General features: G+C 34.6%; 5 protein-coding genes, 1 long non-coding RNA gene, 1 other non-coding gene and 3 pseudogenes across 8 annotated transcripts; 5 read left to right on the top strand and 5 right to left on the bottom strand.

The window, feature by feature from the left end:
• The first annotated feature begins 20,122 nt into the window (after nucleotides 1–20,122).
• LOC128161102 (tripartite motif-containing protein 45-like) lies at nucleotides 20,123–21,995 on the top strand. Its single transcript, XM_052824342.1, has 3 exons — nucleotides 20,123–21,179; nucleotides 21,474–21,746; nucleotides 21,985–21,995. Exons 1-3 carry the CDS (start codon nucleotides 20,123–20,125, stop codon nucleotides 21,993–21,995), a joined length of 1,341 nt encoding a protein of 446 aa, XP_052680302.1.
• Nucleotides 21,996–30,645: 8,650 nt separating this feature from the next.
• Nucleotides 30,646–49,065, bottom strand: LOC128161101 (uncharacterized; annotated as a pseudogene).
• Nucleotides 49,066–69,318: 20,253 nt separating this feature from the next.
• Nucleotides 69,319–71,083, top strand: LOC128159472 (uncharacterized). The gene has a single exon (XM_052822589.1). The coding sequence runs from the start codon at nucleotides 69,319–69,321 to the stop codon at nucleotides 70,981–70,983; it is 1,665 nt and encodes a 554-aa protein (XP_052678549.1). The 3' UTR covers nucleotides 70,984–71,083.
• A 4,691-nt stretch (nucleotides 71,084–75,774) lies between these two features.
• LOC128161100 (helicase ARIP4-like) lies at nucleotides 75,775–192,578 on the bottom strand. Its single transcript, XM_052824341.1, has 12 exons — nucleotides 192,538–192,578; nucleotides 191,999–192,104; nucleotides 86,149–86,267; nucleotides 84,507–84,621; nucleotides 81,230–81,372; nucleotides 80,602–80,807; nucleotides 79,949–80,022; nucleotides 79,385–79,480; nucleotides 79,040–79,248; nucleotides 78,731–78,897; nucleotides 78,167–78,403; nucleotides 75,775–77,915 (listed from the first exon to the last, which is right to left on the bottom strand). Exons 1-12 carry the CDS (start codon nucleotides 192,576–192,578, stop codon nucleotides 76,474–76,476), a joined length of 2,955 nt encoding a protein of 984 aa, XP_052680301.1. The 3' UTR covers nucleotides 75,775–76,473.
• An 11,466-nt stretch (nucleotides 192,579–204,044) lies between these two features.
• Nucleotides 204,045–235,497, bottom strand: LOC128159613 (uncharacterized). The gene is made up of 7 exons (XR_008240164.1): nucleotides 235,211–235,497; nucleotides 234,549–234,583; nucleotides 212,523–212,594; nucleotides 208,859–208,999; nucleotides 205,166–205,251; nucleotides 204,855–204,958; nucleotides 204,045–204,636 (listed from the first exon to the last, which is right to left on the bottom strand). It is a non-coding gene; the product is annotated as an uncharacterized LOC128159613 (long non-coding RNA).
• Trnat-ggu (transfer RNA threonine (anticodon GGU)) lies at nucleotides 212,720–212,792 on the bottom strand. The gene has a single exon. It is a non-coding gene; the product is annotated as a tRNA-Thr (tRNA).
• On the top strand, nucleotides 229,986–231,175 carry LOC128159612 (uncharacterized metal-dependent hydrolase YcfH-like; annotated as a pseudogene).
• A 10,273-nt stretch (nucleotides 235,498–245,770) lies between the features above and the next one.
• Nucleotides 245,771–253,170, bottom strand: LOC128160603 (uncharacterized). 2 transcript variants are annotated; one of them, XM_052823936.1, is made up of 5 exons: nucleotides 253,044–253,170; nucleotides 251,780–251,929; nucleotides 250,473–250,628; nucleotides 248,811–249,740; nucleotides 245,771–248,580 (listed from the first exon to the last, which is right to left on the bottom strand). In XM_052823936.1, exons 1-5 carry the CDS (start codon nucleotides 253,168–253,170, stop codon nucleotides 246,773–246,775), a joined length of 3,171 nt encoding a protein of 1,056 aa, XP_052679896.1. In that variant the 3' UTR covers nucleotides 245,771–246,772. The 2 variants fall into 2 exon arrangements, with proteins under 2 accessions (XP_052679896.1, XP_052679897.1); XM_052823937.1 differs by lacking the exon at nucleotides 253,044–253,170 and adding an exon at nucleotides 252,404–252,889.
• Nucleotides 253,171–253,344: 174 nt separating this feature from the next.
• Nucleotides 253,345–257,291, top strand: LOC128160604 (uncharacterized). The gene is made up of 6 exons (XM_052823938.1): nucleotides 253,345–253,515; nucleotides 254,337–254,432; nucleotides 254,574–254,639; nucleotides 254,886–254,948; nucleotides 255,292–255,433; nucleotides 256,213–257,291. Exons 1-6 carry the CDS (start codon nucleotides 253,350–253,352, stop codon nucleotides 256,664–256,666), a joined length of 987 nt encoding a protein of 328 aa, XP_052679898.1. The 5' UTR covers nucleotides 253,345–253,349; the 3' UTR covers nucleotides 256,667–257,291.
• Nucleotides 257,292–261,961: 4,670 nt separating this feature from the next.
• Nucleotides 261,962–269,085, top strand: LOC128161766 (uncharacterized; annotated as a pseudogene).
• The last annotated feature ends 19,273 nt before the right edge of the window (nucleotides 269,086–288,358 follow it).

The raw sequence follows: 288,358 nt of genomic DNA, 5'->3' as shown, positions 1-288,358 counted from the left end.
TGAAGCATGGTTAAAGGGCACTGAACACCCTTTATCCATTGGCAATATGTGGGTAAAGTAATTAAGAGCCAAATTGGGCCAAGGGAAGAGAAGATATGCTCCGGACAAGTGATCTCAGGCAGACTGACAGATGGACAGACACATGGACGGACACACTGATCACTAAAACAAGCAATCTCAGATACACTGACAGATGGACAGATGGGCGAATGGACCGTGAGACACATGGACGGACACTGTCGGACAAAGTGATCACTACAGGATGCCTGTAGAGCGGGACCTTTAGAATAAAGTTTCTCTATATGATCAACACTCTAAAATATATATGTTTCAGGTTAAACAGTTGATTTAATAACAGATTCAGAATAAACATGTACATATGTAGTCTAGATAAAACTGTGCATGCACATATACCCGGTATATATATGCAAAGAACTACAAACAAACAGATAAACAGTGTCTTTAATACTATGAATATAATTATATTTACACATGTATATTCTATTCCACTAAATATAAAGTTAATGAATAATGATCGACATTTACTGACTTGTACTTCATCAATGCAATCTTTGTGGTCATATTCATGTTTAAATAATTTTGCACGACAGGATGTGCATACAGCTGAAATAAAAATTAAAATAAATGATTATAAAAAAGAAATGAAAAAATTCCAAAATTAAACTAAGCATTTTTTTCAGCAATAATTAAGGCAAGGCAATTTCAATTGTTTTTTATCATTTATATATAACTTTAATTAATTAGCATTTACCTTTTGCGTTACAGAAATTAAGTCAATCAAATTAAAGTGTGTTGGTGTTTTTCTCTGTATTGTGCATGATTAATCTTAAAAGTGTGCCTGAAAATCTGTTACTTATATATAGTACATTTGACCCCCCCCCCAAAAAAAAACAACACAAAATAAACAAAACAAAACCAAAAAAATCCCACTAAATACTGAAATTTCAAATGACACTTGGGTTTTAATTAAAATATTAATGTTCAATATAAATCTACCAATATATTGAAAATGCAGTTACATTTATCAAACAAATAAGACTATGCTGGGGAAGTTAGCCCCTCCCCCCTTCCTGATAAATACTTCAAAGAAAGGGCACTAATTCAAATTCTTTGTAAAATGGAGTTACTGTGCACTGGGATTTTTCATTCTTATGATTATTCACTTATTCAAGGTAATTATGCAGAGTTTCATTACGTTTTTGTATGTTAAAGGGACATGGTCACGATTTTGGTCAAATTTTATTTTTCTGTTTTTATTATTTGCAATGCTTTAGTAATGCATTTCTAATGATCAAATGAAATTTGGGTGCCAGTCGTTGAGTTTTAAGCAAGATACAGGGCTTACAATTCTTCGTCATGTAAACAAGGCTCATGCCTTGTTTTTGTTTACATAGGTTCAATATACCAGTAAAAAATCTTTTTAAAGCCGGTTTGTTTATCTTATTATTCATTTTAAGCATAAATAAACAGTTCGTAACGATTAAAACATTCATTTTAGGTCTAAAACTGGAATTTTCACTTCAACATTCAAAATATAAACAAACGCTTGTTTACATAGCGAAGAATTGTAAGCTCTGTAACTCGCTTATGACTTTTCAAATGACACTCACATTTTGGTTGCCTATTAAAAATGCCTTACTTGTTAACATAAAAATCGAAAAAATAATTTTTGACCAAAATCGTGACCATGCCCCTTTAAATGATATACAGTTTTTAATTAAGTTTTCAAAATGACTATAGGTGTTAAAATTTTATGCTGATCAACAGTCTTTGTTTTGTTGAATATAATTAACCCAACTTTCCTCTGTGTTAAGTGAAATGAACAGAATAGCATGATAAGTTAGGAAGGACCAATAAATGAGCCTATAGTAAATTATTCAGTTGATAATTAAAATTTGAGAAAAATTGATCTGATGGCAGTAGTAAACTGCCATCAGATCAATTTTGGACATGTGACATGCCTATAACCTATATGGATTAATCAGTTATAGGCATGTAACATGTGTATCTTATATGAGATCCATAAACATGATAAATTATGTACTAAATTAAAGACTAACTAGAAATATATATTTCCTAGATATAAATAAATATTATAGATCTTATTGTCCTGTTAAAGTTAATTGTGAAACAACGGAATCGGTATTGAATATATTCATCCCGACCATCACGTGCAGTTGACCAATGATTACGTTTGGTTCAATCACTAGATTTAGCTACGTAACTTGATTTACCTACATAACTTTATTTACCTACCTGAAATAAGGTTTTTTTTAGCTATTCAATCATACTTTTATCTTACATGGGCATTTGTACTAAATGTCACACAGGTGTAACAATAGTTTTTAACTTTGTACTGATCTAAAAACAATTCATGAAAAAATCACTCTTGAAAATATTGCTATTTTGTGCAATTGTAGTCAAAGTTCTTAAAGTTTTGGGGCTATATGTATAACTGTTGATATGTTACAAAGCAGTTACTTTTTAAATGGAATAACAAAGATGAACAGTTCTGGTTTACATGATAATTGATTGGTAATTATAATTCAGCACAATGTGAAGTAACCACACTTATTTATGCCTCAAATATTGCACACAAGGTGTCATACAGTTATTCAAATAATAGAAATGCATGTTTTTTTGTAAATAAAGCAATGTATATGTACTTATTTCAAGCTACGTAGCTAAATGTAGTGATTGTACTGAAGCTGCTGATAATAAATTAAACAAAAAATCAATATTTATTTGGTAGGGACTAACAGTAATGGTTTGAATTTTGATTTAGTGAAACATTTAAGAAATAAGGTATCATTTTTGGATGTATATCGGGATATAGATACGGGTGGTCACGTGATCAAACCCTATAAAACCCGATGGTTTCTCCATAAATTTGAATTTTTCTTATGTATCAGTTGATATCAATATTTTTTCAGCGTGTAAGTTTACACTAGATCAGTTGGCAAATATATTTTTTTTAATCTTAAAGGAAGTATAACTAGAGCCGAGCTCGTTGCAAGCAACGAAGAGATCTTCCGTTACAGCATCAAGTCATAAAAGGATCGTCAATCAGTCTTTATAAAACCATTCCCCTTCTCCTAACATTTGTCAGGGTCCGACATATATTGATAGGAGGTCATTTTCACACTACCTTAATTTCTGGCCATTTAGGCTTTAGAAAATCAATTTGAACTCTTAAAAATTTGTTCATGCATATATTGTATGTATTAAATAGATGTGACCCCAGACTACAGAGTATTTAAGACTTAGACCTCTAATAAAACAGATAAAGGCATTTCTGTGATAAGTTTGGCATATATCTAGACAAGTAAAGTATTGAATTCGACTTTAAAACACTATTACGCACAGGAAGCTATTCCCTATAAGCAAAATGAACATGGGTATGCATGTCTTTATGTGAAGCTGTAACTCTCACATTACGCAATATCAAAACAATACTATATTACAGTTAGATTGATACAATAATGAAGAACAACTTTTCTAGCAACATCAATATCGTATCATGTATCGTTTTTTAGTTATACAGCAAAGACTTTCCGGGCACCTAGATCCCTTTTTTAAGGAACCAGCCCTTTTTTTCTGGTCTCACATGAAAGGCTTTTAATTTATGCACAACTTTTGTTCTATATGCATTTAAAAAATATATCAAATTAAAAATATACAAAAGTCAGAGGACAACATTTAAAGTATCAATTTTAAAGATTTCTAACTTTGGATTATTTGCTAAGGAACATTTCGGAGCCTTTGTCCGGAAACGAATATCCCTAAAAATTTTAAAAGGGGAATAAATCGAACCCGAAAGTTACGATTTCTCATTTTTTTGGTTACTTAAAATCTAAATCTAATTTACAATACCCTATGAAAATTTGAATGAAATCGGATGACAAACGACAATATTTTTAAGGTTTTAAAAAAAAACGTCTAGACGAAGAATAACAACTAGACACGATCTCGTTGCGGGCAACGAGGAGGTCTTCCGTTCGTTTTTTTTTTTTACAATATGGAATGACCTTGCTCTTGATCTTTGTCAACAAAACATATCTGGAAATGGAGGCAGGATCTAAGAGTAATGGCTGAAAGACTATCTACCCCTTTGGTGCCCCTTATTTGAGGGATCAGGCCGTTTTCCTTCAATTTAGTTCAAAGGTATTTTTGAGTACTGCTAATAAGTGTTTAGAAATTGGTTACCGTTCTTGGGATATCTGGGAGAGATTGTTTTGAGATCCGGTCCTAAAACTCCTTTTAGGGTCCAGATAACAAAAATATATGGTTGTACATTGTTAAGCGCAATATTTTCAGCATCTTCTGTTCAATACTGTTTTTCAGAATTTTTCTCCATTTCGAGATATTGAGGATCAAAGTTTCGGATTTTTGACTCCTTAAACTCCTTAATTACATAAGAAAGGAGTAAACCATTGCCATGTATAGATAAATAACGTTTTGATGAACATAATTGCTCCTCTAACATATTACAAAATATTTAACATTATACTGTAAGTTGTCATATAAAGACTTAAGAGCCCTGTTGGTCCCTGATTTGAAGAGCCAGTCCCTTTTTCTTGATGTCATAGGAATGTTCTTGTCATTTCAGACAAATTTTGTTCAACAAGTGTTAAAAAATTTTTGTACCGTTCTCGAGATATCTGGAGAAGTTTGTTTTAGGGACCGCATAACAAAGAAATTATGGTTGCATATTGTTAAGCTCAGTATTTTGAGCATCTTCTGTTCAATATTGCTTTTCAGAATTTTCCTCCATTTTGAGATATTAAGTTTTGGACTTCTGGCCCCTTAAAATCCCTAAGTACGTATCATAGGTGTAAATGGTAAATAACCTTAGAATGAACATAATTGCTTCTATAACGTATTACAAAGTATTTCACAGTAAAAAGTTATCATTAAAAGACTTTAGAGCCCTCTCAGCCCCTTATTAAACTTTTTTACCTCTGCCCCCTAAAATTCCTAGTTAGGTAACGCATAAGAAAATCATTATACTGTTAGGATATTTAAACGTATACACCTTATTTTGCTTTTATAACCTATTACAAAACATCAATCAGTAAATGACTGTATAGATAAAAGACTTTAGGCCCATCTTGATCCCTAATTTGATGAATCAGTCCCTTTTTCTTAATATCAAATGAAAGGAAGTTTAATTTTAAACACATTTTGTTCAACAAGTGTTTAGAAATCCATTACCGTTCCTGGGATACATATGAGAAAGTTTTTGTGACGATTCCTAAATATTGTTCAGTACATAATTTTGAGCATCTTTTCTTCTATGCTGCATTTCAAAAGATTTTTCCTTTCTGATATATGGGTGATTAATTTTTCGGATATTTGACCTCTGAAAACCTCTCATTACGTAACGCATGATAAAATCATTACATTGCTTAAATATATTACTGTAAGATAACATATCTGCTTATATAACCTTTCTCAAAATATCTCTCAGTAAAGAGCTAAAGATGAAACACTTTAGAGCCGTCTGGTCCCCTTATTTGAGAGGCAAGCCCTCTTTTTTAGAAATCCAATAAAAGGTCAAAAATCAAATGATATCCGGGTGATCAAGATTTGGACGTTTGACCCCTAAAAACCTAATTACCTAATTATGTAACACATGATATAATCAATAGATTCCTTCGATACATAACAGTTGAGATTGACTCAAAATTTGAAATTTTCTTTAACTCTTGTGATTTTGAATGGCAACAGTTGTGAATGGAATTGGAGATCATTTTTTAGAATAAACCGGAATTGAAAATAATTCATGCACAGGGTCATGCACGTGACAAATTAAGTGCCTCACTCAAGAAAATCTTAATGTTAAAGCTGCTTAGTCCGATTTTCAATAAAATGATTGTACGCTATTAAACGATGGTTATGCTAACTTAAAGTATGTGTGCAATAATATATGTTGCAGTAGTTTTCCCGGTCAATAAAGCCATATTTCAATGAAAAAATAATATACATGTTGAAACTCGTTGAATACGGATATTGTGTATTCCGGAATGCTGTCCAATCCGGCGACATTATTCAGCCCCTTGACATTTTCCTACAATCCAGATCCTGACTATTCTGTAAACCGGCGCGCTGAAAAAAAAACCCCCTGACTGCTTATAATTAGTGAGAGTTATCTCTCGTAGTCAGGCCACTTATCGATCGATCGGCCTTCTCCGAGATTATCGACCAATTTCAATTTTTCTGTCGTTGCTATTGATTCAAACAACTGTGAATATAGATCCAAACTAGCAACTCCGTTAAGTCTTGTTATATGAAATACGCATTTTTTTGCCAAAATTAGATAATTAGATTATACATGTAGTTCATCCCATTTTTTTTCAGGCCTTGATTCAAGATACTGCGGAAGTAAGACTCCCGATATCGTTGGTTATGCCCGCTATTTGGCTACACGTACAGAGTTGCATATTATTCTGTCAAAATGCTCATTTTTTTTTTAAATTCTCATTTATATTAATATGCATCCATTGTTCCCTGTATCAAAACAATTCTCGCCATTTTAGGTATTTCAGCCACCTGTTGACTTGTTAATGATTGTTTAACAATTTCCGGTTAAGCATGCACTTTTCCGGTTAATCGGATGTTTTAAAAATTATCAATAACGATGATTTGATTGAAAAAGTATTTCCATCGTATGTATTCCGTTATGGATTTATTGCCTGGGTTTTCCAAAAATAAAAACAAATAAAAAATAAAAATGAAAATGAAAATTGGTACCGTAAATAAACACGTTGAAATCTATTATATTTCTGAAGAATTAAAAATTTTGCAAGAATAGACGATCAAGACCTACTGCATTAAATACTATAATTAATTTTGCAACAATGTCCTCTAACCGGACGTTGCCTTATCCGGCCATTTTTTTAGAACCACCCTCCGCCGGATTAGTACGAAAGCCGAGAAGGATCATTCGAGAATCAAAATACGAGATTCGACATACGAGATTCAAGATTCGAAATTCGAGATTCAATATCTAAATTAACCAATCAAATCATGGATCTGAAACCTGTATCCTAGCAACATCAAACTGTTCTAAATAAAGATCATTCGTACATGCTCTTTCCTACAAATAAATGTCTTAATAGCTCTTATTTAGTTGGTATAAAATAGTTAAATTAACATTGATAAATTAACCCCACACAGTATAAACAATTAACACTGTGGACTTTGCGAATCTATGTGATTTTGTTTATCCTGTTTGTATTTTTCCCCCGAACCATTTTAACCCGTTATGTATTCGCCCCAATTGTGTAAAAATCGGCTCGTGAAGAAAGATCTGTTTAATCTAAATCTAAATAATTAAAAGTGATTGTTGTTTTAGCTATGAAACGAAATTCAATGAAATAACCGACATGTCAAAATTTAGGTTTGATAAAGTTTTAAACCATAGAAGATATAATGATTTACAACCACAACGACAACAATCCAGATAGGAATAGTGTATTGTAGGGTATCAATGCCATTGCCGATATGAGAGAGAGAGAGAGAGAGAGAGAGAGAGAGAGAGAGAGAGAGAGAGAGAGAGAGAGAGAGAGAGAGTTTTGTAGTGTCAAATTCAATTTTGATTTAGAATTTGAAATTGATTTGATTTGATTTGATACAAGCATATATAATCAATAATTAAGCTTCTTAAAGGAGAAAAGGAAAAGAGAGGAGGTAGCTAGGGTAGGGCAGAGACCAACTAGCAAGCTTTAATTTTAACGGTCTTAGCGCACCTGTGATTTACATCCTCTCTCTCTCTCTCTCTCTCTCTCTCTCTCTCTCTCTCTCTCTCTCTCATCACCTAGCATTTCCGTTTTCATGAGGGGGTTTGGGATATTTGTGATGTCTTACATTAGCTAGCGAAAATGATAAAAAAACACCATGAAATTTTCTTTGAATTGTGTGCGGATGTTGTACTCAATAATCTGTTTCAGTATATAAATTTCGGGGGGGGGGGGGAGGGGAGGGGAGGGGAGGGGGGGGGGGCTATAGTCCAAATTTAATTTATCAGTTATTCTGTCCCCACTTCGTTTTCCAGGCTTTTTTTTTGGCTCGGCAAATTAATTTCAAACTTTCTGTGTAGCTCCATAACGATGCACTATAGATAAATTATGAGTAGTTTTACTTTTGATATCATAAACAGGTAACTATATATCCGTACTTGATTTTAAATTTGACTCTTATAATCGGATTTAATGTTCCAATAAATATAGGGTAGGAAAGAGTAGACGGGACTTTTTTGCGCATATCCTACTGTACCATTAATTCAACACAGGTATTAGCACTCATCGAGTTCGACTTGCTTTCCTTATTTTATCCAATGGTTTAAAAGCTATTAATTTTTGAGAATATTTCGAATTTATGGCCTGATTATATATAAATTAGAGCTGCGCTGGTGCATCTATTTACCCAAATGGACCAAAATATAACCAAATGAATCTAAAAGTTTTGACAAAATTAGTTTTAAACGACTCATTTTTCAATTCTAATCGGGTTTGTCCTTTAGAAAAATCTTGAACCACACACGTTTAGCACATAAAACGACAATTGTTTTATTTTTTATGGGGAGGGGGTGGTGCCGGTAAAGGACATGTATTGCTTGTGGCAGTTGGGCTATACTCTCATTTGTTATAATAGGTAATACTACATATAGATATAGAATGAAAGTTTCCAATTACATAGCTTCTATCATGCATTTTGACCCGTGCAATAGTTTAAACCATTTTCAAAGCATTTAATGTAGGCTAATTCAACCGATCGTTTTTGGAATTTATTTTTCTGGATCCCCGCCTGATACGTCCGCCTCCTTGTATATTAGAATTACATGTACGTTGACCATATGTACACATTACCTTAATCGGTTTTGTTATGTGACGATAACATTTGTTATCAATGTATTTGTAGGATAGGAAACTACAGAGGAACTTAACTTGGCTGTGATACATATGCCTGTCTATAACTTCTATTCTTTTTTGTTGATATATATTAATGAATGAATTATAACAAAATACAACAACAAGAAATCTCATTGACGCAGGCGTCAAATGGGCCGCAAAAAATATATTGGTGGAATGAATCATTGGTTGTTTACAGAAAAACACACAAAGACAAAGAAGAAAATAAGAGTTGGTTATACTAATTTTTATGGTAAATTCTAATATGCTTTAAGCAACTTGTTTTGAAGTTTAACATTTTACTATTATCATAAAGAATCGATTTCGTTACTGTAAGCATTTCTAACGGCAAATGTATGATCATTGTCATAGTATGAAGTAATGGAGAACACATTGATTTGTACATGCATTACTCTAATACAAAGTTCAACTCATCATTTGAAATTTCTCTTGGAAATTATATATTTCAAACCATTTTGGTTTTTTTTTTTTTGCATTGTATTGAATGAAAACTTAATGCATTAGTTTAATATATGATTTCAAGGGACCTCCTAATAAAATGAAAATGGATTAGTTCAAATTTTCCAGTCAATTCAAATTTTTATTTCTGTCATATTCTTGCGTAAATAATTGATATAATGATATTTTCTACCACATTTTACATGGAAATATAATAAATACACATGCAAAGTCATTTTATTTGACACGGCACATAGAAATTCAAATATATCATTTATATAAAATTGAATGACTTTCAGGTCTTTAGTATTTCAGGTCTTTAGTATGTACCGTATACCATTTTGAAAAGAATGAAGAACTCCGAAATTTTCCGAATAGATTATAGTCTCGATAAAAAGGCGCCAAATACGTCAATCTACTAAGTATGACCTACTTTTCTTTTACGAGTAAAACAAAAAATATGTGATATTTTCTAATAGGCATAAAACATATTTCTACATGCAAATTTACTTTTAATTCATAAAAATAAGCATAGTTTTAATTCTACTAAAAAAGAACTATCCCGCAGAAACGCAGTAACAATATTTAAATGTGTATCAAATAACGGACCGCCTTCCGGCGGCCCGTAATAAATTTTGAAAAATTCATGCACAATCAAATTAGATTTTTTTAAAAGTTTTACTGTTCTCTGCACAAGAAATCGGCAATGTGAACAAACTGGCACTCTATCATCCCTACCTTTAATTGTAGAGAGTATGCATCCTTTTATATTGAAAACAACGCCAAAAGTAGGACTCATAATAAGTTGTTTACTGAAGAAAAGGAGAAAATTGTATTAATTAATAATTCCGTATAATGTGATGATACATGTATCTCAATGATTAGTTTATAATCATAGTACTAGTGTATGCCTGTATACATACAAAAAAACGATAAGTAATGCTTTTATTTATTGGTGAAACCGGACTGATAATTATATTTAGATTATTTGGATACTAATCTTCGTGCGCGGATCTTGAAAGGAGGGGGTCAGGGGGTCTGGACCCCCTCCTCGGGAAATTTGGAGCTTATTAAATTTACATAGTAAAATTCTTTAAACTTGGCCTAGGACCCCCATACAGAAAAACTTAGCTCCGCTTATAAAGTTCTCTACCATAACCGCATTTTTACACGAAAGGAGTGAATAAACCCGGGGTTTAAACTATCATTGTTGGTGAAATACCCCAGGGTTCAAACGCATCAGGTGGAAATGCACCAGGGCAAACAAAATCACTTAGATCCGCGAAGCACACTGCATTATTACTAGACTACTTAAATATTCTGTGTAAAAATAAATTCAAATTATTATTTAGTTAGCTAGGGATAAGTGAACTTAGCATTTATTTCAATTTGTATATAAGAGCATGTACGATTGATCTTTATTTAGAACAGTCTGATGTCGCTAGGATACATATTTTCAGATCCTTGATATGTTTGGTTAATTTAGATAATGAATCTCGAATTTCAAATCTTGAATCTCGTATTTCGAATCTCGTATTTTGAATCTCGAATCTTGAATGATTCTTCTCGGCTTTCGTAGATTAGACAAGATTTGCTGTACAATGTACAAATTTATTTACAAAACAAACGGCGTTAATTCGCCTCGTGTTTAAACTGGCACCTTACGTCGAAGCTAGTTTGATTGTATTTTGACTTTGACATGTGCCCTTTTTAAATGATCTATTATAACATACAAAATATACAGCATGACTATTCAAAGGAACAAAAATAAAGCAGTGTACATTTGTTCATTAATAGTTTTGAAGTTTACGTTGTTTATAATCGACGCAAAACATGCAGGATGATTAAACCCAATCATTGGGAGGATGAAACCAAACGGTTTTCTTTTCTAAACATTCCCATGATGTATTTTTGAGGTTTTTTGTATGCCCCAAATTGTTTTTTATTTACTTTGAATATTTCTAACGTTGAAGGGGAGCAATTCCGTGTAAATACGTTTATAGCGAGCGAAGTTCGACGGTGCGCAGCGCCGGTGAGCGAAGCGAGCTCTAAGAACCAGTGTGCGCGGGAAAAAGAACGAGCTAAACCTACAGTTCATCAAATAAATTTTTTTGTGTACGTCCCATAATGCTCTCTAATGTTTTCACCCGTGGTGCTATGCCAAATATGGCCGACTTTTAACTCGTAATTTACGGTGTCTTAAGGTTTGAAGACACGTTTAGAGTACCTCATATGCTTTGGCGAGACTCAAGAGATTTGTTACTTACTTCCATACCATCGTATTGAGTCGAGATACGTAAACAAAGACGAACAAAGTCGTGATGACGTCACAGTGCTCTCGCGCTATATTTCCTGCGATAAATTTAGAGGTGGATCAAACATCTGTAATGCGTGTACTAGCTATTACAGTATTCACTGCGATGCCTGCCTTATTGACAAATGATTTGTTTTTATTTAATTATTTTTTTTGGATATAGAGGTTATATAAATATATACTAGTAACAAGAGCCATACTTTACTGTCATATCGATCCAATTTTAAGCTATAATTGTGCATGCATGTACAGTGAGCAGGTTATAAGATAGTATATGAGTAGGGAGGAAATAAACAATAGGACATTTTGAACTAAATAAATAAGAAAAAAGAGAAAAAAAAAAGATAAAAAAAATTGTGCAGATATTGCATATAGTGAATGAAACCATTAAATTTGAAAGTGGGAAATTATACACTAACAAACAGTGACCGGGGGCATGGATACAACGTATGTTATTACAAAATGCAAAAATAAACAAATAAAAAATATGAATTGCCAGAAAAAAAAATAAAATTCAGATAACAATATTAAGGTAGAAAAAAAATAATAATACTGTATTTATCGTAAACAATTTGGACCAAATTAAACACAAATTACGTTTTACAGACTGATCAATTCTCTCCAAAAGTAAAGAAAGGATTTAAGTAGAAGCAATTTATGTATTTTGTAGAAATCTTATAATTCTCTCTCTGTCACCTACAAACAGGGACGGGCTCTCTCTCTCTCTCTCTCCTTCTCTCTCTCTCTCTCTCTCTCTCTCTCTCTCTCTCTCTCTCTCTCTCTTCTTTGATGATCGTTGATACCTAAATAACACAAAATTGACAATGATGCAATGTATGTGTAACTCTTTCTGCGCTCGCCACAACTGTAGCGCCGTAAAACATATTAACTTAGTAGGATCATTCATTTAGTTTGCATGGAAAATTATTTGATACTGTAATTAATGGCCGACAAATCGGCACATGCAGCTCAAAAATTTCTTCACTTATTATATCTTAAAACGTTATTTCAAATTAGGCACCAAACAACGAAGGGAAATTGAAATATTCGGCGGATCTAAATGTTAAAATATTCTTATGATTAAAGTTTGTATTTATGTCAAACATAGATGAAATTTTTTTTATCTCCTACAATATCTTTTTAACTCTTTGTTGCCAAATCTGTCAAAACTCGTGGACGTTTAACCCTCTTATTGTAAATTACCACGCTTAAATGTTCACAATCGTTGTACCACTTAAGCTACCTTATCTCGAACATTTTTTAAATATATTGCAACTTTTACTTACTACACCCTGCTTAATTCATTCTCTCTCTCTCTTTCTCTCTCTCTCTCTCTCTCATGATTCATAACAAATTCTAATATTTTGCTAGCCAAATGAATTTTCACAAATCACAAATTGAGAGTTGCTGTACTTGAAGGATTATGAGTGTTGCTAAAATTCTTGAAATAATTTTTAATGATTATCATTAGTTAGAGGGATGTCTCTTGTTGAAATTGATATGCAATATGTAGGCCCCATATGTTAGGTACATGACAATCAGAAGTAAAATGCAAAACCTGCGGCTATGACTGTTGTGTTGACTTTACACAGTGAAATTGCAAGTTACAGACGGGAGGTAAAATAGCACGAAAAGTAGGTGTATGTGACATTGTAATTTTTGACATGTGATAATGCAACATGCACGTGGTACGGAAGGTCAACCCTCTGCAAGGAATTAGCTAGGGGAGGTCTAAAAAGCTGAAAAAGCATGAAAAAATAGAAATATGAACGGGTCAAAATCTAATAAACACTAGTATGTAGATAATTCTAAAGCTTTTGACTAGTAATTTTCTTCAGAAGTTGGTATTTGTGCTGAATGGGAACTGAGAAAATTCTAGTTACAGAGTTCCAAGGACAGGCATCCCCTGGCTACGATGAATTGTATCAACAAAAAACACTGTCCCATGCCACCTTAAAGGTCATATGAAACGACATCCTGACCATATTGAGTTATATATGGGAATGAGTTCATAAGTGCCTATTTAATAAGACTGACATTGTTTTTTGGATATTTTATGCAAAATGTGAGCGCCACAGTCGATAAAAATTACTTAATCGGGAAAAGGAACATTGACTTACGCGGCTTACCTCCCTTGCTTATGACGTCAGTAAGACCCAATCGCCTTATAAAGCTATGTTGTGAATACAAATATCCATGTCATTTTGCACCATTTTAAAAGAAAAAAAAAATACTATTTTATATAAAAACTTGTATAATTATACAATAATCAACCACGTCAGTATTTTTTCTCTCAAGAAATGAAATCGTGTGCGTTTTTATTTACATGTAATAGCGTGTACATAATGATATTCAGTTTCGAGACTGCAGGGAGAATAAATGATTTTCTTCATAGATCCACATGCAAGTATAATATAATTTTAATATAAGCATATTTATATGTTTTATTTTGATATTTTTAATGAAATTGACAAATTCAAAAATAAGTCTGATCGTTTTTTCCCATTTGCACGTTCATGCAATTCATTAAGATTTTTTTTCTAAACAACTTGTAGGCCTCATTGTGCCTCATTCGCTTCACGATTATATTGTTTGTTTCACTTTCAAATTCACAAATATGTTACCATTTAATTATTTTTAGTCTAAGAGAAATTTCTTCACATGTTTTGTTTTTGAAACGTGTACTTGAATGTGCCGTGTTTTGATTTTAAAACGTGTATGTGCGGTGTTTACTCACAGGTCCCTTTTATCTCGCTTTCTTCTGCAATGTTTTCTTTCGGTTGTTTTTTTTTTCATTATTGATGCTTGTTCTTAATAAAATCTGTTGATTATTTTCACATTCGTTCACAACTATTTTTATCAAACAACCGATTTATTTTACCGATACATTTCTAAATCCTTAAATGTTATATATTTCCGCGATCTAATTTAATAAAACGTTAATACACGTGTACACAAAGTATTTTCTAAAGATATTGCTACATGTATATATCAATAAGTCAGAAATTTATATTATTTCGAAATAAAATTTAAGAATAATTTTACGGCATTTTATAGCAGCTCTTAAATACTAACTATGTACACAATGCCTCAAACATTTTCATTGGCCTGCCTTATATACTTTTTTATGTGACAAAATAAATCAAATCAATTGTAAATGCTTTAATTCCCTATAAATGTAGCTCAATCAATATAATGTTGGAGCATTTCTTTCGTTAAATTTCCACTCCAGTACGGGATCTTCATCATGATTTTACTTTTGTGAGAAGCTGATATTAGATTTACTCATTAACGACCAATTAAAACTAAGTCATCTGTAGGCTACTACGAAATCAAATGATCTCATTTGAAAGGAAAGACACGTTCATATATGCAAAAATTACTAAAATTTAATCGATAAACTACTGTAAATTTACACTAGTTTTAATGCATTGTTTACATCGGTGGGTCTTTGTGACGTCATAAATCCACAAAATCAAGAACGATAAGCGGGCAAGAATTTTTTCAGGTGCTCAGTTTTCACGGTTATTTCTCAGTAATGCAAAGGCAAAAAAATCTTACATCATGTATTTTAACATTTGTTTATACCAAGCTTTATATTCATGAAAGAAAATCATAGTGTTAAAAATCGTTTCATATGACCTTTAATAACTTATTCGTCCGAACAAATCCTAATTCGTCCGAACATGTGTGAGTTGGAATAATGATGCTATGAATATCGCCTATATTTTGTTGAAATGTGTAGTGTTAAGCATGAAGTTCTCAGCAACAAAATTTGAATCACATTTTAATTGTAAAAACTGTGTCTTCAACTGTGAAGAAAAGCGACTAAGAGGGAAAATATCCCACATGCACACCAAAATTGCTATTTTTAACCAAATAAAAAGAATATACGAATGTGCAAGGGGGGGGGGGGTGAGACAAGTACTCTCTAACTCAGGGGTGGGAGACTCTCCTCCAAGATGTACGCCTTTAATATCTAATGAAAAAAATCTTTTGGAGAGAATCTATTAGTTTTAGAAACGGCATGATTTTCTGCAATATCTTATTTTTTTTTTTTCATATCTGCCCATCGCACTGAATCAAATCTCTTTCGTAAAGTTTCTATGAAAGAAAAATCGGAAAAACCACTGTACAGTTTGGGTTAATCTCTGAGAAGAAATGCGAGAAATGACCAAAGTCTTTACAAAATTAAAACATAAATTCCAGAGTCCACACACTCTTATGTGAAACTAAAAATTACAATAGTCGCATAGGCTCCGTAACATAATATGCACCGCACGAGAGAGAGAGAGAGAGAGAGAGAGAGAGAGAGAGAGAGAGAGAGAGAGAGAGAGAGAGAGAGAGAGAGAGAGAGAGAGAGAAATTAGATTATGTGTTTCAATGTTTAAGTTAGATTATAACGAAATCGTTTGGAATAGTAGGAATATAAGTATCTTTAAGAATTTGTTTTGATAAATCAACCTACAGTACAATTTAAAACATTAACGTGCATGGGTGTATCGGTGGCTTAAATGTCGTCTATTCAGAAAGCGTCGATGAGCGAATGAACGAGCGGCCAATGTGAAGAAGACTGATACGCAATATGAACTAGTTTATCATATTATATTAAATTGATTCATTTATCATAATGACTTATGTTTTAGTATGCAGTGTTGCTATGCAAGATACTGTCATGCTGTAAATTTTGAATTCACCGGGTGGCAGTAAATAAAAAATTCACAACATGACAACTTTTAACCTGTATTACATTTGCGGAAAATTTCTGACTGTTTTCTGTGCGCTTTCGGGGCATCACAACACAAAAGTTAGCAAAATGTGTTTATCAGGTATTAAAACTTCATGCTGCTAACTGATTGTTGCCTTATGCTTGACCAAATAATTTTAGTGCGATATAAACATGTAGTACATTGTATGACATTTACACAAGCTACGGTTTATCATTTTATTTCGTTTAACTTTGTAAAGACCACAAAATTCATAATTTGAAACAAAATACAAAACAAACTCCATCATACTGTACACAGCACATGTTAGCATAGTAGGTAAAATGTAAACTAAGCTAACATTCATGCAAAATCAAACTTAAGCTATTTAGATTTATAGAGAATAGTAATATTTTGAGTCAGTATCAGACATAAGGTAAAAGCAAAGGAATCTTGTGCATTAGATAACCGCAAATCACAAGTCGATCTTCGCTCAATGGCCCTCCACGGCCACATGTGAGGGATGAGTTACGTAAACTTATACACAAAACCTACGGGAAAGGGTGGATTTTGAAAGCCATTGTAGTTATCATATGCCTTGTAGTTTTTATTTACATCATGTGTTTAGTTATTAAACAAGATGAAAATTAGAAACAGAACTATTTTCAACATATTGCTTTTTAAGGATTTTTTTTAAAAAATATAGAAACTTAACAAAAGAAAAATAAATATCTTAAAACAAGTGTTGAAAAATGCAAGGGACATATTAAACACCTTTTTTGATAATTTGTAGCATCCATCATAGTAAAGAACAATGTTTTTGCGATTTTATATCATTTTACGCACAACGAAGTTATCTTTTATTTGCCAAATAAAAGCGGGTACCTATGGTGTTCCGATGGGGCCACTTCGACCTTCGCACTTTCGCCTTCAGGTCGAGGTGCGAAAGTGCGAAGTTGCGACGGCGAAAGTGCGAAGGTGCGACGGCGAAGGAGCGAAAGTGCGAAGATGTGACGGCGAAGCGCGAAGATGCGAAAGTGAGAAGTTGCAAAGGCGAAGGAGCGATAGTAGTATCACTTCTTCGCCTTCGCAACTTCGTACTCTCGCCTTCGCATCTTCGCGCTTTCACCTTAGCCATTTTATAATTGTGGAGCTCTCTATCGTTTGAAGACAATTTTAGCTGTAGGACATTTGAGGCAGACGATGAACTTTTTAGAATTTATTTACAACAGCCTGCGCAGATCCGTAACTTTTTCGGGGGGGGGGGGGGGTGTCGATGGATAATTATATTTGTCAGGGAGGGGGGGGGGTGTTCTGAGACATATTTTGGAGATTTTATTATACATAATTAATAAAATTAAATTTTCAGGGGGTTGGGATCCGGACCTTCTCTCCCCCTTTACTGCATGTGTGAAGTTATTAATATTGAATTTTCCGTGGGGTCTTCCCCTCTAGATCCATACATGAGCAAGGGGTGTCGCATAATGAAATTAGAATGTTACTGTGTTTGTTCCACGGTAAACAGACGGCTGGTAAGTGACAGGAGTCTAAAAGTGCATATGTGTACATTATGGCGGACATTACATTTTATGTGGAGTATATACTGATTAGGAATAGCCAGCACTGGTAAACATATATGTCAAATATACACATTAAAATATTTATAAACATTCATAGTAAGCACAATGGCCTAGCTCATGCATACCAATAATATCATTGATTAATCGGAAAACCTTGGCGAGTGCGGTGCCTGCATCAAATTCAATGCAATCGACCGAGACTTTCCGAATGCTATAAAAAAGGCGAAGGCGAGAGTGCGAAGTTGCGATGGTAAAGGAGCGATAGTTGTATCGCTTCTTCGCCTTCGCACTTTCGCCATCGCATCTTCGCGCTTCAGGTATTGCGTTATATGATTGGTGACCCTGACCGTGTTGAGAGAACATTTTTGGGAGTTGATTTTTAATCAACTCTCCTACGCAGTCACTCGGACAAACCAAAAGTGAAACTGTGTGGACCTCAGCACAAATCATTGTTCCTGACAAGACTTAGTTCTTGAAAATAATTGATGAATTCGATGAAATGTATGCTAAAGCATTGTTTTTCAAGGAAACTTATTTACAAATACCTTAAAAATAGTCAGATTTTAAATGATACGAACAATTTAAATATTTTTTGTAGTCGTATGTATTCATACGCCAGAGTTCAATATAGTCTCGTTCAACTCGACGCTCGGCTGTCTCCGTAAACCCTTGTCGGAGATTTACGGTGTCAGCTGAGCGTTTGGTTGAACGAGACTAGAGTTCAATATTGCTTGGATCCATACAATTTTCGAGAAATATATTTACCACTGATACATACTTTGATTGAATTAATTTTATCTTTAAATATTATTTAACATGATTCATATGGAGGTTTCTCGACATTCTAGTCGATAAAGTTCAAAAATTCATATTATACAAATATGCGTAATTTAAATTAGAAACTACGTATTCATATACTTGTCATGCAAAATAACATATCATTGATTTTAAAATAAATAAACATCGACAAAATCAACTCCCGTCAGTTCTTCAGTACTTTGATTGACACTGGCTATAAGCTTTCAAGTTAAATTGGGTCAACTATATTTGACAAGCTGGGCTTCTCGCCCCGCTACCCATGAAGCATACCCGCTGACGGACACAGGCAAGTGTTGCCAGTTAAATATTGCATGGAAACTTGCATGTGGAAAAGCGTCACAGAAAAAATTATCTCTTGCCTAATTTATATATGTATTGCCGACTTAGCCCTTTTCAATTTCTTGACTTGTTTTGTTCTTTTCTTTCTTACATTCTTTAAGATAGATTGTACATTATCTAACCACATTACGTGAATTTACTCAGAAAGTTCAAAGGTAGAGAGATAACGGAAAAAATGTAAAGTGTCGCCATATTGAACTTGGGAAGTTTGCACTCATAACAGGTATTTCTTGTCAAACTTAATGTAATTTTTGTTGTTACACCAATTAGTGAATAAGATCAATACTTAATTGAATAATGGCACTAACGTGAGTGATTTAATGATTATGGTTTTTGCTGTGATATTATTTTAAAAGCATGTTACTGGAAAAAAAATCCCCTTTTGGTCATCGTAGTCACTCGGATAAGCTATTCTTATCCTTTTTTTATCGTCGTGTTTCAACAATTATGTAAAATGTAAAAGGGCAATAATCATTTCGACAGCATCTGAGTTAAAACGTTTGTTCAAGCACAGTCAAAGGGACAGGTCATATAATTATTTCACAAAGTCCATTCTAATAATTGGGAAAGAACTTTATTTTTAAAACTGACCAGATAGACTGGCCTAACTTTAATTGCAAAAGCGCACAAACATCAATTCCTTTTATTATGTTTATTAAACTCATCAAACTATAAACAAGTTAATTTCATATTCAAATTCCGTATTTAACTAGGCTTAACCTGATCCTTATTTGCCTAATAGTTTTGTTAAGCATATATTTTTTAATCTAATACACAACATGAGCAGTAGGTAAAATGTTGTTGTTTTATTTTAAATTAAACAATTCAAACGGTTTACTTTACGTTTTATGTAAGTTACATGTATGGGTAAAAATTATGCAAAGAATAAAAGGCAATACATATACATGCATCATATTAATATTAATGATTGTAATGTTTTTTTTCAGAATATATGAACAATAGTATTTAACCATGGACCTTGAGTACAGCCTTCAGGATGTGGTACGGTGTCATCTCTGTGAGACCCCGGCCCCACCTCTGTGCTGTGACATTTGTAACAAATATTTGTGTAAAGCCTGTGAGGAGAACCATCTCTCTGATCTATCCAAAGATCACAAAGTGGTGCCATTTGAAAAGAGGGGTTTTACTCCAAAGTGTCAAAAACATTCCTTAAAAATGTGTGAACATTACTGTGAACAATGTGGCATTCCTATTTGTGCAGCATGTCTTTCTTCTGAAGAACACAATGACCATAAATGTATTGAAATAACTAAAATCATGGACAACAAGAAAGAAATAATTCAAAACGATTTACAGGATCTAGAAAAAAACATTTATCCCAAATACCAAGAGATTGTATCTAAAATCCAAGTTCAGAAAGCTGATCTGAATAAAACTGCAAAGATATTAATAACATATATCGACAAACATGGAGAGGACTGGCATAAAGAAATAGACACCGTTATACAGAAACTGAAATCTGATCTTGATGAAATGGACACAAAATATTTGGATGTTCTAAATAAATGGGAAATTAAAATCACACAAACCATTTCTAAAATCACACAGAGCATTGCTGATCTAAAGAAATCACTGGACTCCAATGATGTCAGCCTTGTGTCTGCCTACAAATCAATAAATGTTGAATTTAGAAGATTGCCTCCTAAAATCACAGTCTCCTTACCAAGTTTTACACGTCAGAAAATCAACAAGGAACTTTTTCAACAGTTTGGTTCTTTGTCAGCGTTATCTTTCAAAATAAAAGAAAATGGTTACACAATGGATTCTCTCGGTGCTGATACCTCTTCCTCAGACAGACCGCTCATTGATGTACCAAGGATCATCTCGGATATAAACACTGAGTATGGAGAATATAAACTACATACTGTGTCGTGTCTGAGTGATGAAGATATATGGACGTGTGGTAATGATAACGTCATTCGACTCTATAACCTCCAAGGAGAAATAATGAAGTCAATCCAAACCCAGTCGGGGAACTGGCCACTGGACATTGTGGTGACAAGGAATGGTGATCTAGTTTATACTGATAAAGAAGATAGAACTGTGAACATAGTGAAGAATACACAGATACAGACAGTGATCAGACTAAAAGGGTGGAGACCTATCGGTGTCTGTAGTACCTCCGCTGGTGACCTTTTTGTTGTCATGGACAGTGCTTATTATAAACAAGCAAAGGTTGTGCGTTACTCTGGTTCTATAGAGAAACAAAGTATTCAGTACGATGACAAAGGACGACATCTATATTCTCCATTTGGCTCTAAATATATCAGTCTGAACAGAAATCTAGATATATGTGTTTCAGACAATGGAGCTCATGAGGTAGTAGTGGTCAATCAGGCCGGAAAACTCCGGTTTACTTACACTGGTCCTCCCTCTACTACCAAGGGATCATTTAGTCCACTCGGCATCACAACAGACAGCCAGAGTCATATCCTTATAGCAGACTACAACCATATCCACATCCTGAATCAAGACGGGAAGTTCCTCTGCTACATTGACACGTTTGGTTTAAAGACTCCATGGGGTTTATGTGTTGACAACAGAGACAACCTTTTTGTGGCTGAACACCACAAAGGTAACGTAAAGAAAATACAATACGTGTAATATGTGTTATGTACATTGTATTGCACTCCTTTTGTAGTTTAAAGTAACTGAAAATTTCATGTACATGTACTCATGTAAACAAAAACGTTTGCATCAATATATTTCTTGTAGAATTAAGAAGATAGTTACACCAAAGTTCGTGATCACCCAAACATTTTTGCAATACGAATAAATGATACAAAAAGTTTTTTTGGTATATCATGGTGCAGGTTTCTATTGAATGCTTTACGAAATTCGGCAAAGTTCCTCAGATGATTTAAATGGAAATTGACAGGATATGGCTATGGAGAGCATTGTCTTGCCGTTGAGATAGGTAATTTCCACCATCTCTCGAGTGGTTTTAAAATATATTTTAGTCATCTTAACCGTAAAACGATATCTGATCCTTTACCAAATATCACTTCCGTTTTGGTTAAATTTTGCTTTGCGATCTTTTGAATTGTTCTGGGTCATCACTGGAATAATCATGCCACTTATAGCAGTGGTAAATTATCTTATAAGATTGCCAAATATCAAGAACAATGCCAAAGACAAAACTATAAGTAAATTAAAAGTGAGTGTAATCTCTCGTAAAAATTGACTGAATTCAAAAAATCAATTTTGTTTAATTAAGGTTTTCCGCTGGGAGCGGAAAACCTTACTATTATTCTGAAAATTTTTCAAATTTCTTATTATTTTTTTTTTCTTCTAGACGCCAACTTTGATCCTTAATATCTCGCTCGTTTGTTCACCGATTGTTTTGAAATTTTCAGGACTGATAACATGCCGCGTGATGTTGTCGTTGCCTATTTTAGTTGAGGAAAATCCCTATCCGGTTTTGAGTTATTCCCCTTTTTGTAAAATTTAACGACTTCTTTTGTCCAGGGGGTTTAGCTTTAACGATGACTGGCAGAGTCTCAAAGATGGGCTGGTTTGGAAGCTAATACATTGAATTTGTGCGAGATATATTTTATATATTATTTAAATGCAAATAAAAGGGGTGGTATAGATGTTGAAACAAAGGTAAGAAAAAAAATCAAAAAAATTCGCGCATTTTCCGTGTTAGTTATCTACCTGATAAAAATTTGTTATAACATGTATTTTAAAAGTTCTTGGTCTTACTCAGACCTTTCATTCGGTATGCCGAAAAAAGGGCTGGCCCTTATAATCAGGGAGTTAGAGGCGTCCAAAGTTTCTTGTCAATAACTTAAAAAGGAATAAAAATTTCTAATGCATTATTGAAGCAAAGTTGTAAAGAAATTAATTTTGAATCCTTCTATAGTATTCAATTTAATGTTTTCGTAATTTATAGTCAGTATTTGCAGAAACAATTGTTGTCAGTTCGGTCCATTTTTGTGGGGGTGCGCACGTTTATGAGGTTATGAAAGGGCTTCTTGTAATGCACTAACTGATACATGTAGTGTGCAAAAATAATTCCACATAAAATTCCCAAATGTTTTTATTCATATGTACATTTTCATTTCATATAGATGAACCTCTTTGACCTTATTTTTGTTGTTTGTTTCATAACTGTGCCCCTGTCTATATTTAGATGCATTACGAGTCTCAGGTAACCGATCGATAGGAGAGTCGCTAGCTGTATTCAGGCCGTCGCCTAGACGATAATGCATGTGCTTGTAGAGCTGGACGTACACGTTTAACGCGTCGCCCCACTGTGTTACTGTAACAGAGACATTTTGAATTGTTTCAGTACTGGGAGATGTGTTAATAATGGTTCCAATGCATGGTAATTAAACTCAACTTTTCTACAATACGTATACACGGCCGTCTTATAAAGCACAATGTGTATTACTGACATGACAAATGTACGCTGGCAATTTAAACGAACGCGGGATTGCTCCCGATAGAACAATTCTTTTAAAGCAAAAAAAGAAATACTGATTTGCGATGGATATAATATAATTATCATCGTGGAGATGATTTTTAAAAGTGAACTTAATATTCGTATACGATAATATTTGAATCCAAAGCCGCTAGTTTTAAGTTACGGTTATCAGGGATATTAATTATGACTTGCCCCGCGTTTCAAGTTTTTTACTTGCAAAACATCTACAAACGAAAATACCAAACAACCTTCAGCAGCAACGTATAAATTATTTATTCCATACACAATTCTAAAGAGGTAATTAAATAAAATAAATTTTATAAATGCTTTATACTTGTATACATTCGCTATCTTCCATGGAAAAAAGTGGCATGGAAAAAATGTTGTTCAATGTTCATCAAATACGCTGTAGTCTTAGCAATCGAAAATAATTAACAAACTGTATATTGATAGATTGACATATCAACAAACATTCAGACCCGCAATGTGTTTTTTTTTACAAGTTCTATAAAATGTAGAATCAATGACTGAATTCTTTACCGTTTTCCGTGTTGGTTATTTTGAATCACGCGTGTACGTTATGTGTAGCCATATAGATGAACACTTTAAGTGTTTAATTTTTATAAGAAATTGTGTACATGCAGAGCAATGCAATGCTAGGACAATTAAATTCCAATAATGTATATGGTGAGGCCGGTCAGACTGATACTGGTTCTGCTTGTTCTACAAATAGCGAATGTAAGACGAAGTATTTGGGTGTTATATTTAAAACAAATATAAGTATTGCTTTCTTAAAAGCTTGTATTACTCAACAAAGTATTTTATTGGAATCATTCTTAGTTACCTTAACTGCATATGTACCGCTCGGTCTGTATCCCGGAAAAATTGACTACCATCCGAAATTTTTCATACAAGGTCTACAGACTTGCAGCTAACATTACCTTTAAAAATACATTTTAGAATTTGCCGCTGTTTATAAATTCATTAAAAAGACGCGCAGAATCAAGTGGTAATATGTCGTTTGATATGGGATTTATGACGTCTATTTATATTGTTTTCATTAAAATTATTTCATTATTTCAAGCTTGTGGGTGGAATGAAATCAGTTTCACATGTTATATGACATAAAGATGTCCTCTCCCCACTTTTTCTCTCAGCAACTATTTGTTTAAAATTTACATAAAAAATTGAATTATCATGGAGTTGCCCCCCCCCCCCCTTTTTTGTAGCATGTAAAAAAAATGGTATGAAAATCATGGTATTATGAGTGAAATTTTGAAAATTTTGGAAAATTCTTTAAAGAAAAATTCTTTTTTTGCTTGTCAAGATTTGTTGGATGAGTTTCCCCCCCCCCCCCCACTTTCAAAAACGATGCTACGTGCTTGGAAATTACTCATTTCTTTATTCCCCTCTTTAATAAACAAAACAAACTAACAAACATAACCGATCCAGATAAATATAATTATATGTATCAAAAATAAACTTCAAAAACAAACTACACATTCATCCTTCACCCACAATATTGCCTTTTCGATATGTCATCGTTGTAGACCCGTGTAACAATCTGTTACATTATATATGTAAGTAGGTGCTTGCACGACAAAGAACCCCTTGCTGATCTACATTTTCATTAACGCATACAAAGAAAAAATATATTTTGATTTATTTTTTAATTTCTTTTGATGTAAAAAAAAAAGAGAAGAAATTGGTTCTCAGTCTCTCTTTATGCCTGTTTGTTAGCGGTTAATCCAAGTTCATTTTGAATATCCTTTTGTAATTTAAAAAATGCGATGTAAATTTTTTTTCATGCAATATTTCGGATAAAGCAATGAAGAGTTGTTTCTTGATATTTTATTTGACCATAAAATTGTAAAATGCTAACATTGAAAATTGTGCCCGATTTCTTTCTTTTTTTTAAGGTAAAACTTTATTGATTTAAAAAATGATTCTTTGAGACAAACAAATTGACATAATCAATAAGAGTTTGACAATCTCTAACTGCAGGTCTGTAGCTTTTAGTTAGAAAAAGAATCGGATGGACGACCTAGGACACAGATCGTCCATCCGAATTTCTTGAAAATTGCCATTATTTTCGTACGCGGACGCAATACTCACCGAGACTAAATGGTTCGTATCTTAAGTTTTAACTGCTTTGAAAGGTTATATTGGTTTTCTGATAATTATGAACATGAATATTTAAATAAAAATGGTTAAAATAAGAGTAAAAATACCGGCATCGGTCTTCTCCGTGCGCGGATCTAGAAGGGGAAGGGTTCCAGACCCCCCCCCCAGCGAAATTTCTTTCAATTACGTGTACATTATAAACTTACCAAATATGCCTCGGACATCCCTTGGCAAACTCAAATAACCGTCTGACTTTTCAACCCCCACCCCGGAAAATTTTTCTGATCCGCGCATGTTCCCCCTCATCGAAATACAAAATTATTCTTCAAAACCCCTTGTAAAATTTCCAGGATCTCCGCATATATACTAAGAGAATTATTGGCGCTTGCATTCGATAAAAATGCGTGTAAAACGTTTGCCAATGGTCTTTTTACCTTCGTACCGGGCATAACCACAGTCCCACTCTGTGAATAAAATGCGGCGAATCAAACTAGAGACAACGTGTTAAGATCTATATTTGCTTATAAACATGTAGTATCATCGTGCAAAATGCACTGTTCAATTATAATTTTTTTTTTTTTTTACTTGTAAAATTCGTAATTTTTTCTCACAGTTTATATCTTACAAAGTTACTTTTTTATTTAGTGATTGACACTTTTCAGACTTTATATGTGATTTCAAAGAGACAGAGTGTCATGTCTCAAGGACTGTTAATCTCTTAAAACATCATTGTGCAATTATCAGATTTTCATTTCTTGGACATTAAAGACTCACTGAGTTTATTTAATTATTTTATATCTGTGAACCTTTCACTCAGCTTACTTATATTATTACCTGTCAATTTATACTCATTGTTAAGATTCTTATAAATAGTTATGTACAATTGTCAATGCGCAGTCTGGAATACGGCGGCCAGCCCCGGCCACGTCCGACTCTCCCAGAGTCTTGAGTCCGGAGGCTACTACTGGCCATATCCGACTTGTTTGTAACATGTCTGTCTGTTAAATTGTTATAATGTTGCCATCGTTGAGTATCGTCCAATAAAAACGGAATCCTGCACCAATTGCCTGTTTATTTCTCTGGAACTGTAAACTGGTGGACCTTCGGGAATACGGCAAACCTACCCTTCGTTTTAGCTTACGGCCCAAAGCGCGCCACAACATTATACCTTATACACTTTACGCCAACATTCCCTCACCCGGTTCGTACTGCACACGACCGATGCAGATCCAGACGAATTCTCTATCACCGTAAAATCTACGCGGTCACAGATATATAATACTTTGTTTCTCAGTGTTTACACATCTAATATTGTACTATGGTCAGCTATCAATTTTTTGTAATACGTCACAAGTATGACGCAGCTACGACGGAAAACCTAATCGTTGCTTGCAACGAGCTCGTCTCTAGTTGATAAATATATTTGTAAGAACAATCCAGATATCAACATTCAAAAGGCCCTGGCACTTCTTACATTAGTCAACCTGCCCACTGTAAGTGTTTTTCATTTGCATCTGTTACTCAAGATTTAAATAAAATGCAAGAATAAGCCATATTTAAAATTTTACCTGAAGCACATTCTGCGAAATTAAAATTTATTGTTTTGAAGATTTTTAACGGAAATTAATTTCAATCGGCATTTTCTTATTTTATCTATGCTATTCTTATAGAGACCTAGACACAATTTGAGTTCAATTTTTGTATTGTTTTTATTTTTATGTATAAAATGGTGTACATGTGCATTTTGAATGATTGACCAAAATATGAATGTTTAAAGTTAATTACAAGCAAAATAAAGAGGTACGAAATCATCTTTATGTAAACAAAGCTCGTCTTATATATGTTTACAAATAATGTAAAGAAATTACCATCTCTTTAACAAAATTATTTTTTGCAAGCAAGATAAACTGAATCAATTTGTTTAAAATAATATTTTCAGCAAAAGAATGCAACATTTGATTAAACGTTTTACCAATACAACACATATATGAAAACAATAACATGACTAGTAGAGATTTGCTTATAAAAAATAATTTCAAACTATGTGCTTGAATAACGACTTTTGACTTTCAAATTTTTCAGTTTCACATCTTTAAACCTAATTGTATGTGTATAATTGGGTGTAAGTTATGTGTATTATTCAGTCAATTAAGTAAATACACTGTACATGTAATGCATATCAAGGAATTGATTGTGTACGTAACATGCAAACAATAATTATGCACAATTATATTCATTATCAAGTAAATTTTTCTATGTATTTGATGTAAACTAATTGAATATCTATGGTTTTATACTTATATGTGAAACAAACACTGTACATATGGACATGGTAAAAAATGCGTTTATTCTAAAGGATTTACACATTACATGTTTTTTAAAATTGTTACATGATATTGAGAAGCGTTTAGTTAATGGGCAATTTTTAATATAATAATAATTCTTAAATAAACTGTATGTATTGACTTTATACATGTACATGGTCTAAGATCATGAAGGAGTTATGGACTAGTTAAAATGTCAAAACCAAAGGGAGGTTTTCCTTAAAATGATAATTTCAATTTGTGATACGAAGTTAATTTCAATGTATTGAAGTAAATGTGTTTTCAGACACCACTTCTTATATTTATTTTCAGAACATTAAGAATGCAATAGGTCATTTGAGTCACTCAGATGACCTAATGCTATTGGTTGTCGTCAGTAATCATGTGACATTCATCAATTGTTTACAATTTTACATTCTTAACCTCTCTAAAACTACAGAGCCAATCGTTGTGTTGAGTATGCATGTATTATTTCTTTATCAATTAAAATTAAAGATTCCTTCAGATCGCGAACCAAATGGAGACTCCAGTTTCTCAATTAATTGTAGTTACCATAGTAATCTTCAATCTATGGAGAAATAGCGATTTTTTCTGTGTAATCTTCAGGTCGACAATAATGATTATTTATGTATTTTTAATATCTTTTTAAATATAATTGATTAAATGATTAAGAGATAAAATGCATTCTTTGGTATTTTATACTGGCTATGAAGGTAACAATCAAAACAGAACTATTTACATAATCTAGGTTCATGACAAGTCAATCTCTTCACATACATTTACACGAATTGTTCATAACTGTTTTCATTGTTTTCAGGACATCAGAACATGTGCAGTAAATTGTCTCATTCTTGATTTTTTTTAAGTTCACGTTTCATTGTATATACATTATTTGTGAAATATTCTAAAATTTAAAAATTCTAACCGCTTAAAGCATTTTAAAAGTAATGAAGTACTATCTATATTGATATCGATGGGTGTTCTAATATACTCTAAAAATTTGGGAGCCGGCAATGAATATTATTAAACCACGACGCAATTTTATCGGAAGGACAAATTGGAAAATTTGTTTTCAAGTTTCAATTTTATAAGTGAGTTATAATTACCAGTCATTACATACATAAGGATATCTTTCCCGTATAAACGATCGTAACTGGCAGGCAAGCGTTTTGAAGAATAAGATTCAAGCGCTTTAAAAACTGAGATCACCTCTCAGACGCTTGCCCAAATCAGTTTATATAGCCGGGCTACAAAACGTTCCCAACTACATAATAAATTACTTAACAATTTTCTTTTAGGTGGGAGGTGGGAAAGTTGACTGGTAAGTATAATTCATTTAAAAATTGAAACTTGAATACAAATTTTATTTCGTTTGTTATACCTACCAGTCATTATATATATAAGGATAAATTAGATTCTAAAGCAATCTAACTAAATGGAGGGAAAAAACATTTTTCTTACCTCAAAACTTAAAAGAAATTCCGGTATTTCTCCCAATACCATCTAGTCTTCATATATACACTATATACATAATCTCGAAGAAACATGTCTTTATGCAACTCGTCAGTTGCAGAGATTTGCCCCTGGAAATCTTTGCTGTATTTTATCACCCCTGTAGGCGCAGTTTGCGATGTTGTGTATAAGGAATTACCTTCTTCTCTAAATCTAATGAACTTGGTTTCCAAAAACTTAAAAGGTGTAATTTTACTGGGCTCATATAAAGATGAGCATTGGTAATTAGATCTATGCAAGAGGAAACTATTCCTAACAATTGAAGAACATCTCTGGCTGTTTTCTGACCCTTCATTAACATTTTGGTTGTGTGTAACAAATTTATCAATCTGTCTTGAGATGGAAGTACTTTTTTGTTTTGAACAGAAACAAAGCTCCCAGATAAACAATTGATTGACAGGGGTCTAGACAAGATTTTGTTTATTTATTTATGAAACCTAGTGAAACCAGAAGATTCAAGCATATCTCTCGATCTTCAATCAAATTTTCTTTGCATTGGTTTACTACCAACTAATCGTCCAAATACACTTCAAGGCGAATATTGCGTGTTCTCAGATAAACAGCCTCTACTGATACCATTTTGGTGAACACTTTTGGTGCCGATGTTAGCGTTTTCAATTAGTAACACTGATTTTGTACACAAAACCTTAAAAATTTTTGGTGTTGTAGAAAAATTGGTATGTGTAAATAAGCATCTGTTAGATCAATTGATATCGTCCATTCCATTGGTTTCATTACAATCAAAACGTTGTTCAAAGTGTCCATTTTGAAATGTTGTTTTATGAGATACTGGTTGAGAGGTCTCAAAATTATGGGTCTCATTTTTCCGTATTTCTTTGGTACAAGGAAAAATGTACTGTGAAAAACTGACAGCTTCTCTTGTTGTGAAAAAATTTCTATTGCAATTTTGCTTAAAAATTATTCTACCGCTTTTGACAAAACATATATTTGTGCAGTTGCAATGAAGATTTTTTTCACCCCTATAAACATAGGTTTCTGAAGAAGTTTGTAACCTTCTTTGATTGCTGACAAGGCACATTTGTCCTGAGTAATTCGATACCAATTTTTCCTTTAAAAATTTGAGATTACCTCCAGCGGGTATCTCGGGAAACATTGCTAGTATGATTACCTGCTCTAGATTCCAGCCATTTATTGGTCTTCTTTGTAACTCGAAAGGAATTCTGTCTGTAAACAGATGTGGCCACTCAAGTGGCTCTAGAATTGTCATCCCTTTGTTTGTAATCAAAAGATCGTCTACTGAAAGTTGATCTTTGAATTATCTGTCCTCTATTATAGACAACAGATGTTTTCGGTATTTGAGAGTTCCTGAAATTTTCATTGGTAGTTTCTTGAAATTTTCTCTTTTGTTTTCATTTATTCCATTCCAGAATTAAATCTTTGATAGTGTTGTTCTGTTCTGTTCGTTCTTTGAGCTTTTCTTCTAACATCTTTCCAAAAACACCATAATTTATCAGTGGCAGACTTTATAATTTTACTATGAGTGTCTTTTAAAGTGATCAAACCAGTGTCTTGAGCTGCTGCTTTCCTTCTTCTCAAATGATGAAGAGCTCTAGTTCTGCCAATCTGATCTATAGCTTTTGTGGACATGGAGAAAATACCTTTGATTGAATATACTGTATAAACGCCTTGACTAACAATAGAGTTTAGCAAAGTTCCAAGAGTTTGTTGCATATATGCAATGGCAATGATACCATACGGCAGCTATCTGTCCTTGATAAGCTAAAGTTTCTTCAAAGGTTGTTTAACTAAATTTCGATTTTTACCCCAACCTTTACTAGCCTTGCTTCCATGCTTTCTCCAAAGCATTGGTTCTAAAATATCATCCAAGCTTGGTACTTGAAGAAAATCTTAAGAATCTTTGTGTACAGGAAAACACTGTCTGTATTCATCTCTGTAAGCTGTTAACTTCTCTGGTTCAGATGATCTCCATGACTTCATCCAGATTTCTTCTTATGCTTTGTCTAAACAAAGTCCTACTTTTTCTTCCTTCTCTTTCTGTAGAAGAAACATTTCAAAAAATGTCATTCAGAGAAGTTTTTGTTTGATTAGAATCTGTGCTCTTATTCAGCAAATTATGAAAAAGGTTATTATTAGAGTCTATTCTCATCTGATTCTGATCAGACTCTAACAGAATATTTCTTTCAAGATGATCAGAAAGAGACACTTCGTCATCTCCCAATAATTCTCGTACTTCTTAGTACTTGGGGAAGGAGATATCTGATCGTACAAAATAGGCACACTAACTGTCCTTTCAATACGGACGTCGCTCTCTAATTGAATAATGGGAGGCATTCTCTAGGAGTCGTCGTTATTTGTTTTCTTAGTACAGGTCTCCGCGTGGCTACACCACCGGTATTCCAATTCTTTATTCGCTCAAGACCAGTTCACTGGTATTTGAGGTTCAAAATCAGTATATACAAATGTACACGAATACAGTGAAGGATCACATGTACAGTAGAAGTAATAATGACCCCAAAAAAGGTTAAAATCACAATACAATAGGTTGTTAAAGTTGGTTTCTGGAAGAAGAGACTTTGAAAATTTTCTTAATAAATATTGACAAGTTTTTTAGTTTTTCTACATTAAAAGTATTCATGAGCTCGTTAAATTTTATAATATTTGGGCACAATATCTCTTGGGTAAACACATTTTTCTGTCGTTTACAAAATATGTACATTCTAAAATATAATGAAATTCATCCCAAATACTATTAGAATCACACATTGTACATTTTCTTAAATGTTTTTCAACATAATGCCATCTACCTGTTTCAATGGAGAATCGATGATTACATGTCCGTAATTTTGTAAACGTGATCCGTAGATCTGTAGGTCAAATCAACAAGTACTTTTCTAAATTGAGATTTGTTTTAAAAATTCTATAATTAATACATTTTTGTGAGTTATCTACAATACTTCTCCAATCTTGTACAAATTGATTTTGTAATATTTCTTTAACTATTGACTTAAACCAGTTATAACTACATATTGTTTGATTTTCCCATATATATGACAACCCACACGAGTTGAGTATATCATGTATACATTGTATCCATGGATGTATAAAAGATCCATTTTTGTAACATCAATAAAAATAACAATAGATTACATTAGTGAGTTTACAATCGTGGGCTGTCAAAACTTTTGCCCAGTACATTATCATTTTAATTTTAACAAAGAGTGACAATGGACACCTTCCAGTTTCTCCATACACCATACAATTTGGAGTACTAGATTTAAGATTAAGAATAAATTTCAAAAATTTTAAATGTACCTTTTCAATAATATCTAAATTTTCGTAACCCCACACTTCGTACGAGTAAAGTAAAATTGGGTTAATGACCTTGTCAAATAGGTCTAACTGACAATTAATTGGTAGGCTAAAATAACGTATATTACGTAAAACACCATACAATGCCTTTGACGCTTGTTCTACTAAATGCTTTTTAGCATTATTAAATTTTCCACTTCTTGATAAAACAATACCCAAATAGCAAAATGATTTTACGTTTTCAATAGTTACTCCTTTATACAAAAATTTACGCTTTGACATTGCTCCTTTTGAAAAAATGAGGATTTTTGTTTTGGCTATATTGACATTAAGTTTCCATATATCACAATAATTTGCAAACACATCTAAAGCCTTTTGTAAATCAGGCGCAGATTCAGATATTAAGACAGTGTCATCGGCATAAAAAAGTAGACAGAGTTTCAACATAGCAAATAAATCATCCTGCATTTGAAGAGAAGGACAAGTAAAACCCTCTATATGGTTTCTTAATAAATAATCTTCCAAATCGTTAATAAAAAGAGAAAATAAAAATGGTGACAAATTTTCTCCTTTTCTTACACCTATGCTACACATAAAAAAATCTGATAAATCTTGACCAATTTTTACCTTTGCTTTAATACCCTGGTACATGTTAATAATAAATCTCAAACATTTTCCATTTATCCCACTTTTAAGAACTTTCGTCCATAGTCCATCTCGCCAAACTGTATCAAAAGCTTGTTTAAAATCAATGAAAGCACAGAATAGTTTCCTCTTATTGTTTAGTGCATATTTACAAAGAAAATCAATAACAAATATATTATCTGATGTACAATAACCCTTTCTAAAACCTGTTTGCGCTTCATTGATTAAGTGTAATTCGTTAGCAAAGGTGTTCAAACGGTCACATATTATACTAGTAAAAAGTTTCCCTAAACAACTGAGTAATGTAATAGGTCTATAATTTTCAGGTTGACTCCTGTCGCCCTTGCCTTTGTAAATTGGCTTAATTATTCCTAATAGCCAATCGTCTGGGACTAGGCCACTATCAAAAACCAAATTTAAAAAGTGTACATATAAGGGTAAGAAGGTTTCAATTGTTGTCTTAATATATTCGTTGATAACATGGTCACCGCCAGGCGCTTTATTGCTTTTTAAGTTTTTTTTACAGCATTCCTAATTTCTTCACAAGTTATAGACTGATAATGAAGTGTATCATTATCTAAATTTATGTTTATATCTATCTCTTGGTCTTCAACTGTGCCTTCGTTTGTTTTTTCATAAACTCATACATTAAATCAATATTTACACTAGTTTTGTCTTTCTTATTGGTACTATTTAAAATATCTCAGTATTCTTTAGGTTTCCCTTTTTGGGGTTCCTTAAGCTTTTTTGAAATACTATTATTGTAGTCCTTGATGCTTTTATCCAATGTTTTCTTGTATTCTTTGCCATACATTAATTTACATTATTAAAAGTTTCATTTGATTTTTCTTTATTATATAAACGTTTTGCAATGTGGTATTTTCTTCTGGCTATGCGACAAGTTTTATTGAACCCTGGTTTATTAGCATCGTCTTGTTTTTTCTTCGGGGGAGTTTTATTTTATAATGTCTTTCCTGCTGAAGCAATAAAAATATTACATACTTCACTAGTGATTTTGTCTATATCGTACTGTTCTACAATGGGTTTACCTTGTAAATATTCAATATTTCTGACAGTTTTGTTTAATTTATCGCTATTGATATTATGTGCAAATTCTGTAGCTTTTCCAGACTCCCAAATGAATAAGTTTGAATCTACTCTTTCGGCTGATTGGCTACTTGATTGTTTCTCTATTGGTAATTGATCCAAAAGCTCAAAAGTGATTGGACTGTGAACATCGGAGTATAAGTTACAAAAATCGTGAATAAAAAAACCATTAACTGACTGCAACAAAGACGCATTACATAATACATAATCTACAGTACTTCTATCTTTACAAGTTAACCGGTTCTCTCCGAGTCGGCCGTTGACAATGAAGAGATTGTTATTCTTACACAGTTCAATCAATTTGTATCCAAAGTTATTACAGTGATCATCACAACTTGACCTTTCAAGTGAAATATTTGAGTCCAATAATATATTAACCTGTTCTAATGATTGCCGTGTTTCTTCGTCCATGTTATCGTGGTTTGCTAAAACATTATCTAAACATACATAATCGTTCAATTTGCCAGTTCTTGCATTGAAATCGCCTAACAAACATATATTCTGAGTAGTTTTTAACATATTCAACATTTCTTGTTCTATGTCAGTAAAACAGTCGCTGGACGAGTATCTAGTGTTTTCCGGAGGAACATATGTAATTCCAAACAATATATCTGAGGAACTGTTAGATAAGTTTCTTAATAACTTAAACCAAAATACATATTCACATTCAGATGTTAAAACTTCAATATATTTAACCAAATTTTCTCTTATTGCTAAGATAATTCCTCCCGATTTTACCTTTGCAATGTCAAATTTATTTTTCATATATACAACTAAACCTGGAATATTAATAACATCAGCATTGTCTGTTTTCGTTTCAGTTAAGCATAAAATATCGTATTTACAAACAAAAGTAACAAAATCAGGATACTGTAATTTTTTCCTGGGTCTGCAGAAGTTAAGGGATAGAAAACTTAGAGTCTTTGTTGTCTGGTCTCCCACGCGTCCCTATCTGACCCGGTCAGGCGTTGATCCGTGGCGCGGTCTTTTCTGCGGTTGGCGGCTACCAGTGTTTACTACTCGGGAGTAAGGCATGCGGTCTGGCTGGGTGGATACGTCCTTTTCTGGGTCATATAACTCTCCGTTTACGTATAACAAGTCTTTGACCAGTCGCACACGCTTTCCATCTCTCTTCGCTAATCTCATGATCGGGTACAGCTTCTTCCTCCTTTCCTCAATCTCTGGCGGGAATTGTTCGTTGACCCACACATTGGACCCCTTTAATTTCTGAGGGGCACGCGTCCGGATCAGCTCTCTCTCTTTGAAGTAGGTGAACTGAGCCACAATGTTCCTGGGGTATAGGTTATGCTCCGACCACTTTCCCATGCGATGCACCCATTCAAAGCTAACGTCGTAGTCAATGCGGAATTTCCTTTTGATGAATTCTTGTAAAATCTCCTCTGTGTTCTCTCCCCGTTCTTCATGAATTCCAGAAAACACAAGATTGTCCCGCATTGATCGGGATTTCAGGTCGATAATGCTTTCTTGTAAGTTTGAATTTACTTCACGCATTTCGAATAGCTCTTTCCTTACGTTAGGGTCTGTTGTTTTCTGAAGCTGAGCGCACTTGTCGATGTTTTTTTCGGTTCTCTGCGATTGCAACTGTGTTCGAATCCGCTGTGGCTTTAACCGAATCAAAAATATTTCCTAGCGATCTCATATTGGATTCTAGGTCGTTAGAATTGGTTTTCACAAATTGGTCATCTTCAGTAAGCACTTCCACTTGGGATTTCAAAGAACTGACCACATTATTGATTTCAGCGAATTTGTTGATATATTTTTTTCAATTTCAGCTAATCGAGACTCCAGGCCGGCGTTTTTGTTTTAAATATTTGTGAGTTTAGCGTTCATCTGTGTTTGCATTTGTGTTAGCTGTATCAGAACTGTGTGGATAGATGCTAGTGTGATGTCACTATTTCCGTCACCGTTGGCGCTCAGTCCTTTATTTGTGTCACCGTAGATAATAGCATGAGTCTCTGTGACCAGTTTGGTACAATCAGAAATATCTTTAGACATGTTGACTGTGTATTCACTATATACAGACCGTATGAAATAAGGAGTATGAAACAATACAAATATATACAGCACTGGCTATAGACGACAGTGCTCCGCTGAGCTGTACTCACCGAGTGCTCCCACCTCAGAGTCTCCAAAACTTTCACAATAAGTACACATTAACAAATGTCAATCGGGATTTTCAGGTCCATCTGCATCCAATATACCCTGTACACACTTTTCTGCTCATAAATATCCAAAATATTAGGATTTTATAGAATGTTTTAAAGATTTTCACCGGAACTCTTCCTGGCCACAACCTGCTAGCTCGGTGACCCTTGACCTCTGACCTTCCGACACATAGGAACTGAATCGTCGTGAGCCTAATTAGACTCATCGGCATTTGTAAACACGTTTTTAGATAAAGTCTGTATACTTTCTCTAATGAAATTCATCATTGTGTCTATTAGTAACTAGTCATTAAATTTATGTTCTAAAGCCTCAAACCTTTAGTCTGTTGCTTCTTTTTTGGCCTAACTTAAAATTTAAGTGGCAGTCGTAGAATAATACAATAAAAATGCAAAGCCCAAAGTTCTTTGTCATATTAACAAGGCGCATGCCATGTTTTAGTTTCCATTGGTTCAATATAATGGAAAAAGTTATTTTCCAAGCTACTTTTCTCTCTTATAACTCGTATTAAGCATAAATGAATAGTTCCTGGCGATTATTACATTCAATGCAAGTCTAAAACTGTATTTTTTCAGTTCAACGTTTTAAACTTACATAACGTAAACTTTGTTAACACAAGGAATTGTGAGCTCTGCATCTCGCTTACAACAGGGCGTATGAAACTCAATTTTTTATTGACTTTTAAATTTTCTTACTAAAGTACACTAAACATTAAATTCGGATTTTTTTTTAAAGCAAAATCGTGACAATATTAGCTTGACATTAATGACTATCAACAAATACCATTTATCATTATCTAATAATATTTAGACATGTAGTGCTGGCTTTAAAATTAACCTTTAAACATTTTGTTAAATTTGTAGCTTGGTAAAAAGTGTAGCTTGTTGATATTGGCTATTGATATCCACCTTTAAACATATAATTTTCTAATAACATAGCGTCCTGTATTACTGGCTGCAGCATATGCTCCAATATATATATATATATATATATATATATATATATATATATATATATATATATATATATTGGAGCATATGCTGCAGCCAGTAATACAGGACGCTATGTTATTAGAAAATTATATGTTATATATATATATATATATATATATATATATATATATATATATATATATATATATATATATATATATATATACACAGACGCGGAGAGGAAGAGCAAGGAAAAGTTCTGGATGCACAGACTCAAATCATTCAGACCTGATGGCATGAACAAACAAATGGACTTCACTAAAATGAACGTCTCATAGCCATACATCACCTGACACCCACATAGTAATTTCATGAAATCTGTCAACTGCGCCTCTTCCATTCATTTTTTATTTGTAAATCATTTTTTCTTAATTTAATTTATTTATTTTCATTTAATTTTATCTCTTTTTAATTAAAATTCGAGTCTATATCATAAGTGCCGTACGAGTTAACAACGAGGGTTCAAATTTTCATTAGTTAAATCGGACGCCAATTTTAATTAGCTAATTAACTTAATCAGGCGTGAAGTTGGCAGTCGAATGATTACTTTAGAGCGATCGGCGACAGTAGCAACACCTTCTTTAAGAATGTGAACATATGTTTATAATGTAGCTGTTCCTTTTCTTTATAGTTTCTTAAGTAGTTTAGTAGTAGCTTTAGATTTTGTTTTCTTTGTTTTGTATTCATGTAATTTATTTTTTGGTCCTGAAGAAGGGACTGGTTGTCCCGAAAATTTGACAATTTCTATTGTTCGTGTCGTTAGCCATTTTTAGTGCTTTATATATATATATATATATATATATATATATATATATATATATATATATATATATATATATATATATATATATATATATATATATATGAAATTTGTTTTGTAATCATTTCCCCTAAGTAATTGACAATGAAACATAACATATCTGCAATTTATTTCCCATTCATAGTCTACCAAACTTAGTGACTGGAATTTGACCTAATACAAAATACTGATAGCCAATAGATAAATAACAAATAGAAACAAAGGAAACAAATATCTAAGGTTATACAATATTAAGCTCACTTAAACCGAAAGCTCTGGTGAGTTTTTCTAATAAAAATAATTGTCCGTTCTCTGTCTTAGTCGTAAACTTTTCGCATTATCGTCTCCTCCTACAGAATCACTTTGTCAATTTTAACCAATGTTGCACAGAGCACTACTCTTGGGCCAAGGACATTCAAGTGTGTATGAGAGAAGGACCACACTCCATTTCAAGGGAGATAAACAGGATATAATGGACATTTATACCCTTTTTTATTAACCATTAGGCCATGTCATGACTCCCGGGGTAGAGTTGGGCCACACATGTGGGGGAAGGGGGTCAAAGTGTTACATGGTAGTACATGTATACAGGGAAAATCCTCGAAAATATTTAAAACTTATTTGGAAACATCTTTATGTAGTTTTGAGTCTAAGTCATTCCAATCATGACCACACAGGGACAGGATTGTGCCATAACGGGCAAAAATTTACATATTTGTAAAGTGTTCGCTTTTGTTGCGCAGGTGAGCGATGTGACCCGTGGACCTCTTATTTCGTGATATTTTGTGTTTAAAAACTATTAAAATCTGTTCAAAGGATTTTGGTTTCTTAAAAAAAATATTTAAAAAAAAAAAATTTTGCGCAGGAAAAAATGTGTTCATTAGTTGGCCAATGATATACAAAACCCCGCATAAAAATTTGATTTTGGAGATTAAAATATAGCAGACTATATATTTACAATGCACAAATTCATTCTGAAAGTGCATAAAACCCTCTGAAATTGATTAAAAAATAACAACGAGAGATGCATAGACCACATCGTTTACTTAATTTTATAAAACTGCTTACTAAAAAAGCTATGTATTTCATTCTATTTCAACACAGAACATTTTAAACTGTGAATACTTGCCCTGAGGATTTTTTTGAAATCAATTTGTGTTTTTATTTATTTACAAATAAGGATACTTTAAACAAAATTTAATTGAATTTGGATTATTCGTCTATTTTTTGTATTAGTTTTAAGATACATGACACTGATCACGTAATTTCATTGCTTTGCTGCTTTGATGTGCTAACTTTGTTACATGTATGAGGTCATAATTGATTTGATTTTATGATGTTTTTATGTATTTTATTCCTGACGAAAAACATGATTTCATAGATCTGATCTTTTTCCCGTACTTTACGGCTCTAAATCATTCAATGTCATAATGTCTCAATTTTCTTCTGTACATTGTACCAAATAAAGTCCTGAAAGCTATATAAAATTCATATAATACTTTTAAAAAAGCTTAAGGAGATCTTCAATACTGTTTTAGGGAGACTGCAGAAATCTGGAAAAAAAAATTGTTTGTAACAGAGAAACATTTTAAAAATTTTAAACACGGGGAAGGTTTACTGCTTATCACATAATCCCAATTAATGTAAAGAAATTGGTCACAAATTTATGAATATTATAGTGCACACCCTTACAATTAAAAAAGAAATATTGCGGTTTTTTATGTCATATTTTCCTAAATTCAAGAGTTTAAAACGCTAATTTTGAAGCATAGCTTTTTTATGAGTCTTTGGGGCTCATCATATAAACTGAAAGCAAATATTCTAACTGATTCAAAGTATATTGATATGTTTATTGATATTTTATAAAATACGCCTTTAAAGTCAGTATTTTCAGTTTTTAAACAGCAAAAAACTTATTTTGTCAAATAATTCACAATTTCAGTAAATCAAGGCAAAAAGTGCCAATAAAATTTGTATATATTGCGGAGGACATCCTAGTGTCTTTAACTTTGAAAAATAACAAACATTTATTGAAAAACTAATGAGTTGCACCATCCTGTTCCTTTTCTTTTTGAATTTGACCCAGAGGCTCTAAGGAAGAAAAATAACACCTCTAATATACATGTATCATATAAAACAACATTGTATAAAATGATTTAATATGTCTTTGAATCATACAACAGGAAATTGTAGAATATGATATTGCATTGTTTCATTTGGTATAATATTGCTAAGATATACATGTAATAAAGTATCGTTAAATACTTTTTTGTATTTTACAGTTACACAGACAAATAAAATTGGATATTATAATAAAAAAAAACCCACAAAATTTCACAGGAAATTCAAATGTAATATTTATTTGCACATAAATAATCATAAACTAAGAATCTATACAGAGTTCCCGAATTAAACTTTTATAAGGGTCATTGTGACGTCATAGACAGTGAGTTTTCCCGTACTTTTCACAAAATTGAGCAGAAAATTATAATAAATTATTCAGTGTTATTTTAATAGAAACATGTGTCCGCAGTTGTCTCCCACGATGAAACTGAAATTATAACTTTCTTAAGTGATATTACGTAAAAACATTAATTTCATCGTGGGCGATCGCTGCAGACACATTTTTTCTCCTTAAAAAAATATATGAGAAAAAGTGCTGTTTTCATCACTTTTGACTTAATCTTAAAAATATGTCAAATTTTGATAAAAGTGTATAACTTGGTACTTTATTTACACACATAATCAAGATAGTATATGTGTATTTTCATTATTTAAAATAACTTTTGAATTCTAGGGCCAATATTGAAAGAAACCATACATTCTTCTCTCTGTATGTCTAATTTTCCTGGCATCAATCCTTGTCTTTCTTTTCTAGATATTAAAAAAAATGGCCAGAGTTCTACATTTTGGTATGGTATTATATCATTAACGCTTTATGATTAAATTGTATTATTAAACGGCGATTTATCATTAGCTGTTGATGTTGTCAACTATTAATGCAAGAATTTATAGCATTAGGGGTTGTAATTGCAACGTTTATTGATATTTGTATCATTAGGCGACGTTTTAACATTAGAGGTTGATACATGGGTCCCTCCAACCACACTGGCAAATCACACTCACCATATTTTAAAGGTAAATACACCAAATTAAAGACCTTTATTCTTGGTTCAGATAACGTAATTTGTGTATGAAGGGATATGGACAAAATTCCCTACAGTTCATAGAATTCCCTGAAATATCCTCAGGGTAACGAAAAAAAACCTAAAATGAAATACTTGTAAAATAGCACTTACTGAAGTAGCTCTGATTTTTGCACCAGTTCTCATTCATGTCTGGACGTGAGACTTTCTCCCTGAATAGAAACCAAGGTAAACAAGCCCTGGCTGTAAGAAAATTTATGACATGCCCAATTGTGACAAAAAGCACACAGAGGATGCTCACTCCTCCTAGGTACATACCTTTATCTGTTTGGAAGTCTGTGTTGCTCTGCTTTGAAATTGTACTTCGTTTAATGGATTTTTGAGATGCTTCACGGTTTGTTATTGTCATTTTTCCATTCCAACAACTATCAGACTAGGTACTTCTCTTATTTTCAATGACAGTACGATAAACTTACAAACTGAGAAAAAAAACATTTATTGATATATTGATATATGTGTATGCATTTATCAGTAAACTCTTTTCCTACTTTTCACCTAGATCTAAGACTTTTTAAGCACACACTTCAAATTTACAAGCTTGGCAATTGCAGTTGCCTCTTAAACTACAAACTTGTCTGCAGAAAACCCAGTTATTTGGTATACCTACCTAAAGTCCAGGATTTTCTCGCCAATGGCCAGGGATTCCTCCAAGACTTTGAATAAGATGACCATCTTTCCTACACTCTCTAGGAGTCCACTGGTGTATTCTTTAAGTAGGTCACTGACCTAAAAAGTAGCAAAATGGTGTCATAATATTCAATCGAGTTACAAGAACCAAATCTGTAGTTAGGTTTATGAGGCACTTTGGGTTTTAAATTGATGGCAAGATTTATGCATGAGACAGCTGATTGCCGAATAAAGGAAAAATTCAAAAGATACCAAGTTAGAGCACTTCATGCGAATTTTCTTAGATTAATGGACATAAACAAGGTGTTTAATCCTAGCAAAAAACAATTATAGAATTCTATATTGAAGGGGTTAAATTACCAAAATGTGTCCTATTCTTATGAAGAATAGTCAGAGAGACAAAGTCCATATTAAAACAAGTGGCCAATGGGCCACATCACTCACCAGATGAACAGGTATGATAAAATCAGCTTAATGGAGTCATTATACAAACTTTCTTGACAATGTACATGTACAATAATTAATGTTGATCCTGTATAAATAAAGTCCACCCCACCCCCCGGATATTCTTGTTTATAATCATTTGTCCCTTTTCTAACAGGATGATTTTATGGTCATATCCCATGCTGAGTAATGCAGTTCTCAAAAAGATCCTAAACAATTGTTTAAAAATGGGATATAAACCTACATCAAACTCTGAACCAATTGTAGAGCCGAAGAATCGTCCAGGGACCAAAGTCTAAAATAATTCAGAAAAAGACTTATAAGTTTCTTAAAAGAAGATCAGAATTTTATTACAGAGTTACAGTATATATTCCTATGTAAAATTTCTACCCCCAATTGTGCCCCCCTACCCCAGGGGGTCATGATTTCTACAACTTTTAATCTTCACTACCTAAGGATGCCTCCACACAAGTTTTAGTTTTCCTGCTGATTAGTTTCTGAGAAGAAGATTTTTAATGATTGAATCTATACATTCCTATGTAAAAATTCGACCCCCCATTGTGGCCCACCCTACCCCCGAGGGTCATGACTTTGAATCCACAATACCTAAGGGTGCTTCCACACAAGTTTCAATTTTCCTGTCCTGGTAGTTCTTGAGAAGAAGATGTTTTAAAAATTCTCAAACATTTTCTAAAATTCCGTATTATCTCCCTTTAAAAAAGAGCGTGGTCCTTAATTTTCACAACTTTGAATTTCCTTTGTCTAAAGGTGTTTTGTGCCAAGCTTGGATGCAATTGGCCCAGCAGTTCTTGAGAAGATGTTGAAATGTTTATGGACTTATAGATGCACAGACGGACAACGGACAAAATATGATCAGAAACGCTCGCTTGAGCTTTACGCTCAGGTGAGCTAAAACTGAAAAACAGTAAAAAGGAGTTTAATTACCCACACTTGGTAGAGAAAAGAAGTAAATTACCCATTCATGGCTGATTTCCTGCCCACGTTAGATTTGTGAGTCTGAATTTTTACCCCGTAATTGTGTTGTTACATTTAATAATCTAGTAATTATGCAAACTATTCATAAATATTTTTTTTAGCTTAATTTAAATGTAAACATACTGTACATGACTGTACATATATCTGCAGTCAACAAGATCCTGTAACCTAAAACATTTGAATCTTGAATTGTATGTACAAAGTCCTCTATTTGTTCAATTAAAACTTGGCAAATTGAATAAGAATAATTAATTTGTCACAAAAAATCTTAATATATATGCAGGTATATAGGGGTCATCTCAAGCAACCCGCAAACTTTTTTAACAGTCCTCTCAGGATTTAACCACTAGACCAACTAAGTACATACCCCTTTGAACTTTTTAACACTGCTGTTTATTTCTTATATATATTCTCACAATTATTACAATAAGTTCTGACCTCTGTACACATCCCTCCAGTAAGCTGTAAACTACGTAAGCCCGATATCTCATCAGCTTGACGTCAGTAGGCGTGCTATCCAGACACTGGCCGTTGGTGACTGGACGCTCGAACATGTTGCTGAACTCTGTCTTGGTGCCAAGGTAGTTGGGGCAACCAAAGTCCACCATGCACCAGTAGTTCATCAGATTGTTCTGGAGGGGGAAACCAGTTAGAACCACACGTCGTCTGCAGCAAATACAATTACAGCATTTAATGGGCAAACAGACGTGATATAATTTCCCTTTCTGGTATTTTGTTGTCAGGTCATTTTTTTAGTCAAGAATGATAAGCAAAGGGAAATTAAAGTCTGCTTATGACAAGTTTTTACTTGATCTTCAGTTTGTATGATCGTAGTGTTCAATGTAGACAAAACCATGTTGATACATTGTTTAATTTTCAAATCTTTGTATTTTAAAGTAAGAGTTAAAATAAACACATTGAAAGAAGATACACCAAAAATTATTTGTAATAGTACTCAACATGAATGGCTTAATAAAAGCTGAACAGAGAGGGCGATGGTATATTGTTTTTACAGTCTTTAAAATAAATAACTATTGACAAATTTCCCTTCACAATTTTTGCTGCAAGACTTACTGTCTTTAATTTAAATAAATTTACAAACTGATTTACAAAATCTTTCTCGTTCATTTTTAAAAGTATACTATCTTACCTGATGTTTTTGATACATCTTGCAATTTGTGGCGCGACAGTCTCTGATCAATAATTCAATGGAGAAAACTCGAACTATAAACACCTCAGATAGGTAATGTTAGATACTAGTAACTGGCTACTAGTAACTGGCTACGAAAAGTAAGAAAAGCTAGTTACTAGTAACTGGCTACGAGATTAAATAAAAGTTGGATACTAGTAACTGGCTACTAGTAACTGGCTACGAGAAGTAAAAAAAAAAGAACTACTAGTAACTGGCTACGAGATGAAAGAAACGTGGCTAATACATGAAGTTACTAGTTACTGTCCAAGTGAGAAAACATTACCTAGGATTTCTATCTGTGTTCTTACTATCTACATTTCACTTATCATTTACTCATATTCCTCTCATACTCTCTTCGGTTATTGGTGCGTCTCGTTTAAAATGTCTTTTTTTTAGACGACAATATTGTCCATTTTAACTCAAGAAGCTGTAATTTTAGATTGAAAATATCAACAAGTGTTATTAATTATAACAATCTATCATGTCATCCGCATGATATCACAACAAAGTTACTCAGATATCTCTTTTAATTTCGTCAGCTACCAGTGCATTTCGTTTCAACTATTTCTATTTTAAAGACATTTTTTCATGCAACGCAAGCCGTCAATAACGATTGAAGACATCTGCAAGGGTTGTAAATATCATCATTGTATCAGGTCATCCACATTACGATATTACGATAGAATTACACAGATATATTTCTTTATGTCGTCATTTACTAGTGCATTTTGTTACAAATGTTTTTGGCGGTTTTGACAATATATCTCAATTAGCTCTATATAGAAATTGATGACATAAGCCAGTCTTGCTAATAACAACATTCTATCAAGTCATCACATAATATAAAGACACAATTACTCAGAAATCTTTCCTGATCATCAGCTACTAGTGCATTTTGTTACAAATGTCTATATATTTGTTGGGGGGGGGGGGGGTATCAATATTTCCCAAGTAGACATATGTAAAAAGTAAAGATATGCACATGTGTTGCTAATTTCAACATTCTGTTAGGTCATCCAGATGATATTACGACACATTTACTTAGATATCTTTCTTTATGTCGTCAGGTAATGGTGCATTTTGTTACAAATATCTTTATGTTTTAGAGTTTTGTCAACTAATCTCATGTAGATGTATATAAAATGTGATGATATGTACAAATCTTGCTTATATTAACATTCTTTTAGGTCACCCACATGATATTACGACAAAACTACTCAGATATCTCTATTTATTTCGTCAGCCACATGTACTTGTGCATTTCGTTTCAAATACCTCCATTTTTAGTTCAGTTTAGTTCATATACCTCAGGTAGCTGTATTTGTAGATTAAAGATATCTACCAGTGTGGTTAATTTGAACATTCTGTAAGGTCACCTACATGATATTACGACACAGTTACTCAGATATCTCTTTAAATCGGGTCAGCTACTAGTCTATTTTAATAAACATATCTTTATTTTTTAGGGTTTTGTTAGTATATCTCAAGTAGCTGTATATATAGATTGAAGATATGTTACAGTGTAATTAATTCGAACATTCTACTAGGTCACCTACATGATATCATGGCACAATTACGTAGATATATCTTTAAATCTCGTCAGCTACTAGTACATTTTGTTATATCAATTATCTTATTTCTGAGAATTTTGTCAACAAATCGCAAGTAGCTGTATACAAAAATTGATGATATGTACCAGTCTTGCTTATTTTAACATTATGTTACATGTAGGTCTCTCACATGATATTTCGACAAAACTACTCAGATATCTCTATTAATCTCGTCAGCTACTAGTGTATTTCGTTACAAATACCTCCATTTTTAACAGTTAAGTTTATATACCTCAAGTAGCTGTATATATAGATTGAAGATATGTAACAGTATTATTAATCTCAAGTAGCGATATATATAAATTGATGTGTAACTGTCTTGCTTATTTCAACATTCTATTATGTCATCATCATGATATTACTGCTTGAAGTATGTGGACAAAACTCTCAAATTTAAAAAAAAAAGATATTTGTAACAAAATGTACTAGTAGTTAATAACACGTGTAGATATCTTCCATCTATATATACAGCTACTGAAGGTATATTGACAAAACCGCCAAAAATAAAGATATTTTAAGAAAAATGCACTAGTAGTTGACGAAAGCAAGAGAGATATCCGAGTAATTGTGTCGTAATTTCATGTAAATGACATAAAAGAATGTTAAAATAAGCAAGACTGGAACATATCAATTTATATACCGATACATGTTCTTTATATTTTTCATATTTGTTTGTTAAGCTTGTAGAGAATAATAATAAATCTTACTCTGAAATCTTGTACTGAACAATATTTCATGCGTTTTGTAAAGTGTTTAGCCTACCATTTTCATTCGAACATTATTGCACTTTTCCCGTGTACTATGAAAACAAACAACCTTTTTACCTCTTTGCATACGAGAGCGGAGGGCGAGTTTAATTTTTACTGTTAAGCACAAAATTCACGAGATCAAAATCTACTCTTTTTATGCTTTGTATTAAAAATGTGATATAAAAATATGAATGGAGACTGTACGCGAAATCTCGAGGGTGGGTAGTCGGCGAAGTTCACATACTATGGCAATTTCAATTATATAAAGTTTAACGATGAGCTTCATTGAAACGCGTATAAGCCTATACTATGGATTTATTGTGCCACTCATTCACTGATTATTATTAAACAATTTTCCATGATAAGCGTAGGTCAAAAGTTATATTTCAGATGGAAATGAAAGATTTTAATTGGTCTCTTTTGATCACAAAAACTTTTTATAAGAACCACTGCGCTCATTTGACAGTTTACGGAAAATGCTGCTATATATATATATGCATATATAATAACCGCTGATCATTTCTCTCTCTTAATTTCAAGTATGCATTCTAATCTATCAGATGTGACTCATTTTAAAAAAAAAATGTCTACCGAACTTAAGTAACTAGATAACGTTAGTGGTTTTTTTTTGGTAGATTCCTTTATCACTTCAAAACATCCGTTTGTGTCGGTGCATACGTTCGTCCTTTCGTTTTGCGTACGTGCCTGTCTGCCTGTCTGCTACCTCAGTTTGTATATGGGCGTGACATAATGATACAGGTAATACCAATGTTCAAAACGATCAACCATATCAGTCAGATCTACTTTAGAGTAAGACTTGCAAACGCTTACTGCACTGATGGACATTTAAAAATTACGACTACATAATTTTTTTAAAAAAATGAGCATTTCATTTTCGTTGTAGGAATAGCCAATGTCTTAACTGCAACTTTATGTAATTAGATGAATATTGAGTACATATTTGCAAAGAACGGAGTCGTTTTTATGAATAGGGTTAATAACATTTTCTTGAATCTCCATTGGATAATTAGGACGCCCCGTTTTCACGTATGTTAAATGAAGATCAATAAACAAACATGCATTCACTTGTTGTCGGCTTTAATCTTTATTGAGCAATAAATCACCAAAATAACTTGGAAAGTTATATAATCTCCCTCTCGAAAACGGTATCTTCAAATATTGGAGAAGTCTATAATCAATAAATGTCACATTCAGACTTCCTTCATTTGGTCTTTCGACGTTTTCCTGTTGGTAGGAAATACAAGTTAGAAATATTACGACTTCTAACAGGTAGTCCAGAGATACAATTCCATGAATATCGACATGTGAAATATCGCCATATAGGACTTCGGAGGTTTGTTCTCATAGCTGATATTTTGTATAAAATTTGTTTAATGGAAGTTATATTACATATAGTATAGATGCATGTTCAAACATTCTGAGATTCCGAAAGTTTTCACTAATGGCTTTAGGTGACTCAGTCTCCCAAGATAATTACGTTTGTTATATTCTCTGATCTATAATCGAAATCTCAGACACAAAATAGTGGACTTCAGGCTTCAGACCTCAAACAAAAGACTTAATATGTTTTCGGGGACACGTATCAAAAGACGTTTTTGGACTTTATAAGAATTTACCTGTTTTCTCTTTTGATTTTTGTCATGCCTTTGATTTTAAATTTTAAGATAAAATCCAACAAATAAAAGAAAATTTCGTATTGTGTGACAAAGTTATATGGAATTTCAAAATTTCAATGTGGCAATGCTATTGTATTTAACAATAGAATACTTTTTTTGTGATGCATATGGTGATGAAGGTAACGAACTTTGCAGAAAAAAAATCTTCAATGATCGCTACCTTCATAGCCAGCATAAATCATCAAAGAGAGCATATAATTCTTTACATTTACATACTTCTTTTAAACAATTATTTAATTAATCACAATAGTTAGTTGAAGTACCTCTGAAATTATTGTTAATATTCATCAGTATGATAGATATAAAAAAAAAAATCGACGATTTATTCTGGATCGTGTAGATTTCAGCCCTGTTAGTCTCTATAGAGCTATGAATCGCAATCGGTTTCCTACGTGTTTAGGAGAAAACACTCAGTAGATGTAAATCGAAGCATATTTTTCAGTTTTTTTTTGTTTCATAAGGGAGGGGGAAGGGTGGATGTTTTTAAATCAAAGATAGCAATGTATCCAACCAAGTCTTGCTTCATTTCATGTATGCATACAGTGTAGTTCTCATTACCGGCATCAATGAAAACCACCACTCCCTCAATATCGGCCGATTTAAAAAGTCTCGGCCAGCTCCTTGTTTATTTTATTCTATAAAATCCATAAGAAACCGACACATCCTAAAAACCGGACACAGGTCGTTTTTTCCGGCTGATCTTTAACAAATGTGTGAAATATAAATGTATCTTACATACCCGGCATATTGCCAGTTTGGCAGACAATTCCCTAAAATTGACAGCTTATGTGAAAAGGGGGGACACTGAATCGGTTGTCAATGGGAATGGTGTGAATTACGCATGTTGACAATTGCTCTGTAATTAATCAGCATCGTTATGTTTCTAATATAAATGTTCAAAAGTTTCATTGTTATTAATTGTTTCATTGTTATTCCGTCTCCTACGGAAGACCCTATTTTTATAAAACGGTGATTTCTCTTTTTCTTGCATTTGCAATCATAATTTTGTCCACGAGTGTTCGCTAAAATTATGAGCTAGAGACTTTCAAATTCTATGCAAGATAGAGTGATATATGCAGATGTACACCCTTGTTTTAGATTAGACTAGAAATCATTTTCCTGGAAGTTCGCCTTGACCCAAAAATGTTAATGTCAACTCTTTTAGACATTTAAGATTAGATCTTCAATATTGCCTTAGTCATCAATATTTTGTTTCAACACGTAGAACATAAAAAGTTTATGTACATAAGAGCTTTATATTGAAACCAACCATAATGGGCTGGCCCTTCAAATAATGGACCCAAGAGGATCGAAAGTCTTTTAACAATAATTATGAACAATTGGATATTTTGTTACACATATTACAGAAGTAAACATTTTCTAAATGTAATTAACCAATACATTATAACATTCTTCTCATATGTTACCAATTAGGGATTTTAAGGGACCAAAGCATAACATTTTTGATCTTGAATATCTGAAAAGGAGAAATATTTTTAAAAGCAATATAGAAGAGAAAATGCTCAAAATAATGTTCCTATCGATATGGTACCATAAACAAATTCATTTAACGGCCCAAATAGGGAGATAAGGAATCAGTCCTTAAAACTTTCTTTTACAGATACCTGAAAATGGCAGGGAGTTTCATCACAGTTGTTAAACAAAACGATTTTAAAATCACATAACCTTTTCTTTGACATCAAGAAAAATGGACTTGTACTCCGGATTATTGGCCCAGATGGATCTAAAGTCTTCCATTAATAGCTCTTTACTTAGGAATATTTTGTTATATGTAACAGTATCAAAAATGCTTATCAAACAGTTACTTGCCAAAATAATGTAATAGTTATATCAATAAAAATGTGAATGTTGTAAATCAAAATCGCAACACAATTTTAAATGAAAACATAATTGCAAGTCATATACGAAAAATTACGCAAAAGCTACATGCAAATGTTTTATCTCTTATCTCTTAAAAATACTATGATGATGAAATTGAAATTGATCATTAATTTATCCATATGAAATCCATCAAAAGGAAGAATAGTAACGTCCGCCAATTATCAGTGCAGATACGTTTGTTACAACGCACTTTGAAAAATTACGCATTTTGAATAAAATTTTCAAAGTGTGTTAAAAATGGAACCATCTTAACGCACTTTGAAATTTTTTTTTTCAAAGAGCGTAAACATTGACGATATCAACGCACTTTGAAAAAAAATTGTCGATTTTTTTAACTTTACATATAATTGGTAGTAAAATTTATTCCTGTTATAACGTCCAAGTCATACATAAGTAAGTAAAAAATACTGACGAGAGTTTATTCTTTCTTTTATTTACGAGTTAATACTTTCTGGCTCAGGGAATGGATATTTGTGTTTACCTACTGTGAAGATAATGTGACTCATGACTCAATATTTAAGTATAGGCATGCACTTTTTTTAAAGCTGCAGTAATTCTAAATCAAATGCCTTTAAAATTCAACAAGGATAGATAAATGTCAATAAGGCATCTCATTCTACGTTAATTTTTGTTGGTGTGTATAAAGAACACCTTTTTTGAAAAACAAATAGCCCTAGCTCATATTACATACTATAGATCCATATCTAAAAATCCCTGTCAACGCGTTTCTTAGGACGAGTTCATAATTTTCTTTTCGACTTGTAGGACTAATTCAACAAAAGTAGCGGTCAAATAACCTAGTGTTAAATATTAAATTGTATGTTTACAATTGACTGAAATGTACATTTAGTATAAAGAATGTTAAAATAGGATTTCAAAGATGAATATATTCTTTTAATCTTTCATTTTATTATAATAATTTTTTTCATAATTTGATGCTAAAAGATATTCTTTACTCCACATAAGAACTGAAATTAAAATAACGACTGAATCAAAATCAAGAGCTAGCAATCTGATACTTAGACATTATAAACTGGGTAAGAACATCGTTTTTTACAATTAAAAATACATTCTTTGTTTAAGAAAAAAATTACTTTAAAATTCATTGTTTATACTTTTTTGTGGTGATACATGTAAATTGATTTGAAAAATCACCGCTTTATAACCTGCGAAGTTGGGAGGGGGAAGAAATATGAAATGTATATGTGCTCTATTGAATCTTTTTTGTTTTTCTTTTCAATCGGCGCGGCAGGTGCAATAATCCCCTTCAAAGAATTGGTCAATAAATCTGTACATTTTTAACTGATCGCTTAAAAAATTGCAAATACAATTCATCAGACATCTGAGAGGAACTAAATCAAGCGGTAGGAGTCATGTTCAGTGTAGAAGCTGTGTATCAATCCTAATGATAAAACGCCGCTTAATAATACAAATATCATTAAGCGTTGCAATTGCAACCCCTAATGCTATAAATTCTTACATTAACAGTTGACCACTAGTGATAAATCACCGCCTAATGATACAATTTTATCATTAAGCGTCGCGAATGCAAAGCAGACCTAACGCTTAACAAAACAAGCAAAAAGCTACAAGCAAAAAGCTACAAGGTCAACCTCTAATGATACAAACATTTTTATCATTAAGCGTTGCAATTGCACTCTTAATGATATTATTATATATCTAAATGTAGGACACTGATCTGCAATGGACGTCTGACTTGTAATGAATGTCTTTAATGTCTATAGCGGTTATAATAAAATATAAGTAAATGTAAAAACACCTATGAAACTCAATGATAATCACATTTATAGAACTCCTCCCCACCGGATACATGTGATAATGCATTATGATGGTACTGTACATACATGTGTATATGCGTCCTCTGTTGACTTAAACTGAAATCTTTAGTAAAGAGTTATTGAACATAACATTCTTTCAAAACAATTACAATGATACATGAATGTCATTAAAATGCTTTAGTCTGATTGAAATATTGATATTGAAAAATATTTGCACAATAATTCCTTAAAAAAATTATTTAAATGGTAGAACATGTTCACGCAGAGATAGGATAAAGCAGGTTTTTTTTAATTTAACGCACCCTGGTTTTCAAAATATCACTTTTTATCTCTAGGAGAATGATTAGAGATGTAATTATTTCATACCCGTTAAATGATAGCATCAGTGATATATTAAAACCCAACATGTATGTTTTAAACCTCTTAAACTAAAATTCCTGGGAAAAGTTACGAAATAGCGATATATGATACGGAATAACAAATTTGCTTTGATTTCCAAAATTACAGTAGAAATGAGTGTCATACTCAGAAGAAAAATATTGTCCCCAAGCCCTTTAATTTGAAATAAATTATATCAACAAAATTACTTTGTAATAAATGATTAAAATATATTAGTCTGCCAAAGTAAGTTGGCATTCGACAAAGACAATTCATGGCTAAAATAATTATCTAAAAATTAAAAATGTTGTCTGAGTTGGATATTCATTTGTATATACATTTTTAATTATATTGCAACCAGAAAGCATCAGATGTTGACAGTCATCATAAAGCATCTATCTAATAACATTTGTATCATGCAAATGCGGGCTACTGACATTCTCCTTAAACATTATTTTTATGATTTTCATTGATTACAATGCTTTAGAAAAGATTGCTAGTGATAAACTTAAATCTGAGTGACAGTCGTACAGTTATAAGCGAATTACAGAGCTCACAATTCTTTACTTATAAACAAGGCGCATGCCATGTTATTTGTTTACAATGGTTCATTATACCGGTTTTTCAAGTTGATTCTCTCTCTCTCTCTCTCTCTCTCTCTCTCTCACATATTCGCTTTAAGCATAGATAAATTTTTCATATTGTAAAAGTGTCATTTTGATAAAAATGGGCACACTCTACATGAAGAAAAGTGACCACTGTAGAATAATGACCCCCTCTATAGATTAAAGTTTTACAGTATAATTTTTTTATTAGATGTAAAATAGTATTTACAATATTGTTATCTTTACTGCAGTTTTCAGAAAGTTCCGCAGAGAAGGGGGTATATCACAAGTCACTGACGTATTGTATTGCGGTACTGGTGTGGTTGCCATCTTAACGAGTTACATTCACATGTATCTCATAATCATTACTACGAGCAACAACACATTAGACTTGGATGAAGTCATTAGACAGTAATACCCGCACCATGTGTTTGCCCCTAAATAACACTGTTTTGTACCAGTTTAATTAAAAATGAAGGCTATATGCAAGCTCCGGTAATACAATTAAAATTTATAATTTTCATAACTGAAGGATGAGATCCCTTCCCATATGATAATACACATCGTGACATGAGCAGCACTTTATGTGCAATTTGGGGTAGAACTGTTTGCAGTGAATTTTCAGTTAATCAATAATCTTAACATTTTATGTCATAGAAAGTATAATGGTCTATATAATTATTACAAACAAAATTAAACATTAATATAGGCCCCCTCCCCGTGGCGGTTGCCGGTGTAACGAAGAATTTTGACCCGGGTTGAAAATTGACCCGGGGGTCATTATTCCACGTTGAATATTGAGACCAAAGGTGTTGAATAAAGACCCTAATCCGTTGAAAATTGACCCGCATCGTGGAATTTTGATCATGAAACCGGTTCAAAATTCAACAGCAAAGAAGCACAAATTAACGAATCAATATTATAACTTGAGTTTATTTAATTAAAAATTATCAGTTTTTATATATTTATTCTTTAGATTTACATGTTCACATGTTTCAACGGGGGGGGGGGGGGGGATTAAAATGAGACTTAAATATTATTTTTAGAATTTATATAGTATCCCTTTAAATATGTACATGTAATAACTATTTTATTCATAATAAACTTTTCGCGTATAATTGCTGTGTGTGATATCTATATATTGTTTTTCAATAATATTAGTTTTCATGGTTACACGTTAAAATATTCAATTCAGTAAAACTCTTTTTTTAATTTGCTGGAGAAGTGTACAAATATAAATAATTAAAAAAAATTACAGTACGTCATATTATTTAATTTTGGTTTTACGTTCACCCAGTAAATTGAAACTTTGATATTGGTCATTGTAAATTTTCTGAGTGGGTGTAAATAAAAAAAATTACAGTATGTCATATTGAGATTTTTGTGTTTGCACCCACTCAGTTTGTTAAAACTGTGACTATCTGAATTTTGTATTCACACCCATCCAGCCAATAACAGATTACAAAATGATGATATGGTAACATGATTGTACTCTTTCATGAACAATGCTGTAGTAACTATATCTTGAAAGCCGATTTTTTGGTGTTTTGTTTGTTCCGTTAGAATAACTTTTGATGTAACTAAATATCATCAAATCGCTAATTTTTCTATGCATTAACAATTCTGCTTCATGGAATCTTTAGCAAGTTAGCAACCTAATTTTTGTACAGGATGACAATAGAATTTTGCTTTAAAGTATCTACATTGCTTTGATCACAAAATTTATCATAAATTTACTAACAGTAATTGTTTTCGTCAATAAACTGGTAAATTGCATTTTTTGAATAGAAATAAGTAGTAGAAGATCATACAGCAGCGTTGGAGTAGATGATTGACCTTCCTATCACAGCCGCCTACATTATAAATTTAATTTAAACGTGTTAAATGTGTATATTATGTGTATATAAGACATGAGGTACTTGAATATTAAATAATTATCTGAATATTTATCATATATGATTGTATGACATATTATGATTGTATGACATATTATTGGTAGACATGTTCACTCACACCTATATTAACAAACATATCACCTTCATTTATACCTGCAGTGATACAAACATTAGAATCAGAGAATCAAAAACGCTTTGGAGATCTAATATAAGTATAAACATGGGAAACAATTTTACAATTTTATCTATATGAAAAATCAGAACTACCATAAAGTATATAGGTCATATACAATGGTACACTAATGTCAATAAGTTATTTAAAAAGTTCGTCTCTTTGTTGAGTGTATCTTGGATATCCAGGGGAAAAATCACATTTCCTTCAGATTCAGACCCAGAGTATAAACATCGACTAACGTCAGAAAAAAATCCTTAAATAAGTAAGTTTTACTAGCTTTATTCCGTAATTGACGTAAAATAATATTTCCTATTGTCTTAACTGAAAGGTTTGTAAGCTCTAGGTATATTTTGTTTTTTAAGTTTTGACTTAAAAGAAATTAAAGATAAAGTTGATGAAATTTTCTTTTCTGCATGAAGATTATTCCATAATTTACATGTAGACGGAGCAAAGCTATTGTAATAAGTATATAGTGGTAGATAGTAAAAAAGCTAATTCGATCTATGATTATATGCATGTTCAGTAAGAAAATATGATTGAATTCAATCTAACATATTTGTGGTGCTAAACCATTTATATTCTTGTAGAATATAATTACTTTATGGTTATCCCTTCGAGATTGCAAGGTTTCCAAATTAAGCTCACTATATGAAATTATTTTAGAAGAATTAACTCTGATCCCTGTCACTGTCCTGGTTGCTTCAATTTGTACATGTTTAAGCAATTGGGATTTTCCTTGATAAAGCTGCTCCAAACAACATATCTATCAGTTGTATACTTTTCGCATACCTTTTCCTGTATATACCATTAATATAATTAGATCAACAATCCTCCGACTGTATATTTAGATGCAAACCTACTTTTTTTTAAATTGATAACATTTTTGCTGTTGAGGGTATATGTTTTTAATTTTGAGAAAATATATTACGTCAGTTCCCTGTGTTTCTAATTTACAGGTAAATAATAGAATTGAAAACTCAAAATAATAGAAATAAATTGCATTTTTAAGAAGAACCATGACTGTATATGCAGAAAATTGGATGGTGCTTCAATAAAGTTAATCAGACAAGTTTATGAAAAAATATTTTTAAGTCGTAAAAAATTAAAAACATGTGTAAATATGTATATGCTGTATATATACGTATAAAAAACCCAGTATATATGAAAAAGGATAAAAATATGACAACCAGTCATTTATTATTTTGTCAGTGAAATATTCTGACTTCTTCAAATTAAGCATAGGTATGTGACATTATATCCTTTTGTCTTGATATAAATATATATATACCCTTTACCCAATAAAGCAGTATAGAGGTTATATATTTTCAATTATTAGAAAAATATACAACGTCAGGTGCCTGTCGAATAGAGCTCTGTTGAATTGCCTTAAAAGTGACGATAACGGGCAATATGTTTGTTAGATATATTTATCAGAGATTGTGACAAGTTTAAACTTTAAATTATGTCACATGAGGGAATGAAAACCATGTCATCTATGTCAAAAAGTATTCTATAGCCCTACTCGCCTGCTCCATTCCGAAGCAAACGGTCATCTTTTTAGCTTTTATACATAGTATTGTAATAATAAATGGATATCATATTTTCAATCTAAAAACTAAATGATTAATTGGACATATCAGCCTAAAAGAAATTAGCCACGTCCTCATATGTATCGGACAGTATGTACATTTTAAAACTGAAACTTTCAAATATGTGCATGATTGTACATTTAAACCGTGTAGAGTAAGTTCCAGTTCAGATCAAAACTCTGAGGTTTGGGTCAATTCTCAACAGGATCAATTTTCAACGGGTCGAGGTCATCAGAGTTTAGAAAAATCTTTCTCATACCGTTGAAAAATGACCACGGGTATAAATTTCACGATTTTGGTCTCAATTTTCAACGTTGAAAAATGACCCCCCGGGTCAATATTCAACGTTGAAAAATGACCTCCGGGTCAATTTTCAACCCGGGTCAATATTCTTCGTTACACCGGTTTTAGATTTGCTTCTGTGTGCCTACATGAACATCATCGTGTGCACAGATTTAGAAAAGGGGTGGGAGTGAGGGGTCCAGACCCCCCCCCCTCCCCCTCCCCATGAAAATTAATTTATATCAATTGTAAAATTACCAAAAATACACCTTGGACCCCAATGCTATTACAGACATGTAAACGCTCAAACCCATTGCGCTTCAATGTTAGGTAACATTATTTGGGGGGTAAATATTTAATCAATATTTAATATAGTTTATCTTAATAGAAAGTATACATGTACATCACAATATGCAGGTGTCCTGCACCACCTTAAAGCTGTTATTTACCTAATAAAATAGTGCAAGTGGATTTGAAGAATAAGTCATAAAAATACATGCATGTTACAAATGAATGATCTTTGTCTGAAGTTACGTACACAACACAGGTCTGCATGTCTCATTAGCGGGTACTAGTTTTACCCAGCTCTTCGATTAGATGGGTTCACGTGTATACATACATGGGTGTTGCTAAAACGCGGAACGGAAAACGTAACGGAAAGCGGAACGGAAGGGAAAACGGAAAATCTTATCTAATGTTATTTACCTCATAGATTTGTTAATCATGCTAAAACGATATACTTTATGTACCTTTTTATTTTATTTTTTTGAAAGATTAGCAATATTAGATTATTTATTCAAGAATATTTATTTCCTCAAAATTAACAGTACATGCATTGACCACTATATTCTGTCCCAAAATATCCTCGATTCACTTTTTGCTGTATATTTATATATACCTCAGGGTTCAAGCGATTCTCTTTTAGAAGCATTACACATTCTCATTATTCTTTCTTTAAAACGTCCTCTCTAGCTTATCAGCTGGTATAAATACACGGCTAAAAACAAAGAAGTCTACGGGGTTTTGCATTTCAACAGACCCGGATTATAGTGTTGAAAAATTGTGCAAGGTCTTCTGAGTGACTTCCAAATGGAGAAAAGATGTCAACATTTTCCATTATAAATCGTCCAAATGTGTTGCATGAATATTTTGGGATCGACAGACTATAGTCCCAATATATAATCGGAAAATCAAATTAGGCAACGACTAGAGCTCTCTATTCGGGTCATATGTATATAGCTGCTGGAATAAACAACTGCTTAGTAATGCAAACGTAAACAAAATTGCATTGCTAAAGATACTAGTTTTACAAATTACTAGTTTCACAAATTACCGGGTATATTTTAATGTTTACTGTATTTTAATTTTTAATGTCGTCAGTCCTACGGTTTTTTTTCTTCCATCTCAATGATACTGTATCGTCTGTATGATAAAAGATCGTCTAGAACACCGACAATTCAATTTTGATGCAAGTATATACATGTACATCATCATATTTGAAATATAAAAATACTCAAAACACGCATAAAACGCTTTCACTAACTGCGTACGTTACGCTGATATGCCAGCAATACCCTATAAGAAAAATAAGTAAAAAGTTATAGCTAATTTGCTCGTTTAATCATGTAAATGTTTCACAATTCGTATAGATTTGATTTTTCCGTTTCGTACTCAACTAAAGCCGAATGAATACAATGCTATAATCGATAGACATTCATATGAATATTAATAAGATAACAACTTGTTGATTATCATTCATTAGATATAAATAAAAGATACAAAGTAAATCGTTTCTGGCCAGTCTATACCCTTTTTAAGCGATAAACGTGATGATATTTTCCATTCCGTTCCGCTTTCCGTCCCGTTTTTCGTTCCGCGTTTTAGCAACACCCATACATATATGTCTGTGTTTTCCGTATGCAGAAAATGATTAGTTAAGATCAGCTAAAGGAATTCATTATTGTGTTTTAATTGGATTATCATTATGATGTTGACCAATTAAGGTAAGCATAATACATACGGTAGCAGTAGCGCAATATAATGAGATGCCAGCATGCATATATAAGTTCTACTTTCACTTTCTAAATGTGATCTCCCTTTGACAGCATACTGTATCATCATCTTTTAATATTTAAATAAGCTTATCATCGTTACCTATCCTATCGCATTTGTAAAGTTTCTGTCATTTTAGTTGCAAAAGTTATTTTTTTCATTTGTCAGACTGCATGATCATGCACTATTGAGTTGACCCCATATTGACCCTGTATAAACAATTTCTTATTAAATTTGTGTATTACATGTAAGTAGGTGTAGACACTTTTTTTTATTTTTATATGAGTTATAATAGGAAGGAAGGAGTATTTCTTTCCTAATGTATTATAATGCATCAAATACAATGTAGGTCATGACCTTATGGGACTAGTGTTCTGACCCCACGAAACAGGAAAATACAAAATATCTTCTAATGTCATTATGCATGCATGATGCATCAAATGGTGTAAAGTACATTAATGACCCCCAGAGGTGTTGTCTTTAACCCCCCAACCCCCATAATAATGTATTTTATCTTATTCATATGTTATACAGTAGTGTTTGATCCATTGAGCTTAATGACATATGTCACTGCTTTGTTTAGGAGAATTTACAATTGCCCCATATAGGCGAATACACATGGAAGTGATGCATATAACATTTTTTTATAAATCTTAAAAATTGAATTTAGCAATTTCCAAAATGTTAATCACGAGAGCAATCAAGAAATGATTTAAAATTTGCTACTGTACACATGTAAGAATTTATTAAGAAGACTGAATTTTTTTAACCAGGTTAGATTGGGGGGGGGGGGGGTGAATGTGGAGTATAAACATTTATGATTTGAATAGTTTATTGTTATTAATTTTAACTTGTCAATGAAAACTACTTATTGATCCCAAGGTAGAAATATGACCTCTGATCATATCTCAATAGATCATTTGCCAATTATGCAAGGTGTAATATAATTTTTTTAAGAATAACATTTTTTACCAGTTTATGTAAGTTTTTAGACACCCAAATTATATTATTTTGATTTTAATAGATCATTCGACAAGGGGGGGGGGGGGGGGGGGGAGAACAGTTTATATTTGAGTTTGTTTGGGAGTGGGGGTTCCAAGTCATATATTTGACAATTTTTTAATGTAATTTAAAATAAGACTAAGCCATACTACAGTCATGAACATGAAAAGTATAGAACAAAACACAAACTAATACATGTACATGTATATATACATAGGAAGTATTACAAAACAGATGATTGATCTATATCTGGGTTCTTAAATTGAATCATATATCATGTACATATTATATTATTGTTTCTTTGTTCAAGGCATTTAAGATGGTATGTAGGTCATGATCCCAAGTGCTCTTCCTGAAATTATTAAATATCATAAAAACCATCCCCACCTTAATCCAAAGATATTATTCCTCCTTAGGTCATGCAGGCGCATCAAATCATTATGGCATGTAAGTCATGACCCTAAGGGGTCATCCTGACCCCCTTAGATTCAGAAAGTGTCAATTATCTTTCAATTATTGATGTTTGATGATCCTATCTCTATTTAATCTTTATTATTAAGTCTCCCGAATGAAATTTAGAGACTTATTGTTTTTGTACGGTTCTTAATACATGTATTATTATTCTTCATCTTCTTTTTCTTCTTTCCTACTCTGAACTTGTTTCTCAGAGATGGCTGAACAGAATTGTACAAAACTCTAGGATATGATAGGCCTGCATATCTAGTTGTGCACCCTGGTTTGATTTTTCTCATTTTGGGTTAGACAACCACTTTTCGGGGGAGGGGGTGTCAAAAGGGTGTGGGGTCTAACATTGAACCTTGTAGGAAGAATCGTAGACTCTATTGTAAATGGTAACTTGAAAACTGACAAAGATAATAATAAAGGGTTTTCATAATCATATATTGGCTGTTACTGGCAATATATAGGGTTTATTAGATCTGACCCCTGGGGTCATCCCCACCCCCCAGAAATTTGAAATTACTATATATCTCAGAAACTGTTATAATCATGACCCCTAAACCATATATATTCATGTTTCTGATGTCAAGGGGCATCAAATGTTATGTAGGTCATGGGCCCTGTGGGTGGTCCTGACCCCCTCAAACAGCAAGTCCCTTAATATAATCTTCAAAACAGTTGAGATCCCCACCCTTAAACCATATATATTCTTGTTCCTTGTGTCAAGGGGCATCAAACGGTATGTAGGTCATGGGCCCCGGGGGTGGTCATGACCCCCCTTGAACAGGAAGTGCACGAATATCTCGAAAACGGTTGAGATCCCCACCCCTTAACCATATATATTCTTGATCCTTAAAGGGCATCAAAACGTATGTACATGTACCGGTAGGTAATGGGCCTCAGGGTTAAATTTAATTTTTCAAAACCGTAATGCACATCTATGGAACAGTTCCTATCATATCCCAAGATATGATGTGTCTATCCATTAAATCATAAAAGGAGTTCTAGGATCTATGTTTTTTTGAAGTGATAAACGTCAATTTTCTGCTACTTTTTGACTCCCTGGATGAAATTTAAATTTTTAAAACCTTACTGCACATCTATATAACAGTCCCTATCATATCCCAAGATATGATTGTCTATCCATTAAATCATAAGAGGAGCTCTTGGATCAATGTTTTGTTTTTTAGTGATAAACGTCAATTTTCTGCTACTATTTGACTCCCTGGATGAAATTTAAATTTTAAAAACCTTATTGCACATCTATAGGACAGCCCCAATTATATCCCAAGAGATGACGTATCTACTCCAAAAGTTGTAAGAGGAGTTCTGGGAACCATATTTTTTTGGCCAAAAAACGTCATTTTTGTTGCCCACTGATCCCCTTAATAAAAAAAAATTCTGGAACCTGATCCCGCCTCAAGATGACACCCCCAATCATATTCTAGAAGATCATTTGGCTACTGCCAAAAAAAAATGACGTTTTTGAAACCAGTTTTTTTGTAAAAAAAAACACGTCATTTTTCAGCCATTAAATGACCCCCAGGACAAAATTGAAAATTCCGAAACTTTATTGCGCATCTATAGGATACCCTACAACATATTCCAAAAGATGATTTGACTACTGTTGAAAATGTAGGAGGAGTTCGAGGAAGAAGGTTTTTTGTGAAAAAAACGTCATTTTTTACCAATTATTTGACCCCCAGGACTAACAGAGAATTTTTGAAACCTTTTTACAAAACGACATGATACCCCAAATCAAACTCCAAGAGTTCAGTTTGCTGGTTTATAAGATGTAAGAGCAGTTTGAGAAAGTAAAACGTGACAGACGGACGGACGGACGGACGGACGGAACAGGGTAACAACAATATACCCGAACTTTCTTTAGAAAGTGCGGGTGTAATTATTTTGAGACACAAGGCACTATGAAACAAAATTATGTTTATCGGCGATGAAAGAGTAGACTCGATATTGTTCATGAATTATACATGTATTGATGATTTTCCCCTACTAAAAACTATTTGATATGAAATTGTATCATTCAGAATAAATGATGAAACCAAAAATATGAACAATTTACTCCATTGTTAGGCATTATAACCCTGCTGAAATTAGCAGCCGCTAACAGCAGACATTAAGCGAGTAGAAGCTAACATCCAATAAGGATAATCATCAAAGTACTGAGAATACTCATTCAGAAAATATATCATACTTTATCATCAGTATACTTTAATTAATATCAAAATGATTAATTCATCAATATTTTCTAGAAGCATTGACAACTTTGGAGGCAGTAATGATCGCCTGGATAAGAAATATAAATGCGTCTTGTGATCAAAACCAAAGGAGATATAAACCCCTCGAAACCACCTGGTGGTATCCGTAAAGCCCGAATTTGAGACCTGCAAATAATAGCCCTACAGATCTCTTGCACTGCTCTGTAGTTCGTTTAATGTACACTTTAAATTAAAGGGAGATAACAGCCAACCATTCACCACAATATCGTTGTGAAAAGTTAAAAAAAAAATGAAAAGTTCAAATGACCTAAATAGACACATTTAGATTGGCAAATTTGCCGATGCAATTGTAAAATAATTTATAACAAAGTTTAGCAAGATGTGCATAAATTTTGTTGACCAAAAACCGTTTTTAAATAATAAAGGTATATATATATATTTCTCTTTATGTTTAACATGAAGGGAAATAACCCCTGGGGTTTTTTTTTCTTCAAAAAAATCCAATTATTCTATAGCAGGAGGGGGTCATTATTCTACATCAAAAAGTGAACCGCGGTCATTATTCTACGGGGGGCATTATTTTTCTTTACACCTGCATTATTGGCTGCAACATATGCTCTCTATATGCAGTAAATAGATATTGTTAGAAAAACTTCAGAAGCAAAGTCTTCCAGGAAGATCTTTCATACAATGCGTATTTTGTATACATTATTTCACATTGCACGATTGTATCTAAAACAAAATTATTAAAGAATACAAAGAAGAAAATTGTTTTGTACTCATTTACCCCTTAGTAATTGACAATAAAAAATAACATATTTGCACTTTATTTTCCATTCATAGTCTACTAAACTTCGTTGCTGGAATTTGACCATAAAAAATAGTGAAAGATTATACAAAAAGCTTAGATAACATATAGAAACAAAGGAAACACGTATCTAAGGTTATACAATTTAAGATCACCTGAGCCGAAAGCTCAGGTAAGTTTTTCTGATAAAAATTTGTCTTCTTTTTGTCGTAGTCATCGTCGCTGTTGTCGTCGTTGTTCGAATTTAACGTCTTCTCTTACAGAATCACTAGGTCAATTTCAACCACCTTGGCACAGATCACCTTTGGGCCAAGGAAATTCAAGTGTGTACGAAAGAAAGATTACACATTTCAAGGGAGATAAATAGGAAATAATGAAACTTTATATGCATTCTGTATTAATATTAGGTCATATCATGACCTGCATGAAGGTTGGGGTCACAAATGTGTGGGTTACATAGTAGTATATCGTGAAAATCATTAAAAATCTTTTTACCAAGAACCGCTTGAAACTTATGTGTAAACATCTAATGTTTTGATTCTAGTATGTTCAAATCTTGACCACCCAGTGGTAGGCCTAGAATTGGGCCAGAACGGGGGATCAATATTTTACGTATTTGTAAAGTCTTGCTCAGGTGAGCGATGTGACCCCTGGGCTTCTATTTTCGTGATCTTGTGGTATTTAAAAATGGTAAAAGCTGTTGAAAAAGGTTTGGTTTCTTAGATGTAAAATGTCTTCGAAAAATGAATTTTTGTGTCGGAAAAATTTTTTTATCAGTTGGCAAAAAAAAAAACCATACATAAAAACTAAAATTTTGAAGATTAAATTTAGCAGACTATATCTTTTTCATGCATAGATTCATTCTGAAAGTGCATCGAACCCCTGACAATAATTAAGAAAATAAAAACAAGATACGCATGGACCACATCGCATACCAGAAAATACACTGCAAAATAAAAGAATTATGTATATCATTCTATTTCAGCACAGAAAATGTGTTTAACATCAACCACATACCCAGGAGATTTTTTTAGAATTAATATTTGCTTTATTCATTTACAAATAAGGATGTTTGAAACAAAGTTCAATTAAATTTGAATTATTAATCTCCTTTTGTATGAAGTCTGCAGTTGTATCACTTTTGAAATTGGTATTAAATCTAAACAGTTTATATATTCCTTTCCATAATGATGATTTCTAATTTTAGGATATGCAGGACACTGATCACGTGAATATCAGTGTTTTGCTGCTTTGATTTGCTAACTTTGTTATAATTACATAAATGATTTGATTTCATGATGCTTTGATATATGTTATCTATGACATCAAACATGATTTCTTAGATTCCCCCGTACTTTACGGCTCTTAAATACATGTAGTCATTGTCAAAAATACTGTTTTAGAGAGACTGCAGGAATTTGGATTTATATTATATGCTCGTAACAGAGAAACATTTAAAAAATTGTAAAAAGAGGATTGGTGCACTGCTTATTACAGTATAACCCATTGAATAGTAAAAAAGAAAAAGGTCGTGAAGTTTATAGTGCACACCCTCGCGGTAGAAAAAATTGATGTTGCATTTTTATGAATTGGAGAGTCTAAAACGGTATTTTTTAAATATATGTTTTAATGAGTTTTTTGGGCTCATCATAAATCAAAGCAAATGTTTTAACTGATATTAAGTATATTGCTATTTATTGAAATTTCATCAAATATGACTTTAAAGTCGGTAAATTCATTTTTAAACAGGATGAAACTTATTTTATCAAAAAAAATAATAATTTCAGTAAAACAAGGTAAAAAAGTGGCAATGAAATTAGTATATTTTACAAGTGACATTCTAGTGTCTTTAACTTTGAAAATAATAAATATTTATTGAGTAATTCAGTAATAAATGAGTTCCATCACCCTGTTCCTTTTTAACTGAATTTGGTCTAGTGACTCTAAAAGAGAAAAATAACACATCTGATGCATTATATCATATGAAACAGTATTGTAGAATATGATATGATATTGCATTGAATCATGTGACACGATATTGTAATATGAAATTTTATTATACTATATGCATGATACGTTGTTTTCCCTTGGACTGAAATGTCAAACTATCATTGGTTTAAACACGTGATTGCCTCATATATCTCTATATTTGTTCGGTGAAAAATAATATTAGGCAATATGGCCGTCATTGGCCGACCCTTCACTTACTCATTTCGACATTTCAAACTATTTGATACATAAACCGCGTAAGTTCTTAAAGTACTTGGAGTTATTGCCCTTTGAACTTCTTTAAAATTAGAGTAGTTGCCCTTAGAATATTGACGTCACATTGTTTTGTCTGGAGCAGAACAAAATGGCAGCGTCGAAATTTGCTCAATTATCTGCTGAGGAAAGGGAGAAAACATTTAAAATTGAATAGCAACAAAACATTGTAAGTAAACATGGGTGAAGCAAAGATTTTTAAAGAGTATTTGAAAGGTCAGATTGAAAATTTTGAAGAGTTTAAATGAGTTAAATTGGACGAGATGTTAAGCATCTTGTACATGGCTTTGCGTAGATCGTCGCTATTTGTGAATGAATATGTCGCTTGATAGTCCTCGGGGAAACGAAACACTTATTAGGTAAGTTACTAACTCACTACGGACATAAATTGGGTTGATCAATCTTATAGACGGCTCGGAGTATACTAATATAAAATATGATATTGTAATGTATTATATGATGCAGCATTATATAATACATATGATATGTATCCCAAAATCTTATTTTTATTTCATATGATATATATTGCTTCATACTAATATGATATTGTATCATAATTTAATGTATCATTTAATGTAAAATGTTACATTATGGTACTGTTCCGTATGATACAACATTGTATTGGATAATATGTTATCATAAAGTTTTCCTTCTGTATGTATAAATTTCCTGCCATTCATCTTTCTTTCCTAGATATTTTATTAAATGGCGTGAGTTTCACATTTTGGTTGTAATTTTATCATTAAGAGTGCTATTGCAAAGCTTAACGATAAAAATGTTTGTATCTTTAGGGGTTGACCTTGTAGCATTTTGCTTCTTTCATTAAGATTTAGGTCTGCTTTGCATTCGCGACGCTTTATAATAAAATTGCATCATTAGGCGGTGATTTATCATTAGTGGTTAATATTGTCAACTGTTAATGCAAGAATTTATAGCATTAGGGGTTGCAATTGCAACGCTTAATGATATTTGTATCATTAAGAGGCGTTTTATCATTAGAGGTTGATACGCTGGCTAAATTGTTCTCTCCCATTATATTCCATTTACCGCATTTGCTTTGCTGCTGGTTGAAGTTGACAATGACAAACCCCCCGCCCCCCAGCTATTTTTGTGGCTTACGGGACACGTAACATCGTTTTTGAATGTGGGGGGCCAGACAGATCCAAAAAATGTTGAGAATCAAAAAAAACAAAAAAAACAAAGGGAATTTGTGAATTTTCCAAAATCTTCAAAAACCTAATCCGGGGGGGGGGGGGGGGGGGGGGGATGGGGGCGTAGTATATCTATAGCTTCAATTTTACTCCTTATTTCCTTATTTCCATACCAAGTTTTTACATAACGAAAAAGTGGGGTGGGGAGGGCAAACTCCATCATAATTCAATTTTTATTAGTATTTTTAAAGTGGGGGGGGGGGCTGCCCCCCCCCCCCCCCCCCCCGATGATGCTACGTGCCTGGTGGTTTATATAAATAATATCGCGGGGTGGGCTTTCGAAAAACACATAATTTGTCATTCTGTGCATTATCTAAAGATGTCACGTGATTTTAAACAGGCAGCTACAGGACAACGGTACCAAGGACAATAAACATGAGAAATTTCGCCATTTTTTACTCGGCAGCTTTGTTGTTATTGATATTATATTGACTCTACACTTGTTTTTAGATCTATATTCAACATTGGCATTTATGTCAGTGATTAAACTCTATTGTTTTTGTTTAAAATATTGAATAAAACTATGTCAATCACTTTTTGCTGTAAAATGATTCCATAAAAATCGCATAATATATTTAGATAAATTTGAATACGAGGTGTTTAATAGCCCCATGGTAAAACGTATTTTGAGGACACAGAGGGACAGGCCGATGAGAAGTTCCAAAAAGTCTACTGGTGTGCATGTTATGATGACCAATTCTCGCCAAGGACCATTTCTTGCCAATGCATTGTTACGACATTTTATCTACACAGAAAATTATATACAAAAAAATGACGTACCAATGCACTGGCAAGAAATGATTCTTGGCGAGAATTTGTCACACGCCAGTTTGAATTTAATAAACTGCTTAGAAAAGATATATAGTGTGCAAATCATAAACAAATAAGGGATAGTATTAAATAGCATGAGTAATAACCTAGCTTGGTAGACCGTAGTCACCCAGAACCATGAATTAAGTTCATATACAATATATAATGCATGAATCCGCCACCCTTTATTTCCACCAAAGCTCAGATCAAGATAACTTCTCTCTATACATTCATACCTTCAGTACTTTTTCATGAATATACTTGTGGAGGAATAAAAATTTATGAAACAATGCCAAATGTTCATTATATTCTTATGTTCATAATTTATTGTTGATAAAACAATGTAAATCAGAGCAGAGCACCCCCCATCCTTATTAATCATGTTATTATAAACAGAAAACGCTTCCGATATAGATACCAGTTAAAACCACTTTTCCAATCCTTATATAGATAAAACCTGCTAGTTTGTTAAGCAACTTCTCCTCTTCAACCAGCTGATTCTGCATTATTATGAAATGGGTGAATTACCATTAATGATTTATCAGATGGTTACAATATACTTGGGTGACCGTTAGGCCCAATGGGCATATTGTAAATGTTTTGAAAAATTGAAACAATTTTAACTTTTAGGAAATTACATGTAATAGTTAAACTTAGTCAACAAAAAACACATATAAAAAAAGACATTACATTAATATACATACTAAGTTTGTTGGGCTTTTTTTCAGAACATATGACAAAAGTGCCACTACCATGGACCCTGAGAACAATTACCTTCAGGATGTGTTACGGTGTCATCTCTGTGAGACCCCGGGCCCTCCTATGTACTGTGCCATTTGTAACAAATATCTGTGTAAAGCCTGTGAGAAGGACCATATCTCTGATCAATCCAAAGAACACAAAGTGGTACCATTTAAAAAGAGAGGATATAGTCCAAAGTGTCAAAAACATCCCTCAAAAATATGTGAACATTACTGTGAGCAATGTGACATTCCTATTTGTGCAACATGTCTTTCCTCTGAAGAACACCATGGCCATCAAATTATTGAAATAACTAAAACCATGGACAACAAGAAAGAATTCATTCAAAAAAATTTACATGAACTAGAGAAATCCATTTATCTTAAATACCACGAGATTGCATCCATTATCACAGACCAGATATCTGCTCTGAATGAAAACTCCCAGAAATTAACAACAGAAATTGACAAACATGGAGAAGGCTTGCACAGAGAAATAAACACCATTATCAGAAACATGAAATCTAACGTGGAGGAAATGGACACCAAACACCTGGCTGTCTTAGACAAACAGGAAGATGAAATCAAACACATCATTTCTGAAATCACACAGACCATTGCTGAACTAAAGACGTTACTGGACTCCAATGATGTCAGCCGTGTCTCTGCCTACAAATCCAGGAATGATGAATTCAGAAGATTGCCTCCTAAACTCACAATGTCCTTACCAAGTTTTACCCCTCAGAAGATCATCAAAGAACAGCTTTATCAACAGTTTGGTTCTCTGTCAGCGTCATCTATCAAAACAGAAGAACATGGCTACACCATGGAATCTCCCGGTGCTGAGTCCTCTCCCTCGGACAGACCGCTCATTGATGTACCACGGATCATCACACAGATAGACACCGAGTGTGATGTATTATACAGTGTGTCCTGTCTGAGTGATGAGGAGATGTGGACGTGTGGTGGTTGGGACAACATCATGAGACTGTACAACCTCAGTGGGGAACTAGTGAAGTCGGTCCAAACCAAGTCAGGGAACAATCCAGGGGACATAGCAGTGACAAGGAGTGGGGATCTAGTTTATACTGATTACAATGATAGAACTGTGAACATAGTGAAGAATACACAGATACAGACAGTGATCAGACTACGGGGGTGGAGACCTCGCAGTGTATGTAGTACCTCCTCTGGTGACCTCCTGGTTGTCATGAACAGTGATGATTATAAACAAACAAAAGTAGTGTGTTACTCTGGCTCCACAGAGAAACAAAGTATTCAGTACGACGACAAAGGACAACCTCTCTTTTCATCTGGTGAGTACACTAAATACATCAGTGAGAACAGGAACCTAGATATCTGTGTGTCAGACTATGTAGCCCATGCAGTAGTGGTGGTCAATCAGGCCGGGAAACTCCGGTTTACCTACACTGGTCGTCCCTCTACTACCAAGGGAGCATTCTATCCACGCGGCATCACAACAGACAGCCAGGGTCGGATCCTGACAGTAGACTATAACAACTACCGTATCCACATCCTGGATCAGGACGGACAGTTCCTCAGCTACATTGACAACTGTTATTTACAGAATCCATGGGGTTTATGTGTGGACACCAGAGACAACCTCTTTGTGGTTGAGTGGTACACAGGTATAGTGAAGAAAATACAATACATGTAACATGTGCTTTATATTTTACTACTGTAGTACTTTAATGTGTCTATAGATTACATACACTTGTGTAAATAAAACTTTGTATAAATATATTTCATTTAAATTTTTTTAAAAATTATCACGTACATGCATAATATAACACACTGTTGAGTTTTATATCATTGCAGCTCATTTAATTTATACATTGGAGTGTATGTGTATATGTGTTACATTGTTAATTGAGTATATATAATGCATTGTTTGTCAACGAATTGATTACTGGTATGTGTGAAACATGTAAACAAATGTAAGTACACAATACCAATATAGTGAAGTAGTGGTTTTTAAATGCATTTGGTGTCAACAAATTGATTGTTCATGGTTTTTACTTTTAATCTAAATGTGCACAGACTTTATGAATGCAAATGTTTTTATTTTAAAGGATTTATAAACTTATTTAAAAATTGTAATACTATGTATGGAGACCTGTCATTTTATTAGATGAATATTTTAAATACAATAAATGATTAATAAATAAACTGTATGGTGACTTGTGTAGATTCTATCTGTGTGTTCAAGATATGGTTTAGGAATATAAAGTAGTGATGAACTTGTTTATAAATAAATCAAACATATTAAAGGATTTTTTTCTTAAACACCGGTATTTGCAATTTGAGATAGAGAGTTAGTTTTAATATCATGAAGAATTTTTCAATCAAAAAACTATTCATCTTTAATATGCTTGTAAACAATATTTGAATAGTTCAGATAAAATATATTTGTATAAAATTGTTCTTTCCAAACAATATAAACTTAGTGATTTTTAAGATTCAAGACAAAATTAGAAGTATACTGAAAGATGTATTTATTATTATGAATTTAAAAAATGACATAAATGATGCATAAATAAATAATGCACTTGTGTGTGGTTATTTTTTACTCCATGTCACAGAAACATGAAGTATAATCTTAGACTTGGGGTCCAATTTAAAACAATGATTTGAAATTTTTTATATTGAGGCATTTTTATTAGCTCTTTTTTTTTTATGTGATTTCAATTATTTAAGCACTAATTGCAACTCAAGTCTAAGATAGCTTTGATCACAATCTGGCCGAAGATATCTGAACAAAATAGAGGTATATTTTTGAAGAGATGAAACATTGAGAATGCAATTTCTTATGTAAATTCATTTCTGATTGATTTTTACGATTGAGAAAAAGTAATTTTGGGCCTACCCAGGTCATTTGAGTCACTCGGATGACCTTTTGTATTGGTCGTCGTGCGACACCTGTCAACTGTTTACAATTTTACATTCCTCTCAAAATACTGAGCCAGTCTTTGTTTTGACTATGCATGGATGTTTTCTTTTTCAATCAAAATCTAAGCTTCCATGAGATCATGAACTCCATGGAGACCACAGACTTCAAAGTGGTTGTAGTTACCATGGTAATCTTCAATATATGAAGAAATAGCTGGTTTTCTGAGTATTTTTCTGGTCCGCAAAATTATGATTATCTAATAAATGTATTTTTAATAACTTTTTAAAGCTATTTGATTAACAGATAGATATATCACATATTAATGATAAATTCATTCTTTAGTATTTCATACTGGCTATGAAGGTAAGGAATCAATACAATTTTTTTTTACATAAACAGGTTCATGACTAGTCTATGTCTTAGCATACCTATACACGAATTGTTCACAGCCGTTTTCAATGTCTTCTGGATATGTGCTGTTATAATTGTCTCATTCTGGAATTCTATTAAGTTAACATGTCATTGAATACACCTTTTTGGTTAAACATTCATTGAATACACATTTTTGGTGAAATATTCTAAAATTTATTAATTCTAAACCGCTGAGGGCATTTTAAATATAATGCAGTTCTATCTACATTAATATCGATAAAAGTCCCATTATATTTTAAAAAATTGCTTGTGAGGAAAATTGTCTCCCTTATTTCTTACAATAATACATTAAAGTACAAAATTAAAAGCATATTGCATTACTTCGTTAGAGAAATTGTAAAGCCAGCACGTAACATCGCACTCTCTCTCTCTTTATCTCTCTCTCTCTCTTTCTCTCTCTCTCTCTCTCTCAGAGCAGAAAAGAAAAAAAGTATAAACCAATAAAAATCTGTACCTTTACATATTTTATTATTTAAATAAAAACATCAAAAAGATGACATGAAAATTTATACTACAAACCTCTCAGAGGGACATTATAAAGATGTTGAAATAAGTTCACCTTAACAATGACAATTATACTTCTACAGAGAAACATGTTAGTGGGTGTATAAACATTGCTTTAAACCTGTGAAAGCATGTTTACATGCATCTTTACAGCTACATTTTGAACGGCACGAGAGATCTCTTAAACTATGCATGCCTTTTAAAAATGCAATTTATAAATGATAATAATGATAAAAAAAAATAATGATGATGAAATGGTCTAATAATCAAAATGTTTGTAAATATAAAGTGTTGGTTTGATAATCTAATTTATCTAATTTCAAAGTATCAACATGTAGTTAAAATATACATTTAGTTCATGTTTCATATTTCAGTTTGTTCTTATAAGTAATGCAAACAAACATACAAAGAAAAAATTCTGTAAAAATTTAATACCTTGCAAATCTTTACAAGTATCTCACCCCCCCCCCCCCCAAAAAAAATCAAAGGCCGGAACGGCCACAAAGGCGTCGAGCTGACATTTTCTTTTATATAGAATGATACCAATAATTTGAATTTCTGTACTAATATATATAGTCGTTTATCAAATAATATTAGAATAAAAAAGGAAATCAATAACGTTTTGTGCTGTTTCAAAAACAATAATCGGTATATTTCGTTATAAAATAGGTAGTGATGAGTTTATAATACAATAACTCATCATGGTTACAAAAATCGAAGAAATTTCAAAGTTAAAAAAAAAATATTATTTTCTTTCTGCTTTAAAAAGTCTTTGCACATTTCACAGGCTCATAATTTGAATACATTAACAGTGTGTCTCTAATTATAATAATAAAACATACTTTTATTTATTTCAATTCCCATTTGAAACAAGATTACCTATGCTATGGTTGTTTACAAACAAATCCACAACACGTGCTATCTAAAATGCTCGACCAAACCGACTGCATTATCGTGTTTATTAATTGCAACAAAATCTCTAGATAAGTTTATCGCTTACAATTATTTTGGATACCATGCCCGATAACAAATACATTTACATATCAAATTTTATTTCTATCGGGCACAGTCTCCAATCAAAATGTAAGCGATAAACTTAAATAATATTTTAGTGAATGTTTACATTGCACCTTATTGTATTCATCCGCCATTTCTTGATTAAGCAAATTTATACTAATGCAATGAGTTGTCAATAACCAGGGAGGCAAAGTTGGTTTTTTTATACACAATTTAGTTGAACAAAAGGAATACAAATCTTGTAATATGTTTAATACTTCAAGGAACTTATTTTGTATGCGCATTAAAAAGGCGGTGCAGTGCATGAATTTTTGGACGATTGCCAATCCAGACGATCGCTAGAAGGCTGCCGAGCATTAGCTCGACGCCTTAAAAAACAATTCTTGTAAGCTAACAGCACAAAAACCTTGGCTTCAATTAATATCTCGCAAGAATACTTACGGCAGTAATTTAGCTATTCCTGTGTTGTCTTTAAATACCTTTTACTTCTAAAAATAATGAAGTAAAATTTCATTTTATATATGAAATACTTATTAAAATTAATAACATAGCACAGGATAAAAGGTCTTTTAAAACTTCACTACCTTAGGTAACAAACAAATGTTTGCCGTCTTATAGCTTGAGCTGCACCGAAAAGTACTCTTTGATTGATGCAAATAAATATTGCCAACTCATGGTTGTTATTTCATTCATTTCAACAGTTTTAGACTTAAGGTATACGTTTACTCAGAATGAAAAAAAATTCCACTGATGATAATGAAAAACCATCTATTGTGTGTTAAAGACCTATCTTGGGAGTGCTATTTTTTACTTTCAAAAAAGTAGGTCAATGACCTACTTTTTGAGATAATGGTCATTGAATATTTTTTGGAAATTTAAGAAAAGTCCCTAAAAATTTTACACTATGATTGAAATTTTCTTAATTGTGAAAATAATACAAATTGCTAAACTCTTTTAAAAATGAAATGCAGTTAATGAATGGCAGTGACACTCAACAGACACAAAGCAATAACTTTTCATTCACAATTTTTTTGAATATTCCAGTCCGAATTTCCTCTATCAGTTTTCAAATTCCTACCCTCTTTTTATTTAATTTTACAAAAAACTGAATGATGATAATACTAAAACATTAATAGCATTAAACTAGGTATATTGACGTTACTCTGCAGGCATAAAAGTTATATGAGGTCAATGATCAAAATTTTGAGATATGGTGTCTTTTATCGTTTTTAGGCATTTTTCAATATTGTTGTATTGTGTGCCATTCGAATATCTTAACGAAAAAGTGAGATAAAACCAACAGAAAATATGCAAAATTATGTTAATTAACAAGTACAATCTTAACTTTGAATATTACTGTACTACCAAAAATATTTCAGTGAAAAACAAAATCTGAAAATTTTAGTCCGAATTTCCTCTGTTTTGCTAAAAGTCCAACTTTGCTTGAGCCTAATTCCATAATATAGTAAAAATATTGAATGGCCTGTCAATAATAATTCATTTCATCAATACTTTTAGTGGTTAGAACAAATTTTACTCATGAAATTGAACTTTATAACAATCCGAATTTGAGAACTCAAACCCTGAGTAAACAACGTCCTTAAATTGCATTTTATAGAAATAAAAATTTATGAAAAATCAGAGCACATTTTTTAAAGATGCAACGAAGAATGAAAGAGGTTCTTTGAGAAAAACATACATGTAGTTTTCTTTTAAAGCATACTTTTAACCATTTCATGTCTTTCATCTAATTGAAGAGATCAAGTATCGCACGCGTATCACAAACCAAAACATTACAGAGTTAAAAATACATGAATTTTTACATATAAGTAACATGGCTGATACATAGACATGCAATTGATGATTTGAATTAATCATATTCTACACGGAACAAACTACTAAGTGATGGTAAGACATCTTGTAGACAACCAAACAATCAATATACATGTAGGTATACTGCAAAATGTTTGTCTATAGTATTGATATCACCAGGTTCAGACAATGATGTACCTGGATGTACATAAGTACACAGCTATAGAGTACACAGTACACTGCTATGGAGTAGGAATGAGACTAAGTACATGTATTAATACTATGGCATGCATCACAACACCAACACACATCACTGTGGTCTATTGCAACTGTCAGTCACCCTTCCCCAAAGGGGAGCAACTTGTTGTCTATTGTTGCCATGGTGACAGTAACCATGACAACATTTTGTCACATGACCTTGGTTCCATGACACTCAAACTGTTTTTGAAAGATGAGTATGGAGTTCTATTTAGACAAGTTCCTTATTGCAGTTCACATGTTGGAGTTGTCTTGATGCCGCATGTCCAGGCTTTGATTGGATTGACAATCTGAGGAGCTCTGATTCATGTAGTCCTTAGAGCCAGGGTATTCAGGGGGCATCATGGGTCCTGAGCCTGGCATATGCATGCCGTGGTGCATGTTATACCTTTGGTGACCAGGCATGGACAGTTGGGACATGTAGTTGGGGTCCATTCCTGGCATCAGGTAGGGTTGGGGTATAGGGAAGGGGTAAGGTGCAAAAGGGAATCCCATCATTGGCATAGAGGGCATTCCTGACATAGAGGGCATGGACATGTTACTACTTGTTGGAGCTAGAGAGGAGGAAACAGAAGATGTCCCTGCATCTTGTGTACTGGTGATAGGACTAGAGTAGGGCATGGAGCCCATCCCAGACATGGGGGGATAGCCCCCACCCTGAGGGTACATCAGCTGGTTCTGAAATAGGAATGGGACATGAGACGGACCCATTCCTCCAGGTATTGGATATGGCGGCAGGTTAGAATTGTTTCCCATATGAGATGGCATTGAAGAGACTCCCATGTGGTTTGACATATTTGAACCTCCTCCCATGTAATTTGAACCACTGTTCATGTGGTTGGAACTACCACCCATCTGGTTGGACATATTGGAACCGTAATCCAACTGGGACCTCATATTTCCATCCATTTGATTCGACATATCAGGACCACTCTCCATCTGGTGTAACATATTGGAATTTTCACCCATCTGCTGCGACATATTTGAATTTCCACTTGACTGATGCGACATATTTGAATTGCCACTCATCTCGTGCGATAAATTTGAATTGCCACTCATATGGTGTGACATATTTGAATTGTTATTCAACTGGCTGGACATACTTGAATTACTATCCATATGATTCAACATACTTGAACTTCCACCCATCGGATTTGAGTCACTACTTATCTGGTTTGATGTATTAGAACTGTAATTAATCAAATTCGAAATATCGTCCATTTGTGATGTTGTAAAGGTATCAAGCTCTGTCTTTGAAGGATTTCTGTTGGGTGTACTTTTTCGGTAGAACAACTCCTCTTTGCTGACTGGGAGGTCAGGTTGGGAGTCCATGCTTTCCAAATTGTCACTGACTTTGTCTATCTGTTCATCCGTCGCATAATCACTGCCCACTTTTGCATTTCCAGTTTGTCTGATGTCACCAAACATGTCCGACTTTCCAAACTGCGATGCCAGGGAAGCACTAGAGTCTGTTCGAGATATCGCAGGTTTGATTGGATTGTCCTGGCTGGAGTTGGAACTCGATATTGCGGGCTTGATCGGAGCATCCTGCCCATAGAGAGACGCAAGAATATCACTGGCGTCCTGGTCCTTGGATGAGGAGGAACTGGACTGAGATTCGCCCTGAGAATCAGAGGCTTCTTCTGAGGAGGCAAGTAAATCCGCAGTCGTCAGGGCTGAAATATTACCAAAACCCGAATGAAAACAAAATAATGTACTGTAGTTTCATCAATATTTATTGAGTACTAATTTTTAAAGACTTTGTTTGTGAGTTGAAACTAAAAATGAAATTTTTATTGAAAACACAAAATCTCATACCATTTTGAATTGGTAGGAGAAAAAACTACAGATAAACATATCCTGTGACTTTAAACTGTACTTCTTACTTGTCCTGAATGATGAGTGATGACAGTGCTATATGACTAACCTGATGATGTGGATGAGTTGGTTGCTGAGGTAACAGGAGAGGAGCTTGAAGCAACAGCTGTGGTCGACCCAGACAGAGGAAACTTGGCTCGCACTGCAAAGATCTTGCCTGAGTTTGTTCGGATGTAGACTCCTTTGGGAGTTTTGATGATGAAGATCTGCTGTCCAGCGGGAATCTTGTTTGTGCTGGTTCCTGCTGTGGACTGTGTACTGGTGGCTGTACCAGGTAACATGATATCTGAAAAAATAATCCAACAGATATTCAGAGTCCTGAACATGCTTGGATATAAAGTGGGGGTTACACCACCCCTGGAAAATTCAAATTTATCAAATTCATGTTGTTGAATTACAGGTTACCAAAAATAAGCATTGAAACCACCCCATCCCCACAATCAAAGTTTTCTATGGCCTTTGCCAATGTCCTCAGGGCCAGTATGTAGGTCTATAATACATAGAGTATGCATGCAGGCTTGCAAGGCTAGGTATCCATTAACAGTCTGAATTGTACACTTCCATAATCTAAAATTATTGTTATTTTAATAAATTAATCATTAAATACATGTACCTGTAGTAGTGAGAACTTTATGAACGGACACCCCGGGTTTGTTTTTGCTAATGATTGGCAGATTTCGGTTCTCTCCCCTGCCAACACCCTTGGGCTGCATGGGTACTGGGGTGGTGATCATTGGCTTCACACTGGCCACAGGGCGAGAGGTGTAGGTAGTGGACGGCCTGCAACAAACAAAGCGATAAACAGAGATGTTTGAGACAGAAAACAGAATTTTGTGACATTTTAAATTGATTTCTATTTTGAAAGTTAAAGATAACAAATAGGATAATCACTAGAATCATAGAGATCTCTGCTGAGACGTACCAAATTGGCTGTGAGGGTGGAGACACAATCTTAATCTGTCGAGCGTTTCCTTCCTGTCCCTTGGGGTAGAAAGCTGCGTATGAGGGTCTTGAGTACGAGACATTCAGCCGTTTCTCCATCACGTAACTCTGCTGAGCAAGTCTTTTCTCCTTCTTTGTCAATCTTAGTTCTTTCTTATCTATCAGCAAGGACTCATGTTCAAAGGGTTTCTACAATTTATTCATGTAATTAAAAAAACAAATTAATACATGTGTATCTTTATTTGATGCCAATTTATCTTGATCAAGAAAGATCAACATTGACAAGATGGTGACACAGTTAACATGAATAGAAAATAATCCTTACCGTCGTAAGCCAATGTCCCTCAGTTTGCAGAAGTTTGTTCATGATGGGGTCTTCATAATCTTCCTGACTAAAGTCAGCATACTCAGGTTCTTTGTCCTAAGAAAAAGAATTTAACTCTGATGAGCAACATACGGAAGCTTTATATCCATAACAATTCATAGCAATCATAAGATACATGTACATCCATAAATCAAGAATCATATAATATTGATATTTACTATTTTGATTTAAATTGGAAATAGCTATAAACCTTATGTTGTAAATAAATCTGACAATTTAACTCTATAAATAACCTAACAGACCTCTTGAATTCTATATATAACCTTAAGTTAGTGACCTCTTGATTTCTATATATAACCTTAGTGACCTCTTTAATTTTATAAATAACCTTTAGTTAGTGACCTCTTTAATTCTATAAATAACCTTCCTGATGTCTTTAATTCTAATTTTTTTAATGTAACCCTGTATTGTCATTTCTTAAAGTAAAAGCAACTTTTTTTTCCTAAATCCATTACATAAATAAACCCTGATGCTCTGCACTAGCTATAAATAGTGTCTACTGACCTCATAATGAAGTAGACTGTCCACCTGTCTCTTCGTCAGGTGATTTTGTTTCTGCATCTCGTCAATGACACGATCTAGATAAAGAGATATTAAAAACAGCTTATTAATACAATTACTGTAAATAGGTCATAAAAATATCTACCAATGGAAAAATAAATGTATCATCCTCTTTTAAGGTGCTATGGGACATCTGTCAATATTGATGTGGATAAAAGTGCATTATAACTGAAATACTTTCAGTTTAGAATTTTCAAATTTTACAATATTTAACCCAAAAATAGCTTTTAAAAATATTTGGCGAGGTAAAGTTTGTAAAACTCGCGGCGGGATTCTAATTCATAATTAGATTTATAGTAAACCCCCTGACCCACTGCGCTACACTGTTAGGTGACAATAATGGGAAAGAAATTACTTATATAACCATACTTTATTTTATTGTTTATTTCGATAAACAATCCTTCACAACATGGAAGTGTCCCATACAACTTTAAAAATTACAAAATATAAGAGTTTAAACTTAACCAAAGTTACAAGACTTAGTCCCCTCCCACTGCCTATTTTTTACACTGATTTCGTAAAGAGAAAAAGGTTTCTATATAAGGACCCTAGATTTAATAACCCCCATCTCTGCCTCCATGATTTGAACCACTCACTTGACATTCCCTGCTTGGACACCTGGCGATCGTAAATCTTCTTCTCCATGCTGTTGTCGGTCACCAAGCGGTAGATGTAACTTGGCTTGACCTGTCCAAACCGGAAAACCCGACAAATGGCCTGACAGTCGTGGCAGGGATTCCACGAGGCATCAAGGACGACAACACGGTTGGCTCCTACCAGGTTGATCCCTAGTGACCCAGCTCTGTCAGAGAGAAAATACATTATATTCCAGGAATTTGAATTGCCTCCATTATCATGCTGGAATAAATAACAAAGTGTGGATAAAACTTCTTTTATAAATAGTAGTAATATTATTAATATTCATTGTGGCTCAATTTTTAGCAGATTTCATGTGCACCTATTTTTTTTTTTATTTCTTACATTCTGCAGATATACAATGCATAATTATGATGCTTTAAATATAATAAATCAGAAGTGCAAATTTTATTTTAGAGAGAGATTAAAATTTTATTAGATATTCTTTCCTAGATATCCCAAGAATCATGGTAAAAAATATATTATCAACTTATCAGGTAAAAAGAAAATGTAATAAATCAAAATTGTTAGTCCCTGGTTCTTTATTATACCTGGTTTAATAAAACCTTGAACTGTGACTGGTATTACCTGGTAGAGAGAAGGAAGAGCCATGATTTGGTATTTTCGGGTGAGTTGAACTGATTGATCAGTTTTTCCCGTTCCTGTGCTGATGTACTCCCATCCAGTCCTACGATATAACCAAAGCAAGCAGGACATAAGTATAATGGTCCCTGAACAAGATATATGTAAGTCAATGCTCACTAGTAATACCCCTGCTCTGATGTGCTTATCAAAATAAGCAAAGTCAACATTTAACAGGAAGTTGAAGTTGGTTTCGTACAAAAAAAGATCCCATCATATTAACTAAAAAAAGAGTGTGCTAAAATTTCAGGCATCTGCAATGATTAGTTCCTGAGAAAAAACGTGACAGAAATTTGTTATGGACAGACAGGAACACAACAGTAAAACAGTATACCCCCCTCTCCTTCGAAGCAGGGGTTGAAAAATAATCATTATTTTAGGAAGTGTCCCATGCGACTTGAAACAAGAGGCCCATGGGGCCACATCGCTTACCTGAGCAACAATGGGCGTTCAAAAGATATTGTGCCATATGGTCCCTCGGTAGAATAACAAAAATAAATATTGTCAAGTATTCGAATTTTACACTTATTTTTGCATACACGTAATCTTTGACATTGTACCTTCATGAAATACTATTTTTACCAGAATAAGAAAATCCTTCGCAAGATATAAAACTAAACATTTGGTAGGGGTATACTGGTAAGTTGTTAACTTCCTATTCCCTATATTTTTGGTCTACCCCCCCCCCCCACACACACACACTTTGTAAAGCGATCAAAATATATGAGAGCATATAGGTACATTTTTTTCATCAACTATACATACTAGTTATTGTATTTTTAAAAAAATATAATTGTTATTGTATTTTATTTTTAAAATCCTACATGTATAGATGTGAAGAAGAAAATTGTACCTCAATGTGCTCAATTCCTCAAATTAAAAACATTCATAAATTTAATTTGTCTTCTCCATTGTAATTAAATGATTGTTATTTACCTTGCGTACAAACCAGGATAATTTTCCGCTGTGATATTTTCTTAGGAATAGCGATAATTACTTTATCCCCGCAACAGAAATGTGTCAGAACTATGGAAACTGTTTTAAATATGTCGTTTTTATTTACTCGTGTCTGAAAAATTATCAAAATTGATGTAGATTTCACATTATTTATTGTATAAAGAGGGGGCCCCAGAGAGTAGGTATACACAGAATATCATTCTTTTATTTTGTTTGTACAAGTATTTAACATACTCTAATTCATATAGAATTTCTAACGTTCAACCAAAATTTCAGCGTCAATCGTAGAATTATAAGCAAGATACAGAGCTCACAGTTTGCCTAGGTTTGAGTCATATTTTGTTCACATGAGTTTATTACATTCAGCTTAAGATTTTTAACTTGGTATTTCCTATTCAGCATTTAAAATGGAAAAAAAAAGAATGGCCTAAGATTTTAAATTCTGTTATTCACTCAAGACAAGTTCACTGGTATTTGAGGCTCAAAATGAGTTTATACAAATGTACACAAACACAGTCAAAGATCACATGTACAGTAGGAGTAATAATGACGAAAGAAGGTTAAGTTTACAATACAATAAGTTGTTAAAGTTGGTTTCTGGAAGAACAGACTTTGAAAATTTTCTTAATAAATATTGACAATTGTTTTACTTTTTTAATCTTTTGTTTTTAAGATCTGTGTACAAACATAGAATTGTGAGCAAATCTCTGTATCTTGCTTATAATTCGAAGCTTAACACTCAAATATGGTTAGTAAATAGAATTCGTAAACAATTAAACACAAGAAACATGCACTATAACAAATGAAGAACACAATTTATTTTTTCGAAATGAATCATATATATACATGTATATACCTACATATTTCCATTAGCGATATCAAACTCTATTTAAACTGAATAAACTAGAGAAAATGCCGAACATCTCAACAAAACCTATTGCATTAATCTACCATTACGCAAAAGATAATGCCGAATTACCGATAGAATGAATTGTATTTCAGTACTCTTTTGATACATCAGATTTTGCTTAATTTGCGCAGGTAAACAGTTAACTGTTTAATTTACCGAAGTCTCTGTTTGATTTGATACGTAAAAATCACGAAATACAGACGATAGTTCACAGGTTACAAAGCATAAATAATGAAAACGAAACGAAAATCAGAACAAGCTAACACCAACGTCATGTGTAAACTGTCAACGCATTGAAATATTTAGCCTCAATTTACTTCACAAAATCGGCACCAATATATTTTGCATGTTTCAAAAATGTCCCTTCATACGCGAACTGTTGCATAACAAGCAAATTCATCATAGTCAGATCGACCCTTTTTCGTATAATGTCATGGCTGCTTTAAACAAAGAACCTCGTTTTAGAAGTATGAGTACGAGTCTTGGTAAAATGGGTATGCAAACCCGGGCCGTGGCAAAATAAAAGCCGGGCAGATCGGCAATCGTCAATTCCAAATATGCACTATTTTGCAGCAATATTTACATCGAATACAAATATACTGGTTTATCAAATATCCTGAAATTTTAATGAGATTGGCAGATTAATAACTGCCAATCTTTTGTTTTGCCCAGGCCAAGTCTTGCCTACCCATTTTACCGGATGCCGAACTCGAAGCTGAAACACGCCTTTCCTTTATTATTATTTTCGTAATAACTCAGATTTGAAACAGAATTAGCACTTAATTTTTGCAATTTATATTTTCCTTCCCATAAGGATAATTTATGCTCAACTACGTTGAATTGGAGTCCGTAGTTCGTGAGAAGAAGATTTTTAGAAATGCACCCCCCTTTTTCTACAGTTTCAAGGTTTTCTCCGCTTTGAATACAGATCGGACTTTTATTTCTGCAATTTAAATTTGCCCTTCCATAAGGATGCTTTGTGCCAAATTTGGTTGAAATTGGATAAGCGGTTTTATAGAAGAAGTTCAAAATGTAAAAAGTTTACAGACGGACGGACGGACAGACAGACGGACAGACGGACGACGGACAAAAGGTGATCAGAAAAGCTCACTTGAGCTTTCAGCTCAGGTGAGCTAAAAATTACAAAATATAAGAGTTAACTTAACCAAAGCTACAAAACTTAGACCCCTCCCACTGCCTATTTTTACACTGATTTCGTAAAGAGAATAACCCCCATCTCTGCCTTTAAGATTTGAACCACTCACTTGACATTCCCTGCTTGGACACCTGGCGATCGTAAATCTTCTTCTCCATGCTGTTGTCGGTCACCAAGCGTTAGATGTAACTTGGCTTGACCTGTCCGAACCGGAAAACCCGACAAATGGCCTGACAGTCGTTGAAGGGATTCCACGAGGCATCAAGGACGACAACACGGTTGGCTCCTGCCAAGTTGATCCCTAGTGACCCAGCTCTGTCAGAGAGAAAATACATTATATTCCAGGAATTTGAATTGCCTCCATTATCATGCTGGAATAGATAACAAAGATGTGGATAAAAGTTCTTTTATAAATAGTAGAAATATTATTAATATTCATTGTTTCTCAATTTTTAGCAGATTTCATGTGTACTTATTTTTCTAATTTAAACTGAACTTTATTTATTTTACAACGATTGATAAGCCAGTTCTACAACTTATATTAATATCTCTCGTTAACACGGATGTTAGCGCGAGGGGGTCATTGGTGTGGGAAGAAGCCGGAGTACCCGGAGAGAACCCACGTGTCCAAGCGGGCGACCACCATACTCTATCACATACCACCACTGTCGATCACGGGGATCGAACTCGGGTCGCAGCGGTGACAAGCGAGTGCATTGTCCACTACGCTACTTGGACACTAATTTCACACATTCTGCAGATATACAATGCATAATTATGATGCTTTAATTAATATAATTATGAAGAAGTGCAAATTTTATGAGAGAGAGAGAGAGAGAGAGAGAGAGATATTAACATTTTATTAGATATTCTTTCCTAGACATCTCAAGAATCATGGTAAAAATATATTATCAACTTATCAGGTAAAAAGAAAATGCAATGAATCAAAATTGTTTGTCTGGTTTGCTACAAAAATAGATCCCATCATATTTACTAAAAAGAGTGTGCTAAAATTTGAAGTATCTGCGATGACTAGTTGCTGAGAAAAACGCGACAGAAATTGATATGGACAGACAGGCACACAAGGGTAAAACAGTATACCCCCTCTCCTTCGAAACCGGGGTTGAAAAATAATCATTATTTTAGTGAAAGTGAATTTAATCCCCATTGCAAAAAAATTCATTCTGGAATTCCCTACTTCACAAGATTCCAAAAGCTGCTGAGATTCTCTAGAGTCAATCTTATTAAAATCAGACAGATTAATCTTCTCCTTTTCGATATGCTATGCAAGATCTGACAATCTGTAATGGGACACGACAAATGCAGATCTACATATGAAGTCAGAGGTTTCCTCCAACCTCACTGGTAAAATCACACACACCATATTTTAAGGGTAAATACACCAAATTAAAGACCTTTATTCTTGCAATTGGTTCGGATAACATAATCTGTGTATGAAGGAATATGGACTGAATTTCCTACAGTTCATAGAAATCCCAGAAATCTGTTCAGGGTTCCTAAAAAAACCAACCTATAAAGAAGTACTTGTAACGTTGCACTTACCGAAGTAGTTCTGATTTTTGCACCAGTTCTCATCATGTCTGGACGTGGGACTTTCCGCTTGGACAGAAACTCCTCAAGGAGATCCAAAAAGTAAACAAGCTCTGGCTTTAAGATTAAATTTATTTATGAGTAACTATACTGCATTTATCAGTAAACTCTTTTCCTACCCTTCACTTAGATATAAGACTTTTTAAGCACATACTTCAAATTTGAAAGCTTGGCAATTTCAGTTAGCCTCTTAAGCTTTTAATGTGTCTGCAGAAAATTTGGTAAACCTACCTGGAGACAAGAATTTTATCGCCAATGGCCAGAGATTCCTCCAAGACTTTGAATAAGATGGCCATCTTTCCTCCACTATCCAGGAGTCCACAGGTGTATTCTTTAATTAGGTCACTGACCTAAAGAGAAGAAAAATGGTGTCATCACATTCAATCGAGTTACAAAATCCAATTTCCCTGTAGTTAGGTTTATGAGGCACTATACGACTTTAAATTGATGGTGAGATTTATGCATGAGACAGCTGATTGCTGAATAAAGGAAAAATTGAACCTGTATTCAAGGGTCACCTTGTCAGAGCACTTCTGTGAATTTTCATATACCGGTACAAATGGACAACAATATGGTGCTTAAATTCCTAGCAAAAAACAATCATAGAATTCTATACATGTATTGATGGAATTAAATTACCCATCTATATCTAATTTTTAAGAAGAATGGACAGAGAGACAAAGCCCACATTTTTAAAAATGAAACAAAATTCACGGTAAAAAGGAAGTTACCTAATTACTCATACTGAGTAGAAAGGACGTAACAAATATTTGAATCAATGAAATAAGGAAGAAACAAATATTTGAATCAATGACATATCAGCGTATAATATCAGTTCGTGATCCGGTTTGAGGTAGCTGGGAAAGTCAAGTGTTCTTCGATAAATATAGTGAAGGATATTGTATTAATACACACCAGATTTGGTGTTTTAGTCTTCCAGAGACATTTACAACATATAAATATATTTTATCCGACCAATGTGACTTTTTTCTGGATTTATATATATATATATATATATATATATATATATATATATATATATATATATATATATATATATATATATATATATATATATATATATATATATATATATAAAATAATTATATTTTATATAATGTTCCTTGTATTAATATATTTTACAGGGCCATTTATTTTATCGATATCAGCAGAGACATGTTATATCAATCGATTTACCTCCGAAGATAAAAGTTGCTGAGCCACACAATTCTTGTTGTCTGTTTAATAAACTAACCAAGGTTTACATGTATATAACATGTTTATTCTTAAACAAATAATTCTGAAGGGCTATGCATATATAAAAGACATGTGATAATGACAGAGCTACACAAAAATGATATTCTGCTTATATGGTACTGAGTATAGAAATTCTAGATCTGCAAACAAGGAGTTAAATGGTATACACAAAACATACTAGTACCTATTGCGGATTCATAAGTTTTTAAGGGGGAGGGGGTGTTCTGATGTATAATTATCTTTGCCGCCAGCAGAATCTAAGACCTTTCTTCGTACAACTTTCCTATTTAATTTTTACAGGGAGGGGGTGTCTCGATCCTTGTACCCCCACCCCCCTTCCACATTCCCCGTCTAAATCCGCGCGTGAAAAGGTCTACTGTATTTATAAGATGTATTTAGTGTAAGATTAAGTGAGTCGAATATATATTGTCATATGGAACCAATTGTAACTACGGGGGTTAATATAAAAGTAATATGCCACAAATGCAATAATTTAAGCAATTTTTCTACGTAATGCAATAAAAGTTAGCAAGCCGGGACGTATGCAGGATTTACTCATTTAAATTGCTAATAGAAAGGGACATAACCCTGTCTATAAAACTATCAAAATATATTGTCAGAATTATTCTGTAAAATACATTTTTATACAAGTAGTGTGATGTTCTTAATTTTTTTTTAAATATTCTAATAATGGTGTAATTATGATTTTGTTACTGTATATATATATATATATATATATATATATATATATATATATATATATATATATAACTACGGTTCCCGGCTTAGCGCCGGAGTATGTAAAATCACTGTCTTGCAGGCTGTCGGTTAGAAAGGAACTTTTGCAAATATTTTCTATGATTTTTACGCGCTAATATGTTAGAGTGGACTAATCTAAGGGTGTTCTTAAGATTTCAAAAGGTTTTGAGAGCTGATAAAAAAGATATATGAATTTTAATTTTCACCATCCTCTAAGGAATATGAAGTAGTTTCAAAAATTTTTACTTTAGATGCCTGCAACTTTTTTTCACATTTGACCAACGTTAGCGGCCGTTAAGGGGGAAAACTGTAGCAGTCTTATTTACATCTACGCTGTTATAATGTAAATAATAAGTAAACATAAGTTAAGAAAACTCAAACATATGTATGCTTTAGTGTTTGAATAACAGATTAATGATTTAAAAAGATGGAATATTACATTGATATCATTGGAAAAGTTTCTCATACAGGGTATCGTCTTGTTTACTATATGACTGTTATATAGCTTGTTGTCGATCGTTTTTTAATTATTCATTTTTTTGCACATAAGGATAGCGCAAATGTGCAAATTGTTGTCGTTTCAAAGAAATCGTTGTCTCTTATATTTACTTCAAGTAACAAAACATGCCTTAAGTTTGATTTAAATAAACACAAAACGCCGTAAACAATGTATCGCGCAGTTAGTTTGAAAGAGTTATCCTTCGTTTTAACCCACATTATATATAAATCAAAGTACTGAGAGCATTGCCAGTCTTGCGAGTCATAATTTGATTATTTAAAAAGCTTAACTTCTTACCTTGTACATGTAATTGTGTCCTCCGGCAACAATGTATGTATGTAAAAATAAATATTTTTAATATATGTTACGCCCACAGTGATCTGATAGTTTTATTGTTTTTAATCAACAAATTTAATTTAAAAAGAGTTCATTAATAATATACTCGTTCATATTATTTCTATGATTTTCCTATTAATTTGAGGATCGACTTTTGTCAAAAAAATATAATAAGTTGTAGTAGTAAAAGAAGTTGTAGTAGTAGTAGCAGTAAAAGTATTAATTATCAAATAAAAGGTAAATCTTTTTAAATCAAGGTATTATTGTTTCAACATTTGTTATATAGTTATCATTAACATCGTTTTAATAACATTTTTTCATATATTATAATTGCATTAAATCATCAAATGAGCATTAAGTGTTTTATCCGCTCATTAGATTTGAGTTATATCACGAAGACGAGGTCAGAAAATAGTTCAATTTGTAAAATAGGAACACAGAATTACTGTTCATATAAAAAAAAATGGCAGGAGCTAACAGTAATTTATGGATGTAATGGGCTGAAACAAATGAAACCGTTTCTATATGAAGACATTGATTATAAAAATACATGTAATAAAAACATTTTACTAATAGACTTATGTAAGCACTTTAATCAATAAGAACTATTTCTTTTCAATAGATTCATTCGTCTATATAAGACTGCACATTTTAATAGCAAAAAATTCAGCACTTACCTTGATAACAAAATACATTGATGTCAAAAATTAAATATTAACTAAAGATTAAAATGCTATAAAATGAAAGCTATGAGAATGAAATATTCGTCTGCAAAAAACCCATTTAATTCATTCATCTATATACATTTAATCTGACCGGCTTTTTTATGGCAGGTAAAAATAATAACATAAAGAACATTAAGAACCAGGAAGCTGCATTCGTATCGAGAAAATAACTTTTTTTTTGCATTTCTATAAGTAAACATATTTTTTTTAATCATCAAAGAAGATTTTCGATATAATTAATTCCTTTTTTTTGGAGGGGGGGGGGTAGATTTCATAGATATAAAATTTATCAGTATGTTTATAAGCAATTGTAATTTCAAATGTAATTTGGAAGAATACATATAGAACTTTAGATTAAGAGTGAATTGAAATACAAATAAATGTACATTGATAAAACTGTTATCAAACAGTATTTTTTTTTAGACAGAAAGCATTTAAAAATAATGTATATGTCATTATCTCTAAATGAAATTTAAAGCTCGGGACATTAAAAAACATCTTGCTGCTTTGTAAGTAGTCACGCCTTAAATAGAAAATATCTTTTACGAGTATTATGACGCGAGGCAAACACGTCAACACAGTTTTATTTCTAGGGTATTTGATCCTGGCGAAAACTATGAATTTCCCAGAATTGATAAATACCAAATTTATATTTTATATATTTTATAGTTTTAATAACAACGAAGGACCAAAAACCTCATATACAGTTTATTTACAATAAAAAAATAACAAACTGTCAACCATCTAAAAAATCCTTAAAACGAAATACAATTTCAAAGCAGAGCGCCACGGAGGTAGTATCAGGTGCCTAGGAAGAGTTAACATCCTGTGCTGACCGGTCACACCCGCCGTGTGTTCTTTGTCTTAATCGGGAGAATAACGGAAAAGTCCGTAGACAACATGGTGAATAATTATGTTCAAGCAATTAGTACGAAAAACGTCAGTCAGCATGCGACCCAGATACTCGATATATTGAGTCGGCATGCTATAAATCTAAAAATAATAATTTGATATTCTTCATCTAATAAACAAAAATACACAATAAATAGATTATTAATCAATGAAACACCTCGGAAAATGTTGTGGTGATGTTTGGTGATTTACTTGGCAACCCAATCACACAGACTCCACCTTGGTAAATATTTAAGTGGACTCGGTAATTAACCAAGTAACCAAACTACCAAAATATTTTACCTTGGTTAATATTTAGGTGCAAACCGGTTAATTTTATATAACAGGGGAAAGATAGCCATTTAATTAAAGGCTATCACTATATTATTTATCAAACAGTCCTTGGTGTGGAATAATTTTACCAAGAACGTCGGTAATATAAATAGTGCCACTCGGTAAATCCAAATAAATAAATAATGTAAAACTTAATTACAAATCTATCTAGTGCCCGTCTAGATTGAGCCTCCGACATCTTCAACACTAGACTACACCGTTTTAGGCAATTTACATCTATTTATACGGACTACTCTACCCCTGCAAAGGCATTTACAGATTAATAAAGTTGCTGGTGAAGTATGTTCCCCTCCCAGACAGCACCCCACAGTTAATCTCGAGAAGTTTAAGGGAGGTTACAAATTAAAAAAAAAACATATCAATCAGTTCATAAATAAATATTGTAGCAATTCACTATTATCATGAACCATGTAAAATTATACAATTAAATGGTTAACAATACATTTAAGGAAGGGGTCTTCTCGTTGTCAAACATACTTCTTATAAAAAGAAATTCATGAAATTTTGACACAGTTAAACTAATCATATTACCAAATAACTTATCAGTTTAATCAAATTAAACCTTTTTTGTTTTCACAAAAAGGTCAGGTCAAGGTCACTACCTTTTTCCTCAACGTAAAGGATGATAAAAATAAGTGTTGCTCTTTGAAGTTCTGTAGACATTTGTTTAAGATCTGAAGATTCTATTCTTCAATGAAATGATAGAATATCAGAATGTCTATCAGCTTATACTACTAAATTGGAATAAATATTTAAACTAAAATTGATATTGGTTAGCCCGTATATCCTCTAATTTTCTTAAAATTTGATTATTTTTTTATGCTTCCAATAATAAAATATTTCTAATTTTATGTATAATGAAGACTTTATATAAATAAATAAATTGACAGAAAAGCTAATATATTGACCCTTTAATAAGAGAGAAAACTGATTTTAGTGATTTTTTCACAAAAATCAATGTATAGAACGGGAGCGTTAAAAGGTTTAGAAAAATGTAATTTGATAGGCAGATCATATTTCAAAAACATATTCTGAAACCCAAGTATCATATCATCAGTTCACATTAGTAAAAAAAAATTCAACATTAAGGGTGTTGTTTACTCAGGGTGTGAGTTCTCGAATTCGGATTGTTATAAAGCTCAATGTCATGAGTAAAATTTGTTCTAAACACAAAAAGTATCTGTGAAATGAATTATTATTGACATAACATTTGATATTTCTACTATATTATGAAATTATGCCAAAACGAAAATAGACTTTTAGTCAAACAGAGGAAATTCGGACTAAATTTTGCAGATTTTGTTTTCTGCTAAAACACTTTTGGAAGTACTCTAATATTAAAGTTAAGATTATATATTTTAGTCTATATAATTTTGCATATTTTCTGGTAGTTTTTCCTCATTTATTCATTATAATAACCGTATGGCATAAATTCAAAAATATTGAAATTTGCTTAAAAACGAGAAAAGACACCATATCTCAAAATGTTGATCATTGACCTCATATAAATTATATGCCAACAGAATAAGATCAATATAAGTAGTTTAATACTATAAATGTTTTTGTATTATCATCATTCAACTTTTTGTAAAATTGGACCAAAAATGGGTAGGAATTTGAAAAGTGATAGAGGAAATTCGGACTGGAATATTTATAAAAATTGTGAAGGAAAACCTAATTCTTTGTATGTATTTAGTGTTATTGCCATTCATGAATTGTATTTCATTTTCAAAAGTGTTGAGCAATTTGTATTATTTTCACAATTAAGAAAATCTTAATCATAGTGTAAAATTTTAAGTGATTTTCCTTTAATTTTCCAAAAATATACAATGGACATTAACTCAAAAAGTAGGTCATTGACCTACTTTTTTGAAAAAATGAAAAATAACACTACAATAAAAGGTCTATAACACACAATAGTTGGTTTTTTATTATCATCAGTGGAATTTTTTTTCATTCTGAGTAAACGTCATCCTTAATGTTATTGTTTTAAAATGCTAAAATAGACTCATTAATCTGCAGCCATTCTGAATTGCAAAACATGTGATATTTTCCTACGCCAATATTATGCCAAAAAATATAGTCCTTGTTAGATTCTAAACATTGATTACTTTTTCTATGCCAAGTTGTATCATAATAAAAAAGAAAGTAAAATATACTATTTTAATATACTTTCATCTTGATTTAATGAACAATTAATCAAATTTACGTTTGACAAGTCGAAAACCAGAAAAGATCCTTTCCTTAAAAATATTATTAAGAATTGCATACCTTTTGTAACGTTGCAGCGTTAAACCATTTAAACACATTTTCTTACGATTTATTTTTTTGCAAACGGGATTTGAAGTGTAAAATTTGATTACGCGATTTGACTTCGTCAAGGCAAAGTATTTTGTGGATGCACTCTGTCCTGTTTGACAATCTTTAGCTAAACGTATGACTCTTTGTCAGATTGGTCTTGTGAATGCCCAAAACTATTGGTTTACGAGTTAATTATTTTGTTTGGAGATACATAATATAAAGGATCAACTTTAGGCCCCTTTAAACTGATAATCGCAAGATGACATTCTGTGGACATACCTTTTTTCAAATAATAATCACTGACGAACAAGCTTAAACTATTTGCCATTGCACTAACATTTGAATTAAAAAGCAAGCATATTGATGTCGAAATAAAAAACCAAATAAGGGAGTTTTGACAATATATTCTCATCCATTTCCTACCTTTGCTATTTTAGATTATATAAGTGACGTGCATTTAATTCTCTCTGGAATTGTTCATTCAAGTGTATCATTTACACTTTATTGTGTATAAAGTTTGTATGCTTGGACACTTTTATACCGAAATACCGAAATGAATGTTCCTATTTCAGATGAATAAACACATATGACACTTTACTATAACAAATTATTAAACACGTTTTACATAAGCCTTTTCCTACAGTCAGCTAACATTCTGTTTCAATTAACTTCAATCGTGTTGCATCAAAGTTTTCAAACTCCCAACTAAATTTCGTTCCAAATAGGTTCACAATTTTATGAGCCTCTTGAGGAGTTAAGATGCACTCAGCTTCAAATTATCTAGTTTTAAGTTTATCTTTGCTGAAAGCTCAATAAGGTCTTCTGATCACATTTTGTCTGTCGTCCGTCTTTATGTCTGTCTGTGTGTCCATCTGTCCGTAAACTTTTCACATTCCCAACATCTTCTCCAACGGGCCACTGGGCCAATTTCTACAAAACTTAGCACAAATATCATTAGGGAAGGAGGATTCAAAGTTGTTACATTTAAGGACCACGCCCTTTTACAAAGGAAAATAACTAGAAATTATTGAAAATGTTCGTGAATTTTTTTATTAAAAACATTTGGCCAGGAAAGCCGAAACTTATGTAGAGGCATCCTAAGGTAGTTTGGATTCATAGTTGTGAAAATTATGATGGAGCCACGATGGGACGTCGAATTTTTACATAGGAATATATTGAGGAAAGCTTTTAAAATCTTCTCAGAAACCTTTCAACAAGCAAAGCTGAAACTTATGTGGAAGCATTCTTAGGTATAGTATAATATATTCAACGCGGGTATGATAAGGCAACTTTCAGCGATCAAATTCCTCTGATCAATATGACGTCACAATAAGCAGCATGATGTCATATTTTACTCAGAAACTTGTCGATTTTAACTTTATATCTGATTTAAATTATAAAAACTACAGGCATAAAATATCACAAGAAACTCTTCTAACTGAATATATCTTCGATTTCTCTCTATTATGTATAATTATCATTGATGACGTCACAAGCATGTTTAATAGAGAAGATCATGTCGGGAGACAAATCATCGGAATGCAGTGTAAACAATGCCTAAATAAGACTTATTCAATACAGATACATAAGATTTAGATAACTGTCAGTTAGGATATTATCAGGATAATACAGGCATGGGTATTTTGTTTATTCAGCGAGTTTTATAAGGTAAGCAGAATGACATTTATATGGCTTGACCAGCCTTTCCTCTGCCAGTCTGTACAAAAAAGGCAAAGGTGTAACACTACCCCGGATATTATGAAAGATGACTTTGGTAAATATCAACGGTATATGACCTAAACTACTTGAAAAGTGCTGCTAGAATCCTGTGCTTGTTGTTTTAAACGAAAAATACGTAGTATTTTCAATGCAATTATAGAAGTTGAGAGGGTTTCCGATAAATATTTACAATATTTATTTTATGCGATTAACAATAGAATTCTAGCAGTAATACTAATAAACATAAACTAATTGCCGATCGAATTATTGTAGCAAACATACAAATGAACTTCGGGGTAGTGTTACACTTTTTGATTATTTGTTAAGGTAAAAAAAGTGATCTATTTTTAACTGTCACATGATACCATGGTACGACAGCTTCAAAGATCGAGTCGATTCCGAAGTAGAAAAATAAAATCCTGGTGAACACATTCACTTGGTATTAATATTCAGCACTGTTTTCATAAAAATAAACAGTTTTTAAATTGATCATAATTTTGACGGTCATTAAACTCGGAGTTGCCTTAACCTACCCGCGAACCTTTTGAACATCCTGATTCCCCGGGGTAGGGTGAGACCACGGCGGGAAGGCGAATTTTTACATAGGAATATATAGAGTAAATCCTTAAAAACATTCTTCTAGGAAATCAATCAACCAGCAAAGCTGAAACTTATGTGGAAGCATTCTCAGGTAATGTAGATTTAAATTCAAATTAGGACCCCCGAAGGTATGATGGGACCACAACGGGAGGTCGAAATTTTACATAGGAATGTATTAAGTAAATTTTAAACAAAAATCTGTTCAGAAAACAATCAGCATGGACAGCTGAAACCTGTGTGAAAGAATCCTCAGCTTGTATAAATTCAAATCTGTTTAACTCACTATCTCCGAGGGTAGAATTGGATCACGACAGGGGGAACTTTTAATAGGAATATATAGATAAAAAAAAATCTTAAAAACCATTTGCTTAAAAAAAATGCAACTTTATCGGAAACAACTTCAGATAGTGTAGATTCAAATTTTTTTAAATCAAAATCCTGAGGAGTCGGTTGGGGCCAATCTTGGGCATCCCATTGTACTAAGGAAAAAAAATTAATTATTCACAAAACCTGAAATGTTATCACATACATGTATGGTTTTACCCATATGCAAGCATTTTGTCACATTGCTTATTCTTGTAAAATGTTAAGACTTTCGCGTCTGGACGATTCTCGGGTCTCACAAGGAGTTTAAAGTTTAATGTAGATTTATTTCTTAAAGAAAGCAATTGTTTAGAGGTTTTTTTTTTAAATCTGCAATGCTCAACATGTATTTTGACTATAGAATCATCATATTCAAATGGCACTTGATTATAAACATAGGAACAACCAGGTGGAAAATAGATTTTTATTTATAAAGGGTTGACATTTATTATACCATATTGTCTATATATGTTGTATGATGACTCAATTAAGCTGGTTTTATCATGCCTATTGTTGCTCAGGTGTGCGATATGGCCCCTGGGGTTCTTGTCATTATCGACTGATAGAAGTTAAGATATGGCAAAACATATAGCTAGCGCTAGTTATCAAATGAACAGTCCCATCTACGGGGCGAAATTTTGGTGTCCAAGCTTTTGCGTCTTTTTTTTTTGTTTTTCTTATCGCTGTTGAATACAAAAAGGGAACACATTAAAGATTTTCCTGATTAGCAACAGCTGGATGGCAACAGTAATTGAGTAAACACTGTCTTGCCGGTGAACAACCTTATTTCAAATAACTATCACTTTAGAACAGTCTTAAACGGATTCCCCTTTGCGCTCACATTTGAATTGAAATTACCTATAAGAAGGTTAGTAAAATACATAATTAGAATATTAGAGTGTCAACAATCAAGTCTCTTCCATTTTTTTTTCTCCACAAAATTACATGCTTTAAATTCATTCTAATTGGATAATTTTCAAACAAGTGCATCATTTCTGCACTTGCTCTGCCTTATATCAAGTTTGGTGCTTGTGGTATCACTTGTGATCTACTGTGTACTATGAAGTTTGTGTGCTTGTGTTGTTTTGACAACAAAACAGTCACAAACAAATGAAAAGCATGCAGGTTCGTGAATGTTGCTACTTCAGATGCCTGAAAGACAGTGAAAAGTCACAATTGATAACAAACTTTTTAAAAGTGTTAAAATCGTATCGAATCAACGTTGCCCAACTCTCAGCTAACATTTCGTTCCCATTGTGTTCACAATTTGTGGTACAAGTACATACTTTTCACGTCTAATCTCGACAAGTAAAAGAGATTTTTAGCAACACAAATGTAACAACAGTTTGTGCTACATTGAAACTGCGCATCGCTTGAGACTTTTCAGTTTTCATTTATCTAACTGCAAAATCGATAGATTTATATCAGTGCCCACCAGAGGGATTCGAACTCAAAGACATGGCTAAACATAAAGCTAGCGCTTGTTATGGAGTCAATTGTAACAACTTCTGGACGTGCTTTTAGTGTCGAACCTCTTGCACCTTCTGTTTCTTATCGGTATTGAATATATATCGGAATCATATTTGAAATATTTTGATGGCAACAGTTATCGAGTAAACACCGTCTTACCTGTGAACAACCTTATTTCATATAACTATCACTCTATATAAAGCTTAAGGTGACTCCTCTTGCCCTCACATTTATTGAAATTGAAATTAACTATAATAAGGTTGACGACATACATTCTTGGAGTAATAGAGTGTCGAAAATGAAGCTTGATCTAGTTCTCACCTTTGTGAATTTCATGTTTAAGTGTTGCACGGTTTATTCTAATTGTAGAATTGTTAGTAAGGTGTATCCTTTATGTTCTACTGTGTATGATGTTTGTGTGCTTGTGGTATTTTGATAACGAAATAGTCAAATAAACAGCCTGCAAGTCCGTGAATGTTTATACATCAGATGCCTGCAAGACAGTGAAAAATCACACTTGATCACATACTATTCAAAAGTGTTAAAATCGTATCGAATCAACGTTGCCCGACTCTCAGCTAACATTTTGTTCCCATAGTGTTCACAATTTGTGGTACAAGTACATACTTTTCACGTCTAATCTCGACCAGTAAAGGAGTTTTTTAGCGACACAATTGTAACAACAGTTTGTGCTACATTGAAACTGCGCATGGCTCCAGACTTTTCAGTTTACATTCATCTAACTGCAAAATCGAGTGATTTATATCAGTGTTCGCTGTAGGGATTCGAACTCCAAGACATGGCTAAACATAAAGCTAGCGCTCATTATGGAGTCAACAGTAACATCTTCTGGACGTGCTTTTATTGTCCAACCTCATGCGCCTTTTGGTTTTTGTATTACCATTGTATTTATAATGGAATCATATTTGATATAGTTTGATGGCAACAGTTATCGAGTTAACACCGTCTTACCTGTTAACATCTTTATTTCAAATAACTATCGCTCTAGATAAAGCTTTAAAGTGTTGTAAATTTTTATCTAATTGGATGAGTTTTATAAAGATGTATCCTTTATGTTCTAGTGTGTATGAGAGTTGTGTGCTTGTGGTATTTTGATAAGGAAATAATCACAACAAAATAAACAGCCTGCAAGTCCGTGAATGTTTCTACTTCAGATGCCTGCAAGACAGTGAAAAATCACAATTGATAACATACTATTCAAAAGTGTTAAAATCGTATAGGTGGCAGGGGATAGTTTTTTTGGTTGAGGAAATTTGAGGCAGATAGTGCTCATATATGAGATTTAATTTTTCAGTGGGTTTTTAAATTTGCTAAAATTGGTTTGCATGCAGGGGACACATGGTCCCGACTCTTGAGAATTTTTAAACATTTCAGAATAAAACAAGTACAACCTACATATAGCACTATAAAGAATAGCCAGGGACGGTCTCAAAATATTCTGAAAAATTGCCCTTTTTTCACATTTTCACGGGTCCAGAACCACGCTCCAGTCCCGAGCAACTGCCATAAACTACCATAGGATTGGTAGCTTAATGTATACCCATGCAAATAATCACCAATTGATGGGGGGTCAATCACCTTCTTTTCGAGTGACATTTCGTGTTCTGAACCCACCCTACTTTTCAAGCACAAAACCGAAAGTGAAAATTATGGCCACAGTTTCGCATTTTCATTCCATATCTGATGAAAAGTGCTACCAGTATTAAAGTGTCATATATCAATGAAATTGACATGAGCTCCTCTATCCACAAAATGAATGCAATAAATATTCTAGCAATTTATACCCCTCAAATAACCAGCCAAACCCCAGGTTCTCCCTTTATTTCAAAATTTTGAACGGGTCTTTCCTTCAAAACTATCCCCTGCCACCATAGAATCAACGTTGCCCGACTCTCAGCTAACATTTTCTTCCCATTGTGTTCACAATTTGTGGTACAAGTACATACTTTTCACGTCTAATCTCGACCAGTAAAAGAGAGTTTTAGCAACACAAATGTAACAACAGTTTGTGCTACATTGAAACTGCGCATGGCTCCAGACTTTTCAGTTTACATTCATCTAACTGCAAAATCGAGTGATTTATATCAGTGTTTGCTGTAGGGATTCGAACTCCAAAACATGGCTAAACATAAAGCTAGCGCTCATTATGGAGTCAACAGTAACATCTTCTGGACGTGCTTTTATTGTCCAACCTCATGCGCCTTTTGGTTTTTGTATTACCATTGTATTTATAATGGAATCATATTTGATATAGTTTGATGGCAACAGTTATCGAGTTAACACCGTCTTACCTGTTAACATCTTTATTTCAAATAACTATCGCTCTAGATAAAGCTTTAAAGTGTTGTAAATTTTTATCTAATTGGATTAGTTTTATAAAGATGTATCCTTTATGTTCTAGTGTGTATGAGATTTGTGTGCTTGTGGTATTTTGATAAGGAAATAATCACAACAAAATAAACAGCCTGCAAGTCCGTGAATGTTTCTACTTCAGATGCCTGCAAGACAGTGAAAAATCACAATTGATAACATACTATTCAAAAGTGTTAAAATCGTATAGGTGGCAGGGGATAGTTTTTTTGGTTGAGGAAATTTGAGGCAGATAGTGCTCATATATGAGATTTAATTTTTCAGTGGGTTTTTAAATTTGCTAAAATTGGTTTGCATGCAGGGGACACATGGTCCCGACTCTTGAGAATTTTTAAACATTTCAGAATAAAACAAGTACAACCTACATATAGCACTATAAAGAATAGCCAGGGACGGTCTCAAAATATTCTGAAAAATTGCCCTTTTTTCACATTTTCACGGGTCCAGAACCACGCTCCAGTCCCGAGCAACTGCCATAAACTACCATAGGATTGGTAGCTTAATGTATACCCATGCAAATAATCACCAATTGATGGGGGGTCAATCACCTTCTTTTCGAGTGACATTTCGTGTTCTGAACCCACCCTACTTTTCAAGCACAAAACCGAAAGTGAAAATTATGGCCACAGTTTCGCATTTTCATTCCATATCTGATGAAAAGTGCTACCAGTATTAAAGTGTCATATATCAATGAAATTGACATGAGCTCCTCTATCCACAAAATGAATGCAATAAATATTCTAGCAATTTATACCCCTCAAATAACCAGCCAAACCCCAGGTTCTCCCTTTATTTCAAAATTTTGAACGGGTCTTTCCTTCAAAACTATCCCCTGCCACCATAGAATCAACGTTGCCCGACTCTCAGCTAACATTTTCTTCCCATTGTGTTCACAATTTGTGGTACAAGTACATACTTTTCACGTCTAATCTCGACCAGTAAAAGAGAGTTTTAGCAACACAAATGTAACAACAGTTTGTGCTACATTGAAACTGCGCATGGCTCCAGACTTTTGAGTTTACATTCATCTAACTGCAAACGCGATTGATTTATATCAGTGTCCGCTAAAGGGATTCGAACTCCAAGACATGGCTAAACATAAAGCTAGCGCTCGTTATGGAGTCAACAGTAACATCTTCCGGACGTGTATTTAGTGTCCAACCTCATGCGCCTTTTGGTTTTTGTATTACCATTGTATTTATAATGGAATCATATTTGATATAGTTTGATGGCAACAGTTATCGAGTAAACACCGTCTTACCTGTTAACGACTTTATTTCAAATAACTATCGCTCTAGATAAAGCTTTATAATGTTGCGCATTTTTATCTAATTGGATAATTTTTATAAAGATGTATCCTTTATGTTCTAGTGTGTATGAGGTTTGTGTGCTTGTGGTATTTTGATAAGGAAATAATTACAACAAAATAAACAGCCTGCAAGTCCGTAAATGTTTCTACTTCAGATGCCTGCAAGACAGTGAAAAATCACACTTGATAACATACTATTCAAAAGTGTTAAAATCGTATCGAATCAACGTTGCCCGACTCTCAGCTAGCATTTTGTTCCTATAGTGTTCACAATTTGTGGTACAAGTACATACTTTTCACGTCTAATCTCGACCAGTAAAAGAGATTTTTAGCAACACAAATGTAACAACAATTTGGGCTACATTGAAACTGCGCATGGCTCCAGACTTTTCAGTTTACATTCATCTAACTACTAAAGCGATTGATTTATATCAGTGTCCGCTAGAGGGATTCGAACCCCAAGACATGGCTAAACATAAAGCTAGCGCTCGTTATGGAGACAACAGTAACATCTTCTGGACGTGTTTTTAGTGTACAACCTCAATACCTTTTGTTTCTGTTTTTATTACCATTAAATATATATGGCAACAGTTATCGAGTAAACACCGTCTTACCTGTTAACGACTTTATTTCAAATAACTATCGCTCTAGATAAAGCTTTAAAGTGTTGTGCATTTTTATCTAATTGGATAATTTTTATAAAGATGTATCCTTTATGTTCTAGTGTGTATGAGGTTTGTGTGCTTGTGGTATTTTGATAAGGAAATAATTACAACAAAATAAACAGCCTGCAAGTCCGGGAATGTTTCTACTTCAGATGCCTGCAAGACAGTGCAAAATCACACTTGATAACATACTATTCAAAAGTGTTAAAATCGTATCGAATTAACATTGCTCGACTTTTAGCTAACATTTTGTTCCCATTGTGTTCACAGTTTGTGGTACAAGTACATACTTTTCACGTCTAATCTCGACCAGTAAAAGAGATTTTTAGCAACACAAATGTAACAACAGTTTGTGCTACATTGAAACTGCGCATGGCTCCAGACTTTTGAGTTTACATTCATCTAACTGCAAAATCGAGTGATTTATACCAGTGTTCGCTATAGGGATTCGAACTCCAAGACATGGCTTAACGTAAAGCTAGCGCTCGTTATGGAGTCAACAGTAACATCTTCTGGACGTGTTTTTAGTGTCCAACCTCAATACCTTTTGTTTCTGTTTTTATTACCATTAAATATATATGGCAACAGTTATCGAGTAAACACCGTCTTCCCTGTTTACGACTTTATTTCAAATAACTATTGCTCTAGATAAAGCTTTAAAGTGTTGCGCATTTTTATCTAATTGGATAATTTTTATAAAGATGTATCCTTTATGTTTTAGTTGGTATGATGTTTGTGTGCTTGTGGTATTTTGATAGGGAAATAATTAAAACAAAATAAACAGCCTGCAAGTCCGTGAATGTTTCTACTTCAGATGCCTGCAAGACAGTGAAAAATCACACTTGATAACATACTACTTAAAAGTGTTAAAATCGTATCGAATCAACGTTGCCCGACTCCCAGCTAACATTTTGTTCCTATAGTGTTCACAATTTGTGGTACAAGTACATACTTTTCACGTCTAATCTCGACCAGTAAAAGAGATTTTTAGCAACAAAAATGTAACAACAATTTGTGCTACATTGAAACTGCGCATGGCTCCAGACTTTTCAGTTTACATTCATCTAACTACAAAAGCGATTGATTTATATCAGTGTCCGCTAGAGGGATTCGAACTCCAAGACATGGCTAAACATAAAGCTAGCGCTCGTTATGGAGTCAACAGTAACAACTTCTGGACGTGTTTTTAGTGTCCAACCTCGTGCGCCTTTTGGTTTCTGTTTTTATTACCATTAAATATATATGGCAACAGTTATCGAGTAAACACCGTCTTACCTGTTAACGACTTTATTTCAAATAACTATCGCTCTAGATAAAGCTTTAAAGTGTTGTGCATTTTTATCTAATTGGATAATTTTTATAAAGATGTATCCTTTATGTTCTAGTGTGTATGAGGTTTGTGTGCTTGTGGTATTTTGATAAGGAAATAATTACAACAAAATAAACAGCCTGCAAGTCCGGGAATGTTTCTACTTCAGATGCCTGCAAGACAGTGCAAAATCACACTTGATAACATACTATTCAAAAGTGTTAAAATCGTATCGAATTAACATTGCTCGACTTTTAGCTAACATTTTGTTCCCATTGTGTTCACAGTTTGTGGTACAAGTACATACTTTTCACGTCTAATCTCGACCAGTAAAAGAGATTTTTAGCAACACAAATGTAACAACAGTTTGTGCTACATTGAAACTGCGCATGGCTCCAGACTTTTGAGTTTACATTCATCTAACTGCAAAATCGAGTGATTTATACCAGTGTTCGCTATAGGGATTCGAACTCCAAGACATGGCTTAACGTAAAGCTAGCGCTCGTTATGGAGTCAACAGTAACATCTTCTGGACGTGTTTTTAGTGTCCAACCTCAATACCTTTTGTTTCTGTTTTTATTACCATTAAATATATATGGCAACAGTTATCGAGTAAACACCGTCTTCCCTGTTTACGACTTTATTTCAAATAACTATTGCTCTAGATAAAGCTTTAAAGTGTTGCGCATTTTTATCTAATTGGATAATTTTTATAAAGATGTATCCTTTATGTTTTAGTTGGTATGATGTTTGTGTGCTTGTGGTATTTTGATAGGGAAATAATTAAAACAAAATAAACAGCCTGCAAGTCCGTGAATGTTTCTACTTCAGATGCCTGCAAGACAGTGAAAAATCACACTTGATAACATACTACTTAAAAGTGTTAAAATCGTATCGAATCAACGTTGCCCGACTCCCAGCTAACATTTTGTTCCTATAGTGTTCACAATTTGTGGTACAAGTACATACTTTTCACGTCTAATCTCGACCAGTAAAAGAGATTTTTAGCAACAAAAATGTAACAACAATTTGTGCTACATTGAAACTGCGCATGGCTCCAGACTTTTCAGTTTACATTCATCTAACTACAAAAGCGATTGATTTATATCAGTGTCCGCTAGAGGGATTCGAACTCCAAGACATGGCTAAACATAAAGCTAGCGCTCGTTATGGAGTCAACAGTAACAACTTCTGGACGTGTTTTTAGTGTCCAACCTCGTGCGCCTTTTGGTTTCTGTTTTTATTACCATTAAATATATATGGCAACAGTTATCGAGTAAACACCGTCTTACCTGTTAACGACTTTATTTCAAATAACTATCGCTCTAGATAAAGCTTTATAATGTTGCGCATTTTTATCTAATTGGATAATTTTTATAAAGATGTATCCTTTATGTTCTAGTGTGTATGAGGTTTGTGTGCTTGTGGTATTTTGATTAGGAAATAATTACAACAAAATAAACAGCCTGCAAGTCCGTGAATGTTTCTACTTCAGATGCCTGCAAGACAGTGAAAAATCACACTTGATAACATACTATTCAAAAGTGTTAAAATCGTATCGAATCAACGTTGCCCGACTCTCAGCTAACATTTTGTTCCTATAGTGTTCACAATTTGTGGTACAAGTACATACTTTTCACGTCTAATCTCGACCAGTAAAAGAGATTTTTAGCAACACAAATGTAACAACAATTTGGGCTACATTGAAACTGCGCATGGCTCCAGACTTTTCAGTTTACATTCATCTAACTACTAAAGCGATTGATTTATATCAGTGTCCGCTAGAGGGATTCGAACCCCAAGACATGGCTAAACATAAAGCTAGCGCTCGTTATGGAGACAACAGTAACATCTTCTGGACGTGTTTTTAGTGTACAACCTCAATACCTTTTGTTTCTGTTTTTATTACCATTAAATATATATGGCAACAGTTATCGAGTAAACACCGTCTTACCTGTTAACGACTTTATTTCAAATAACTATCGCTCTAGATAAAGCTTTAAAGTGTTGTGCATTTTTATCTAATTGGATAATTTTTATAAAGATGTATCCTTTATGTTCTAGTGTGTATGAGGTTTGTGTGCTTGTGGTATTTTGATAAGGAAATAATTACAACAAAATAAACAGCCTGCAAGTCCGGGAATGTTTCTACTTCAGATGCCTGCAAGACAGTGCAAAATCACACTTGATAACATACTATTCAAAAGTGTTAAAATCGTATCGAATTAACATTGCTCGACTTTTAGCTAACATTTTGTTCCCATTGTGTTCACAGTTTGTGGTACAAGTACATACTTTTCACGTCTAATCTCGACCAGTAAAAGAGATTTTTAGCAACACAAATGTAACAACAGTTTGTGCTACATTGAAACTGCGCATGGCTCCAGACTTTTGAGTTTACATTCATCTAACTGCAAAATCGAGTGATTTATACCAGTGTTCGCTATAGGGATTCGAACTCCAAGACATGGCTTAACGTAAAGCTAGCGCTCGTTATGGAGTCAACAGTAACATCTTCTGGACGTGTTTTTAGTGTCCAACCTCAATACCTTTTGTTTCTGTTTTTATTACCATTAAATATATATGGCAACAGTTATCGAGTAAACACCGTCTTCCCTGTTTACGACTTTATTTCAAATAACTATTGCTCTAGATAAAGCTTTAAAGTGTTGCGCATTTTTATCTAATTGGATAATTTTTATAAAGATGTATCCTTTATGTTTTAGTTGGTATGATGTTTGTGTGCTTGTGGTATTTTGATAGGGAAATAATTAAAACAAAATAAACAGCCTGCAAGTCCGTGAATGTTTCTACTTCAGATGCCTGCAAGACAGTGAAAAATCACACTTGATAACATACTACTTAAAAGTGTTAAAATCGTATCGAATCAACGTTGCCCGACTCCCAGCTAACATTTTGTTCCTATAGTGTTCACAATTTGTGGTACAAGTACATACTTTTCACGTCTAATCTCGACCAGTAAAAGAGATTTTTAGCAACAAAAATGTAACAACAATTTGTGCTACATTGAAACTGCGCATGGCTCCAGACTTTTCAGTTTACATTCATCTAACTACAAAAGCGATTGATTTATATCAGTGTCCGCTAGAGGGATTCGAACTCCAAGACATGGCTAAACATAAAGCTAGCGCTCGTTATGGAGTCAACAGTAACAACTTCTGGACGTGTTTTTAGTGTCCAACCTCGTGCGCCTTTTGGTTTCTGTTTTTATTACCATTAAATATATATGGCAACAGTTATCGAGTAAACACCGTCTTACCTGTTAACGACTTTATTTCAAATAACTATCGCTCTAGATAAAGCTTTAAAGTGTTGTGCATTTTTATCTAATTGGATAATTTTTATAAAGATGTATCCTTTATGTTCTAGTGTGTATGAGGTTTGTGTGCTTGTGGTATTTTGATAAGGAAATAATTACAACAAAATAAACAGCCTGCAAGTCCGGGAATGTTTCTACTTCAGATGCCTGCAAGACAGTGCAAAATCACACTTGATAACATACTATTCAAAAGTGTTAAAATCGTATCGAATTAACATTGCTCGACTTTTAGCTAACATTTTGTTCCCATTGTGTTCACAGTTTGTGGTACAAGTACATACTTTTCACGTCTAATCTCGACCAGTAAAAGAGATTTTTAGCAACACAAATGTAACAACAGTTTGTGCTACATTGAAACTGCGCATGGCTCCAGACTTTTGAGTTTACATTCATCTAACTGCAAAATCGAGTGATTTATACCAGTGTTCGCTATAGGGATTCGAACTCCAAGACATGGCTTAACGTAAAGCTAGCGCTCGTTATGGAGTCAACAGTAACATCTTCTGGACGTGTTTTTAGTGTCCAACCTCAATACCTTTTGTTTCTGTTTTTATTACCATTAAATATATATGGCAACAGTTATCGAGTAAACACCGTCTTCCCTGTTTACGACTTTATTTCAAATAACTATTGCTCTAGATAAAGCTTTAAAGTGTTGCGCATTTTTATCTAATTGGATAATTTTTATAAAGATGTATCCTTTATGTTTTAGTTGGTATGATGTTTGTGTGCTTGTGGTATTTTGATAGGGAAATAATTAAAACAAAATAAACAGCCTGCAAGTCCGTGAATGTTTCTACTTCAGATGCCTGCAAGACAGTGAAAAATCACACTTGATAACATACTACTTAAAAGTGTTAAAATCGTATCGAATCAACGTTGCCCGACTCCCAGCTAACATTTTGTTCCTATAGTGTTCACAATTTGTGGTACAAGTACATACTTTTCACGTCTAATCTCGACCAGTAAAAGAGATTTTTAGCAACAAAAATGTAACAACAATTTGTGCTACATTGAAACTGCGCATGGCTCCAGACTTTTCAGTTTACATTCATCTAACTACAAAAGCGATTGATTTATATCAGTGTCCGCTAGAGGGATTCGAACTCCAAGACATGGCTAAACATAAAGCTAGCGCTCGTTATGGAGTCAACAGTAACAACTTCTGGACGTGTTTTTAGTGTCCAACCTCGTGCGCCTTTTGGTTTCTGTTTTTATTACCATTAAATATATATGGCAACAGTTATCGAGTAAACACCGTCTTACCTGTTAACGACTTTATTTCAAATAACTATCGCTCTAGATAAAGCTTTATAATGTTGCGCATTTTTATCTAATTGGATAATTTTTATAAAGATGTATCCTTTATGTTCTAGTGTGTATGAGGTTTGTGTGCTTGTGGTATTTTGATTAGGAAATAATTACAACAAAATAAACAGCCTGCAAGTCCGTGAATGTTTCTACTTCAGATGCCTGCAAGACAGTGAAAAATCACACTTGATAACATACTATTCAAAAGTGTTAAAATCGTATCGAATCAACGTTGCCCGACTCTCAGCTAACATTTTGTTCCTATAGTGTTCACAATTTGTGGTACAAGTACATACTTTTCACGTCTAATCTCGACCAGTAAAAGAGATTTTTAGCAACACAAATGTAACAACAATTTGTGCTACATTGAAACTGCGCATGGCTCCAGACTTTTCAGTTTACATTCATCTAACTACAAAAGCGATTGATTTATATCAGTGTCCGCTAGAGGGATTCGAACCCCAAGACATGGCTAAACATAAAGCTAGCGCTCGTTATGGAGTCAACAGTAACATCTTCTGGACGTGCTTTTATTGTCCAACCTCACGCACCTTTTGGTTTTTGTATTACCATTGTATTTATAATGGAATCATATTTGATATAGTTTGATGGCAACAGTAATCGAGTAAACACCGTCTTACCTGTTAACATCTTTATTTCAAATAACTATCGCTCTAGAAAAAGCTTTAAAGTGTTGCGCATTTTTATCTAATTGGATAATTTTTATAAAGATGTATCCTTTATGTTCTACTGTGTATGATGTTTGTGTGCTTGTGGTATTTTGATAGGGAAATAATTAAAACAAAATAAACAGCCTGCAAGTCCGTGAATGTTTCTACTTCAGATGCCTGCAAGACAGTGAAAAATCACACTTGATAACATACTACTTAAAAGTGTTAAAATCGTATCGAATCAACGTTGCCCGACTCCCAGCTAACATTTTGTTCCTATAGTGTTCACAATTTGTGGTACAAGTACATACTTTTCACGTCTAATCTCGACCAGTAAAAGAGATTTTTAACAACAATTTGTGCTACATTGAAACTGCGCATGGCTCCAGACTTTTCAGTTTACATTCATCTAACTACAAAAGCGATTGATTTATATCAGTGTCCGCTACAGGGATTCGAACTCCAAGACATGGCTAAACATAAAGCTAGCGCTCGTTATGGAGTCAACAGTAACAACTTCTGGACGTGTTTTTAGTGTCCAACCTCAATTCCTTTTGTTTTCTGTTTTTATTACCATTAAATATATATGGCAACAGTTATCGAGTAAACACCGTCTTACCTGTTAACGACTTTATTTCAAATAACTATCGCTCTAGATAAAGCTTTATAATGTTGCGCATTTTTATCTAATTGGATAATTTTTATAAAGATGTATCCTTTATGTTCTAGTGTGTATGAGGTTTGTGTGCTTGTGGTATTTTGATTAGGAAATAATTACAACAAAATAAACAGCCTGCAAGTCCGTGAATGTTTCTACTTCAGATGCCTGCAAGACAGTGAAAAATCACACTTGATAACATACTATTCAAAAGTGTTAAAATCGTATCGAATCAACGTTGCCCGACTCTCAGCTAACATTTTGTTCCTATAGTGTTCACAATTTGTGGTACAAGTACATACTTTTCACGTCTAATCTCGACCAGTAAAAGAGATTTTTAGCAACACAAATGTAACAACAATTTGTGCTACATTGAAACTGCGCATGGCTCCAGACTTTTCAGTTTACATTCATCTAACTACAAAAGCGATTGATTTATATCAGTGTCTGCTAGAGGGATTCGAACCCCAAGACATGGCTAAACATAAAGCTAGCGCTCGTTATGGAGTCAACAGTAACATCTTCTGGACGTGCTTTTATTGTCCAACCTCATGCACCTTTTGGTTTTTGTATTACCATTGTATTTATAATGGAATCATATTTGATATAGTTTGATGGCAACAGTTATCGAGTAAACACCGTCTTACCTGTTAACATCTTTATTTCAAATAACTATCGCTCTAGAAAAAGCTTTAAAGTGTTGTAAATTTTTATCTAATTGGATAATTTTTATAAAGATGTATCCTTTATGTTCTACTGTGTATGATGTTTGTGTGCTTGTGGTATTTTGATAAGGAAATAATCACAACAAAATAAACAGCCTGCAAGTCCGTGAATGTTTCTACTTCAGATGCGTGCAAGACAGTGAAAAATCACACTTGATAACATACTATTCAAAAGTGTTAAAATCGTATAGAATTAACATTGCTCGACTTTTAGCTAACATTTTGTTCCCATTGTGTTCACAGTTTGTGGTACAAGTACATACTTTTCATCGTCTAATCTCGACCAGTAAAAGAGATTTTTAGCAACACAAATGTAACAACAGTTTGTACTACATTGAAACTGCGCATGGCTCCAGACTTTTCAGTTTACATTCATCTAACTACAAAATCGAGTGATTTATACCAGTGTTCGCTATAGGGATTCGAACTCTAAGACATGGCTAAACATAAAGCTAGCGCTCATTATGGAGTCAACAGTAACATCTTCTGGACGTGCTTTTATTGTCTAACCTCGTGCGCTTTTTGGTTTTTGTATTACCAATGTATTTATAATGGAATCATATTTGATATAGTTTGATGGTAACAGTTATCGAGTAAACACCGTCTTACCTGTTAACATCTTTATTTCAAATAACTATCGCTCTAGATAAAGCTTTAAAGTGTTGAAATTTTTTATGTAATTTGATAATTTTTATAAAGATGTATCCTTTATGTTCTACTGTGTATGAGGTTTGTGTGCTTGTGGTATTTAGATAAGGAAAAAAATTACAACAAAATAAACAGCCTGGAAGTCCGTGAATGTTTCTACTTCAGATGCCTGCAAGACAGTGAAAAATCACACTTGATAACATACTATTCAAAAGTGTTAAAATCGTATAGAATCAACGTTGCCCGACTCCCAGCTAACATTTTGTTCCCATTGTGTTCACAATTTGTGGTACAAGTACATACTTTTCACGTCTTATCTCGACCAGTAAAAGAGAGTTTTAGCAACACAAATGTAACAACAATTTGTGCTACATTGAAACTGCGCATGGCTCCAGACTTTTGAGTTTACATTCATCTAACTACAAAAGCGATTGATTTATATCAGTGTCCGCTAGAGGGATTCGAACCCCAAGACATGGCTAAACATAAAGCTAGCGCTCGTTATGGAGTCAACAGTAACATCTTCTGGACGTGTTTTTAGTGTCCAACCTCAATACCTTTTGTTTCTGTTTTTATTACCATTAAATATATATGGCAACAGTTATCGAGTAAACACCGTCTTACCTGTTTACGACTTTATTTCAAATAACTATCGCTCTAGATAAAGCTTTAAAGTGTTGTGCATTTTTATCTAATTGGATAATTGTCATAAAGATGTATCCTTTATGTTCTAGTGTGTATGAGGTTTGTGTGCTTGTGGTATTTTGATAAGGAAATAATTTCAACAAAATAAACAGCCTGCAAGTCCGTGAATGTTTCTACTTCAGATGCCTGCAAGACAGTGAAAAATCACACTTGATAACATACTATTCAAAAGTGTTAAAATCGTATAGAATTAACATTGCTCGACTTTTAGCTAACATTTTGTTCCCATTGTGTTCACAGTTTGTGGTACAAGTACATACTTTTCACGTCTAATCTCGACCAGTAAAAGAGATTTTTAGCAACACAAATGTAACAACAGTTTGTGCTACATTGAAACTGCGCATGGCTCCAGACTTTTGAGTTTACATTCATCTAACTGCAAAATCGAGTGATTTATACCAGTGTTCGCTATAGGGATTCGAACTCTTAGACATGGCTAAACATAAAGCTAGCGCTCATTATGGAGTCAACAGTAACATCTTCTGGACGTGCTTTTATTGTCCAACCTCATGCGCCTTTTGGTTTTTGTACCACCATTGTATTTATAATGGAATTATATTTGATATAGTTTGATGGCAACAGTTATCGAGTAAACACCGTCTTACCTGTTAACATCTTTATTTCAAATAACTATTGCTCTAGATAAAGCTTTAAAGTGTTGTAAATTTTTATCTAATTGGATAATTTTCATAAAGATGTATCCTTTATGTTCTTCTGTGTATCAAGTTTGTGTGCTTGTGGTATTTTGATAAGGAAATAATCACAACAAAATAAACAGCCTGCAAGTCCGTGAATGTTTCTACTTCAGATGCCTGCAAGACAGTAGAAATCACACTTGATAACATACTATTCAAAAGTGTTAAAATCGTATAGAATTAACATTGCTCGACTTTTAGCTAACATTTTGTTCCCATTGTGTTCACAGTTTGTGGTACAAGTACATACTTTTCATCGTCTAATCTCGACCAGTAAAAGAGATTTTTAGCAACACAAATGTAACAACAGTTTGTGCTACATTGAAACTGCGCATGGCTCCAGACTTTTCAGTTTACATTCATCTAACTACAAAATCGAGTGATTTATATCAGTGTTCGCTATAGGGATTCAAACTCCAAGACATGGCTAATCCTTAAGCTAGCGCTCGTTATGGAGTCAACAGTAACATCTTCTGGACGTGTTTTTAGTGTCCAACCTCAATACCTTTTGTTTCCGTTTTTATTACCATTAAATATATATGGCAACAGTTATCGAGTAAACACCGTCTTACCTGTTTACGACTTTATTTCAAATAACTATCGCTCTAGATAAAGCTTTAAAGTGTTGCGCATTTTAGTCTAATTGGATAATTGTCATAAAGATGTATCCTTTATGTTCTACTGTGTATCAAGTTTGTGTGCTTGTGGTATTTAGATAAGGAAATAATCACAACAAAATAAACAGCATGTAAGTCCGTGAATGTTTCTACTTCAGATGCCTGCAAGACAGTGAAAAATCACACTTGATAACATACTATTCAAAAGTGTTAAAATCGTATAGAATCAACGTTGCCCGACTCTCAGCTAACATTTTGTTCCCATTGTGTTCACAATTTGTGGTACAAGTACATACTTTTCACGTCTAATCTCGACCAGTGAAAGAGATTTTTTAGCGTGTATGAGGTTTCGCTTTCATGTGTTGCACGTTTTATTCTAATTGGCGAATTCTCATAAAGCTGTATCCTTTATGTTCTACTGTGTATGGTGTTTGTGTGCTTGTGTTATTTTGATAACATAATAGTCATAACCAAAATAACAGCCTGCAAGTCCGTGAATGTTTCTACTTCAGATGCCTGCAAGACAGTGAAAAATCACACTTGCTAACATACTATTCAAAAGTGTTAAAATCGTATAGAATCAACGTTGCCCGACCCTCAGCTAACATTTTGTTCCCATTGTGTTCACAATTTGTGGTACAAGTACATACTTTTCACGTCTAATCTCGACCAGTAAAAGAGAGTTTTAGCAACACAAATGTAACAACAGTTTGTGCTACATGGAAACTGCGCATGGCTCCAGACTTTTGAGTTTACATTCATCTAACTGCAAACGCGATTGATTTATATCAGTGTCCGCTAGAGGGATTCGATCTCCAAGACATGGCTAAACGTAAAGCTAGCGCTCGTTATGGAGTCAACAGTAACATCTTCTGGACGTGTTTTTAGTGTCCAACCTCAATACCTTTTGTTTCTGTTTTTATTACCATTAAATATATATGGCAACAGTTATCGAGTAAACACCGTCTTACGTGTTTACGACTTTATTTCAAATAACTATCGCTCTAGATAAAGCTTTAAAGTGTTGTAAATTCTTATCTAATTGGATAATTTTCATAAAGATTTATCCTTTATGTTCTACTGTGTATCAAGTTTGTGTGCTTGTGGTATTTAGATAAGGAAATAATCACAACAAAATAAACAGCATGTAAGTCCGTGAATGTTTCTACTTCAGATGCCTGCAAGACAGTGAAAAATCACACTTGATAACATACTATTCAAAAGTGTTAAAATCGTATCGAATCAACGTTGCCCGACTCTCAGCTAACATTTTGTTCCCATTGTGTTCACAATTTGTGGTACAAGTACATACTTTTCACGTCTAATCTCGACCAGTAAAAGAGATTTTTAGCAACACAAACGTAACAACAGTTTGTGCTATATTGAAACTGCGCATGGCTCCAGACTTTTGAGTTTACATTCATCTAACTGCAAACGCGATTGATTTATATCAGTGCCCGCTAGAGGGATTCGAACTCCAAGACATGGCTAAACGTAAAGCTAGCGCTCGTTATGGAGTCAACAGTAACATCTTCTGGACGTGTTTTTAGTGTCCAACCTCAATACCTTTTGTTTCTGTTTTTATTACCATTAAATATATATGGCAACAGTTATCGAGTAAACACCGTCTTACCTGTTTACGACTTTATTTCAAATAACTATCGCTCTAGATAAAGCTTTAAAGTGTTGCGCATTTTAGTCTAATTGGATAATTGTCATAAAGATGTATCCTTTATGTTCTAGTGTGTATGAGGTTTGTGTGCTTGTGGTATTTTGATAAGGAAATAATTACAACAAAATAAACAGCCTGCAAGTCCGTGAATGTTTCTACTTCAGATGCCTGCAAGACAGTGAAAAATCACACTTGATAACATACTATTCAAAAGTGTTAAAATCGTATAGAATTAACATTGCTCGACTTTTAGCTAACATTTTGTTCCCATTGTGTTCACAATTTGTGGTACAAGTACATACTTTTCACGTCTAATCTCGACCAGTAAAAGAGATTTTTAGCAACACAAACGTAACAACAGTTTGTGCTACATTGAAACTGCGCATGGCTCCAGACTTTTGAGTTTACATTCATCTAACTGCAAACGCGATTGATTTATATCAGTGCCCGCTAGAGGGATTCGAACTCCAAGACATGGCTAAACGTAAAGCTAGCGCTCGTTATGGAGTCAACAGTAACATCTTCTGGACGTGTTTTTAGTGTCCAACCTCAATACCTTTTGTTTCTGTTTTTATTACCATTAAATATATATGGCAACAGTTATCGAGTAAACACCGTCTTACCTGTTTACGACTTTATTTCAAATAACTATCGCTCTAGATAAAGCTTTAAAGTGTTGCGCATTTTAGTCTAATTGGATAATTGTCATAAAGATGTATCCTTTATGTTCCAGTGTGTATGAGGTTTGTGTGCTTGTGGTATTTTGATAAGGAAATAATTACAACAAAATAAACAGCCTGCAAGTCCGTGAATGTTTCTACTTCAGATGCCTGCAAGACAGTGAAAAATCACACTTGATAACATACTATTCATTAGCGTTAAAATCGTATAGAATTAACATTGCTCGACTTTTAGCTAACATTTTGTTCCCATTGTGTTCACAGTTTGTGGTACAAGTACATACTTTTCACGTCTAATCTCGACCAGTAAAAGAGATTTTAAGCAACACTAATGTAACAACAGTTTGTGCTACATTGAAACTGCGCATGGCTCCAGACTTTTCAGTTTAAATTCATCTAACTGCAAAATCGAGTGATTTATATCAGTGTTCGCTATAGGGATTCGAACTCTAAGACATGGCTAAACATAAAGCTAGCGCTCATTATGGAGTCAACAGTAACATCTTCTGGACGTGCTTTTATTGTCCAACCTCATGCGCCTTTTGGTTTTTGTATTACCATTGTATTTATAATGGAATCATATTTGATATAGTTTGATGGCAACAGTCATCGAGTAAACACCGTCTTACCTGTTAACATCTTTATTTCAAATAACTATCGCTCTAGATAAAGCTTTAAAGTACTGTAAATTTTTATCTAATTTGATAATTTTTATAAAGATGTATCCTTTATGTTGTAGTGTGTATAAGGTTTGTGTGCTTGTGGTATTTTGATAAGGAAATAATCACAACAAAATAAACAGCCTGCAAGTCCGTGAATGTTTCTACTTCAGATGCCTGCAAGACAGTGAAAAATCACACTTGATAACATACTATTCAAAAGTGTTAAAATTGTATAGAATCAACGTTGCTCGACTTTTAGCTAACATTTTGTTCCCATTGTGTTCACAGTTTGTGGTACAAGTACATACTTTTCACGTCTAATCTCGACCAGTGAAAGAGATTTTTAGCGTGTATGAGGTTTCGCTTTCATGTGTTGCACGTTTTATTCTAATTGGCGAATTCTCATAAAGGTGTATCCTTTATGTTCTACTGTGTATGGTGTTTGTGTGCTTGTGTTATTTTGATAACATAATAGTCATAACCAAAATAACAGCCTGCAAGTCCGTGAATGTTTCTACTTCAGATGCCTGCAAGACAGTGAAAAATCACACTTGGTAACATACTATTCAAAAGTGTTAAAATCGTATAGAATCAACGTTGCCCGACTCTCAGCTAACATTTTGTTCCCATTGTGTTCACAATTTGTGGTACAAGTACATACTTTTCACGTCTAATCTCGACCAGTAAAAGAGATTTTTAGCAACACAAATGTAACAACAGTTTGTGCTACATTGAAACTGCGCATGGCTCCAGACTTTTGAGTTTACATTCATCTAACTGCAAACGCGATTGATTTATATCAGTGTCCGCTAGAGGGATTCGAACTCCAAGACATGGCTAAACGTAAAGCTAGCGCTCGTTATGGAGTCAACAGTAACATCTTCTGGACGTGTTTTTAGTGTCCAACCTCAATACGTTTTGTTTCTGTTTTTATTACCATTAAATATATATGGCAACAGTTATCGAGTAAACACCGTCTTACGTGTTTACGACTTTATTTCAAATAACTATCGCTCTAGATAAAGCTTTAAAGTGTTGCGCATTTTAGTCTAATTGGATAATTGTCATAAAGATGTATCCTTTATGTTCTACTGTGTATCAAGTTTGTGTGCTTTTGGTATTTAGATAAGGAAATAATCACAACAAAATAAACAGCCTGCAAGTCCGTGAATGTTTCTACTTCAGATGCCTGCAAGACAGTGAAAAATCACACTTGATAACATACTATTCAAAAGTGTTAAAATCGTATAGAATCAACGTTGCCCGACTCTCAGGTAACATTTTGTTCCCATTGTGTTCACAATTTGTGGTACAAGTACATACTTTTCACGTCTAATCTCGACCAGTAAAAGAGATTTTTAGCAACACAAATGTAACAACAGTTTGTGCTACATTGAAACTGCGCTTGGCTCCAGACTTTTCAGTTTACATTCATCTAACTGCAAAAGCGATTGATTTATATCAGTGTCCGCTAGAGGGATTCGAACTCCAAGACATGGCTAAACATAAAGCTAGCGCTCGTTATGGAGTCAACAGTAACATCTTCTGGACGTGTTTTTAGTGTCCAACCTCAATACCTTTTGTTTCTGTTTTTATTACCATTAAATATATATGGCAACAGTTATCGAGTAAACACCGTCTTACGTGTTTACGACTTTATTTCAAATAACTATCGCTCTAGATAAAGCTTTAAAGTGTTGCGCATTTTTATCTAATTGGATAATTGTCATAAAGATGTATCCTTTATGTTCTAGTGTGTATGAGGTTTGTGTGCTTGTGGTATTTTGATAAGGAAATAATTACAACAAAATAAACAGCCTGCAAGTCCGGGAATGTTTCTACTTCAGATGCCTGCAAGACAGTGAAAAATCACACTTGATAACATACTATTCAAAAGTGTTAAAATCGTATAGAATCAACGTTGCCCGACTCTCAGCTAACATTTTGTTCCCATTGTGTTCACAATTTGTGGTACAAGTACATACTTTTCACGTCTAATCTCGACCAGTAAAAGAGAGTTTTAGCAACACAAATGTAACAACAGTTTGTGCTACATTGAAACTGCGCATGGCTCCAGACTTTTGAGTTTACATTCATCTAACTGCAAACGCGATTGATTTATATCAGTGTCCGCTAGAGGGATTCGAACTCCAAGACATGGCTAAACGTAAAGCTAGCGCTCGTTATGGAGTCAACAGTAACATCTTCTGGACGTGTTTTTAGTGTCCAACCTCAATACCTTTTGTTTCTGTTTTTATTACCATTAAATATATATGGCAACAGTTATCGAGTAAACACCGTCTTACGTGTTTACGACTTTATTTCAAATAACTATCGCTCTAGATAAAGCTTTAAAGTGTTGTAAATTTTTATCTAATTGGATAATTTTCATAAAGATTTATCCTTTATGTTCTACTGTGTATCAAGTTTGTGTGCTTTTGGTATTTAGATAAGGAAATAATCACAACAAAATAAACAGCCTGCAAGTCCGTGAATGTTTCTACTTCAGATGCCTGCAAGACAGTGAAAAATCACACTTGATAACATACTATTCAATAGCGTTAAAATCGTATAGAATTAACATTGCTCGACTTTTAGCTAACATTTGGTTCCCATTGTGTTCACAGTTTGTGGTACAAGTACATACTTTTCACGTCTAATCTCGACCAGTAAAAGAGATTTTTAGCAACACAAATGTAACAACAGTTTGTGCTACATTGAAACTGCGCATGGCTCCAGACTTTTCAGTTTAAATTCATCTAACTGCAAAATCGAGTGATTTATATCAGTGTTCGCTATAGGGATTCGAACTCTAAGACATGGCTAAACATAAAGCTAGCGCTCATTATGGAGTCAACAGTAACATCTTCTGGACGTGCTTTTATTGTCCAACCTCATGCGCCTTTTGGTTTTTGTATTACCATTGTATTTATAATGGAATCATATTTGATATAGTTTGATGGCAACAGTTATCGAGTAAACACCGTCTTACCTGTTAACATCTTTATTTCAAATAACTATCGCTCTAGATAAAGCTTTAAAGTATTGTAAATTTTTATCTAATTTGATAATTTTTATAAAGATGTATCCTTTATGTTGTAGTGTGTATAAGGTTTGTGTGCTTGTGGTATTTAGATAAGGAAATAATCACAACAAAATAAACAGCCTGCAAGTCCGTGAATGTTTCTACTTCAGATGCCTGCAAGACAGTGAAAAATCACACTTGATAACATACTATTCAAAAGTGTTAAAATTGTATAGAATCAACGTTGCTCGACTTTTAGCTAACATTTTGTTCCCATTGTGTTCACAGTTTGTGGTACAAGTACATACTTTTCACGTCTAATCTCGACCAGTGAAAGAGAATTTTAGCGTGTATGAGGTTTCGCTTTCATGTGTTGCACGTTTTATTCTAATTGGCGAATTCTCATAAAGGTGTATCCTTTATGTTCTACTGTGTATGGTGTTTGTGTGCTTGTGTTATTTTGATAACATAATAGTCATAACCAAAATAACAGCCTGCAAGTCCGTGAATGTTTCTACTTCAGATGCCTGCAAGACAGTGAAAAATCACACTTGATAACATACTATTCAAAAGTGTTAAAATCGTATAGAATCAACGTTGCCCGACTCTCAGGTAACATTTTGTTCCCATTGTGTTCACAATTTGTGGTACAAGTACATACTTTTCACGTCTAATCTCGACCAGTAAAAGAGAGTTTTAGCAACACAAATGTAACAACAGTTTGTGCTACATTGAAACTGCGCATGGCTCCAGACTTTTGAGTTTACATTCATCTAACTGCAAACGCGATTGATTTATATCAGTGCCCGCTAGAGGGATTCGAACTCCAAGACATGGCTAAACGTAAAGCTAGCGCTCGTTATGGAGTCAACAGTAACATCTTCTGGACGTGTTTTTAGTGTCCAACCTCAATACCTTTTGTTTCTGTTTTTATTACCATTAAATATATATGGCAACAGTTATCGAGTAAACACCGTCTTACGTGTTTACGACTTTATTTCAAATAACTATCGCTCTAGATAAAGCTTTAAAGTGTTGTAAATTTTTATCTAATTGGATAATTTTCATAAAGATTTATCCTTTATGTTCTACTGTGTATCAAGTTTGTGTGCTTTTGGTATTTAGATAAGGAAATAATCACAACAAAATAAACAGCCTGCAAGTCCGTGAATGTTTCTACTTCAGATGCCTGCAAGACAGTGAAAAATCACACTTGATAACATACTATTCAATAGCGTTAAAATCGTATAGAATTAACATTGCTCGACTTTTAGCTAACATTTTGTTCCCATTGTGTTCACAGTTTGTGGTACAAGTACATACTTTTCACGTCTAATCTCGACCAGTAAAAGAGATTTTTAGCAACACTAATGTAACAACAGTTTGTGCTACATTGAAACTGCGCATGGCTCCAGACTTTTCAGTTTAAATTCATCTAACTGCAAAATCGAGTGATTTATATCAGTGTTCGCTATAGGGATTCGAACTCTAAGACATGGCTAAACATAAAGCTAGCGCTCATTATGGAGTCAACAGTAACATCTTCTGGACGTGCTTTTATTGTCCAACCTCATGCGCCTTTTGGTTTTTGTATTACCATTGTATTTATAATGGAATCATATTTGATATAGTTTGATGGCAACAGTTATCGAGTAAACACCGTCTTACCTGTTAACATCTTTATTTCAAATAACTATCGCTCTAGATAAAGCTTTAAAGTATTGTAAATTTTTATCTAATTTGATAATTTTTATAAAGATGTATCCTTTATGTTGTAGTGTGTATAAGGTTTGTGTGCTTGTGGTATTTAGATAAGGAAATAATCACAACAAAATAAACAGCCTGCAAGTCCGTGAATGTTTCTACTTCAGATGCCTGCAAGACAGTGAAAAATCACACTTGATAACATACTATTCAAAAGTGTTAAAATTGTATAGAATCAACGTTCTCGACTTTTAGCTAACATTTTGTTCCCATTGTGTTCACAGTTTGTGGTACAAGTACATACTTTTCACGTCTAATCTCGACCAGTGAAAGAGATTTTTAGCGTGTATGAGGTTTCGCTTTCATGTGTTGCACGTTTTATTCTAATTGGCGAATTCTCATTAAGGTGTATCCTTTATGTTCTACTGTGTATGGTGTTTGTGTGCTTGTGTTATTTTGATAACATAATAGTCATAACCAAAATAACAGCCTGCAAGTCCGTGAATGTTTCTACTTCAGATGCCTGCAAGACAGTGAAAAATCACACTTGATAACATACTATTCAAAAGTGTTAAAATCGTATAGAATCAACGTTGCCCGACTCTCAGGTAACATTTTGTTCCCATTGTGTTCACAATTTGTGGTACAAGTACATACTTTTCACGTCTAATCTCGACCAGTAAAAGAGAGTTTTAGCAACACAAATGTAACAACAGTTTGTGCTACATTGAAACTGCGCATGGCTCCAGACTTTTGAGTTTACATTCATCTAACTGCAAACGCGATTGATTTATATCAGTGTCCGCTAGAGGGATTCGAACTCCAAGACATGGCTAAACGTAAAGCTAGCGCTCGTTATGGAGTCAACAGTAACATCTTCTGGACGTGTTTTTAGTGTCCAACCTCAATACCTTTTGTTTCTGTTTTTATTACCATTAAATATATATGGCAACAGTTATCGAGTAAACACCGTCTTACGTGTTTACGACTTTATTTCAAATAACTATCGCTCTAGATAAAACTTTAAAGTGTTGTAAATTTTTATCTAATTGGATAATTTTCATAAAGATTTATCCTTTATGTTCTACTGTGTATCAAGTTTGTGTGCTTTTGGTATTTAGATAAGGAAATAATCACAACAAAATAAACAGCCTGCAAGTCCGGGAATGTTTCTACTTCAGATGCCTGCAAGACAGTGAAAAATCACACTTGATAACATACTATTCAAAAGTGTTAAAATCGTATAGAATCAACGTTGCCCGACTCTCAGGTAACATTTTGTTCCCATTGTGTTCACAATTTGTGGTACAAGTATATACTTTTCACGTTTAATCTCGAGCAGTAAAAGGAATTTTAGCAACACAAACGTAACAACAGTTTGTGCTACATTGAAACTGTGCATGGCTCCAGACTTTTGAGTTTACATTCATCTAACTGCAAACGCGATTGATTTATATCAGTGCCCGCTAGAGGGATTCGAACTCCAAGACATGGCTAAACGTAAAGCTAGCGCTCGTTATGGAGTCAACAGTAACATCTTCTGGACGTGTTTTAGTGTCCAACCTCAATACCTTTTGTTTCTGTTTTTATTACCATTAAATATATATGGCAACAGTTATCGAGTAAACACCGTCTTACCTGTTTACGACTTTATTTCAAATAACTATCGCTCTAGATAAAGCTTTAAAGTATTGTAAATTTTTATCTAATTGGATAATTGTCATAAAGATGTATCCTTTATGTTCTAGTGTGTATGAGGTTTGTGTGCTTGTGGTATTTTGATAAGGAAATAATCACAACAAAATAAACAGCCTGCAAGTCCGTGAATGTTTCTACTTCAGATGCCTGCAAGACAGTGAAAAATCACACTTGATAACATACTATTCAAAAGTGTTAAAATCGTATAGAATCAACGTTGCTCGACTTTTAGCTAACATTTTGTTCCCATTGTGTTCACAGTTTGTGGTACAAGTACATACTTTTCACGTCTAATCTCGACCAGTGAAAGAGATTTTTAGCGTGTATGAGGTTTCGCTTTCATGTGTTGCACGTTTTATTCTAATTAGCGAATTCTCATAAAGGTGTATCCTTTATGTTCTACTGTGTATGGTGTTTGTGTGCTTGTGTTATTTTGATAACATAATAGTCATAACCAAAATAACAGCCTGCAAGTCCGGGAATGTTTCTACTTCAGATGCCTGCAAGACAGTGAAAAATCACACTTGGTAACATACTATTCAAAAGTGTTAAAATCGTATAGAATCAACGTTGCCCGACTCTCAGCTAACATTTTGTTCCCATTGTGTTCACAATTTGTGGTACAAGTACATACTTTTCACGTCTAATCTCGACCAGTAAAAGAGATTTTTAGCAACACAAATGTAACAACAGTTTGTGCTACATTGAAACTGCGCATGGCTCCAGACTTTTCAGTTTACATTCATCTAACTGCAAAAGCGATTGATTTATATCAGTGTCCGCTAGAGGGATTCGAACTCCAAGACATGGCTAAACATAAAGCTAGCGCTCGTTATGGAGTCAACAGTAACATCTTCTGGACGTGTTTTTAGTGTCCAACCTCAATACCTTTTGTTTCTGTTTTTATTACCATTAAATATATATGGCAACAGTTATCGAGTAAACACCGTCTTACCTGTTTACGACTTTATTTCAAATAACTATCGCTCTAGATAAAGCTTTAAAGTGTTGCGCATTTTTATCTAATTGGATAATTGTCATAAAGATGTATCCTTTATGTTCTAGTGTGTATGAGGTTTGTGTGCTTGTGGTATTTTGATAAGGAAATAATTACAACAAAATAAACAGCCTGCAAGTCCGTGAATGTTTCTACTTCAGATGCCTGCAAGACAGTGAAAAATCACACTTGATAACATACTATTCAAAAGTGTTAAAATCGTATAGAATCAACGTTGCCCGACTCTCAGCTAACATTTTGTTCCCATTGTGTTCACAATTTGTGGTACAAGTATATACTTTTCACGTTTAATCTCGAGCAGTAAAAGGAATTTTAGCAACACAAACGTAACAACAGTTTGTGCTACATTGAAACTGCGCATGGCTCCAGACTTTTGAGTTTACATTCATCTAACTGCAAACGCGATTGATTTATATCAGTGCCCGCTAGAGGGATTCGAACTCCAAGACATGGCTAAACGTAAAGCTAGCGCTCGTTATGGAGTCAACAGTAACATCTTCTGGACGTGTTTTAGTGTCCAACCTCAATACCTTTTGTTTCTGTTTTTATTACCATTAAATATATATGGCAACAGTTATCGAGTAAACACCGTCTTACCTGTTTACGACTTTATTTCAAATAACTATCGCTCTAGATAAAGCTTTAAAGTATTGTAAATTTTTATCTAATTGGATAATTGTCATAAAGATGTATCCTTTATGTTCTAGTGTGTATGAGGTTTGTGTGCTTGTGGTATTTTGATAAGGAAATAATCACAACAAAATAAACAGCCTGCAAGTCCGTGAATGTTTCTACTTCAGATGCGTGCAAGACAGTGAAAAATCACACTTGATAACATACTATTCAAAAGTGTTAAAATCGTATAGAATCAACGTTGCTCGACTTTTAGCTAACATTTTGTTCCCATTGTGTTCACAGTTTGTGGTACAAGTACATACTTTTCACGTCTAATCTCGACCAGTGAAAGAGATTTTTAGCGTGTATGAGGTTTCGCTTTCATGTGTTGCACGTTTTATTCTAATTAGCGAATTCTCATAAAGGTGTATCCTTTATGTTCTACTGTGTATGGTGTTTGTGTGCTTGTGTTATTTTGATAACATAATAGTCATAACCAAAATAACAGCCTGCAAGTCCGTGAATGTTTCTACTTCAGATGCCTGCAAGACAGTGAAAAATCACACTTGATAACATACTATTCAAAAGTGTTAAAATCGTATAGAATTAACATTGCTCGACTTTTAGCTAACATTTTGTTCCCATTGTGTTCACAATTTGTGGTACAAGTACATACTTTTCACGTCTAATCTCGACCAGTAAAAGAGATTTTTAGCAACACAAACGTAACAACAGTTTGTGCTACATTGAAACTGCGCATGGCTCCAGACTTTTGAGTTTACATTCATCTAACTGCAAACGCGATTGATTTATATCAGTGCCCGCTAGAGGGATTCGAACTCCAAGACATGGCTAAACGTAAAGCTAGCGCTCGTTATGGAGTCAACAGTAACATCTTCTGGACGTGTTTTTAGTGTCCAACCTCAATACCTTTTGTTTCTGTTTTTATTACCATTAAATATATATGGCAACAGTTATCGAGTAAACACCGTCTTACCTGTTTACGACTTTATTTCAAATAACTATCGCTCTAGATAAAGCTTTAAAGTGTTGCGCATTTTAGTCTAATTGGATAATTGTCATAAAGATGTATCCTTTATGTTCCAGTGTGTATGAGGTTTGTGTGCTTGTGGTATTTTGATAAGGAAATAATTACAACAAAATAAACAGCCTGCAAGTCCGTGAATGTTTCTACTTCAGATGCCTGCAAGACAGTGAAAAATCACACTTGATAACATACTATTCATTAGCGTTAAAATCGTATAGAATTAACATTGCTCGACTTTTAGCTAACATTTTGTTCCCATTGTGTTCACAGTTTGTGGTACAAGTACATACTTTTCACGTCTAATCTCGACCAGTAAAAGAGATTTTAAGCAACACTAATGTAACAACAGTTTGTGCTACATTGAAACTGCGCATGGCTCCAGACTTTTCAGTTTAAATTCATCTAACTGCAAAATCGAGTGATTTATATCAGTGTTCGCTATAGGGATTCGAACTCTAAGACATGGCTAAACATAAAGCTAGCGCTCATTATGGAGTCAACAGTAACATCTTCTGGACGTGCTTTTATTGTCCAACCTCATGCGCCTTTTGGTTTTTGTATTACCATTGTATTTATAATGGAATCATATTTGATATAGTTTGATGGCAACAGTCATCGAGTAAACACCGTCTTACCTGTTAACATCTTTATTTCAAATAACTATCGCTCTAGATAAAGCTTTAAAGTACTGTAAATTTTTATCTAATTTGATAATTTTTATAAAGATGTATCCTTTATGTTGTAGTGTGTATAAGGTTTGTGTGCTTGTGGTATTTTGATAAGGAAATAATCACAACAAAATAAACAGCCTGCAAGTCCGTGAATGTTTCTACTTCAGATGCCTGCAAGACAGTGAAAAATCACACTTGATAACATACTATTCAAAAGTGTTAAAATTGTATAGAATCAACGTTGCTCGACTTTTAGCTAACATTTTGTTCCCATTGTGTTCACAGTTTGTGGTACAAGTACATACTTTTCACGTCTAATCTCGACCAGTGAAAGAGATTTTTAGCGTGTATGAGGTTTCGCTTTCATGTGTTGCACGTTTTATTCTAATTGGCGAATTCTCATAAAGGTGTATCCTTTATGTTCTACTGTGTATGGTGTTTGTGTGCTTGTGTTATTTTGATAACATAATAGTCATAACCAAAATAACAGCCTGCAAGTCCGTGAATGTTTCTACTTCAGATGCCTGCAAGACAGTGAAAAATCACACTTGGTAACATACTATTCAAAAGTGTTAAAATCGTATAGAATCAACGTTGCCCGACTCTCAGCTAACATTTTGTTCCCATTGTGTTCACAATTTGTGGTACAAGTACATACTTTTCACGTCTAATCTCGACCAGTAAAAGAGATTTTTAGCAACACAAATGTAACAACAGTTTGTGCTACATTGAAACTGCGCATGGCTCCAGACTTTTGAGTTTACATTCATCTAACTGCAAACGCGATTGATTTATATCAGTGTCCGCTAGAGGGATTCGAACTCCAAGACATGGCTAAACGTAAAGCTAGCGCTCGTTATGGAGTCAACAGTAACATCTTCTGGACGTGTTTTTAGTGTCCAACCTCAATACGTTTTGTTTCTGTTTTTATTACCATTAAATATATATGGCAACAGTTATCGAGTAAACACCGTCTTACGTGTTTACGACTTTATTTCAAATAACTATCGCTCTAGATAAAGCTTTAAAGTGTTGCGCATTTTAGTCTAATTGGATAATTGTCATAAAGATGTATCCTTTATGTTCTACTGTGTATCAAGTTTGTGTGCTTTTGGTATTTAGATAAGGAAATAATCACAACAAAATAAACAGCCTGCAAGTCCGTGAATGTTTCTACTTCAGATGCCTGCAAGACAGTGAAAAATCACACTTGATAACATACTATTCAAAAGTGTTAAAATCGTATAGAATCAACGTTGCCCGACTCTCAGGTAACATTTTGTTCCCATTGTGTTCACAATTTGTGGTACAAGTACATACTTTTCACGTCTAATCTCGACCAGTAAAAGAGATTTTTAGCAACACAAATGTAACAACAGTTTGTGCTACATTGAAACTGCGCTTGGCTCCAGACTTTTCAGTTTACATTCATCTAACTGCAAAAGCGATTGATTTATATCAGTGTCCGCTAGAGGGATTCGAACTCCAAGACATGGCTAAACATAAAGCTAGCGCTCGTTATGGAGTCAACAGTAACATCTTCTGGACGTGTTTTTAGTGTCCAACCTCAATACCTTTTGTTTCTGTTTTTATTACCATTAAATATATATGGCAACAGTTATCGAGTAAACACCGTCTTACGTGTTTACGACTTTATTTCAAATAACTATCGCTCTAGATAAAGCTTTAAAGTGTTGCGCATTTTTATCTAATTGGATAATTGTCATAAAGATGTATCCTTTATGTTCTAGTGTGTATGAGGTTTGTGTGCTTGTGGTATTTTGATAAGGAAATAATTACAACAAAATAAACAGCCTGCAAGTCCGGGAATGTTTCTACTTCAGATGCCTGCAAGACAGTGAAAAATCACACTTGATAACATACTATTCAAAAGTGTTAAAATCGTATAGAATCAACGTTGCCCGACTCTCAGCTAACATTTTGTTCCCATTGTGTTCACAATTTGTGGTACAAGTACATACTTTTCACGTCTAATCTCGACCAGTAAAAGAGAGTTTTAGCAACACAAATGTAACAACAGTTTGTGCTACATTGAAACTGCGCATGGCTCCAGACTTTTGAGTTTACATTCATCTAACTGCAAACGCGATTGATTTATATCAGTGTCCGCTAGAGGGATTCGAACTCCAAGACATGGCTAAACGTAAAGCTAGCGCTCGTTATGGAGTCAACAGTAACATCTTCTGGACGTGTTTTTAGTGTCCAACCTCAATACCTTTTGTTTCTGTTTTTATTACCATTAAATATATATGGCAACAGTTATCGAGTAAACACCGTCTTACGTGTTTACGACTTTATTTCAAATAACTATCGCTCTAGATAAAGCTTTAAAGTGTTGTAAATTTTTATCTAATTGGATAATTTTCATAAAGATTTATCCTTTATGTTCTACTGTGTATCAAGTTTGTGTGCTTTTGGTATTTAGATAAGGAAATAATCACAACAAAATAAACAGCCTGCAAGTCCGTGAATGTTTCTACTTCAGATGCCTGCAAGACAGTGAAAAATCACACTTGATAACATACTATTCAATAGCGTTAAAATCGTATAGAATTAACATTGCTCGACTTTTAGCTAACATTTGGTTCCCATTGTGTTCACAGTTTGTGGTACAAGTACATACTTTTCACGTCTAATCTCGACCAGTAAAAGAGATTTTTAGCAACACAAATGTAACAACAGTTTGTGCTACATTGAAACTGCGCATGGCTCCAGACTTTTCAGTTTAAATTCATCTAACTGCAAAATCGAGTGATTTATATCAGTGTTCGCTATAGGGATTCGAACTCTAAGACATGGCTAAACATAAAGCTAGCGCTCATTATGGAGTCAACAGTAACATCTTCTGGACGTGCTTTTATTGTCCAACCTCATGCGCCTTTTGGTTTTTGTATTACCATTGTATTTATAATGGAATCATATTTGATATAGTTTGATGGCAACAGTTATCGAGTAAACACCGTCTTACCTGTTAACATCTTTATTTCAAATAACTATCGCTCTAGATAAAGCTTTAAAGTATTGTAAATTTTTATCTAATTTGATAATTTTTATAAAGATGTATCCTTTATGTTGTAGTGTGTATAAGGTTTGTGTGCTTGTGGTATTTAGATAAGGAAATAATCACAACAAAATAAACAGCCTGCAAGTCCGTGAATGTTTCTACTTCAGATGCCTGCAAGACAGTGAAAAATCACACTTGATAACATACTATTCAAAAGTGTTAAAATTGTATAGAATCAACGTTGCTCGACTTTTAGCTAACATTTTGTTCCCATTGTGTTCACAGTTTGTGGTACAAGTACATACTTTTCACGTCTAATCTCGACCAGTGAAAGAGAATTTTAGCGTGTATGAGGTTTCGCTTTCATGTGTTGCACGTTTTATTCTAATTGGCGAATTCTCATAAAGGTGTATCCTTTATGTTCTACTGTGTATGGTGTTTGTGTGCTTGTGTTATTTTGATAACATAATAGTCATAACCAAAATAACAGCCTGCAAGTCCGTGAATGTTTCTACTTCAGATGCCTGCAAGACAGTGAAAAATCACACTTGATAACATACTATTCAAAAGTGTTAAAATCGTATAGAATCAACGTTGCCCGACTCTCAGGTAACATTTTGTTCCCATTGTGTTCACAATTTGTGGTACAAGTACATACTTTTCACGTCTAATCTCGACCAGTAAAAGAGAGTTTTAGCAACACAAATGTAACAACAGTTTGTGCTACATTGAAACTGCGCATGGCTCCAGACTTTTGAGTTTACATTCATCTAACTGCAAACGCGATTGATTTATATCAGTGCCCGCTAGAGGGATTCGAACTCCAAGACATGGCTAAACGTAAAGCTAGCGCTCGTTATGGAGTCAACAGTAACATCTTCTGGACGTGTTTTTAGTGTCCAACCTCAATACCTTTTGTTTCTGTTTTTATTACCATTAAATATATATGGCAACAGTTATCGAGTAAACACCGTCTTACGTGTTTACGACTTTATTTCAAATAACTATCGCTCTAGATAAAGCTTTAAAGTGTTGTAAATTTTTATCTAATTGGATAATTTTCATAAAGATTTATCCTTTATGTTCTACTGTGTATCAAGTTTGTGTGCTTTTGGTATTTAGATAAGGAAATAATCACAACAAAATAAACAGCCTGCAAGTCCGTGAATGTTTCTACTTCAGATGCCTGCAAGACAGTGAAAAATCACACTTGATAACATACTATTCAATAGCGTTAAAATCGTATAGAATTAACATTGCTCGACTTTTAGCTAACATTTTGTTCCCATTGTGTTCACAGTTTGTGGTACAAGTACATACTTTTCACGTCTAATCTCGACCAGTAAAAGAGATTTTTAGCAACACTAATGTAACAACAGTTTGTGCTACATTGAAACTGCGCATGGCTCCAGACTTTTCAGTTTAAATTCATCTAACTGCAAAATCGAGTGATTTATATCAGTGTTCGCTATAGGGATTCGAACTCTAAGACATGGCTAAACATAAAGCTAGCGCTCATTATGGAGTCAACAGTAACATCTTCTGGACGTGCTTTTATTGTCCAACCTCATGCGCCTTTTGGTTTTTGTATTACCATTGTATTTATAATGGAATCATATTTGATATAGTTTGATGGCAACAGTTATCGAGTAAACACCGTCTTACCTGTTAACATCTTTATTTCAAATAACTATCGCTCTAGATAAAGCTTTAAAGTATTGTAAATTTTTATCTAATTTGATAATTTTTATAAAGATGTATCCTTTATGTTGTAGTGTGTATAAGGTTTGTGTGCTTGTGGTATTTAGATAAGGAAATAATCACAACAAAATAAACAGCCTGCAAGTCCGTGAATGTTTCTACTTCAGATGCCTGCAAGACAGTGAAAAATCACACTTGATAACATACTATTCAAAAGTGTTAAAATTGTATAGAATCAACGTTCTCGACTTTTAGCTAACATTTTGTTCCCATTGTGTTCACAGTTTGTGGTACAAGTACATACTTTTCACGTCTAATCTCGACCAGTGAAAGAGATTTTTAGCGTGTATGAGGTTTCGCTTTCATGTGTTGCACGTTTTATTCTAATTGGCGAATTCTCATTAAGGTGTATCCTTTATGTTCTACTGTGTATGGTGTTTGTGTGCTTGTGTTATTTTGATAACATAATAGTCATAACCAAAATAACAGCCTGCAAGTCCGTGAATGTTTCTACTTCAGATGCCTGCAAGACAGTGAAAAATCACACTTGATAACATACTATTCAAAAGTGTTAAAATCGTATAGAATCAACGTTGCCCGACTCTCAGGTAACATTTTGTTCCCATTGTGTTCACAATTTGTGGTACAAGTACATACTTTTCACGTCTAATCTCGACCAGTAAAAGAGAGTTTTAGCAACACAAATGTAACAACAGTTTGTGCTACATTGAAACTGCGCATGGCTCCAGACTTTTGAGTTTACATTCATCTAACTGCAAACGCGATTGATTTATATCAGTGTCCGCTAGAGGGATTCGAACTCCAAGACATGGCTAAACGTAAAGCTAGCGCTCGTTATGGAGTCAACAGTAACATCTTCTGGACGTGTTTTTAGTGTCCAACCTCAATACCTTTTGTTTCTGTTTTTATTACCATTAAATATATATGGCAACAGTTATCGAGTAAACACCGTCTTACGTGTTTACGACTTTATTTCAAATAACTATCGCTCTAGATAAAACTTTAAAGTGTTGTAAATTTTTATCTAATTGGATAATTTTCATAAAGATTTATCCTTTATGTTCTACTGTGTATCAAGTTTGTGTGCTTTTGGTATTTAGATAAGGAAATAATCACAACAAAATAAACAGCCTGCAAGTCCGGGAATGTTTCTACTTCAGATGCCTGCAAGACAGTGAAAAATCACACTTGATAACATACTATTCAAAAGTGTTAAAATCGTATAGAATCAACGTTGCCCGACTCTCAGGTAACATTTTGTTCCCATTGTGTTCACAATTTGTGGTACAAGTATATACTTTTCACGTTTAATCTCGAGCAGTAAAAGGAATTTTAGCAACACAAACGTAACAACAGTTTGTGCTACATTGAAACTGTGCATGGCTCCAGACTTTTGAGTTTACATTCATCTAACTGCAAACGCGATTGATTTATATCAGTGCCCGCTAGAGGGATTCGAACTCCAAGACATGGCTAAACGTAAAGCTAGCGCTCGTTATGGAGTCAACAGTAACATCTTCTGGACGTGTTTTAGTGTCCAACCTCAATACCTTTTGTTTCTGTTTTTATTACCATTAAATATATATGGCAACAGTTATCGAGTAAACACCGTCTTACCTGTTTACGACTTTATTTCAAATAACTATCGCTCTAGATAAAGCTTTAAAGTATTGTAAATTTTTATCTAATTGGATAATTGTCATAAAGATGTATCCTTTATGTTCTAGTGTGTATGAGGTTTGTGTGCTTGTGGTATTTTGATAAGGAAATAATCACAACAAAATAAACAGCCTGCAAGTCCGTGAATGTTTCTACTTCAGATGCCTGCAAGACAGTGAAAAATCACACTTGATAACATACTATTCAAAAGTGTTAAAATCGTATAGAATCAACGTTGCTCGACTTTTAGCTAACATTTTGTTCCCATTGTGTTCACAGTTTGTGGTACAAGTACATACTTTTCACGTCTAATCTCGACCAGTGAAAGAGATTTTTAGCGTGTATGAGGTTTCGCTTTCATGTGTTGCACGTTTTATTCTAATTAGCGAATTCTCATAAAGGTGTATCCTTTATGTTCTACTGTGTATGGTGTTTGTGTGCTTGTGTTATTTTGATAACATAATAGTCATAACCAAAATAACAGCCTGCAAGTCCGGGAATGTTTCTACTTCAGATGCCTGCAAGACAGTGAAAAATCACACTTGGTAACATACTATTCAAAAGTGTTAAAATCGTATAGAATCAACGTTGCCCGACTCTCAGCTAACATTTTGTTCCCATTGTGTTCACAATTTGTGGTACAAGTACATACTTTTCACGTCTAATCTCGACCAGTAAAAGAGATTTTTAGCAACACAAATGTAACAACAGTTTGTGCTACATTGAAACTGCGCATGGCTCCAGACTTTTCAGTTTACATTCATCTAACTGCAAAAGCGATTGATTTATATCAGTGTCCGCTAGAGGGATTCGAACTCCAAGACATGGCTAAACATAAAGCTAGCGCTCGTTATGGAGTCAACAGTAACATCTTCTGGACGTGTTTTTAGTGTCCAACCTCAATACCTTTTGTTTCTGTTTTTATTACCATTAAATATATATGGCAACAGTTATCGAGTAAACACCGTCTTACCTGTTTACGACTTTATTTCAAATAACTATCGCTCTAGATAAAGCTTTAAAGTGTTGCGCATTTTTATCTAATTGGATAATTGTCATAAAGATGTATCCTTTATGTTCTAGTGTGTATGAGGTTTGTGTGCTTGTGGTATTTTGATAAGGAAATAATTACAACAAAATAAACAGCCTGCAAGTCCGGGAATGTTTCTACTTCAGATGCCTGCAAGACAGTGAAAAATCACACTTGATAACATACTATTCAAAAGTGTTAAAATCGTATAGAATCAACGTTGCCCGACTCTCAGCTAACATTTTGTTCCCATTGTGTTCACAATTTGTGGTACAAGTATATACTTTTCACGTTTAATCTCGAGCAGTAAAAGGAATTTTAGCAACACAAACGTAACAACAGTTTGTGCTACATTGAAACTGCGCATGGCTCCAGACTTTTGAGTTTACATTCATCTAACTGCAAACGCGATTGATTTATATCAGTGCCCGCTAGAGGGATTCGAACTCCAAGACATGGCTAAACGTAAAGCTAGCGCTCGTTATGGAGTCAACAGTAACATCTTCTGGACGTGTTTTAGTGTCCAACCTCAATACCTTTTGTTTCTGTTTTTATTACCATTAAATATATATGGCAACAGTTATCGAGTAAACACCGTCTTACCTGTTTACGACTTTATTTCAAATAACTATCGCTCTAGATAAAGCTTTAAAGTATTGTAAATTTTTATCTAATTGGATAATTGTCATAAAGATGTATCCTTTATGTTCTAGTGTGTATGAGGTTTGTGTGCTTGTGGTATTTTGATAAGGAAATAATCACAACAAAATAAACAGCCTGCAAGTCCGTGAATGTTTCTACTTCAGATGCGTGCAAGACAGTGAAAAATCACACTTGATAACATACTATTCAAAAGTGTTAAAATCGTATAGAATCAACGTTGCTCGACTTTTAGCTAACATTTTGTTCCCATTGTGTTCACAGTTTGTGGTACAAGTACATACTTTTCACGTCTAATCTCGACCAGTGAAAGAGATTTTTAGCGTGTATGAGGTTTCGCTTTCATGTGTTGCACGTTTTATTCTAATTAGCGAATTCTCATAAAGGTGTATCCTTTATGTTCTACTGTGTATGGTGTTTGTGTGCTTGTGTTATTTTGATAACATAATAGTCATAACCAAAATAACAGCCTGCAAGTCCGTGAATGTTTCTACTTCAGATGCCTGCAAGACAGTGAAAAATCACACTTGGTAACATACTATTCAAAAGTGTTAAAATCGTATAGAATCAACGTTGCCCGACTCTCAGCTAACATTTTGTTCCCATTGTGTTCACAATTTGTGGTACAAGTACATACTTTTCACGTCTAATCTCGACCAGTAAAAGAGATTTTTAGCAACACAAATGTAACAACAGTTTGTGCTACATTGAAACTGCGCATGGCTCCAGACTTTTCAGTTTACATTCATCTAACTGCAAAAGCGATTGATTTATATCAGTGTCCGCTAGAGGGATTCGAACTCCAAGACATGGCTAAACATAAAGCTAGCGCTCGTTATGGAGTCAACAGTAACATCTTCTGGACGTGTTTTTAGTGTCCAACCTCAATACCTTTTGTTTCTGTTTTTATTACCATTAAATATATATGGCAACAGTTATCGAGTAAACACCGTCTTACCTGTTTACGACTTTATTTCAAATAACTATCGCTCTAGATAAAGCTTTAAAGTGTTGCGCATTTATCTAATTGGATAATTGTCATAAAGATGTATCCTTTATGTTCTAGTGTGTATGAGGTTTGTGTGCTTGTGGTATTTTGATAAGGAAATAATTACAACAAAATAAACAGCCTGCAAGTCCGTGAATGTTTCTACTTCAGATGCCTGCAAGACAGTGAAAAATCACACTTGATAACATACTATTCAAAAGTGTTAAAATCGTATAGAATTAACATTGCTCGACTTTTAGCTAACATTTTGTTCCCATTGTGTTCACAGTTTGTGGTACAAGTACATACTTTTCACGTCTAATCTCGACCAGTAAAAGAGATTTTTAACAACACAAATGTAACAACAGTTTGTGCTACATTGAAACTGCGCATGGCTCCAGACTTTTCAGTTTACATTCATCTAACTGCAAAATCGAGTGATTTATATCAGTGTTCGCTATAGGGAATCGAACTCTAAGACATGGCTAAACATAAAGCTAGCGCTCATTATGGAGTCAACAGTAACATCTTCTGGATGTGCTTTTATTGTCCAACCTCATGCGCCTTTTGGTTTTTGTATTACCATTGTATTTATAATGGAATCATATTTGATATAGTTTGATGGCAACAGTTATCGAGTAAACACCGTCTTACCTGTTAACATCTTTATTTCCAATAACTATTGCTCTAGATAAAGCTTTAAAGTATTGTAAATTTTTATCTAATTGGATAATTTTTATAAAGATGTATCCTTTATGTTCTAGTGTGTATGAGGTTTGTGTGCTTGTGGTATTTTGATAAGGAAATAATCACAACAAAATAAACAGCCTGCAAGTCCGTGAATGTTTCTACTTCAGATGCCTGCAAGACAGTGAAAAATCACACTTGATAACATACTATTCAAAAGTGTAAAAATCGTATAGAATCAACGTTGCTCGACTTTTAGCTAACATTTTGTTCCCATTGTGTTCACAGTTTGTGGTACAAGTACATACTTTTCACGTCTAATCTCGACCAGTAAAAGAGATTTTTAGCGTGTATGAGGTTTCGCTTTCATGTGTTGCACGTTTTATTCTAATTGGCGAATTCTCATAAAGGTGTATCCTTTATGTTCTACTGTGTATGGTGTTTGTGTGCTTGTGTTATTTTGATAACGGAATAGTCATAACCAAAATAACAGCCTGTAAGTCCGTGAATGTTTCTACTTCAGATGCCTGCAAGACAGTCAAAAATCACACTTGATAACATACTATTCAAAAGTGTTAAAATCGTATAGAATCAACGTTGCCCGACTCTCAGGTAACATTTTGTTCCCATTGTGTTCACAATTTGTGGTACGAGCACATACTTTTCACGTCTAATCTCGACCAGTAAAAGAGATTTTTAGCAACACAAATGTAACAACAGTTTGTGCTACATTGAAACTGCGCATGGCTCCAGACTTTTCAGTTTACATTCATCTAACTGCAAATGCGATTGATTTATATCAGTGCCCGCTAGAGGGATTCGAACTCCAAGACATGGCTAAACGTAAAGCTAGCGCTCGTTATGGAGTCAACAGTAACATCTTCTGGACGTGTTTTTAGTGTCCAACCTCAATACGTTTTGTTTCTGTTTTTATTACCATTAAATATATATGGCAACAGTTATCGAGTAAACACCGTCTTACCTGTTTACGACTTTATTTCAAATAACTATCGCTCTAGATAAAGCTTTAAAGTATTGTAAATTTTTATGTAATTGGATAATTGTCATAAAGATGTATCCTTTATGTTCTAGTGTGTATGAGGTTTGTGTGCTTGTGGTATTTTGTTAAGGAAATAATCACAACAAAATAAACAGCCTGCAAGTCCGTGAATGTTTCTACTTCAGATGCGTGCAAGACAGTGAAAAATCACACTTGATAACATACTATTCAAAAGTGTTAAAATCGTATAGAATCAACGTTGCTCGACTTTTAGCTAACATTTTGTTCCCATTGTGTTCACAGTTTGTGGTACAAGTACATACTTTTCACGTCTAATCTCGACCAGTGAAAGAGATTTTTAGCGTGTATGAGGTTTCGCTTTCATGTGTTGCACGTTTTATTCTAATTAGCGAATTCTCATAAAGGTGTATCCTTTATGTTCTACTGTGTATGGTGTTTGTGTGCTTGTGTTATTTTGATAACATAATAGTCATAACCAAAATAACAGCCTGCAAGTCCGGGAATGTTTCTACTTCAGATGCCTGCAAGACAGTGAAAAATCACACTTGGTAACATACTATTCAATAGTGTTAAAATCGTATAGAATCAACGTTGCCCGACTCTCAGCTAACATTTTGTTCCCATTGTGTTCACAATTTGTGGTACGAGCACATACTTTTCACGTCTAATCTCGACCAGTAAAAGAGATTTTTAGCAACACAAATGTAACAACAGTTTGTGCTACATTGAAACTGCGCATGGCTCCAGACTTTTCAGTTTACATTCATCTAACTGCAAATGCGATTGATTTATATCAGTGCCCGCTAGAGGGATTCGAACTCCAAGACATGGCTAAACGTAAAGCTAGCGCTCGTTATGGAGTCAACAGTAACATCTTCTGGACGTGTTTTTAGTGTCCAACCTCAATACCTTTTGTTTCTGTTTTTATTACCATTAAATATATATGGCAACAGTTATCGAGTAAACACCGTCTTACCTGTTTACGACTTTATTTCAAATAACTATCGCTCTAGATAAAGCTTTAAAGTGTTGCGCATTTATCTAATTGGATAATTGTCATAAAGATGTATCCTTTATGTTCTAGTGTGTATGAGGTTTGTGTGCTTGTGGTATTTTGATAAGGAAATAATTACAACAAAATAAACAGCCTGCAAGTCCGTGAATGTTTCTACTTCAGATGCCTGCAAGACAGTGAAAAATCACACTTGATAACATACTATTCAAAAGTGTTAAAATCGTATAGAATTAACATTGCTCGACTTTTAGCTAACATTTTGTTCCCATTGTGTTCACAGTTTGTGGTACAAGTACATACTTTTCACGTCTAATCTCGACCAGTAAAAGAGATTTTTAACAACACAAATGTAACAACAGTTTGTGCTACATTGAAACTGCGCATGGCTCCAGACTTTTCAGTTTACATTCATCTAACTGCAAAATCGAGTGATTTATATCAGTGTTCGCTATAGGGAATCGAACTCTAAGACATGGCTAAACATAAAGCTAGCGCTCATTATGGAGTCAACAGTAACATCTTCTGGATGTGCTTTTATTGTCCAACCTCATGCGCCTTTTGGTTTTTGTATTACCATTGTATTTATAATGGAATCATATTTGATATAGTTTGATGGCAACAGTTATCGAGTAAACACCGTCTTACCTGTTAACATCTTTATTTCCAATAACTATTGCTCTAGATAAAGCTTTAAAGTATTGTAAATTTTTATCTAATTGGATAATTTTTATAAAGATGTATCCTTTATGTTCTAGTGTGTATGAGGTTTGTGTGCTTGTGGTATTTTGATAAGGAAATAATCACAACAAAATAAACAGCCTGCAAGTCCGTGAATGTTTCTACTTCAGATGCCTGCAAGACAGTGAAAAATCACACTTGATAACATACTATTCAAAAGTGTAAAAATCGTATAGAATCAACGTTGCTCGACTTTTAGCTAACATTTTGTTCCCATTGTGTTCACAGTTTGTGGTACAAGTACATACTTTTCACGTCTAATCTCGACCAGTAAAAGAGATTTTTAGCGTGTATGAGGTTTCGCTTTCATGTGTTGCACGTTTTATTCTAATTGGCGAATTCTCATAAAGGTGTATCCTTTATGTTCTACTGTGTATGGTGTTTGTGTGCTTGTGTTATTTTGATAACGGAATAGTCATAACCAAAATAACAGCCTGTAAGTCCGTGAATGTTTCTACTTCAGATGCCTGCAAGACAGTCAAAAATCACACTTGATAACATACTATTCAAAAGTGTTAAAATCGTATAGAATCAACGTTGCCCGACTCTCAGGTAACATTTTGTTCCCATTGTGTTCACAATTTGTGGTACGAGCACATACTTTTCACGTCTAATCTCGACCAGTAAAAGAGATTTTTAGCAACACAAATGTAACAACAGTTTGTGCTACATTGAAACTGCGCATGGCTCCAGACTTTTCAGTTTACATTCATCTAACTACAAAATCGAGTGATTTATATCAGTGTTCGCTATAGGGATTCAAACTCCAAGACATGGCTAATCCTTAAGCTAGCGCTCGTTATGGAGTCAACAGTAACATCTTCTGGACGTGTTTTTAGTGTCCAACCTCAATACCTTTTGTTTCCGTTTTTATTACCATTAAATATATATGGCAACAGTTATCGAGTAAACACCGTCTTACCTGTTTACGACTTTATTTCAAATAACTATCGCTCTAGATAAAGCTTTAAAGTGTTGCGCATTTTAGTCTAATTGGATAATTGTCATAAAGATGTATCCTTTATGTTCTACTGTGTATCAAGTTTGTGTGCTTGTGGTATTTAGATAAGGAAATAATCACAACAAAATAAACAGCATGTAAGTCCGTGAATGTTTCTACTTCAGATGCCTGCAAGACAGTGAAAAATCACACTTGATAACATACTATTCAAAAGTGTTAAAATCGTATAGAATCAACGTTGCCCGACTCTCAGCTAACATTTTGTTCCCATTGTGTTCACAATTTGTGGTACAAGTACATACTTTTCACGTCTAATCTCGACCAGTGAAAGAGATTTTTTAGCGTGTATGAGGTTTCGCTTTCATGTGTTGCACGTTTTATTCTAATTGGCGAATTCTCATAAAGCTGTATCCTTTATGTTCTACTGTGTATGGTGTTTGTGTGCTTGTGTTATTTTGATAACATAATAGTCATAACCAAAATAACAGCCTGCAAGTCCGTGAATGTTTCTACTTCAGATGCCTGCAAGACAGTGAAAAATCACACTTGCTAACATACTATTCAAAAGTGTTAAAATCGTATAGAATCAACGTTGCCCGACCCTCAGCTAACATTTTGTTCCCATTGTGTTCACAATTTGTGGTACAAGTACATACTTTTCACGTCTAATCTCGACCAGTAAAAGAGAGTTTTAGCAACACAAATGTAACAACAGTTTGTGCTACATGGAAACTGCGCATGGCTCCAGACTTTTGAGTTTACATTCATCTAACTGCAAACGCGATTGATTTATATCAGTGTCCGCTAGAGGGATTCGATCTCCAAGACATGGCTAAACGTAAAGCTAGCGCTCGTTATGGAGTCAACAGTAACATCTTCTGGACGTGTTTTTAGTGTCCAACCTCAATACCTTTTGTTTCTGTTTTTATTACCATTAAATATATATGGCAACAGTTATCGAGTAAACACCGTCTTACGTGTTTACGACTTTATTTCAAATAACTATCGCTCTAGATAAAGCTTTAAAGTGTTGTAAATTCTTATCTAATTGGATAATTTTCATAAAGATTTATCCTTTATGTTCTACTGTGTATCAAGTTTGTGTGCTTGTGGTATTTAGATAAGGAAATAATCACAACAAAATAAACAGCATGTAAGTCCGTGAATGTTTCTACTTCAGATGCCTGCAAGACAGTGAAAAATCACACTTGATAACATACTATTCAAAAGTGTTAAAATCGTATCGAATCAACGTTGCCCGACTCTCAGCTAACATTTTGTTCCCATTGTGTTCACAATTTGTGGTACAAGTACATACTTTTCACGTCTAATCTCGACCAGTAAAAGAGATTTTTAGCAACACAAACGTAACAACAGTTTGTGCTATATTGAAACTGCGCATGGCTCCAGACTTTTGAGTTTACATTCATCTAACTGCAAACGCGATTGATTTATATCAGTGCCCGCTAGAGGGATTCGAACTCCAAGACATGGCTAAACGTAAAGCTAGCGCTCGTTATGGAGTCAACAGTAACATCTTCTGGACGTGTTTTTAGTGTCCAACCTCAATACCTTTTGTTTCTGTTTTTATTACCATTAAATATATATGGCAACAGTTATCGAGTAAACACCGTCTTACCTGTTTACGACTTTATTTCAAATAACTATCGCTCTAGATAAAGCTTTAAAGTGTTGCGCATTTTAGTCTAATTGGATAATTGTCATAAAGATGTATCCTTTATGTTCTAGTGTGTATGAGGTTTGTGTGCTTGTGGTATTTTGATAAGGAAATAATTACAACAAAATAAACAGCCTGCAAGTCCGTGAATGTTTCTACTTCAGATGCCTGCAAGACAGTGAAAAATCACACTTGATAACATACTATTCAAAAGTGTTAAAATCGTATAGAATTAACATTGCTCGACTTTTAGCTAACATTTTGTTCCCATTGTGTTCACAATTTGTGGTACAAGTACATACTTTTCACGTCTAATCTCGACCAGTAAAAGAGATTTTTAGCAACACAAACGTAACAACAGTTTGTGCTACATTGAAACTGCGCATGGCTCCAGACTTTTGAGTTTACATTCATCTAACTGCAAACGCGATTGATTTATATCAGTGCCCGCTAGAGGGATTCGAACTCCAAGACATGGCTAAACGTAAAGCTAGCGCTCGTTATGGAGTCAACAGTAACATCTTCTGGACGTGTTTTTAGTGTCCAACCTCAATACCTTTTGTTTCTGTTTTTATTACCATTAAATATATATGGCAACAGTTATCGAGTAAACACCGTCTTACCTGTTTACGACTTTATTTCAAATAACTATCGCTCTAGATAAAGCTTTAAAGTGTTGCGCATTTTAGTCTAATTGGATAATTGTCATAAAGATGTATCCTTTATGTTCCAGTGTGTATGAGGTTTGTGTGCTTGTGGTATTTTGATAAGGAAATAATTACAACAAAATAAACAGCCTGCAAGTCCGTGAATGTTTCTACTTCAGATGCCTGCAAGACAGTGAAAAATCACACTTGATAACATACTATTCATTAGCGTTAAAATCGTATAGAATTAACATTGCTCGACTTTTAGCTAACATTTTGTTCCCATTGTGTTCACAGTTTGTGGTACAAGTACATACTTTTCACGTCTAATCTCGACCAGTAAAAGAGATTTTAAGCAACACTAATGTAACAACAGTTTGTGCTACATTGAAACTGCGCATGGCTCCAGACTTTTCAGTTTAAATTCATCTAACTGCAAAATCGAGTGATTTATATCAGTGTTCGCTATAGGGATTCGAACTCTAAGACATGGCTAAACATAAAGCTAGCGCTCATTATGGAGTCAACAGTAACATCTTCTGGACGTGCTTTTATTGTCCAACCTCATGCGCCTTTTGGTTTTTGTATTACCATTGTATTTATAATGGAATCATATTTGATATAGTTTGATGGCAACAGTCATCGAGTAAACACCGTCTTACCTGTTAACATCTTTATTTCAAATAACTATCGCTCTAGATAAAGCTTTAAAGTACTGTAAATTTTTATCTAATTTGATAATTTTTATAAAGATGTATCCTTTATGTTGTAGTGTGTATAAGGTTTGTGTGCTTGTGGTATTTTGATAAGGAAATAATCACAACAAAATAAACAGCCTGCAAGTCCGTGAATGTTTCTACTTCAGATGCCTGCAAGACAGTGAAAAATCACACTTGATAACATACTATTCAAAAGTGTTAAAATTGTATAGAATCAACGTTGCTCGACTTTTAGCTAACATTTTGTTCCCATTGTGTTCACAGTTTGTGGTACAAGTACATACTTTTCACGTCTAATCTCGACCAGTGAAAGAGATTTTTAGCGTGTATGAGGTTTCGCTTTCATGTGTTGCACGTTTTATTCTAATTGGCGAATTCTCATAAAGGTGTATCCTTTATGTTCTACTGTGTATGGTGTTTGTGTGCTTGTGTTATTTTGATAACATAATAGTCATAACCAAAATAACAGCCTGCAAGTCCGTGAATGTTTCTACTTCAGATGCCTGCAAGACAGTGAAAAATCACACTTGGTAACATACTATTCAAAAGTGTTAAAATCGTATAGAATCAACGTTGCCCGACTCTCAGCTAACATTTTGTTCCCATTGTGTTCACAATTTGTGGTACAAGTACATACTTTTCACGTCTAATCTCGACCAGTAAAAGAGATTTTTAGCAACACAAATGTAACAACAGTTTGTGCTACATTGAAACTGCGCATGGCTCCAGACTTTTGAGTTTACATTCATCTAACTGCAAACGCGATTGATTTATATCAGTGTCCGCTAGAGGGATTCGAACTCCAAGACATGGCTAAACGTAAAGCTAGCGCTCGTTATGGAGTCAACAGTAACATCTTCTGGACGTGTTTTTAGTGTCCAACCTCAATACGTTTTGTTTCTGTTTTTATTACCATTAAATATATATGGCAACAGTTATCGAGTAAACACCGTCTTACGTGTTTACGACTTTATTTCAAATAACTATCGCTCTAGATAAAGCTTTAAAGTGTTGCGCATTTTAGTCTAATTGGATAATTGTCATAAAGATGTATCCTTTATGTTCTACTGTGTATCAAGTTTGTGTGCTTTTGGTATTTAGATAAGGAAATAATCACAACAAAATAAACAGCCTGCAAGTCCGTGAATGTTTCTACTTCAGATGCCTGCAAGACAGTGAAAAATCACACTTGATAACATACTATTCAAAAGTGTTAAAATCGTATAGAATCAACGTTGCCCGACTCTCAGGTAACATTTTGTTCCCATTGTGTTCACAATTTGTGGTACAAGTACATACTTTTCACGTCTAATCTCGACCAGTAAAAGAGATTTTTAGCAACACAAATGTAACAACAGTTTGTGCTACATTGAAACTGCGCTTGGCTCCAGACTTTTCAGTTTACATTCATCTAACTGCAAAAGCGATTGATTTATATCAGTGTCCGCTAGAGGGATTCGAACTCCAAGACATGGCTAAACATAAAGCTAGCGCTCGTTATGGAGTCAACAGTAACATCTTCTGGACGTGTTTTTAGTGTCCAACCTCAATACCTTTTGTTTCTGTTTTTATTACCATTAAATATATATGGCAACAGTTATCGAGTAAACACCGTCTTACGTGTTTACGACTTTATTTCAAATAACTATCGCTCTAGATAAAGCTTTAAAGTGTTGCGCATTTTTATCTAATTGGATAATTGTCATAAAGATGTATCCTTTATGTTCTAGTGTGTATGAGGTTTGTGTGCTTGTGGTATTTTGATAAGGAAATAATTACAACAAAATAAACAGCCTGCAAGTCCGGGAATGTTTCTACTTCAGATGCCTGCAAGACAGTGAAAAATCACACTTGATAACATACTATTCAAAAGTGTTAAAATCGTATAGAATCAACGTTGCCCGACTCTCAGCTAACATTTTGTTCCCATTGTGTTCACAATTTGTGGTACAAGTACATACTTTTCACGTCTAATCTCGACCAGTAAAAGAGAGTTTTAGCAACACAAATGTAACAACAGTTTGTGCTACATTGAAACTGCGCATGGCTCCAGACTTTTGAGTTTACATTCATCTAACTGCAAACGCGATTGATTTATATCAGTGTCCGCTAGAGGGATTCGAACTCCAAGACATGGCTAAACGTAAAGCTAGCGCTCGTTATGGAGTCAACAGTAACATCTTCTGGACGTGTTTTTAGTGTCCAACCTCAATACCTTTTGTTTCTGTTTTTATTACCATTAAATATATATGGCAACAGTTATCGAGTAAACACCGTCTTACGTGTTTACGACTTTATTTCAAATAACTATCGCTCTAGATAAAGCTTTAAAGTGTTGTAAATTTTTATCTAATTGGATAATTTTCATAAAGATTTATCCTTTATGTTCTACTGTGTATCAAGTTTGTGTGCTTTTGGTATTTAGATAAGGAAATAATCACAACAAAATAAACAGCCTGCAAGTCCGTGAATGTTTCTACTTCAGATGCCTGCAAGACAGTGAAAAATCACACTTGATAACATACTATTCAATAGCGTTAAAATCGTATAGAATTAACATTGCTCGACTTTTAGCTAACATTTGGTTCCCATTGTGTTCACAGTTTGTGGTACAAGTACATACTTTTCACGTCTAATCTCGACCAGTAAAAGAGATTTTTAGCAACACAAATGTAACAACAGTTTGTGCTACATTGAAACTGCGCATGGCTCCAGACTTTTCAGTTTAAATTCATCTAACTGCAAAATCGAGTGATTTATATCAGTGTTCGCTATAGGGATTCGAACTCTAAGACATGGCTAAACATAAAGCTAGCGCTCATTATGGAGTCAACAGTAACATCTTCTGGACGTGCTTTTATTGTCCAACCTCATGCGCCTTTTGGTTTTTGTATTACCATTGTATTTATAATGGAATCATATTTGATATAGTTTGATGGCAACAGTTATCGAGTAAACACCGTCTTACCTGTTAACATCTTTATTTCAAATAACTATCGCTCTAGATAAAGCTTTAAAGTATTGTAAATTTTTATCTAATTTGATAATTTTTATAAAGATGTATCCTTTATGTTGTAGTGTGTATAAGGTTTGTGTGCTTGTGGTATTTAGATAAGGAAATAATCACAACAAAATAAACAGCCTGCAAGTCCGTGAATGTTTCTACTTCAGATGCCTGCAAGACAGTGAAAAATCACACTTGATAACATACTATTCAAAAGTGTTAAAATTGTATAGAATCAACGTTGCTCGACTTTTAGCTAACATTTTGTTCCCATTGTGTTCACAGTTTGTGGTACAAGTACATACTTTTCACGTCTAATCTCGACCAGTGAAAGAGAATTTTAGCGTGTATGAGGTTTCGCTTTCATGTGTTGCACGTTTTATTCTAATTGGCGAATTCTCATAAAGGTGTATCCTTTATGTTCTACTGTGTATGGTGTTTGTGTGCTTGTGTTATTTTGATAACATAATAGTCATAACCAAAATAACAGCCTGCAAGTCCGTGAATGTTTCTACTTCAGATGCCTGCAAGACAGTGAAAAATCACACTTGATAACATACTATTCAAAAGTGTTAAAATCGTATAGAATCAACGTTGCCCGACTCTCAGGTAACATTTTGTTCCCATTGTGTTCACAATTTGTGGTACAAGTACATACTTTTCACGTCTAATCTCGACCAGTAAAAGAGAGTTTTAGCAACACAAATGTAACAACAGTTTGTGCTACATTGAAACTGCGCATGGCTCCAGACTTTTGAGTTTACATTCATCTAACTGCAAACGCGATTGATTTATATCAGTGCCCGCTAGAGGGATTCGAACTCCAAGACATGGCTAAACGTAAAGCTAGCGCTCGTTATGGAGTCAACAGTAACATCTTCTGGACGTGTTTTTAGTGTCCAACCTCAATACCTTTTGTTTCTGTTTTTATTACCATTAAATATATATGGCAACAGTTATCGAGTAAACACCGTCTTACGTGTTTACGACTTTATTTCAAATAACTATCGCTCTAGATAAAGCTTTAAAGTGTTGTAAATTTTTATCTAATTGGATAATTTTCATAAAGATTTATCCTTTATGTTCTACTGTGTATCAAGTTTGTGTGCTTTTGGTATTTAGATAAGGAAATAATCACAACAAAATAAACAGCCTGCAAGTCCGTGAATGTTTCTACTTCAGATGCCTGCAAGACAGTGAAAAATCACACTTGATAACATACTATTCAATAGCGTTAAAATCGTATAGAATTAACATTGCTCGACTTTTAGCTAACATTTTGTTCCCATTGTGTTCACAGTTTGTGGTACAAGTACATACTTTTCACGTCTAATCTCGACCAGTAAAAGAGATTTTTAGCAACACTAATGTAACAACAGTTTGTGCTACATTGAAACTGCGCATGGCTCCAGACTTTTCAGTTTAAATTCATCTAACTGCAAAATCGAGTGATTTATATCAGTGTTCGCTATAGGGATTCGAACTCTAAGACATGGCTAAACATAAAGCTAGCGCTCATTATGGAGTCAACAGTAACATCTTCTGGACGTGCTTTTATTGTCCAACCTCATGCGCCTTTTGGTTTTTGTATTACCATTGTATTTATAATGGAATCATATTTGATATAGTTTGATGGCAACAGTTATCGAGTAAACACCGTCTTACCTGTTAACATCTTTATTTCAAATAACTATCGCTCTAGATAAAGCTTTAAAGTATTGTAAATTTTTATCTAATTTGATAATTTTTATAAAGATGTATCCTTTATGTTGTAGTGTGTATAAGGTTTGTGTGCTTGTGGTATTTAGATAAGGAAATAATCACAACAAAATAAACAGCCTGCAAGTCCGTGAATGTTTCTACTTCAGATGCCTGCAAGACAGTGAAAAATCACACTTGATAACATACTATTCAAAAGTGTTAAAATTGTATAGAATCAACGTTCTCGACTTTTAGCTAACATTTTGTTCCCATTGTGTTCACAGTTTGTGGTACAAGTACATACTTTTCACGTCTAATCTCGACCAGTGAAAGAGATTTTTAGCGTGTATGAGGTTTCGCTTTCATGTGTTGCACGTTTTATTCTAATTGGCGAATTCTCATTAAGGTGTATCCTTTATGTTCTACTGTGTATGGTGTTTGTGTGCTTGTGTTATTTTGATAACATAATAGTCATAACCAAAATAACAGCCTGCAAGTCCGTGAATGTTTCTACTTCAGATGCCTGCAAGACAGTGAAAAATCACACTTGATAACATACTATTCAAAAGTGTTAAAATCGTATAGAATCAACGTTGCCCGACTCTCAGGTAACATTTTGTTCCCATTGTGTTCACAATTTGTGGTACAAGTACATACTTTTCACGTCTAATCTCGACCAGTAAAAGAGAGTTTTAGCAACACAAATGTAACAACAGTTTGTGCTACATTGAAACTGCGCATGGCTCCAGACTTTTGAGTTTACATTCATCTAACTGCAAACGCGATTGATTTATATCAGTGTCCGCTAGAGGGATTCGAACTCCAAGACATGGCTAAACGTAAAGCTAGCGCTCGTTATGGAGTCAACAGTAACATCTTCTGGACGTGTTTTTAGTGTCCAACCTCAATACCTTTTGTTTCTGTTTTTATTACCATTAAATATATATGGCAACAGTTATCGAGTAAACACCGTCTTACGTGTTTACGACTTTATTTCAAATAACTATCGCTCTAGATAAAACTTTAAAGTGTTGTAAATTTTTATCTAATTGGATAATTTTCATAAAGATTTATCCTTTATGTTCTACTGTGTATCAAGTTTGTGTGCTTTTGGTATTTAGATAAGGAAATAATCACAACAAAATAAACAGCCTGCAAGTCCGGGAATGTTTCTACTTCAGATGCCTGCAAGACAGTGAAAAATCACACTTGATAACATACTATTCAAAAGTGTTAAAATCGTATAGAATCAACGTTGCCCGACTCTCAGGTAACATTTTGTTCCCATTGTGTTCACAATTTGTGGTACAAGTATATACTTTTCACGTTTAATCTCGAGCAGTAAAAGGAATTTTAGCAACACAAACGTAACAACAGTTTGTGCTACATTGAAACTGTGCATGGCTCCAGACTTTTGAGTTTACATTCATCTAACTGCAAACGCGATTGATTTATATCAGTGCCCGCTAGAGGGATTCGAACTCCAAGACATGGCTAAACGTAAAGCTAGCGCTCGTTATGGAGTCAACAGTAACATCTTCTGGACGTGTTTTAGTGTCCAACCTCAATACCTTTTGTTTCTGTTTTTATTACCATTAAATATATATGGCAACAGTTATCGAGTAAACACCGTCTTACCTGTTTACGACTTTATTTCAAATAACTATCGCTCTAGATAAAGCTTTAAAGTATTGTAAATTTTTATCTAATTGGATAATTGTCATAAAGATGTATCCTTTATGTTCTAGTGTGTATGAGGTTTGTGTGCTTGTGGTATTTTGATAAGGAAATAATCACAACAAAATAAACAGCCTGCAAGTCCGTGAATGTTTCTACTTCAGATGCCTGCAAGACAGTGAAAAATCACACTTGATAACATACTATTCAAAAGTGTTAAAATCGTATAGAATCAACGTTGCTCGACTTTTAGCTAACATTTTGTTCCCATTGTGTTCACAGTTTGTGGTACAAGTACATACTTTTCACGTCTAATCTCGACCAGTGAAAGAGATTTTTAGCGTGTATGAGGTTTCGCTTTCATGTGTTGCACGTTTTATTCTAATTAGCGAATTCTCATAAAGGTGTATCCTTTATGTTCTACTGTGTATGGTGTTTGTGTGCTTGTGTTATTTTGATAACATAATAGTCATAACCAAAATAACAGCCTGCAAGTCCGGGAATGTTTCTACTTCAGATGCCTGCAAGACAGTGAAAAATCACACTTGGTAACATACTATTCAAAAGTGTTAAAATCGTATAGAATCAACGTTGCCCGACTCTCAGCTAACATTTTGTTCCCATTGTGTTCACAATTTGTGGTACAAGTACATACTTTTCACGTCTAATCTCGACCAGTAAAAGAGATTTTTAGCAACACAAATGTAACAACAGTTTGTGCTACATTGAAACTGCGCATGGCTCCAGACTTTTCAGTTTACATTCATCTAACTGCAAAAGCGATTGATTTATATCAGTGTCCGCTAGAGGGATTCGAACTCCAAGACATGGCTAAACATAAAGCTAGCGCTCGTTATGGAGTCAACAGTAACATCTTCTGGACGTGTTTTTAGTGTCCAACCTCAATACCTTTTGTTTCTGTTTTTATTACCATTAAATATATATGGCAACAGTTATCGAGTAAACACCGTCTTACCTGTTTACGACTTTATTTCAAATAACTATCGCTCTAGATAAAGCTTTAAAGTGTTGCGCATTTTTATCTAATTGGATAATTGTCATAAAGATGTATCCTTTATGTTCTAGTGTGTATGAGGTTTGTGTGCTTGTGGTATTTTGATAAGGAAATAATTACAACAAAATAAACAGCCTGCAAGTCCGTGAATGTTTCTACTTCAGATGCCTGCAAGACAGTGAAAAATCACACTTGATAACATACTATTCAAAAGTGTTAAAATCGTATAGAATCAACGTTGCCCGACTCTCAGCTAACATTTTGTTCCCATTGTGTTCACAATTTGTGGTACAAGTATATACTTTTCACGTTTAATCTCGAGCAGTAAAAGGAATTTTAGCAACACAAACGTAACAACAGTTTGTGCTACATTGAAACTGCGCATGGCTCCAGACTTTTGAGTTTACATTCATCTAACTGCAAACGCGATTGATTTATATCAGTGCCCGCTAGAGGGATTCGAACTCCAAGACATGGCTAAACGTAAAGCTAGCGCTCGTTATGGAGTCAACAGTAACATCTTCTGGACGTGTTTTAGTGTCCAACCTCAATACCTTTTGTTTCTGTTTTTATTACCATTAAATATATATGGCAACAGTTATCGAGTAAACACCGTCTTACCTGTTTACGACTTTATTTCAAATAACTATCGCTCTAGATAAAGCTTTAAAGTATTGTAAATTTTTATCTAATTGGATAATTGTCATAAAGATGTATCCTTTATGTTCTAGTGTGTATGAGGTTTGTGTGCTTGTGGTATTTTGATAAGGAAATAATCACAACAAAATAAACAGCCTGCAAGTCCGTGAATGTTTCTACTTCAGATGCGTGCAAGACAGTGAAAAATCACACTTGATAACATACTATTCAAAAGTGTTAAAATCGTATAGAATCAACGTTGCTCGACTTTTAGCTAACATTTTGTTCCCATTGTGTTCACAGTTTGTGGTACAAGTACATACTTTTCACGTCTAATCTCGACCAGTGAAAGAGATTTTTAGCGTGTATGAGGTTTCGCTTTCATGTGTTGCACGTTTTATTCTAATTAGCGAATTCTCATAAAGGTGTATCCTTTATGTTCTACTGTGTATGGTGTTTGTGTGCTTGTGTTATTTTGATAACATAATAGTCATAACCAAAATAACAGCCTGCAAGTCCGTGAATGTTTCTACTTCAGATGCCTGCAAGACAGTGAAAAATCACACTTGGTAACATACTATTCAAAAGTGTTAAAATCGTATAGAATCAACGTTGCCCGACTCTCAGCTAACATTTTGTTCCCATTGTGTTCACAATTTGTGGTACAAGTACATACTTTTCACGTCTAATCTCGACCAGTAAAAGAGATTTTTAGCAACACAAATGTAACAACAGTTTGTGCTACATTGAAACTGCGCATGGCTCCAGACTTTTCAGTTTACATTCATCTAACTGCAAAAGCGATTGATTTATATCAGTGTCCGCTAGAGGGATTCGAACTCCAAGACATGGCTAAACATAAAGCTAGCGCTCGTTATGGAGTCAACAGTAACATCTTCTGGACGTGTTTTTAGTGTCCAACCTCAATACCTTTTGTTTCTGTTTTTATTACCATTAAATATATATGGCAACAGTTATCGAGTAAACACCGTCTTACCTGTTTACGACTTTATTTCAAATAACTATCGCTCTAGATAAAGCTTTAAAGTGTTGCGCATTTATCTAATTGGATAATTGTCATAAAGATGTATCCTTTATGTTCTAGTGTGTATGAGGTTTGTGTGCTTGTGGTATTTTGATAAGGAAATAATTACAACAAAATAAACAGCCTGCAAGTCCGTGAATGTTTCTACTTCAGATGCCTGCAAGACAGTGAAAAATCACACTTGATAACATACTATTCAAAAGTGTTAAAATCGTATAGAATTAACATTGCTCGACTTTTAGCTAACATTTTGTTCCCATTGTGTTCACAGTTTGTGGTACAAGTACATACTTTTCACGTCTAATCTCGACCAGTAAAAGAGATTTTTAACAACACAAATGTAACAACAGTTTGTGCTACATTGAAACTGCGCATGGCTCCAGACTTTTCAGTTTACATTCATCTAACTGCAAAATCGAGTGATTTATATCAGTGTTCGCTATAGGGAATCGAACTCTAAGACATGGCTAAACATAAAGCTAGCGCTCATTATGGAGTCAACAGTAACATCTTCTGGATGTGCTTTTATTGTCCAACCTCATGCGCCTTTTGGTTTTTGTATTACCATTGTATTTATAATGGAATCATATTTGATATAGTTTGATGGCAACAGTTATCGAGTAAACACCGTCTTACCTGTTAACATCTTTATTTCCAATAACTATTGCTCTAGATAAAGCTTTAAAGTATTGTAAATTTTTATCTAATTGGATAATTTTTATAAAGATGTATCCTTTATGTTCTAGTGTGTATGAGGTTTGTGTGCTTGTGGTATTTTGATAAGGAAATAATCACAACAAAATAAACAGCCTGCAAGTCCGTGAATGTTTCTACTTCAGATGCCTGCAAGACAGTGAAAAATCACACTTGATAACATACTATTCAAAAGTGTAAAAATCGTATAGAATCAACGTTGCTCGACTTTTAGCTAACATTTTGTTCCCATTGTGTTCACAGTTTGTGGTACAAGTACATACTTTTCACGTCTAATCTCGACCAGTAAAAGAGATTTTTAGCGTGTATGAGGTTTCGCTTTCATGTGTTGCACGTTTTATTCTAATTGGCGAATTCTCATAAAGGTGTATCCTTTATGTTCTACTGTGTATGGTGTTTGTGTGCTTGTGTTATTTTGATAACGGAATAGTCATAACCAAAATAACAGCCTGTAAGTCCGTGAATGTTTCTACTTCAGATGCCTGCAAGACAGTCAAAAATCACACTTGATAACATACTATTCAAAAGTGTTAAAATCGTATAGAATCAACGTTGCCCGACTCTCAGGTAACATTTTGTTCCCATTGTGTTCACAATTTGTGGTACGAGCACATACTTTTCACGTCTAATCTCGACCAGTAAAAGAGATTTTTAGCAACACAAATGTAACAACAGTTTGTGCTACATTGAAACTGCGCATGGCTCCAGACTTTTCAGTTTACATTCATCTAACTGCAAATGCGATTGATTTATATCAGTGCCCGCTAGAGGGATTCGAACTCCAAGACATGGCTAAACGTAAAGCTAGCGCTCGTTATGGAGTCAACAGTAACATCTTCTGGACGTGTTTTTAGTGTCCAACCTCAATACGTTTTGTTTCTGTTTTTATTACCATTAAATATATATGGCAACAGTTATCGAGTAAACACCGTCTTACCTGTTTACGACTTTATTTCAAATAACTATCGCTCTAGATAAAGCTTTAAAGTATTGTAAATTTTTATGTAATTGGATAATTGTCATAAAGATGTATCCTTTATGTTCTAGTGTGTATGAGGTTTGTGTGCTTGTGGTATTTTGTTAAGGAAATAATCACAACAAAATAAACAGCCTGCAAGTCCGTGAATGTTTCTACTTCAGATGCGTGCAAGACAGTGAAAAATCACACTTGATAACATACTATTCAAAAGTGTTAAAATCGTATAGAATCAACGTTGCTCGACTTTTAGCTAACATTTTGTTCCCATTGTGTTCACAGTTTGTGGTACAAGTACATACTTTTCACGTCTAATCTCGACCAGTGAAAGAGATTTTTAGCGTGTATGAGGTTTCGCTTTCATGTGTTGCACGTTTTATTCTAATTAGCGAATTCTCATAAAGGTGTATCCTTTATGTTCTACTGTGTATGGTGTTTGTGTGCTTGTGTTATTTTGATAACATAATAGTCATAACCAAAATAACAGCCTGCAAGTCCGGGAATGTTTCTACTTCAGATGCCTGCAAGACAGTGAAAAATCACACTTGGTAACATACTATTCAATAGTGTTAAAATCGTATAGAATCAACGTTGCCCGACTCTCAGCTAACATTTTGTTCCCATTGTGTTCACAATTTGTGGTACGAGCACATACTTTTCACGTCTAATCTCGACCAGTAAAAGAGATTTTTAGCAACACAAATGTAACAACAGTTTGTGCTACATTGAAACTGCGCATGGCTCCAGACTTTTCAGTTTACATTCATCTAACTGCAAATGCGATTGATTTATATCAGTGCCCGCTAGAGGGATTCGAACTCCAAGACATGGCTAAACGTAAAGCTAGCGCTCGTTATGGAGTCAACAGTAACATCTTCTGGACGTGTTTTTAGTGTCCAACCTCAATACCTTTTGTTTCTGTTTTTATTACCATTAAATATATATGGCAACAGTTATCGAGTAAACACCGTCTTACCTGTTTACGACTTTATTTCAAATAACTATCGCTCTAGATAAAGCTTTAAAGTGTTGCGCATTTATCTAATTGGATAATTGTCATAAAGATGTATCCTTTATGTTCTAGTGTGTATGAGGTTTGTGTGCTTGTGGTATTTTGATAAGGAAATAATTACAACAAAATAAACAGCCTGCAAGTCCGTGAATGTTTCTACTTCAGATGCCTGCAAGACAGTGAAAAATCACACTTGATAACATACTATTCAAAAGTGTTAAAATCGTATAGAATTAACATTGCTCGACTTTTAGCTAACATTTTGTTCCCATTGTGTTCACAGTTTGTGGTACAAGTACATACTTTTCACGTCTAATCTCGACCAGTAAAAGAGATTTTTAACAACACAAATGTAACAACAGTTTGTGCTACATTGAAACTGCGCATGGCTCCAGACTTTTCAGTTTACATTCATCTAACTGCAAAATCGAGTGATTTATATCAGTGTTCGCTATAGGGAATCGAACTCTAAGACATGGCTAAACATAAAGCTAGCGCTCATTATGGAGTCAACAGTAACATCTTCTGGATGTGCTTTTATTGTCCAACCTCATGCGCCTTTTGGTTTTTGTATTACCATTGTATTTATAATGGAATCATATTTGATATAGTTTGATGGCAACAGTTATCGAGTAAACACCGTCTTACCTGTTAACATCTTTATTTCCAATAACTATTGCTCTAGATAAAGCTTTAAAGTATTGTAAATTTTTATCTAATTGGATAATTTTTATAAAGATGTATCCTTTATGTTCTAGTGTGTATGAGGTTTGTGTGCTTGTGGTATTTTGATAAGGAAATAATCACAACAAAATAAACAGCCTGCAAGTCCGTGAATGTTTCTACTTCAGATGCCTGCAAGACAGTGAAAAATCACACTTGATAACATACTATTCAAAAGTGTAAAAATCGTATAGAATCAACGTTGCTCGACTTTTAGCTAACATTTTGTTCCCATTGTGTTCACAGTTTGTGGTACAAGTACATACTTTTCACGTCTAATCTCGACCAGTAAAAGAGATTTTTAGCGTGTATGAGGTTTCGCTTTCATGTGTTGCACGTTTTATTCTAATTGGCGAATTCTCATAAAGGTGTATCCTTTATGTTCTACTGTGTATGGTGTTTGTGTGCTTGTGTTATTTTGATAACGGAATAGTCATAACCAAAATAACAGCCTGTAAGTCCGTGAATGTTTCTACTTCAGATGCCTGCAAGACAGTCAAAAATCACACTTGATAACATACTATTCAAAAGTGTTAAAATCGTATAGAATCAACGTTGCCCGACTCTCAGGTAACATTTTGTTCCCATTGTGTTCACAATTTGTGGTACGAGCACATACTTTTCACGTCTAATCTCGACCAGTAAAAGAGATTTTTAGCAACACAAATGTAACAACAGTTTGTGCTACATTGAAACTGCGCATGGCTCCAGACTTTTCAGTTTACATTCATCTAACTACAAAATCGAGTGATTTATATCAGTGTTCGCTATAGGGATTCAAACTCCAAGACATGGCTAATCCTTAAGCTAGCGCTCGTTATGGAGTCAACAGTAACATCTTCTGGACGTGTTTTTAGTGTCCAACCTCAATACCTTTTGTTTCCGTTTTTATTACCATTAAATATATATGGCAACAGTTATCGAGTAAACACCGTCTTACCTGTTTACGACTTTATTTCAAATAACTATCGCTCTAGATAAAGCTTTAAAGTGTTGCGCATTTTAGTCTAATTGGATAATTGTCATAAAGATGTATCCTTTATGTTCTACTGTGTATCAAGTTTGTGTGCTTGTGGTATTTAGATAAGGAAATAATCACAACAAAATAAACAGCATGTAAGTCCGTGAATGTTTCTACTTCAGATGCCTGCAAGACAGTGAAAAATCACACTTGATAACATACTATTCAAAAGTGTTAAAATCGTATAGAATCAACGTTGCCCGACTCTCAGCTAACATTTTGTTCCCATTGTGTTCACAATTTGTGGTACAAGTACATACTTTTCACGTCTAATCTCGACCAGTGAAAGAGATTTTTTAGCGTGTATGAGGTTTCGCTTTCATGTGTTGCACGTTTTATTCTAATTGGCGAATTCTCATAAAGCTGTATCCTTTATGTTCTACTGTGTATGGTGTTTGTGTGCTTGTGTTATTTTGATAACATAATAGTCATAACCAAAATAACAGCCTGCAAGTCCGTGAATGTTTCTACTTCAGATGCCTGCAAGACAGTGAAAAATCACACTTGCTAACATACTATTCAAAAGTGTTAAAATCGTATAGAATCAACGTTGCCCGACCCTCAGCTAACATTTTGTTCCCATTGTGTTCACAATTTGTGGTACAAGTACATACTTTTCACGTCTAATCTCGACCAGTAAAAGAGAGTTTTAGCAACACAAATGTAACAACAGTTTGTGCTACATGGAAACTGCGCATGGCTCCAGACTTTTGAGTTTACATTCATCTAACTGCAAACGCGATTGATTTATATCAGTGTCCGCTAGAGGGATTCGATCTCCAAGACATGGCTAAACGTAAAGCTAGCGCTCGTTATGGAGTCAACAGTAACATCTTCTGGACGTGTTTTTAGTGTCCAACCTCAATACCTTTTGTTTCTGTTTTTATTACCATTAAATATATATGGCAACAGTTATCGAGTAAACACCGTCTTACGTGTTTACGACTTTATTTCAAATAACTATCGCTCTAGATAAAGCTTTAAAGTGTTGTAAATTCTTATCTAATTGGATAATTTTCATAAAGATTTATCCTTTATGTTCTACTGTGTATCAAGTTTGTGTGCTTGTGGTATTTAGATAAGGAAATAATCACAACAAAATAAACAGCATGTAAGTCCGTGAATGTTTCTACTTCAGATGCCTGCAAGACAGTGAAAAATCACACTTGATAACATACTATTCAAAAGTGTTAAAATCGTATCGAATCAACGTTGCCCGACTCTCAGCTAACATTTTGTTCCCATTGTGTTCACAATTTGTGGTACAAGTACATACTTTTCACGTCTAATCTCGACCAGTAAAAGAGATTTTTAGCAACACAAACGTAACAACAGTTTGTGCTATATTGAAACTGCGCATGGCTCCAGACTTTTGAGTTTACATTCATCTAACTGCAAACGCGATTGATTTATATCAGTGCCCGCTAGAGGGATTCGAACTCCAAGACATGGCTAAACGTAAAGCTAGCGCTCGTTATGGAGTCAACAGTAACATCTTCTGGACGTGTTTTTAGTGTCCAACCTCAATACCTTTTGTTTCTGTTTTTATTACCATTAAATATATATGGCAACAGTTATCGAGTAAACACCGTCTTACCTGTTTACGACTTTATTTCAAATAACTATCGCTCTAGATAAAGCTTTAAAGTGTTGCGCATTTTAGTCTAATTGGATAATTGTCATAAAGATGTATCCTTTATGTTCTAGTGTGTATGAGGTTTGTGTGCTTGTGGTATTTTGATAAGGAAATAATTACAACAAAATAAACAGCCTGCAAGTCCGTGAATGTTTCTACTTCAGATGCCTGCAAGACAGTGAAAAATCACACTTGATAACATACTATTCAAAAGTGTTAAAATCGTATAGAATTAACATTGCTCGACTTTTAGCTAACATTTTGTTCCCATTGTGTTCACAATTTGTGGTACAAGTACATACTTTTCACGTCTAATCTCGACCAGTAAAAGAGATTTTTAGCAACACAAACGTAACAACAGTTTGTGCTACATTGAAACTGCGCATGGCTCCAGACTTTTGAGTTTACATTCATCTAACTGCAAACGCGATTGATTTATATCAGTGCCCGCTAGAGGGATTCGAACTCCAAGACATGGCTAAACGTAAAGCTAGCGCTCGTTATGGAGTCAACAGTAACATCTTCTGGACGTGTTTTTAGTGTCCAACCTCAATACCTTTTGTTTCTGTTTTTATTACCATTAAATATATATGGCAACAGTTATCGAGTAAACACCGTCTTACCTGTTTACGACTTTATTTCAAATAACTATCGCTCTAGATAAAGCTTTAAAGTGTTGCGCATTTTAGTCTAATTGGATAATTGTCATAAAGATGTATCCTTTATGTTCCAGTGTGTATGAGGTTTGTGTGCTTGTGGTATTTTGATAAGGAAATAATTACAACAAAATAAACAGCCTGCAAGTCCGTGAATGTTTCTACTTCAGATGCCTGCAAGACAGTGAAAAATCACACTTGATAACATACTATTCATTAGCGTTAAAATCGTATAGAATTAACATTGCTCGACTTTTAGCTAACATTTTGTTCCCATTGTGTTCACAGTTTGTGGTACAAGTACATACTTTTCACGTCTAATCTCGACCAGTAAAAGAGATTTTAAGCAACACTAATGTAACAACAGTTTGTGCTACATTGAAACTGCGCATGGCTCCAGACTTTTCAGTTTAAATTCATCTAACTGCAAAATCGAGTGATTTATATCAGTGTTCGCTATAGGGATTCGAACTCTAAGACATGGCTAAACATAAAGCTAGCGCTCATTATGGAGTCAACAGTAACATCTTCTGGACGTGCTTTTATTGTCCAACCTCATGCGCCTTTTGGTTTTTGTATTACCATTGTATTTATAATGGAATCATATTTGATATAGTTTGATGGCAACAGTCATCGAGTAAACACCGTCTTACCTGTTAACATCTTTATTTCAAATAACTATCGCTCTAGATAAAGCTTTAAAGTACTGTAAATTTTTATCTAATTTGATAATTTTTATAAAGATGTATCCTTTATGTTGTAGTGTGTATAAGGTTTGTGTGCTTGTGGTATTTTGATAAGGAAATAATCACAACAAAATAAACAGCCTGCAAGTCCGTGAATGTTTCTACTTCAGATGCCTGCAAGACAGTGAAAAATCACACTTGATAACATACTATTCAAAAGTGTTAAAATTGTATAGAATCAACGTTGCTCGACTTTTAGCTAACATTTTGTTCCCATTGTGTTCACAGTTTGTGGTACAAGTACATACTTTTCACGTCTAATCTCGACCAGTGAAAGAGATTTTTAGCGTGTATGAGGTTTCGCTTTCATGTGTTGCACGTTTTATTCTAATTGGCGAATTCTCATAAAGGTGTATCCTTTATGTTCTACTGTGTATGGTGTTTGTGTGCTTGTGTTATTTTGATAACATAATAGTCATAACCAAAATAACAGCCTGCAAGTCCGTGAATGTTTCTACTTCAGATGCCTGCAAGACAGTGAAAAATCACACTTGGTAACATACTATTCAAAAGTGTTAAAATCGTATAGAATCAACGTTGCCCGACTCTCAGCTAACATTTTGTTCCCATTGTGTTCACAATTTGTGGTACAAGTACATACTTTTCACGTCTAATCTCGACCAGTAAAAGAGATTTTTAGCAACACAAATGTAACAACAGTTTGTGCTACATTGAAACTGCGCATGGCTCCAGACTTTTGAGTTTACATTCATCTAACTGCAAACGCGATTGATTTATATCAGTGTCCGCTAGAGGGATTCGAACTCCAAGACATGGCTAAACGTAAAGCTAGCGCTCGTTATGGAGTCAACAGTAACATCTTCTGGACGTGTTTTTAGTGTCCAACCTCAATACGTTTTGTTTCTGTTTTTATTACCATTAAATATATATGGCAACAGTTATCGAGTAAACACCGTCTTACGTGTTTACGACTTTATTTCAAATAACTATCGCTCTAGATAAAGCTTTAAAGTGTTGCGCATTTTAGTCTAATTGGATAATTGTCATAAAGATGTATCCTTTATGTTCTACTGTGTATCAAGTTTGTGTGCTTTTGGTATTTAGATAAGGAAATAATCACAACAAAATAAACAGCCTGCAAGTCCGTGAATGTTTCTACTTCAGATGCCTGCAAGACAGTGAAAAATCACACTTGATAACATACTATTCAAAAGTGTTAAAATCGTATAGAATCAACGTTGCCCGACTCTCAGGTAACATTTTGTTCCCATTGTGTTCACAATTTGTGGTACAAGTACATACTTTTCACGTCTAATCTCGACCAGTAAAAGAGATTTTTAGCAACACAAATGTAACAACAGTTTGTGCTACATTGAAACTGCGCTTGGCTCCAGACTTTTCAGTTTACATTCATCTAACTGCAAAAGCGATTGATTTATATCAGTGTCCGCTAGAGGGATTCGAACTCCAAGACATGGCTAAACATAAAGCTAGCGCTCGTTATGGAGTCAACAGTAACATCTTCTGGACGTGTTTTTAGTGTCCAACCTCAATACCTTTTGTTTCTGTTTTTATTACCATTAAATATATATGGCAACAGTTATCGAGTAAACACCGTCTTACGTGTTTACGACTTTATTTCAAATAACTATCGCTCTAGATAAAGCTTTAAAGTGTTGCGCATTTTTATCTAATTGGATAATTGTCATAAAGATGTATCCTTTATGTTCTAGTGTGTATGAGGTTTGTGTGCTTGTGGTATTTTGATAAGGAAATAATTACAACAAAATAAACAGCCTGCAAGTCCGGGAATGTTTCTACTTCAGATGCCTGCAAGACAGTGAAAAATCACACTTGATAACATACTATTCAAAAGTGTTAAAATCGTATAGAATCAACGTTGCCCGACTCTCAGCTAACATTTTGTTCCCATTGTGTTCACAATTTGTGGTACAAGTACATACTTTTCACGTCTAATCTCGACCAGTAAAAGAGAGTTTTAGCAACACAAATGTAACAACAGTTTGTGCTACATTGAAACTGCGCATGGCTCCAGACTTTTGAGTTTACATTCATCTAACTGCAAACGCGATTGATTTATATCAGTGTCCGCTAGAGGGATTCGAACTCCAAGACATGGCTAAACGTAAAGCTAGCGCTCGTTATGGAGTCAACAGTAACATCTTCTGGACGTGTTTTTAGTGTCCAACCTCAATACCTTTTGTTTCTGTTTTTATTACCATTAAATATATATGGCAACAGTTATCGAGTAAACACCGTCTTACGTGTTTACGACTTTATTTCAAATAACTATCGCTCTAGATAAAGCTTTAAAGTGTTGTAAATTTTTATCTAATTGGATAATTTTCATAAAGATTTATCCTTTATGTTCTACTGTGTATCAAGTTTGTGTGCTTTTGGTATTTAGATAAGGAAATAATCACAACAAAATAAACAGCCTGCAAGTCCGTGAATGTTTCTACTTCAGATGCCTGCAAGACAGTGAAAAATCACACTTGATAACATACTATTCAATAGCGTTAAAATCGTATAGAATTAACATTGCTCGACTTTTAGCTAACATTTGGTTCCCATTGTGTTCACAGTTTGTGGTACAAGTACATACTTTTCACGTCTAATCTCGACCAGTAAAAGAGATTTTTAGCAACACAAATGTAACAACAGTTTGTGCTACATTGAAACTGCGCATGGCTCCAGACTTTTCAGTTTAAATTCATCTAACTGCAAAATCGAGTGATTTATATCAGTGTTCGCTATAGGGATTCGAACTCTAAGACATGGCTAAACATAAAGCTAGCGCTCATTATGGAGTCAACAGTAACATCTTCTGGACGTGCTTTTATTGTCCAACCTCATGCGCCTTTTGGTTTTTGTATTACCATTGTATTTATAATGGAATCATATTTGATATAGTTTGATGGCAACAGTTATCGAGTAAACACCGTCTTACCTGTTAACATCTTTATTTCAAATAACTATCGCTCTAGATAAAGCTTTAAAGTATTGTAAATTTTTATCTAATTTGATAATTTTTATAAAGATGTATCCTTTATGTTGTAGTGTGTATAAGGTTTGTGTGCTTGTGGTATTTAGATAAGGAAATAATCACAACAAAATAAACAGCCTGCAAGTCCGTGAATGTTTCTACTTCAGATGCCTGCAAGACAGTGAAAAATCACACTTGATAACATACTATTCAAAAGTGTTAAAATTGTATAGAATCAACGTTGCTCGACTTTTAGCTAACATTTTGTTCCCATTGTGTTCACAGTTTGTGGTACAAGTACATACTTTTCACGTCTAATCTCGACCAGTGAAAGAGAATTTTAGCGTGTATGAGGTTTCGCTTTCATGTGTTGCACGTTTTATTCTAATTGGCGAATTCTCATAAAGGTGTATCCTTTATGTTCTACTGTGTATGGTGTTTGTGTGCTTGTGTTATTTTGATAACATAATAGTCATAACCAAAATAACAGCCTGCAAGTCCGTGAATGTTTCTACTTCAGATGCCTGCAAGACAGTGAAAAATCACACTTGATAACATACTATTCAAAAGTGTTAAAATCGTATAGAATCAACGTTGCCCGACTCTCAGGTAACATTTTGTTCCCATTGTGTTCACAATTTGTGGTACAAGTACATACTTTTCACGTCTAATCTCGACCAGTAAAAGAGAGTTTTAGCAACACAAATGTAACAACAGTTTGTGCTACATTGAAACTGCGCATGGCTCCAGACTTTTGAGTTTACATTCATCTAACTGCAAACGCGATTGATTTATATCAGTGCCCGCTAGAGGGATTCGAACTCCAAGACATGGCTAAACGTAAAGCTAGCGCTCGTTATGGAGTCAACAGTAACATCTTCTGGACGTGTTTTTAGTGTCCAACCTCAATACCTTTTGTTTCTGTTTTTATTACCATTAAATATATATGGCAACAGTTATCGAGTAAACACCGTCTTACGTGTTTACGACTTTATTTCAAATAACTATCGCTCTAGATAAAGCTTTAAAGTGTTGTAAATTTTTATCTAATTGGATAATTTTCATAAAGATTTATCCTTTATGTTCTACTGTGTATCAAGTTTGTGTGCTTTTGGTATTTAGATAAGGAAATAATCACAACAAAATAAACAGCCTGCAAGTCCGTGAATGTTTCTACTTCAGATGCCTGCAAGACAGTGAAAAATCACACTTGATAACATACTATTCAATAGCGTTAAAATCGTATAGAATTAACATTGCTCGACTTTTAGCTAACATTTTGTTCCCATTGTGTTCACAGTTTGTGGTACAAGTACATACTTTTCACGTCTAATCTCGACCAGTAAAAGAGATTTTTAGCAACACTAATGTAACAACAGTTTGTGCTACATTGAAACTGCGCATGGCTCCAGACTTTTCAGTTTAAATTCATCTAACTGCAAAATCGAGTGATTTATATCAGTGTTCGCTATAGGGATTCGAACTCTAAGACATGGCTAAACATAAAGCTAGCGCTCATTATGGAGTCAACAGTAACATCTTCTGGACGTGCTTTTATTGTCCAACCTCATGCGCCTTTTGGTTTTTGTATTACCATTGTATTTATAATGGAATCATATTTGATATAGTTTGATGGCAACAGTTATCGAGTAAACACCGTCTTACCTGTTAACATCTTTATTTCAAATAACTATCGCTCTAGATAAAGCTTTAAAGTATTGTAAATTTTTATCTAATTTGATAATTTTTATAAAGATGTATCCTTTATGTTGTAGTGTGTATAAGGTTTGTGTGCTTGTGGTATTTAGATAAGGAAATAATCACAACAAAATAAACAGCCTGCAAGTCCGTGAATGTTTCTACTTCAGATGCCTGCAAGACAGTGAAAAATCACACTTGATAACATACTATTCAAAAGTGTTAAAATTGTATAGAATCAACGTTCTCGACTTTTAGCTAACATTTTGTTCCCATTGTGTTCACAGTTTGTGGTACAAGTACATACTTTTCACGTCTAATCTCGACCAGTGAAAGAGATTTTTAGCGTGTATGAGGTTTCGCTTTCATGTGTTGCACGTTTTATTCTAATTGGCGAATTCTCATTAAGGTGTATCCTTTATGTTCTACTGTGTATGGTGTTTGTGTGCTTGTGTTATTTTGATAACATAATAGTCATAACCAAAATAACAGCCTGCAAGTCCGTGAATGTTTCTACTTCAGATGCCTGCAAGACAGTGAAAAATCACACTTGATAACATACTATTCAAAAGTGTTAAAATCGTATAGAATCAACGTTGCCCGACTCTCAGGTAACATTTTGTTCCCATTGTGTTCACAATTTGTGGTACAAGTACATACTTTTCACGTCTAATCTCGACCAGTAAAAGAGAGTTTTAGCAACACAAATGTAACAACAGTTTGTGCTACATTGAAACTGCGCATGGCTCCAGACTTTTGAGTTTACATTCATCTAACTGCAAACGCGATTGATTTATATCAGTGTCCGCTAGAGGGATTCGAACTCCAAGACATGGCTAAACGTAAAGCTAGCGCTCGTTATGGAGTCAACAGTAACATCTTCTGGACGTGTTTTTAGTGTCCAACCTCAATACCTTTTGTTTCTGTTTTTATTACCATTAAATATATATGGCAACAGTTATCGAGTAAACACCGTCTTACGTGTTTACGACTTTATTTCAAATAACTATCGCTCTAGATAAAACTTTAAAGTGTTGTAAATTTTTATCTAATTGGATAATTTTCATAAAGATTTATCCTTTATGTTCTACTGTGTATCAAGTTTGTGTGCTTTTGGTATTTAGATAAGGAAATAATCACAACAAAATAAACAGCCTGCAAGTCCGGGAATGTTTCTACTTCAGATGCCTGCAAGACAGTGAAAAATCACACTTGATAACATACTATTCAAAAGTGTTAAAATCGTATAGAATCAACGTTGCCCGACTCTCAGGTAACATTTTGTTCCCATTGTGTTCACAATTTGTGGTACAAGTATATACTTTTCACGTCTAATCTCGACCAGTGAAAGAGATTTTTAGCGTGTATGAGGTTTCGCTTTCATGTGTTGCACGTTTTATTCTAATTAGCGAATTCTCATAAAGGTGTATCCTTTATGTTCTACTGTGTATGGTGTTTGTGTGCTTGTGTTATTTTGATAACATAATAGTCATAACCAAAATAACAGCCTGCAAGTCCGGGAATGTTTCTACTTCAGATGCCTGCAAGACAGTGAAAAATCACACTTGGTAACATACTATTCAAAAGTGTTAAAATCGTATAGAATCAACGTTGCCCGACTCTCAGCTAACATTTTGTTCCCATTGTGTTCACAATTTGTGGTACAAGTACATACTTTTCACGTCTAATCTCGACCAGTAAAAGAGATTTTTAGCAACACAAATGTAACAACAGTTTGTGCTACATTGAAACTGCGCATGGCTCCAGACTTTTCAGTTTACATTCATCTAACTGCAAAAGCGATTGATTTATATCAGTGTCCGCTAGAGGGATTCGAACTCCAAGACATGGCTAAACATAAAGCTAGCGCTCGTTATGGAGTCAACAGTAACATCTTCTGGACGTGTTTTTAGTGTCCAACCTCAATACCTTTTGTTTCTGTTTTTATTACCATTAAATATATATGGCAACAGTTATCGAGTAAACACCGTCTTACCTGTTTACGACTTTATTTCAAATAACTATCGCTCTAGATAAAGCTTTAAAGTGTTGCGCATTTTTATCTAATTGGATAATTGTCATAAAGATGTATCCTTTATGTTCTAGTGTGTATGAGGTTTGTGTGCTTGTGGTATTTTGATAAGGAAATAATTACAACAAAATAAACAGCCTGCAAGTCCGTGAATGTTTCTACTTCAGATGCCTGCAAGACAGTGAAAAATCACACTTGATAACATACTATTCAAAAGTGTTAAAATCGTATAGAATCAACGTTGCCCGACTCTCAGCTAACATTTTGTTCCCATTGTGTTCACAATTTGTGGTACAAGTATATACTTTTCACGTTTAATCTCGAGCAGTAAAAGGAATTTTAGCAACACAAACGTAACAACAGTTTGTGCTACATTGAAACTGCGCATGGCTCCAGACTTTTGAGTTTACATTCATCTAACTGCAAACGCGATTGATTTATATCAGTGCCCGCTAGAGGGATTCGAACTCCAAGACATGGCTAAACGTAAAGCTAGCGCTCGTTATGGAGTCAACAGTAACATCTTCTGGACGTGTTTTAGTGTCCAACCTCAATACCTTTTGTTTCTGTTTTTATTACCATTAAATATATATGGCAACAGTTATCGAGTAAACACCGTCTTACCTGTTTACGACTTTATTTCAAATAACTATCGCTCTAGATAAAGCTTTAAAGTATTGTAAATTTTTATCTAATTGGATAATTGTCATAAAGATGTATCCTTTATGTTCTAGTGTGTATGAGGTTTGTGTGCTTGTGGTATTTTGATAAGGAAATAATCACAACAAAATAAACAGCCTGCAAGTCCGTGAATGTTTCTACTTCAGATGCGTGCAAGACAGTGAAAAATCACACTTGATAACATACTATTCAAAAGTGTTAAAATCGTATAGAATCAACGTTGCTCGACTTTTAGCTAACATTTTGTTCCCATTGTGTTCACAGTTTGTGGTACAAGTACATACTTTTCACGTCTAATCTCGACCAGTGAAAGAGATTTTTAGCGTGTATGAGGTTTCGCTTTCATGTGTTGCACGTTTTATTCTAATTAGCGAATTCTCATAAAGGTGTATCCTTTATGTTCTACTGTGTATGGTGTTTGTGTGCTTGTGTTATTTTGATAACATAATAGTCATAACCAAAATAACAGCCTGCAAGTCCGTGAATGTTTCTACTTCAGATGCCTGCAAGACAGTGAAAAATCACACTTGGTAACATACTATTCAAAAGTGTTAAAATCGTATAGAATCAACGTTGCCCGACTCTCAGCTAACATTTTGTTCCCATTGTGTTCACAATTTGTGGTACAAGTACATACTTTTCACGTCTAATCTCGACCAGTAAAAGAGATTTTTAGCAACACAAATGTAACAACAGTTTGTGCTACATTGAAACTGCGCATGGCTCCAGACTTTTCAGTTTACATTCATCTAACTGCAAAAGCGATTGATTTATATCAGTGTCCGCTAGAGGGATTCGAACTCCAAGACATGGCTAAACATAAAGCTAGCGCTCGTTATGGAGTCAACAGTAACATCTTCTGGACGTGTTTTTAGTGTCCAACCTCAATACCTTTTGTTTCTGTTTTTATTACCATTAAATATATATGGCAACAGTTATCGAGTAAACACCGTCTTACCTGTTTACGACTTTATTTCAAATAACTATCGCTCTAGATAAAGCTTTAAAGTGTTGCGCATTTATCTAATTGGATAATTGTCATAAAGATGTATCCTTTATGTTCTAGTGTGTATGAGGTTTGTGTGCTTGTGGTATTTTGATAAGGAAATAATTACAACAAAATAAACAGCCTGCAAGTCCGTGAATGTTTCTACTTCAGATGCCTGCAAGACAGTGAAAAATCACACTTGATAACATACTATTCAAAAGTGTTAAAATCGTATAGAATTAACATTGCTCGACTTTTAGCTAACATTTTGTTCCCATTGTGTTCACAGTTTGTGGTACAAGTACATACTTTTCACGTCTAATCTCGACCAGTAAAAGAGATTTTTAACAACACAAATGTAACAACAGTTTGTGCTACATTGAAACTGCGCATGGCTCCAGACTTTTCAGTTTACATTCATCTAACTGCAAAATCGAGTGATTTATATCAGTGTTCGCTATAGGGAATCGAACTCTAAGACATGGCTAAACATAAAGCTAGCGCTCATTATGGAGTCAACAGTAACATCTTCTGGATGTGCTTTTATTGTCCAACCTCATGCGCCTTTTGGTTTTTGTATTACCATTGTATTTATAATGGAATCATATTTGATATAGTTTGATGGCAACAGTTATCGAGTAAACACCGTCTTACCTGTTAACATCTTTATTTCCAATAACTATTGCTCTAGATAAAGCTTTAAAGTATTGTAAATTTTTATCTAATTGGATAATTTTTATAAAGATGTATCCTTTATGTTCTAGTGTGTATGAGGTTTGTGTGCTTGTGGTATTTTGATAAGGAAATAATCACAACAAAATAAACAGCCTGCAAGTCCGTGAATGTTTCTACTTCAGATGCCTGCAAGACAGTGAAAAATCACACTTGATAACATACTATTCAAAAGTGTAAAAATCGTATAGAATCAACGTTGCTCGACTTTTAGCTAACATTTTGTTCCCATTGTGTTCACAGTTTGTGGTACAAGTACATACTTTTCACGTCTAATCTCGACCAGTAAAAGAGATTTTTAGCGTGTATGAGGTTTCGCTTTCATGTGTTGCACGTTTTATTCTAATTGGCGAATTCTCATAAAGGTGTATCCTTTATGTTCTACTGTGTATGGTGTTTGTGTGCTTGTGTTATTTTGATAACGGAATAGTCATAACCAAAATAACAGCCTGTAAGTCCGTGAATGTTTCTACTTCAGATGCCTGCAAGACAGTCAAAAATCACACTTGATAACATACTATTCAAAAGTGTTAAAATCGTATAGAATCAACGTTGCCCGACTCTCAGGTAACATTTTGTTCCCATTGTGTTCACAATTTGTGGTACGAGCACATACTTTTCACGTCTAATCTCGACCAGTAAAAGAGATTTTTAGCAACACAAATGTAACAACAGTTTGTGCTACATTGAAACTGCGCATGGCTCCAGACTTTTCAGTTTACATTCATCTAACTGCAAATGCGATTGATTTATATCAGTGCCCGCTAGAGGGATTCGAACTCCAAGACATGGCTAAACGTAAAGCTAGCGCTCGTTATGGAGTCAACAGTAACATCTTCTGGACGTGTTTTTAGTGTCCAACCTCAATACCTTTTGTTTCTGTTTTTATTACCATTAAATATATATGGCAACAGTTATCGAGTAAACACCGTCTTACCTGTTTACGACTTTATTTCAAATAACTATCGCTCTAGATAAAGCTTTAAAGTATTGTAAATTTTTATCTAATTGGATAATTGTCATAAAGATGTATCCTTTATGTTCTAGTGTGTATGAGGTTTGTGTGCTTGTGGTATTTTGTTAAGGAAATAATCACAACAAAATAAACAGCCTGCAAGTCCGTGAATGTTTCTACTTCAGATGCGTGCAAGACAGTGAAAAATCACACTTGATAACATACTATTCAAAAGTGTTAAAATCGTATAGAATCAACGTTGCTCGACTTTTAGCTAACATTTTGTTCCCATTGTGTTCACAGTTTGTGGTACAAGTACATACTTTTCACGTCTAATCTCGACCAGTGAAAGAGATTTTTAGCGTGTATGAGGTTTCGCTTTCATGTGTTGCACGTTTTATTCTAATTAGCGAATTCTCATAAAGGTGTATCCTTTATGTTCTACTGTGTATGGTGTTTGTGTGCTTGTGTTATTTTGATAACATAATAGTCATAACCAAAATAACAGCCTGCAAGTCCGGGAATGTTTCTACTTCAGATGCCTGCAAGACAGTGAAAAATCACACTTGGTAACATACTATTCAATAGTGTTAAAATCGTATAGAATCAACGTTGCCCGACTCTCAGCTAACATTTTGTTCCCATTGTGTTCACAATTTGTGGTACGAGCACATACTTTTCACGTCTAATCTCGACCAGTAAAAGAGATTTTTAGCAACACAAATGTAACAACAGTTTGTGCTACATTGAAACTGCGCATGGCTCCAGACTTTTCAGTTTACATTCATCTAACTGCAAATGCGATTGATTTATATCAGTGCCCGCTAGAGGGATTCGAACTCCAAGACATGGCTAAACGTAAAGCTAGCGCTCGTTATGGAGTCAACAGTAACATCTTCTGGACGTGTTTTTAGTGTCCAACCTCAATACCTTTTGTTTCTGTTTTTATTACCATTAAATATATATGGCAACAGTTATCGAGTAAACACCGTCTTACCTGTTTACGACTTTATTTCAAATAACTATCGCTCTAGATAAAGCTTTAAAGTGTTGCGCATTTATCTAATTGGATAATTGTCATAAAGATGTATCCTTTATGTTCTAGTGTGTATGAGGTTTGTGTGCTTGTGGTATTTTGATAAGGAAATAATTACAACAAAATAAACAGCCTGCAAGTCCGTGAATGTTTCTACTTCAGATGCCTGCAAGACAGTGAAAAATCACACTTGATAACATACTATTCAAAAGTGTTAAAATCGTATAGAATTAACATTGCTCGACTTTTAGCTAACATTTTGTTCCCATTGTGTTCACAGTTTGTGGTACAAGTACATACTTTTCACGTCTAATCTCGACCAGTAAAAGAGATTTTTAACAACACAAATGTAACAACAGTTTGTGCTACATTGAAACTGCGCATGGCTCCAGACTTTTCAGTTTACATTCATCTAACTGCAAAATCGAGTGATTTATATCAGTGTTCGCTATAGGGAATCGAACTCTAAGACATGGCTAAACATAAAGCTAGCGCTCATTATGGAGTCAACAGTAACATCTTCTGGATGTGCTTTTATTGTCCAACCTCATGCGCCTTTTGGTTTTTGTATTACCATTGTATTTATAATGGAATCATATTTGATATAGTTTGATGGCAACAGTTATCGAGTAAACACCGTCTTACCTGTTAACATCTTTATTTCCAATAACTATTGCTCTAGATAAAGCTTTAAAGTATTGTAAATTTTTATCTAATTGGATAATTTTTATAAAGATGTATCCTTTATGTTCTAGTGTGTATGAGGTTTGTGTGCTTGTGGTATTTTGATAAGGAAATAATCACAACAAAATAAACAGCCTGCAAGTCCGTGAATGTTTCTACTTCAGATGCCTGCAAGACAGTGAAAAATCACACTTGATAACATACTATTCAAAAGTGTAAAAATCGTATAGAATCAACGTTGCTCGACTTTTAGCTAACATTTTGTTCCCATTGTGTTCACAGTTTGTGGTACAAGTACATACTTTTCACGTCTAATCTCGACCAGTAAAAGAGATTTTTAGCGTGTATGAGGTTTCGCTTTCATGTGTTGCACGTTTTATTCTAATTGGCGAATTCTCATAAAGGTGTATCCTTTATGTTCTACTGTGTATGGTGTTTGTGTGCTTGTGTTATTTTGATAACGGAATAGTCATAACCAAAATAACAGCCTGTAAGTCCGTGAATGTTTCTACTTCAGATGCCTGCAAGACAGTCAAAAATCACACTTGATAACATACTATTCAAAAGTGTTAAAATCGTATAGAATCAACGTTGCCCGACTCTCAGGTAACATTTTGTTCCCATTGTGTTCACAATTTGTGGTACGAGCACATACTTTTCACGTCTAATCTCGACCAGTAAAAGAGATTTTTAGCAACACAAATGTAACAACAGTTTGTGCTACATTGAAACTGCGCATGGCTCCAGACTTTTCAGTTTACATTCATCTAACTGCAAATGCGATTGATTTATATCAGTGCCCGCTAGAGGGATTCGAACTCCAAGACATGGCTAAACGTAAAGCTAGCGCTCGTTATGGAGTCAACAGTAACATCTTCTGGACGTGTTTTTAGTGTCCAACCTCAATACCTTTTGTTTCTGTTTTTATTACCATTAAATATATATGGCAACAGTTATCGAGTAAACACCGTCTTACCTGTTTACGACTTTATTTCAAATAACTATCGCTCTAGATAAAGCTTTAAAGTATTGTAAATTTTTATCTAATTGGATAATTGTCATAAAGATGTATCCTTTATGTTCTAGTGTGTATGAGGTTTGTGTGCTTGTGGTATTTTGATAAGGAAATAGTGACAACAAAATAAACAGCCTGCAAGTCCGTGAATGTTTCTACTTCAGATGCCTGCAAGACAGTGAAATCACAATTGATAACATACTATTCATAAGTGTTAAACTCGTATAGAATCAACGCTGCTCGACTCTTAGCTAACAAATACTCCCATTGTGTTCACAGTTTGTGGTACAAGTACATACTTTTCACGTCTAATCTCGACCAGTAAAGGAGATTTTTAGCGTGTATGAGGTTTCGATTGATTTATATCAGAGTCCGTAAGCGGGATACGAACTCAAAGACATGGCTAAACAAAAAGCTAGAGCTCGTTACGGAGTCAACAGAAACATCTTCTGGACGAGTTTTAGTGTCCAACCTCATGCGCCTTTTGTTATTTCTTTTTTTTTTTTTATCGCTATTGAATATATAATGGAATTATATTTGAAATAGTTTGATGGAAACAGTTATTGTGAAAACACCGCCTTACCTGTTAACAACCTTATTACAAATAACGATTTAGATAAAGCTTAAAGAGACTACTGCGGCCCTCACAATTGAATTGAAATTAACTATAACAAGGTCGACAACATCCACTCTTGGAGTAATAGTGTGTCGAAAATGAAGCCTGATCTAGCTCTTACCTTTGCGCAATTTCATCCTTTATGTGTTGCACATTTTATTCTAATTGGCGAATTTTCATGGAGGTGTATCCGTTATGTTCTACTGTGTATGAGGTTTGTGTGCTTGTGTTATTTCGATAACGAAATAGTGACAACCAAATAAACAGCCTGCATGTCCGTGAATGTTTCTACTTCAGATGCCTGCAAGAAAAATCACACTTGATAACATACTATTTAGAAGTGATAAACTCGTATAGAATCAACGTTGCCCGACTCTAAGCTAACATTTTGTTCCCATTGTGTTCACAGTTTGTGGTACAAGTACATACGTTTCACGTCTAATCTCGACCAGTAAAAGAGAATTTTTTAGCGTGCATGAGGTTTCGACTGATTTATATCAGTGTCCGCAAGCGGTATACAAACTCAAAGACATGGCTTAACAAAAAGCTAGAGCTCGTTACGGAGTCAACAGAAACATCTTCTGGACGTGTTTTAGTGTCCAACCTCATGCGCCTTTTGTTTTTTGTTTTGTTTTTTTATCGCTATTGAATATATAATGGAATCATATTTGAAATAGTTTGATGGCAACAGTTATTGTGAAAACATTGTCTTACCTGTTAACAACCTTATTACAAATAACGATTTAGATAAAGCTTAAAGAGACTACTGCGGCCCTCACAATTGAATTGAAATTAACTATAACAAGGACGACAACATCCAATCTTGGAGTAATAGTGTGTCGAAAATGAAGCCTGATATAGCTCTTACCTTTGCGCAATTTCATCCTTTATGTGTTGCACATTTTATTCTAATTGGCGAATTTTCATGAAGGTGTATCCTTGATGTTCTAGTGTGTATGAGGTTTGTGTGCTTGTGTTATTTCGATAACGAAATAGTTACAACCAAATAAACAGCCTGCAAGTACGTGAATGTTTCTACTTCAGATGCCTGCAAGACAGTGAAAAATCACACTTGATAACATACTATTCAAAAGTGTTAAAATCGTATCGAATCAACGTTGCCCGACTCTCAGCTAACATTTTGTTCCCATTGTGTTCACAATGTTTGGTACAATGCATACTTTTCACGTCTAATCTCGACCAGTAAAAGGAATTTTAGCGACACAAATGTAAAAACAGTTTGCGCTACATTGAAACTGCGCATGTCTCCAGACTTTTCAGTTTACATTCATCTAACTGCAAAATCGATTGATTTATATCAGTGTCCGCTAGAGGGATTCGAACTCCAAGACATGGCTAAACATAAAGCTAGCGCTCATTATGGAGTCAACAGAAACATCTTCTTGACGTGTTTTTTGTGTCCAACTTCATGCAACGTCTGTTTCTGTTTTTTTTTTTAAGCTTTTTTTTATCGCTATTGAATATATAATGGAATCATATTTGAAATAGTTTGACGGCAACAGTTATCGAGAAAACACCGTCTCTCCTGTGAACAACTTTATTACAAATAACTATCACTCTGGATAAAGCTTAAAGAGACTACTACGACCCTCACACTTGAATTGAAATTTTCTATTATAAGGTCGACAACATACATTCTTGGAGTAAAAGTGTGTCGAAAATGAAGCCTGATCTAGTTCTTACCTTTGCGCAATTTCATCCTTTATGTGTTGCACGTTTTATTCTAATTGGCGAATTTTCATGAAGGTGTATCCTTTATGTTCTACTTTGTATGAGGTTTGTGTGCGTGTGTTATTTCGATAACGAAATAGTGACAACAAAATAAACAGCCTGCAAGTCCGTGAATGTTTCTACTTCAGATGCCTGCAAGACAGTGAAAAATCACACTTAATAACATACTATTCATAAGTGTTAAAATCGTATCGAATCAACGTTGCCCGACTCTCAGCTAACATTTTGTTCCCATAGTGTTCACAATTTGTGGTACATGTACATACTTTTCACGTCTAATCTCGACCAGTAAAAGAGATTTTTAGCGACACAAATATAACAACAGTTTGTGCTACATTGAAACTGCGCATGGCTCCAGACTTTTCAGTTTACATTCATCTAACTGCAAAATCGATTGATTTATATCAGTGTCCGCTAGAGGGATTCGAACTCCAAGACATGGCTAAACATAAAGTTAGCGCTCGGTATGGAGTCAACAGTAACATCTTCTGGACGTGTTTTTAGTGTCCAACCTCTTCTTCCTTTTGTTTCTGTTTTTATTACCATTAAATATATATGGCAACAGTTATCGAGTAAACACCGTCTTACCTGTTAACAACTTTATTTCAAATAACTATCGCTCTAGATAAAGCTTTAAAGTGTTGCACATTTTTATCTAATTGGATAATATTTATAAAGACGTATCCTTTATGTTCTAGTGTGTATGAGGTTTGTGTGCGGGTGGTATTTTGATAAGGAAATAGTGACAACAAAATAAACAGCCTGCAAGTCCGTGAATGTTTCTACTTCAGATGCCTGCAAGACAGTGAAAATCACACTTCATAACATACTATTCAGAAGTGATAAACTCGTATAGAATCAACGTTGCCCGACTCTTAGCTAACATTTTGTTCCCATTGTGTTCACAGTTTGTGGTACAAGTACATACTTTTCACGTCTAATCTCGACCAGTAAAAGAGATTTTTAGCGTGTATGAGGTTTCGATTGATTTATATCAGTTTCTGCAAGCGGGATACGAACTCAAAGACATGGCTAAACAAAAAGCTAGAGCTCATTACGGAGTCAACAGAAACATCTTCTGGACGTGTTCTAGCGTCCAACCTCATGCGCCTTTTGTTTTCGTTTTTTTTTTTTTTGATCGCTATTGAATATATATAATGGAATCACATTTGAAATAGTTTGATGGCAACAGTTATTGTGAAAACACCGCCTTACCTGTTAACAACCTTATTACAAATAACGATTTAGATAAAGCTTAAAGAGACTACTGCGGCCCTCACAATTGAATTGAAATTAACTATAACAAGGTCGACAACATACAATCTTGGAGTAATAGTGTGTCGAAAATGAAGCCTGATCTAGCTCTTACCTTTGCGCAATTTCATCCTTTATGTGTTGCACGTTTTATTCTATTTTGCGAATTTTCATGAAGGTGTATCCTTTATGTTCTACTGTGTATGAGGTTTGTGTGCGTGTGTTATTTCGATAACGAAATAGTGACAACAAAATAAACAGCCTGCAAGTCCGTGAATGTTTCTACTTCAGATGCCTGCAAGACAGTGAAAAATCACACTTAATAACATACTATTCAAAAGTGTTAAAATCGTATCGAATCAACGTTGCCCGACTCTCAGCTAACATTTTGTTCCCATAGTGTTCACAATTTGTGGTACATGTACATACTTTTCACGTCTAATCTCGACCAGTAAAAGAGATTTTTAGCGACACAAATGTAACAACAGTTTGTGCTACATTGAAACTGCGCATGGCTCCAGACTTTTCAGTTTACATTCATCTAACTGCAAAATCGATTGATTTATATCAGTGTCCGCTAGAGGGATTCGAACTCCAAGACATGGCTAAACATAAAGTTAGCGCTCGGTATGGAGTCAACAGTAACATCTTCTGGACGTGTTTTTAGTGTCCAACCTCTTCTTCCTTTTGTTTCTGTTTTTATTACCATTAAATATATATGGCAACAGTTATCGAGTAAACACCGTCTTACATGTGAACAACTTTATTTCAAATAACTATCGCTCTAGATAAAGCTTTACAGTGTTGCACATTTTTATCTAATTGGATAATTTTTATAAAGACGTATCCTTTATGTTCTAGTGTGTATGAGGTTTGTGTGCGGGTGGTATTTTGATAAGGAAATAGTGACAACAAAATAAACAGCCTGCAAGTCCGTGAATGTTTCTACTTCAGATGCCTGCAAGACAGTGAAAAATCACACTTCATAACATACTATTCAGAAGTGATAAACTCGTATAGAATCAACGTTGCCCGACTCTTAGCTAACATTTTGTTCCCATTGTGTTCACAGTTTGTGGTACAAGTACATACTTTTCACGTCTAATCTCGACCAGTAAAAGAGATTTTTTAGCGTGTATGAGGTTTCGATTGATTTATATCAGTTTCTGCAAGCGGGATACGAACTCAAAGACATGGCTAAACAAAAAGCTAGAGCTCATTACGGAGTCAACAGAAACATCTTCTGGACGTGTTCTAGCGTCCAACCTCATGCGCCTTTTGTTTTCGTTTTTTTTTTTTTTGATCGCTATTGAATATATAATGGAATCACATTTGAAATAGTTTGATGGCAACAGTTATTGTGAAAACACCGCCTTACCTGTTAACAACCTTATTACAAATAACGATTTAGATAAAGCTTAAAGAGACTACTGCGGCCCTCACAATTGAATTGAAATTAACTATAACAAGGTCGACAACATACAATCTTGGAGTAATAGTGTGTCGAAAATGAAGCCTGATCTAGCTCCGCAGCATTGTTAAGGCGTCCCGATGCTAAAATACGGCTGGAAAACGATATTATTTGAATCATGGCAAAAATAATTTTACCGGGAGTATTTCTTTAAATCTATGTTACATTTATTGACATCGATGTTAAACATTATATTTGATGCATTTTTGTGACGTCATATGTACTTCGTAATCACGTGACAGGCGAATCCTAATATTGCAAATGATCTAGTTAAAACGCATCGGCGCAGGTGATTAATGACATTAAATCATACCTATTTTTAAGAAAAATCCTTTGTTAGGTCATAAACTTTGAAGTTCTTGCTTGGGAAAGAAATAGATATTTCGTTTATAGAAGATATTGTTGAAACATTCCACAAAATCATCAAAATAATGCACATTTTTACTAATCAAAAGCGATTTACCAAAAAATGGGGTAAATCCGTAGGTTTCCGCAGCACGATTCACATTGGTACTTATATTCTCTACCAATTTTACGTAAAATATTCTAAAATTGTGTTGATCTTTCACCTGCGCCAAGCTGGTTTTACATGCATTAAAATTTCTTCATTCAGTTGTTTACACGTAGCAGGGAGAGTCTCCAAACCACTAGTTTATAAATAGTCTTTTACTTAAAACGAAGCTTTAAAACTGCCGATTATTTGATACTGGTTTTTAATATGAATGAATTCTGTACGTCTAGAATTAACTGCAACATCTATATAAAGGAAACATGCGGTATTATACTGGTTTGATATAATTCACTTTTAACGTTAAGATACATTCCCTGAGAACTATCGACAGGAATGCAGATCGTGACGTCAAAGTTAATTATGACGTCATATCGTATGAAGTACAGACAAGTGACTTTCTACATATCGCATCGGGAAGCCTTAACATGCCCGCGTCTTACCTTTGCGCAATTTCATCCTTTATGTGTTGCACATTTTATTCTAATTGGCGAATTTTCATGAAGGTGTATCCTTTATGTTCTACTTTGTATGAGGTTTGTGTGCTTGTGTTATTTCGATAACGAAATAGTGACAACAAAATAAACAGCCTGCAAGTACGTGAATGTTTCTACTTCAGATGCCTGCAAGACAGTGAAAAATCACACTTGATAACATACTATTCAAAAGTGTTATATTCGTATCGAATCAACGTTGCCCGACTCTCAGCTAACATTTTGTTCCCATTGTGTTCACAATGTTTGGTACAATGCATACTTTTCACGTCTAATCTCGACCAGTAAAAGGAATTTTAGCGACACAAATGTAACAACAGTTTGCGCTACATTGAAACTGCGCATGTCTCCAGACTTTTCAGTTGACATTCATCTAACTGCAAAATCGATTGATTTATATCAGTGTCCGCTAGAGGGAACTCCAAGACATGGCTAAACATAAAGCTAGCGCTCATTATGGAGTCAACAGAAACATCTTCTTGACGTGTTTTTTGTGTCCAACTTCATGCAACGTCTGTTTCTATTTTTTTTTTTAGCTTTTTTTATCGCTATTGAATATATAATGGAATCATATTTGAAATAGTTTGACGGCAACAGTTATCGAGAAAACACCGTCTCTCCTGTGAACAACTTTATTACAAATAACTATCACTCTGGATAAAGCTTAAAGAGACTACTACGGCCCTCACACTTGAATTGAAATTTTCTATAATAAGGTCGACAACATACATTCTTGGAGTAAAAGTGTGTCGAAAATGAAGCCTGATCTAGTTCTTACCTTTGCGCAATTTCATCCTTTATGTGTTGCACGTTTTATTGTAATTGGCGAATTTTCATGAAGGTGTATCCTTTATGTTCTACTTTGTATGAGGTTTGTGTGATTGTGTTATTTCGATAACGAAATAGTGATAACCAAATAAACAGCCTACAAGTCCGTGAATGTTTCTACTTCAGATGCCTGAGAAAACAGTGAAAAATCACACTTGATAACATACTATTCAAAAATGTTAAAATCGTATCGAATCAACGTTGCCCGACTCTCAGCTAACATTTTGTTCCCATTGTGTTCACAATGTTTGGTACAAGTACATACTTTTCACGTCTAATCTCGACCAGTAAAAGAGATTTTTAGCGTGTATGAGGTTTCGATTGATTTATATCAGTGTCCGCAAGCGGGATACGAACTCGAAGACATGGCTAAACAAAAAGCTAGTGCTCGTTACTGAGTCAACAGAAACATCTTCTGGACGTGTTTTAGTGTCCAACCTCATGCGCCTTTTGGTTTTTTTTTATCGCTATTGAATATATAATGGAATCATATTTGAAATAGTTTGATGGCAACAGTTATTGTGAAAACACTGTCTTACCTGTTAACAACCTTATTACAAATAACGATCTAGATAAAGCTTAAAGAGACTACTGGGGCCCTCACACTTGAATTGAAATTTTCTAAAATAAGGTCGACAATATACAATCTTGGAGTAATAGTGTGTCGAAAATGAAGCCTGATCTAGTTCTTACCTTTGCGCAATTTCATCCTTTATGTGTTGCACATTTTATTCTAATTGGCGAATTTTCATGAAGGTGTATCCTTTATGTTCTACTGTGTATGAGGTTTGTGTGCTTGTGTTATTTCGATAACGAAATAGTGACAACCAAATAAACAGCCTGCAAGTCCGTGAATGTTTCTACTTCAGATGCCTGCAAAACAGTGAAAAATCACACTTGATAAAATACTATTCAAAAGTGTTAAAATCGTATCGAATCAACGTTGCCCGACTCACAGCTAACATTTTGTTCCCATTGTGTTCACAATTTTTGGTACAATACATACTTTTCACGTCTAATCTCGACCAGTAAAAGAAAGTTTTAGCGACACAAATTAAACAACAGTTTGGGCTACATTAAAACTGCTTATGGCTTCAGACTTTTCAGTTTTCATTCATCGAACGGCAAAATCGATTGATTTATATCAGTGTCTGTTAGAAGGATTCGAACTCCAAGACATGGCTAAAAATTAAGGTAGCACTCGTTATGGAGTCAACAGTAACATCTTCTTGGCGTGTTTTTAGTGTCCAACCTCTTGCACTTTTTGATTTTTTATCGTTATTGAATATATAACGGAATCATATTTGAAAATATTTTGATGGCAACAGTTATCGAGTAAACACCGTCTTACATGTGAACAACTTTATTTCAAATAACTATCGCTCTAGATAAAGCTTTAAAGTGTTGCAAATTTTTATCTAATTGGATAATTTTTATAAAGGTGTATCCTTTATGATCTACTGTGCATGAGGTTTGTGTGCTTGTGGTATTTTGATAACGAAATAGTGATAACCAAATAAACAGCCTGCAAGTCCGTGAATGTTAATACATGTACTTTAGATGTCTGCAAGACAGTGAAAAATCACACTTCATAACATACTATTCAAAAGTGTTAAAATCGTATCGAATCAACGTTGCCCGACTCTCAGCTAACATTTTGTTCCCATTGTGTTCACAATGTTTGGTACAATACATACTTTTCACGTCTAATCTCGACCAGTAAAAGGAATTTTAGCGACACAAATGTAACAACAGTTTGCGCTACATTGAAACTGCGCATGTCTCCAGACTTTTCAGTTTACATTCATCTAACTGCAAAATCGATTGATTTATATCAGTGTCCGCTAGAGGGATTCGAACTCCAAGACATGGCTAAACATAAAGCTAGCGCTCATTATGGAGTCAACAGAAACATCTTCTTGACGTGTTTTTGGCGTCCAAACTCTTCTTCCTTTTGTTTTTATAGCTATTGAATATATAACGGATTCATTTTTGAAATACTTTGATGGTAAACACCGTCAAACATGTACCTGTTAACAACCTTATTTCAAATAACTATCACTCTGGATAAAGCTTAAGGTGACTCCACTTGCCCTCACACTTAAATTGAAATTAACTATAATAATGTCGACGAATACATTCTTGGAATAATAGATTGTCGAAAATGAAGCCTGATCTATGTCTTACCTTTCCAAAATTTCATGCTTTAAGTGTTGCACTTTTAATTCTAATTGTAGAATTTTCATAAAGGTGTATCCTTTATGTTGTACTGTGTATGAGGTTTGTGTGCTTGTGGTATTTTGATAACAAAATAGTCACAAGAAAGTAAACAGCCTCAAAGTCCGTGAATGTTTCTACTTCAGATGCTTGCAAGACAATGAAAAATCACACTTGATAACATACTATTCAAAAGTATTAAAATTGTATCGAATCAACGTTGCCCGACTCTCAGCTAACATTTCGTTCCGATTGTGTTAACAGTTTTTAGTACGAGTATACAAGTATAAAAGCCTATTTTCAAACAGAAAAGCTCTTAGCGACACAGTTGAAACAACAATTTGCGACACAATGAAACTGCGCACAGCTTCAAACTATTTAGTTTTCATTTATCTAACTGCAATATCGATTGATTTATATCAGTGTCCGCAACAGGGATCCGAGTCCAACACATGGTAAAACATATAGCTAGCGCTGGTTATTCAGTGAACAGCTATATCTATGGAACGTGTTTTTAGTGTCCAACTTCTTGCGGCTTTTGCTTTTGTTTTTTATCGCTATTGAATATATAACGGAATCATATTCAAAATAATTCGATCAAATTTGAAATATTTTGATGACAACAGTTATTGAGTAAACACCATCTTACCTGTAAACAAGTTAACTATCACCTGAGAACAGGCTTTCACTAACTATCTTTGACCTCAAGGTTAAATTGAAATTAACTATAAGGTCGGCGAATGTCTGTGTGCTTGTGGTATCATAAGTTCCACTGTAGGTAGCTAACACAGTTTCATATAAAATCCAGGGGGTGGGGGGGGGGGGGGGGGGGTTTCTGGGAAAAAGCAATACTGCTATTTTTATGCGGTATACATGATATTTAATTTTTTTTTCAATTGCATGCTATAGAGGTTTTTCTTTCGAATACCTGTAGAAAAGTATGTAGAAAAATAAAGGGAGAACCCACTCCAAAAACATCCAAATTTAACGAGTGCAGAATTTCATGAATTTTTAGCAGATAATATAGCTCTTTAAAAAGCTGGTAAATGTACACTGAAAATACTATAAACGATGCCTACAGACTTGCTCTTGAAAATGCACAGACAACTAAAATGGCCGATTTATTTCAATTCTGCTGTTAGGGGAGCCTAAAATGAGTGAGTGTACTGCATTTAGAGGCATCCTTTTGACTACTTTCCTCATGCTTTGAGTGCCAAATAAATTCTAGCATTAACTTACATGTTGAAAAAAATTCATAATTTTATCTTTCTATTGATATATACTAGTAGATATATATGTAACATGTTTTACAATCAAATTTTATACGGGTCAGTTTTGCTTGTGTCTCATCTTAAAACGTCCTTATATCGTTACATATAAAACATTTAAAACTGTGTATTTGCACTCTTATAAAGAAGTGCAAGGGACAGGCGATTTTGCTTCGTTGTAAGGGTAATTCGTTATATCTCTTGAGTTTACAACATGTTATAAAGTAATGAGGAATGAAAATCAGTTCATGGTAAGTGTCAATTCAGTATAAGCGTGTTCGCTATAACCATGTTTTACTGTATTTTGATAACAAAATAGTCACAACAATTGATAAAATTGAGTAAATAATCATAATTAACAATACAAGGGAGTATATTCTGGTCTAATGATGATGCATGTCCTCTGCTAGTAGTAAACAAACAAAATGGATGAGATTTCAAGCAAGGATACAATTTTGAGCAACACTTGGAAAATAAGGGTCCACCTGAAAATGATAGAGAGATTCTTGAATCTCATTTTGTAGATGAAATGACTGTAGAGGAGGTTACACAGGTAGGTCTGCAAGATGCACGTGTATCTGTCTTCCAGAAAAGCTGATAGATGCAGCAATCTTTTGCAAGAGAAAGGGATGAGAGTTTCTGTGCTCCAAAACTTAAAATGTTTGGATTAGTTTCTGATGAAGAATAAAGGGGAGAAAACATGTTCTACTACAAAGTGGAAAGTGGAGACTTTAATTTGGACTTCATTTTAACAGTTTTGAAAATTATGAAAATGTAAACTAAAAAAGCATCATTTTTTAATGTCTGAAAAAATCAACTCAACATAAATGATAGACCCCAATCAGGAATTGCACCTGAATCCCTCATACGTAAGTATGAGTGCTTTACTGATTAAGCTATTGAGGTATTCAAACAGAATATCACTATTGATTGTTGAGTTTTCATCCCCCTAAAACCTTTTTCCTAAACCACTGATTTTTTTTTTACAGAATGGTCCCTGGAAACCTATGAGGAAATGCTAGACTTTGATAACATTAATTCTGAGGAACTTGTTCTAAAGCTTGGCAAATTCTATACTGAGGCAACCCCAAATCTTGACCAAAAACGTTTTAAAACACGAAGCGAATGGGCCAAATCGCTCACCTGAGCAAGAATAGACATAACTAGACAACATTGAGATGGCAACCATCTCAAAGGGCCCTGCTTAAATAATGGACTACAGGTGAAAAACATTTCAGAGAAGTTTACTTTGACCTTGTCCTACAACTTAGAAATTTTCCAGCTGGCATAAAACTTTTAATTTAATCTCATTACGCCTTACAAACATACATTTTTTTTAACCTGAGCAAGATCAAGCTAATGGGAAATAATCTACGGTCTTAAACTGATTATAAAAAGATCCGTTATGACCTTCACATTGACTTTGTTCAAATTATTAAGTCGTTGCACACCATTAACCCAAAAGTCCTGTTAATGTGAAGAAGAAGGCAAATATGGCCAAGTGGAGAGTGTTATTAAAGTATGAGCCAGATCGGACCAAGGGAGAAAAGATATGCTCCAGGCAATGATTTTTCATATCATTCTGCTATAACCTTCATATTTGACCTTAAAATTTGGTTCTTGGCCAGTTGCACACCCTTTACTCAGAAGCTCTGTTGATGTGCAGTATGAGCCAAATAAGGTTAAGTGAATGACCTTGAACCTTGACCTGCAAACTGAACTTAAAGAACTGTTTATACAGTTTATGAATTATAAACATGATAAACCTACATTAAACTTTGAACCCTTTGTGAGGCCCAAGAATTGTCTGAAGGGCCAGAGTCTAAACAATTCTAAAAGAACCAAAAATATGTCAACATGCTTGAATAAAGTAAAACTGAATATAATAACATCTAAGTTTTTGTAAATAATTTAAATTGTTTTCCTTTGTAAAATTGGACCCCCCCCCCCCATTGTGGCCCCTTCCTTCCCCTTGGGATCATGATTTGAACAAACTTAAAGGTTCCCTACCTGAGGATGCTTCAACACAAGTTTCAGCTTTTCTGGCTGATCTGTTTCATAGAAGAAGGTTACTGAAAAGATTTTTAAAGATTATTCTCTATATATTCTTATGTAAAAATTTGATTCTCCACTATGGCCCCACCCTATCCCTGGGGATCATGATTTTAATAAACTTGAATCTACTGTAACTGAGGATGCTTTTACACCAGCTTCAGCTTTTCTGGCTGATTGGTTTCTGAGAAGATATTTAAAGATTTTTCTCTATATATTCCTATGTAAAAGTTTGACCCCCCCCCCCCCCCATTGTTTTCTTTTGTAAAATTGGACCCCCCCCCATTGTGGTCCCACCCTACCCCTGGGGATAATGATTTAAACAAATTTGAATCAACCCCACCTGAGAATGCTTTCACACAAGTAACAGCTTTTCTGGCTACTCAGTTTCAGAAAAGAAGATTTTAAAACATTTACTCTATATATTACTATGTAAAAGTTCGACCGACCCCCCCCCCCCCAAAAAAAAATTGTGGCTGCACCCTACCCCTGGGGATCATGATTTGAACAAACTTGAATCTACACTACCTACACAGTAGTTGAAATCAGATTGGGAATAAGTGTGTAAAAGGTTATCACCACAGTGTCATCTTAATTTAGCAATGACGTCATGAAAATTGTCTTATTTTGATGAATTGATGTTTTGTAGCAAAATATCATAATGGGTGTTTTCAGATGGTTTTTCGACTGGGAAACATTGAGTGCAGGCTTGCTCAAGTACCACTTTTTAGTATGATGTGTATAGTTATAGGAAGAAAGACATTCGTTAAAATCGTACTTGAGCAGACCTGCGCTCTATACTTCCGAGTGCAAAAAATAAAGAAAAACTAGAGCAAAGCTCGTTGCAAAGCAACGAGTGGGTCTTCCGTTAATGTCGGAAGTAAAGCTGGAAGTTCCTGTAAGAAGCAAAGCTTGAACCAATAACAAGTGTAACTAAAATAAAAAGATGAAAAAATCGAATTATTCCTAGTACGACTTAACAAAATCCGAATGATTTTCAGTACGACTTAACAAAAACCTTCCTGATTTCAAGAACGACTTAACAAAAAAAATCCGAATGTGTTCAAGTACGACTTAACAATTATTTTTGGTACGAGTTAACTTTACTTTGAACATTACGCTATTTTTTAAACCAAAGACGCGGAAACAAAATTTCCGGAAAAATCAATTTTTAAACCCCGATATCTCTATAATGCATCTTCCGATTTTCAAACGGATTTCAGTTTCGTATTCAGCATGACCAACTCTACAAACCTCATAAACATTTGAAATTGAAACGAAAAATTCGAAAATTCGAAAATTTTAAAACACTTCCGGTTTGGACCGGAAGTGTCTGAAACTAAATTCCAGCCTTATGTCCAAATAAAAACGATCAATGCTTCAACACAGAAAATTCCAAGTCTTTATCTTTAAGCGTTTTTGAAAAACGCCCTGGACATAATCACTTTTTTTTAATTTAAAAATTGACGTAACGTAAAAATGAAAGTGACGTTGTACTTAAAAAATTTACATCTTTTAGGGACAGTGATGTGTCATAATCCCTGAAAGTTTTATGTAAATCCGTTGAAAACTTTTTGAGATATTAAGCTTTAAAAAAGTCAGAAAAATAAAGAAAAAGAATAATAATAATAACTAGAGCAAAGCTCGTTGCAAAGCAACGAGTGGGTCTTCCGTTAATGTCGAAAGTAAAGCTTGAAGTTCCTGTAAGAAGCAGAGCTCTTAAAACAATAACAAGAGTAACTAAAATAAAAAGATGAAAAAAATCGAATATTCCTGGTACGACTTGACAAAATACGAATGATTTTAAGTACGACTTAACAAAAACCTTTCCGATTTTAAGAACGACTGAACAAAAAAAAATCCGAATGTGTTCAGGTACGACTTAACAATTATTTTTGGTACGAGTTAATTTTACTTTGAACATTACGCTACTTTTCAAACCAAGGACGCGGAATCAAAATTTCCGGAAAAAGCAATTTTTAAACCCCGATATCTCTGTAATGCATCGTCCGATTTTCAAACGGATTTCAGTTTTGTATTCAGCATGACCAACTCTACAAACCTCATAAACATTTGAAATTGAAACGAAAAATTCGAAAATTCGAAAATTTTAAAATACTTCCGGTTTGGACCAGAAGTGACGGAAACTTAATTCCAGCCTTATGTCCAAATAAAAACGATCAATGCTTCAACACAGAAAATTCAAAGTCTCTATCTTAAAGCGTTTTTGAAAAACGCCCTGGACAAAATCACTTTTTTTAAATTTAAAAATTGACGTAACGTAAAAACGGAAGTGACGTTGTAGTTAGAAATTTAAAATCTTTAAGGGACGATGATGTTTCATAATCCCTGAAAGTTTCATGTAAATCCGTTGAAAACTTTTTGAGATATTAAGCTTTAAAAAAGTCAGAAAAATAAAGAAAAAGAATAATAACTAGAGCAAAGCTCGTTGCAAAGCAACGAGTGGGTCTTCCGTTAATGTCGGATGTAAAGCTGGAAGTTCCTGTAAGAAGCAGAGCTCTTAAACCAATAACAAGAGTAACTAAAATAAAAAGATGAAAACAATCGAATTATTGCTGGTACGACATAACAATATCCGAATCATTTAAAGTACGACTTAACAAAAACCTTTCTGATTTCAAGAACGACTTAACAAAAAAAATCCGAATGTGTTTAAGTACGACTTAGCAATTATTTTTGGTACGAGTTAATTTCACTTTAAACAAAACGCTATTTTTTAAACCAAGGACGCGGAATCAAAATTTCCAGAAAAATCAATTTTTAAACCCCGATATCTCTGTAATGCATCGTCCGATTTAAAAACGGATTTCAGTTTTGAACTCAGCATGAAAATTACTGTAAGATACGTACGTAAAATTTTTAAAATTGAAAAACATGAAAATTCAAAAAAATTGGTTTTGCTTCCGGTTTCGACCGGAAGTGTCCAAATCAAGTTTTCATCCTTATGTCATAAGTAAAACGATAGTTCTACTTTCTCTGTAAATCTCATAGCTTTATCTTAAATCAAAAATGAGAAAAGCTCCGGACAAAATCACTTTTTAAAACGTGAAAAACGTCAATATCTGACGAAATTGATGACGTCATCAAATAATTTTTTCATATCATAGAGATCTTTTAGATACACATTACACATGTAAATTTCAAAACAATCGATGCAAGCGTTTTTGAAATATTTGAGTTGGAAAAAAAATAAAAAGAATAATAATAATAAGAATAAGAAAAAAAAGAAACCGTAGAAAAACAAAAGGGTCTTCCGTTGAAAACGGAAGACCCTAATAATAATAAAACTAGAGCAAAGCTCGTTGCAAAGCAACGAGTGGGTCTTCAGTTAATATCGGAAGTAAAGCTGGAAGTTCCTGTATGAAGCAGAGCCCTTAAACCAATAACAAGAGTAACTAAAATATAAAAAGATGAAAAAAATCGAATTATTCCTGGTACGACTTAACAAAATACGAATGATTTTACGTACGACTTAACAAAAACCTTTCTGATTTCAAGAACGACTTAACAAAAAAATCCGAATGTGTTCAAGTACGACTTAGCGATTATTTTTGGTACGAGTTAATTTTACTTTGAACATTACGCTATTTTTTAAACCAAGGACGCGGAATCAAAATTTCCGGAAAAATCAATTTTTAACCCCCGATATCTCTGTAATGCATCGTCCGATTTTCAAACGGATTTCAGATTCGTGTTCAGCATAACAAACTCTACAAACCTCGTAATCATTTTAAATTAAAACGAAAAATTCGAAAATTCGAAAATTTTAAAACACTTCCGGTTTAGACCGGAAGTGACGGAAACTAATTTCCAGTCTTATGTCCAAATATAAACGATCATTGCTTCAACACAGAAAATTCCAAGTCTTTATCTTGAACCGTTTTTGAAAAACGCCCTGGACAAAATTACTTTTTTAAAATTTAAAAATTGACGTAACGTACAAACGGAAGTGACGTTGTAGTTGAAAATTTTAAAACTTTGAGGCACAATAATGCTTCATAATCCCTGAAAGTTTCATGTAAATCTGTTGAAAACTTTTTGAGATATTAAGCTTTGAAAAAGTCAGAAAAATAAAGAAAAAGAAAAATAACTAGAGCAAAGCTCGTTGCAAAGCAACGAGTGGGTCTTCCGTTAATGTCGGAAGTAAAGCTGGAAGTTCCTGTAAGAAGCAGAGCACTTAAACCAATAACAAGAGTACCTTAAATAAAAAGATGAAAAAAGATCGAATTATTCCTGGTACGACTTAACAAAAACCGAATAATTTTACGTACGACTTAACAAAAACCTTTCCGATTTCAAGAACGACTTAACAAAAAAATCCGAATGTGTTACAGTACGACTTAACAATTAATTTTTAGGTACAAGTTAATTTAACAAAGAACTTGATACTAATTTCTTAACCAAAAACGCGGAATCAACATTTCCGGAAAAATCATTTTTTGAACTCGTATATCTCTGTAATGCATCGTCCGATTTTAAACCGGCTTTCAGTGTTAGATTCAGCTTAATAAGCTCTATAAAACACATATTCATTTTTGATTTGATCAGAAAATTCATTTTTTCGAAAAATTTGATACCCTTCCGGTTTCGACCGGAAGTGACAGATTTTCATTTCCAGCCTTATTACAGAGGTAAATCGATTAAATCATTACCATTGAAAATTTCAAGCCTCTATCTTGAAGCGTTTTTTAGAAACGCCGCGGACAAAATGACTTTTTGAAAATTTTAAAAATGACGTAACGTAAAAACGTAAGTGACATTTTCAAAGAAACTTCACAAACTTTGAGGTATTATAGTTGCACACAACCTCTGAAAATTTCATTAAAATCGGTTGTAAACTTTTTAAGTTATAAAGCCGAAAAGGAGTCAGAAAAAAAAATAAAAAGAACTAGAGCAAAGCTCGTTGCAAAGCAACGAGTGGGTCTTCCGTTAATGTTGGAAGTAAAGCTGGAAGTTCCTGTAAGAAGCAAAGCTCTTAAACCAATAACAAAAGTAACTAAAATAAAAAGATACAAAAAAATCGAATATTCCTGGTACGACTTAACAAAATACGAATGATTTTAAGTACGACTTAACAAAAACCTTTCCGATTTTAAGAACGACGTAACCAAAAAAATCCGAATGTGTTACAGTACGACTTAACAATTATTTATAGTACGAGTTAATTTTACTTTTAACATTACGCTATTTTTTAAACCAAGAACGCGGAATCAAAATTTCCGGAAAAATCAATTTTTAAACCCCAATATCTCTGTAATGCATCGTCCGATTTTAAAACGGCTTTCAGTGTTAGATTCAGCTAAGTAAACTCTACAAAACACATATTCATTTTTGATTTGATCTGAAAATTCATTTTTTCGAAAAATTTGTTTCACTTCCGGTTTCGACCGGAAGTGACCGATTTTCATTTCGAGCCTTATTACAGAGGTAAATCGATTAAATCATAACCATTCAAAATTTCAAGCCTCTATCTTAAAGCGTTTTTGAGAAAAGTCCGGGACAAAATGACTTTTTGAAATTTTTAAAAATGACGTCACGTCAAAACGGAAGTGACGTTCTCTTTAAAACTTTTACATTTTTGAGGGACGCTTACTTGCAAAAATCTCTGAAAATTTCATTAAAATCGGTTCAAAACCTTTTGAGTTATGAGGCAAAAAAGGAGTCAGAAGAAAAGAAAAAGAATAATAATAATAATAATAAAAAGAAACAATAGAATAACAAGAGGGTCTTCCGTTGGAAACGGAAGACCCTAATAATAATAATAATAGAAAGAAACCGAAGAATAACAAGAGGGTCTTCCGTTGAAAACGGAAGACCCTAATAATAATGAAAAAGAAACAATAGAATAACAAGAGGGTCTTCCGTTGAAAACGGAAGACCCTAAAGAAACAATAGAATAACAAGAGGGTCTTCCGTTGGAAACGGAAGACCCTAAAAAAACGATAACATTTTCATTTTTTTGCAAAAATGCTGAAATTTGGTCATTTACATGAAGGTGACGTCATAGATAATATCTATATATATATTTGCATATTATGCAACGAATGAGTAACAATGACAAAAATCAAGATAAAAGTGATAGACATCCTCTGTACACTGATTTATGGAGATTTGATTTTTTGCAACACTATTTAAACAAGAATAGAATTCCAGGGTCCCCCGCCGGTCAAGCAGTATACTAGTATACTGTATATTGGAATATTTCAAACATTCAGGGCTGTTCCAGAATTAAATGTGTGGGGAGGTTGGAAGGAACATTTTTTTACCCCCACCACCCATTTTTTTTTCTATTTTTCCTGTCGCAAATATATCCAAAATACTACAATCTAAAAGAACTTGACCAAAGTATTAGCGGTATAAACATTTGGTATAAATTTAATAAAAATCCGTCAAAAATTTATAGGCATGAGAGCGCTTACAAGGTCACAAAGTCCCATACCTCCAACAAAAAGTATCGACCAATGCTAATTTTCGAACTTGACCAAGATAATAGTGGTATAAACATTTGGTATAAATTTAATGAAAATCCGTCAAAATTTGTAGGTATGAGAGCGCTTACAAGGTCAATTTTTTTTATAAAACGGAGTCGTTATTGTGGTCAAAGTCCCATAACTCCAACAAAAAGTATCGACCAATGCTGATTTTCGAACTTGACCAAGGTAATAGTAGTATAAACATTTGGTATAAATTTAATGAAAATCCTTCAAAATTTGTAGGTATGAGAGCGCTTACAAGGTCAAATTTTGGATAAAACAGAGACATTATTGTGATCAAAGTCCTATAACTTCAACAAAAAGTATCGACCAATGCTGATTTTCGAACTTGACCAAAGTATTAGTGGTATAAACATTTGGTATAAATTTAATGAAAATTGGTCAAAATTTGTAGGCATGACAGCGCTTACAAAAAAGTGTGACGGACGGACACCCGGACGCATGCCCTGCATTTCTATGTCCCCGCACCGCGTTGCGGCGGGGGACAAAAATTGTTAAAATTGGGGGCAGATATTAAACCATACCAAATATAGTCCTTTTAAATTTCTTTGTACAAAAAATTATTTTTGTTGCATTTTTCCTAGCTACACCTTTGTCCATATCTGAGCCTTTTTTACAGAAGGAAAAAAAGGAGTATCAGGATAAAATTTCGAACAGAAAAATATAATCAGTTTATAACTTTGTACTCAATATTACTAATCACTTCGACAGCAGGCTTACATTTCTTTCAAATAAAATAAATGAATACTTGCTTTGATATCAGGTGGGATGAGTGTTCTGATGAAGTAAGTTAGGCCAGCATCTTTCTACGTTTAGGTTTACGAACAACAAAATAATAAAATTCCGTAGGAGGAGGAAATAAAATTCACTTATGACCAGAATTTTTTTTTTTTAGGTTTACAAACTACAAAATTGTAAAGTTCTGTGGGAGGAAAAAACATGTTTTTGACATCATCTTTATTGTAATAATATGAATGGCAACTTCATGATAGTGGTGTGTAACTGCATGAAATGTAGCATGGAGTGTAGCATGTAAAAAGTACCATATGTAATCTGTGAAATGTATCACTGAAATAGTGCAATAGAATATATATGACAAACATCTTTGATATCACAAGTAGCAATGTTCGTTTGTCATTTTATAGGGATCGAGTCATTACCATTATTTACCATTACCATTATAAGAAACTTTAGTTACAGTTTTTATCTAGGTACAAAAGTATTTCAATTTAATCTTCGTTTATACCAATGAAACAAAATTTCATATAAAATGGTTGAAATAAGGAATGCTATATATAAATGTATACTGTCAGAAAACCAAGGACATCATCATTAGACAATGTTGCTTTAGGATGTGTTAGCTTTTTTTAAATGAATTAGAATTTTATTCTATTCTGCGTTTTGGATGCTCGAGTGACTGGTTCCTTTCAACTTGCAACACATCAACATGTATTAATTACGTGTCGGTCTGACAAAACAGTTTGATCTTTTTAAGTTGTTGATCTCGGCATTTTCCACCCACGCAAACAAATTTCAAACTAAACCAGGCCATAAACATGAACCTCAGTTCAATGTAAACATGTTCTCGCACCATATTAGACAGGAAGTTGTTGCCTTTGATAGGACACAGACCACAATTATTTTTCCCTCTTATTCCTTTTTAAAACAAAAATTCATATAAAAAATTCCACCACCTAAAATCTATTTAAATTTGGCATAATAATAGACAATCATTAGTCCAACAACATTTCCAAAGTACAGGAAAATCAATCAAGAGGGGGCTGAGATATGGCCCCTACAGTAACCTCTACCCTGCAATATCCACTTTCACTTTGGAATATTTGTAAACATTAGCCTCTTTACACCCTTCCTTTTGCGCCTTAAAAGATCAATTTTCCCAATTATTTTTAGCTAGTATTTTTTTTTCAAACCTTCTTCTTTCCATCCATGCCCTAAAAGGCACAAAATTCGCCCATTTAGCACCCCTGGGAATTTTTGTAAAAAAAACATACATTTTTAGAATAGAACTACTTGTGTGGTCAATGAGCACGGGCAAAAAGTAGTGGTATGTGACCTAATAATTTCACATACCTTTATTGATTTTGATGAAACTTGATAGGTTGGCACCTGTGGGTATTTCCAATGTCTCCCAGAAGTTTTGGTGAAATCCTTCTCCTTACACCAGAGTAATGGGCTCCTGGAAAAAGGTACAAGAACAGCTGAAATTGCATGCCAACACTAGCATCTCACACAAAATTCACTTCACTAAAATAATCATAATGACCTTACTTTATAATCAATTTCCTTCAAACTTTAATATGTCATATTTCAACTCTTTGCCCACACACATCTAACATTTTTTCTCATCAAAATTAATGTTATGCAATTTTATTATTGTTTTTGAAATAAAACGCCAAATAAGGCTATAAATCCCCAGAAAAGCCCCTGGCCAAAATAAAATATTTAGACACAGATATTTCAGTAGAAAAAAATATGTTAAATTTGAAATTTCTACATTTAATATACTATAGAAATCAGACATGCTAGTAAATAAACAGCCAGTAATCCCTTTGTTGTAAGCATATAATCAAACATGGCCACTGCAATCAACTTGATGAAGTGGCACTTACAGGTCAAAATGGATTAGCTCTGTGTACAGTAGAGATGACATGGATAGGTATAACATGCCATTTGAAGTACTGTCAAACATAGAAGACTATAAATATGATGGATTCGAAATAAAGAATCCATCACACCATCTTTGATACAGCAAGCAGGAAGTACTTACAGAAGTTGTCAAAATGTTTCAGAGGAACCAAAGGCCATGAAACAAAGGGAGGAAACTCCATCAAAGTAAGCTGCCCAGCAGCAGGTTTTTTTATCAAGGTAATACTAACAGATCCAAGGCTTCATCAGAGGACCAACAGACAACTCGTAAACGCTCCTTTGTCCAGCTATCTGTTGGGGACCATGCCCTTGTAACACGACCAAGTTTAGACTGCCAATACTACATAACTCCTGACTGAGATGGGGAGAGTGGATCCTCGTGTATTCTTCGGCCACAGTCAGAAAGCTGCAGATACCTACAAAATACCAACAGCAATGAATATGAAGGGGGACAATGTGTACTGGCACTGTACCAGTTATCGGCTAAAATTTAACGTTTTCTTTTCGTAATTCCTTATTTCTAGATATTTTTGGATAAAACTTGACATACTTTAAAAAGTGAACTCCTTATTTTAATATCAATCTGTTAGTTTATATCATTATTTAGAACCCAAAACATCTTGTTTTGTGCTTTTAACCACGCCTCGAATTTGCCGAGTTTTTACGATTTACTGTACCAGTTATCGGCTTCGTGATAATAACATAGTATAAATCCGTGTTCATGTTGATTTTATACTCTGCTAAATGTAGTTTGAATTATGCCCCTTGTGAGGTCAGACTAAAGTATTCAGGGTCATGATACATTATAAACAAAACTCATAAAATAATTCGTTTATTATCATACTGTAAAACACCAAATCGTATACTATTCAATACATAATTGTGCAATCAGGCGTTCAATTGCACTACGAATCTCTGGGAAATTCGTGAATTCCTTTTCTTTATACATGTTAAATGTATTGATTTTATATGTCAAATCAAAGAAGGGATATAATAACGTATCACAAAGAGGTAATATTTTATTTTTAACTTATGAAGTCCCTTCCCCCACTGCCGAAAGTGCAAAAATGTAAAATCAGCGGTAAACAATGATCGTTTAAGCTCATGTATAAAGCATATTCAAGAAAGTTTTCAAGCAAACTTACTTTTCTTTATTCGAAAAAGACGACTGAATTAAAAAATCTTGGATTGTTGCATGCTATAAACCCGAACTCTCATTTTAGCAGATAACTGGTCTTAGCCGATAACTGGTACAGTACCAGTAGTGAGTGAAGAAAAATTGATTGATATGATGACCAGCACAGCCCATCTTCATCAGACTACTTCAAGCACCTGCCCAATGCCAAATTTTGCTGTACTCGAGGCAAGAAAGTTAGGCATCTCCTGGAAGTACAAGATAAAATGCGCAAATTGTCCGTTTACCTTTCCGACATTCAACATGTATCATGAGATTCATCAAGAGGGACCAGGCCATAATCCATCAGCAACCAACATCACTCTCGCATATGCCATTCAAGACACTGCCATCAGGGCCGAGAAGATGATTGAACTCCTCACCTGTCTGGACATACCTGCTCCCAGCAAATTATTCATGGAGACACTCCTGTGCAAAACAAGCAGAAAAATGACAGAACTGAACAAACTGGACATGAATGACAAGATACAAAAAGTCAAAGAGGTTAATGTTACTCGAGGACACCCTGAAAATATCATCAACATTTCAACAGATGCAAGGTACAACAGCAGCGTCATGTTTAGTCGGAAGACCCTAGGCCAGAATGCCAGTCAAGCATTTTCTCTGGCAGTAGAAACAAATACAGATAGAAAGTACATATTTGCCTGTGCTGTACAGAACAAACTCTGCTGGACTGGTGCATGGCTGCGTGGCAAAGGAATGGAAGTGGACTGTCCTGGCGGTCATGCTGAATGTACTGCAAACCTGTCTCCGGCTGCTCTGTTCTCCGAATACGAGATGGCGAAGGATATCGGCATTCAGCTAGGCCTGCAAGATGTTCTAGTTCGGTACGTTACCGAAGACAACGTTGCCCAAGGTGCTAAAGGAGTGGACGATGCCATGCGGGCTCTTCATCCCTTGTGAAAGGTAGAGCGCCTAGCAGACGCTGTCCATCTTGGGCAATCACAGTTCCATGCCAGCAACCGAGCAGTATACAGCGATGAAATGTTCCATTCTAAGACAAAAGAAGAAAAGAAAGAGTTACAAATGGTGTTTGGCAATGATTTAAAATCCAGATGTTCCATGATAGTGAAAAAGATATTCACCAAGTATGACAGAGACCTGGAGAAAATGAGCAGTTTCTTACCCAAAGTCCTGGAGGCAACTGTTGCATGTTATGACGGACACTGTTTTATGTGTGCCGTCTATTCCTTGGTCTGTGACAGGGGAGTGGTCTCCAACTGGTGAAACTATAGCCGCAACTTGGCCATCTATAGTATCACCGCCCTGCAAATAAATGACAACGACCTAAGAATTGTGGCAGAAGTTCTGAAAATGAAGTTGAGCCTGGAAGCTATCTCAGCCATGAAACTTCTGACTGACACCAATGCCAAGGAGTCCTACCATAGATCTGCAACTGCTAACATGCCCAAGAATGTGAAATTCTCAAGAACAATGGAAGGCCGTCTGCAATCCATGATTCACAGGAGGAATAACTTACCAGGAACCTCAAACAGACTCAAGTGTGAATCTGCCGGTGTCCAATACTCAGACTACGGCAAGCGACGACTAGCCAGGATTGATCAGCAGTTCCTCTACAGACAAGAATACCATAAAAAGGAAAAGATTAAGACCAGAAGAAACAAACAGCACGGTAGGAAAATGGACGGACACCATCTATATCGTCACGAACATCAAACAAAGTCTGACTACCGGAAGGGACAATTGGATATGAACCTACCTGCAGCACGTGATCATCCCTACCACGGGAGAGGAGCATGCCAATATCATCTGAGGCCTCGCCCAGGATGTGACTGAATGACACTATACCCATTTCATAAATGATACTGACTATTACTAACCTTAAAGCTTGAACTGAATCCATCAGCATGTACCATCAGGCATATACTAAAACCATTACTGTGAGGAGATATGCATGACTCTCCAATGTTTAGCGGTGTAACATTCTAATAAATATGATAAACTTACCTATTCCTTGTTTTCTCAATTCATGTCAATAGTAAGGTCAAGTCTGCAAGGCAGGTAGGGAAAGTGACCCAGGCAGGTACCCCTAGCTCGGCAGGTCTGTCGCTGGTTGTTTATACCATGTGGTTAAAGAGTGATGTGCTCCGAAACAACACACAGTGTGTTGTGGCACAAGTGTGATGCAACAATGGATGCAACCAACTCATGATAACCATGATGTACGGTACCCACAACGTTATTCTTTACAATCCAATCCTATCGTATCGTGTATCAACCCTATTGTAATGTGCTTGTATACTGTTCTATCATGCATTAATCCTATCCTATCATGCGTTAATCCTATCAGGATTATCGTTTAATTTTAACAGTTTTTCCGTTTATCCTATCGTGTTAATCGTTTTATGCCTTTTTATAAGCAAGTACTGACATTTATTTCAAAGTTACGAGTCAATCAATGTGCCGTATACAGACATTTATCAAACAAAAAATGTAAATTCCTATCCAGCATTCTATCCTGATACTAAATTCTCCATTCTTTAGATCAAATTAACCAGTAGTACATGTAAATCATATCTGTAAGCAGTGGAAGTGAAAAATGATTGTAAACTATCCAAGTTCTAAGGAACATGGTAACATGTTTACCTGTATATCGAATATATTAAATCATACGCGGACTGTATACATTAACTTGTATGTAATATAATTCGTTTTGCATGCATCATTATTTATAGGAACAACAGTAATTATTATATAATTAATATTTACTTAAAACAAAAGTATTATTTTAATTGAACCCACTATATTTTCCGTGTGATATTTGATCTCGGGCTAAAATGTTCCCGGCGATCGGCTTGGGTGTGCGGTAATAAAAACAATGTCAACAAATCGTACGCGGAATGTGCATCTGTGTTAATATTTTTTAACGTGTGTGCAATATAATTTATTTTAATGATTTTTTTATTTAGAAATAAATGTATTTATGATAGATTTTATATTTATTTAGAGCAAAAGTTGTATTTTCATTGAGTTCGTGTTATTTGCTCTCAGGCTGAAATGTTCGCGGCGATCTGCTGGGTTATTGAAAACAATGTTAACAATACAAATAATTGATTATTTCAGCTCATAATATTTGTTAAGAAAATTTAACTGGTCATTTTAATACATTATAATATTGATGCAGCGATTACAACAACTGGGCATTTGCTAATAACAAGAATTGCATGTATATCTTGATTTGTACGTGTTCTTTCTCAAATTCTGCCATATTCAGGTTTATCGTGAAGATCGTTTAACGCGGTTATACATTTATCATGAAAATCGTTTATCCTTTCCTATCGTGTATCAATCTTATCATATCGTGCGTGTATACTGAGTGTTCTATCGTGCGTGAATCCTATCCTATCATGCATGAATCCTATCCTATCGTTTATCTTGTAAAAATTAACATTGCAGGTACTGTAGCATGACATTGATTCTATGTACATGCACGGTAACCCACTTGTTCTGTACTGGATGCTTGTAGCATACAACACCATATTTGTTGTTGCTGCTTCTAGCACCAGTCCAGATGTACGTGACACTTACCATTCAAACCAGGAGCAGAGCCCGAGCGCACTTTTTTCCTGTATTTTGCATGAAATTCGTCCATAGCCACGAAATATAAGTTGCAGATGACAGAAATAGTGCCAACGCATGATTACATAGAAATACGACTTACCTCATTTGCATATGCTGGTCATACTAATCACCCAACAAAAAAAAATAAATCCACCCCCCACCCCCAATTTTTCCTCTATTTTGATGAAATGAAAGTTTCATAATTGAACAAAAAGCCCAATTTCTCCATAAATTACCTTAAACAATTGATATTTATTAAAAAATGGGAGATAGAACCCCAAATAAGCAATTTCACTTTTGACCTGATAGGACACAGACCACAATTATTTTTCCCTCTTATTCCTTTTTAAAACAAAAATTCATATAAAAAATTCCACCAGCTCAAATCTTTTCAAATTTGGCATAATAACAGACAAACATTAGTCCAACAACATTTCTGAAGTACAGGAAAATCAATCAAGAGGGGGCTGAGATATGGCCCCTACAGTAACCTCTACCCTGCAATATCCACTTTCACTTTGGAATATTTGTAAACATTGGCCTCTTTACACCCTTCCTTTTGCGCCTTTAAAGATCAACTTTCCCAATTATTTTTAGCAAGTATTTTTTTTCAAACCTTCTTGTTTCCATCCATGCCCTAAAGGCACCAAATTCGCCCATTTAGCACCCCTGGGAATTTTTGTAAAAAAAACATACATTTTTAGAATAGAACTACTTGTGTGGTCAATGAGCACGTGGTAAAAATAGTGGTATGTAACCTAATAATATAGAACCAGATGAAATCTTAATCCCGAACCAAAAATTAGCTATCTGGGAAAAAAAAGATTACCTCTTTCATAATTCAATTTTTTTTTTACTAAAAACTAAAAAAACCGAGCGGCTGGTTTGTAAACCTAAAAATAAATATGCTGTCCTTATTATCATTTTTAAATTGCGGTTACCAAGCATTTATATATACTGTCTATTGGATTAGATTCTATGACAAATGCAACATGTATCATATCATTCAATTGAATTACTACCTGATTCATTTTCAGATAGATCTGATATTTCACAATTGTCTGTGTCCAAAGACGCTAGATCTACATGTACATTCAAATATCATTAACATACAATCCTTAAAGCGCCTTTCACAATTGGCGCATGTGCAGAAGCGACTGAATATTCGTTCGACTGATAAAATTAGATATGAATCAAAAACTGTTGCCGAAATAATCGCATTTGAAAACATAGGTAATCACAGATTACAAAGCTCACCGAGACGAGACATCACCCTTATGAGACTTCACCTTTATGAGACCACCTTTATCATATAAAATGAAAATCATACTTTATGATCTTGGATATTCATGGATTCTGTTTTGACACAATATCGTATATCATCTGTTAAAAAATTGTATAATAATCATGTGTTCATCTGTTAATCAATACAATAATATAAAATTAAATATTGCATCCTATCATATTTACAACATATATCATATAATACAATAAAATACCATCATAAACAATAATGAGATATGATAATGTAACGTATGGTATGACATTGTATTGTGTTTTAAGTTATTGTATCTGATCACATAATACAATATTATATAAATAGTGCCTGTTTGGGAGGGTAACAGTTGAAATTGACACCCCGAGAAAACCATTGTCAACCGACGCAAAGCGGAGGTTGACAATGGTTTTCGAGGGGTGTCAATTTCAACTGTTATCCTCCCAAACAGGCACTATTTATTTTGTTATACTGAATGTCTTAATTTTTAAGAAAATTTTACTGCTTTTATATAGGAATAACGTGACTTCTACAGCGAACCGTACGCGCATAATTTTCGCGCATGTAACATTTTTTAATGTTACCCGTTGCTAAGTGCGTTGCTAACGCTGAGGGTAATAGAAAATATTATTAACTGCGTCTTAACCAATCAGATTTAAGTATTTAACATGAAAGTATAACAATATAAAATTTTACAGTATCATATTATACAATTTCATGTGATATAATTCTATATTACAGAAACTAATATCATATTATACAATATCGTATGATACAATATTATAGAATATACAATATTGTATCATAGGATACAACATTATATATTGCAATAACTTATGTAATAGTATGTGATAAAATAATAAATTAATAATACAATATAATATTATACAATATTGTATCCTAATATACAATACTATACATAACAATATCATGTTACAATATCATAACATAAAATATAAAAAAAATTGATTCAATATCATATTGAATCATATCACTTTTTATAATATTACATATGATATTATATTGTAATATATTAAACAATATTGTTTTATACCATACAATACTATATCATAGGAATCATGTTATATCATTTAACAATAAACACGTCTATCTATCGAGCAGGTTTGAGTGAGGTAGGAGATTTCTTTAGCATTCTTGATAATGGAGATCAGGCTCTGCATCTGAAGCAACCTCTGCGTTTCATTTATAATATAGTTAAATCAACTATGCAAGCTATCACCTATAAAATATGTGACCTGTTCCAAAAAAACTAAACCTCATCCAGCATCCAAAACCTTTGGCTCAGATTCAGCATTCAAGCCTGTCAGGTGCATCAGTATACATAAGACGCATCTCCATGCAAGTTTGGTGAAGTTCAGACCAGTAATAACTAAGATATTATCATCAGAGGGCACTAGCAATTAAAACCTTAACCTGCTCCAGCATCCGCAACCTAATATGGCTAAGATTCAAAATCCATGCCTGTCAGGTGCATCTGTATCATAAGACACACCATCCATTCAAGTTTGGTGAAGTTAGGACCTGTATTAACTAAGATATATTTTTTAGCATCCTTGATAATGGAGATCAAGCTCTGTATCTGAAGCTTCCTCTGTGATTCATTCATATTACAGTTTAATCAACTATGCAAGTTTGAAATAGTACTATTATCTATTACACGTGACCTGTTCCAAAAAACTTAACCATATCCAGCGTCTGAGACCTATGGCTCAGACTCAGCATTCAAGCCCGTCAGGTGCATCAGTATAATAAAACACACCATCCATGGAAGTCTGGTGTAGTTAGGACAAGTAATAACTAAGATATGATCATCAGAGGGCACCTGTTTCAAAAACTTTAACCAGCTCTAAAAACCTTAACCTCTCCAGCATCCGAAACCTATGGGTCAGATTCAGCATTCAAGCCTGTCTGGTGCATCAGTATCATAAGATGCACCATCCATGGAAGTCTGGTGAAGTTAGGACAATTAGTTACTAAGATATAATCATCAGAGGGCACCTGCAACAAAAACTTTAACCAGCTCTAAAAACCTTAACCTCCTTCAGCATCTGTAACCTATAGCTCAGATTCAGCACCCAAGCCTGTCTGGTGCATCAGTATCATAAGACACACCATCAATGCAAGTTTGGTGAAGTACAGACTAGCAGTAACTTAGATATTGCTATCAAAGGGCACCTGCAACAAAAACTTTGGACGCCGACGCCCAAGGGTATAGCATAAGCTCCCCCTGACATCGTCTCAGTGAGCTAAAAAGTATTTGTATGAAATTCGCACAATCTAAGCAAGCGAAAGAAAAATGAGAGTAACAGAGGAAATAAAACAATTTTTAGAAATCAACGTATTTTGTATAATCATACCTTGTTCATTATTGCATTAATGTTCAGGGAATATGAAGACTTATTCCCCAAGAAAAACAAATTTCCTGCGGCAGTGCCCTGGAAAAAATATGATTTTTCTTGGAGAAATAAATCTTCATATTTCACTCACCATCATGCAATAAATGTAAACTATAGTCTTTCCCAAGTTATTGATTCCATCACCTTTTGATGATTTTTAAGAAAAATACTTATACCTGTGAAAAAAATACAGTTGAAATCGATAAAAGGGAATATATCCAAAATATCTTCATTGAACAATTATCATTTTTCACTCATAAAAGTTCACAGGAATGAAAACAAATTTCTTACGGAGATTTATAATGGGAAAAGTTTACATCTTTTCTCCATTCGGAAGTACTCGGGATAACTCGCGCAATTTTTCAACATTATCATGCCGGCTTCTTAATGGCTGAAACAATGCAAAATTCTAATAGACTTTCAAATTTTGGATGTGTATTGAAACCTAAAGCGGTAGAGGGGGCGTTTCAAAACAGATAATTTGGACATTTTTCATATTAGTGGATGAAAGTAGTTTGAGCACAAAGGTATTTATGATTATCCAAATATCAAGCAAAAAGTGCTGGAAGCAAAAACTCGGGACAGAGTATAGCTGTTGAATTGTGGTCTGAAACAGAGATGCTTATACAGGGTATAAATACTAGTGGCAAAGCATGGCATATTACTGATAAGTCGAGCAATGATAGTAAAACGTTGCAAGATAACATGAGACATGCTAAGCAACAGACTCATGGTCACACAATACGCGCATTAACAACTGCGATTCATCTTACGATGGTTACCAAGTGATTACCAAGTTTGGTTGAAATCGGCCCAGTGATTCTGGAGAAAAAGATGAAAATGTGAAAAGTTTTCAATGACGACGCCAACAGACAAATTTTAAGCAGAAAATCTCACTTGAGCTATCAGCTCAGGTGAGCTAAAAACTAATATTTTTAGAACGAAATGAGAATTGTTACATACCTGAATTCAGCCATTCACATAATGCCTACCCATTCATTTCTTATTACAATGTTTCTCTTCAAGTCTTGGTGTCTGGAATCAATAAAATAGTCTGTTTACTACTTGTTTCTGAGTATTAGTATCATGTAAATGATAATGAGTCAAAAATTATATTGATTTCCTTATAAGGGTAGATTCTACCCGGGTTTTAAGAAAACCTCCTAAAATTGATGAAATACTAGTAAATTAATTAAAATATACATGCTTTGTACTGACAAATTTGTAAAAAATGTTCATGTCATAAACATTTATTCATTATTGATTCTGATAAGCCAAACAAGATAACTGTGAGCCAATGCTCAAAAATCTGTTTACAATACTTAAAAAATTTGCTCCACACACAACATCATATTCTTAGAAAATGTCTACAAGTGTACAGTTCAATATAAATCATGGCAAAGAAAGGACCAAATGGCTAATTCGACATCTACAAAAAAGGAAACATTCCTCACAACAAGGGCCAGAAGAGTACAGGGACCACCAGTCCAGTCAAGTGTCTATGTCTTATCAGTAGGCTGAGTAAAGAAGAGTTCAGGACATTGTACAGAAGCAGAAGGATGGAATATTTCATACAGTTAGCGATGCTGATCACAGAAACAGTCAATTAAATGAAGATTTTGCGACCCGGGTCAAGTGAAGTGAAGTCGGGAGACTCGTACATGGATGCAGAGTCACCGAACCCCAATGCCAAACTTTACAAAGTACTCCATCATGAAACAAGAGAAAAGCTGTCAATGTGACAGCAAACCAGGTTTTCTTTTGTGTGAACATTACATGTATCTATAATCCATTTGTCAACCCTGAATTGATGAACATTACCTATCCAGGGAAATGGGGTGCCCTATATGCATAATTTTGTTTCAACAGCTCATACTGTTTTCATAAATTGTCAGAAATCAAAATCCTAGCAAAATGCACACCTCTGATATATATGTCCAATTGATCTGACTAAGTTCAACAGCTGGTATTTTTTCATAAATAATCAAAAATCAAAACACTCAAAATATGCACACCTCTAATATATGTCCAATTGATCTGCAAAAGAACAAATTCCTATCTTGAAAACTATAGGAGGAGTTAACTGTACAATAGGGGTACCCTACATGCAATGTTTTGCCGAAAAATGACCAAGTTTAACAGCTTGTATTTTTTTCATAAATTATCATAAATCAAAATCCTAGCAATATGCACACCTCTGATATATGTCCAAATAATCTGCAAAAGAACAATTTCCTATCTTGAAAACTGTAGGAGGAATTTTCTGTACAATAAGGGTAACCTTTTGGCAACTGCCCGCCTGTCATTATCACCATATCAATAACCAGATTTTTCCTTTAGAAAACCCAGTTAAAAACTGCAAGCTATGGAACAATCCTTTTAAAGAGCACTCACAGAAATTCCTGAACTGTGACGAATCAATGGACTGGAACCAGCATGGGGAGGAAAAGCAATGTCTGGCATGGATCCTTTCCATTTGATGTAAGAAGTGCCATTACACCAGTCACCATGAAAAGCTTTACGAGGAAGTCAGTCAATCAGGAAAGGGACGGAGAGCCGCACAGCTTAATGTTGCCATGGCTGTTGGCCACTTGGCTACCAGCCTTACAACAAAGGATATGCATGGTATACTTCTAGGCACAAACATTGACCCAGCATCAGCCACCAACATTCATCAGACCTGCAATACAGTAGGCCAAATCATCACTGATTTGAACAAAAACAGCATAAAGAAAATAAATCAGGACATTTAAGAGCTTAATGAGATATGTGGATTTGCCAATACACCTATAAGAGCGGATGAAGATGCCTCGTTTTACAATGCCACCTTCAGTGCGATCGGGAAACTGCCACACAAGTGACATACACTTTAAGGTCAGACAACATGTTCCTCGAGAATCTTTTTTGTATCTCCTCGTTATAAAGAGTTCCAATAAAAAATATTAATTTTATAATTACTTTAAAAATGATCACAATTTACTTAGATGTGGTTTTATGTCTAGATGGTCGAGTGGTTAGAACCGTGGCAGCTCACTGTCAGAAGCGTTTATAGGTTATAGAGGTCGTGAGTTCAAAGCCCCGCCCCGGCAGAGATGTAGTTCTAATATAGTGAATATCGCTGTGGTGTAGATGAATTTATTTTTATATCAGCAATTCAAGTGTATTTTCAAGAAGATTATATAGGAAATTGCATACTCTAGTATTTTGAAGAAATGCTTGGGAAGGTACCCTAATTTTTTGCAAGAAGGCTTGTCAAAGTAGTAGTAAACCATTAACAATTTCCTGGAAAAAGTTATCTAAAATTGAGGAACGTGTCGTCTGACCTTAAGTGAAAATGTTACCAAGAAGAATGGTGTGGCTGTGTTTTGTGGCAATAAACTATGCAAGAAAGGCACCTATTTTAGAACCAAGGAAAAGGAAGTTACATGCCTAGGACATGAAGACTGCATTGCAACCATTCCTCCTGAGAACACCATAGAAGATGAAAAGAGATGGGCTGCGGAATGCATCGTTGAGCTGCAAAGTGATGACCGTCCACTTGTCATTTCCCATTTCACCAGTGATGGAGATAGTGCTGCTGCTTCTGGTGCATCTGAAAAGCAAGGGCATATGATTGAAAAACTCAAAGACCTGCGCCACTTCTTTGACTCTCAAAGAAAACAGACTGCTAAGTCTCCATTCAGGAGTGACATGTTTCCTGGAAGAACAAAAGCTATGAGAGAATCCATGCAGAGAAGTTTTGTTCTGGACCTAAAGCTTAGATGCAGGACGGAGTACGAAAACTCTAAAATCACTACTCCGGAGACTTACCTTTGAAGAAACAGGCCATGTCAACTGCTGTCAGTTCCATCATCAGCTGCTACCAAAGACAGTGCGGAAATTCCTGCCAACTTTATTCCTTTTCCTGTCGCGGACTGAAAAACAACAAGTGGTACCCTTCAGTGTTGCCTCATGACTTTGAATTGAGCATGACAGAAGAAGACAGATGCTTGTTAAATATCACACTTGCACACAAAAATCAGAATCTCTAAACAGGGCATACGTATAATTAAAATCAAATCCAAAATGTATTCCTAGTAGTAGAAATTTTGAAAGTAGAATACATAAAGTTGTGCACTCACTCAACCAGGGTCATGGACATTCAACATTGGAACTTTGTGAATCTGTAGGGGCACCTGTTGTCAAAAGAAGTAGAGTGGTCCATCATCTAAAACAACAGAAAATTGGGCAAAATTACTTTAAATGAAACAAAACTATAATTAAAATATAAATTCTACAGATCTAAAAGATATCAGCTCTACAATAAAAAGTCTAAAGACACTTAACGTAAATCCCCAACAGATCCAAAATTAAACAGGAAGTAGCAAAGTGTGGAAAGGGGGGGAAGATCATCATGGGTAGGTGGGTAAGGGGTGTATGTACAAGGGTTTTTCAGAAATTATTGAGACAGCTGGAATATTTCCCCTTCTAAATGATGAATTTTGGTGAAAATTGGCATAAACATTGAAGAACCCTCAACAAGTAATATTAAAAGAATATTTAATAGTTTGTTTAGTTAAACAAGTCAGTGGTCGGGGTATCCGGCGCTGTATGAACTTGGAGATTAAAAAAACCTGAACATCTTCTTTCTAAGTTTCCGCAGACTTACAGCTAATGATAAAAGAAGTCAAATTAAATAAGTTCATTTTGCTATTTTCTGCAACTATTTTTTGATCGTTTCACTTAATATGTTTGGGTTGAAATACAGATATACAGTGGGGCCTCAGATATCCGGATGCCAGATAACCGGACGCTTCAGTTTACGGACGATTTTATTTGGGAACAGATTTTTTATATGTTATTTTGTCTCATTTATCCAGAATTCCGCGTTCCGGATCTGGACGGTCTGTTTTTACCACAAAACACTAATTTACTACTAATCTTGCTTCATTTAACTGGACAGTAAAATTTGATGATACCATACTCAGTACAAAAGATTTCCCCTGTCAATTAAGTTTCACACCTTTTTTACGTGCAAGACCCTCATGAGTAGCTTGTATAAACACACTGACTTCCCAAATCACTTTCAAAATTTGGAAAATTGCGAACAACAGTGTATCTTACACATATCACACTTGGACACAAATAATTTAGCTAGATTCGGTTATCATTAATGTCCGGTTAATATTTCATGACAAAATAATAAAATAAAGCAGAGTTCTTTATATCTATAAAAACGTTCATATCAACAGACAACTCTAGCATGTGTTGCTATATGGTATGAAAGGCAAAAAAAACTAGTATCAACACTGGGAGCCATTGTACATACAAATACATTATCATTCAAGACAACAATAGACACATTTCAGATATCCGGACGCTTCACTTATCTGGACGATTGGACTTGAGAACGAAAGTGTCCGGATAACTGAGGCTCCGTTGTATTACAAATAATTTAGAGAACAATAGAAATTTAACAACGACTTTACCTTAAATTTTGACGTCAAAACGACGCAGCGAATATACATCAAACTCGTGGAAATCTCAGAAGAAGACCTTTTAAGGCCACGTAATTGCTCAGACAAAAACTAAACAATGACAAGAGATGAAGAGCTTCAGTTCAACATAATATTTTCACTGATTGCCTGTCTAGAATTAAGAAAAAGGAACTATATATTATCAAAACAACTTTGGTTGGATTTTTCTATAGCGTCACAATCATTTCTGTCAGCAATGTCATGCATGAATAATTATAGACGCCGCCGTTGTGAAAACTTTATGATTGGTCAATTCCTTTTCTAAGGCGGAGTTATCAGTACATGCTTATGCAATGCCATAGCTGAAGGATTTCTCAGAACAGTTCATTTTCCCCCAATATGGAGTCATTATCGACTATCCCCTATGTTTAAATTCTGTGCAAAACTCTCTCTCTCTGTAAACGGGCCTTAAACCATAGCCTCAAGCTACAGTCCAGAGTACGGCGTTATTTTTTATAATATTTAAAAATTGCATGTGCTAAGCGTTCATTTCATGTAAATACCATTAATGTATAATGCACATGTATTACCTACTAACTTGCCAGTCGAAGTGAAGTGATAGATCGATTCCTACACTTTTCGATCGGCAATCGACAGTCAATAAAAGAATTGAACGATGGTGTGACAGAACGAGAAGGAAGTGGAGAGTGCAAGGGGGTTTGTATATGTGCGTCTTCATTAGGCAAGTGTCCGATTCGTTTCTCTTCTGTTGCCCTATCACTTTCGGTGTAAATATATATACTAAAATATCCCCAAACAATTTACTACAGATTTCTTTATTTTACCTGTCTTTGAACCACCGGTCACCAGCTCCATACATGTACACTGGTTTGTTTACTTACATAAAAAATAAAGCTCTTGATCCGCTTTCCAAGTTAAAGGTTGTTTAATCATTAATGGGAGAAAGTTTGGGCCAAGTAAAGTTACAATTATTAACAGTTGTAAACTAAATGATTTAAATGGATTATTTGCACAAAATGTAGTATGGTATGATGTAAATCTTTTTTTAAAAAGCGTATTTTTTATGCTCAGTAAATTGCCGTAAAGTTTTTTGTACATGTAAGTATTGTATGCACTATAGCTTTATATTTACTAACCCAAAATTTTTACACAGAGCTACAGCTATATATGTATGTACCGTATGTATGTTTTATCACAAGTGTACACATACAAAAAATAGCCCAATTTCGACAGTCACGAGTACCCATGTAAATTTTTCATTCTCTGATATGTTGTTGTTCTGTCCGTGCATAATTTAGTCTGAGTTAACCAGCAACCAATCAGCGGTAAGCTGAATCCACCAATTAAAAAAATTGTTTATGTATGATGTAGTTGATAGAATTAAACATGACGCATCGGAAAAGTCCAACCAAATCGGTTATAGTAATGACAAGTACTTTTTACACACTAACTGTTGTGATCAGTTCTAATATACTTCCAAACTGACTACAGTAGACATTCCCAGTAAATTGACTTTCGGGTAGAAATAACTCAAATTTTTTTCCACAAAAAATCAAGAATTAGAGAAAATGTATATTATTGTAAATGACAACATTTTAAAATAAAAACAAAAGATGAGAAATAAAGAATTCTTATTTCTGTTTGTTTGTAATGCTTTTAAACACAAGAGCAATGAGAAGCGTTAAAATGATGTTGCCAAGAGTTTGCGATTGCGCCAAGTCACAGGACTAGGGCATGTTGATCCACTTACCAGGAATGATCTAATTATGCCATGAACAAGAAACTTTTCACATTGATATACCAGGGATGCGTTTTACAAAAGAACTTACAACTTATGACCAACTAAATAAATGATAATTAATCACGAACTAATCAATATTTTATTCTAATGGCTGTAAAATATGATTAAAATCAAAATAGTTGTAAATAAATGGTTTTATATAAAAAATTTTCATTAAATTGAATCCATGAAACTGAAAATATTTACGACTTTGTCATTAGTTGTTTTGTAAAATGCATTCCTGATTAACGTTTTGATGAAGTTTCAAGGATTTTTTGTTTTCCCCAAAAGAATAAGAGAAAATGTCTCAATAATTTCTAAACAAACCTCGTAGTTAACATGTATGAAATGTTCGTTATACCTATCATGTGAATTTTGTATTACTTTAATGATTGCTATGTTTTAATAATGTGCACTGAATGTATGGTAATGTGTGAATGATGAGTGTGTGTAAAATGTGACATGTCCTTTCATGAGGTACTCTCACATGTAAATGTTATATTTTTTATTGTTCATCTTATTAAAATGATTTCAAACAATTATCTTGATTTTCTTACCTGTCTGATGTACACAACAAAGAAGACTGAGACAATTGGTAGAAATACGGGTATACAGGTGTCAAATTTCACTGTTGTTGACAAGACAGCATCCCACATTGTTTATCCGCCATTGTTGAACTTTATCAAGGGAGACTTCTCCTGAAATTAGAAACATAGGTAATCACAGATTACAAAGCTCACCGCGACGAGACATCACCCTTATGAGACATCACCTTTATGAGACCACCTTTATCATATTAAATGAAAATCATACTTTATGATCTTGGATATTCATGGATTCTGTTTTGACACAAAATCATATATCATCTGTTAAAAAATTATATGATAATCATATGTTCATATGTTAGTCAATATAAGAATATAAAATTAAATATTGCATCCTATCATACAATATATATCATATAATACTATACAAATATAGCCCTTTCATGAGGTAGATCCATAGATATATCGACTTCACAGAAAAGCATATCAACCGAGCACGAAGTGCGAGGTCGATATGCTTTTCTGTGAATGCGATATATCTATGGATCGACCGAGCGAAAGGGCTACATTCGTTATATTATTTTCGAAGTCTTTTTTTACATATCTCCATCCTTCGTTCTAGCGTCCATGTAAAATTTAGCTAGCTTTTCGCACTCGAAATTTACGAAGTCTCGGCTCTCGCCTTTCGACTCGAGATATTCCAGAAAAAGCTTAACAGCTGTTGCAGTTACCCTGTATTAGTGTTCCTGGCATAAACATTTTCCATTATAACTTTCGTTTCCGCGTCATTAATTTTCGCAAAACGACCTTTCACTTTAACGTCTGCAACTTCCATCTTTGTTGTTTGTTAACGCAGAGAGAATTTTGATTGGTTGGGTTGAATCACGCCAGCCAATCAAATTCATTTTAACATTAGAGCAAAATTTCCCTTATCTATATTTAGAAAGTACAGGTCAATCCGAGTTTTTAAAGCTTATTTTTAGAATGTACAGGTCAATCCGCATTTTTATACTTCGAGACATGATATCAAAATAACCAATGATAAAATTCGTTATAATGCATGAATATAATATAATAAAATACTGTAATAAACAAAGATGATATTGTAAGTATGAAATGACGTTGTATTGTGTTAAACCTTATTGTATTTGATCACATAATACAACATCATTATATAAAATACAATATTGGACTATAAGATACAATATCATATTACATAATACATCATAACATTGAAACATATGGTATTATATTGTATAATATAGTATGATATTGTATTGTATGATATTGTATAATATTTGATACATAATATGATATTGTATCATATGAAACAATATAATTTGATACAACATTGTATCTTGTTATACTTTTATGTTAAATACTGAAATCTGATTGGCTAAGACGCAGTTTATAATCCGTTCTATTACCCTCAGCGTTAGCAACGCACTAAGCAACAGGCAACATTAAAAAATGTTACATGCGCGAAAATTTTGCGCGTACAGTTCGCTGTAGAATTCACGTTATTCCTATATAAAAGCAGTAAAATTTTCTTAAAAATTTAGACATTCAGTTCGCGTCAGTTGACAATGGTTTTCTCGGGGTGTCAATTTCAACTGTTACCCTCCCAAACAGGCACTATTTATATAATATCAAATTATACAATCATGTGATAATTTAAAAGTAAAATATTATATAATACAATATTATATTATACATATTGTATCATATGATACAATACTATACAGAACAATATCATGATACAATATCATATCATAAAATATCAAAAAAATTGATACAATATTTTATCGTATCATATAACTTTTTACAATATAACATATGATATTATATTGTATCATATTAAACAATAGTGTTTTATATCATACAATACTTTATCATAGGAATAATGTTATATCATTTAACAACCACATCTATCTATCAAGCAGGTTTAAGTGAGGTAGGAGATTTCTGTAGCATCCTTGATAATGGAGACCAGGCTCTGCATCTGAAGCAACCTTTGCGTTTCATTTATAATATAGTTAAATCAACTTTGTAAGCTATCACCTATAAAACATGTGACCTTTTTCAAAAAACTAAACCTCATACAGCATCCATAACCTATGGCTCAGATTCAGCATTCAAGCCTGTCAGGTGCATCAGTATCATAAGACGCATCACCCATGCAAGTTTAGTGAAGTTAGGATCAGTAATAACTAAGATATCATCATCAGAGGGCACCACCAATTAAAACCTTAACCACCTCCAGCATCCGCAACCTATGGCTCAGATTCAGCATCCATGCCTATCTTGTGCATCTGTATCATAAGACACACCATCCATTCAAGTTTGGTGAAGTTAGGACCTGTATTAACTAAGATATATTTTTTAGCATCCTTGATAATGGAGATCAAGCTCTGCATCTGAAGCTACCTTTGCGATTCAAATATATTACAGTTTAATCAACTATGCAAGTTTGAAATAGTACAATTATCTATGTAACATGTGACCTGTTAAAAAAAACTTAACCTTATCTAGCATCCGAAACCTATGGCTCAGACTCAGCATTCAAGCCTGTCAGGTGCATCAATATCATAAACGCACCATCTGGTGAAGTTAGGACAAGTAATAACTAAGATATCATCATCAGAGGGCATCTGTTTCAAAAACTTTATCCAGTTCTTTAAACCTTAACCTCCTCCAGCATCCGAAACCTATGGCTCAGATTCAGCACTCAAGCTGTTCAGGTGCATCAGTATAATAAGACACACCATCCACACATGTTTGATGAAGTTTGGACCAGGAGTAGCTAAGATATAATCATTAGAGGGCACCTGCTCAAAAAACTTAAACCAGCTCCAAAAACCTTAACCTCCTCCAGCATCCGAAACCTATGGCTCAGATTCAGCATTCAAGCCTGTCAGGTGCATCAGTATCATAAGGCGCAACAACCATACAAGTTTGGTGAAGTAGGGACGAGTAGTAAATAAGATATTATCATCAGAGGGCACCTGCAACAAAAACTTTAACCAGCACTTAAAACCTTAACCACCTCCAGCATCCGAAACATATAGCTCAGATTCAGCATTCAAGCCTGTCTGGTGCATCAGTATCATAAGACACACCGTCCATGCAAGTTTGGTGAAGTACTGACCAGCAGTAACTTAGATATTGCTATCAAAGGGCACCTGCAACAAATACTTTAACCTGCTCCAAATACCTTAACCTCCTTCAGCATCTGAAATTTAGGACCCAGATTCAGCATCCAAGTCTTTCAAGTCCACAAGTAGGTCCAGATGCATCATCCATGCACGTTTGGTGAATATAGGACAAGTATTAGCTTAGATACAGGACCTGCAACAAAAGCTTTAACCAGGTCCGGACGCCAACGCCGAGGGTATAGCATAAGCTCCCCCCGACTTGTAAAAAATGCAGTTTAAATAAAAGTTACATGTTTTTTCATCAATCATATTGAAACAAAAATGTTTTAAGGTCTCACACAAGGAATTAATTTCACTTTATGTTACTATATAGCTTTAATTAAGTTAATTGATTAACTATACTATCAGCATATAATTCATGAAAGAGAAATTATAGTTAAATGCTTCAGGAAAAATTTTAGATAAAAAAAAAATACCTTATGTGGCTTCTAAGAGAGATAATTGATAGTAAACATACCTACCCTCAAGTACACATGGGTTCCACATGTTGACAAACAGGTTCAGCACCATTCAGGAAGTAGCATCATGTGCATCTAAAAAATAGTTCCATTGAAATTGGTGTAACAACTCCACCAAAGTAATAATTCTCCTAGCCACCGAGTCCAAAATCAAAATTCAACATTTCCTTAACATATATGTCACAGGTGGTGAAAAGTCTAGTCTCAACCGGGACTCGAACCCAGGGCCTCTGGCGTACCCTGCCAGTGCTCTAACCACTGAGCTATTGAGACCCGATATATTGACTGACAGTCACACACCTGTGAACCAGGTGACATATACATATTACAGTCAAACTTGTATTAAGCAATCACCTGCGGGAGGCACCCAAAGTGACCTCTTTAGGTGGAAGGCTACATCGTCACAAACATGTCTGACTTCCGTTCGAAACGCCATTGTGTTCCGGATTGATAACATTATATCGTGGTACAAAATAGCTATACACCGTTTAATTGAACTCTTCTAACTAAGGAGACGAGATAGGACTGAAATCACCAAAACGCTTAGAAAATATGTCAATTTTCTTCCTGATTAAAGCTTTTAACTAACATTGATTATCAGCTGTTTTGTACGGAAAACGTGGACTCTAAATAATATACCGTTTCCTTGCTCTGCTGCTATTGGCAATACATTTTTGTCATGTCATCTGCAACAGACGATCATACATATGTGGCGGATTATCGATATAGGTAAGCAGATGTCAAATTTTCATTTAAACTATATATGTATGATGAATATAAAACTGATCCCAAGATATTTGAGACCATGTAAAATAAAGAAAGACAACTCTTAAACAGGATCTTTCATACCAAGATTTTTGCAATAATTAAGTATTTCCTTTAATTTTTCAATTTCATTCAATTTCTTTTCTTTATCCCATTCACCAACAAATATTGTTTATATTTTCAGGTTTTTGTGGGATTTTGTCCAGCAGTTTGCCTTAACAGAATTTTTTTATATTTTAGTTTCATATTTATGTGGATTCCAATAAAAATCATACAAACTTCATTCATGATTTTCTTGTTTTTCATTTCTAAACTTAATAACATTTCACTTTCATAAGAATTTTAAAACAGAAATGTTTAAAAATTTGATAAATAAGGGGTTATCTGGAACCAGACTGATATTTTAAAAATTCTCTAGAAAATAGTGTATTGTATTTTGAGGTATATTATTGTTGAATACTGTGCCTAGTATTGGTAACAAATGCATGCAACAAAAATCTCCTACACTTATTTGGTGTAGAGATCCACCTTAACAGAGGTAACCTTTGAATAGAGACTTGTGAATTTGCCAACATCAAATTCCTTTTTAGAACAATTATTCAATTTTATTTTAATCATATAATTGATATTTAGCATAATGTATCAAAATGATAGATAAAGTAATTGATTTGATGATTTTATAGTATCCATTATATTTACAAATAAGTAGAAATACATTACAATGCATTGTGCATGCAATTTTTATATTTCTTTAAATTATTGATACTAATACTCTGTACTATTTTCATGGGTACCGTATATATAGAAAACAAAACTTTTCATACAAATCAACAATTACGTTTTTAACCGACCGTATCTGAACTCAAAATCATATTACTAAATCAAGCAATTTTCTCTTGCATCGCCGCGGACATTTTTGACACCTGTACTTCATTCATGTTTATAAAACAAACATATTGTTATACTTGTTTAAACAATTCACTTGATTCCCATTCGTATCTGATCTGCCAATTATGTATTATAAATACATCGATTAATTTGGTTTCTCTCGCCTCAAGCGTATAATAATTGCTTACATTTATTACCCGACATTCAGAAGCCATGTTTAAAATCCCCAGGTGTAAATCATGTGACCGGCCAAAATGGCCGCCTAATGCATGTGGACTGTACAGTTTCGGATCAAAATACGATGACCGCTGACCACGTTAGACAGGTGACCGCTCTTTTGAGGGCAATTATATAGGATTTTTCATCAGGAGGAAATAAAATGACCGCATACGAAAGGTGACTGCTTAATAGGGGTGACCGCTACGGCAGTTTTGACTGTATATTTAAAAAAGTCTTGCTGGTTACTTCAAGATTCTAAGACAATAGCAATAAAATTGCTACAGTTTTAAAAATTTTGTAAACATTTTGTCCTCTAAACAGAAGCAGATTAACGTACAATTGAACAAGAGGCCCATGGGCCACATCGCTCACCTGAGGAACAATAGGTATGATAAAGTCAGCTTAATGGAGTCATAATACAATCTGGACAATGTACATTAATACATGTAGATCCTGTATAAATAAAATCCATTTTTCCCCCTTGGAACTCGGATAGCCCTGATTGCTGAAAATATTTACAAGAGCAGACTTTAATCACCGCTCCTGCACATATATAGGGACTCAACGTTATGCAGGCAGGGATGACCGCACACCTACGCAACTCAACAGGTACCAACGTTAATGCAAGCAGAGATAACGCAAGCAGGGATGACCTCACACTTGCGCCAACAGCTCAACCTAACGCAGGGAGTGCCGCACACTTGCACTAGAAAGGCCAGAACACCAGCAGGGATGACCATACACTAGTGCTCCGCCGCAACCACCACTAATACAAGCAGGTATGACCGCACACTTGTATCAATGCGATACAGGGCAGAAATCACCGCACATTCTGTATCGTTGGTTAGAAAAACACGAAAATTAGAAAGAGCAGGGATGTCAACACCCTCAATCTCTCCGTACCTGTTCAAGTTTAACCCCAAACAGTCACTTGTTGCAATGCAATAGACACTGTCCCTATATATGTGCCAGCCTAAAATAATTCATAGTATCTAAAAATTGGAAATCAAAAATAAACAAACTAATCCAGCCTAACCCAAAACTACTTATGCAGAACAACTTATATACATTGAATATTTATTATTGTATAAAAATAATCATCACATTAATTGGTTAACAGTGGATGCATTAATTAAAATAATCAAGAATCAATAAATCAAGGGCAATAACCCAAAACAGTAATACAAAATGATTCTAATGAAAAAATAACTGCCTGCTTCAATTTTATAGTCATATCACATGTTGAGTATTGCAGTTCTCAAAAAGATCCTTTACAATTGTTTATATATGGGATATTTAGCTACATCAAACTCTGAACCTTCTTGTGAGGCCGAAGAATTGTCCTGGAGCCAAAGTCTTAACAATTAAAAAGAATCATCTTGCTGATTAGTTTCTGAGAAGAAGATTTTTAAAGATTTACTCTTTATTCCTATGTAAAACTTTAACACCCCCCCCCCCCCCCATGTGGCCTCACCCTACCCCCAGGGGTCGTGATTTTCACAACTTTGAATCTACACTACCTGAGGATACTTCCCACAAGTTTCAGCTTTCCTGGCTGATTAGTTTCTGAGAAGAAGATTTTTAAAGATTTATTCTATATATTCCTATGTAAAACTTCGACCCCCCATTGTGGCCCCACCCTACCCCTGGGGGTCATGATTTTCACAACTTTGAATCTACACTACCTGAGGATACTTCCCACAAGTTTCAGCTTTCCTGGCTGATTAGTTTCTGAGAAGAAGATTTTTAAAGATTTATTCTATATATTCCTATGTAAAACTTCGACCCCCCATTGTGGCCCCACCCTACCCCTGGGGGTCATGATTTTCACAACTTTGAATCTACACTACCTGAGGATGCTTCCACACAAGTTTCAGCTTTCCTGGCTGTTTAGTTTCTGAGAAGAAGATTTTTAAAGATTTACTCTATATATTCCTATGTAAAACTTCGACCCCCCATTGTGGCCCCAACCTAACCCCAGGGGTTATGATTTTCACAACTTTGAATCTACACTACCTGAGGATGCTTCCACACAAGTTTCAGCTTTCCTGGCTGATTAGTTTCTGAGAAGAAGATTTTTAAAGATTTATTCTATATATTCCTATGTAAAACTTCGACCCCCCATTGTGGCCCCACCCTACCCCTGGGGTCATGATTTTCACAACTTTGAATCTACACTACCTGAGGATGCTTCCACACAAGTTTCAGCTTTCCTGGCTGTTTAGTTTCTGAGAAGAAGATTTTTAAAGATTTACTCTATATATTCCTATGTAAAACTTCGACCCCCATTGTGGCCCCAACCTAACCCCAGGGGTTATGATTTTCACAACTTTGAATCTACACTACCTGAGGATGCTTCCACACAAGTTTCAGCTTTCCTGGCTGATTAGTTTCTGAGAAGAAGATTTTTAAAGATTTATTCTATATATTCCTTCGTAAAACTTCGACCCCCCCCCCATTGTGGCCCCACCCTACCCCCGGGGGTCATGATTTTCACAACTTTGAATCTACACTACCTGAGGATGCTTCCACACAAGTTTCAGCTTTCCTGGCTGATTAGTTTCTGAGAAGAAGATTTTTAAAGATTTACTCTATATATTCCTATGTAAAACTTCGACCCCCCCATTGTGGCCCCAACTTAACCCCAGGGGTTATGATTTTCACAACTTTGAATCTACACTACCTGAGGATGCTTCCACACAAGTTTCAGCTTTCCTGGCTGTTTAGTTTCTGAGAAGAAGATTTTTAAAGATTTACTCTATATATTCCTATGTAAAACTTCGACCCCCCATTGTGGCCCCACCCTACCCCCGGGGGTCATGAATTTCACAACTTTGAATCTACACTACCTGAGGATGCTTCCCACAAGTTTCAGCTTTCCTGGCTGTTTAGTTTCTGAGAAGAAGATTTTTAAAGATTTACTCTATATATTCCTATGTAAAACTTCGACCCCCCATTGTGGCCCCACCCTACCCCCGGGGGTCATGAATTTCACAACTTTGAATCTACACTACCTGAGGATGCTTCCACACAAGTTTCAGCTTTCCTGGCTTTCTGGTTCTTGAGAAGAAGATTTTTGAAAATTTCTCGAAATTTTTCATTAATTTCTAATTATCTCCCCTTGAAAACGGGTGTGGCCCTTAATTTTCACAACTTTGAATCCCCTTTGCCTAAGGATGATTTGTGCCAAGTTTGGTTGAAATTGGCCAAGTAGTTCTTTAGAAGATGTTGAAAATGTGAAAAGTTTACGGACAGACAGACGGACAGATGGACAGACGGACAGACGGACGGACAGACGGACGACAGACAAAATGTGATCAGAATAGCTCACTTGAGCTTTCAGCTCAGGTGAGCTAATAAAACCAGGACAAAACTCACTTTTTTTCCAAATTTTGTGTAAGCGATTTCTCAATAAACTACTTGACTCAGATTTATTCATATATTTCAATCTCAAAACCACTTGATACTGGTGTAAAGAGACTATAAAATACATTAACATTTAAGATTTTCTAATTCAATAACAAAAACATACATGAAAATACATGTATAAAGAAAAGTAGCCTCGTGTTTTAATAAATGTGAAGTACAGCAACTACTGGGGGAGCATATTTGTTATTTTCTAATAAATGAACATGATTTTTTTTTAAAAACAGTTCTACCGCCTGAACTTGCTGACACGACGATGATGTAATTACCCTTTGCCTGTCTTCCAAGAGACAAGACGTGCTTAATTGCTCTGTGTATTGTACCATTCGTTTACTTTTCTCTATGTGTTAGTAATCATCAAATAAAGATCATATTACATACCCATAGTGTCTTCTCTCTGTGGCATCACCAGCGACCTAAAGTAACGGTTAGGGAGATACGCTATATTGGAGCTGCTAGCTGAGGATATTTTGCCTCGCAGGCACATGGAGACGCCATTTTGGATTTTTATAAAATTATATATATGTTCGAAAATATAACTTTTAAGGTTAGCTTTTCTTGTTTTCTTGCGTGTGCTGCTGTGAATTTGATCCATCGTGTGGTGGATTACGCGCTACATGTCAGTTGTGAGTATATATAGTTGGGAGAAAATGGTCTGAGGGACCAGGAATGAAATTCAAATTTGGACGAGCCAGTTCTGGGAATCCACAGCCTGGTAGAGTTAGTTTTACTATAGGTGTTTGTGGTACACCTATGTTGGGAGAGTGCCCGGTATAATGTCACTTGGAGTGGGGAGGAGGAGATTTCACTGACTCAGGGAGCTTTAAGGGACCAGCCGAATGATGCACCATGGTTTGAGCAATTCTATGCCCTGATCCGGGAGAGAAAAGGTCAGGACGTTGGGGTTCTGCAGGAAGATATAAGCACACTTGAGTCTAGTGTAACCTTCCAGCTAAGCTCCATTGACAGAAATATGGGTACTATTATTTTTATTATTTATTACCCAAATGTTAGCAGGCATGTTGGGTGTGATAAGCCTCAGCCTGTTGTTACTCAGCCGCCAGAAGTCGGGGTAACTGGTAATCAGCCAGCGGTGGTCGGGAGCCAGTGCGGAACCTTGGTCTCCCTGGGGATTGACCGGTGTCTCAAAATAGTTTCCATTCCTCATCAGTCGGTTTAAATGCCTCAAGGACAGTCTCAGCTGTAATCGCTTATATACAGAGGTACCACCTAGTACTATTTGCTCAGACTCTATTTGGTCCGGCAGAAGTACAGTTTATCTCAAAGCAACGGGCCGAGGCTTGGGAATTCCATCATTCAATGTCAGCAGCATTGAGACTGTCGTGCTGTCACCGAAACTGCTAAGGTCCATTGTCAGCAGCATTGACACCTTGCTAGTCCCTATAGCCTTCGGGTCTGCACCTAGTGCAGAAGGCAGCCAGGATTCCGGCTGTCATCATTATGGTGTATTTGTGAGTCAAGCTGCAGCATCTGTTGGAGGACAGTCATCAATCTTTAGTGGAGGTGGAATGCCTATGTCTCAGAAGCTGATGTCGACCACTGCATATAGGTCACAGCTGCCAAGTTTGATTCCTCCTGGCAGCAGAAGCAGTGTTAGATTATCCCTGCTGAAGTCAAGGTTGCAGGCCTCTCACACTCATTTTTGGTACGAAGGTACCAAAAAGGTACAAAGGTAAGGGAGGCTACCTCCACTGTTGACTGTTATGCAGCAGTTGGGGGAGAGGACAACTACAGTACCGATCAGACCCAACCTAACACCAGAGTAAACCCCAACTAAACCCCGGGTTTACTTTCTGGGTTTACTTGGAGTTTACTCTGGGTTTACTTTTTGAAAAATTGGGTCCACTCGGGGTTTACTTTGGGTTTACATGGGGTTTACTTTGGGTTTACTTTGAAATTGCTTTTAAGGTCATCTGTATGCACTGAAGTGTGAAGCAGACTAGTATTTTATCTTACCATCCTACTTCCTGTTATTCCTACCCTTTGTATATTCCGAATACACAGTTAGCTTCTGCTTTCAGGAGTATACTTCTGACTGGGTTTACTCTCTGGGTCCACTCTAGTAAACCCGAAGTATACCCAAAGTAAACCCGGAAAGTAAACCCAGGGTTTAGTTGGGGTTTACTTTCTGTTAGGTTGGGTCTGATCGGTACTGTATGACTATATATCCAAACTCCTAGAAGATCTTCAAATAAATGCACCAGCGGAGGTGAGGGATAGAGCGGTAAGCTTGGTAAAGAAGTATGCTGATATATGTTTGCAGTGAGTTATCTAGATTTTGGGAATTTTACCAAGATTGAGCATTGCATAGACACTGGAGATGCTCGACCCATTAAACAGTGGATGCGCCGTATGCACGGTGTTTTCAAGGGGAAGGAGGAAGGTCATTTAGAAAAAGGCTCAAAGCCAACGTTAATCAACCATCATTCTCTGATTGGGCGTCTGCACCGGTACTGGTCAGAAAGAAGGATAGGAGTGTTCGGTGGTGTGTCGACTACTGTGCATTGAATAAGGTCAATGTCAAGGACACAAACGCATTGCCTCTTATCGAGGAGTGTATGGACACACTAGGCGGTAACCGCTGGTTCTCCAAGCTGGATGCCAATGCTGCATACTGGTAGATCAAGATACACACAGATGACAAAAAGAAAACTGAGTTTATCACCAAACATGGCCTGTTTGAGTTTACCAGGATGGGGTTCGGTCTTCGTAAGGCCCCTGCAACCTTCGCTAGGGCAATAAATTTGATATTGCACAGACTGAACTGGACAATAACACTTGCATTTCTAGATGATGTCTTAGTGCTTGGGGCTTGAGCAGAAGCTGACTTGGACAATTTGAGACAGGTGTTTGAGCATGTGGTGATTTTTCCTACTATTATAAGTGTGGGGGTGAATTCATCGGGCATCGCATGAATTCGCCCATGTGCAGAGAGATATAAAGATAAATCAACTGCGAACATTCGAGATCGATGTAATTGTTCAAGAAGTATATATAAAGATATTTAACGCCTACCTGGTAAGTTGTTGATCATTCCTATCGGTTTCCCCGATTATCTCGCCATCTTAGCAGTGGGAAACACGATAAACAGCGCTGCGAGCAGGGTCAATTTTGATGTAAGTGGGCAAGATTGAAAATTCAATGCCATGCCGAGACAACATGGTAGGCGCCATTTTGAAAAATATATTTTGTATGTCATAGTTTTGTACTTGCAGCAAGCCGCCAAGTGTTCATTTGTTGAAATATTGGTTTGTTTTATTTATGATTTATTGATTTAGTGTACTTTGAATGAATTAATGGCTCAGAAGATGCAAACAGCAGGTGTTGGTAGGGGGGCCCGGAAAATTCTGAATGGCCGCTACATTCAGTCTGAGGGAAATGACCAGGATGGCATGTTAAGTACCTCAGGGAATAGCGTCAGGGATGGGCTTTTATCTACAGGTAGGGTACATCAAACGACGGGTGGATCCAAGAGTCATGGGGAGAAGTAAACGGAGGATGATCTCGAGAAGAGGCAGTTTACAAGGTATGGTAGATGGTTTGGATATAGACTTCGAATGTCTGAAGAGTGAAGTCGATTCTATCAGGACAGGTATTGGGTCGCTCGAGACGTCCAGTATGACGGAACAAGTATGGCGCAGCAATGTTAAGGCGTCCCTATGCTAAAATACGGCTGAAAAATGATATTATTTTAATCATCGCAAAAATACTTTGACTGGAAGTATTTCTTAAAATCTATGTTACATTTATTGCCACCGATGTTAAACTTTATATTTGATGCATTTTTGTGACGTCATATGTACTCTGTAAGCACGTGACGGGCGATTCCTAATATTGCAAATGATCTATATAAATCACATCGGCGCAGGTGATTAACGACATCAAATTATACATATTTTTAAGAAAAATCTTTTCTTAAGTCATATATACTTTTAAGTTCTTGCTTGGGAAAGAAATAGATATTTCGTTTATGGAAGATACTGTTGAAACTTTCCACAAAATCAACAAAATAATGCACATTTTTACTATTCAAAAGCGATTTAGAAAATATTGGGGTAAATCCGTAGGTTTCCCAAGCACGATCCACATTGGTACTTATATTCTCTACCAATTTTACGTAAAATATTCTAAAATTGTGTTGATCTTTCACCTGCGCCAAGCTGGTTTTTCATGCATTAAAATTTCTTCATTCAGTTGTTTACACGTAGCAAGGAGTCTCCAAATATAAATAGTCTTTTACTTAAAACGAAGCTTTAAAACTGCCGATTATTTGATACTGGTTTTCAATATGAAAAACTTCTGTACTTCTAGCATTAATGGCAGCATTTATGTAAAGGAAACATGCGGTATTATACTGGTTTGATATAATTCACTTTTAAGGTTAAGATACATATTCCCTGAGAACTATCGACAGGAATGCAGATAGTGACGTCAAACTTAATTATGACGTCATATCGTATGAAGTACAGACAAGTGACTTTCTACATATCGCTGTAAAATCCATCGGGAAGCCTTAACATGCCCACGGGGGTGTTAGTTCACAGATTAGGGAAATGTTTCAAATGTCAGGTTTGTCGAGTGGAAATAAATCTCCGGAAATTCAAGGTAATGCTGCCAGCTTCGGGCCAAGTCAGTCACAAATTTCCAGTAGCCAGGGGGGTCCTTGGGTTCCTGGAGAGGCTGTACAAACAACTTCAGCAGATGGGGGGAATGCTACATTCTCTGGGGGTCCAAGGGTTGTGTTGAGCTCGGTAAGTTCTGTTTCCGCAGGGGGGCAGGCAATTCCTAGCTTTCCCCGTGTCATTGCAGAAGTCCCTAAGGCAGATGTAAGCTTCATGCCATGGCCAATGCCTGGTGACAGAAGCATTAACGCAAGACTCACAGGTATAGTACCCAACCAGTCTAGGGAAATGTCATCAGGAGTCATAACCCAGGGTAGTGTAGCTAATGTCAGTAGCAGTCAAAGCCCTGGGGTTGGGGGTCAAGTTGGGGGAGCCCCTATGCAAATGCCAATGACCCAGTCCTGTCCAACACAAACTTGGCATTTATGTCAAATTATCAGGGAACTCCGTCTGGACAACCAAAAACAGGTATACCTGAGGGTAGGCAGCCAGTCATGTCAAATGTATGGCAGTCAGGGAGGACCCCTAGTCCTATATTGTCTAGCATTCATAGGTCTCAGTTACCCAGTCTTATACCGCCAGGTAGTAGAAGTGGAATAAGTCGGAGTATTCCCACTGAGGTAAAGGGTGTCAAGTATAATGGGGATGTAGAGTGGGGTCCATTCTACTCAAAGTTTTCAACCATTGCAGAATATAATGGCTGGTGTGATGCATATTGTTTGTTTGCACTTAGTTTGACACTAGAGGGGGTGGCTTTGAAGTATTTTGACATTTTGCGCCGCAGGGGTACTACACTTACTTTTCAAGAGGTAATACTTCGCATGGAGGAGAGGTTTGGTCAGCTTCCCAGTTAGAGTTGAATTCAATTACTCAGAAACCTGAAGAGCCAATAGACCAGTGGGGTGATAGAGTAATGGACTTTTGGGAGTGGGACCTTGCCTGAAATTTTTCAGGAACAGTTGATAATGAGATTTGCTTTAGGATACTTAGACTGTGAGGCGGATCAGCAATTAATTGACTGACCGCCAGATACCCTAGAGGAGGCTATTAAGAGGGTTAAGACATTCCAGTTTAGTCGTTGTGCAATTGCTCATCACCAAAGGGCTGTAAGGTCAGTCCCAAATGAAGTTAGGTACCGAAGGTCAGTATCACCTGTAGAAAATCGTTCACCTGAGTATGTGTCAAGGGGGCATCTAGTAGATAGGTCTGGCGATGCTGTAGATAAACAAAACGCAGGCCAACACCACAGCCCAGTGCCATCTCTATGTTACTAGTTTGAATCGTCAGGGGAATAGAAGGCCAAAAATTTGTTATGGTTGTAAGCAGCCAGGTCACATGAAGCGAAACTGTCTGCAACGATCACATAACAATTATGCAGGTCCCCCAATCCCAACTATCAAAAATACAGAGCACAATGAGCCAAATGTTTCTGTTTCACCACAGACCATGAGGGGTTGGGTTACATTTGCAGAAAATCCATCAGTTAGTGCTGCACATGTTTTACCTAATGTTCAGTCTGGTAATCGGGGTGAAGGTTCAGGGGCATGGCATGTGTTGGTTGGAATTGCGGGTATGGAGGTGAATGTTATAGTTGACACAGCCGCAGATATTACAATACATGTAGTATCACAAAAGGTTTGTCTCTATGCAACCCAAGCCGCACATTGTTGAGGAGTCAAATATAAGACTTGCGGGTGAGGTGACTGGCATGTGTGCTAAATTTTTGGGTAAAGTTGAGATTACAGTTGGTGGATATAGGTTTGTTCATCCAATTTATGTTGGTCCATTGCAGGATAAAATGTTGTTTGGAATTGATTTCCTTAAGTCACATGGTGCACAAATTTCCTGTGAGACAGGAGCTCTGAGAGTCAAAGGGGTACCAGGCATGATTGAAATGTCTAGTGGTGTGGATAAGTTGGTGCTAATTGCTGTATCATCTCGGCGGGTGCAGATTCCATCGCATACTGCTCAAGTGATAGAATATGATTTGGCTAATGAGATGTCAGATTTTATCATTGAACCAGCCAATGTCTTTCCATTGGGTATTGTTGCTTCCAGGACTTACAATAATTCTGGGAATAAGGGCAAGTTGTGTGTCATAAATATGACTGACCGCGGTCATTTTGTTAAAACAGGAAGTGTTGTTGGTATAGTGACAGCAGCTTGTGCAGTCAAAAACAGCGAGGCGTCAGTGCGTCGGGTGTCAACAGAAGGGCAAAAGGATTGTGAGCATGTCAGCTCGCTTATCAGAGATCTGAAGGAAAACGCTCTGACCGCCAGGAAGCAGTCAGTCTTGTAACTAAGTTTGCAGATATTTTCGCAGTCAGTGATTTAGATTTGGGCAATTTTGTAGAGATTGAGCATTGTATTGACACTGGCGATGCGCACCCCATAAAGCAGCGGATGCGCAGCACACCTGCAGTTTTTAAGGAGAGGAGTAATCCAGTCCTCTACCTAAGACTGGGCCGCTGCTCCAGTGCTTGTTCGTAAAAAGAACGGAAGCGTGAGATGGTGCGTTGACTATCGTGCACTGAACAAGGTCACAATCAAAGACAGTTTTCCTTTGCCACTAATAGAGGAATGTATGAATACCTTATCAAGAAACAAATGGTTTTCAAAGCTTGATGATAATGCAGCTTACTGGCAAATGAAGATACACCCAGATGATATGAAGAAAACTGCCTTCATCACGAAGTTTGAACATTTTGAAATATCGCAGATGAGATTTGGTTTATGTAATGCCCCTGCAACATTTGCCAGAGCTATCAATTTAGTGCTGCACCGCCTTAACTGGAAAATTGTTCTTGCATTCTTAGATGATGTGCTAGTGTTGGGCAAAACTGAACAAGAGCATTTAGACAATTTGCGCCAAGTTTTTGAGGGTTTCCGCAGTTTTGGGTTAGAGTTCAAACCTCGCAAATGTGAGCTTTTTTGCCCTTAAGTAGAATTTTTGGGGCGCACAGTAAGCAAAGATGGTGTAGAGATGGGGAGATCAGTATTTAGAGGCAGTACGGGAATGGCCCATGCCAAAAGATGTCAAAGCAGTTGAGAGGTTTCTCGCAAACTATCACATTATAATATAACGTTCTGCATTTCTCTAAAATTGTATTATACACACATGTTCCAAGTTTTAAAAATAATTTTTAAAAAAATTAACCTTTAAAAAATCCTATCAATATACCCTAGTTTTTGTTTTGGGGACTGTACATTAAGCAAGGAAAAAAATTCCCAATTTCTATCAAAACGTTGCATTTTTCCCAATCCATTGGCCCTGGCCCCAGTACCAAAAATGGGTGTGAGAGGCCTGGGAGACGACAAGTCGGTGAGTAAGCTTGGAAAGGCAATGCTCAGCAAGAATCCGGAGGAGGGTTCTGATCATGCAGCTGGGGAAGGGATATCTCTGTCTTCATATTCTGTAGAAGACATGGTTAAGCTGCAGAGTGCAGATAAGGTATTGACTTTCCTTCACGCATACTTAGAGTCTGGGGTTTTGCCAAGTGAGAGTGAGTTGATGACCTCTAGTCCTGAAGAGAAATGTTATTTTTGTTTCATGTTAGATGATAGGGGGGTAGTTTGGTATAAATCTGCTGAGGATAAAGATGCCCTGCAACTTCTTGTGCCTAAAACTATGCGTGAAGAAGTGATGTATTAGTGCCATGACACTCTTTCATCAGGACACCAAGGTATTCAGCGTTCTAAAGTGAATTTTACGTCGAGTTTTTATTGTTGGCGGATGGTCGCTGACATGAAGAACTATGTTCTCACATGTGATGTCTGTTATAAAAAAGTGGGGTCCATTACCAAATTGTTCTGCTTTGAAGAGTTATCAAGCAGGTAGTCCAATGGAAAAATTCATCTTGATTTCCTACGACCATTACCTCACACAGAGAACGGAAATGAATACATACTCATGATGGTGGAAAGCTTTACAAAGTGGGTGGAGTGTGTCCCACTACCATCACAGACAGCGGAAGTGACTGCAAGAGCTGCCATCAATGAATTTTTATCAAGGTTTGGGTACCCGTATGAAGTGTTTACAGATCAGGGAAGGAACTTTGAGAGCGAGCTATTCCGAAAAATGTGCGAGATCTTGTGGATCCAAAAAACGCGGACTACACCGTACAGACAATCAGGGAATGGCCAAGTTGAGCGTTACAACCGCACCCTTATGGTGTTACATTGATGGCTGTCCTAAGAGCTGGTATCAGTACTTGGGCCAATCAGCAGGTGCTTTGAGGTCTGCTATCAATAGGCACACTGGGTACACAGCAAACAAATTGATGTTAGGGAGAGAAGTCAAAGTGCCCGCAACTATCCTGTATCGACCAATGATTTTCAAAATGGGAAGGAAGGAGAAGTAGATAAATATGTGTGTGATTTGCAAGAATATTTGCAAAAGTCACATGAGACTGCCAGGGATAAGTTAAAAGCCACACAAAAAAATGAAGCAGGATTTTGATATAAGAGCCAGAGAACACCAATTTAAATTAGGTGAAGCTGTGTACTGGCACCAGAACGCAGGAAAGAAGGTAGAGTCAATGTGGATAGGCCCAGGTGTCATAGTTGAAGCAAAGTCCGACACAGTTTTTGCTGTGAAGTCATGTCGGGAGGTCAAGATCATGCATCATGAAAAACTTAAGGTAGCTCGTGGGTTTACTGCTTGTGAGAAAACATATCCTGAAAATTTGTCCACGTGATCTATAGGTTTTAGAGTTTCATTTCTAAAATTTATTTGAAATTCGTCTGCGCGGTAACAATGTTATTGTGTTTTAAACACACTGTCGCTGATAAAATTAAGCAACACCATTTCAATGAAATATATACTGTAAAACGAGAAAATTTGGCGCATACTGTGGAATCATTAATTTTCGTGGGGGTCAATTTTCGTGGATTGCTAGAATTTTACAGACTCGTGGGGACGTAATTTCGTGTATTCTCTTATATCTACAAAAGGAAACATGACTTTATTACTTCAATTTATTAATTCGTGGAGGATGTAAATTCGTGGATAAGAGGTACCCACGAATTCCACGAAAATTGAGCCACCACGAAATCTAATGATTCCACAGTACGTATTTTAGCGCAAGCGCAAGTGCCAGTACAATAGGGCAATCATATTTTAGCGCATGCATCTTTTCTTTAAAAAAGAATACAAAAAATGTTGTAGTTTGATAAACGATCACGCCCAAAATTTAGTTCTGTGTTCACTCAAGCACGTGAACACAACAACTTTAAATTCTATCTCGCATGCAAGGTAAACTGTCTTTGAGAACAATACACTTACTTTTGTGTAAATCGTCAGTAGATAGATATGAAAACTTCATTTATTGGCGATGATGTGTAATTTTTGTTGGTAAACAAATTTGAGTTATCGGACTTTGAATTTAACGTGTCGACTTGGATAACACTAGAAGAGTCCCGAAACTAAAAGTGAAATCGAATGCTACATTTACCATGAGTTTTGATCACCATGAGAGAATCTTTTTCACAGTAATTTTACATTAAAAAACCCACAAAAAATAGGTATTGTCTTGTTATCTTTATATCCACTAATCAGAGATCAAAGAAATTATGATCAATCATGTATTGTCAGCATTAACGATCGCCACGCTTAATCACATTTTCACCTTGAGGGGCTAAATGGAAGTGGCATGGGGAGAAGCTTAATTTTGAAGGTGCTAATGAGAGATGTTAAAAAGCAATTAAAACTAAATTAATTAATCCATGTTTAGGCACTTATAGCCGATAACCCATACCGTTTACCTGTGTAATTGTTTAAACAAACAGAACCGAGAGCATCTGATATTTAAATGAACACTTCTATATAGCCTTAAAAATGGACTGACGTTATTGTTTTGCAACTTGAAGAAATTTAATTCATATGGAAAACCTTTGGCGCACTATTAATTTTAGCGCTCAGAGGCAGTTGCGCCAAAGGTGCTAAAATTTGTAGTGCGCCATATTTTCTCGTTTTACAGTAGTAAAATGCACATCTTTGTCGAGAAATGCATTTCAAAACTATGCTCCAAATATCAAAACAATTTAGACGAAATTAGATGTACTTAGTAAAATACCAGAGGAGATATTTTTTAATCAATTGATAAAAAATAATCAATATGTGTTCTCGGCCAATTTTTTGCAAAACAACTTCAAAGATTTAAAAGATTTCACAAAACCTTATATTTTCATTATGACGCTAGCCCAACATCATCATTTTCTTACGTCTGAGAACCCAAAAATGATAATGCGTTATTGACAAGACTAGCTGATTAACACAAATTTGAACATGTAAATACTAATTACATATTATTATCGACTGCACAAATGCAATGTGCAGTTGATAACATATAATGTAATGTGAAGAGGAGAAAAATGGCTAATTCTCTTTTCATGGAGTTCCAACGCATAAACATATCTTATAGAACAAAATGTGACAAAGTAAGTCACGTTTTTATTAATAAAATTTTAGCACTTGATTATTATAAATGTTTGTAGAAACTACATTTAAGCCTTTTGACATATTTCCTTTTATGTTTCTAACAATCATTTGTCATTTTAAAAAAAATGTATAAGTTTGCTATGACGGTCAACTCTTTACGTCGAATCCTATTGTGACGTCAGCAAACCCGCGAGCTACTTTAAGAAATGTGATGCACGAAAACTGTCAAAGTGGTTGGTAGATTACATGAGATCACGATGATGAGGTAAGTGCTGGCGGATCAAGCAATACAGATAGTGCTTCCGCCAAAGACCCTGAGGAGAGACTTAGGAAACAGCCTGATGGACCTTCAGGGGTACAAGGTCTCATTCAAAGGGTATTACTAAGCATGATGAAACTATTGTTGCAAAACCGCCAAAGAAAAAGGTACGGAAGTCATAATGTGTGTAAAAACAAAATCCAAAAGGGTTAATGGTGCAATGTGATTCCTGCAGAGACTGGTTTCATCTGGAATGTGTGGGTATGACTGCTGAAATTGCAGAAAGCATACCTCTTGCCCTGAGTGTTCTCTTATAGATGGGCAGTAGGAAAAATGTATAAAAGTTTTTGGTAGTTTTATTAGCATTTATTAAACACCCAGAGCTTTTAAGGTATATAACTGGTTTCAAAGTGTCCACAGATATAATTTACTTGCTAATATATTTTAATTTTAGATTCAGCGATGGAGGAGCAATTCCAATTGTATGTGTTTGATGAGGAGGATGGTATGTTCGAGGAGGAGAATGCTGGTGGGCTGCAGGAGCCGCTTGGACAAGAGGCCAGTATGACTGTTATTGATCTGAGCCAAAGCAGTGGCTCAGATCAGGAAGTTAACATGCGTCCTTGTCAGGAAAGAACACACACAAAGGAAAGGGGAGTAAGAAAGTGCGCTGTACACAGTTGCAGGGAGACATTTTCAGGAGCTACACCGATGCTTTACAACATTAGGAGGGACCATGCTGGAGGGGCACAGAATCCTGAGGAGTTTGTGTCTTTCCTAGCGGATATATCTGCTGAAGTTTTTCAAACACACCAGAGAGAGCCTGTATTACAGTCCCTGAAGAGGTTAAGGGCGTGGGCTGAGAGACAACTTGGGAGAGTTGACTAGACGTTCTCCAGGCCTGTGCAGGAGGTGGTGAACAGGGTCTCACACTTTTTGGGACTTGACAGCCAAAGTAGTGGGCTGATTACCGGGATAAGTCAATATCTCTGTGTTGAAAGGGGATTCAGCAGCCTGAAGAGGTGGGTCACCGTGTGCCAGTGAAAGCGGAGCTACCCACTAGTGATCCCCCTGCTAGTGATCCCCATGAGTTGCCTGGTAGTGGACTGTCATTGGCACCCTGGATGGATGCCAGCTCCATTTACAGGAGCAATGAATGCCACAGCCCTAGACAGCCGACCCTCCTAAGTGTCAGTCACCATTTCCAGAGGGTGCTTGGTTTATGGTATGAAGGAGGCCCGCATCCCAATGAGGTTAGAGAGTGGGTTGGTGATTGTGAAGGGGATCCACCCAAAGGAGGTGATAGAGCAACAAGGCTGATGTCGCGGCCACCATGAGTTTGTGCAATAGCAAGGGCTGGGCTGTTGGGGAGATAGGCTTGGACTACTCTGACAAAGAACATCACCCCCAGCAAAAGTTCATCCTTGCAGGATTTTCTGCAGAGTTGATCCATCCTCCAATATGGTGTTGCATCTGAAGGGTGCAGACAAGGACAGCTGCAGTTGAGTTCCCACCCAAGACTGCATAACCCTTTTAGATCGGTTGGGCGTGTCTATCCAGGCACCCATCTACCTGCACTGCTTTGTAGGGGGCCCAGCGCAGATCAAACTCTGGGTAGATACCGGGAGGCCGGTGTACTTTGGAGTGAGCGAAAGTGTCCATAGCATGTTGGATACCCAACAGGAAGGTGTTAGAGCTATTCCACAGGATCGAATACTAGTGAAGACCAACAGTCCATACCTGCCATGTGGGGTTGGCTGACCAATGACGCCGAAACATATTGGAAAGGTCTACCAATTGGTTGCGACCGTAAGTGGAAAATCCGTGGAACACCTTGAAGAGGCGGTTGCAAAGAACTTCCGCACCTTCTTCGCTAAGCAGTTGGGCCACCGATACTGATTGTCTGTCCTTTTATATGCAGTGTATTCTCCCAGGATATTTTTACATTCTTTTAAGTTTGTTTCCAGCGAAGGGATCCCTATGGAAGAGAGAGCATGGACCGTCAGAAGAGACGAGAGGGCCTTGAATCATCATGCTCCTATTCCGGACACCCATTGCCTGTGATTGATTGACAGTGACTTTTTATTTGGTCATGATTTATGAACTGTTAATATCTGTTTTTATAAGTAATGGTAAATCACAATGTTTTAGTTAATTACATTAGCACTGTCAATCATAGGGGTTTAAATTGTATTAATGTATATGTCATTACTTTTGTAATATCTGGGGTCAGGTTTTTGAAATCAGGGGGAGTGTGGTGATTTTGCCCACTATTATAAGTGCGGGGGCGAATTCATCAGGCACCGGATAAATTCGCCCATGCGCAGAGAGAAATAGAGAGAAATCCTGAAAATATTCCAGATAGATGTAATTGTTCAAAATATTGGATGTCTACCTGGTAAGTTGTTGATCATTCCTATCGGTTTCCCCGATTATCTCGCCATCAAAGTGGTGGGAAACACCATAAGCGTTTCCGAGAATATGGTCTGAAATTTAAGCCTCAGAAGTAAGAGCTATTCAAAACTAAGATTGACTTTTTTGGCAGAACCATCAGTGAGAGTGGAATAGAGATGGGAGACCAGTATATAGAGTCAGTATGGGACTGGCCCTCCAGGCCTTGAAAAGTTTTTAGGTTTTGCTAATTACCATCACAGTTTTTTACCCCATTTCTCTTGCATTGCTGCCCGCTGTATGCAGTCACTAGGAAATGTGGTTTCTGTTGGAAGACAGAACAACAAAGTGCTTTTGAGAGTTTTAGAGCATTGATGACAGAACCCCCTGTGTTGACTATACCTAATAATCATGGTCAATGTATCAGACACTGATGCTTCGGACTACACAGTTGTAGGAGAGCTGAGTCAAATTCAGAACGGGAAAGAAAGAACTATAGACTATGGCAGTGCAGTGCTATCATCCGAGCAGCGCAGATATTGTACGACGCAGAAAGAGCTGTTGGCAGTTATCAAGTTAACTCGCCAGCAGCAACAGTTCTACTGGTGGCGAATGGTAAAGGACATAAAGCTGTATGTAAAGACATGTGCTCTCTGTGCGAAAAACAAGAGAGCTTCATTGCCAAATAGATCAGATATGAATCGTTATCAAGCTGGAAGCCCGATATAAAGAGTACATTTAGACTTTCTTGGACTTTCCCTAGCATGGAGCAGAGCGATGAGTATATTCTCATGATGGTAGACAACTTTACTAAGTAGGTTGAGGGTGTGCCAATTCCTTCACAAACCTTGGAAGTAACTGCGAGGGCAGCTATCAACGACTTTTTCTCAAGGTTCGGGGATCCCTTCCAGATCTTTACTGATCAAGGCCGTAACTTTAAGAGTGAGCTCTTTTGTAAGGTTTGTGAGATGCTGGGATTCCACAAGTCTAGAACAACTTCCTATAGGCCTTCTGGCGTAATAATTAAGTAGAGTGCTATAATTGCACTTTGATGGACGCAGTTTGCTGTTATAAAGACAGTCAACCTAAAACTTGGGATAAGTATCTTGGTCCACTCGCAGTGGCATTGCAGTCAGCCATAAACCGTCACACAGGGTATACACCAAATAGACTTATGCTGGAAAGAGAGGTGAATGTACCAGCAACCTTGATGTACGGGCACCCTCTGAAGTCTTTTCAAAATGGGGAGGAGGGTGAGATAAACATGTATGTGCAGAAGTTAGAGCAGACCGTGCAAAAAGCACACGATGCCACCAAGCAGAAGTTGAAGTCTGCGCATAAATTTATGAAAACCGCACAAGACATCAGACTGTGTACATGTCCATTCAGGGTTGGCGATTTTGTATATTGGCGCCGCAATGCAGGGAAGAAAGTGGAGTCTAGCAGGGAAGAAAGTGGAGTCTATCTGGAAGGCTCCAGGTATAATTGTAAAGGCCAAGTCAGATACTGTGTTCATAGTAAAGTAATGCAGAGAAGTTCGGACCATGCATCATGATAAATTGAGAAATGCGATGCTACAGAAATACCTCAGTGGCTCTATAACTATCAGAAGCAGGTCATTGATGAAGAGTCAAGCAGTGAGTCAGAGCATAACACACATGTACCAGTGCCGAAAAGTGTCAAGACATTGAAGTCTGTTTTGAAAAAGGCAGAATACACTGCAGTCTCACAGACTACTTCAAGTCAAACTATTGACTGAGGGCCTTACATTGGGACAAGGAGTAGAGCTAGAAATCACCAAGCAGTTACCAGTGAGTCTGTGAAGTTGCAAGATAGCAAGGGCACTAACAAGTTTAAGTATCAGAAAAGGAAAACTTACTGTTTGTGTAATCAGGGTAATCCCAAAGTTTGATGTTATTGTGTGAAGAGGGCAAGGACTGGTCTCATTCCAGGTTTGTTTGAATTTCTGATGACAAGGCCAGGACAAAGCTTAAATATTTGTTTGCCCTGAGTTTTTACCTGGTCCGTGAGATAGTAGGTTTCTCAAGTTGAGTGTTATGTTTTATGATGTGGAAAGGTACTCCACGGTGATGCAGGGTACTGTGTACTGTTTTGTTTGTCTTAGCATTGGTAGAGTGTACCAGATGCTTGTATGTACCTTGGGCTGCATTTGCAGATGAGTGTTTAGATATCCAGTGTACCAAGATGTACAAGGAGTCCATGTACCCATTAGCTGGTTAAAAATGTTAAGGAACATGGATCTTACTTGTTGCTACTCTGGTACATTGTAGTCCCTACCTCACTTGCAGTGCCGGAGTCTTGGACACTATGTCAAAAATTTGCAAAGTGCCTTCATCTTGGAAAAATGTCTGGTGTCTAGATACGGAGTGGTGGATGTCATCGTTAAAAATTGTACCTCATAGTTAATGTCATCGTTGAATCTCTTGGTGGATGTCATCGTTGGACTTCGTTGTAGATGTCATCTTTGGACTTCGTGCTAAGGGAATACTATGTGGACTACCTGATGTGTTGGGGAAAATGGTGGAACTAGACAAGTCGGAGGGGCCAGGAAAAGCAGGAGGTTGGACCAAGACAAATTAGATGCTAGAATCTGACTGTGAAGTTTGTGGACTGTGATGTTGACTGTGAAATCTGTGTTAGTATTTTTTAAAGACCAAAAAAAAACATGTAAAATGTTTTATTTTGTATGTTTTAGGTCCTATTAGGATTTAGATATTGTATGTTTATTATAGTTTGCCCTATTGTTCGGGCTGGGATGCCCTCTTTTAAAATGGGGAGGAGTGTGGTGGTCCTGGTGATAGTTGGTACAAATTGCCTGGTTACTGCCTGAACTTGCTTACACGCAAGATGACATATACATTGCCCTTCCTTTGCCTGTCTTGGAAGACACAAGACATGCTTTATTGCTCTGTGAATTGTACTATTCGTTTACTATTCTATATGTGGCGGTAATTGCTAATAAAGATCATATTACATACCCATAGTGTTTTCTTTCTGCGGCATCACCAGTGACCTGAAGAAATGGTAAGGGATAAACACTATAATATCATCAAAATGCCTTCAGCATTTATACCAAAATCTGCTGTTCACTTCTTAAAATCAAAGTTTTACAGCTCAGAGTTTGATTTTTTAAAATTTTATTTATGCATTTTGTGTTACAAATTTAAATTTTTGCTTGTTGTCAGGAAAAAAAGAAGACTGTATTTTTTTCACTTCATTGAGACATGTTGATTTACAATTTTTTAAATCAAGCTAACCCACCGACATAGATTTAAAAAAAAAAATTCTTTCAAAAATAATAAATAAAAAAAGATTAAAATAAAATTTTGAAAAGGTAACCAAATCTATAAAATGTGGAATTAATATATTTCATTTCAAAGATAAAATATTTGCAATATCTTAATATAAGCAAATTTCGGTGTAATATGTTACTGACATCTTGTGTATTTACGGGTATTAGTGATGCAGAAGATCTGTTTACAAAGTCTAAATGATTTCTGATAATCTGGTTCTGCAGAGAAGGTCAAAATTGTACAGATGGACGCTAGACAAAAGTTCTCAGAAAAGCTCACAAAAGCTTTCAGTTAAGGTGAACTAAAAAGAGCTAAATTATAGCATCATGCATTGAGAGAGAACTCACAGAATTTCCCAGACTGTGACAGTTTACTGGACTGGAACCAGCATGGGAAGGAAAAGTGAATCCTGGCATGGATCCATTCCATTTGATGTAAGATGAGCCACTACAACAGACACCGCAAAAGGTTGTATGAGGAAGTGAACAGATCCTAAGGGGACAGGACATAGAGCCACACATGTAGCTATAGCTGTTGGTCACTTTCATATACTACCTAGGAAGTTTATTTTTGCAAATGTAACATTGCAAAGAGTTCAGTAACAAGAGGCCCATGGGCCACATTGCTTACCTGAGTAACGACAGCCATTAACAAGAGGCCCATGGGCCACATCGCTCACCTGAGGAACAATAGGTATGATAAAATCAGCTTAATGGAGTCATAATACAAACTATCTGGACAATGTACAATAATACATGTAGATCCTGTATAAATAAAATCCATTTTTCCCTGGATATTCTTATGTTTATAATCATTAGTCCCTTTTCTAACAAGATGATTTTATAGTCATATCATATGTTGAGTATTGCAGTTCTCAAAATGATCCTTAACAATAGTTTATATATTAGATATAAACGTACATCAAACTCTGAACCTTCTCGGGAGGCCAAAGAATTGTCCTGGGGCCAAATTCTTAACAATTATAAAGAAACATCTGGCTGATTAGTTTCTGAGAAGATTTTTAAAGATTTACCCTATATATTCCTTTGTTAAACTTTGACCCCCCATTGTGGCCCCACCCTACCCCTGGGGATCATGATTTTCACAACTATGAATCTACACTACCTGAGAATGCTTTCACACAAGTTTCAGCTTTCCTGGCTGATTAGTTTCTGAGAAGAAGATTTTAAAAGATTTACACTGTTTATTCCTATGTAAAACATCGACCTCCCATTGTGGCCCAAACCTACCCCCAGGGTTATGATTTTCACAAATTTGAATCTACACTACCTGAGGATGCTTCCACACAAGTTTCAGCTTTCCTGGCTGATTAGTTTCTGAGAAGAAGATTTTTAAAGATTTACTCTATATAATCATATGTTAAACTTCGACCCCCCATTGTGGCCCCATTCTACCCCCAGGGGTTATTATTTTCACAACTGTGAATCAACACTACCTGAGGATGCTTCCGAAGAAGATTCAGCATTGCCGGCAGATTAGTTTCTGAGAAGAAGATTTTTAAAGATTTACTCTATATATTCCTATGTTTAACTTCGATCCCCCATTGTGGCCCCATCCTACCCCCGGGGGTCATGAGTTTCACAACTTTGAATTTACACTACCTAAGGATGCATCCACAAAAGTGTCAGCTTTCCTGGCTGATTAGTTTCTGAGAAGAAGATTTTTAAAGATTTTCTCTATATATTCCTATTTTAAACTTCGATCCCCCATTGTGGCCCCACCCTATCCCTGGGGGTCATGATTTTCACAACTATGAATCTACACTACCTGAGGATGCCTTCACACAAGTTTCAGCTTTCCTGGCTGATTAGTTTCTGAGAAGAAGATTTTTAAAGATTTACTCTATATATTCCTATATTAAACTTCGATCCCCCATTGTGGCCCCACCGTACCCCGGGGGTCATGATTTTCACAACTTTGAATCTACACTACCTGAGGATACTTCCACACAGGTGTCAGCTTTCCTGGCCGATTAGTTTCTGAGAAGAAGATTTTTAAAGATTTATTCTATATATTCCTATGTAAAACTTCGATCCTTCATTGTGGCCCCACCCTACCTCCGGAGATCATGATTTTCACAAATTTTTATCTACATTACCTGATGATGCTTTCACACAAGTTTCAGCTTTCCTGGCTGATTAGTTTCTGAGGAGAAGATTTTTAAAGATTTACTCTATATATTCATTTGTTAAACTTCGACCCCCCATTGTGGCCCCACCCTCAGGTGAGCTAAAAAGGTTAAGGTTACAATACAGTAAGTTGTTAAAGTTGGTTTCTGGAAGAACAGGCTTTGTAAATTTTCTTAATAAATATTGACAAATTTTTTAATTTTTTAAGCTTTAGTTTTTAAGATCTGTGTACAAACATAGAATTGTGAGCAAATCTCTGTATCTTGCTTATAATTCGAAGCTTAACACTCAAATATGGTTAGTAAATAGAAATTGTAAACAATTAAACACAAGAAACATGCACTACATGTATAACAAATAAAGAACACAATTTATTTTTTCGAAATGAATCATATATATACATGTATATACCTACATATTTCCGTCAGCGATATCAAACTCTATTTAAACTGAATAAACTCGAGAAAATGCCAAGCATCTCAAGAAAACCTATTGCATTAATCTACATGTACCATTACGCAAAAGATAATGCCGAATTACCGATAGAATGAATTGTATTTCAGTATCCCTACATTTTGCTTAATTTGCGCAGGTAAACAGTTAACTGTTTGATTTACCGAAGTCTCTGTTTGATTCGATACGTAAAAATCACGAAATACAGACGATAGTTTCCAGGTTACAAAGCATAATGAGAACGAAACGAAAATCAGAACAAGCTAACACCATCGTCATGTGTGAAAACTATCAACGCATTGAAATATTTAGCCTCAATTTACTTCACAAAATCGGCACCAATATATTTTGTAAGTTTCAAAATTTCCCTTCATACGCGAACTGTTGCACAACAAGCAAATTCATCATAGTCAGAAAGACCTTTTTCGTATAATGTCATGGCTGCTTTAAACAAAGAACCTCGTTTTAGAAGTATGGAATCATTTTACCGTATGCCGAACCCGAAGCTATTAAACTGATTGAAACACGCCTTTCCTTTATTATTATTTTCGTAATAACTCAGATTTGAAACAGAATTACCACTTAATTTTTGCAATTTATATTTTCCTTCCCATAAGGATAATTTATGCTAAACTAGGTTGAATTTGCCTCGGTAGTTCTTGAGAAGAAGATTTTTAAAAATGCACCCCCCTTTTTCTACAGTTTCAAGGTTTTCTCCGCTTTGAATACAGATCAAACTTTTATTTCTGCAATTTATATTCGCCCTCCCATAAGGATGCTTTGTGCCAAATTTGGTTGAAATTGGATAAGCGGTTTTAGAGAAGAAGTTCAAAATGTAAAAAGTTTACAGACGGACAGACGGACGGACGGACGGACGGACAGACGGACAGACGGACGGACAGACGGACGACGGACAAAATGTGATCAGAATAGCTCACTTGAGCTTTCAGCTCAGGTGAGCTAAAAATCAGTTTAAATTATGGAGTCAAACAAACTTTCTGAACAAGGTAGTAAAATAGACTTGAATCAGCACTACCTAAGGGTTATCCACACAAGATTCAGCTTGTCTGGTTGATTAGTTTTTGAGAAAAAGATTTTTTTAAAAGTTCAAACACAACACCCCCCCCCCCAGCAATCCTACCCCATCTTTCCTACCAAGGATTATGATTTGAACAAACTTGAATCTTCCTACCTAAGGATGTTTCCTCACAAGTTACAAATTGTCTTGCCAGTTGGTTTTCGAAAAGATTTTTAAAGACTTTTCTCTATATAGATTCATATGTAAAAATTCAATCCCCCATTGTGATTCCTGACTCCACCCTTCCTGCAGAGATCATGATATGAACAACCTGAAAAAACACTTCCTAGGGATGCTTCCACACAAATTACAGCTTTTTTGGCCAATTGTTTATCTTTTATAATTTCTTTTTCAAAAACCCACAAATTTTTAATGATCTATTTTTGATGATTTTAAATCTTTGATGATTCTAAATGATCTCCCCTTTAAAAGGGACCTGGCTCTTCATTTGAACAAAATTTAAAATTTGATGCTTTAAGCCAAGTTTGGTTGAAATAGGCTCAGTGGTTCTAAGATTAGATAAAAATTAAAAGTGAAATATTTAAGCAACAACACCAACAGTGACAATGACAACGATGGACAAATTTTGATCTGAAAAGCTCGGCTCAGGTGAGGTAAGAATCACTTAAACTCTGACCCCAATCAGATAATAGACAATCGCAAGCAAGAATTTCCTCAGTCATGAATATGCACAATACTTTTAAATTTTGGTCATAAAATCAAATTAAAAAAGTCACATATTTGCAACTTTATTAGGGAAAAGAGTATCAATTCATTTCCCATATAACTCAATGTAACTAAACACCCCTGGCTAGTTAAGTATTTTACTTAAAGATGTATGTCTTTGGCCACATCTGAAAGTTCACTATCAAAAAACAAGAGGCCCATGGGGCCACATCGCTCACCTGAGCAACAATGGCGTTCAAAAGATATTGTTTCGTATGGTCCCTCGGATGTGAAGAAAATTGTACCTCAATGTGCTCAATTCCTCAAATTAAAAACATTCAAAAATTTTATTTGTCTTCTCCATTATAATTAAATGACTGTTATTTACTTCGAGTACAAACCAGGATAATTTTCCGCTGTAATATTTTCTTAGGAATAGCGATAATTACTTTATCCCCGCAACAGAAGTGTGTCAGAACTATGGAAACTGTTTTAAAGATGTCGTTTTTATTAACCCGTGTCTGAAAAACTATCAAAATTGATGTAGATTTCACATTATTTATTGTATAAAGAGGGGGCCCCAGAGAGTAGGTTTATACAGAATATCATTCTTTATTTTGTTTGTACAAGTATTTAACATACTCTAATTCGACATATAGAATTTCCAATGTTCAACCAAAATTTCAGCGTCAATCGTAGAATTATAAGCAAGATGCATAGCTCACAGTTCGCCTAGGTTTGAGTCATATTTTTTCCACATGAGTTTATTACATTCAGCTTAAGATTTTTAACTTGGTATTTCCTATCCAGCATTTAAAATGGAAAAAAAGAATGGCCTAAGATTTTCAATTCTTTTATTCACTCAAGACCGAAATATACTGGTCCATCAAATATCCTGAAATTTTAATGAGATTGGCAGATTAATAACTGCCAATCTTTTGTTTTGCCCAGGCCAAGTCTTGTCTACCCATTTACCGGATGCCGAGCCCGATTGAAACACGCCTTTCCTTTATTATTATTTTCGCAATAACCCAGATTTGAAACAGAATTAGACCTTAATTTTTGCAATTTATATTTTCCTTCCCATAAGGATAATTTATGCTAAGCTACGTTGAATTGGAATCAGTAGTTCTTGAAAAGAAGATTTTCAAAATTGCACCCCCCTTTTTCTACAGTTTCAAGGTTTTCACCGCTTTGAATACAGATCGGACTTTTCTTCCTGCAATCTATATTCGCCATCCCATAAAGATGCTTTGTGCTAAATTTGGTTGAAATTGGATAAGCGGTTTTAGAGAAGAAGTTCAAAATGTAAAAAGTTTAAAGAAGGACGGACAGACGGACGGACGGACAGATGGACAGACGGACAAAAGGTGATCAGAAAAGCTCACTTGAGCTTTCAGCTCAGGTGAGCTAATTACTAGCAATATATAGGGTCACATGGCATTCATATGTCAAAATTGAGCTTGTTTACAACTTATCAAATTTAAACAGTAATAAATTTACTTTAAAATAAAAATTATTTCATTTATATATCTAGCACATCACCTAGCCCTATCTGTTTCTGCTCAGCTAAATCTTGTACAGTGGAGCCTCAGTTATCCGGACGCTTTCGTTCCCAAGTCCAATCGTCCGGATAGGTGAAGCGTCCGGATATCTGAAATGTGTCTATCGTTGTCATGAATGATAATGTATTTGTATACAATGGCTCCCAGTGTTGATACTAGGTTTTTTGCCTTTCATACCATATAGCAACATATGCTAGAGTTGTCTGTTGATATGAACGTTTTTAGATATAAAGAACTTTATTTTATTATTTTGTCATGAAATATTAACCGGACAATAATGATAACCATATCTAGCTAAATTCTTTGTGTCTCAGTGTGGTATGTGTGTGATACACTGTTGTTCGCAATTTTCCAATTTTTGAAAGTGATTTGGGATGTCAGTGTGTTTATACAAGCTACTCATGAGGGTCTTGCACGTAAAAAAGGTGTGAAACTTAATTGACAGGGGAAATCTTTTGTACTGAGTATGGTATCATGAAATTTTACTGTCCGGTTAAATGAAGCAAGATTAGTAGTAAAACGATGTTTTGTGGTAAAAACAGACCGTCCAGATCCGGAACACAGAATTCCGGATAAATGAGAGAAAATAACGTATAAAAAAATCTGTTCCCAAATAAAATCGTCCGTAAACTGAAGCGTCCGGTTATCTGGCGTCCGGATATCTGAGGCCCCACTGTATTAACAATTCTAAGGTGTCAACATCCAAGTGCATTAGTACCCTCATTCTAATACTAATCATTTTACTCACCTCAGAATTTGTCAAATTTGACTTTTTCATTAACCTTATAAATACCTTATACATCATTGTGTATGAAACACAAGTCTGGGATTTTGATTTATATCTACGCTGTGCTCATCCGAGTATGAGACTCTCTCTCTCTCTCTCTCAGCAAGTACTGAAATGAATGTGGAATTACAGTGAGATCAAATGAATTGACTGCTTCTTATTAACTTTAACAAATCAAATACATGGACAATTTGAATAAATGTGTCTGTTATTATGTACTTAAGGTCAGACGACACGTTCCTCGAGAATCTTTTTTGTATCTTCTCGTAATAAAGAGTTCCAACAAAAATTTTTAATTTTATAATTACTTAAAAAATGATCAAAATATACTTGTATTTGGTTAGATGCCTAGATGGTCGAGTGGTTAGAACCGTGGCCGCTCTCTGCCAGAAGCGTAGAGGTTCTAGAGGTCGTGAGTTCAAAGCCCAGCCCGAGATACAGTTCTATTTTAGAGAATTTAGCTGTGGTGTAGATGTATTTATTTTCATATCAGCAATTCAAGTGTATTTTCAAGAAGATTATATAGGAAATTGCATATTCTGGTATTTCGCAGAAATGCCTGGTAAGGTACCCTAATTTTTTGCAAGAAAGCTTGTCAAAGTAGTTGTAAACCATTAACAAATTCCTGGAAAAAGTTATCTAAAATTGAGGAACGTGTCGTCTGACCTTAAGGATGAAAAAAATTGAATAAGATTTTTCAATAAGAATGGATTCCATTCAGAATTTAAAACAAGAGGCCCATGGGCCACATCGCTCACCTGAGGAACAATAGGTATGATAAAATCAGCTTAATGGAGTCATAATACAAACTATCTGGACAATGTACAACAATACATGTAGATCCTGTAAAAATATAATCTATTTTCCCCCTGCATATTCTTATGTATATAATCATTAGTCCCTTTTCTAACAGGATGATTTTATAGTCATATCACATGTTGAGTATTGCAGTTCTAAAAACATCCTTAACAATTGTTTATATATGGGATATAAAGCTACATCAAACTCTGAACCTTCTTGTGAGTCGAAGAATTGTCCTGGGGCCAAAGTCTTAACATTTATATAGAATCATCTGGCTGATTAGTGTCTGAGAAGAAGATTTATAAAGATTTACTCTACATATTCCTATGTAAAACTTTGCCCCCCCCCCCCCCCCCCATTGTGGCCCAACCCTACTCCCGGGGGTGTCATTATTTTCCCAACTTTGAAACTACACTACTTGAGGATACTTCCACACAAGTTTCAGCTTTCCTGGCTGATTAGTTTCTGAGAAGAAGATTTCTATAGATTTACTTTACATATTCCTATGTTAAAATTTGACCCCCCATTAAGGCCCCACCCTACACCCGGTAATCATGATTTTCACAACTTTGAATCTACACTACCTGAGGATGTTTCACACAAGTTTCAGCTTTCCTGGCTGATTAGTTTCTGAGAAGAAGATTTTTAAAGATTTACTCTATATATTACTTTGTGAATTTTCGACCTCCAATTGTGGCCCCACCCTACATCCAGGGGTCATGATTTTCCCAACTTTGAATCTACATTACCTGATGATGCTTCCACATAAGTTTCAGCTTTCCTTGCTGATTAGTTTCTGAGAAGAATAGTTTTCAAGATTTACTCTATATATTCCTATGTAAAACTTTGACCCCCCCCCCCCCCATGTGGCCCAACCCTACCCCAGGGGATCATGACTTTCACAACTTTGAATCTACACTACCTAAGGATGTTTCCACACAAGTTTTAGCTTTCCCAGCTGATCAGTTTCTGAGAAGAATATTTTAAAAGATTTACTCTATATATCCCTTTGTTAAACTATGACCCCCCCATTGTGGCCCCACCCTACCCCTGGGGTCATGATTTTCCCAACTTTGAATCTACACTACCTGAGGATGCTTCCACACAAGTTTCAGCTTTCCTGGCTTAATGGTTCTTTAGAAGAAGATTTTTGAAAATGTCTCAAAATTCTCATTAATTTCTGATTATCTCCCCTTTTAACTGGTATTACAGTAGTTTTGTAAAAGAAAGGTTCCACAATTTTGACATTTTATTACAGTTTAGTCATTGCAGTAATAAACAGAGCTGATAAACTGTAAAATTATTAGAAGGTAAAGAGAAGAACTAGGTACGGTCTCCTTAAGAATTGGCACGTTTTTTTTATGGGAAAAAATATATTGCGATTCCGATATGTTGTCCGCATATAATATAAAGAGGAGGTCATAATAACTTGTAATACCATGTTAGAATTGGCCCATTTATGCGCATGCGTAGGAAATGATCCATCAAAGTAATGGCGATATGCCATTTTATGGCCTTTTTACTGGTCAATCTGATGTAAATGAGTTAAATTGATCACCTCGACCTCGTCGCCCGGGATGATTTTCTGTACAAGAAGAATTAATTGCAACGTGTACATGTACTTATCCTGAAAGTTTCGTCCTGGGCGACATTGTCAGAAGGGTTCAAATATCAATTTTAGTTTTAGATAGTCGCTAATCGTAATGCAATTTGGAGTAACCACTTCTCGTATTTCGTCTATTGAAGCAAAAATGAGATCAAATTTCGGTCAAATTTCGGTCAATAATCATCCATTTTTTTTTGTGTAAGAGCATTTTTATCTGTTAATTAACACAATAATAAAAACACAATCCAGATAAAACCGAGCCATTCCGACGGAGGGGATGCCATTTTGGTTGTTATGGATGCTGTAAACAATGTTAATCACAAAAATGTTGAATGTCTTTTATGAACGGGGGAGGGGGGGTGTACTAGAATATAGAGCTGATGGGCATTATTAAACTTAAATATTTAAGCATACGATTCATTTTACTGATAAAAAAAAATCGATTATAAACGAATAATTGAATATATCAATATATATAAGTATTCAGGGTCTTCAGCATACCCTAGGTACATGTATAAGTTCTGCATACCAGCCCATTTTTTTTAAGTAACTTAAAGATATGGATTTTCAGCATGGGTTTAACTTAAAAATGACCCCCCTCCCCTCCAAAAAAAAAAATTCAGCTTTTTTAAATTTTACTTATTCTTTGTGAAAATAAAAGTCAGGGCAGAATTCAAACTCATGACCTGCAGGTTGGTAGATGGAAGCCATGTTGTGATGTACTTAAGCTGTCATAAAAATCATTCACAGGGTGTTGAGGATCCTTAGTTAAATCATATCTAATATCTCTTCATGTATATTTGAAAAAAAATCAGAAATCAAATGTGTGTGATTAATACTAAGCTTATTAATATCACCTTTTGTTTTTTAAGGATGGATGAGAAACAATCTAGATGTGTGCTTTGAAATAGAAAGGCCCCTCCTGATGAAAGACGCCCAGCTAGTACATTTCTGTTAATATTATGCAAACATTTTTCCTTAAATGTTAAGTTCAAACAGATGTTCTCTGTAACAAGTGTCGTCATAAGTGTCGGAAAGTCAAAGATTCAGTGACAAGGGAATCTATGTTCCCGAGAATAGCTCCCCAAGAGGAAACAGAGGATCCAACATTTGCGTCACCCAAGCAGAAGCGTCCAAAACATGCATTCCCAAGTCCCCCATCTGTACCCTTGCCTTTTCCATCATCACCACAGAGCCATGGTTACTGCTTTGTTTGCAAGACACCAGGACCAAAGCTTGTGACTGTTTCCCATCATGTTCGGCTGTTAGTGTTTATAAGGAGAGAAATCATCATTCCATCTGGAGCAAGATGCTGTGTGCAACATCGGGAAAATGGTTGATGCCGCTATGCAGCAGATCAGGACCAATGAAAGCACAACGCTCAACAAAACATTCATCCTCAGTCTCATAAAGGTATCAACAATTTGCATGAAATCAAGATACATAATAATGTAAAACTAAAGTAATGATTAATGTTGATGAAGAGGAGAATTGTGATAGTGTTGATGACAACAATGATGATGTAGCATGTAAACGATGATAATAATTTCATTTTTTAGGACTTGCGAGAGAAGGCATTCCAACAGTCAAGGCTTGACTTTGATGATGAAAGCTGTATGAATGACGATGAGTATAGAGTGCTGACAGGATTTTCTCGACAGGAATTTCACGACATTGTATTGTCAGTTACCAGCATCAACTCAACTAGAAATCGGAGCAAGAGGACATGTATTGCCATCCTCCTGATGAAACTTAGATCAGCTCTTTCTAACAAATTGCTTGCTGTTTTGTTTCAATGTCCCCTGCGAAAACATGTTCTAGTGTTCTAGAACTGTTCTTGCTTGGCTAGAACAGTTCTTGAACTGTTCCTAACAGGTTGTTTGGAACTATAATCCTTGAAATACTTGAGGAAAAATTTCAGATTTTTTATGGAACTTTTGTGGGATGTTAAGAATCCGATTTTTAAACCAGAAATGTAACAGAATGTTTTTTGAACAGTTCTGACACTAAGAAATGGAACAATTGTTCCAAAACTGTTCTATATCAGACAAGTGAATTAATGTGGAACAAGTTTAGAACTAAAAAAATAGCAATATGTTCCAGAACTGTTCAACAAAATGTATGATTAGTAAATAAGGGTTTTTCATGAACTAATTAGCAGAATTGAAACCCCAAAATTGTTCAAAAAATATTTTAAAGAACAGAAGTGGAACTTTTCTAGAATTCAAACCCCAAAATTGTTCCAAAAATATAAAGAACAGAAGTGGAACTTTTCTAGAATCTCATCTAACAATCACTACATGTAAAACAATTTCAAAGATTTTGTTTTTAGCAGTGTTAAGTTGTTAAAATGATCAATGACTTTCAATAGCAAATGCACGCTATGACAATCTACACCGTGTAATTCTCAATATACATTTTTGAAATTTCACAGGTATAGATTTTGTGATAATAAGTTTTCTGTTAAATGAACATACAATAGAATTTTCAGTGCAAGCAATAAATTCTCTATTGCTTGATCCAAAATCACAGCTGATTCAAATACACGTATGAACAGTGACAGAACATTATAATGTTTAAATTTTATTTTGTCATCATATCACTATTCCGATGTATCATAAATGTTTCACTGCAGCATCAAAGTAAAAGTCCTTTGTCAAAAATTACCTTAACTGTTTAAGTCTGGTAATTTGAATTGGATCCTGATAAATGAGTATTTATTCTGTTTCAGTGGAAATTCAATACACTGCATTAAGTTTGCCTCTGTCCGTACTTTAATTAATAAGAAAATAGCATCACGCAATCACTTGAATATGGCATGGCCATAGCCATTGGGCATCTTTATCACATATTTCCTATTTACATCCTGTAAATCAAGATAAACTAAAACCTCTATCAGGTTCTCAACATTGGACACAACAATTTCTTGTGAGAATGTAACTGGTATGTAATGGTTTTCTTGTCCTTCTGGAATTCTTTCCAATTTTTGGAGAACAGCGTACACAGAATCAGTGTAATTACAGAACACGAAGTACTTGATTTTGCCAATTTCATTATTTCTGAAGAGAACAACTGTACAGATTCTTTTTTGCATACGTGTGTACTGCTCCGAGTAGAAACGCTTTTCATTAACAACAACTCTGTTCAGTTTCTTTAATTTATCCAGGAAGTTTTCCTGTAACAAATTAATCAGATTTGCTTTCACGGAATCTTCTAATTCATGTTGTTGAAGTACCTGCATAGCTCCTGCTACAGCACAATTTGATGCCATGTAATTTACCTTCCAGCTATTACATTTTTTTAACTGAAGTCCTTTCCTTCTGATGCACAGTTGGGCCTGACGGTATTTCATGGCCTGCTTTAACACAACTCCTGTACCATGAACAGAATTAAGCAGCATTGCATTTATGTCCTCAAAAGGAAAACAACTCCAACACCATATGGGACCCCAAAGTTTAACAAAGTCACACAAGTGTGATCCTGTATTGTGAATGTTGAGGCCACTAGATCCTTCCCCATACAATCTAGCAAATGATGCATAGAACTGCTGCAACAGGCATTTTGCTTTAGTCAGAGACTCTTCTGATATTGCATTTCCTAGTAAAATGTGAATCCCCTCTGAAAGACACAAGAAATTCTCTAGATATTCATCTTTAAGAAAGTCCTGAAGACAAGGATATGCATAATACAACAGCCAAGTTTGCAACTCAGTGGCCTTAAAGTGTTGGTAGTTTTTTTCAAGATTTCTGGGAAGCCTCTCAATACTGTGTGGAGGTTTGAATTGTTGCATTCTTCGAGAAATTTCCTCTATGTGATTTCCTATAAAAAATTCATTTGTTTTCCCTTTTGATGAGAACCACTTACACATTAGAGTTTTGGTGACACCTAAGCAAACTCCATGCATATAGTCTGGTACAATTCCTGACACAAGATCAAAGTCTTTTAAATAAGAGATCCCTGATTTTCCTTTAAATCCTTTAGAACGACTCTTTGGGCTACCAGATCTCATATTTTCAATAACAACTTCATGTCTTCGTTCCATACTTCTGTCATCAGGAGATCTATAAGGTAAACATCTAGCTGTTCCTTTACCTTGTTTTACTGTCTTTCCTTCCTCCTCACATGTAATGCAAGGAAAGGGTCCATTGAAGTATGACATGTTGAGTAACTCCGCCTTTGCAGGTAAATCCATTATACCACATATGATCTTCAACTTCACATGAAAACTATCATCATCAATAAAAACTTCAACACCATTGGTATACAAGGCATTCAAATGACTGCTAAATTCTCTAAAATATTCATGAAAAGGTGGTTTACCTTTGCCCTGCCACATTGCTGCTAGAAGAATGTTTTCCCGTGAAAAACGCTTTGCGGGGCTAAGTTCATTTATAGCTAAAAATATTGGCCATAGCTCAATTTTTGAAGATGAATACAAGTTTACCCCATCTGTATTGAAAATTGCTGTCAAGTTTTCACTTTCTTTGAGAAATCCATCTTTCATTAATTTTCTGTATTCTTGCCCGTCTACAATATCTGTTAATATGCTAGATCCAGAATTAAGCCTTTCAAAGGCACTTTTTTTGGTCGCTTGAATATCTTCCCAAATTCCTACAAAGAAATAAAATGCAAATTAATGCAGAGTTTAAGTTTGCTCGTAACACACTTATCAAAATCTTTTGAGAAGATCTATAAAAATACAATTTGGATGATTTATGATTAACTTTAAACGTCACTTTAGGAATGATTATTTTCATTTGTCAATGTTTTGAAGATTGTTGATATCGGAAAGTTCAAAATGGTAACTGGGGAACTGAATTAAATGTCTGAGCAAAAATTACCAGGTGTTTGAAGTAGATCAGTTAATTGTTTGCCTACATCTGCAAAGACAAAGCTCTGTCTTGGCTGTCTTGACGTTTTGTTTTGGTTTCTCAAGGGTCCTTTGTAACGAAGTCCCTCACAATCTGTACTTTGACAATGAAAGACATTTTCGTTCTCAACAGGGAAAACTTTTGTGCAAAGTTCACAATAGTGAATTTCCTTCAGTGAAGTATTGTCAATATGTGATAACATTTCATCCCAGTTCAATGTGTTTATTTCTTTCAATTTAGGAAAAATTTCTCTAAGTGTTTCAACAATATCTTTACTGGCACTTGCTGAAAACTGATTTCTCAAAAAGCAAGATAGCAACGACAGTGCCTGGTATTCTTTTTCTGGCATGTCTAAATGGCATTCTAAATCGTCCGCATCACTTTTGGAAGCTGTATCATGGTCACTGTCAGTATCAAAGTCAGAGGAACTGAAATCTAAGGATTTTGCATCATCAGTGTCAGGTAAATTGAAATCTAAGAATTCTGTGTCTTCAGAGTCGGACGATGTGAAATTTGGGGGCTCTGTTTCAAAGTCGTGCACACTATGGATTGAATCATCAGTGTCAGGTAAATTGAAATCTAAGAATTCTGTGTCTTCAGAGTCGGACGATGTGAAATTTGGGGGCACTGTTTCAAAGTCCTGCACACTGTGGATGGATGCATTACTACTTGATTTTTTTAAACCATATGTGTTTGAAAATTCACCATCCAATAACATTTTCTCTTCTGTTCCACAGGTGGTTTTAGAAGTGTCTGAACATAGCACTGGTAGTAGCTCAGAGAAGGAAAGATCTGTTGTTTTTTCTTGGGCAACCACAAACTTTTCAGTTTTTGAATCATCCAATCTGGAACCTGAATCATTTCCAGGCAATTCTACAGGATCTACACTCAAGTCTTCATCTGAAAAATTCATTAAAGAAATAGTAAATAATTGCAACTGAACTAATTTTGATTTCAAGTCTGAATTTGTTCCACACTCAAATCTATTTTCTGCCAAGATTAAATGTTCCATTATGTTTTCAATTTAAGGGGCACATGATACCTGGATGTTTCCCTGAATCCAGTTGGTGTATTTTATAAACAAGAACTTAAACATCAATAACAGAAAAATTGTATGTACTGAGGTCATTTCACTTATTCAGGTTTCAATTCTTTTTTAATTAACCACCCAAAAAGGCTGGCAAAAGTATTGCTGAATACAAAACCTATTTTTATATTGACTCGTTATTATCTGTGCTGTGATTGGCTCAATCTGATTTAAATTTCCACAAAACTCTAATGTTATTAACTTTTAAAGTATGATAAGGTACATATAACATTTCAAACCAGTGTACACAGAGAGCTATTGTTTCTGTATAGCGCCACCTCACAAAACAGCCGACATTAACAAGCACAATGGTGCAAGTAAGTTAGATTATCTTTTACTGATAATTACTGGATATCATATAATGAGACAGTTTACTTTCTTGATGTGAATATGGTGGTTCAGCTATCTTTGATGAGTATCATTCTTCAAGAATAGCTTCTGGTTTGCTCAGTATCATTCATCCAAGGGTAGCTTAACCATTATATTCACCTCAAGAAAGTAAATATATATATATATATATATATAATGAAATACAAAGTACGCACTTCCAGTTGTGGAACTGGGGTCTCGAAATAGAATCCTTTTAGCTGATGTATTTGCACATTCCCCAGATTTCTTTCTTTCCCATCTGTATGCAGTAGACCGTGGAACAGATTCAGTCTTGTCATGTTTGTATTTCTTCTTTTCTCTCCTTACTGGGGCTAAAAGAGTAGGATCAACATTTTCATATTAGACATGTGTAAAATAACCAGGTTGGGCACACACCATCAAATGGTTTGGTGGTTCAAGCACCCATATCGGAGTAGGTATCTACTGACCATATAGTAGTCTTTTCTCTTCAATTTAAAATTAAAATGTAAACAAAGCGAAGGCGCATTTGCACAAGTTTTGGGGAAATTTACTGAACATATACCTCCCAAAATAAAGGCAGTGCGGTCTATTTTCCATTACTGCGGAACTTGGTAATAAAGATACCAGTACATGTAAGAAGCCGTTGAATTTCTTACTCATATGAAAAAAAAAATATTTGTGTCTCGTTGAGCAAACTTTCTACCTTATCATGTGTTGTCACTTTTGAGAAGTTTATTTAAAAGCACTTTTTAAATCTTTTTGGTCATTTTATGCCATTAAAATATCATTCTCTCGTTAGATATCATATTTTACAAAGAATAAAGCATTTATATACAAAATTAAACAAAGCAAAAACAAACACTATGTCTTTCCATTTATTTCCTAATAGAAAATTAGCACCAGTTCTCATCCATAGTAGATTATACTGTTCATCGGGTTCAAATTGCTTAAAAGGTTGCCCGGATGATCGAAATTGAAAGTAAGAAACATGATGGACGGGTGCAACAATGTTTGGAAAAGAGGAAAAAAGTTGCACTTGTTTACATTAATGACGGTTTTGTCAAATATTTGAACGACCTGGCGCAAAACATTTCACATTGAATATCCAATTTTTTTCCTTCTTAGGATTGAGTAATATCTGTATTTTAATCCTCACCAGTTAGAATTATGTGCCGTTCAAATCAGTGCAGGGGTATATTGAACAAATCATCATTTGACTCCCATACAGTCAGTAGATACTGATATGGGTGTTTAACCCACCAAATGAGTGTAAGACCACAGTTTGGTAGTGTGTGCCCAACCTGATAATTTGAGGAAGAATAAAATCTTCACAATTTAATCAGCATGGTAGTTGACTGCTGAAATAGTGTAACCTGTGTTAAAATACATGTATCTACATGTGAGAACCTGTTACAGTGGAATTTGAATTCCTTCAGAGAGGGAAAACTTTACTAAAAAGTATGGTTTGTACTCTTTTGTGATTAAACATCAATAAACTTACTCATTCTGTGCACCCCATGAAGATGCATCAACACTCTTTGTTTTGAGGCCAGTTTTTTCTTACAGACAGAACACTCATATTTTCCATCATCTGACTTTTTCCAACAGTCCTGTTTTCTGTACTCTTTTATTGTGTCATTGCTCTCTGAGGCTGTTAAAACATAAACATGTTTTTACAACAAAATGTACATGTACAAGTAAAAGTTTTGTGTTTTCTTTGCTGGAGAAGGGTATAATTATATGCTCATCTACAGTTTTATTATTTCATGGTTTTCACATGGTGCAGTCTACGATGACAATTACGTACATATTTATTTTCTGTATACAAAAAAGGGGGGGGGGGAATGGTAAGTAAACATGGTAAATTTGGTTTGATGAATTTGAAATACAGTGGACATGGCTTAGTATAAAAGTTATTTTGCCAGGCAAAATTGTTATATCAACCGGACTATAATAACCGAACCTAGCTAAATAAATTAAATGTGAGTATGACATGTGCCTATTTACGTTCTGTATTACTACTGTATATATTTTTAGAAAGGGTAATGTCCACTGCAATTGATGATCTGTTCTATAAATTAATCTTTAATGCTTCAAAAAAGTTAATTTCATTTAAAAAAATTACTTTAACAAGCTTGGAAAATTGCACAGATCCACCAACATGCTTCCGATGGATTGACATGCTTTCATTTTTGTTTTCTTCCTGTACTTCCGGTTTTGACGAAATCTACTAAGGCATTCATCAGACAATTCGGTTTTTTTTTTTAAACAAAATAAAGCACAAATCTATAACTAACATTTCAATATTTTTGGGGTTGATTTGGCACATTTTCCCTATGAAATAAAGGCATGTTTAAAAGAGTAAGTCTCTACTTATGTCAAATGCATGGCATCTAATGGGTGATAAGCCATGTAAAATTTATTCCATTACTAAGAAAGTATTTTAAAATAGAAATTAAAGGATTTATATATTAAAACTCATTAGAACTTTAGTACCCACCACACAGCGATGTCACTTACCCAAGCCACGTGCAGTGAGGCGTAAATAATTTTGTCACGTCTGGTCAGGACTGTCGTTAAATTTTAAAGTGATTTTGGAAGTGAGTGTTTATAAAAGCTACTGGGGGGGGGGGGGGGGGGGGGGGGCTAGCATGTAAAATAGGTGTGAAACTCAATTATATAAAGCGGGATGCACTTTTTCAGCTATTATATTAATATTACTAATGTAATTTACTGTCTATATTGTGAACAATTTAAATACGTACATAACCGATGGACAGCCTTGAGGTGAAGGAAGACACGCTGCTTTGATGATAATTTTCTATTACATATGAGGCATTCAAAATCGTTCCTTCCTTTCTGGCACCATTTCAACTTTTCATTCGCTGCCATCTTTTCACAAATCAGGGTGGTTTAAATTCTTCTTCTTGAAGATAAACTTTTATTGTGTCAAAACGTAAGTGCGACGTAGATTTGATGTATTCGTCACTGCCAAATGTATCTCGCAACGTGATTGGCTCAATTTATTGGCGGAAAAAGTTGTACGCGCGTTTTCATCGAACGCAGGAGACATGGCTAGATTTGCTATTGTTCACTGGGAAGACCATTTTGTTAGCCTAATTAACTTAGAGACAGTGAAAGAACCACGTAAACCTGTGCTGGAATACAGAGAAGGGGAATTCATTACTGCCACATATGGTAAAAAACCGTACAAGGCGAGGATTTCAGAAATCAGTAGTAAGTACATGCATTCATAAAAAATCTGCTCTGGAAATGTGAATATTGATTCAAACTCGTCAATTTCAAAACGCAGAAATGATCATCTCAATTATTTACAGACGTATCATATAATATCAAGTAGAAGTCACAAATTTGAAGGGGGGGGGGGGGTCAGCTGAGTACGTCTCCGACTTTGGCGCCAAAAAAGTAAAAAAAAAATTAGTGAAGGTCATTGGGTGTAGTTACCAAAAACCAACCAAAAAGTGGGGAAGCACACTTTGGAAAGTGTTATCCAGTTCAATGTTGATTGTTGAGACCTTTTATGAGAAAAAACAGGCCATTTCATACAAATATTCTACATTTTCTGGACATACTCACTTTTCTGACCAAACAAGGGTAAGGGAGATATCCCCCCCCCCCCCTTCATATTTCTAAAGTAGGGGAGGAGGAGCCCCCAACCCACCTGTGACTAATGCAAGTGAATATAGAATTTATATTTAATGAAATCATATTAAGATTTTCTGGGTTTTATGGATATTAGAGAGTTGTTTTAACTTAAGCATTTCAAGATCATGCATGCAGACAAACAATTTGTGTCAGAGGATTAGGTTACAAATTATAATTCTTAATTTAAGATTGCATTAACTTCAAGAAGAAATATCATGATTTAAGCAATTGGTTGAAGTAAGGAAAAGTATAGTGATGGAAAAGGAAAAATATTCAAAGATACACTAACCATTTGCATCCAATTTCAGTTGCTATCTTTAAAATTTACTTGCCTTTGCAGTGGGCAAGTGGTTATTTGCAACCCTAAATTTTACTCTCTTTACTGTTTGCAGCAGATCGAGCATCATTACAGTCAAAGAGCAAGGACGGGAAGTTTCCACTTAAGTATACTTACAGTGATGATGTTCCTGTTGTAGAGGGAAACTTGGGTTTGTATTGCACTTAGCTACATTATTAAATACCCAAAACTTTCGGTTTAATGTTAAAGGTTACTTTCAATATGATAAGTCTGCAATATTGGATATACTTATATAAAATATGTCATACTAATGAACAACAAAAATTTTCAGACAAATCTACAGTAAGCACGTCTCGCCAAGATGAAGAAGAGGCAACATATTCCTTAGAGCCAGAAGGTAAAGTGCTTGACTGTTATTTTTATATTTTAAAGAATGCAAGTTCCTTCTCCAGGACTACAAGATAATCAAATCAGTTATTCAAATTAATTCAAACCTAAAACAAGTAAAAATTCAGGCCATTAAGGATATTTTTTACTGACCATACTATATTTAAAAAAATCTAGATCTTTAAATCTAATTTAAAAATTAATTTAATCTTAAGTTTGAGGTATAATTTTTTTTTCTTCAATTTATTATTTACAGTTGTTCAGCGGGATGTTCAGCGGAATTATGACAGTACTAGTGACTTATCAACTATCAATGAAGGTTTGCATTATTTCATACCATATAGGTCTACCAGGAATTTAATTTCTGTGTGTATCCATTTTCTTCATTCGCAAGTATAATTGCATTGCAGAAATTTAATTTCTGCAAAGAAGTGAAAAATTGGATATCACATTTAAATGATACAGTATTCTAGATGCAAATTCCCAGGAAAAAGATGACGCTAAAATAATCTGATATGTATATCTACATGTTACTTTAAAGCTTGTTGCCTTCATGGTAAAGCAGGAGAAATATATTCACGTTTTGTCGCCAGTGTTTGTTTTTTTCTTTGAGATAAATGTAAGTGCCAATCATAATGAATTGTGGTATAAATTACTTGCAGAAATGCCACCAGTTGGAGAATCAACACCAGATACAGACACCACAGCAAGTGATGTTGTCGACACCACTGTAGAAATGCCTTTGCAAGTTACCCCTGAAGCAAAAAGACATTCAAGAAGTCCAACCCCACCTTCTTTATCTAGGTAAAGTATGAAATCATTTTCAGTATAGTAAGAGGAAAAAAAGCAGTTGGGAAGGCCAGGGGATATTTGATATTAAATTTATTTAAAGTATTAACTTTTACATACACTGTATTAACAGATGTGAAATTCCCACATGCACTCCTTCCTTAACTTATTATTGAAAATATCCAGGTCTAGAATTCCACAGTGTACTTCTTTGCTCTCATTAATAGAATTTTGGGGCGGTGTGGATTTGTTTAAATCGTGCTGACATTCTCTTACACTGAAGTTAATGGTCAATTTTTAAGTGTTTTATTTATTACAAATGAAAATACAGATATAATTATAAGTGCAGCTGTCACGGTTAACCGAAAAAGCTGGTTAACTGCGGTTCAAACACCCACAGTTTCGTTCGGTTTTTATTTTCCGGACTTCATTTTTTTTTTTTTTTATGTTTTACAAATCAGAATTTGTTTGCTATGACTGGTTTTTATTTTTATTAATGATATTTTAACCACCTGATATTGATAATAGTGAATCATGTGGAAAGGAATAAAAAATGTGGGAATACTGAAGTTTTCTTAAAGAGAAATAATTCTTGAATTTATAAAGATATCTAGTTTCATCATATAAAATAAAACTAATAAAAAAAAACCAACAACCGAAGTTTTGTACCCTGAACCGAACATAAAAATGTCTCAACCATGACAGCCCTAATAATTATTTGTTAACATTTGTGTAAATATTTATTGAATTTGTTGACATACAAACATGTATTGTTGTTTACATTTTCTCTTCAGCAAAGTAAGAAAGTTGGAGAAAAAGTATGAAGCTCTGGAAAGAGAGGTAAGGCACCTCAAAAAAAAGCTACGGGCTTCCGTTGCAGATGTGGCCCCACACACAGTTCCTGGGCCAAGCAGCAGTCCTCAGGCAGCATCTGATGGCCCAAGTGTGGAGGAACTGTTGCAGTGTGTATCACATTTATCAAGTAAAGATGTTGGGATTATCCTCCGTACTTTGGTCTACAAAGTTTTTGAAAACGAGGATCTCCTCAACTGTTCAAGGACAGGGAAGAAAACTGTGAATTCAAGAGATAACCCTAAACCTCCATTGAATGCTATTAAGTTAGAGATTGTGCAAACAGCCATCATGAGAAAGTGCGAAATAAGTGTTGAGGTCTTCAAAAAAAAATTTGACAATTTTTTGAAAATGGAAAGACGTAAGAGTCGTGTAGCAAGTTCACAAATGATCTAAACCTGTATCTTAAATGTATCTTAAATGTATCTTAAAACTTGAACATTTTGAAGACGAGTTTGTGTAATTAAAATAATGTAAAAATGAAAACCTAGTCTCTTTCAGTTTTTTACAGCAGGTATCCTGTGAGAAATGGCGGATAGTAACCAAGACATTAAAGAAGGTTTCAGTGACTATTAGGTGAAAATGGTAATGTTTCTCTTGAACAGATTTGGGACCTGTCAGGAATGCTGTAGAACAGGTCATGAACTCCATCAGTATTAAAATGCTGGAACAGTGAATGAAGTGTTCTAGATCATAACTGGTAGGGCTGAAACTGTTCTAGAACAATTCAGGAAAAAGATGTAATTAGGACAGTTCAAGAAATTTAATTCTAGAACGTTAAATGCTGTTGAAAATCCATGTCTCATTTAACGTTCTAGAACAATTCCTGAGTGTTTCTTCACGAACAACTCTGTAATTTTTGTTCCAGATCAATCCCTGATTCTGATGTTCTAGAACTGTTGATTGATGCTACTGTTCTTGAACTCCTTTGTTCTGGTACACTTCCAGTGTTGTCTCATTTAACAAAATTTAACGTTCTTGAACTGCACCAGATCAATAATGGTACATTTTTAGTGGTTCTAGAACATTTTAACAAGAAATGTTATGGGATTATTCTTGAAAAATACCAGGACTTTTCATAGAGGAATTAGGACTAAATTTCAAGTAAGAATTTTATAATTGATCAATATGAAAATAAAAAAATTTTAACATATTTTTACTTATGTTTTTTTTTATTATCTGATAAAGGAGATTTTCATTAATTAAATATGATGTATTCCAGGTTCGCCGAGCTATAGTTTCTGCATGAACATCACTTATGAGAGACTTTGTGCCACACAATCTTGGATTTAACCACATAACACGTGAGGAGGTGATCCAGAACCACACCCGACAACTGGCCAGAAATCTCATGACTAAAGACATTACATCAAATCCAGCAATTTTGGTTCTCGATTGAACATATGTGTACATACAGAAAAGTTCAAATTTTGCTTTTGCTCATAGATCATATAGCATTCACAAACATAGGCCTCTTGTGAAACCCATGATTGTGGTGACAGCGACTGGGTACATTGTGTCAGTTCTTGGCCCCTATCTAGCAGACAGTAAGAACAATGACGCCAGCATACTGAGGCACATGATTTACCATAATGCTGAGGAACTCAGGAACTGGCTTCAAGAGGAGGATGTGTTTGTAGTGGACCGTGGCTTCAGTGAGAGATGCCCAAGATGTTCTGGAAGATGTTGGGATAAAGTTAGAGATGCCAGCATTTATGAAACTGGGATAGAAGCTGCTCTCAACTCTTGATTCTAACTTATCAAGAGTAGTGACAAAGGTAACTTGTAATACCGTAATGTCGCATGTATAACACACACTTTTTTTCAGCCAAAATTTGATCAAAAGTTGGGGTGCATGTTGTACATAGGACTAAAATTTTACCCCATTTTTCAAGCCGTGATTCTTGATACCACAGGAGTAGTGACTGCCGATATAGTGTGTAATGCAAGTTGTATGGATGTATACTAAATTTACTGCATCAGAAATACCTTATTCTTAGTTTTATTTCCATGTATTAAAATATTTATACTCTCTCAACACTATTTCTAGCATCAAAAATATTGAAATATCGCCAGTGCATTCGCCATTACGTAAACAGTCACCTGTTGACTCGGCGCGTGGTCAATGTTTGTTAAACAATTTCCGGTGTCAGAAGCATGCACCTGTCTTGTGTCAAACTTCACAGGGTGTTTTCAAGTGCATGAAGATTAGCGATTATTCTGATTTTGTTAAACTTGATTACTTCGTGTCCAGTTATGCAGTTAAATGTTATTGCTTTACATAGACACTGTTAAAAATACATCGATCATGTGTACGACTTGATAACGACGATATACGACATATATACGTTTCTTCAGAATGATTATTTAACAACAATCAATGAGACAGTTTGACTATAATTAATCAATTAAATCATTTCTTTTGATGTTGTTTTGGTTTATATCTGCAAACATTATTACTTTTAAGCACTAAGCTCAGTTGCTGGTATTCTCTACGTAATATGATGATCTTCAACTTCTCCACTCTCTTTACGAAGAGTCTAATGGTATTTGATACCGCCCATGTAAATCATGCCATCCTTTTTAAGAAAAATATAGTAACTTTGACTATAATGTCGCTTGGACCATGTTCCGATCACGAAATTACAATAATTGCTATGCTATGTCACGATCACAAAATTAAAGAGATTGCGCATGGATTATAAAATTATCATGAAACAATGACAGTTTGGGGGGAAATGGCGGCCATTGATTTTGCCATTTTTTGGGTGCGTGTTATACATAGGACCTGGTGTTTTTTCGCCAATTTTTCGTCAATTTTGGGGGGTGCATATTATACATGAGTGCTTATGAATAATTTTTCTTAGAGCTTATTCACTTGATTAAATGGAAATACTGATCAGTCAGAAGACTTGAATATTGTTGACATACACGAAGTTGCGAATGCTCGTTAGTTTGAATTGACTCGAACGAGGAACCTTTGTTGAGGCTTTATAAAACAAACACTAGCCTTATTATTAGAAATTGACAAAAGTGAATAAGTCCTTTGAAACATTATTTCGGTAAGTTCTTGATAAACACAACCAGAGCGCTCTGTTTTTATCGCGTCTTTAGGATGGACACTTTGATAGATAACGTGATTTGCAGTTTTATAAACTTCCCAAAGCAAATTGAAAGTTGGAAGGGGGCTAAACTTATCAAAAATCTTGAAAAGCACAGAAAAAAGGGTCTTGTAGTAAAGATTATCTGTAACTTTGCAAAAAAAGTGGGGGGTAACCCCCCCCGCACAATATCCCCCCGTTTCCGACGCCTATGCTACGCAATTATCAGATTATGTGTTTTCCTTCATATTTTTAAGTTAAATCTTTCACAAAATCCATTTTAAATCAATTTTTGTTATATATATGCTGTAGTTATGTTGAAAGTACTAGCAACTCTCCGAAAATAGGTCACTGAAGCGTTGAAGCGAGGGGTAGTGTCAAAAATAGTTCGGACTGGAAGTATTTGATATAGCATCACCCGTGTGATATAGCAAAGGTTTATCACACGGGTAATATACACCACACGTATGAGAAAAAAAAATATATCCCACAATATGGCATGCCAAAACAAATAGTGTGTTAAAATTTCAAGCATCTGCGATAAATAGTTGCTGAGAAATCTCTGACGGAAATTTGTTTGAAAATTTTGGCTAAAAATAAACAAAGTCTTCATTTAACAGGAAGTTGACACCCGATTGGTACAAAAATACATCCCACAATAAAGCATGCCTATACAAATACTGTGTAAAAATTTAAAGCACCTGCAATAAACAGTTGCTGAGAAATCTTTGACAAAAATTTGTTTGAAAATTTTGGTTAAAAAATAAGCTAAGTCGTCATTTAACAGGAAGTTGACGTCCGATTGATACAAAAATATATTCCACAAAATGGCATGCCAAAACATATCGTGTGTTAAAATTCTAAGCATCTGCGATAAATAGTTACTGAGAAATTTTGACGGAAATTTGTTTGAAAATTTTGGCTAAAAATAAACGAAGTACTCATTAAACAGGAAGTTGACGTCTGATTGGTACAAAAATACATCCCATGATTAAGCATGCCTATACAAATACTGTGTAAAAACTTCAAGCATCTGCGATAAACAGTTGCTGAGAAATCTTTGACAAAAATTTGTTTGAAAATTTTGGATAAAAAATAAGCAAAGTCGTCATTTAACAGGAAGTTGACGTCCGATTAGTACAAAAATATATCCCACGATATGGCATGCCTTAACAAACACTGTGTAAAAATTTCAAGCATCTGCGATAAATAGTTGCTGAGATAAATGCGACAGAAATTTTTGTTACGGATGGACAGACAGACAGACGGACGGACGGACAGACAGACGGACGGACACACAAGGGTAAAACAGTATACCCCCGCTCCTTCGGAGCGGGGGTATAATAAGGGATCATTCTTTGAATATTATGAGGTGATAATTTGGTCAGGGCATGATCAAATCTATCATAAAGCCCTTCGGGCCTAATTGGATTTGATCATGCCCAGACCGAAATTATCACCTCATAATACTCAAAGAATGATTCCTTAATATTCCTTGAATAATTTCGTCCATGTAATGACATGCTTAAATCTAGATGTAGGACAAATTCTGACTTTTGTCATATATATAATTAGGTTTTTTTTTACAGGAATGTGTTGAAGGTGAGGGACTGGATAGAAGAGGAATGCGTTGGTCAAAAGTGGATGTGGAGAATGTAGCTCCAGATTTTCCATGCTATGATGAAAGTGAACTGCGCCAACTTACGCTCGGGGTATATCAGCTGCGCATGGCCCTCTCCTATGCTCAGGAACACACTGACGCAGAAGGTGGATTTGAAATCCTCATCAATGACAAGATTCCTGGATTGTTATGCGCCAAATTTTAAAGCAGACATATATCCGAAAAACAGTACAGATGCTGGGTCAGTTTCTGTGATGGAGTGGTTGATGGATGGTTTTGCAAATGTAAAGCTGGCACCAGAGTTGTTGGGATGTGTGGCCATGTTACCAATGTTATCTAGTATCTCTCTTTTGGACGATATCAGAATTCACTAAAGGGGGTTCGAAACTGGACTGCATCACTGGAAGACGCCTCTAACATCCCTGCCATCATTCATGAATCGGACAGTGATGAAGATGAGAATTGTGTTGAAGAGTGAGAGAAGAAAGAGGAAAGTAAGAAAGAAGTTGTTTTGTGTACGAGAGCAGAGAGAGAGAGAGAGAGAGAGAGAGAGAGAGAGAGAGAGAGAATACATGGTTGGAATTGGTTTGCCTTTGATTTGAACTTTTGTTACCAGGGTAGTTGTCATTATTTGTGAATTTAAGTGCTACATGTATAATGTATTTGTTATTCAATTTCCTTGTTCAATAAACTTGTTTTCTTCATTTTAGTGTCTTTCTTTGATTTTTTTAATTTTGATAGAAAATAAAATCTCATCATTTTTTAATATTAGTATTTATGAGCCATTCTCTGTAAGGACCCCAGATTGGGTTCAAATAAATGTCACCAAATTTAATAAAACTTATATGGAAAATTAAAAGTGTATATGAGATTTATTTTGCATAAAAAAAAATTTGGCTGAGACACATCATAGGGGTTATGGCCCAAATATTCATTTCAGGGTTCATCCATAGCAAACAGGCTAAACAATCAACAATGCGGTGTCATTTTATGAAAAATCCCAAGATAAGTTTATAAAATTTTAGCAATAATTTAAAGATAAACATACTGTATTTATTATTTATTTTAGTTTTGGAGATGTGTTTTGTGTATTAAGAAAAAGAAATGCATATAAAAACTCTGAAAATCTTGGTTTTGGCTAAAAGAGTTATCGCCCTTTGTAAAACTCTCTAGTGACTACAGTGAAAGAAGGTAAAAACAGTCCGATTTGTAAGCATGTCGTCTGGAGTATATTTATACAAACCTTTGGTTTTGACTAGTTTTATACCAGTTTACAGTATTTTTATGACCTTACATTGATAACTTCAAAAGAAAGTAACCAACATGCAATGCAGCTTTGTTGGGAGATGTGAATTAGACTGCTCTGAAGAAATACAGCATCTCGTGAATTTCAGCTCGGATCATGTTTGTATTATTTTATCTGAAGTAGGCCTAAAACCTTGTGTTGCATTCGCTAAATACAACAACTATCAAATATGCACGAGCCATTTTAACTTTTATTTGAAATCAAATACAAAACGATCAAGAAGGAAGCTGTGTCAAATCCCAAGTTTGCTAAGCTCCCACCCTCACATAGACAACACCAGAGAAGATGGACTTAGATCTCTTCCTATTCGTACGCATATAAAAAGTGCAAGCAGGGGATTAAAGGAGAGTGATATCATCCATTTGATTAGTCATGCTGGTATAACACTACCTGTGAATACACGTAAGTATCTTTTATAGATTATTAGTTCTTATTTAAATATATTGATAAAAAAGACTAAACTTGTGTTCATTACACATGTCATGTACCTGCAATTAATAATGGTTTCTGTCACATATTTTAATAGAATGCTAATTTTAAAAAGTTTTTAAATCAAAATTAATGTTAACATATCTTTGATTAACTTGAATTGTATGATCATAAAGGATTCTCCAAAATTTATTAGGTAATAAAATAATTATTTATATAAAAAGACCCATTTTGGCAATCTGTCAACATAAATTAAAAGGCTTTGAATTATTTTGAATTTATTGTTCATGTAGCATGCTGTACCATGTGTCTTAAGAAAATAAGAGAGGAACATGAGAATGAAGAGGATCATTACATGGAGTGTTCAACATCAGACAAAGACAAGGTTCAGTAGCAATCTTTATTTTGAATTCCACTGAACCCAATCACAACTTCTCAAGCCTCCGGGCGGAGCTCGGAAAAACACCTTGAATGTATTTCGATACTGAATAAAGTATTGAATTTTATTACCGCGGCATTTATATTAATTAAATTGATAAACAATGAAAGAAAATAAAGTTCGGAATAACGTAATTCTCTTCGGCTATTTCTGTACGTGTACGTTTTACATCTAAAACATGACATCAAAATGTAGACTGAGCACGCGACGTTTAGTTAAACTTTGGCTAACGATGTGAGTAGGCAACCAAGCGGAACCTACTGTATGTGTTTCAAATAAATTTTGTTCTACAAAAATCAAACTGCACCCTGTAAAATCTGCGCTCGGTCCAATGGTCACACCGTTTACATATTAATGTGAATGATTGTTGGGCCTATTCAAAGACTTACGATGTCTGCAGTCTCCACACCCAGAAATAAAATAAAAAAAACTTTGCCTCTGCTTTTTTCTTGTACATCTTTATATTTATTTATAACACATCACTGCCGTATGAAACTATTTATTGCATTGATAATTTAGCTAAAATAATCAAGGATAACTTTCATCCATGCTGTCAATCTGCACATAAAAATCTTTAAAACGTTTTGATAAGTGGTGTTTTCTATTGAGTTGTTACAAGCATTTTTTGAACTCTGATTTGTAAAGACTCTATTGTTTAAACCAATTACGGTTGGTAATCTGGATTTAGAATAAAAAGTGTTAGGGAAGGCTCATAAAAAATAGGGTCGGTCGGGAAACTGGAAACACACATTTTTTTTTTTGGCCTAATGTAATCTTCCTAAGATCGCTGGAAAGTGGTGTGATATAGCCTGTAAATCTTATACATCACTCCCAGTGTTTATATCACACGGGTAGGCAAATTTACGGTTTATATCACACAGGGCGGAAAAGGGTATGTTTTCTATAAGTATATGATATAAAATTCTAACATCCAGTAATTTCAATGCATTCGAGGCGTTTTTCTGAGCTCTGCCCAAAAGGCCGGAGAAGTTGGATAAAAATTACATACCATCGCAAATCATGAGAGATCCAATACACATATAATTATTATTATTCTTGTGTCATATTTTAACTACCAATTTGAAATTTGATTCTGTTTTTGAATTTATAGCAACTGCAGCAAGCTACTTCCACTGAGACGGAAGGGTCTTACCTCTCAGAAGCAAGGGAACCACCTAGCATTACAGTAAGTATTCTCAAAAAGTAAAGTGTACCAGTGTGTGGTATAAATAGCATTGATGTTCATTGATATAATTTTTATATGAAACATCACTTTTAAAAGAAATATGTTAATTATTCAGTGAATTTGAATTGTCATCTATATATTTTGACACATTTACACTTTTTACAATTCCATTCTACATGTACATATGTATCACTTTTCCTAAGTATCAATTGTACTGAGGTTTTTTAAACCTTTCTAAAATGTTTATGTTACAAAAATTTATGATATGGAATATTTACAATATCTTGGTAATGATTTTTAGGTTACCGAAGATACAATTAGTACTCAAACTTCTTGTGAAAATACTGAAAGTACATGTAGCCTTTCTCAGACATCTTGTGAAAGTAGCATGGAATGCCTCTCTCAAGTAAGTACAATAGAGAGACATATATTTACATGAAATATATGACAATAAGTAAAATATGAGAACAGTCAAAGTAAGTGTCAAATGAATCTAATCATTTGATATATCAATATGTATCAATTTGAAATCTAATTTTTAACATCTCTTTTGATAGAGCCTAAATACCTATGAGTAATGTTCTGGCAAATCAAAAATGACAAGTACACAAGTCAATTGGTATGAAGTCATTTCGCCCCATATTAAAATTTGCCTCTGATGTTGAGGAGGAGATAATTGTATTACGGCTTTGACATTGCTTTTAATAGAGTCTAAACACCTACAAGTAATGTTCGGGCAAATAAAAAATAAACAAGTACACAAGTCAGATGGTTTCATTTAAAATTAAGACTTTGTTTTATAATAGCGTACATGTATTATTTAAATCTAAAATATATGTTATTTTTTACAGAACTCGAACCAGAGTTTTACATTTAGCCATGACATTCAGCACCTGAATGAGTATCTTAAGATAATTGGTGAAAGAGAATTCTCAGATGATGGAAGATACCAGTGGGACTCTTACTCTAAGTCAGCTAAATCTTACTACACCAAACGATTTAGAAACATCTTGACAAAATTGATCACCATAATTTTCCCAAAGAATGTTGAAGAAGTGGTGAAGAATCTTCTAGTGTCTGAAGAAAATCAAAAAATGACACCCAGTATCATACCTGAAGGAACATTTGGACCACTCGTTCATGCATATCAAACTTCAGAAACATGGCATCACAGACGGCAAATTCTCTCTTTTTTTACGCAAACTTTATCATTCAAAGAAGCAAAATCCCTTTTACCAAACATAACAGAATCAAAGTACTATGCTGCTAAGAATCATGCAAAGAATGTTGGCCCTGGTCTTCCTGTAGGTACAACTTCTACAAGAAAAAGAATGGATCCAGTGAAGTTGGACAGTTTTCTGGATTTCATTACTTCTCCTCATGTTATTCGAGATCTACCATATGGAGAAAGAAAGATTAAATTGTCAGACGGAACAGTATATGAAATGCCAAACGTGATTCGTTGCATGGGATCCAGTGATGTAATTCAACAGTATAAAGCCTACTGCTCTGAAAATAACATTTCTCCTCTTGGTAAGTTAAAATACAAATTTCAGATACTGATTAAGTAAGCTGTTACCCAAGTAATTAATATAATTGTACTAGTGCTTTAGATAAGAATCTTATTAAATGTTGGCACCTAGTATATAAAAGAAAATATATATGTATCATATGTTTACTACAAAAATTACTTAATATATTTTGGACATTTTACCAGGTGACAGTACAATGTATAGGATCCTGTCTGAGTGTGGAGCGCAAATAAGAACCAGTCTCGAGGGTATTGACTACTTCATTGCTGAGGGAGGTCGTGCATTCCGCACCATTTTGGACGCTTTGGAGGAACTCCTGAAGTTTCAAGTTTTAAACCAACAGGAGAAAAAAGACTTCTCTGCCCTCTTTCTCCAGTGTAAACAGTATCTTCGTGCAGATTTCAAGGTATGTTTGAATGAATGTATGTTTGTATTTACGACTTATAACAGCGAATTACAGAAGACTGATAGAATTTTCAAGTAAGCAAAAGATTACTAGATATAACTCACTTAAAACGTATTGATGTCATACCTGAGTAATCACATGACTACATATAAACCTTGCTGACCCTGTTGAACAATCTGACAAGCTATTGAAAACTCTACCAGTATTCTGTAAATCACTGTAAAACAAAACAAGGGCCAATCAATTTGAAATTACATAGTTCAGCACATGTTGGTTTGTCAGAACACAGAATGTAAATAGACTCGGGAGTTAATCTTTGGAACTTTAGATAGACAGAAAACATATTTGTGTACATGGTGGTAGGATGCCCTTGACTTTAAAATATGCTTTGGTTGAGATGACATCACAAAATATGCATTATTTTTAAACTCCTACAAAAGTGTGGGCCCTTATTGATACATATCGACCTATACCAAAGTCTGTAGTTCTATGTTTTTGCACAGTGGAGGTTAGCTTCATATAGATGATTTTTTGTTTTTTGCTTTAGGTACACATCTCCCCAGACAGCAAGGTAGCAGATCATTGTCAGACCTTTGCCCTCAGTGATCCACTTCATCCCGAATTTGCTGTCACTTGCCAACATCACCATGATCTAGTTTGCGTGACGTGTGAACAAATGAAGGATGCGATCTCTTCTTTAATGAAGACTATCCAGTGTTCGTGCAACCATGGACTGACTGATTCACTTCGGGACTTGCAGTTCAAACTCCAAAATGCTACGCAAAGTATCACAAATTTGAAACGTCATCTCATTCGATGCAGAAACCAGGACGCAGCAAAATCTGATCTCTTTGACACGATGCAATATAATGAAGTGCTTTTGATCTGTGACTGGTCCATGAAATACCTCCCACGAAAGTATAGAGAAGACCAAAGTGATTGGTTTGGGAAGCGTGGTTTACCATGGCACATCACAATGGCATTCCACAAGACAGAAACTTGTATTGAGAGCCTAGGCTTTGTCCACATCTTTCAGAGCCAGGTATCACAGGACAGCATAACTACTGCAGCCATCATCATTAATGTTATGGAAAACATTCAGTCAATTGATGCATCAATATCCTCTTTCCATGTCTGGTCAGACAATGCTGGTTGCTACAAGTCGACAGAGATGATGGCCCTCCTCAAATCACATGGCCTGGTTAGATCCTTCAACTTCTGTGAGGCACAGAATGGAAAAGGGCCATGCGACAGAACTGGAGCGACTCTAAAGTCAGCTATCCGACGCTTTGTTAACCAAGGACATGATGTTCTAACAGCACATTCAATGAAAGAGGTATGGTATTTAGATCATTTATATCATTTCTAAACTAAAAAAAAAAAAAAAAAATGTTTGTTTGCTGAAAATCCTTATACTGTTTTATCTTTAACAATATGTACAGCACAAGGGGAGATAAGAGGTTTTTTTTAGAGAAACACAGATGCACTATCGCTTTTAAGAAAGAAATAGAAAATCATAAATTCAAATTGATTTATCTTTTTGATTTAGGCAATCGAGAAAACTGCAAAAAATGTGAAGTACAGGGTTAGTGTTTCAGAAGTTGCTTCACAAAAGACATCCTTCAAGCCAATTCCTGCCATCAGCTCCTATTCAAACTTTGTATTTGAGGAAGAAGGCATACGTGTTTGGAAAGCATATGGTATTGGTACAGGTAAGTAAGCTGTTTGAATAAGTACAGTTATGTTTAAAAGCAAGAATTTTTTTACATTGATTTTTGAGATACATGTACATGAACATTTTAAGCATTTGTGTACACAAAAGTGTCATTCAAATCAACATTTTAGTTATTTAGAGGGGAAAAAAACCCTGCAAATGTAAACATCATTGAAAGTTCATTATCTTAAAACAGTAAAACATTATGACAACAAACCACATCTGTGTAAAAAAAATTCCTGACAATCATTATACTTGGATTCAACTATAAAATTTATAGGTTTATTGATCCCAAATACTGCCATTGGCATTCCAAGTATGGAGCACCTGCCATTGACCATTTTGGAGCAACCAGAGGACATTGGTTTCCATATGATAAAAGTCAACACAACTACAGAAACAGAAAAGACCTTCCATTGCCCAAATGAGGGTTGCGTTGTAGCTTTTGGCTCAAGTGAGGATGTATCGAACCATCTTCTTTTTGAAAAGTGTAACCTTGAATTGGAACTAAGTTCAAGTTCCATAGCAGATCTTACAAAAAGAAAGTATGTAACAAAAATATCTCATTCAGAGAATCTGAATCTGAAGTTATGTTTGACTGAAGACACAGAGACACAAGCAGCAGATAGTGAATTAAACTCTGGCTGGGCTTTGAAAGATGAGAGACGCTCAAGGAGATTTAATGAAAATCAGAGAGATTTTTTAGTCCAAAAATTTAACGTCGGACTTCAGACAGGAAAGAAAGAGGACCCTTTTATTCTCTCTGAATCCATGATGTATGAAAGAAGGGCAGATGGTACAAGGCGTTTTTCATACGATGAGATACTGTCCATGCAGCAAATAACTTCCTTTTTCTCAAGAATGAGCAAGAAAAACAAGATGGCTGAAGCTGAAAATTGGGAAGCCAAGAAGGAAACAGAAATTAGTAAAATAAGAGCAAATATTATTGATGAATAATTCACTAGACATAATCAGCATTGCTATTGTTGTATTCATATTGTTGATTCTTTTTAATAGGAAATGTACGCTGGGATAATATGTGATGAATTTTGAATAGTCACATGTAGTATATATTGGTATGCTTTTATTGTTATTACATGATTGTATATTTCTGTTCATAGGTAATTAGTTATGCTTTATTGTACATGTAAGAAGTAAATAGAACTGGGAATTATTATGTATTTATTTATAGGATAAACACTTGATGTTATTCATACTTAAAACACTTCATTTATCAATTCTTGCAGTCAGTTTGCTATCAAAAGTGAACATGTGGTTCACGTTGTAATTAACATGTTTATGTTTTATTATTGCACTCATATCAGCCCGAATGTTGCATGGTTTGACCCCCTTGACATTAACTATGGCTTTCTAGAATCCATTAAAAAATGTTTATCCCCTTTGTTTAAGCAAAATGTGAATGGAGTTAGTTTAATACCATTTAAGCAAGGGTGTATTGCATTTTAAAATTTTTAATATGTTAAAATGTAGAGCATAACGAGATTTTGCAGAACAGGATGCGATCCTCTGGCGCAGGTGAAACATACTCGTAACATCGCAAGTCACTGGCGTAGTTGAAATATACTCGTAAACTTGGCCTGCTGCAAAATCTGAGCTTGCTTCTGCAGTAAATATGTTAATGTAAATGTTAATGGGGAGGGTTTTAATGTGTGTTTATATATAGATTTAATTTTGCTTCTTTTGAACAGATTTCAACCATACATGTATCGTCATGAGAGATCATAAAACTAAAAAAAAATTATCAAAAGACTTTTTTGGGCATTGTATACTTGTATAAACCCAATGTACATGCAGCTTTATATGTTGGTGATATTTGAAATTCAAGATTTTATGCAGTTATGATTGGAATCTTTAGGTTTAAGAATGATTATAGTAGCCAAATAGTTGAAATGATTGATTAACATCACATGTAATGTGATTTGCATTTGCTATTGTGGTAAAAAAAAAAAGTCAACAGTAAAATTCTTCTAACAATTTACATGTTGTATTTGTTTGCTTATTTTCTTAAGTTTTGAGATGATCATGACCTTATTATACAGGATGTCAATAGCTGATATTTTACATTACTCAAGCAAAGGTTTAATCATCAGGGCAAGGCCAACTTATCACACGCTAGGAACAGCTCTCAATAAATATATAGGATACTTTACATAAAACCATTTTAACATGATGTTGGACTTACTATCTATTTCTTGCGTTAAAGCAAGTAAGAAATGGCACTTGTTTCAAGCAAAATATGCACCGATTGCATAAGTCCTAACTCAAAAGCCAGACAAATCTTGTTGATTTCAAAGAGCCATGGATGAGTGGCAGCAATGAAATAGACAGGTCTATTTCAAATTGCTGTTTGACACAACTACCCAGTTACAAATATAGTTTGTGTACTTTGAAAAAATGATTTTAAAAAAATCATGATTTCTCAGAATGGTTGCCATGGTAACCACTTTTTGCAGTTATCAACCCAATACATGATACAATTTCATTTTCATTATCAAATAAAAATAAATGTAAATGTTTTGCTCCCAAAGATGAAATAAACACAACAAATAAGCCACCTATGTAGAATTTCAAAATTTGTATCAGAGAAAATTCGGAATTTTGGGTCATTTTTATTCTGGCATATCCCTTGTTTACAAAAATACACACTTTTAAAATCTATATGATATGAAAGGTAAAAGTATAATTATTAACAACATGCAAGTCTTTTTGAAAACCTATCTTGGAATATCTAGATATATTGAACTGAAATTGTTGTAAAATTGGGTATTTTCTACATTTTGAAAAACCACGAAATTCGACATTTTTTTAACTTCAATTTGCTCTTTATACTCGAGGTAATGAAAAAATTTCTTAACTATTCTTAGTTTTGGGGAATTTTCAAAACATTTAATCTAATTTAAAAGATAATCACAATTTGTATTAAAATTAAATATGGGAGTTAAAAATGCTATATTTCAGAAAATATATTCTGTCAAATTGACTATTTATTGGTCAGTTCTGGTTGCCATGGCAACGGTCACCCCAAAAAATAAACTAAGTCGAATTTTACCATCAGACACTTGAGTACACTCCCTGTAAAAAAAATTTTGCATTTTGGAAGTATTTGTTTGAACGGCATCCTTGGATTCTTTGGTTTTTACAGAGAATGACTCTTATAACAATGAAAAAAATCTTGAAAGAAAAAAATCAAGCGCAAAAAGGTCATATGCAATAAACGTATTAAGCCTAGTTAGTGGTTTTATGTTTTAGTTCAAATATACTTTTTTATAATCAAATATCCATACCATAAAATATGAAATAAGATATTATTTTTACTGTAAATGACTTTAAATTCTAGCTTAATGTGCTTTGTCAGGCAAAAATCTGCATTCCTGCGATATGACAAAGGCAACTTAACATGCAATTTTCAAGGGTTCTTTGTAATTCATGGAATTCAAATCTATATTCTATAAAGTAGAGATGTCCATTAAACATCTGATGCATTTTCATCAAATTTCATAACTGTTTTGGATTTCAACCAAAACATTACCTAGTTCTTCCTTGACAAAGTCACAAACCTAAAAAGGTAATTATTCTGGTTTGAGACCACAAATATGCCTCACAGTAAAATGACAAAGAATAATATTGTAATAATTTTACCTGCATCATAAAGAAAAATGCCTATCATGATGGATCAGATGGTTAGGGACTCTCTGTCAGCATAATAAAGGGACAAAATGACCTCATTGCCCTGGTGCCTCCACCTCCCAAGACAAAGGCAGCAAACAAATGAAAATCCTCCTAAGTGCACAAATGAGAGAAATTCAGTGTTACAACTCATGCATTATCGATACATCAATTTGGTATAGTACACAAATGCATTTTCAATTAAGGCAGTAACGTTAGCATTCGGCTTCATAGCTCCGGGCCTACGGCCCTAATTTTGTTCAGCAATGAGGGACCTCTTGAATAAAAGCTCATCAAATTGTTTCTCTCCCATTAAAATCTCATGATTTAAAGTCAGATTCGTTTTCCATCAAAATGGGTCTATATTGCAAAACTCCTATAATAAAATTAAACGTAATAATTTTTACAGTTTTGGAAAGGGTGTATATCAAACAATTCCAATTCTTTCCTTCAAATAACTTTGAATCTACACTTCCACACAAGTTTCAGCTTTCCTAGCTAATTAGCTTCCGAGAAGAAGATTTTTAAAGACATACTCTATATATTCCTATGTTAAAATTCAACCCCCCAATAAGGCCCTACCCTACCCCTGGGGATCATGATTTTCACATCTTTGAATCTGCATTACCTGAAGATGCTTCCACACAAGTTTCAGCTTTCCTGAGTACTTAGTTTCTGAGAAGAAGATTTTTAAAGATTTAAAGGTTAACTCTATTATATTCGTATGTAAAATTGGAACCCCCCACCCCCCCCCCCCCCCCCCCCCCCCCCATTGTGGCCCTACTCTTGCCCCCAGGGATCATGATTTTCACAAGTTTGAATCAACACTACCTGAGGATGCTTCCAAACAAGTTTCAGCTTTCCTGCCTTATTAGTTTCTGGGAAGAAGATTTTTAAAGATTTACTCTATATATTCCTATGTAAAATTCAACCCCCATTGTGGCCCCACCCTACCCCTAGGGGTCAAAATTTTCACAACTTCAAATCTACATTACCAGAGAATGCTTCCACATAAGTTTCAACTCTCCTAGCCAATTAGTTTCTGAGAAGATTTTTAAAGATTTACTCTATATATTCCTCTGTAAAACATAGGTAATCATAGATTACTAAGCTCACCGAGACGGAGCATCACCCTTATGAGACATCACCTTCATAAGACCACCTTTATCATTTTATATGAAAATCATACTTTATGATCTTGGATATTCATGGATTCTGTTTTGACAAAATATCGTATATCATCTGATAAATTTTTTTATGATAATCATATGTTCATATGTTAATCAATACAATGATATAAAATTAAATATTGCATCATGTCATATTTCTAATATAATATATATCATATAATAAATAAAATACCGTAATAAACAATAATGAGATTTGATATTGTAACGTATGATATGACATTGTATTGTGTTATACCTTATTGTATTTGATCACATAATACAATATCATAAAATATAATACAATATAGTATCATATTACAATATCATATTACATAATACATCATAACACTGAAACATGATATTATATTGTATAATATAGAATGATATTGTATTGAATGACACTGAAACATATTTAATACATTATATGATATTATATCATATAATACAATATAATTTGATTCCAACATTGTATCTTATCAAATGATACAATATTATGTGATATGGTAAAATATTATAAAATACATTATTATATTATACGTATTGCATCATATGACACAATAAAATATATTACAATATCATATAATACAATTTCATGTGATATGATAATATATCATATAAACCAATATCATATCATACAATATCGTATAATACAATATAATATAATATTACAATATCATATAATACAATTTCATGTGATATAATTCTATATTACTGAAACCAATATCATATTATACAATATTGTATGATACAATATTATAGAATATACAATATTGTATCATAGGATACAATATAATATTTTGCAATATCTTATGTAATTGTATCATGTGATAAAAATAATAAATTAAAAATACAATATAATATTATACAATATTGTATCATAATATACAATACTATACATAACAATATCATGATACATAATCATATCATAAAATATCAAAAAAATTGATACAATATCATATCGTATCGTATAACTTTTTACAATATAACATATGATTAGATATCATATTGTATCATATCAAACAATATTGTTTCATATCATACAATACTTTATCATAGGAATCATGTTATATCATTTATCAACAAACACATCTATCTATCGAGGTGGTTTGATTGAGGTAGGAGATTTCTTTAGCATCCTTGATAACGGAGATCAGGCTCTGCTTCTGAAGCAACCTCTGCATTTAATTTATAATAAAGTTAAATCAACTATGCAAGCTATCATCTATAAAACATGTGACCTGTTCCAAAAAACTAAACCTCATCCAGCATCCGAAACCTATGGCTCAGATTCAGCATTCAAGCCCATCAGGTGCATTTGTATCATAAGACGCATCATCCATGCAATTTTGGTGAAGTTTGGACCAGTAATAACTAAGATATCATCATCAGAGGGCACTAGCAATTAAAACCTTAACTTCCTCCAGCATCCGCAACCTATGGCTCAGATTCAGCATCCATGCCTGTCAGGTGCATCTGTATCATAAGACACACCATCCATTCAAGTTTGGTGAAGTTATGACCAGTAATAACTAAGATTTATTTTTTAGCATCCTTGATAATGGAGATCAAGCTCTGCATCTGAAGCTACCTCTGCGATTCATTCATATTACAGTTAAATCAACTATAATGCAAGTTTGAAATAGTACTATCATCTATTAAACATGTGACCTGTTCCTAAAAACTTAAATTTATCCAGCATCCGAAACCAGACTATGCATTCAAGCCTGTCAAGTGCATCAGTATCATAAGACACACCATCCATGGAAGTCTGGTGAAGTAAGGACAAGTAATAAGGCGAACGTTTTTTTATTAGTTGGATTACGGATCCGCCGACCGAATTTTTTTGACTTTTAGAAAAAAAATAAAATGCACTTTTCCAAATTCTTTTTTACTGACCGACATGAATTTAAAGAAATACAAAAAATAAAATAAAATGGCTGGTGACAAATATCAATAAAAACCACATAAATTGGTTTCATTCACGAAAAAATTACCTTAACTTTTACACTTTCAGTTTTTTTCAGTTAATTTCAAGCCTCTCGATTCTCTTTAATTGGGGGCGATATTCGGCCCCATTCCCAACGTGAAAAGGCATATTTTCCCCCAAAATTGAGTGTTTTCCCCAATTTGAGATCGCCCAATATTAATAACGTAACTTAAAAGAAAACTATACTTATTCTAAATATATATTGTATATTCAGCAGTCATAAAGGCACTGTGAATATGTGCAACACTACCGCGTTGTAAACTGTTTCTTGTGATCGGTAACTTAGCCAGAATTTCCTTAGACAGAGATGGTGTAATTTTAAAAACGATGTTTATTAATTTACTTTTTTTTCTGATATTACAGTTAGTTGATAAGCTGTTAGTAGTTTATAATTCTGCAGTAAATGTTAAAATTATTATAAATTTTTTTGTCTAAACAGATCTAGATCCTCTACAAAACGGTAGTAAGTGGGTCAATGGGTTGGACTAATACCCCAAATACACAGAAGTACAGAGACTGATTTAATAAATATTGTCAATAGGCTAACACAATCAGGAAACATTTATCTGTAAAATGTATAAATACAAATATAGATTAAATTTAACATTAATAAAAATAAGATTACTTTTTTTTTAAATTCTAAAAAAATTTTTTTTTATTATTTTCTATGCCATTTGACATATAGCAGGCTACTAAACACAAAAAACCTTTTGGGAAATTTTACATCTTCAGTCAGTAACAAACTTGTATCACACACTGTGAATACACTTTTTTCCTTCTCCTTATTATACACACATGTTCCCAGTTTTAAAAATAATTTAAAAAAAAAATAACTTTTAAAAAATCCTATCAATATACCCTGGTTTTTGTTCAGGGGACTGTACATTAAGCAAGGAAAAAAATTCCCAATTTCTATCAAAACGTTGCATTTTTCCCAATCCATTGGCCCCGGCCCCAGTACCAAAAATAGGTGTGAGAGGCCTGAATTTGTAAATCGTGTGTCAATAGAGGTGTGAGACCTGCGGTTCGGAATGCCCTAAAAGTGGCCCAAAGACACACTTAAGCATGTGTACATGGAATAGTAAATAAAAAATCAAACAAAACATAAGACTTATTTTATTTCTTTGAAGTTTGCCATGTTTTTTTTTCTTTTTTTTTTCGACCTACCGACCCAATTTTTTAAATAAAAAATCCGTAATCCAATTTAAAAAAAAATGTTCGCCTAACTAAGTTATCATCATCAGAGGGCACCTGTTTCAAAAACTTTATCTAACCAGCTCTTAAAACCTTAACCTCCTCCAGCATCCGAAACCTATTGCTCAGATTCAGCACTCAAGCCTGTCTGGTGCATCAGTATCATAAGACGCATCATCCATACAAGTTTGGTGAAGTTAGGACCAGTAGTAACTAAGATATAATCATCAGAGGGCACCTGCAACAAAAACTTAACCAGCTCTAAAAACCTTAACCTCTTCCAGCATCCGAAACCTATTGCTCAGATTCAGCATTCAAGCTTGTCAGGTGCATCAGTATCATAAGACACACCATCCATGGAAGTCTGGTGAAGTAAGGACAAGTAATAACTAAGTTATCATCATCAGAGGGCACCTGTTTCAAAAACTTTATCTTACCAGCTCTTAAAACCTTAACCTCCTCCAGCATCCGAAACCTATTGCTCAGATTCAGCATTCAAACTTGTCAGGTGCATCAGTATCATAAGACGCACCATCCATACAAGTTTGGTGAAGTTAGGACCAGTAGTAACTAAGATATAATCATCAGAGGGCACCTGCAACAAAAACTTAACCAGCTCTAAAAACCTTAACCTCTTCCAGCATCCGAAACCTATTGCTCAGATTCAGCATTCAAGCTTGTCAGGTGCATCAGTATCATAAGACACACCATCCATACAAGTTTGGTGAAGTTAGGACCAGTAGTAACTTAGATATTGCTATCAATGGGTACCCGCAACAAAAACTTTAACCTGCTCCAAAAACCTTAACCTCCTCCAGCATCCGAAACCTATAGCTCAGATTCAGCACTCAAGCCTGTCTGGTGCATCAGTATCATAAGGCACACCATCCATGCAAGTTTGGTGAAGTACAGACCAGCAGTAACTAAGATACTGCTATCAAAGGGCACCTGCAAAAAAAACTTTAACCTGGTCCAACAACATTAACCTCCTCCAGCATCTGAAATTTAGGACCCAGATTCAGCATCCAAGTCTTCAAGTCCATAGGTAGGTCCAGATGCATCATCCATGCAAGTTTGGTGAAGATAGGACAAGCAATAGCTTAGATACAGGACCTGCAACAAAAACTTTAACCAGGTCCGGACGCCGACGCCGACGCCGAGGGTATAGCATAAGCTCTCCTTGACTTCGTCTCGGTGAGCTAAAAATGACCCCCAACTGTGGCCCCATCCTTCCCCTGAGGGTCATGATTTTCATAACTTTGAATCTACTCTACCTGAGGATACTTCCACACAAGTTTCAATTTTCCTGGCGAAATGGTTCTTGAGAAGAAGATTTTTAAAAATTTTAAACAATTTTCAAATTTTTTTAATTAACTCCCCTTGAAAAATGGTGTGGTCCCTAATTTTCACAACTTTGCATATCCTTTGCCTAAGGATGCTTTCTGCCAAGTTTGTCAAAAATGCAAAAAGTTTAAGGACAGACAGACGACAGACAAAATGTGATCAGAGGAGCTCACTTGAGCTTTGAGCTCAGGTGAGCTGATAACAAAAACTAATAGTCATATTTTGACTATACACACAATGGTAAGAGAAGAGATGGTGGGTTAGGTGTGACCTGTGGATACATCTTTCATTGAAATTTCTGAGCAGATAAAATAAAACAAGTGAAAAGCTGTCAATGTGACAGCAAACCAGGTTTTCCTTTATGTGAACTGTATCCATAATCCATGTCAACCCTGTATTGATAAACATTACCTACCGTATCCAGTGAAATGGAGTACCCAATTATGCAATATTTTGCCAAAAAATGACTAAGTTCAAAAGCTGGTATTTTTTTCATAAATTATCAGAAATCAAAACCTAGCAATATGCACACCCTCTGATATATGTACAATTGATCTGCAAATCTTGAAAACTGTAGGAGGAGTTATCCGTACAATGAGGGTACCACTTTTGCAGCCGCCCGCCCGTCAGCCCACCCACCCACCTGCATGCTATTTTCACTATTTTGATAACCAGATTTTTCTGTTGGAAAACCAAGTTAACAAATACATACCTTCCCCCCCCCCCTTTCCCAGCCAAAACCCTTGCCTTACATGCAGAGGACAAGAAATATTAAATATTAAAGATGACATGAAATTTTTTTCCTAAGCATGCAGTTACAGACCCTGAAACGTGCTAATTCGTGCTAACCAGTTGCACGGTTCGGTTCGTTATGCTTTTTGAACGGTACGGTTCGCTTTGTGAACAGTATGGTTCATTTTGTGAACGGCACGGTACGCTTTGTGAACAGAACGGTTCGCTTCTTGCACTGTACGCTTTGTTAAAAATAGCTGCACGCTTTGTGAACAGTTTGTGCGCTTTATTTATGAGGTAGGCGTGGCCTAAACACTTTGATTTTCCTTGATAAAATTTTGCTTAGTTTTTGCTCGATCTTCTTCAGCAAGGTGGTAATTATGACATATGATAATGATTTTTTTTGTTTATTATGTGATATATTACAAATGTATTTCAATCTTAGACTATTTAAAATCAGAACTTCCATCCGTTCCCCTGTTTTTGATACGTTTCGGGAAACATATACTCGGTGACAACCGAGAAGCAAAAGTAATTTCTATTTTTGATTAGTCTGTTATTATTTAATAATATTTAATTTTAGATAAATGTAATCATTAAGATAGATGTAAAGAACTGTTTGACTTTAATCCAACATATTTTTGTTAATTCAGTGAGTTGTCAATAATTTTACAAAGCATCTTAAGTTTTTATTTCTGTACATGTACTTGAAGTGAAGTCATTAAATATTTCTAATCAATTTAAAATTGCTTTGAAAAATTTGCCCCGACTTTATTCCGATATTTCTTTAGTTTCCTTTATCGTTGTCTTGATTCTCGGCTAGTTGTTATTTTTACAAGCATCTTTCTTTTTCTTTATTCATAATTCGTATGATCATTCTTTATTGCGTACTATTGTAGTACTACTGCCGATCAAATTCCCTTAGTGAATAGACGATGTAAAATTACACGCAGTTAATGATGAGATAAACAATGATTTTCAGATAATAAATCTTGTAATCAACTGTTATATAGTTTTTTGACACGAATTTTTATTCATTCAAATATTGACTCTATGATTTTCTGCACTTGTTCGTATACACAGATCATACCTTCAATTAACCTATCATCGCTTTTCTTATCTGAACTAAGATGGCGTGTATAATCAAAATATGACTATTTGTTTTTCCGTTAAACTATACATGTACATGTAACATATTTCTTACGATATGTACGCAACTGGATATACACAAGTCAATAGCATTTAATGGCGATATTTATATCTTACATATATTATATCATATATATTTCTGTTGAACAAGTGTCTGCTCTTCACTGTATGCATGCGATTTAATTAGCTGACGTTTTACAAATGCTGACTAACCTGTTCATAGTTTATTTACCTTTTAACACACATACTAGTTGTATAAACAGGACACAGAAAAATATACCCGGTAATCAACAAATGAATGTTAAAAGTGTTAAATATATTAAGAATATATCTAGTAACAAAATTAATACGACAGCGAGGGAAAAAGACTCTGATCACCAGTACATGAGTAAGGTAATCATGAAGTTGGAAGGAAGTTATTGTTGAATAATTTCAAATAGGAACACTCTTTTTCATAGATATTTAAGAAAACAAAAAACAAGAACGTTTTCATTCGATTATTTTTTCTACCCATATAGGAGGAGCCAAGTAGCACACGGCACATGGGTGATCTGTACTGTTATACTTAAACTGATTGACCGGCGATCCTGTGATAAAATCCCCCTCAAATGACCAATTATACAAACTAATAGCAAAATAATATAGTTTTTTTTACATCACACATATTAGATTGAAAATAAATCTCCAAAGAGCTGTTTTTGTGCTTACATCCACTTGCAAAATTCCATTCAACTATTTACAATGTAATTATTCTTTTTTTTGGTACATTAACGTACCCGGTAAATGATATTTTTATCGCAATTTAATAATTGTGAAAATCCCGCATGTATAGAGTCGCTGAATTGTTCTACGGATCCACGCGCCGTTAGTCTTACGTGTAGTTGTTTGTGTACATATCTACAGACAGTTCTTTTGATTTTTAGAGATTAAGAAAAGCGATGAAACTAACAAAGTAGAAGATATATTCAGACTCTACATACGATAGATTGTGATGAGTAACCTAACAGGTGTCCGTGGAAAGGAGTGAATACTGGCATCTCGTGTACACCTGTTAATAAAGCATCCAAATATACAGATTTAGTTGTAAAGTACAATAATTGCCAAAAAACAAAATAAGACAATAACACCTGTTGTGTATAGAACCCAAGATGAAAGACGCTGTTGTGTTTCTGATCAGCTTCTGTACACTTAAACATGTATCGCACGTGTGATTTTTGTTCATGTGAAATCACGACGACATTACCAGCTATGCGGGAAATAAAGTTGAAAGTTATTTTATGGATTGCGTGTACTTTTTTTTGTTCAATGCTTGCATTTAATTTATCAAAATTTTGTACATGTATTTATCTATAATTTATCATATAAGAGTGATTTTTTGGTTATTTATTGCTACATAAATAGCTGAAGTACAAATCACTCGAGTCACCGGAAATATGTGGTTGTCATTTACTACATGTACAGCACATCCACATATATTTGAAAACATTATATTAAATGTTTTCTTTTCTCATTTTTAATTGGTTTAAAGTTTAGTTGTAGATTAATTAACAAATCAAAAGGTGTTCTATCAAAAGGGTTTTTTCCGATAACAGAAAATAAGACGTTAAGGCAAGCTCCCGACATTTTAATCGGATTGTCAGTTACAACATCACGTCTGTGAAAACATTAACGTTGAAAGCACCGATAATTTTCTGTGTCCGAGTAACTTAAGTCAGCAATCTTTTTTTTCAATTTGAAAAGGATATAAAATTATATATTATAATATTTCAACCTTTTGTTTAGCCATAATGTACTTATTTCTAAACATACACCTTTTTTTTAATCTCTCTCTCTCTCTCTCTCTCTCTCTCTCTCTCTCTCTCTCTCTCTCTCCTGAGAAGGTAAGGTCCAGTATGTGCGTGTACCCAGTGTTTCAAACATTTCATAAAAATAATCAAAATAGTATAACCACGAATTGTCTGAACATTAAAAGTTTACAATGTTAAGGAAATCGGCAATGCAAGTGTTGTCGAAAACCAAAAAAATAATAACGGTCTTAGAAAGGAAATTAAATTAATATATTTCGTAACTGTTTTAATGTGAATAACAGTTTTAAATCTTAGTATGTGTTATTTAATCCCATATTAAAAAATCTAACAAAATATTGAACTTAACTGGTCAGCAATAATCTCCATCTGTATTTATCGAAAAACATTAGGTCAATAAGCCATATATGGAAGTTGCACGCTTATTGCACGGTACGGTATGCTTTTTTGTCTGTCTGGAGGCGGGTCTTGCATAAATTATCTTGCACGCTTTTTGCACGGTACGGTTTGTTTTGTGAACGGTACGGTTCGTTTCTTGCATGGAACGGTACAGTTTGTTTTAGAGGTGTAGTAGCAGGTTTTATGGTCGGTAGTTTTTATTCCGTGTTCTGTGTCTGTAGAGATGAAGATTTTTAAACTTTACATTGTATGTGCATTAACACTATATGCCCCCACAACCTGAACCCATGACCCAAGGCAATGAATTTCACAATTTAGGTAGAGGAGTTTGTGGACATCATAACAATGCATGCAGTTTTTTTCTCACATGTGTGGGAGTAGAGAAGAAGATTAATGAAAATTTGGCTTTTTTTGCATATGTTGCCCCGCCTGTGACGCCCTGGGGGTGGTAGATCCATGAATTTCACAATTTTGATTCCTCTTACCATAGAGAAACTTCACATCAAAAATGGTAGCAATTGGCCTTGTAGTTTTCATGAGGAAGTTAAAAATGTAAAATTGTTACCGCACAACACACAATGCACAGACGCATGACGACGGATGAAGACCAATTGCAATAGGTCACCTGTGTGACTTTGGTGACCTAAAAAATGTTTTGAGTGGTCTGATATGACCTTGACCCTTGACCTTCAAACTTCATTCAAGATCACTGCACACCCTCTAGCCATAGAAACTCTATGGGTGAAGTATGAGTCAGATTGGACCACGGAGATAGAAGATATGCCCTGGACAGGGATTTTATATATAATTTAGCCATGACCTTAGCCTTAGACCTAGAAACATGTTTCAAGGTCATTATACTCTTTATCCAAGGGCACTCTGTGGGTGAGGTATGAGCCAGATTAGACCATGGGGAGAGAAGATATGATCCGGACAATGATTTTGTATATACTTCTGCTTTGTTATTTACCTTTGACTTAGAAACACAGTTCAAAGTCACTGCACACCTTTTCCCAAAGACATTTTGTGGGTGGAGTATGAGCCAGATTGGGCCAAGGGGAATGAAGATATGCCCCGGATAAGTGATCACAGACACACAGACGGATGGAGGGATTGACAGACAGACTAATCACTATAGGGCGCCTGCGGAGAACTGTAAAGATTATTCACAAAACATATCAAATGTAGACCTAATTCAGGCATTTTTAACTGTCCACAGTTTGGGGTATATTAATTAACATTTAAAATATTTTTGTCGGACTGTGTTTTGCCAGTTTAGCTACTGATTTGAAATACCAAAAAGTGACCCACAATATACTTAAGCAGTGATGTCATTAAAACTACTGTCAAAGTCGCTCCTTTAAAAATTGAAATATTTGTGACAAAGATCTGTCCCCTTATATAATTCCTTTCTGCGGATACCAAACAACTAGTTATAAACAAGCATTTTACAACCAAGTTGTAAAAAGAGAGTACACCAACAACAAATTATAAAATCATTAACATGGTTATTGCTCTGATAAAACACAGCTAAAATTCCAGGTAACACCTTGAATTGAGAGCAGACTATAATTGCTATCACATCACAAATCTCACCTATTTTTCTATACCTACTTTCCAAATGTGCACACCCACCCATGTAAAATGTAACAATTTCATATACAAGGGAGTTAAATTATTATTAAATTGATTTCAAACAATGACCTTGATTTTCTTACCTGTCTCAGATGTACAAAACAAAGTGGACAGAGGTGATTGGTAGATATATGGGTATAAAAGTCTCAAATTTCACCGTTGATGACAATTAAGACAGCATTGTTTATTTGTCACTGTTGATCTTTATCAAAGGAGACTTCTCCTGAAACAAGAAAAAAATTGCAGTCTAAATAAAAGTTACATGTTTCTCTTAAAGTCTCACACAAAAATATAAATTGACTATGTGTTACAGTATCTCCAACATTAATTTTCAAAATGTGCTTCTCATGTTCCTGCTGTGTATAAAGTTCATCAATGACATATCGTGCATGTATATTATTCTATCATGGGTAAATCCTATCAGGTTAATAGTTAAATCAATTTTAATTACAAGTTTTTCCATTTTATTCTATCAAGTTAATCATCTCTTGCCTTTTTATCGCAATTCTAGCAGAGGTGTGTACACGCTGCGACTGATGGACTGATGTGTTGAGTGAAGACACAATGCTGTCATTTACATAAGTATCAGGACTACAAAAACTATATCACTGCAATAATTGACTAAGAGTTCTCACAATAATCGCTTCTTGTTTTTTATGGTGTTAACAATTGTCAAAAACAAAGTTTGAACAGGTTCTTCATTTCATTTTTCAGCATAATGGTTCATCGATAAATTCAATCATTTTTGTGGATTAATTTAAGTTGAGAAAGTATTTATTTTGTTGTAGCCTTTTTCAAAGAATTTACAACTGATACTGACAATAACTAGAGGTAATGTGAGCAAGCTCACAATTGATACCCCCCACTAAGAACAAATCATAATTCATGTATTTTTTCTATTATAGAAAATATTGGATGAATCTATTTCACCGTCCATTGTCTATAAATAACAAGTACTCTATTTTTTAAACTGCTAATGCTAATATGAGTACAGAAACCAATTTCTATTCTTTAAATTCCATTTTATTTCAAGTTAACCGTTAATGCATGAGGACATTTGCATCCTTTTGTTAACAAACATGACCGGAATCAACGAAAATCCACATGTCAAGCAGCCATTTAATATAAACATTTTGAATTATTGGTATACTGAGCCCGATTTTTGTTCGAAATGTTTTTTCCACACACTTTTTTTTTTTCCAAATAAAAAAATATGAGGAAGGCCAGTTTCAGAGACACGGGGATGAGAATCTTAAAAATAATTTTATGTGGCCTGAGACAAGTATTTTAACTTCTAATTATTTCCATTAATATAAGACATGACACAGACAAAAATTAAGCATTTTTTAAACAATGACTTTGAACTCTCTCAATTGACCTTTGGTCTAGGTCATGATACACCCTCAGGTTATAAGCAATCTTTATGTGAATTAAGAACTTCCAATATTTGTCCATAAGAAAGAAATGGACCGAACACGAATTTTGCACTTTTTCTGCCAGTGACCTTGACCTTGCCTGAAGGACCTTAGGTCACGGTCATGACACACCCTTATGTCAGAAGCAATCTTTGTGTCAAGTAAGAACTTCCAATGTTTCACCATTAGAAAGATATGGACCGAACACGAATTTTGCATTTTTTCTGCCAGTGACCTTGCCCTAGCCCAAATGACCTTGGGTCAAGGTCATGACACACCCTTAGGTCATAAGCAATCTTTGTGTGAAGTAAGAATTTCCAATGTTTCTCCATAAGAAAGATATGGACCGGACTCGAATTTTGCAGAGACAGACGGACGGACAAGGTGCTTCCTATATACCCCTGAAACCTTGTTTGCGGGGGGTGTAAAAATAACAAATTGCATTTTTATCCACTTCTATTAATCAATGGCCCACTTCTCTCACAAGGGTGCATTAGTTTATTTTCAAACATACACAAAACTTTTACGGCACAAACATGCTCAATTTTGGACTGGATTGTGATTACCGTATTTTCACGACGAATCGTCGATGCAGACGACTAGTCAAATTGCTCATTTTTAGCCAAAATTTTAACAAAATCCTACAATAAGTCAATTCAGATGACACGTCGATCTTATCACTTCAAAATGGCGTATAAAACTGCAGTAACATTATCAGTGTATGATGCCATGATGTCCCCGATATTGATACCAATTATTATTAATGATTAACATTTAAACAATTTTACTTTATACTTATGCATCATATTTTCAAATACCGGCAACATATACAAAGTCGCTTGCATTGTAAACAATTCCCGATATCACGTGCCATCATGTGCAAAACTAAACTTACTTTGACAGAAATATTTTATTCCCATGTATTAAAATCATCACCCACTCTGACCATCGCCAGTGTATTCGCCATTACGTAACCAGCCACCTGTTGACTCGGCGCGTGGTCAATGTTTGTTTAACAATTTCCGGTGTCAGAGGCATGCACCTGTCTTGTGTCGGACTTTAAAGGGGGTACTCAAGTGCAGAAAGCTTAGCAATTACTATGATTTGATGAAACTTGTTTACTTTGTATCCAGTAATGCAGTTACATGCTATAGTTTTACATAGACACTGTTAGAAATAGATCGATCATTTGTACGACTTGAAAATGACGATATATACGACATACATACGTTTCTTCACAATGTTTATTTAAACAATAATCAAATGGTTTGACTATAATAAATCAATTAAACCATTTCGTTTGATGTTGTTTTGGTTTATATCTGCAAACATTATTACTTTTAATTAAGCACTAAGCTCGGTTGCCATCCTTCTCTACGTATGATGATCTTCAACTTTATGAAATTCTTTAAGAAGTGGCAAATAATATTTAATACCGCCCATGTAAATCATGCCGTCCTTTTTAAGTAGAATTGTAAGAACTTTGACTCTAATATCGCTTGGGTCATGTTCCAATCACGAAATTACAGTAATTACGCTTGGGTTATAAAATTATCATTAAACATTGATGGTTATTTGGGAAAATGGCGGCCGTCAATTTTCATCGTCTGTGCTATGCTACGATCACAAAATTAAAGAAATTGCGCATGGGTTATGAAATTATCAAGAAACATCGATAGTTTTGAGGGAAATAGCGGCCGTTGATTTCGCCATTCTTTTTGTGCGTGTTATACATAGGACCTGCTGTTTTTTCGCCATTTTTTTGTCAACTTTGGGGGTGCGTATTATACACGAGTGCGTATTATACACGAGACCTTACGGTAACAATAATCAAAGAATTGGACAATAATTAATCAATGAACTATAATCACTCTTATTACTGTACTCTTTATATACACAGGGAGTGAAATTGCCGTATAGATGTCAGCCTTAGCAAGATTATTAGCACAACCGGGATCAGCCTACCGTATAAACAATAGAGTTGATAATTGCCGATAACGTATTTCAAGATTGATTTCGACCATAAAATATTTCTTATTTATACTTTCCACTAAGAACTCTTTACTAATAAAATACTAAAACTTTAAAACATTCCCCGGACCTACTGCAATATTTTTTTCCATTCAAGTTTGGTTTCAATTTTACTGTGCAATATTATCTTCCCACTATAGTGATATATGGAATCATGTGACAATGTGTTTATAAAAACGGAACGGTAAAACTTTTAATTGATTAAAGACAATGCACCATTGTTTAATAACTGTTATTAATATGTATTCTAGTGTTAACAGATGAGTGAAAATGATAATGATTAAAGATGAACATTGAATTCAACAACGTAATTTTCAATAACACAGCCAGTTCAAGATGATTAAAACCAAGATTTTTAATACTATTTTCTGACCTCAAGCCTTAGACAAGTCGATCAAGACGATAAGTCGAGTGTTCTGCTTAAGAGAAAAAAATATGCTCAAACATGCTACTCAACCTAAGATTGTAAAATTCAGATGCAGATCGAGTTGCCAATTTAAAAATTAACATGACTGGTTTTTTTGCGGAGCTGGTGATGATGTTTCAAAGATTTTCAATACACAATTATTATAAGTTAATATGCGAGGACATATGCTGAAAAACATCTACTGTTTCAAAGATTTTCAAAACTGGGACAATTATTGTAAGTTAATTAGTGAAGACATATGCTGAAAAAAATCTACTCGACTGGATTTCACAGCATGTCAATCCGAATTTTTCTGTCATTTTGCAGCAAGCTTTTTGTGATACAAGTTACAACTCATGAGATAATCTGCATATGGCACATTTTGAACAGTTACTTATATTCATTTAATAGTTTAACAGTTTATGATTGTTTCCATTCCAAATTAATTCTTCCAACCCATTTACTTAAACACCTTGACTCACGGTTGAAACCCAAATAAACAAGCATTCTGAGAGTATTGCATAAGCAATAATCGGTTTGTAGAAATTTGTGAAAAACAATGCACTGTTATGCAGAATATCATATCTAACCAACTTCTGTACCCCGATTCAACAGACCAACCCGATAACATACCTGATTGTAATAATACAAACAAGAGGCCCATGGGCCACATCGCTCACCTGAGGAACAATAGGTATGATAAAATCAGCTTAATGGAATCATAATACAAACAATCTGGACAATGTACAATAATACATGTAGATCCTGTATACCGTATATACTCGCCTATAAGTCGGATTTTTTGGGAGTAGAAAATTGAGTGAAAAGTGGGGGTCCGACTTATAGGTGAGACATAGTAAACACATTTTTACAAGAGAGAAGTAAGTTATATTTCTTTTTATATAATAAACAGATAAATGCAGTGAACTTAAAAAGAAAATTCAAGCAGTCTGTTTTTCACACCTAAGGTGATAATAGATATAGGGGTCATGTCATCTAAAACAACACAAGCCAACACCCCAGTTTAAGGGGCCAATTACCAACCTAATCAGTCAGTAAGGAAATAAATCACTATCATCAAATTTTCAATCTATTTAAATACCTTTTGAAGCTATTACCAACTTGTAATTTGGAGGTTTTTAAAGGTAAAACCCCTGTTTACGAGATATCTATACTTACCTGCATCAACTTTTTGCATTTTCCCCGAGCTGCCTACGATCATGCCTGAACTTTTGAGACCACCCCTGTGGTATCATCTAGTGTTTACCCATAATGCACAAGCATACTTCCGTTTCAGTTTTGTGAGGGCCTACACAACTAGGACCCAATGAACAGGGGTGGGTGATGCAGGTAAGTATAGATATCTCGTAAACAGGGGTTTTACCTTTAAAAACCTCCAGT

Source organism: Crassostrea angulata, chromosome 8 (assembly GCF_025612915.1).
Source record: "Crassostrea angulata isolate pt1a10 chromosome 8, ASM2561291v2, whole genome shotgun sequence".
NCBI classification, from domain to species: domain Eukaryota; kingdom Metazoa; phylum Mollusca; class Bivalvia; order Ostreida; family Ostreidae; genus Magallana; species Magallana angulata.
Note: the sequence above shows the minus strand (reverse complement) of the source record. Positions and strands in the feature narration are given on the sequence as shown.

Bases quoted from the DNA above. Each gene is read 5' to 3' on its own strand.
- LOC128161102 (XM_052824342.1), top strand. From the start codon at position 20,123: ATGGACCTTGAGTACAGCCTTCAGGATGTGGTACGGTGTCATCTCTGT. The intron at 21,180-21,473 runs GTGATCTAGTTT...TATGTGTTTCAG, and splicing joins CATTGTGGTGACAAGGAATG to ACAATGGAGCTCATGAGGTA.
- LOC128159472 (XM_052822589.1), top strand. From the start codon at position 69,319: ATGGACCCTGAGAACAATTACCTTCAGGATGTGTTACGGTGTCATCTC.
- LOC128161100 (XM_052824341.1), bottom strand. From the start codon at position 192,578: ATGTCATCTCTACTGTACACAGAGCTAATCCATTTTGACCT. The intron at 84,622-86,148 runs GTAGGTTTACCA...TCTCTCTGACAG, and splicing joins GATAAAATTCTTGTCTCCAG to AGCTGGGTCACTAGGGATCA. The intron at 77,916-78,166 runs GTTAGTCATATA...GTAATATTTCAG, and splicing joins CAACTCATCCACATCATCAG to CCCTGACGACTGCGGATTTA.
- LOC128160603 (XM_052823936.1), bottom strand. From the start codon at position 253,170: ATGGCAGCGAATGAAAAGTTGAAATGGTGCCAGAAAGGAAGGAACGAT. The intron at 250,629-251,779 runs GTAAGTTTATTG...CTACTCTTTTAG, and splicing joins TCATGGGGTGCACAGAATGA to CCCCAGTAAGGAGAGAAAAG. The intron at 248,581-248,810 runs GTAATTTTTGCT...ATTTCTTTGTAG, and splicing joins TGATCTACTTCAAACACCTG to GAATTTGGGAAGATATTCAA.
- LOC128160604 (XM_052823938.1), top strand. From the start codon at position 253,350: ATGGCTAGATTTGCTATTGTTCACTGGGAAGACCATTTTGTTAGCCTA. The intron at 254,640-254,885 runs GTAAAGTGCTTG...TATTATTTACAG, and splicing joins ATATTCCTTAGAGCCAGAAG to TTGTTCAGCGGGATGTTCAG. The intron at 255,434-256,212 runs GTAAAGTATGAA...TTTTCTCTTCAG, and splicing joins ACCCCACCTTCTTTATCTAG to CAAAGTAAGAAAGTTGGAGA.